Consider the following 246,282-nt stretch of genomic DNA (forward strand, 5'->3'; position numbering starts at 1 on the left):
CGGAAACGCGAGCCTGCGTCTGAGCGAATCTGTGCATGACCACGACAGGGGGGGCGCGCACATCGAGTCCAGTTTATCACCTCCTAATCACCTTTCACTCGCTCCACTATGGCTTTTGTCTATAATAAGAAACACCAATTTCTATAAATTCAAAGATTCCTCATCAGCATTTGACAGACAGTTAACTCCAGTCCCTTGCATGACCTGGTATTCCCTTGGTTCAATGATCCCCATCAGGGCTGTAGGCTTTACTTCAATTTCCATGGCCATTCTATCTCAGCCTCCTTCCCTGCCTGTTCTTTTTCCATATGATCTTTCAGATGTCAGAGGTCTCAGGACTCAATCTTTGGTCCTGTTTTGTTCTCACTACACGCTCGCCCTAGCTAACTTCTTTCATTCGCATAGCTTCATACTATTTACATGCTAACAAAGCCTAAAGATATTTTCAACACAGGCTACTGGTCTTGGCACCAGACTAATAGAAATACCCACATATTAATAACTTCACACAGTTGTCTAAGCAGCCATATCTACATGCCCAGAATTGGATTCTAAACCTCCTTCCCCACCCTCACCCCCCAAATGCTCCTTTCTCTCCAAGGTCCCGTCCTCCATCCATTCATTTGCTCATCAAACTCAGAGGCATTCTTAAAATACTTTTTTGTATGATAGTGATTACCAAGTCTTCTTGAATTTAATTCCAAAATATATCCTATACACTACAATTTCTTCCATCTGTCCCGTCACTAACGTTTCTCACCTATTCTACAGCTATAGCATCTTACCAGTCTCTTTGCTTATTATTTGGTTTCCTGGTCCATCTCACCCACCCCATCCTGTACCACCCTCTCCATTATTGAAAATGCACAAAAAAATGCACATTCCCACTCTATTAGTTCCCCGATCTGTCCACATCCTTTCCTCCCACAAGACCTTAACACATGCTGTCGCCTTCACTTGGAAATGCTTTATTGGATAACTGATACTCATGCATCAGGTCTCAAACTACAAATCACTTACTCAGAGACTTTGCCTTACTTTCCACTCATTCCAAATTAGATTTTTCTATGACACTATCTCATGGCTACTTCTACGCTTCCTTTTTGCATTTCTCAGAACTTAGAATTGTTCTTTGATTCATACTAGTATATTCTTATTTTATATCTAAGTATTTGGAATACGTGATACATTCATAGTTCAAAAATCAAAAACTATATTAAGGTTTACATTGAGAAGTCTTGTTTCCATCCTAGTCTCCATCTTCCCTGATCCACCTCCACCATTTGTTTGTGCCATTCTCTTAGTTCATTGTTTACTCCTCCTCTGTAAATACAAGTAATATAATTATATTTTCTTATTTTGGCCCATTTTTAAAAAAATAACCTAGCACTCTACATATGCTATTCGATATTTCTATACTTTATTTCCTTTAAAACTATATTTTAGAGATCATCCCACACCAATATACAAATCTCTTTGCCATTCTTTTTTTCAGTTGCACAGTATTACACTATATGAAATAACATAGTTTCTTCAACTTTTGTTGGTTCCAGCCTTTTCTATGATAAATAATGCTGCAATTAATAATCTTCACAAGTGCCCTTTTATGTTTGGGTAGGATATATATCTTAGATAGTTTGGTCAAACCAAAAAGAAAGCATTTCTATTATTAGTATACATTTCTGGGTTTTGCTTAGGATTTCTACAATTTTGTATCATCACCAATGGCATATGAGAGAGCTTGTCCTCCCAGAACCTTAATAAATAAAAGTGTTCATTAAACTTCTGAATTTTTACTAGTTTGGTAGGCAAGAAATTGTATTTCAGTGTAGATTAAATGTGAAATACTTTTATTAAAAGTGTTCTCAGTTATCTTTTTTAAGATCCACTAATATTATTTCTTTTTCTTTGAGCCATTATTTCATGTCTTTAGCTTATTTTCTTATTAATTTATCAATTTTTTCTTTTATGATTTTTCAGCTTTGTATATACATAGCAAGATTAGACTTCATCAGTGATACACTGCAAATATTGTTTGGTTTTACTTTTTTTTTTTTACATTTTTTTTTTTTTTTGCCAGGCAGACTTTGTTTGTTTTCAGTTTTCTTATTGTTAAATTTATCAATCTTTTCTTTTGAGCTTTTAGACATTGAATCGCCACTAAAACAGCCCTCCACACTCTAAGATTATAATGAATTTCTTCCCTATTTTCCTTTTAGAACTTCTATCTTGTTTTGTTTTTGAACATTTAAATCTGTGATTCATTTAGTTTATCCTGATATCAGTGGATGTATGAATCCAAATTTCTCTTTGTCCAAGTGACTACCCAGTTGTCCCAACACCATTTATTTATTGAAGGCCCTTCTGCACTGCTATGCTGATTTGAGAGCCACCTTTATCATACACTACCTTCCAATAAGTTTTGAAATTGCCTTCTGGACTTTCCCACACGTACAGCTATTTAATGCCTGCTTTCTTACTGGACTCTAAGTTGGCTGAGGGTGAGGACTGTGTCTGTTTTGTTTTGCCTGTGTCGCCAGAGTTTAGAATAGTGCCTGGCACATGACAGACCCTCAGTACATATTGGTTGTATTTGGTGAATGTTTATGAAATTCTAGGGGACTGTTTCCCTTTTCCCCACAAATAGGTTTAAAGGATATTTAATATTTTTTTAATTTAATAAATATTTTACAGACACTGGAAATAAAAAAATGGGTGATAGACAATATACAATTATGTACTTCTATTTGAGGTACATAACATTTTCTCTTAAGCCAAATATTAATATTTTAACCAAAATGTTTAATTCAATATATATCTTGACAGGAATCAAAGAATATTAAAATTTTAACATCTAAAGGAAATACTTATATTAAGCACAAACAATATAAATCAATTTTTATATACAGTAGACACTTGGACTTTGCAGATACATTAGTTCTTTTACCCTTTCTAAGTAATCCTGGAGGTCTAAAATATTTAATAAGTGGCACTATTTCTGGGAAGCATTATTTTGAAATGGAAACAGTAGTATGTAAAAGCAAGTCGCCCAACTCAAGCTTGATCTTAGCCCATCAGGCCCCAGTATTTGCTTTTCAGTGCAACTTTGCTATTCTTATTTATTATACTTATTGATGTTTGACTTCATTTGATACCCACAATTGCACTAAGTAGATCATTCACTCCTTTATATCGAGGAGGAAACTCAGACAATTATACACTATAGCTGGCAAAGAATTTGGGGATTTGCGAAGATCTCAGGACATATTCCTTGCAAATGTCAATAATCTACTGTATTTAAAAAGTGCAGCATTTGACTGTAGAATTATTAATACATTCAGATAATTTTATTTCATTCTTCATTGGCAAAACAGCAGCATTAACAGCAAAATAGCACGCAACTTCAATAATATGCAAATACATCTTAAAAATCAGATGTTAATGAGATAGCAAGTAACTACCTGTTAAATAGTAGCAATATATTTAGTAGCCCTTTTAATGGTATAAAAAATAGAAGCTCAAGATCTCCCTCCTCTACTTAGCAACTGATGTTATCTCCTTGCCCCTTATTATTGGGATATCAGTGTATGGGGGGCATTTTTTACAACATGTTGAGCTTAAAATTTTTAATAGAATTCAATGCAAACTCTTTTAAGAATGAAAGATTCTCTAATAGACATCTTACTATACTATTTAAAATAAAAGAACATAGGACTGGAATGAAAGAGACCTAGAACTTAATCCAACTGTGAACACTGGATTATTCACTGAATAAATTTGTACAAGTCACACAGCTTCTCTGGTTATATATTACACCCACATGAGTGGAATTTGCCATAACATCCCTAATATTTATTCAGATTTTAAATAATCTAAAATCCCATAGTCTGATGATTTGTCTCTAAGCATACCAGTTTTATGGCTATCTAGATGCCAATTCTAGCTGATTACATTTACTAAAGGTTAAAGATTAAAGGGTGTCCTTTTTGTAATTTTTATTTCAAAATATTAGGGGGTACAAGTGTTCTTCTTACATGGATGAATGGTATAATGCTGAAATCAGGGCTTTTGTTGTTCTCATCACCAGAATAGTGTACACTGTACCCAAGAGGTAAATTTTTATCCCTCCACTCCCTCCGACCCTCCCCTCTTCTTAGTGTCCAATGTCCTTTATACAACTTTATGACCATGTATATGAAAGGGTGTATTAGACTGGATAGCTATGGCAGACTTTGCAAATCAAAAAAAAAAAAAAAAACTATTGAGTGGAATTGAAGGAATTTTGCAAAATAACCTTCTAATTGATGAGAATATTTCAGATCTGCTCCATATTACAATTTTATACATCACAGCGTTTCAGCTGAACAACTTGCAACCATTTTATTCTCTATAAAAGAATAAAGCAATAAATCTAATTTTGCTATTTGAGCTGTATATATTTTGTACCAACTGTTAAACTGCCAAACAGTATACTGTTTAACAAAATTATGAAAAATATTGTTAAACAGTATAAATCTGCCAAGTGCCTAAGTAACAGTGATAGAAGTTGACTCTATTTGACAATATGGTGTTGTATAGAGTTTTTGAAATCTGAGAGTTTAACTCCACTGGCATGTGCAATCTACAGGTTCCTGGAGAGTGTACATAATTTCAGTGCCATTTCCTGAGCAATACAGAGGCACAGTCAAGTTTCTCACTCCATTTTCACGACAGCACTTGCAGAATCTTAGGTGACTTTCAATATTGATGTTATATATGGTAGCTGATGGGCATTTTCCATCACAAGATGCAACATTTATCTGTAAGGAGAGAGACGAGAAAAAATGTAGTAAAATTTTTAAAACCCTGGTTATTATTCAATTACACTAAGAAGTCAGATGAAAGAAAGGCTTTCATCCTCATCATTTCAACACTCAACCTTCTGCATGTTAGAAAATTGTCGTAAATACTAAGTTGAAACAACTCACATAAGTTAAAGGGCTGTTTTATGGCAATGGCCAACATAGCAATGCTGACATAACTCAAGGCATGAAATGTGCCCACAAAGCTAGACATAAATATGGAACATGTTAATCATAACCTAATGATTCTATTGTCACCTGTGTTATGTCATGACTCAAGTAGACTATAGAATTGGACAGGTTATATTAAAGGGGCAAAATTAAAAGTAGGGCTCTTTTTGTTGAATAAAATTTTATAGTTAAGATAATATATAGTCAAATATATTTAGATTTAACTTCCATCTCTCTGGATTGCAATTATCATTCAAAACTGTTGATTATGCTAAGAATAATTCATACTTCTTCACATGCAGAATGTTTTAATATTAGAATGTAGGAATAATTTCAAAGTTAAATATTATAAGTGTTAGCATTTTGTTGGCTTACAAACTTATTATTAGTTCTGTGACACACATACTTCTGAAAAGATGTATGCCCTTTATGTAACAAATGATATTTTTCTACTTACAGGGCTTTGGCTCACACAGTCCTGTTTCCTTATGATTGATTTAATGATCACTTTCTGGCATATTCTTTCTTCTCGTTTGCCTAATAAAATATAAAATGTACTTATTCATCAAAAGGCCTATGTCAAATTGCTTCTTAATTCAGTTAAACATATGAATATATTTATAATTGAAAATTGATATATTTATATGAAATACATTCCAGTTTTAACAGATATTTAAGACTCCACTCTTACACATTTTATGTGCAATATTTACTTTTACCTATTTTAAGTGGACTATCTTATGTTTTCTAGCTTTATACTTATTTATTTCTACTTTTTATCTTATTGTCTTAGAATAATTATCATAATCATAAATTGAAAATATTTTATGCATGTGATAATGCTAACATCATATGTATGTTTAATTTTCAGAATGAACCATAGTATAAGTAAATATATGTATACATAATTAATGCATAAGTACACATATACATTTAATTTTAAAATAAAAATCAAGAGATTTAAAATCACATTATCTAATGAATACAAACATAAAATAATTCAAAAATGTAATTGAATTATTTATTAACCATATTGAAATATATGGATGAGTCATACTTGATTTTATGGCTCTGAAATGGTCCCATTATGATTTCAAATGAAAACCCTTTGTATTCATTCATAAAATATTAATGAGTCTGTGTGATGGATTATTGCTTAATAATACACCTAAGAACATATATTTAATGCTATATGATAGTGGATGTAATCTTTGAATCAAATCCTAGCACTCTGGGAGGCCGAGGCAGGTGGATCACTCGAGGTCAGGAGTTCGAGACCAGCCTGAATAAGAGCGAGATCCTGTCTCTACTAAAAAAAAATAGAAACAAATTATCTGGCCAACTAAAAAAAATATATAGAAAAAATGAGCCGGGCATGGTGGTGCATGCCTGTAGTCCCAGCTACTTGGGAGGCTGAGGCAGTAGGATTGCTTAAGCCCAGGAGTTTGAGGTTGCTGTGAGTGAGCCTGATACCACATCACTCACTCTAGCCTGGGCAACAGAGCGAGACTCTGTCTCAAAAAAAAAAATCTTTGAATCAATATGCAAAAAACAAATTCTCACCTCACTCTGTTACTAACTTGCTTCACCCATATAAAAAGGGTAAGTTTGGAGACAGACACATACAAGAAGGAACACATGTGAACGTGAAGTTGGCCATCTATAAGCCAAGGAGAAAGGCTTTAAGCAAATCTCTTCCTCACAGCCCTCAAAAGGAACCAACCCTGTTAACTCTTGGTTTTGGATATCCAGTCTTCAGAACTGAGGCAATACATTTCTGTTGTTTAAGCCACCCACTTTGTGTTACTTCGTTACAGCAGTCCTGCAAACTAATAGAATTACAAAGTAGATGTCATACCATCTCATGCTGAACTTGTTTGTTTGTTGTAGGTGCATATGTATATGTTGAATTTGGCTTTTCACATGCCCTATTTATAAAAACTCAGTCATTCTTCATTCTAGCCCAGCTACTAATCAGCAGAGGGCATCATTCAGCCTCTGCCCTCTCCTAAAACTTGTTTTCGTGATGTTCCAGAATATCAAAAGCAGTTAAGAAGCAGCCTCTGAAATCAGGCCCGGCGTAGATTTTCAGCATTACTGCTCAAAAGAGATAGGACTTGGACAAATTACTTAACCCCCTCTAAAATTAAAATCAGAATAATGTCAGAACCTATTTCATGGGATTTTTTTTTAAGGAATAAATATTGTGTAGAAAACTTAGGAGAGTTCTTGATTTATAAGCTGTACTATGTTCAGTTGTATATATTATAACTATGTTGTATCAATATTTTAATGCATTCTAATATTCTGTTCAATATGACTGTACAGCTCTAAATAGACAAGACTCTTACATATTCATAGGACTTCATCCTTCATGAAAGAAGTTCAGAAATCTCCCTTAAGAGTCATGCCAATTTGTACCTAAGAATCCATCCCTATACCATGGCATTATTAACTTGTACTGGGTTGTGTCCCTTACCTGAAAACTTCTCTAAACAATTTTAAAATTACTATCTCTGCCAATTTTCTTAAAACTCTTATTTTTATATTGATATAAATGCATGAACACTTTAAAAGCAAAAATGATATGGTCTTATGAATAGACTTCCATTCTATCTCAGTCCTTAAAATCATTCAACATCACTATGAAATAAACCTTATAATTCAAACTAATATAAAACAGATTGAATTCACATAACTTTAATTATCAAAATAATCATGGGAACTTTTACATAAAGAATATACATACAGGCTGGGTGCAGTGGCTCATGCCTGTAATCCTAGCACTCTGGGAGGCCGAGGTGGAAAGATCGCTCAAGGTCAGGCGTTTGAGACCAAGCCTGAGCAAGAGCGAGACCCTGTCTCTACTAAAAATAGAAAGAAAATGATCTGGGCAGCTAAAAATATATATAGAAAAAAAAGTAGCCAGGCATGGTGGCGCATGCCTATAGTCTCAGCTACTCGAGAGGCTGAGGCAGAAGGATTGCTTAAGCCCAGGAGTTTGAGGTTGCTGTGAGCTTGATGCCATGGCACTCTAGCCCAGGCAACAGAGCGAGATTCTGTCTCAAAAAAAAAAAAAAAGAATATAAATACAATTCACTAAAATGGCACTTCCCAAATTTATTGTATGGAACCATAAACTTGTTATTGTTCAAATAGGTTTGGAAAATACTACATTCCATATGTGCTTTCTTATTGGAGTCACAATGCCATCTCACTGTAACCTACTTAACTTTGTGTAAGTTCAGCATGTTCCAAAAAACATTGACCATAAGATATTTTAACTTAAAATCTATTAAAATCCTATGCAGTACCCTTTGAGACATACCACAATAAATTTCCAATATTTAAATTAAAATTAATCTCAATTAAAGCACCTTATTCACACTCCAGAAGATAAAGACTAAATTGCAAAGTTATCAACCACATGACAAAAAAAGCTTTAAGTAACATACTTTACAAAATTTGTTTGCCTCTTTGCATTAGAGGAACTGAATTTTATGAGAAAAAATATGGCCGTCAGGAGTAATTAAAACCAATCTACCAATTTAATGCATGGAATGTATCTTCACTTACAGATCTTACAACAGCCTTCATTATAAAGCTTTACAATCCCTTCATTCTAGGAAGAGAGAAAAGGAATACAGTCAATAAATACAATGTTCATCCATTTCCTCTTAGACTAGAAATAGAAAACTAACTTTCCTAACAGTTTTATTAAACATCACAAAGAACTATTTCTAATAAGAATTTCTTTCTTTAAAAAATTAGAAACAGATTTTTATTACATTATTTCTACATTAGCAATATGAATAAGTGCAAAGAGATTACCCTACTTTAAAGAATACTTTTTAAATGCCACAAAATATTTTTGCCAAAAGAAAATAAAAATAGCTATTCTAAATAGAGGCCATCATATATTTTAAATCCTTGAAATAGCCTCAATTATGTTTCTGAAGATAATTATATTCTGAATGTTAAAATATAATATCTTTTTCTTTAATATTTTATTATTCAAAAAAATCCCCTACCTCAGGATGACTCCTGACTAAGCCTAAATTAATAAAATTTTATTGATTAACTTTTATTGATTAGGAACTCTTAAAATAATTGCAAATTGCTTTAGTAACCTGCCAATTGCGATTAAAATAAAAGAATAATTTACGGTATAAAAATGAGTCTGTGATATAAGATGATGCTTAAGTTTCTTTCCAGAGCTGACATTCTGTGACTTTAGTATATGTTATATTTAGCTAGCCATCATCATTGAAAAGGTACATCTTGAAAAAAAAATCAGTGAAACTATTTTCTCTACACAACAGAATGAAGCTCACTTTTCATTAGGAATTATTATTGCCCAGATAATTAAAACTATTTTTAAAAACTTTAAAAATAAACAATGAATCACTTTCAAAAATCTCCTCTGCCAATAGGCTCTTCTCTGAGAGAATAGGTAATTGATAAAGTAAAGGAGTGCTATTACTTATGCTGACTTCTCCCGTGGCCTGTAGTCTGAAAACTAAAGCAAATGTCATATAGGCCAGCATGTACTAAAGGGTGAGTGACATCATAAATCTGGAGGTTTGTTTAAGAAAGTAAATTGGCCAAACCTCTGATTCATTATCTTATTAATCCATACTAAAAGGGAGGCCAGGTCTGCTGACAAAATGGTTTTGCAATGATCCTTGGATCTATACACAAAAACCCAAAGATAGCAAAATGTCCATTCATGGAGAATCAAAATTATTTGGAACACCTCAAAACAGCAAACTGAAGAAATACAATAGAGCTTTTATTCATGCACAAAAGTAAAATATTCAACATAATGAATAAGCTATAATGTAAGTTGGACATTATAATGGAAAACATTAATGTGTATTTTCTAAGTTGTATTTCATACTAAATTTTCTTAGATATAACAAAATACAAACCATTTTGCATTCAGTCTCATTAAAAGGGGGACAGACCATACTGTAGTTCAGAATCATAGCACCTTCATCAGTCTTAACACATTCATATGTGGTGCAATTATAGTGCCAAGTACTTCCCTCCTAAAAACAAAAGAGAAAGTTACTATTTTGCATACTTAAATCTCCCATTTTTTTATGTAGAATATTTCTTATCCTCCTGAATAAATATCAAAAGTCAAATCAAGATGCAGAGAGCTTCTTGTAACATAAAATGTTTCATCTTAAAATGTCTCCAAATTTATCTAAAATGATTAAAAATACATATATGTGTATTGTGTGTGGTTGTATATGTTAGGTTTTATACAAGAACTGAGATGTAAATGTGAAGTGAAGCAATAGAGGGGAAAGAAGCAAATAGGTAACTGTTTGTACTACAAAATTAATTATATATTTTGGCCAAGTGTCAAAGGTCTTGCTCTAATATTTCCTCACTAATTATAAAACAACAAATCATATTACTCATATTCCTCCTCTCCTAAGATTTGTTTATTCTTCCTTCTACTCCCTTATCACCAAAAAATTTTTAAAAATATTTAAATGAAAGTGTTTATTGACTTATGGTTCTAATTCTGTATACCTTATGGTTATTTTAAAACCTATTCCTATTTTTTAATAAATGTTTAACTATAACTACTGCTTTATTCCTGATTTCAGAATTCCTATTTAAGAATAAAGTTATCTGAAATAATTACACAATTATTAGGCTTAATTGTTGATCTATATTTTTATTTTATAATCCACATTTTAAAGTAAGTCATACTTTGGCTTAAAGATTACTTATGGACAAGTAAAGTATTTTAATAAACCCGATTACTTTCTTTTCTCTACATTCTAAATTTATGAATATCTTCAGTTCTTCTATGAACCTCAATTGGAAAAGATCTGTAAGTTCAAGTATAAAAGCAGATAAAATACTCAAATTTAGGAAACATAGTAATATCTAACTTATCTGAAATTAAAAATTAGCTGTTGCATAGAAATGTTAATTGTTCTTTTTTTTGTAATGATTAGAAATCAGTATTCCCCAAAACCCATTTCTTACATCTGGAAAACAAAACTGAGGATCTATGATAAAATAAGTTTGAGAAACAAGTTAAACATGTTTCTTTACAAAAGAAATTATCAGATACTTCAAAATGTAACAAATGTAACTATGTCTTGTGTTGTAAGTGTATTGTATATTCGTGTGTATTTTTTTTTTAGGGGTATGTGCGTGTGGGGGGGGGACATTTTCCAAACTTATTTGATTCAAGAATATCTCCTTCAGAAAGTAGCACAGAGAGCTACCCTCCAAGGAACATATTTTAGGAAATAAAAAATTCATACCTCATATATAACTGATGTTCCATTTTCCATATGAAATTTGCAGGATGCATTTTTGCAGGTACCACAACAATCGTAATCACTTGGGGATGGAGTATATACCTGGTGCTGCATATAATAATACATGAATTAGCCACACAATATCAATATTCTTAATGAATTAATTCTGGGGAATTATTTTTTCCCAACATAACTATAAGCTGCCTCCAAATGTCTGTAAGCATGTAAGGTTGAATTTGAGGAGCTTCAAGTAATAACTGACTTTATATAGCTACACTAGAAGTGAAATATATGTTAATCTTTGTATCTAACAGCCAAGATTCTAAGCAGGTGTAACAACTTCAGGTCAAGCAAGCTGGCAAGCTGTAGATAATACGACTCCTGAACACTTTCCTCACACACAGGAAAGTGAAAATCTACAGCATGTAGATATATTACAAATAATTGACTATAGAAAAATATATACTCAAGTATATATTTTTAACTCATGGAGCATTCACTAGTTCAAATTCTGTAGCTGCCATTTTGAGACTCATTAATTACTCTCTTCAGAAGGACTTATAAAGAATACTTACAACATCACATTCTTTTGAACAATTCACCATGGTAAAATTCAGAGTGTGAAAGCCTGTATGGTTATCTTTTTCTTCTAGACACTCTATTGTATAACAAAAGTCCCCTTCCAAGTATTTTATCATAGATTGTCCAGGATTCAATACTGATACTTCTTGAAACACACACACATCATCCTTTTCTAAGAATAGAAAAAATAGTCAACAAGAAAATATGCTACTGAGTTTTTATTAATCTATCACTGGAACTTATATTTTATTAATCTGTCATTGGAGCTATGTTTTCATTGTGATGTGCAAATTTTTCAAAACCAATGAAGATCTTCACCTTTATATATTGTTAATAACCCAATAGTTTACTTAATAATTAATGTAGTACATTTATTCCTTAAGACACAATAAGAAACTGATCTGTAAAATCAACTTCTGTCTACAGTTTGAACTTGTTCCAAAAGCTGTATTTTATAGCAGGCTCCAGAATATGAAATCTCAGGGATGAGAAAACTACTCCCTGCTCCTTCTTTAGGACATATAACATGACCACTGTTGGAGATGGATGTGGAGGTAAAGTCTAATCCAATAATAGCCCTCTTCATGATAGGATTAAATAACATTTCATGTTTATTAAATTATTATTTTCAGAGAAAATTTTCAATTTTCTAGTGTTAAAAAATAAATGGTCATGTATATCATATTTCATGATGGATGTAGCTGATTTAACAATGTGCTATCATATCTTTAAAAGAGGCATATCAGGGTAGGCTGGAAAAGTGAAGAAGAACTCAATTCAGAAGCTCTTTGTGCCTTTCTAACACTGAACTTAAGCCTTCCCTCATATAAAAATACAAAACTTTAAAGCCATTGATCAAAAGGGTTTTTTCCTATTAGCCTATTAATACTTAAATATAATAATTTGTTATTTAATACAAAAATCAACTTTATGCTTTACAATGTTAACATCAATAGCAATAAAATAATGGGCCAAAACTTTATAATTTTGGATGTCTATTTTTTAAAAAAATTAAATATAGCCATATTAAAAAAAGCCCTAGTGTCATCTTTAAAATTCTGTGAAGGCTTTGAAAAAGATTTTCATTTTTCTGTCGTGTTACCAAATTTCTCAGAACATTTAGAGATATTACAAAAGAAGAAACTGAAAAATAATACTATATTTTTATACTCAAATAATGGCAAATGGCTTAAAATGTATAACATTGTACATATTCCAAATACTTTAGATTTTAAATTTATTCATAGTGAAAAACAGATACCTATGCTATTCATTTATAATTTGAAAGTTACAAAAGACATAGTTACCACAGAGATACTTTACACATCCACAGTCACTCTGAAAATTATGGTCTATTGTAGTAAATTCCCCCTATTAGAAAGATATTATTATTATTATTATGTTACTTATCATGTAGCTTATGAAATAACAATTATAAGTATTTATTATATATATACATTTATAATATCTAATAAGTTGTCTACCACCTATAGCAGGTGCTTAATAAATATTTGATAGTGAATAGGCTTCAATTAACCCAGTGGTGACTTAATTAGTAGCCCATGGAAAAAATTCACAATAAATAATGTGACCATGGCTCACTCAATCTCTCTAAACTTTAATTTCCTTATCTGTTAAGTGAGTGAAGGTGGACAGGATGATCTTTATGAGATGTCCTAACTTTGAAATTATATCATTTGATTCTGAGCTTCCAGAGGACAATCAAAGATAACACTTGCCAACCCTGGGAACTTCGCTTCTTGGAAACGTTCTTGATCTGCTCTATAGAGGTGGTCCAGGGCTCTGATGTCTACATCTAAGCAAGGCTGCGGTGGCATATAGAGCAGTCAAAGAACAGTATAGTAGAGTGGTTAATAGCATAGTCTTAGGAATGGGACTGCCTTTGTGCCAATCCTGGCTCTGGTACTTACTAACTGATTTAGGGCACATAACTTAACCAATATGCTCCTCACTTCCCTCGTCTATAAAATGGGGATAATAATACTGCTTACCTATTTGGATTGTTGAGAGAAATAAGTGGATCAATATGTGTGAAGAGCTTAGAATAGGGCTGACACGCAGAAAGTGCTATATAACCTTTAGCTGTTAGTAAATTGTTGTCATGAGAGATACTCAAACTTTGCCCTATTGGGAATGATACAGATTCCTCCAAGCAAGCACATGACCATGCTTAAAGTTTCAAGAATTGTATTATAAGCATCAGCTTATCCTGAGTGCATTTAATTTTCATATGGCATGAATAATAAAATGAATTTGATTCTTTATAAAAATGAATGATTCAAATAAATTCATAGCAATATATACTTTTTCCTGTAAGCTAACAACATCTTACTTTTTATGGTGTCTTATAAGTTGTAAAGTAGTTTCATAAACATTAACTCATTTGAAGTTTTAAGACTTTACAATAAATAATGTGACCATGGATTAGACAATTCCAATGGGACTGGAAACAAACAGAATAATGGAGTTAAAAATAATAAATCAAATTCTCCCAGTGTATAAGCTACTCCAAATATTTTAAAAGGATGTATTAGGCTCACACTAACTCTTTTAGGTCACTTACCCATGTGTTTTTTAATAGTTAAAGCTATATGCTCACTTTGTCCTCTCAAGCTTAGGCTTAAATATTCTATTCTTCCCTTCTATACTTATTTCCTTTGAGACCTTAATCATCTACTTAGTTACACTGTTATTGTAAGTTGCCCATTTCACTGAGAGGAAATACCTTGATTGCTCTACCAACATTTAATATTACATGAAATATAATGGTAATTTTCTACTCCCAAGTGAGTATCACTCTCCTTTAAAGTAAGTAGCAAAATCACTTTAGGCTGCTTCTACTTTCTAGTTATTATGAATAGTGCTTCTATGAACATTTGAGTATTTGCTTTTGTGTGGACATATGTTTTCATTTCTTATGGCTATATACTTAGAAGTGAGATTGCTGGGTTATATGGTAGCTCTATGTTTACCCTTTGGAGTAACAGCCAAGCTATTTTCCAAAGCAGCTGCACCATGTTACTTTGCCACTAGCAGTGTATGAGGGTTTCGATTTCTCCACATCCTTGCAAACGTGTTATTTTCTTTTTAGCAGGTGTGAAATTGTATCTCATTATTGTTTTGATTTGCATTTAAATGATGCTTAATGATGTTAAGCAAGCATCTTCTTATGTGCTATTGGTCATTTATATATCTTATTTGGATAAATGTCTAGGTATATCCATATAATGAAATATTATTTAACAATAAAAAGGAATGAAGTAGTGATATATGCAACAACATGGATTAACCTTGAAAACCTTACGCTAAGTGAAAGGCACCAGACATAAAAGACCACATATTATATGACTTCCTTTATATGAAATATACAGAATAGGAATATATAGACAGACAGAAAGCAGACTAGTGATTTCTGAGGGCTGGGGAGCTTAGAGGGAAATGAAGAGTGACTGCTAACAGGTACAGTGTTTCTTTCTGGGGGTGATAAAATTGCTCTAAAATTTTTTTAATTCAGGGTATTATGGGGGTACAAACATTTTGGTTGCATGAAATGCATTTGCCTCACTCAAGCCAGGGCTACAAGCGTGTCCTTCCCCCATACAGTGTGCCCTGTTTCCATTAGCTGTGGGTTTACCCTCCCCACCCTCTCTACCGATTGTGTTGATGGCTGAACAACTCTGTATGTTAAAAAATAACATACTACACATATTTATATATCAAGTAAAATATTTTGTTGACCATTCTCTAATATCAGAGCATATTATGTTAACCTACTTAAAAGTATAATTTAATGAGGATAATTTCATTAACTCTGAGAAGAACTCAGAAATGAAACAGATACAGAAAGAATAAACTGATTTAAATAATATGACAAGCCAATCAAAATATATGTTCTTACCACTTCACAAGTTGGCATAACAAGGTTTTCACAGTTACATTCTAAAAGGCAAAAATCAACAACATATTTATTTAATAAATTGATCAGCATAATCAACTTATTGGAATAAAACTTTAATATGAAAATTAGTTACCACAGTGCCATGTTGGACAACAAAGACCAGATACATTTTCTTTCACAAGATTCATATCTTCTGCACAGGTGAGTAGTGGCACAGGGCAAAGATTTGGCTCACAAACTAAAAAGAAAAATTAAATGGATAAAGAGTGATTTCACGTAATTGCCGTTTCTCATTATCCACCATTTAGTTCACTGCCATAACTGATGTAGTGCATGAATTCACATTTCCCAAGTGCTGCCTCTCCCACCATCTGATTGCCATGTGTTGGTGAAGATAAAATGAATGACTTATTAGCAGGTGCAACAAGAGTAGTAATGTGAGAACAGCTCATCAAGTGAAGAGCACTGAAAAAGGGTCTGGTATCATGGTACAACCAAGGTGCACTGGACTTCTTAAATATTGGACACTTCTAAATATTTTAAATTAGTTAAGATACACTTACCACAGTAATACTGAGGACAACAGAAGTGTGTGGTATTAAGATCTACTGTGAGAAATTCCCCATCGGTACATAGTGGAACAGGTTCAGTGCAAGATTCACAAACTAAAGGTGAAACAAAAAGCCAGAAGTCATAGCTGAACTAAAACAAATTAATTATTAATCCATAATATCACAGACAAATCAAATCAAAATAAAATGCATCATATTTAATATAATAGGAAATAAAGAAAATAAAACATATCTTCTTATTTGGTCAGAAAAACCATAATACTGAGTATATTGCTTTATGTTTTCCAAGCACAATGACATATAGAACACCATCTTATCAGAAAGATAGAGCATTCAGACTTCGGGGTAATTTGTTCTCACTAGGATCAAAATATCATTGATTTATTTATTTAAGTTTTGTTAATTCACTACCCTCAATTACTTCAATTTATGGATGAACAATGTAGTAGGCACTTGTTCTTCTAGGCTGCTCAGTATCCCCTCCCAACTTTGATAACAACTCTCTGAATGACCATGAAGAAATGCCTCACCCACATAGTCTTGGAGTAACTGTCAATAAGGGTGCCCCACACCACTAGGCCACTGTGTAGGAACAACCCACATTGGACTAATCAGAACTGCTTTCAATGGAATTTGAATCACATATAGAGGAACACCAGGGTAAGAAATAGATGGAGCTGGTTCAATCATTAGAGATCTCCACCTTGCGCGTCTGGTTCTCTCATTCCTAGGGCTTGTGTGCTCTGCTTCATCTTGATTCTTCCTCAAAGCCTTCCAATAACTGGTTGTGCTTAAGCTAGCCAGAATCAATCAGCCTTTGCTGTTTGCAGTTAATGAATCTTAACTGATTCAAGAGGATGTGTTTTGATTTCATCTAAGCATTTGACAAAATACAGCACCCTTTTATGATAAAAACCCTCAACAAACTAGGCATAGAAGAAACATATCTTAAAATTATAAAAGCCATATATGAGAAACACTCAGTATGATGTTTCTTATATACTGAATGGGGAACATCATACTGAACAGGGAAAAGTTGAAAGCGTTCCCTCTAACAAGTGGAACAAGATAAGGGTGCCCACTGTCACCACTTATATTCAACACAGTGCTGGAAGTCCTAGCCAGAGCAATCAGACAAGAGAAAGAAATAAGAGTATCCAAATCGGGAAAGAGGAGGTCAAATTATTGCTTTTTGCTGATGATATGATCTTGTATCTAGAAAATCCCAAAGACTCCACCCAAGAGACTCCTATAATTGATAAATAAATTCAGCAAAGTCTCAGGTTACAAAATCAATGTACGCAAATCAGTAGCATTTCTATATATCAATAACAGTAAAGCTGAGAATCAAATCAAAGACTCAATGCCATTCACAATAGCTACAAAGAAAATAAAATGCTTAGGAATATACTTAACCAAGGAGGTGAAATCTACCTTAACTACCAAAAAATCTTTGATATTTCATTTGATATGGAAAATAGAGAATTTTTACTTTTCATTGTCCAGTTCACCAAATAGAATATTTAGCTTCAGTCATTTCCCAGACATACTTTGTTTCTATAATTCTCTTTTGACATTGATAGCTCACACATGATATACAGAAGATAAAGTTTTAAAGTGGTCCTATAATGTCTTAGCAGAGCCCATTTATTCTAACTGATTCTTCAAGGAAAGCCAGTGCTAAATTTTTCTTCAAAAAGAACTAGGCTTTGGGGAAAAAAACTCAATTTTATTATCTCGGTCATGATTGGACTGATGTAGTCTCTGCTGGACGGGGAAGTTACTGATTGTAATTAATTGCCAAGAGTTATTTAAAATGCCATACTTTATTTTCTACAGTTCTTGTTCAGTTGAATTCCTATGAGTATAACATTAAAATATTGGTTACCATCAGTTCCATGAAATTCACATCAAGTAAAAGATTTTCCTTAGATCATCCATCTCCTTTCAAGAAATTGTCTCTAGAATACTCACTACAGACAGGAGAAAAACAGCAAGGTTCTTCCTGTTGAACTTGAATCATGAATTGGTCCTCTCTGCATTCTGGTGTTGAAATATTGGGGCATTTCAATGGGTCACATTCTGCATAAATATAAAGATATTTGACAATTTGTATAGAGTGAGATGTAAAATAAATAGTGTTTAGTTCTCTTTGAATTTGTAATAATTAACTTATATTTAAAGGTAATTTTAGTGAAAATATATAAGAAATAACACTTTATATATTTATATTTACACATATTTATAAAGAAAATACAGGTTTAAAAAATTATCTTTAGCAATACAACTCCACAATCTTTTCTAATAAATCATTTCATTGGAGACAGAAAAACGAGAATCTAATCCTTTATTCTGAATGAAACAATGAACCTTTATTTTTCCTAATTTATTACTCACCACATTTGTACTGTGGACAACAAGAAAGAGGGCTGTAGCCAACAATCAATTTTTGACTATTTGTACATGTCGGAATGGTAGTTTCACACAAAGTCATGTCACATCCTAGAAATAAAAAAACAAAGTATTAAAATATTAGTGAACATAACTAAAATCTTGTGCTGCTAACTCAAAAGCAGGGAAATGAATCTCACTATGCATGTTTTTACACTGTAATTGAACCCATTCAGCTCACAAAATGAACCATATGTGAAAAGGCAGCAGCTTTCAGATTTGCCTATTAAGCTCTTTCACCTCTGACTGTCATAAATCAAAGATTCCCAGATCCTTTACCTTGTTGTGTATTGCTGAATATTATTAACTGCTAACAGCTAGAGTTTTGTGTGTATATTTACAAAATCAACAAAACCACAATATTGCAAAATTGCTTTGATATGGCATATTTTTTTACACAAAGCGTCATACATACCCTGCTTTTTCACAAAGAACAGCAACATATGCTGTAGAATTAACTGACTATGAGGCTTCTGCATACATACCACAAACTTCCCTTGAACAGCAGGTCCACTTATCAGTGATGCCTATAACAACCTCAGCTTCTCGTTCACAAACTGGAGAGGGCTCTTCATCACAGTCAGGTTCTATAGGAATAATACTTCCATTCTCCAGACATTTGTATAAGGCACATTCATCAATGCCTCCATTCCAAATCTCCCCAGCAGTGCGGGGTTGGTCTTCACTATCAGTGCATGCTTAAAAAGATCAACAATGTTATACCACTCATAACCTGGGCACTAAAATAAATCAAGCCATCATATTTTGGTTTCAGACAGTGACATGGTCCAGCAATATAGATGATATGTCACAAATTATTCTTTCTCAGGTTCCTCTTTTCTTTCATCACCCACCAGCTTACAATTTTCTTTAATGAAAGTTTTTATATAGTCCCCAGAAAATATTTTCCCTTTTACCACCATCTGTAAATTTGTATGTATTCTTCTATAAATAAGATGATCTATGACTTATTTTTGATACATTTTAACTCTTGTTAATATAATTTTTTTAGCTTGAACAAACTCAGTAATGTAAATTTAAATTAGTTTTAAAATAGTAACTGTTAAAAATGATGGTGTTAGAAAACAAAATAGTCCCTACTTCACATTAACATTTATGTCATATGAAAATTTAAAATATTATTGCTTTAAAATCTAAAAGTTGAAAGTAGGCAATCAAGCAAAATATCATTTAGTGCCTACTAGTTTTACCTAAAAGTTTTATTTTATGATAAATATAGTCTTCTAGTAATTCTTTTAAGGAGTGATAAATGTAAACCATATTTCCAGTTTCCAGTGAATTTCTCTTTTCCTATCTACTAGCAAACCAAACCTCACAGATCTCTAAAGAACAAATATATGCACACTTATGTATTCTCAAATTCTTCCAGATACTTTCTACACTGGCAAACACATGCTTGTTTCTGAAACTATATATGCATTTCACTTCTACTTGCCTTCTTCTTTAGTTTTAGCTAATTCTCTTTTCTTCTGACCATAATGAAGAGCCCTATAACTCACAGAAGACTGTGCTGCAATTTTCTCAGTTTTTGCACTTTTTGCATCTGCCACCACCATTAAGACAATGCATCAAAATAAAATGGTTTGAGAATGAAATTAGAAATATTAAATGTTTCCCCCTAGTGTCTTAGTCCATTTGTGTTACTCAGAATACCAGGCCAGGCGCAGTGGCTCATGCCTGTAATCCTAGCACTCTGGGAGGCTGAGGCGGGAGGATCACTCAAGGTCAGGAGTTCGAGATCAGCCTGAGCAAGAGCAAGACCCCATCTCTACTAAAAAATAGAAAGAAATGATTTGGACAGCTAAAAATATATGTAGAAAAAATTAGCTGGGCATGGTGGCACATACCTGTAGTCCCAGCTACTTGGGAGGCTGAGGCAGTAGGATTGCTTGAGCCCAGGAGTTTGAGGTTGCTGTGGGCTGGGCTGACACCACAGCCCTCTAGCCCAGGCAACAAAGCAAGACTCTGTCTCAAAAAAAAAAAAAAAGAGAATACCAGAGACTGGGTAAATTATAAAGAAAAGAGGTTTATTTAGCTCACAGTTCTGCAGGCTAGGATGGGCAAGAGGCCTGGTGCCAGCATCTGCTCAGCTTCTGGTGAGGGCTTCCTACTGTGTCATAATATGGCAGGTTAAAGGGGAAGTGGACATGTGTAAAAGTGACCAAACATGAGGATGAACCTCCCTTTATAAAAACTCACTCATGTGGGAACTAATCCATTTCTATGAGAACTAATCTAGTCTCACGAGAGCCAGAACTCGCTCACTACCATAAGAAGGCATGAATCTATTCATAAAGACAGTGCCCCCATGATCCAAATACTTCCCACTGGGCTCCATCTCCCAACACTTGCCACATTGAGGATCAATCTTCAACATGAATTTTGGTAGAGACAAATCACATGCAAATCATCGTACACAGACAATAATACTATCTGCCATTTCTCAAGGCACTATGTTAAACGCAAAATGCTTTCCATTATGTTATGCACTCCACACTGACTTTATGGGATAAGTACTATTATTTTCCTCATTTTACAGATGCATAACTTCAGACCCGTAGAAGTAAAAGTGAACCACTAATACATGAAATAACTGGAATTTGAATTCAATTCACAATCTACATTCCTAATTTTTAATTTGCCACATTCTTTCCCAGTTATTATAGGGATAGATAACAATTAAACATATTACCACTGAAGCTCTTAATTTTGTTAACTTCAGTTGAAATCATATTAAAATAAAAGTACAAACTTACTTCCTTTCCAACACCTAGGCTATCTTTGATCAATCTTTATAAGCACATTTCTCTAATATCTAAAAAAGTTTTTATTAGTTTGTTTGCTGAATCCATAAGAAGTCACTTTGTACTTTGCTTCTTTTTTTTTATTTCAGCTTATTATGGGGGTACAAAAGTTCAGGTTATATATATTGCCCATGCCCCCCCATCCCCCCAAGTCAGAGCTTCAAGCGTGTACTTTGCTTCTTACCACATTCTTTCTCTGGAATGCACTGGGTTGAATATGGCCTGTGAAGAATAGTTCCACCTTTGCACACACAGTCTTCTCTTAAATTCAGACATAAAGAGTGTCCATAGAACCATTCGTTCAGGCATGTTCTTGCTTCACAGGTTCGCACACAGGGTTGATATTCCTTCCCCTCTGGGCAACTCAGAGCTATTAATAATAGAGAATGTAATTTGCTAATGATAAAGTAATCTATCTGAATTCTAGTAAAAGAAAGAAATGTCAGATTTCTTTCTGAAAATGAATTTTCCATATTTTAGTCTCTTGAAAGTCCATTTTTCATTTACTATGTAAACATAAATCAAAAACAAACCATCAGTGGATATTTTTGAGCATTTTCCGGGTGTCCACCTAGTATTAGGTGCTATGGTGGGAAAAGTTCATCAGATTTATATCAAATAAATATGACCAACAGGCAGCCCAAGTGTAGCTGGCATAAAGAATCAACTATTAAGAAATTGTTGCTCTATGAAGTGAGAAAAGATAATAGTCTTCTCAGAATAAACATAGAAATATACTTCACAACACAATCAAGTCATAAAAAAGAAAAAAATCATGTATGTTTAATTTTAATCCTTTACTGTCAAAAGAAATTACCATTGCTGAGAGGTTTATAAATGATGTTTTAGAAAATTTGTGTTGATTTTCAATGATTTTAAAAAGTCATACAGTTAAAAAAATGAATACTCAGCTGGTGAGTGTATAAATTGGTACAACCTCAGTGGAGAACAATTTGATAGTGTCTAGTGAAATTGGAGATGGCATATATTCCTGACGAATCAGCAATGCCACTCAAATAGTGATTTCCTCTGGGGGAGGACGGAGGGGAAGACTGGAGAAAGCATACCAGGAGCATCATGTGTAACTGTTTTATTTCTGAAGTTGAGTGATATAACTGGTGTTGTGATATATTATTCTTTCTGCACGTATTTTATGCTTACTAAATTAATTTGTGAAAAGAAAAAGACGAGGAAAGAAAAAAGTGAATGCAAAAAATGGAATGTTAGTTAATGGCTGAAAAATATTATTGGGTTAACAGTTACTTACAACAGTAATCGGGTGTTCTCCACTGAATACAGACGTCAAACTTGTTGCACAGAGCCACATAGGCAGAAAGTGCATCACACTCGTAGTTCCAAAAATAGGTATAATTGATCCACATCTTTTCACAAAAGTTCTTAGGTGAAACCTAGAGATACATTTTGTCTTGAAATAAGTTATATTGTTTTATTTTTCTGAAGGCCCTAAGCTAGACTAAGACTATTGGGAGAAACATATAGTAGTAACTCCCCAAGCCTGATCTCTGGCCTCAATTTATTTCTTCTGAGCTGCAGTATTAAAACTTCTAAGTTCCTTCTGGATATTAGCACTTTGATGTCCAAACATGGCATAATTTGTCCAAAGTAAAAAAAAAAAACAACAACAAATCATATCCCTTCTCCACTTAACCCACAAAAGCTGATTTTTCCGTGTCCTCTACTTATCTATTTATTTATGTACACTTTCACAATTTATTGAGCACCTAACACTGTGCTATACATAAGGATATAAAGTTAAATAAAATAGATATGTTCTCTTCCTGTGGACCTTACAGTTTGAAAAAAACAAAAAGCCTTTGAGTAAGATGAAGAGACACATGCTAAAGAGGATGATTAGAGGAGGGAAGTACTCCAGCTGGGGAAATGGCAAGAATAAAAGCCTATTGGCAGAAAAAAAATCTTGGAACATTAAGAGAGCTGAGAAGAGGCTAGGACAGCTTGGAGCTCAGCAAGGAAGAAGAGCATAGCACAAGAGGTGGCTGGACAAGTAGGGGGGCCAGATTGTAGAGGATCTCATAAGCCCTGGTAAGAAGTCTGGAATGTGCTCTAAATGTGAGTGAAATACACTGAAGGGTTTTAAGTAGAAAAATAACACAATCCTGTTTACATTTTTTAAAGATAATTCTGCCTGCTATGTAGAGATTTGCAAATAAGGATGAAGATTAGTGGGAAAACCAAATTATGAGACTTTATCCTTATACCAGGTAAGAGATGATGGTTGTCTGGATTAAGATGTTGGCATTCACAATGAGAAGAAACATGTGGATATTGAATATATTTTGGAAGTGGAGTCAACATAACTTGGCGATAATGTGGATGGCACAGATTGAGAATTAAGAAGGTAGCAAGTATTTCTTGTTATACCTTGTTTAAGTTAGAAAATCGAAGTCATCCACAATTGCCCCACTCTCCCTTAACACTAACATCTAATCAGTCCTTAAATCCTGCCCATTCTAAGTCCCAAATGCTGTCTCTCCTTTCTAGACGCATAGCTATTCTCACTTGCATGCCCCTGACCAACATAGGGTTTCACCATTTTCCCAAAGCAGATTTGCTTTAAAATCATTCAGCAGGGGTAGGGTGTGGGCGGAAGGAGTGGGGAAGACAGATGGAACAAAAGAGAGCCCATTTGTTAAAAATTGTTGGATCTGGATAAAGACATAGAGGTCCTTATAATGTTCTCTTTACTTTTGTGAATGTGTAATCATTGCCATAATAAAAGTTTGAAACAAACAAGCCAACAAATAAAAAAGTATGCAGCAGCATTCTAATTAGTTTCCCTGCTACACCTGTCTAGTCCATCTTCAGGACTTCCTACAGATCAATTAAGGAAATCATCACATCTCTCCCATTTTTTAGTTCTTAACTTTCTTTTTTTCTTACAACAGGACGTGAACCAAAGTTAACTGTTAGAAGCAGAAGATAGAGGAAGGGAAAATTTATCCCTAGGTTGATTAGAGTTCACCCCAAAGAATTCACTATAAACTCAAAATTTCTTTGAAGTATTTTTGAAGCCATGCAAATTTTACATTCTCATGCTTGATAGTCTTGATAGTATATTTTAAATAAAATAATGTCTTAATATTTGAGGCTTTGGGAGAAAAAGAAATATGCCCTACCTATCTCATTGATCAGTGGGCAATTTGGTATTGCATTCAATTCCTAAGTATCCATTTAAGAAATTTGCAGTGAATTGAGGAGATCTAACATCAAATATCAAGTTCGGCACGAAGGCAATACTATGTCTTCTCCACCTTGGTTTTGCAACATCCAGAAACTTATGTACTTATCGCTATGTGGATAAAAAGAAAACACCTTTTCCAAGGTTGCATGCACTTGTGCCAGAATTATCACTGTATCATGATGGCTAGAATGCAGCTAAAGAAGCTGGCTGAAGATACATCTTCAGGCTACCATGTGTAGAATCCTCATAACCTTTGATAGGGTCTCTTTTACTCTCTCAAGGAAACACTGATATAAAGGCTTTGAGTACTTGGGAGTCTGAAACTGCTATTGGTTCCTACATTCAGTTATTCTTATCTTATTCTTAAGCTTTATTTTTATGGTAGTATGTTTAACTGCTCAATCTTGAAAAAAATATCTGATTTTCCAACATAAGACATAACATGACCTGGTGCTCATTTGTATTTCCAGAATAAACAAAATCATACTTTAAGTAAGCATTAAGGTATTTATTATACTTGTTAGATTAGCCACTTGTGCTAGAGTACAATTCCCCATGTATATTTGGACTTCAGCTTTCTTTTCTTTTGCTGTCAGATTCACTGGAAAGATCCTCATGGACAAGTGGAGGCTATCACAGACTAAATGGTATCCTGTGTTGCCTCACCACGCCTTGACTAGGCAAGCTGAAAATTTCATGATCTAATCAACCTTAAAAATGCAATTTTCAAAAATCATGATGCTTTAAAAAAACAGATTAAAGTGATACTTGAATTTAAAAGTATTTGTTTTGTTTTCATGTTTATGTGCATGTATTTAAAAAGTGTGAACATTTAAACTTTATTTTCATCCAAATCTTGAAGTAAAACTGAAGGTCTAGGAAGATATGCCATTTTTATCCCATGACTTCATATCCTTTGCTTTTTCCCTCTGGGAACTCAGAGGGCAGGTTAACTACAGAGTCCGTACTTCTCCATCTAGCCCAGAGGTCTTTCACGGCAATTTCCTTCCTGACTTGACAATCCCCTTCTTTCCTTCTCAGATTCTTCCCTTCCATACATGTCGCACCAAACTCTTTCAATGTTTTCTTTACATGGCTTTTAACACCAAACTTTCCCTTGCATATACAGTTTGGCCCTTCATACCCAGGAGTTCTGCATCCATGGATTCAACCAACCATGGATCAAAAATATTCAGAAAACAAAACAATAAAAAATAATACAGTGATAAAAAATACAGAATAACAATTATTTACATAGCATTTATATTGTATTAGGTAGTATAAATATTCAAGAGATGACTTGCAGTATACAGAAGGATGTGTGTAGGTTATATACAGATACTACACCATTTTACATAAGGGACTTCGGCATCTATGGATTTTCTTATCTGCAGGGGTCTTGGAAGCAATGCCCCACAGATACTGAGGGAAGACTGTATTTTTTTCTCTGCTTAGATCTCTCTGTCTTCCTCTTTCTTTCCTGGCAAACTCATCCTTCTAAACAGTTCAAAGGTCTAAATCTCCATGAAGTCTTCTCCAAACCTGGACTCCCATGCACCTCTATATTGTATTAACATATCGTAATGTATCTGTTCACAGGCCTGCCTTCCTGCTAGACTCCTCGAGGGCAGGGAGAGGGTTTTATTCATCTTTGTATCACATCTTTGTAACACAGCGCTTAGTATGTGCTAGATGCTTACTAACTTTTAGTCAAATGATTCATGAAAGACCGTATTTGTCCTTTCACTATGGATCATTTTTAACAATATAGATCATTTAAAATATTTACTAACCACTTAAACTCAGAAAGTTAGAGACTAATAGAGACAAATTAAATTGAAAATGTGACAGTCCATTGTAAGTATACACCTGAAAGGCCAGGATAATAAGGAATTGATTAAAGCCTCACTGTCTTGGTTTCTATGCTGGGTAATCAAGTGGCATTGATCTCCTTCTCCTAGAGGTATTTATTTATAGGACAGAGTTTCATTTTTTTGTAAGCTGTATATATAACTCTAATAAAACATAGGAAAAAAAATAAAATCATCCTTCCTGTCTCTGTAAGTCTATAAACAATAAGTGATTCTAAATTCCAAAGCATACTGGCAGAAGGTTTGAGGTTTTGTTCTCTTCAGAAGAACATCATAGCAAGAACAGTAATTTACTGGCTTTTACTTTCAACATATCTAACATGACAATTCTAATCTATGGTAGCTTCCAACTTACTTTATCATGGCATGGAATGAAAACTCTTCTGTTTAATAAATCAATGCATTGACTACAATCATGCTCAGTGCAATTCCTAACAGGTCTTCTCATTGTTACTTCAAATGATTTTTCAATTTCCCAGCTCTCAATAAATAATTCTATGTCTTCCATATTTGTAATAATTGTGCCATTCTGCATCCTTAGATCATCATCTGGATCTTCATTGCAAATTCCTTAAAAGAATATATGACAGAAGGAAAAAATTCACATAAACCAAGTGTAGGCAGCACAACTAAATCAGCTTAGTAATTGATTTTAATTGATTTAAAATGAATTAACTATTTATTGAATGAGTTAACAAATGTATGTGTCCTTTAACTTTAACATTGATAGAATCTTTTAAATTATGTACCTGATTCTTTGATAAAACAATATAGAACTACTTTAACCAGATAAGAAAGAAATCAAAAACCTAGAAATCAAAATATATGAAGAGATCATAGAAGATCAAGAAAGAGGAGGTAGATTCTGCTCCTATGCTCATCCATTATTACCACCATATCCTAATTTCAGAACTAGTTTTTAAGCCTGGCAAGGTACTTCTCAGAATGGGAAACATTTGGTGATTGACCCCTAGGCTTCCATTTCCCTGGAAAAACTCTGCCTGAAAACATTACCTTTCCTTTTAGGAACTACCACTCCAGGCAAAGGCCTTAACTGGCATAAAGGTAATCCTTACTTCCTTGCATTAGTAACTATTACAGGCAATCCAGGCATAAACCAGCCATCTTATAGTAGTCACCTAGACACATGGATTCATTCAACATTAGGAAAACTATTGCCAAGCTCAGGACTTGAACTAGGAATTCTAGGGCACAATCTCCCTTCACTGGGATGACATGACTTGTTGATGGCTATGAGGCTTTGACTTGCTATAGCCTCTAGAGTCCTTGAGGAACACCAGACTGAGAATGAGCTTACTCTTCATCCAGTGTAGTGTGGAGCCAAGGAAAGTACAGAGAAATTGGACCAGAATCCTGATCATACTTTACCTGAATTTCATCCTACATTAAGACATAATTTTTCTTAATTCTCAAGACTCTAGGCTATAAAATATATGAATTAAAATTTTCTTCAAACATCAAATCTTAATCTCCAAAGAGATGTATCAGGATAAATAATGGTTCCTGCCACTGCAGATACCATAGCCATGTAAATGTACAGGATATCAAGCTCAATTTTTTAAAAATTTAAAAACTCAAGCTAAGTGAACTATTCTGTAAAGTAGCTACTTATTTAAGTCTAAATTTTTCTGAAGAAAGATAATTGCTATGAAAAATGTGTTTTCACTGCAACTCCAACCACCACTTCTGCAGATTTCACAGTGCTATATAGAATGAGACATCAATGTAGACCTCCCATTCTGGTATCCATGCTCAATTTGGGTCAAAATCTTATTCACTACAAACTTTTCAGCCAGTACCCAGCCAGTGATCCCAACGGCACCCAGATTTCCCTTTAATATGCCACCCTTATCCTACTGTGGAGGTCATGGAATTTAGAGGGTGACCCTTGGTTAACAAGAAAGTGATCTTAGCCCCTTCTCTACAATGCGTAAATAGGAATCAAGTTATCAGAGTGGCTGTCTATATAAAAGCAAGAACTTGCAGCAAAAGAGAGGGAAAAAACATGAAAATCAAAAATTTACTGAGAAGTAATAAATCATAGAAGAATATGTACATTCCCAAAGTCTCTGAGTTATGACTCAATAACCATTGATTTATTACATATACTCAATAATACCTATTACACATGATAACCTTAAATTACCACAAAAGTTTGTGCTACATTCAGCATACTCTAAATAGGCAAGAAAATGTGTAAACCATTTTAGCAAACTTTCCATTAAATGTTTACATTTTTAAAGAAAAAATTTAGGTATTTCATGTGATTTGTTGAAGGCAATGAGTTAGTCTTATTCATTTTCAAGTTGTCAGCATCAAGCATAAGTGTCACATACACGAGGTGATTCATAAACATTTACTCAATTTAGTGAGGTTAAAATTGATACATTTGTACAAAAGTAACATTTGCTGATTGTGCATACTGAGTGATGTGTTGAATGTTTTACATTAACTTTCACATGTAATCCTAACAACAATCTTAAAAGTAGATATTGCTGTCCCCATTTTAAAGATGAGGAAACTAATGTTTTCTTGAGACCACAGAACTATGAAGGGAATAACTCATGTTCAACTTTCCAGCAGACACCAGAGAGAGTATTCTTTTTATTTTGTTATGTTCTAATTTGTTTCCTTTGACTTAAAACTCTTTATATATCTATATAACATATTACAATATTAAATGTAGGTATAAAGGTATATCTAAGTTTTACACTTCACAATAAAACTAAGACAAATATTCAGAACATTGTGTTCTTTTAAGATAATTTAAACAACTTACCTGATTTTAACCTTTTAATAAAAATAAGGAGGAAGCAACGATATTTAAGCCTTTAAACTTTCTATGCCTCATTTTTATCACTTATAAATTGAGATAATACTAACACCTACTTATTAGAGCTTGTAAGAATTAAGTGAGTTAAAATATGTAAAATCATGCTGATACTTCATTAATGCTTACTAAAAATGACCTGACAGAAATACAAACGGTGTTCTAATATCAGTGGTAAGAATACCCAAAATTATCTGTTATTTCCTGCTTCTTTGCCTACTTGTTGAAAGCCATTGCTTCCTTCAGTAATTACATGGGAACTGAAAGTTAATATGACAGCTCAAATCTGCAAAGTGGGACGATAGGGTTCAAAATGGTACAGTGCAAACAAGAAGAAAATATTAGAAGAAATCAAGATTTTTAGAAGCAGCACTTACCACAAAGTCCTTCTGTATATGATGACAAGTTAAATTGGAAGCCAAAATGAATGTCTACGATTCCTGTAAGATGAGCCCACTTGATAATTAGTCCAGCTGGTGTAGTAATCACATACATTGCACCAGAATCTTCTATGGACAATTCCTGATTTGAAAAGGGCAAAGGCACAACAATAGAATCCACTTCTACCTAAATAACATAAATACACCTGTCAGGAAAATGTTTATTTAAATATACACTCATTAAAATTAGGAAAATACAGATTACTCCATTTCTTCTTATTTAGTAGAAATTATTTTTTAAATTTTTAAAAATTTATTTCTCTTCTGCTTCCACCATAGCTTCCCAGAACCTCTAAGCTCTTTTATTGTTCCTTTTCTGTGCTTTGCCATATTCAGTATTTGTTCTAACCTCATTGCCTTTTATTTTCTGCAAAACTTAACTTTCTTTTATGTTATATATGCTTTTATAACTGTTTCCCTCAGTACATGTTGATTACACCACTACTTTCTAATATGAATTTAAAGTAAAAGTTATTTTCAGGATGTGCTCTTTAATCTAGATTCTTTCTTTAATCTTTCAAGTCAGTGTGTGTTTAACTGTAATGTTCATAACAATCATCTGTCAAGCCTGATAAAATTCAAGATTCCCGGTGATTCTACCTTCTAGGTTTAGATTGAATTCTAGACTGTATTTTTAGCATGTACTCTTGGTAATACCAATGCAGGCAGTCCAAGGATTATACTTTGAAAAACAGTGCTTCAAAGAATGGGAATGACATGGAAGCATGAGCTGTAACTAGCAGTAAATTTCTCAATGTTAAACCTCACCAACCATTCAATTTCTCATCTTTATATCTTGCTCATACTGCTTTCCTAGGGCTGAAACATCCTTCTTCTTCCTCTTTCATATTTCCACTCATTCTTTAAGATTTATCTTAAGTATTATCTTCTCCGAAAAGACTTACTTGGACCTCCTATAGACTGCATTAAGTGAGCCTTCTCTGTACTTCCATGAATTCTTGGTCACAATTCTATCACTATACTTTCCTCACATATATGCAAACCACACACAACTGAAAATTACTTGAGATCCAGACTTGTGTTGTTTTATCATGTAAATGCTCATTAGGTGATTTTTTTAAGTAATTATTGTTAGCTGAATATGGTACACAACCAGTGAATAGCCAGTTATGAATTCGTCTGAAGCCAGAAATGAGTCCTTCCACCCCAATGCTCACAATAATGGCACTGACCAGGTTTAAATTTATTTCCCACCTACTTCCTGCAACTATATGAACTTCATCAAAATCAAAGGTATATACAAATTCTCTCATCCAAAGAAGTACCTCAGTCATACATTTTAAGTTTTATTTCACTAAAACTTTTTAATACCTTATTATAATTTAGGCTTATTTTAATATTATTTCCAGACTAGAATCTGCAGACCTGTGGTAATAGATGGAATTATTTCCAGAAAGCATATAGCATCTCAGCCATTTTAAACAAAATATTTACACATTTTTTCTCATATTTTAGAGAGAACAACTTAGAGCTGAGTGAAGCAGTCAGCTCATAACCTACTCCTATTTGGTAAACATATATTCCTGGTGATGATGGTTTTTCCTACAAATCCAAATGTCTTCTTTCAAACTTTCTTCATAATGCATTGCTCTTCTTCAGTTTATTTCAGTAAAATTAAATATTCCTTAGATTTTTTTTTTCTTATTTTAGTCATTTATTCACCAAAAAATTAATGGTGTCAACACTTCAAAATCAGTCCTTCCATCTGTCCTTTTAGAGGTGTTCATTCTGTATTCTTGGATACTACTCTTTTCAACATCATGAGCCTTCTTCTTATATAATATCTACTTTGTCTGATTTGAAACATGAACATTAACTCTTACACAAAGAAGGTTGGCCACTTACATTACCCAAGAGGGTGTCAGCATATTTAACATGGTCCCTTATGGTTAACCTCATAGGGGAGAAATATTTAAAACAGTTGGCACGTTATTGGAGGAGAAATATAATATTGAGAAGCACATTTTTAGACTATTCATGAAAAGAATTAGATATGAGAGCAATGAAACTCCACTGATACATTTAAAATTTTCTCTCTTATTAGAAATAACTGTGTTTATGTAATTTCTTATTTTCACCTAATGTGAGGATAATTTTTAACTTTGTGTTCTTACCTTTCTGGCTAACCGATTGACAAGTATTTTTTGTGTAGATGTCGTCACATTTAACTTCTTAAAACAAAGTCCAGAGATTCTTCCTGAGGAAGCCTTAATTTAAAAAAAAAATTAAAACTTTATGGAGTTAAACATAATCGTAGTCATAAACAGAATGAACTTACTAAATACTTGCAAATACTCACTAGCTTTTTAAACGAGTTTCCAGTCTGAAAAAAGCATAAAGAAAGAAACACTTTTAAAAGAAATGCATTACTTGACTTTTTAAAATATTGTTTGGATTAATGTTATATACCTCTAAATATATTCACAGGAAACCTTTTTTGGTTTAAGTATAAGAAGATCAATCTCAGTGAGTTCTTGAACTCCTTTCTACTCTGAGAATCCATGATGTTGCAATATGCATCAGCTACAGATTTATAAAGAAATAACTGCAAAAATGGATTATAGCCTACCTGATTCATGGAACATTTTTCAATATGGGCAACTATAATTTCCCCAGGAATTCTTACTAAGATATAAGAAGCCATACTATATAATGCTGCATTGTTTCCATCAAATGTAATAATGCTCAGTTCTGACAACATGGAACACCGACCTAAAAAAAATGGTGGAGACTGGATTCAGTCTATTAACTATTTGTATTTTTAGTAAATATTGCTCTTTTTTAAAAAATCTTATAAAAATATTTTTATATTTGACAAGAAGCAACTCTAAAAGTTACAACTGAGAACAAAAATTGGAAATCAAGTGAAGAAAGCTCAAAAACAATGACTTGCTGAGGCGATAGGTTCAAAAAAATAACAATCTTCCCTGATTAAAAAACTGATCACTAATTAAGAAATGCAAACTTACAAGGACATTCCCACTCAGGGCAGCAGATATCAGTGTTCACTTGAACAGGCCTTCCCCGGAAACCACAGTCAGGCATTTCCAAGGCCTTTGGGCAATTAAGAGACCAGTTGTACAACTTCCATTCCATATTAAGGCATATATATTGGCTGCAATTGTAAACAGGATCAAACTGCTGAGGCTGTTAATAAAAAGAGGAAAATTAGTGGGTTTTTCCAATTCTCAACTAGTGTTTTCAAATGATTTTTTAACTTCACATTCACATTGCTATAGTATACATTTCTTAAATATAAAAACTTTTGAAAGACAAAGAATTACAATTTCACTACAACTTTTTTTTTATGTACCCTCTTTACAATACTCAATGTGTACTTAATTTAAGCTTTACTTAAATATTGATTTGATATTAGAATTGGCCTTATACTCCGACATCTGAACAAAAACAAAGTCTTCTAAATTCTCCAGATTAGCATTTTGCAAGCAGACTTATACAGTGGCAGCTGATTTTTCATATTATGCTGTGTAAAGCCAGTATATGAATATAACTTCTGTTAATGTCAGCTTAAAAATTATAACTTAATATCACACCAATGTTTCATTAAAAATTCATAAATGACATCAATTTGATAGTACCTACATAGTATCATTATAAATTAATTTTTATATATAGCTCAAAACTTCCAGATAAACCAGTAAGAAATAAGTAAGTGGTAGATTTCTCAAAAGTTATAATCACATTATTTTCTTTCCTTGGATTCCAGATCATCTATTTTGGCCTATTCCACTGGTTAATATTTTTTGCATGTTTGCTATCTTTTTTCAATCTATTAAAGTTGTAGTGGACCTCTTCATTTCTTTATCTATACACTCCCTTGAGATCTCATCCAGTTTCATAACTTTAAATACCACTTATCCACTGAGAATTCCCAAAATTTTCTTAGCATGACCTCTGTCCTATACTCAATATATGTCCACTAGATCTGTACCTCCACAACTTTTTGATGTCCATGACTAATCTCAAAGTTACATGGCCAAACTGAACTCATGATTACATCTACCCTAGACCTTTACTTCCCGCAATGTCTCCAGGCTGGTTAACGCCAATCCTTCAGTTACTCAAGGAAAAAAAATCTTAGAATCTTTAATGCTTCTCATTCATTCACACCCTACATCTAATCCTTCAGCAAATTCTGTGACTTCTACCTTCAAAATACATCCAGGATCCAGGCATTTCTCACTGTCTCTGCTACCATCACCTGGAATAGACCACCACCATCATCTCTTGTCTAAATTCCTACAATAGCCTCCTACTGGTTCTGTTGTCTCTTTACACCTTACTCACAACACAGCAGCCAAAATAATCCTGAAGCAAATCAGATCATATAATTTCTTGCCTCAAAAATATACAGTGTCTTCCTGGGTCATGTAGAATAATAAAAAAAAAAAAACAGTCTTTATAATGGTCTACAAAGTCTTCCATAATCTACTTTATTTTCTACTCTTTTATTCCTTCCTTAATTAATGGTCCCTTGTTATTCTTTTAATATGTTAAGTACATTCTTAACCCAGGGCCTTTGCACTTTCTGGTGCCTCTGCCTGAAACATTGTTGTCCTGGTCTCTGCATTGTTTATGCTCTCAACGTCTTCAGATATTTTATTCTAAAGTCACCTTATCAGTGAATATTTTCTGACCATCTTATTGAAAATAGTTTTATTTTTCTCCTGAGCAGCACCTTCTAACATTTTATATGACCTAGTAGTTCATTTTGCTTATTGGCAACCTCAGAAACTCCAATAGAATGTAAACTCCAGAAAGGCAAGGATTTTTTTCCTGTTTTTATATCTTTTCCACGGCACCCGAATAGTGCCAGGCCAGAAATGGTGCTAAACAAATATTGTTTGAATAAATAATTAATCAGAATGAGTCACATATTTGAAGTAAGAAGATAGCTGCTCAAGTCTCAGTGGAGAAAACAACTAACTCTAGGAGACAATGACTTTTATCTTTTTTGCTTACCAATGCATCTTTATCACCTTGCATAGTGTGTGACATTTAGTAGCTGCTTAATAAATATTTTATGAATGCTTAATTTACAGAGAAGCCCACACTAGATAAATCTTTATTAGGAGATCACACCTAAGATCTTATTTCAGTTTTATTTGTTTTTCTTAGTGTCACCAGAAGTTAATTAATAAGAAATATCTGAGTCAGTTACAAAAACACAACTGGTATAATGTAATACATATTTTTTATTATCCTTTAGCAAAGACAGACTAGAGAGCATACCAAAAGAAGTTTGGAAGTATTAGGATAATTACAGAAATTTAAGTAGATGATATACAGAAATGACAAGTAACTGGAAGAGATTGCCCAGTCCCACCTCACATTCCAAACCTGTCGTGGGTGTCAGCATGTCAAACACAGTGATTTCCAGTGGAGTAATCATTTCTGGACCTGTTAAAAATGAAGATGCAATCCCCGTTACTAGAATGGTAAGCTACCGTTTATGGAATTTATATGCGACAGAAACTGTGCTAAGAAATTTTATATAGATTATTTTATTGAGTCCTCCACAGAATCCTTTGAAATCATTACTAATATTACTGTCATTTTATAGATAAAGAAACTAAGTAAGTCTGGTAAGTGGCAGAGGAAGAATTCAAACTCAGGAGTTCTGATTCCAGAGCTATGGCTTCTAAACATCATTCTATTATATAAACATCTTCAGGATCTTAACGGGGTCAACACAATTGTCTGAACAGGTAAAAATATCCATGGTATCACTAACGATTCCTCCAGAGTTACAAATTTTGTTGCCCGTGTTTGAAAAAATAGTGAGGTTGACTCTTTTACATTGGTGAATGTCGAGAGTACGTTCCTTGCAAGCAGAATGGATAATGCTATGGATCTCGTGGAGACCTCAGTTGGTGGGTGTGGTGCACGGGTGACCCATGGAAAAGGAAGATGTGATTGGTAAACATGTCTGTAAGGCACTTTCTAAAACTTTTTGTCAGTACTAGAGGGATTTCTAAAATAGCCTGAAGAACTAAAGAAGAGATAAAAATAAATGGCTGAAATTGTCCTTAGCTGTAATTTCAGTGTCCATTGGTCCATTAGCATTAAGAAATGACTGCATTAGTTTTCTATTGCTGCTGTAACAAATTACCACAAATTTTGTGGCTAAAAACAACATCAATTTATTATTTTGCAGCTATGGAGCTCAATGTAGCCATTCCAAAATGTATACACATTTCAAAGCAACATGTACACAATAAACATATACAATTTATATTTGTAAATTTAAATAAATAAATAATTGATTTTTAAAAAAGAAGTCCTAAAATCAAGATAGTGAAGCCTCTAAGGGAAAAATCTGAGTTTTTTTGTGTCTTCCAGCTTCTATGGACTACCTGAACATGGCTCATAATCCCTTTCTTCATCTTCAAAACCACAACATAGTATCTTCAAATCAAATCTCTTTCTCTCTCTCCCACTACCTTTCTGTATCCTCTGATTCTGTTGTCACATCATCTTCTCTGACTCTGACCCTCCTGCCTCCCTCTTATAAAGACACTTGTGATTACATTGGGCCCTCATGGACATTCCAAGATAATTTCTCCATCTCAAGGTCCAGGTATAAACTAGTGAACATCTTACTTTAGCCACATCTGCAACGTCTGTTTGCCATATGAAGTCACATATTTACAAATTCTGGGGATTAAAACATGGAAATTTTTGGAGGACCATTATTCAGCCTACCACAACGACATAAGAAAATCTACTTTTAGTTAAATAAATTCTACAAATAACCCTCATTTTGTACTTATTTAATAGTTTCTAACTTGCAGAACAAGTAGAACAAAAATTTCCATTCCTGAGTCTTATGAGCAATGTTTATGATATCTTAGATTTTGCATCATCTAGAGAATGTGATATTTAATACAGTCTTAAATATCTTCATTTCCATCATCATAAACATTTAGACAAAGAAGAGACAAAGTTCTAGTCTAATATAAGCACAAAGTCATGGAATATTCTAATGACTGGGCGGTTCTTTGGTCTTAACAGTGAAGGAGTTCATTGTTATCTAAAATCATCAAAGGGTTATAAGCATTGTCTGGGTGTAGATTTATAATAGCCAAACTGTCTTGATAACTACATCTGGTAAGTTTTGAAATTGAGAAGTGTGAGCCCTCCAGCATTGTTCTTTTCTTTCAAGATTGCTTTGGCTATTAGAGCTTCCTTGTATTTCCATATAAATTTAGGGTCACTTTATCTATTTCCACAAAGAGGTAACTGATATTTTGATAGGTATTGTATTATATTTATATCAAATTTGAGAGTACTGCTATTTTAACAATATTAACTCTTCCAATCTATGAACAGGGGATTTCTCCCTATTTATTGTAAGCTTCTTAATTCTTTCAATAATGTTTTGTAGCTTTCATTGTACAAGCCTTAACTTCTTTTGCTAAATATATTCCTACATATTTTATTCTTTTTTGATACTACTATAAATGGAATTGTTTTCTTCGTTTAATTTTCAGATTGTTCATTGCTAGGATATAGAAATACAATTTTTTTTGTATATTGATCTCATATTCTGCAACTTTGCTGAACTCATTTATTATTGCTAACAGGTTTTAGTGGATTCCTTAGGATAATCTATATATAAGACCATGTCATCTATGAATAGAAATAGCTTTACTTTTCTTACCTTTGAGGGTCATGGAATATAGTCCATATCCCCTGAATATGGATTGTAATGGTTTACATAGTTTTAGACATTTGAGATATGTGTTAAATATTAATTTGGGGTATATTAGAGAACTCAAAGTAGATAGCAGTACTTAAAAGAATTAATGGTCTCTGCCCCAGGTGTTAGGATATACAGTCTTATTTTGTAGACTTATTCCCTCTATAGATTAAACAACGTAGGTAAAGTACTCCTCTCAAAACATGCCTTAAACTATACCAAATTTAATGATGCCAAAATTTTACAACAGAAGAGCAATTCCTTTTCTCTGTAAGGGTGGTAACACCTCTCTCAGAGGGCTCTTATAAAAATTAAACAAATGCCAAGAGCTTAGTGTAATGCCTAGCACATAGTAAGTACTCAATAAATAGTAGCTAATAAGATAAACAGTGGCATAAGTAATGGCTGTAGTGAGGCTATTATTGTCTTTAAAAAAAAATCCAAATGTCTTCCCACAGACCCTTTGTGATCTGCCACTGATAAGCTCTTCCATTCCATGTCTTGGTGCAATTCCCCTCACATTGCATATTCAAGACACACTGACCTACTTGAAGTCCTTCAGGTGACATGACTCTCACTTCCAGAACTTTCAGCATGTTGTCCTTTCTAGTGAAACACGTTTCCTCCTTCTCCTAGCCAATCTAACTTCTATATTCTACTACCATTCTGAGATTATACCTCTAAAACAAGTATAATACCTTTCCTGCGTGCCTCTTGCACTTACCCCTACTGTAATGTTACAATCGCCTCCTGACTATTAGCTGTTTCAGGATAGAGGCTCTGACTTTCTTACCTCACTGCCCCATCTAGTGCCGGGACAGTGCCTGACACAGCTGATGCTCAATTAAAGCCTGTTGAATAAATTGAAAGAATAAATATCTGAACTTGAACATTTCTAAATTCTAATCCCTGCAGAAATAACACATGAAGTTTGTCAGGCCTCACTGTGAATGGATTTATTAAATCCTTCCCTGAGGCAAGTTTCATAGTGAAGGAAGGAAGCGAGAAGAGGAGCACAGGCCTCCAGAGCCTGGGGCAGAACACAAAACTCAAAACGGAGGCACAAAAGGAAACCTTGATTTACATCTACGTCTCATTAGAACAAAGTCAATCACTGTGAAAATGTAAGCAGGGTATAGTACCACCTAAATTCTAGATTTAGGTTTCAGGTTTTTAGATGTGAGGAAACTCCTATAATCTATACCACCAGAAATGCAGAAAGAGGTGGATACGTACAAAAGCCAGTCAGAAAATGCAGCATGTGGAGTCAGTGAACAGCTCTCTGATGGAGCAAAAATGACTGCTGGGTTTCCTAGTGGATAGGACAGTACTAATAATAGTAGCCGTGATCAGCGTGCCAAGACTTAATTACATAATGCTAATTTTAATGTCCAATATTGTAACAATACCTGTAAACATGGGTACGGTTGGCTTCTCTGGTGGCATTAATGCTGCTTCTGTGGGAATCACAGGTATGCCTACAAAGAAACAAAGATTCTGTTTCTTAATCTGTGTTTTCTCAAAGTGAGACACATAGAATTCGTACAGAGTTCTTTACCTTCAAGGAAAATGTTTCAAGAGAGAAAACACGACAGATATTAGAGGGAAGATTTATATGGATTAGAAAGTAATTAGGAACAAAAAAAAAACTGTGGAAGGGATATTGAAGAAGAATCTTATAAGAGTTTATTACCTGCCTAAAGCTTCTGCTTACAATCACTTGCCTCATAGAGAAAAATATGCAAGTGTTTCATTGTTCAGAGTAAATTAAGCAAAGTTCACACTTACAGTCTCCTGGATACACACATTTGAGGGTGACCTCATCAAGGATCATATTTTTAGGGCAGTAAGGCAGGCATCCTTCAACCCTTTATATGAAAAAAAAAAAGTAAAAAAAGTTTGAAATACAAAAAAAAAAAGAGAAAGAAACTGTATTTAACATATGCAACTAAGATATATTCTTCCCCAAATTCTTCTATCCTCTTGTCAAGCACCAAGGTGTGCTCCATTTGCTACCACTCCAATCTACTTCATTTTATAAAATCATAAGCTAGCGATGATAAGGGAATATCATTATGAATAAGGCAGACAGAATTTGAAAGCAGAACATTCAAACTATACACTTATGGAGGGACACACTAAGGCCATGTTCAACAAATCACTGCAAATGTAGAATTATTTATTGAGATTTTAATTTGTATCTGTTGCACTGTTACTTCCCACTCCTATACTCTCTTCACATCCAGACTGATTGACATGCTCTTTGACTATCCTTGCCGTGTGGATGCTTCCAGAACAAAACCAGCAACTTCAGTGGCCTTCCCTACCTATTACTGAGTCAGAAACTTATTGAAAAGATATTAGAGATCTCTAGGTAGAAGAAATAGCGGTGTGACAAGGTTGCAGTTCTTTGAGAATGGGGAAGGGGAGGGGCAGAGGCTACAGTTCTCAAGAGTGTTAAGGCCCATATTTGTGGCAGTGCCCTGGGAGGAGATGGCTGTATACCAGCCTGAGGAGACCCAGTTCCAAGCTCCAGGATGTCTGGCCTTGGTAAGAACCCCCAGTCTTTGGGTGTAGCACAAAAAACCAAGGGAGAGTCTCAAATTTCAAGAAGCCATATTGTGGGCCAAAGACAGGAGGGGCTATCAGAATATCTTTCTTCTAGAGGAATGATGCCAAAATAAGCACTAAGATTACATTCTCCTCAGAATCCAATTTATTCTAATTCAAAGGAAATAAATGGAATCCTTTGAGTAGAACCATGTCTAATTACTCTATACATACATACTGCAGAGAATTCATGCAAATATTATTATAAAAAGGCTTGTTTATCTGCCTCTAGAATACCCCAGCAGTTTATAACAATATTTTTAACATTTTAAAAATATTTCCAATTGCTTCATCTGTAAAGAATTTGGACTAAAAATGTTCAAGGCTTCTTTTCATTTAGGATGGAAACAAACTAACTTGACACTAGAGGTAAGTGTTGCCACCAGAGGGCATTTGTGCCTGGAGGCAGATCCAGGCAGCACTTTTTAAATATGAAGAAAAGCTATTAATAATTTCTGTCTTAATGAGGCTTAATGAGACACATTTAACGATCTCTTGGATACTTCCTTCCCAAATGATTTCTTCCCACATAAACAGTTTAGCTTATATGACCACTTGTTTATTTCATAAAATGAATTTGAATAATAAAACTTTAACCAGTATATGATATTCCTGTTCTACTCTAAACTTTGTGATGTCGGAGAAAAAAAGAAAAAATTAAAGTTACTGGATTGCTGAAAGACTAGGACTAGTTTGCTGTCATCAAATTAAGTCAACATCAATTTTTTATGCAACTCAATTATTCTGTAGTTGTTTTATGCACATAAAAAGCACAGCCAAACTCTTAAAATACTTTTCAAAAACCATTAACTTTCTCCTTTAAAATACCTTCAGACACACATAACACATTTCTCTTTGTTTTGCCATCCAGCTGGTAATCTACTACATTTCTAAGTGATAAATATAATGCCTCAGATGCAGAACTGTTCTTATAATAGGTATATTATATAATAGGAATAACTGTATTTTCATATGTGCTCTAGGGTATGCTACTTGGCACCTTTTCTCAGAAAAGTTCTCATTTTCACAAGATATTTTTATTTTTAACATTTGCTATGTGCCAGAAAGTACAATCATTTAGAACAAGGGTGGTGGTTCTATTGGGACTTGGAGGACGGGTACAGAAGCATGTTAAAGCCCCTGCTCAGTACCTGAGTCTCCCCTCAGGGCTGCAAGTACAAGGAGCAATAATTAGGCACCTTGGCACAGGGGAAGTAGACAGGAGATAGAAATGAAGGTGGAGATGAGAAACATCACGGTGGGGAGGAGGTTTCATGCTGAGTCTCTTCTCTGCATCCCAACCATACAAAAAGAGAAACTTAGAGACAGCTAAAGGCCAATAAACTGGAAGTTTTAAGGATCTGGTTTCAGCCATCTCAGAGACTGGTTATGTCATTAGAAGTAATAAACCAGCCAAATGCCATTTCAGAATATAGCTCAATTTCCTCCACTATGCCTGGGCCCGCTGTGTCCTCTGCTCTCGTCCTTCCTTCTCCCCATGGGCTCCCCGTTGCTAGTTGCTAAGCCTCTCCGTGGGGCCACTGTTGCACCCTATCCTCTTCATGGCTACCGGAAGAGGCAGGAAATACATTTTTGAATGCAAGAAGTCCAACTGACTGGTGAAGACTTCTTTTCAGAAAAAAAAAATTGGCTATTTTTAAGAAAATAGATACATCACTTTCTTCTCTCTGATATGCAACAGGGTATAGCAGTCCAAACCCTGGCTCCACTGCATACAAACTGTATGATGCAGGGCAAATTGTGTGACTTCTCTGTGCCTTCGTTGGTTTTCTCCTCTGAAAATGGGAACAATTAGATTACCCATTTTACAGTACTTAGCACAGTACCGTAAAGTACTATAACTTGTTTGTGTTATACTGTAAATAGCTACATATGTCAGTTGTTGTTATTCCTCTAGATTTCTTTCCTGTATTGTCATTAGCTACTTTTTTTTCTGTCTCCATCCTAAAGACTGTGAGCTACATGAGAGAGGGGCTGGGTCTTACATATTGACATGCTCAGAACTTTTGTTCTGAGCCCATGTTCGCCATAGAATAAGAAGCTCATGGTGTTTAATGTAAAATGATTCTCTTAAAAAAATTTCCTCCTACAATTGATCCATTTCTTGGTTCTCCTTTACAGCAAACTCAAAAAAAAAAAAGAAAGAAAGAAAGAAAATGGTTTACACTCTCTGTCTCCATTTTGCCTCCTCCTATTCTCCAGGTTGCTAAATCCAATAAACAATTTTCCATCTCAATTTAAAATCCTCAAAACCAAATTCCTGACTTTTCCTCCAAGCTGCTCCTCCTAACATCTTGCTTAGCTCAGTAAATGGCAACTCAGTCCTTCTATTACATCAAATTATTTGAAATTGCTTATATTTGGCCAGTTTTGACTACAACAATGGCAACTTCATATGGTTTCACTTAATAATTTCTGAGGCCAAAACTTGAGTCCTTAACTCCTCTTTCTCTCATAACTGATATTAAATCTGCTCACTTCTCATAACCTCCAGGGCCACCATTTTCATCAGTCCCCTTTATCTCTTGTATTACTAAACAATTTTGCCCTGTCCTTCCCCTTCCCAACAGTCCATTCTCAATACAGTAACCAAAATAAACTCTTTGAAACATAAACCAGATCATGTCACTCCTCTTCCTAAAATACACCCAGGTTGCCCATTTTGCTCAGAGTAAAAGACAAAGTCCTTACAACAGGCTACAAGGCCTTATCTGATTTGCGCACCACAAGGATTCTCTGTTCTTATATCCTAACTCTCTCAACTTTATTTATTTTGCCCTAACTAATGGCCAATGGCGACCTTGTTTATCCTTAAACACACCAAACACATTTCCATGCCAGGACCTTCACACTGTTCTCGGATTGAAAGGCTCCTCCCCAGATATCCCCACGGGCAGTCCCCTCACTCCCTCTGGGTCTCTGACCAGATGTCAGCTTGTCAGGGTGTTCTTCCCTGACCACTGATATTAATGGAAACACATACACACATGCCTTATGCTCTGTCTCCCTTACCTTCCTTTATTTTTCTCCCTAACACATATGACCATCTAAATGCTGCATTATACATCTATGTTTATATTTGTCTATTTTCTGCTCAACCCAACAATATGTAAGCCCCATAAGGGAAGGTACTTGTTTATTTTGTTCAGTACTGTATCCCTTGCAGCAGGAAGAATTCTTGGCACATAGAAGACCATCAATAACTATTTCTTGATTTAAATGAAATAAATTCATGAATGAGTATATAGTAAACACAAATTTTTCTTGAGAATGGCCATTTTGAACCTGCCCCCCGCCCCCCAAAAAAATCACTGGGAACAGAATCTGCTAAAACTTGAATTTGATCATTTATTGGTAAATAATTACTTACGGTGGAAGAAATGTACACGCTAGGGCTTCAGGGTCACTACACGTTTTAAAACAGGGAATGGCACAAGGTTCATACCTCCATTCACACATCCTCCTGTAAGGCACAGCTACCTGGATTTCTGGGAAATCAGTAAAGTTTAGATTGTGTACATTTTTATTTCACAGCTTGAAAACTAGCAACTTATGACATGAATCCTTCTAGTGTTTGACTCCGCTTTGACCATATGCTATGAGAAGACAGACCTAAAGAAAAAAGCATCGTAATTGTTTGGTGATCACATTTTGTGCTCAGGTTAAATATCTGAATGTAATTCTATCTTCCAATAATTTTTTAAGAGAGGTTGGAGAAGGCTAAGGAAAACTCAAAATCTTCTTCCTTTTTCTATGTTGAGTGGGTGTTCACTGATATTCACATCATAATAATACCAAACACTTGTTTGGAATTTTAATTTTGCAAAGTAATTTTTTGTCCATTATTCTATTTTATCCTGTCCATTATTCCATTTTATCTTGCAACAACCCTGTTGAGTAGGTATTATTTTTAATTTATAAATGAAGAAAGTAAGGCTCACAGCAGCCAAGTGACTTGCCAACTTCAAACATTTAGGACAATAGCAAGACCAAACACACAATTCATGTCCTTGAATCTAGAGAAAATGTTCCATCATTTTCTACTCACAATACTTAGCACATTGCCTTGTACATGACAAGTATTGTTGAATACAAAAAAAGGATGGATTTGAATAATACATGCTTATAATTATAAAACCTCCCTTTATTGAAGATTTTTCTCCTACAAACTCTGCTTATACTCTTCCCTTCCTGCAGCATAGAGAAGTTCTTTGGTGGCAGTTCAAGGCTATCTCTGAACAAGAGGATAAGGATAAAAGTCAGGAAGCAAGTATGTTTCTTATACTTTGGATACAGAATTCAACTCCAAAGGCAAGGAAAATAAATCTTTTTGGAAAGTACCTATGCATCTAAAGATTAAAGTAACTGCTAAACTTGAGTTATTGGGCTCACGGGTCCTGAGGGATGCCTGGTTCCAAGACTAGAGTAGACCCTTAGCGTTTCCTAGGTTTAGGAAGCCCACAAAGATCCGTTTCTGAGATTCTGATGATGCTATTGGCTGAAGTTCTCTAAACCTCAGGTGGCACTGCTAGGTCTAGTTCTAAGAGAGCAGATTTCTAGAGTAGACAGAAAAGTTCAACTTTAAGTAAATTCATATAAAAATATTACATCTACTCTTATGGAATGTTGTGTAAACATGTCAATGACTCTTTTTCTCAAGAGCACAGTGAAGGAGGACAGGCCCCTGGATAACCTTGGCTGATCCAGCTCTTTTCCTCCTACTTGCAGTTTTCAGAACAACTGGATAGAATGTCGCAGTAATACATTGTCTTCAGATAAGGAGGAACTATCTGGAACAGCCCAGCAGCCTCTGTCCTCATTCCTTCTAGAACATGATGACCTGCAAAGTTTGTACTCAGTGATCCCAGTGGCACTCAGGGTATAAAATCCAGAGCAGAGTGCTTTTAGGGAGTCCTTCAGCTGTGGTGCAATACGAGAAACACACAGACAAGACTCCATTTGCCCCAGGCAGCTTTCCTGAGCCTTGGAGGACTGGCCCAGAATAGACCCTAGTCTTTTGTTGATTCTTGCTGCCTATGTATAAGGAACAAAGTTGTTTTGCCTGATTTGACATACGAGTGGTGTATCTCACTGTACTAGACCTAAGAAATGCAAGTGGTAGAGGTATTAGGGCTCCTTTGGCTCGGCTTTGAGCCCCTTGCCAGAGTAAGAATGCTTACAGAACTTTGGCAGCTGGGTTTGTGCGAAATCTCCTGCCAGACTTAGGAAACTTTGCACACAGGAACTCTATTCTATAGGCAAAATTTTCAATCTCAATTTGGATTTTCTAAAATCTAAAGATTAGATAGGTTTGCAGAAATTTATCCACACCAGAAAAGGCAAATTCTTAGCTCTCTCAAACTGCTCTAGGAGGGTTGACTAGGATGAAACAATTTGTTTGGGAAACTCAAGGAAGATATCAAGCTCTAGATTTTAAAAACAAAGCATGACTTTTAAACATTGCATAAAGAAGTGAAGATTGCTTTATGAAACTCAGAAAATTCAGTAGCGATAGACCTCTAAAAATCTCTAGAAATAAGATGAGGCTTCTGCTGAGCTAGGGAAATCTTGCAGAGGTCAATGAAACCAGACACCCTTGTATTCGAAGAACAGAGATAAACATGCTGTACTTATTGCTAAGAATCAGATTAAGTAGAAGTTGTCTTCTAGGAAAGAAAAGGTAGAATCAAACACTAGACAACCATGTGACATGGGTGGGCTCTGATTCCAAACTCCAGGTAATTGTAGTAATAGTAATAATTGGGGTAATAATAATAGAATAGGTTATTTAGGTTATTTAAGCAATTTCCATCAACTTATTTAATACAGTAACCCTATAAAGTAGGCATTATTATTTCTCCCATTTAAAAAATGAGTAAACTGAGGAATAAAGAGGTTAAGAAACTCACTTAAGACCATACAATCTATCTACTTATACACAGGAAGAATGACTGTACCATTAAAAACTGAGAAATATTCTGTATAATGTAAATTTTCCTATGGATTCCCTTTTTAAAGATCTCAGGAAACATACCTTCTATACTGAAGCTACTGGAATGTTTAAATTCTTCAGAATCATCATATTTCGAGGCTTTGACACTAGAATCTGTGACTGTGATGAAAAAGCCTTTTTTGCTGTATAACTCAAATGCACTATAACCAGGAATCCAGAGGCCCTGATGGTGGAAAAATGTTGCTCTCTGATGAAAGGCTGCATTTGCCTCCCACAGTTTCAGACTAAGAGTGTCATCATCGTGGACACAGAGAAAGTAGTTTGGCCTTTCTGCAGATTCCAAGGAAACAAGTGCCAATGCTGTAAAACATAGATTTTCAGGAGAAGGAAGATAAACACTGGCATTATAAAATGTATTTATAGAGTTCAAAAACTAGTACCACAAAATTGCCATAAATAATGAATGCCAATCTCAAAGATTTCAGATATCAATTAGGAAATCTCTAAAGGAAAAAGTAAGTATTTAAATGTAGTGAATAACAGTGCTATCTCAAATGAAAATCAGTCTGGTGATTTCCATTTTTGAAATAATTTATTATGTCCTTGGGTTAAAAAAAAAAAAAGAAATATCAATAAGGACCACAGAATGTATAGTTTTATATAAGTAATCAAATGATTAATTGGTCATATATTTGTATTTGCAAGCTTTAACATTTATAAATGCACAAAATGTACAAACAGCTAAATTAGATGATTGAAAAGAGTACAAGAACAGAAAAATAGATCAATTTAGGTGTGCAACTGCATTTCAATATCACTGGGTTGTTAATGAGCAAATGTTCTTGCAAGAGATTTTACTGTATCAGGAAAAGACTATTTGCTCAACATTATTGTCTATTTCCCAATAGATGATCAAATGGCTAATAAGCAATTAGGCTTTACAAAGCATTGGAGAATTACCATCCTTTCTTGTTATGTACTTTGAAAATTTCCCTGATATTTGTAAAACTCATGATATAAAATTAATTGAGATTTTAAGTTGATTGTCTTAAATAAACACTATTCAGATTTTTCTATTAAAAACATTAGTTATTGTAAATCATGAAATGAAGCGCTCTCTCTAATTCAATATGATTTCAAAAGCATTTATTATGTCCTAAAAACGTAAGTTCCTCTGCTTAACACTGGAAGAGGTAAAAAATAAAAGAAATTTTTATATGAGGAAAAAAACATATAACCAACATAAATTGGAATTTGACTGTGGTAGGTGCTTTCAGAACTAGAAAAGGAGTTCTTTTTACAGGAAAGAATTTAACCAGAGAATTGGGAGATTTCTTACAATAAGTGCAAGTTAAAACAGATTCATTCAGTCAATGAATATTTCCTAAGCTTATGCAACATGCCATGCATGGTTCTGGGTAGACTACGTAGAAACAATGTAGCCTGAGCTTCACTGGATCAGAAGAGGAAACTCCCACCTGTCAGAACAGGTACCAGGGACATACAAGAAGTACAGACTTGCTCATGCAAACCAGTTAATGTAGGGCCAGGTTCTAGGTACTGAAGACCTATCAGTGAACCAGGACAGACAAGGCCAAGTAAAGGGTAACAGACTTTATGTAGACAGAGTGACTGTTACACTCTGATTTGTGCTCTTAATATTTAGTTTCTTTGATATCAAGTCACAATTTTTTTCTACTACTTTAAATCTGGCATTAAAATCCTTCAAATGTTAGGAATTAGTAGATTGTTTTCCAGAATTTCTAATTCAGTTCTGTGATTAATACTACGAAAATTTTAGTTGTACTTTACTTGGCACCAAAAACTCAATCAAATAATTGCAGTTCTAATGTATATACACCAATAAAGAAATGATTTTATATATACAAAGGAGATAACTGGTTCATATGCCAATGTCATCTTTTATTTTATATCCTTTAGGGCTGCAGTCCCCAAGCCCCTGGGCTAAGGACCAGTACTGGTTTGTGGTCTGTTAGGAACTGGGCCGCACAGCAGGAGGAGAGTGGCAGCCGCTCCCCGTCCCTCCCGATCCCTCTTCTCTCCACTGCCCCGTCTGTGGAAAAATCGTCTTCCATGGAACTGGTCCCTGGTACCAAAAACATTGGTGACTGCTGCTAGGACACTTAGAACAATGACACAAACATATTAAATCCCTATTAATATTTACTAAATGAATAAATTAAAAAATGTACATGGAAAACTAAATTCTTATTTTCAATTATACTTACATGATGTCTTCTCTTTGAAAAGGCCTGGAGTAATCATAAAAATAAAAAATAAATTGCCATGAATACCACTTCTTGGCAAAGAGAAAACACTCCTACTGGTCATATTGGCCCCCAGAACAAGGCCAGTCTGCCCATAACTTGCCAGCATATATGGTCCTTCTCCAAGTCCTAGTTAAATATAAGTAAGAGAATTATAAATTGGCATTGGATTTTAAAATTTCAATGTGTCATTTCAAGGAAATAAATTTTAATAACAAAAAACTCAAAAAAATGGAGCAATTAAAAATTTATCACTAATAAAATAACTGAATTTTTTTCAAAAAGTATAATTTAGAATAGTATAATGTAGTGTTATGTATATATACATATATATTTCCAATATGTAATTTTGAACATATATATAAACATGATTATGTATGTACATATATATGCATGTGTTTATGTATATGTAAAGCAGTGCTGGATAGGTTAACTTAAGCTTTCTGGATAGCAAATTTTCTCACCTATATGAAGAAGTTTGTCTAGGTAACCTTCCAGCTCTAACATTCCAAGATTCTAATCTATCCTCAATAAATATAAGAAGTTTAGTTGTATAAATGGCCAGGTTTTATGATAATCTTCTAAAAATCATCTCTCCTTAGTAGGCTGCATCGCATGAAAAAATAGTTCACAACATGATATATTTTACTATTCTGAGAATTATTGTATTTCATCAATGAGGTATGTCTATAAAAAAGAGAAAAGAAGATGAAGCTGAACAGAGAAGTCAAAGATCTTTTTATTTATGCTATCATTTCCCATCCACTTAAATGGTTCCATATAAAGGGGAAAACATTTACTACAATAAAAAACTATTTGGTCTAGAATGAAACCTAAAATTCAGTCAGAGTAATTTTTCTGAAAAGTTTATCTTATAAAGATGAGTATATAAATAACAAATAAATTCATTGATATTCAAAAAAAATTTATGTTACATTTTATGTTAATGAGGTCAGCTTACTTTCAACTCAATAGCTATGCCATTTAATATTTTTTTAATATAACTGAGATATTATAAAACCAAATTTTCTTCTGAATCATCAAAAATTAAGTTACATAATTATGAGCTGTATACTTTTAACAAGTATGCATGTATGTTTGTGTTGTTGGTTATGTAAAGTGTTAATATACGTATGGTAGGTATTATCACAAAAGATTCATCTTGCTGCTCTCAGTGCATTTCACTTTCCCTTTTCTCTCATTTTTAATCTCAAGGACAATTTAACTTTCCCAGCCCACCCTGAAGAGGGAGATAAAAAATGATTAGAAGAATATAAGGGCAAGATTTTTCCCCTTAAGGACTGAGGACCAGGTCTGAATAAAGGGGAAGGGATAATTGGATTGGAGGGATGAGAAGTCTTCCAAGTAGGAAGGGGAATGAGAACCAAAATTTCCATCATGAGGACCAGGAGAAGAGCAGAGGGACTCAGAGGGTAAGTTTATCTTCAAGTGTACTCCCTTCCACTAGCTCATCATCTGGGACACGTCACCCTTCAGCAGCTGGGGGCTCTTATAAGCCATGAGGAAAAGAGCCTCACTAGGGACTTTTGATACCTTGAGTAGAGATGAGGACTTGAGATAACTTTGTCCCCACACTGAGGTGGAGCTGAGCAGGAACTGGAAAATTTTTCTATGAGCTTGGTAGCAGAGGACCTACCACCAATGCTACAAATGTATACTATGCACAGTGTTTCTCCAGGAGCCAAAATTTACAAGAACTAAAAAAACCAAAAAATTGTATCAATAGTTTCTACCACCTAATGGCTCATTTTCTAGGAAAGACAATAGGAGAGTGATATAAACTTCCAAGATGCAGATATATTTCAATTTATAAATATGTAGGTTCATATAAACATGTAAATACTACATAAATAAGTCAGTAAATATGTGAATTATAATGAGATACAATTCAAAATGGAGAAGACATACATACAACTACAATTTGAGGGCTTGAAGCACCCTCATGAATATTTAACAGAAGAATGACAAAGGAGGTACCTAAACAAGATCTTCTCTTCCCTACTACATGTGCCACTTACTACAACAACCTGAAGAGACATTTGTCATCTGAGAAATCCATTTGTATAAAAAACTAATTCGGCCAGGTGCAGTGGCTCATGCCTGTAATCCTAGCACTCTGGGAGGCCGAGGCGGGAGGATCGCTCGAGGTCAGGAGTTCGAGAGCAGCCTGAGCAAGAGAGAGACCCCGTCTCTACTAAAAATAGAAAGAAATGATCTAGATAGCTAAAATTATATATATAGAAAAAAATTAGCTGGGCATAGTGGCGCATGCCTATAGTCCCAGCTACTCGGGAGGCTAAGGCAGAAGGATTGCTTGAGCCCAGGAGTTTGAGGTTGCTGTGAGCTTGACGCCACAGCACTCTAGCCCTGGCAACAGAGCAAGACTCTGTCTCCAAAAAAAAAAATAAAACCTAATTCAATCCATTTGTATAAAAACCTAATTCAAATTGACTCCCAGTTAATTGCTATCATGCTTCTGAACTATTTTCACCGGCAACTGAGAGACAAAAGTCATTGACCTTATCATTAATTTTCTGCAGGGAGAAGTATAATTTCACCATTTACTAAAAACAATCATTTCCTACAGTGATTCCTTAAACACAGAAATAAGCATATTCTATCTAATAAAATCACTCTGAACTTAAAACTTGCATAACAACTTTTAGCAGGCTATTGAAGTCTTTGCTCATCCACAGCAATAATAATAAAATTTTACATTTTTAGTAAGTGCCATAGAAATGAAAAAAACAAGATATTATATAGAATCTTTGGGCTAAGGATTATTGAAATAATATCTATGGTAACCTCTGAACTCCCCTACTACTTTTTAAATTTTTCTTCCTACAGAATCATAATTATTTATTTCTGTATTTGCTTTAAATTATGTAAATATCTTAATAACATAGTGTCTGGCATGTAGCAAATATATAGAGGGAGACGTATGTCAGCTATAAATGTCCAAAAAAGGCTAAGTAAGTTTATAATAGTTGTCAAATTTGGGGGATGAAACAAATTAAGAATAATCATTTGAAACCATTTTCTTTTTATTATTACTGTCAACAATCTTTACGATTCTATATTCCTCTTCAGTTGTCTATCTGTTGCATTACTTTTACAAACTCTTACTTTCCTTGGTATGTTGATGATTTTCCCCATTACTTTGATCACAAGGAACAAATTTTCCTGCCACTCCACCCAGCCTATGAGTGTCTCATGAAGTCCAAATGCCCCATGTTCACCCTCTGATATTATCAATACAGTATGACAAATGAAATTAGAAGAACTGGTTTGAAGAATTCTATAACACATTAGGAAAAAGAACCATGACTAGAAAGGCAGCAGACTTGTTGACAGAAAGCAAAATGTACCAAGTAGCAAGAGGTAGAGGTTCAATATGCATAGAAAATTCTGCTTCTGGGTCCATGGGTCTGCAGAAAACATGCCAGATACCACAAAGGCACAGATGGAGATTTTCATAGCAGAATTGGGTGAGATAGGAATTTTTGAGTGAGAAAGTTATTGGAGCATTTTCTCAAGTTGATATCCATGTACATTATATATAGCATGTGATAACAATTCGTGGTGATCATGCCTACACTAAAATGTGTTAACTGCATAGCCTGGAGGTCATGCCCACTGGCTCTGGAGTTAAATTGTTTACAAATCCCAGTTTAACACATTTTTGATAAGTGACTTTGGGAGTTATTTAATCTCTCTGTGCTTCAATTTCCTTTGTAAAGTGTTGATAATAATAAAGCGTATAAAGTAAAATAATAACATTTTGAAGTTTAAATTATATGATATGGAGAAAGTAATGAACACAACAAAAGTTCTTGTTATTATCAGTATTATTACTGATTTTATTATTACTAGGCAATCAATTACATTTTAATCATGGAATCCAAAGGATTGATATAGAGTGTATGTGTGAGAGAGAAAGAAAGAGTATATGTGTGTGTCTTTATAATATTAAACAGAAAAAGTGTTGAATTGTTCTCTTTTATTAAACTTCCATAAATGTAACAAAACAACCAAAAGTTTAAATGCCCATTTTCTTTTTAATTAATCATCTCTATTTCTTTAAAATTAACTAGCTGACAAATTTCTCCCTGACTCAATAAGCCACCCCGGAAGTGTCTTAGATTGCTTGCTTGGCCCAGATTTCCTATAATTATTACTCTAACTGACCCATCCATCATGGGTAGAGAGTTTGTCCAGTTACTGACAAAATGATACCTCCTTACATCATCTCACTTGTCTCAATTAGGTTTTGGTGGCTGTGCCTTCCTTATTAAATAGACTTCACAAAAAGCAGACTCTAACTCCACTATCTTCTGGCATTTTCACTGAGGATATAATTGTCTGTCTCCCCTTACATGTGCCTTAGTTTTAGACAAACTCTTCTCATTGCAAATCTGGATGTTTAGTGAAGATAGGAGGTTTTCATTATTATTATATGATTAAGTTCACAGCCTGATAATATATAAATAATTATTTTTGCCTAGTGATGGCAAAATAAATTCCTTATGCTATTATCATTGCATTTATACTTTGTTTCTTTGATTTCCACAACATAATAAAAAATTTGACTATAGTCAACCATGCTGTGCAATAGATCACCAGGACTTATTCTTCCTATCTAACTAAAACTTTGTACCCTTTGACCAACAACTCCCCTTTCCCTATATACTGCCCCACCACCAGCACCACCAATGTCTGGTAACCACCATTTTATTCTCTACTTCAGAGAGTTCAACATTTTTAGATTCCACATGTAAGTGAGACCATATAGAATTTGTCTGTGTGCCTGGCTTATTTCACTCAGCGTAATGTTCTCTAAGTTTATCCATGTTGACAAAAATGACAAAATTTTCTGTTTTTTAAAGGATGAATAGCTAAAAGAGGATTTTAAATGTTCTCACCACAAAGAAATAAATATTTGAAGCAATGGGTATACTAATTAGCCTGATTTGATCCTTCACAGTGTATGCATGTATCAAAACACTACACTGTACCCCATAAATATATACAACATTATTTGTCAATTAAAAATACAAGTAAACTTTAAGAAATATTGAAAAATACTCACATTTGAAATAATGGTAAAAGATATACATTTGATGTATGTCTTTTATCCTTTTTATCTAAAAAAAAATTAACTACACTGATTCATTCTTGTCATTCAAAACTATTTATTGAGGGCCTCAAATGCTGAGGACTTAAATTATACACTCTTTTACTTTTCAGGGAATAAATCTTAACACAAATACTTAGAAATTTAGAAAAATTTTAAAAGTTAAAGGCTTTCAAGGAGTTATATACCAGTTATAAACTATGTATACTTTGTTCCAAATATAACTTGTTCAAAAACTTTTAATCTGAAAATATATCAAATAGAATACTATAGTGATATTCTTTACTGAAATGTCACATACCTTCATTGTAGTATTCACAATCAAGTGCTAAAAGAAAAAAGGAATAAATATTAAACTATATAAGAAGCTGACCACTTATCTGAATGTATGCAAGAACATGGCCATATATTTATTGATAACTATGTGGAAGAACATAGAACGGCATATTATTTAGGAACTTCCTCTGAGCAAAGGGGATTCTTTAGTGTTGTGTTGTAATTAATTAAATTTCATATGATTATTTTAAAGGTGGGCAAATGTATCTGCCAATCTAGAAATATCAACTGAAAGTGTTCAAATCATAAGCTTTTTTCAGATGATTTAGCACCTACACAAGTAAATTAAAAATAAATTGGCAAAGTACCATGAAATTTAGTCATTTTAAACTAATACTATTTTCATGAGTTTTATGGCATTAGCTCTATGATAAAACAATTAACATGGACCTCCTTATAAGGTTCCCACATAAATGTTCTAAGTAAGGTACTCACAACAAACAGTAGATGATCTCCAGTGAATCGACAGTCCTTCCTGACAACACTTGTATGCATACGCTGCTATACTAGTGCATAAACATTCACAATCCCCACCAAGATTACAGTTACATGTATCTTCATGGCAATTTTTGGCAAAAGAAGTAACATCAATCTGAAAATGAAGTGAAAAATGATTAATTTCAATAGGTTGATTAAAAGTCAACCCTTGTAAAAGAAAACTAACTGGTATGTTTTCGAAATTTGATATTATCAGCTTAACACTGCCATCTAGAGAGTTGCCATTATCTCAAACCTCTTTATTGCTCCAAGGAGAAAGAAATTTATTAGGTAACTGTCATAGCAAAGAACTAGCAAAATAAATAATACAATTAATGAATAAATGTAATTTCAATATCTGAAATATAACAGATTAATAATTTTGGAAGTTCATTGTTTCATTATAGGCATATTCACATGGCATTAAAAGAAGAGCAGGTTCTGCTTCCACTTGTGCTTTTACATGATTTTATTTCCTTTTTTTTCCCCGTCCACTTAGGCAACATTCTAGTGACTGTGAATGGCAATAGAAAGCTTTGAAAAAATTTCTCATTATTTACTTAATTAATTTATTTTATTTGCACTGTATTTAAGTAGCTGACAAAACTTAATATATTGACAGTGTGTTATAAAAGAAGCAGGGTTTGGTGTCACTAATTTTTTATTTTGTAGGTCAGTTCATGGATTAGTTTTTCTTTTCAAGTGGCAGCCAGGAGAAGAACCAGCAGGGTCTACGGTTCAGGACTCTAGATGACACATTTCTTGCCAGGCAGGTATGGTCCTTGGAAACTCTGAAAAATCTCAAAAGCAGCCCTTTTTATAAACAGAGATTTAGACTACCTATGTGCCTCTAATATACCATTCCTCAAACTATTTTGTCTCAGAACCTCTTTACACTTAAAAATTATTGCGATCCCAAAGACCTTTTGTTTATACGATTATAGCTATCAATATTTGCTATATTCAACATTTAAAGTTAGACATTTTAAAAATAACAATAATGAGCTTATTATATGTTAACATAAATAACGTGTTTTTAGTGAAAAATATCTATATTTACCAAAACAGAGAAAAAATTAGTGAGAGGAGTACATTGTTTTACATTTTTACAAATCTCTTCAATGTCTGGCTTAATAGCACACAGGTGGACTCTCATATCTGCTTCTTTATCCAGTCTGTTGCAACGATTTTGTTTTGTGTTGATTTGGGTTGAAGCATATGAAGAAAATGCAGTCCCACACGCATGTAGTTGGAAAGCCCTTTCAGTTAATTGTGATATTTTTTGACAGCATATCAAAACTCCAAAAATGTTTACTTTCTTAAAGGTTAGTTGCATGTGAAATTTGAAACCATCTGAATGAATTTTATACTTTGATATATTAAAATTCTTTGATTTATCTTGCTCTTTGAATGGATCTTTTACTCCTGCATAATTTTGTAACATCGTGCATTGGTCAATTAGAAAATTCACCCACTTATGCAGATCTTCCAAATGTTAACACATTTCATAATATGCAATAACAGCAAATCACATTTGTTAATATCACCATCTAGATCATCAGAAGAGTCATTGAATATTGCAAAACTTATAAGCTCACAGGGGTGGCTCTAAGTCTTACAAAATTCTAATTTTCGCTTGAGAGTGCAAATTTTATCAAAGACAACAAATACCATCAGGTGTTTTCCTTGAAGCCACAAATTCATTTCACTCATTTTCAAGAAAATATCTCCCAAATACCCTTGTCTGAATAACCATATTTTTCTACCATTTGTTCTTACAAGTAAAATGGTATTCTAAGAAAAAAGCAGCCAACTCAGCTCACGACTCATATCACACAAGTGCATTTCTTCAAGACAACTAACATATCTTGGTAGGCAACAGAAGCATTATTTGACTTTTATAAATTTATTAAACTATTTTTTAAACTTCTATTGGGACTTAAAATTATTATGCTGGGAAGGAGTTTAGAAAGTTAAATTTCTGAATAAATGACATTCCATCTTGTGATGTACTTCTAAAACCATTTTAAATGTGCTGTTAGTAATACTTTTAAACTGGACATTGGGTTGAGGAGAAGAATGTCCATTTGGCAATGTTCTCTGAAAACAAACACTTATGCCTTTCGTCATAGAATGATGTATATAAATAATGTTTCATAAACTAGCATAGATTATTATAAATGTTATGTACAAATGTGCACTGCCAAATGAAATGGAGGGAGAAAGTCAACTAAATACATCATTTCTATAGAAAAAAACAAACTAACAAATATATCTTCCTAGCAACGGTTAGGTATTACATCCAAAAAATCAATGGGTAGCTAAATTATTTGTCCCAGGCAGCTTAATATTATAAATACAGCAGTACCTCTTTATATTTCAGAATTTAGTAAAATATTCATTTACCACATTGCGACAAGAAGCAAAAACATCGCTGTACAAAATGGAGCATTCTTTCTTGGCGTAAGGAAATTTGTTTTGATGCGCCTCGCAGGGTTTAATTGCTTCATCTGCATTTTCACACTGTTGAAAAAATTTAAGAGAGATAAGAAAATTTTTAAAGGAGTGATTTCTCAAGCTGAAATCGGAGTAATCTACCTTACTCTGTCCATTACAATTGCATCTAATATATTCTGATCCTTTTAGATAGGATTTACCTAAAACATCTGTTCTCATCCAATTCACTGTTAATTGCATATATTATTTTTGAAAGCAACTAAACAGAATATTAAAATCATGGCAATATTAGAGATAAAATGTTAAATTGTCTTAAATGCAGCATTTACATGACAAAAAACTACATGAGCATGAACCTCTTCCCTTTAATTTTTACCTCTTTCATTTCTGTCACAATCATCTTCTAAGGAGTTGTACGTTCTCATATCTCTACAGGCTCAAATCCCATATGCCCAGTAATTTGGCCTCTGCCCTCTCGAATCCATTTCCCTGAAACTGTCCTGGGAAAGGTCCTCAATGACCTCTTCATTAGTAAATATAAAGGCAACTTTTCAGTCATTTCACTTAATCTTTTGCTACCTTTGATTCTGTTTAATACTCTGCCTTTCATAAATGTCTCTCCTCATTTGGTTTTGGTGGCACAATTTCTGCTAGGCTTCCTCTTACTACATTGGCTGCTATTTCCCAATCTTTTTATCCCTCCCTCTTTTGCACAGTTTAATACTTGAACCTCTATTTTTCTCATTCTATATACAAAGGTGTCCCCAAAGTCACCATACATAGGGAAAATGGGAAATTGTAGCTAAATATACCTACAAAGTAGTCACAGAGGAAAACTTTTATAATGAATATTTTATAAAGAAAGGTACATTTAACTATAAGTTTGCATTTTCCCTATGTATGGACACTTTTGGGACACCCTGTACTTGTCCCAGCTTCAACAACATGAATATACTGATAACTGCCAAATCCCTATTTCTGTCCCAGATCTCTTTCCTGAATTTCAGAACTTGACATTTCCACCTAAATATCTCTCAGTCACTACTCTCTCAACACATCCTAAACTGTACTCATCTCCACACCATTGTCCTGCACCCACTCTCCGCAGAACCTTCTCTTTGCCCTGCCTCAGGGAGGGACACCAGCATCTACTCAGGAGACTTTTCTGAAACCTCCAAATTCATGCTTCCTAATATAATCTTTCAACAGATGCAGATGATTTTTATCTTTAATGTCTCTCAAATTTATGTAGTTTTCTAAGTCTTCACTGACTTAAGCTCTCTAGGTGGATTATAAGAGCCTCCTGGCCCTTGTACCTTGCAGATCTATACTTTGCACTCCAGTCATTCCCTATTTCAAACCCTGCAACACAACCACACTGAACTTAAAATTCACTTTATACGTTGTGGTCCCTTCTTTCCCTGTCATATTCTTTCCCATAAATTTCACTTTCCTAACTTCTCTAAATCTTACAGGATTCACCTTCAGGGCACCCTCTCCAGAAACCAACCTTGGACCATCACGACCCCCACTTTGTGTGCACTTCTATCAAAGTGCCTATTTCACTACATTTTACTGTTAATTTGTCTACCTTACCTACTAAACCTAAATGCTAAATTCCTTAAGAGCAGAGACTGTGTTTTATTCATGTTATGCGTCTGTGTGTAATGGAAGACATTAAGTGCTAAATAAAACTTAGTGAATAAAAAAATGATTTGATTTTTAGCTTTGTCCATTGGGTATGAATTTTAAAATACTCATTTGAAGAGGTTTACAATTATATGACTACTCCAAATATTTAAGTATTATTAGAAATTAGTTATTTCTTAATTCATTTGCAGATAGGGAAAATGTAAAATAATTTCTTCAAAAACTTCTGAAGGTGACAAGATGTAAGATAGCAATAATCATTAATAAAAGGATTTTGTATCTCTTAACATAGCAGATATTTTAGATATTAAAAATATAATATTTATACTCTTAAGTTTAGACCACACTGAAACAGACTGTTGAAATTTGAGTGAATGAGATAAATGTTTAACCCCATTCCCTTTTTATTCTTCAAAAGAGATTTAGACATATTAGGTAAATTAGACAAAGTAGTGAAGTAACCAAATGGTAACCAATAGGAAATTGTGGTTTCAAACACTCCTATCAATTAAAAAGAACAAGAAGCTAAAAAAAAAGTAGAAGGAAAAGTAGAACCAATTTCCAATTTGACTCTTGTTTTCTGAATTAGTTCAGCATTTTTCAAAGTGTGTTCAAGAGAACACTACTATCTTGAGAATCAACAAATAAAAATATAGGCTCTGTTAGTAAGTTTAGGAAATCCTGGAAATACATCCTTCCTTTATAGGCATATGTTGCCTCAAGAAATTCTCCAAAAGAGAAATATAGCTAATTTAATTTATTCAACTGTTTCCAAAGGTAGGTGACCATAAAGCCATCACCCCACACCCACCCCTTTTTTCACGTAACACTAATAACATGGCTGCTTTCATTTATTTATTGTTTTGAGGTGGCAAAAGTTGTATCATTCTTCAAAATGCAGATACATTAACAGCATTTTGCTATGGTAAGGAAAACATAAGAGAGAAGATATAAGTTTGAATGTTATCTCTGCTACTTTCTGCCTCTATAATATTAGCTGTCATTTAACCTCTTGGAGCCTCAATTTCATCTATAATATGTAGATAACATTCTTTACATCATAAGGTTGTCACAAAAATTACATGAGATGAATATGAAAGTAGTTCATCAACTGTGAATTACTAAAAAAATTATTTAAAATAATATTACCTAAATAAATTTTCCTCAGAGAATAAAATGTTTTAGTGGAAAAATATTCTTAAAAATTTTTTTTAGTTCTAATGTACATATATTTAACTTACCTGTCCTAATGCCCAACTATCTCCAAACACCTGAGCATTTCTCACTTCCAAGTTATTAGATGTGGTCATATCATTTGAAGTACATTTGTCAAAGTTTCCACACAATCCTGATAGCTTGTTCTAAAGTAAGAGAAAATCACCAGGAAATATTCTAAATTCATTTCAATATTTAAGGATTCATATTCACTAAAACTTTTGAAAGATTTAACTTATATATTTAAGAATTTCCACAGCAACTATTTAAAAAATAAACTTTTGAAGAAAGGGGACATTCATACCTATTTAATTATGTTTAGTAATTATTTTAAATTCTCAAAAATATTTTACCAACCTCCAAATCCTATTTATCCACACTTACCAACGTTTTAGCATTGATACAACTAATAACATAAATAACTTGGAAAAGTATAATTCAAACACTACAGTATATATGTGTGTATATATAATTCATGTACACATGTAGCATTTTAATGATGAAAAGCCCACCAAATGATATGTTAAGATTTCATAGCACTATTAATGAAGCATGAAAGATAATTTAGGTTGTTATGGGTTGTAAAATTGTTACTGCAATGTGCATATGGACTATTAACATCAATAATACCCACTGGATTTTCTCAAAATAATGTCAGAAATTTTACTCCTAGAGGAAGGGGAAAGACTTGCAGCAATGACAATCTTCCAAAAACAGTGAGACTCCTTCTTAAAACCTTGAATTTAAATGCTGAATTCTCTCTTCAATACCGTAGAACAGAATGCATCCCTTCATTAATAGTGAAGTCGGCTGCCTTTGTCTCCAGCAAAGCAGACAATAACCCGAGGATTACGACTCCCATGGCCGCTTGTTACCATGGGGACTCTGCTCTCAGAAACCACATCTATCCAAAGACAGTGGCCGCTACCACCAGTAGTCATTCAAAAGCTGAAGCATCAGTGAGGGGGATGTACAAAAATAAATGGTTGACTTGTTTCCAAAAAATAAAGAAAGGAAGATACATGATGAAGAATGGCAGAGAACATTAGTTGAAGAAGGATAACAATGACTGAAAGTTATTTTAGATTCATCAAAGAAATACAAGATGCCAGCAAACCTAATAATAAATCTTTGGGCTTTATTCTCTGTAAAACTGAAAGATTACGACTTCAACATACAATCAATCTTTAGATGTACAGCATATTAAAATCTTTTTTAAGATGTAACTTTTCTGTTTTTATGAGAATATGTTGTCATCTCAATTTTTCTCTAATTTGACACAAATTATATCCATGAGTCTCAATCTCAATTTCAAATAAATCAGATTTTTAAGAAATATACCAATGTTTAAAAAAACCTTTAATATATAAATTTAAAATATTTAATCAGATTTTAAATATTTTAAATAATAAACATATTTAACAATATTTAATAAAATATTTAACAGACAATAACATATAAAATAATTTAAAATATAAATTGCCAAAAATTGTAAACAACTCAGATTGAATTTTCAACCATGAGTGGATAAACAAACCACGGTATGCACATACAACCGAATACTACTTAGCAGTATAAAGGAACAAACCATTAATTCCTACAACAATATGGATGAATCTTAAATGTATTTTGCAAAGTTAAAGAAGCCAGACCCAAAAGGCTATATATTATACAATTCTATTTATATATATCTGGGAAAGGCAAAACTATAGCAATGGAAAATATATCAGTTATTGCCAACGATTTAGGGAGTAGAGATGGAGTTTGACAATAAAGGGTAAAAATGAGATAAATTTGGGAGTTAATAGATACTGTATGGAATTGTGATGGTGGATATAGACTCCATGTAAAATCCATAGAACTAGACACCATAATAGTAAATCTTTTACATTTTTAAAAATAACTTTACTGTATGTAAACTTGTGAAAATATCCAGAATGTGGAAGAAAATACAGAAAACAGTATAAGAAGTGAATATAACTGCATTACAAACACATCGCATAACCATGCCAAAAGGGATAAGAAGAAAGGAGCTGATCTAAGTAACTTTGGAAAAGTGAATATTGTAAGGCTAAAGTCAAAAAGATCTGTACCACAAACTTGGGAAAGTTCTTTTTCACAGGAGTATGAGTTCGTAATTCTGAAAATATAACCTGGTTCTTAAAGGAAAACATTGATCATTTTCTTTCCATCAAACATCAAAAGGTAAATATAACTTCATTTATTACATCTCTTGTGAAGCTTAGGTTGACCTACCTTCCACTGTGGTCCAACTTTGATATGAATAGTTGTCTTCTTATCCCAAAGAATAGTGATATCTTTCTCTGGAAAGTACACCACTATGTAGTACCCAGCTTTCCAAAGCTTGTAGTTATGTTTACTTTCCAGAAAAAAACCTGATAGTTTCTTTGGGGGAAAAAAATAAATAAAAAGAAAAAAATGAATACCATGTTCTCTAACCAAAATGTATCAAATTAATAATTAAGTTAATATCTGCCGATAACTATGTACTAGTATTGTTGATTGACCATGTCCTTTCTGAATTCTGTAAGAAAAGACAAGACAAATGCACAAAATAGGAAATACATAAAATTGATAACCAGACACAAAGTAGCAGATGGGCTCGACGTGGATAAGTGGGCAGAGGCAGAAGGTATTTCAGTTATGTAAGGGGAAGAGCATGGACAGGGGAATGAACAAAGAGGACATTAAAGGATATCCCTGCTGAATCAGAAATTCTATATCTAGGAAGAACAAATATCACTGAGGACTAAAAAGGTATGACCTTGCCTGCAAAGGAGAGAAATCTGGTCTTGTTCATGTTTCTAAGTAGTTAATAATAGCACAAAATAGTCTACTGACTTCACCAAATATTTTTTGAAAACCAGAATTATTGAGTTTGTTAGGAGATACTGCCTTCACAATCTAGCCAAAGAGAAGCCATAAAGTACTTCCTTTAAGTGAAAATGTGAAAGTTCTCAATTTAATAAGGAAAGAAAAAAAATCGTATCCTGAGGTTGCTAAGATCTATTGTAAGAATGAATCTTCTATATGTGAAATTGTGAAAAGGGGAAAAGAAATTCATGCCAGTTTTACTATTGTACCTCATACTGCAAAATTTATAGCCACAGTGCATGGTAAGTGCTTAGTTAAGATGGAAAAGGCATTCAATTTGTGGGTGGAAAACATGAAACATGGAACAGAAACGTGTTCCAATTGATGGCAATTGACTTCGATACTATCCACAGTTTCAGGCATCCACTGGGGGTCTTGGAATGTATGCCCTGTGGATATGGGGGAGCTACCATATGTATGTGGAAGAGAGAGAGAGTGGGGGGCATGAATTAACATCAGAGGGACTTAGAAGGGTTTCTTGCAAGAGGTGGGGTATGAACTGAGCTATAGGAGGTTAAGCATACAGAAGGTTAAGTATAGAGGTTTGGGAAGGAGAATGGAGAAGAAATCCTTTCAAACAAAAGAAATAGCTTTAATAAAGGCTTAGGGACAGGAAAGTGGAATATTTGTTCAGGACTAAGGAGAGCACCAAAAGGCTAGATCATGATGGATCATAGCCTGAGACCTTTTGCAACCGGTTACCCGTACAGAGCAATTATCACATGTACAAAATGTAGTCAATAAAGGCTTCTGAACAGCAAAGTGACAAACCATGCTTGTATACTAAAAGAAAATAATTTATGTAGTAGAAAGGATACAAGTAGAGAGAAATTAGAGATGGAACACATTGGGAAATTTTAGAGTACCTTTATCATAAAATGAGAATATGCAATATTCTTCATGAGCAAGGGCTATATTCTAAGCATGGTTATGTGGAATCTGACCTTGAAATTAAGTCAGATAATAAAATGAGTCAAAAATACATGGTTATATCAAGTAAGTAAAACAAATTTAGCCAAAGCAGAATAAAAATTGTGAAGGAAATATGAAATTTTGTTGGTTATTTTTCTCCTTCAAGTAGTAACAGAAGCCTAGTTTGAAAATACTATACTACAGCAGACTTTGTAATAAATACTTCAAAGGGAAAATGAATAAATTTAGTCATATCCATAAGGAATTTTCTGTCTTTTAGACCAAGGTCATGTTTAAAATAGGTGCGCAATATATTGTGTAGAACAGTATGTATTGTACATAACCGTAGATGCTCTTAACTGGCTCTCCCTAAGTTTATATCCTTCCACTCCCCAATCCCTGACCCTCACTGACATAGCTTCAGCTATGCTGGCCTTCTTTCTGTTCTTCAAATTAACCTAAGCTTGCACCCATCTCCAGTCCTGTGTGCTTGGTGTTTCTCCTGCTAGGAATTCTATTCTCCCAGCTCTTGGCATAATTGCCTCCCTCCCATCAGCTGTGACACATATGCTTCCTCTTTAGTGAAGCCTCTTCTGATTGCCTCAGCAGAGCTCTCATCCCCGAGATAGGCTGGATTGGTGGGCATTTGGACAGTGCAATGGCAGAGTTTTACACTCAGAAGTGGGGCCCACTTTGGGGTTTAATGATCTGTAGTTGCCATCTTGAAATTCTAATAATTTTACTGTTGAACTAGTGTTTTGTCAATGAAGTCCAATGGGATAAAGAAGCGTATGTTAGGCAGGGCCTTGACTCACATCTCCTTTTGTCCGCCCACTTTCCAGGGATTGATTCGCAGCTGCCTGCTTCCCTACTGCCACCCAGAGACCACTATCTACACTCACTCTAGGAGTACCCCTATGCCCAAGTGAACATGGCATTAAATGATTAAAAAAACAAAACAAAACAAAAAAAACATGATGCATCAGGAGAGACCCTGAAAAAAAAAAGGAAAAACAAAGTTTTTTTTCTGTTTTGAGCAAGGGCCCCACATTTTCATTTTGCACTAGGCTCCATAAATTGTGTAGCCTGCCCTGCCCTCAAGTCATTCTCTGACATAGAACCTACTTTTATTTTCATTGCACTCTTCAGCATCTTTTTATTATCTGATTTGTCTTTGACTTAATTGTTTCTCTTCTGGTCACAGTTTGGTTCTGCATCAGTTATCCTGGAATGCAAAAGCACATCTTTTCTATTTCTCTCTAGATATAGAATCCTTCACTTTTGTTTGACAGGGCAGTTTACTATAAGAAGAAAAATCCTCTTTTCTCAAAAGGAGTTGCCACACTCCTTACTTGTCAGATTAGTAATACTTCTCATTAGAAAAGTGAGGTATTACGAATTGTCCAAAATAGAGACCTCCTCTTCAGATGAGAATTATTGCGTTTTAAACAAACCATACTGATGTTAAAAGAAAGATAAGTTAGAAATGTGGAGAAGTAAAACATTTAAAGTACAGCTCAAATAAATTAACAAAATATTTATATCTTATATGTTTGATAAAAATTAGAATTGTGCATTCATATAAAAATAACAGACTTTTTTTCTTCCCCTGGATGGGTAGTCCATCTACCATAAAATAAATAGTACTTACTTTCACTTTTCATGTTTGAGAAAAAAATATCAGTAGGAGACTTGTTAAGGTCAAACTATTTTTATAACTTTTCTTAATCCTATTTCATACTTCACAACCTATATAAAGGGGATTCATCAACACCTGCATACAGGTGAAAATTGGAAGCTGAAAGTTACAACAAGCTGCATTTAACACTTCAAAACTGTGTCAAACTGCCTACATAAGAGCATTTACTATTAATATTTCTTCTTTCAGTTTTTTTTTAAATATTCTTGTTCTTAGAGTTCTTAGAGAGAATTTTCACCTATAAATGAATATTTGACTGATGGTCATGCCAAACTGCTATAATTACTTTAAAAATATGTCAACATGACCATAGAAACTCTGTTTCACCCAAAGTTTGATTACTGCCCAGTTGGTCTCCATGGTTCCGACTGAGACATAAGCTATGTTCTAGGGCAACAGTTCTCAAACTTCAGTGTACACAAGAATTTCAGGTACCATTAGAAATACCAATTTCATTTTCAACCGTAGGCATTCTAGTTACTGAGGTGGGGCCCAGAAACCAGCACTTACAACAATTCCAGATGTTTTTAATGAAGAAGACTTATAGACTGAACTTAGAGAAACACTGTTCTGAAAATCTCAGAACACAGGTCACCTTTCAAAGGCCATTTTTCAGATCATGCACTTTTCAACTCCAAAATATCTTGCCTATAAAATGAGGTTCAAATATCTTGTGCCATTCAAGAGCCTCCACAGTCTGGACCCAGCTCCCTTGTCTATTGCACTACTACTGTTGGTCAGGGCACTCATCCCTAAATCTCTTTGCCACACCCTCCATCCACTGTCCCATATATTGTGCTTCAACCAAACTAAACCATTCACAGTTATCCAAACATGCCACCTCAGCTTTCAATTCTGCTCCTTTGAGAATGATTAATCCTCTGTATCGATTGCCATCCTACTCCCTCTCTTCATCTGGCTAATTCCTACTCATCCTTTAAGACTCAGTCCAAATTGTTTCATCCAGAGCATGTCTCCTGAGCCGTCAAAAATAAGGAGGGTAAAGGAAGAGGAGACAGCCATTTCTTGAAATCCATTATTGCATAATTTCATTTCAACCCCCACACAAACTTAAGAAGTAGATTTTAAAATCATTCCAAATTTGGGAAAATCTGCAGCTTGGACAGATTAAGTAAACTTCCCCAGAATGACACAAATAGCAGGTGATAGAACAGAGGTTCTAAGTCAGTACTAACTCTAAAGTCTATGCTTTTAACAACCACCCTAAACATCTCAGGTTGCTTTAGGTGATTTTCCCAGAAGTTCTCATTTTAAAAAAACTGCTACTATAGAACATCAGTGCTATACATCCTCATTTATTAATATTCCTACCCGAAGTATAAATTCCTTAAAGGCAAGTACTATGTGTTTTCACTGTTGTAGCCTCAATGATTAGCACAGGGTTTGATATACTGTAGACATTATGAATTAATTAATTAATTTATTTATTCATTCTTTTAAATTGGGCCAGCTCCAAGTATAAAAGAATAAACCAGGGAGACAGTGGCCCCAATTCTCACATAACAGACAATGGTGGAAAGACAACCTCACAAGTAATTTCACTCTAGTATGATGCACGTTCCAACAGGGTGCTTGAGGGCATGAGGAGGAGCTCCCTAAAGGAGATGAGATAATACATATTACAGAAGAATAAGTTAAATGAAAAGATAGATCCAGCTGGGAGCAATGACATTCATGAAGGACTGATAAAAGCTCTGCCTTCTGGAATGTGGGCTTGAAGCAGAAAGTGACGAAAGGTGAGGCAGGAGAGGTGGGACAGCCAGATTGGCAAGGTCCCGTAAGGGCAATAGGAAGCCATCTGAAAATTTTAAAGCACCAAAGTGACAGATTAGATTTCCATTTTAGAAAAACCATCCTGGCTGTGGTGTGTGAGAATGGATTAGAAAGGGAGAACTAGGGCTAGAAGCTGGGAGTCCGGTTTGGAAGCTATTGAAGTAATCAAGGCAATAGGTGATGGTTGCTAGGGCTGGAATCATGACCATGGGAATGAAGAGGAAAGAACAGGAATATGCAGTATAGTATACACAAAATATAAACAAAAGAGACTAGTCAAGTATGATTTACTGAAGCCACATAAAATGACAAAGAAAAAACAATGTAGATTTTGTAACCACATACAGAGAGAAGTACCCCAAATCACTTCTATTCTATTTTCAGTATCCTCAGGACAAGTTAAAATGATCCTAAAAGAAATAATTCACTAACCTGTTTGTAAGGAGCATCATTCAGGTAAATTTCAGTATCCCCAACTGAAATCAAAACACTTTTAGAACAGACAATATCGTTGTCAAAGCATTTCTTGTTCTGGGCAATGACAGATATATCTGAATCATCTGTACTCTGAAATGTAAAAATATTTTATTAATACAAGTATATACTATATATAATTTTTATTAACAAATTTTATACAGATATGCAAATATATATATACTATATATAATTTTTATTAACAAATCTTAAAGGCCAAGATTTATAATGGATTGCATTGGAATTAAAAAACAACTTAATTCTAAAATAAAATAAAAATTATTTTTAACTAATAATATGAAGAATTTTATAGAAATATAGTAAGATAGCTCAATCTTTAAACACTTTTAATATCTCTGTTAAAATTTTGTTTTAGTAAAGACTTTTTCCACTTTATTGCTATAGTTCAAATTTATCAACCATTATCATTTTCTTTATCAATAAGCCAGTATGTCACTTAGGTGAATCCTAAAGTAAATATTTTCACTGTAGACAACACATCTTTTGTTGTATTTTAAGGTGTTTTCTGTCTGAATACTTATTTGACTACAAATTGAAATTCAAATAGATACAAAACTTTGGTATGTGTTAGTAAATAAAATAATGCATATTGTTTGAGGACTTGCTTTGAACTTTACATATGTTATCTCATTTAATTCTTATGATAACTTTTTGAATTCAGTATTATCTCCATTTTACATATCAGGAAACTGCTGGCAAGAAGGATTAATTAATTGTCCAAGGTCACTTCACTAAACAAGTTCAGAGACGGAGTTCAAATATTTTATCTGTTCCCTTTGTTTTTATGCTTGTAAAGAAATTAGGAAGGGTCTAGCAATGGTTGAGGAGAAAAGTCAATTTTAGATTGTAAAGAATCTTTACTTTCAAAGAACATAATTTAGCCTCACACACTCTAAATCTAACACTTTCACCTCTATTTAGACCCATTTCCTTCAACCACACGCCATTCTATCCACTAAAAACACCATCTCTAGAATCAAGGTTTCTAACTTTGTACCCCAGTTTTATGGATGGGCTTCGTGGGTTCTACAGACCCTGGAAATTCATTATAAAATGTTGTTTGGAAGTATCTGCATTTTTTAAAATTTTTCATTGATAAATTATAATTGTATATATTTATGAAGTATAACATGATGCTATGATATCATATATATACTATGTAAAATGATTAAATCAAGGTAATTAACATTCATTACCTTACATACTTCTTATTTTTTAGGAAAAAAGTCCATGGTTTTTGTCAAATTTTCAAAGTGGTTGTTATCCCCCACAGAAGTTAAAAGCCACTGCAGTAAAAGCCATTTCACTCATTTGTCAAATGAGGGAATTTCATCGAAAGGAAAGGAAGGAATATGACATTTCTCTTTGGACTCAATGTCCAATTTTCAAAGGCCCACACACATTTCCTGAATCTTTTTCATATTGAGACATACAGCTTGGTGTTTATTTTCATAGTGAGAAAAAGTCATTAAATGTTTAGAAATCATATAGGTCTTGATGAAAATTCTCCACACTTAGTTTTTCACATCATTACTAAATGAATATCTCTTACTTTGGCTAGATTCTTCCTGCCTTGCTAATAATTACCATAGCATCGTGCCTAGAGGATAGCTTTTAATGAATAGTATTGATGGAATAATTGATATCTCTCTCTGTAACCATTTTTCCTACATAGGTGTGGAGAGCTTTTGCTTCTTTTTAAACAATTCTTTTGCAAAACATTGCCTAAATTTTGAAAAGGAGAATAATAAAAGTCATTAAGATGATTATAGCATTGTACTACTCAAAAAAATAATGCAGTACTTTTGCCTTTCTGAATAATTTTCAAAGAAGAAAAAAATATATAATTTAGGGTTTTGCTTTGCTCTTCCTCTTGGCAAGAGTTATTTAGATTAAGGGATGTGAAAAGCTGACTGAAAGGCTTTCTGTTGCCATTACATTTCTATTACTATTAATTAAAGTGCCTCAGTGTTAGCTTTGTTCTTTGTATTAAATCTGAAATGTCAAGAAATATTCTATTCTGTATGGTTTGTCTTACAATAGCATGTTATGCTGACAGTAATTTGAAACAATAGCAGTGCCTAAGAGTCACATTTCTACAATTTCCATTTCTAATATATTTCAAGTTAATATTAGGTTTAGAAATGCTACAGAGTTGCTAAGCAACATAGTAAGTAATGATTACAAAGCTAGAGGAAAAAGGTCAACATCAGTGTGTCATACGGGTTCCTCAAAACCCCTTATTCTCAAGTATTAAAAGCTTTCATGCAGAATATTCCCCCAAATGATTCTGAAACAAACTGTCAGCACCTTTCAAGGTAACATGTGAGATTATACTGGACATGTCAGTCTCAGCAACTGTGGGTAATTATCCCACACAAGTCCCTGCTGATTCTGGAGCCTGAGGCAGCCATGGTTTATGTCCCAAAGCAGTACAGTTATTGATGGGCCAAAGGACTTGAATGCTGCCAGAAAAAAACAACTCTAGCCAATTAGATTCTCTTTGAAATTTGAACCAGAAAATACTGATTTAAAAAAAATGTTTTGCAGTAAGATCTGAGGGTGAATAAACATAGAAAGGATATAAGGTAGAGTAGGGGGTGAACAGGTGAGAGCAAGCTGAACACAGGAGGAGGCAGAAACAATTACTGAACTGAAGCAAAAGTAGAGAAAAGATATAGAAAATAGAGTTAAACAAGCAGGCCTGAGTAAGCAGAAAATAGAGCAGTCACACAGAGATTGTCCCAGTTGAATGAATGACATGAGAGTACCCAAGAATCTCTGCTGCTTGGGAGACAAAACCACCCTTCCCTTGACAACTCCTTGAGGTTCTCGGAGAGTTCACTTTCCATGCAAATGACCACAGCACCCCCCACTGTTTGTTACTTGAAATAACAAGCTCTTAACCAGAATATCACTGAGAAGGAAAACCACCTGCTTCACCACCAAGGAAATCTACTTGAAAACACACCAGTGTAAAGGAGAAGCGAGTTATAATGGATGGGGTGAAAGCACCAATGATTCCACCTTCCATGAAATGATGTTTCTCTGGTCAAAATCAGTTATGGTTCCACAACAAAGCTTTCACTGTGCCTGCTGTTATAGCTTCTTGTTTATTAATGCCTCCCCTAAGTGTAAAACAATTGAGAATAAAGCTAATGTTTTCATAATTGTATCCTTAACACCTCTAGCATAGAGGCATAAGGTACAGACTTAAATATTTAATAAATGAATAAATAAAAATTAAAAAGTAGAAAAATAATTACTGGAAAATCTATGCTCATACTATTAAAATATTTTAGAAGGTTTTAATACATAGGGTCTGTGTTAGTCCATTTTGTGCCACCATAATGTAATATCTGGGACTGGATAATTTATAACAAACAGAAATTTATTGGCTCCCAGTTCTGGAGGCTGGGAAGACTCAAGTCAAGGTGCCAGCAGGTTCAGTGTCTGGTGAGACCATTACCTTCTTCCAAGACAGCACCTTACACAATGCATCCTCCGGAGGAGAGCAAAGTTGGATCCTCACCAGCCAGAAGATAGAAGGGCCAAGAGTTCAGGAGAGAACAAACCAACTTCTGCAAGCCCTTTTTATAATGTCATTAACTATTCATGAGGGCAGAGCCCTCATGACCTTAACACCTTCTTTTAGGTCCCACTTCCCAACATTGTCACCTTAAGAATTAAGTTTCTCGCCGGGCGCAGTGGCTCATGCCTGTAATCCTAGCCTTCTGGGAGGCTGAGGGCGGGTGGATCACTTGAGGTCAGGAGTTCGAGACCAGCCTGAGCGAGACCCCCGTCTCTACTAAAAATAGAAATAAAAATTATCTGGACAACTAAAAATATATATACAAAAAAAAATTAGCCGGGCATGGTGGCGCATGCCTGTAGTCCCAGCCACTCGGGAGGCTGAGGCAGTAGGATCGCTTAAGCCCAGGAGTTTGAGGTTGCTGTGAGCTAGGCTGACGCCACGGCACTCACTCTAGCCCGGGCAACAAAGTGAGACTCTGTCTCAAAAAAAAAAAAGGATTAAGTTTCCAACACATGAATTCTGCGGGACACATTGAAACCATAGCATTCTTCCCCTGGCCAACATTCATGTGATTCTTACATGTAAAATACATTCATTCCATTCTGACAGCTCCCGAAGCCTCAGCTCATTTCAGCATCAATTTTAAAGTTTAAGTCCAAAGTCTTATCTACATATCATATGAGTAACTCAAGATATAATTCATTCTGAGGCAAATTCCCCCTGCAGCTGTGAGCCTGTGAGATCAAAACAAGCTATATGCTTCCAAAATACAATGGTGGGACAGGCATAAGACAGATATTTCCATTCCAAAAGGGAGAAATAGGCAAGATGAAAAAAGTAACATCCCAAGTAAGTCCAAAACCCAACAGGGAAAAGAACAGTAAATCCTAAGTCTTGGAAATAACCTTCTTTGGCTCTCTCTCTGTCCCAACCTTCCAGACACACTGGGGCATGGGTTGGGGCCCCAAGGCATCAGACAGCCCTGCCCCAATGGCTTTGCTGAGCTCAGCCCACCCAATAGCTCTTATGGGTTGGAGTCTTGTGCCTGCAGCTCTCCCAGGCTGGTCTTACACACTGGTGGATCCACAGTTCTGGGATCTTGGGAAAGGCTCCAACCCCACTGTTCCACTGACCATTACCTAGTGAGGATTCTCTATGGTGGGTCAGTCCCTCTAGTAAGTCTCTGAAGCATCCTTTGAAATCTAGGTGGAGGCATCCATGCCTCCATAGCTCGAGCATTCTGCATACCTGCGAAATTAACAATGTGAGGATGCCTCAACATGAGAAATATTGAAGTGAAAAAATTATGCAAGGTATAAGAATTTGAGAGTAATGAAATTAGAAGATTTTCAGAGGTTTAAGGAGACAGTGAATATTTGAAATATCACCCAAAGAGCATGCTGAAAAACCTAATCTAGAACAAATTATAGGAAGAATCCTAGCTGTGACTGGGGTTTATCATGAATTCATGGAAGTAGAGTTTGGCTCTGAAATCTGACAGTTGTGATATTATATTTCCAATTTTTGCTGAGGACATCCAGTGTTCTCTTTCTTTGAGTTTATAGCACAGGTCAAGATGATGTTTGATTTCTCATCTCTTTCTTTCTCTGAAAAAGAATCTTATCACAAGAAATACAGTTGACTTTTTGTCCTAAATTTGTTTCAAGATGCTTAAAAAATAATCTGCCATAACATGTGCTATTTATAGTAAAGAGCAAATAGCCTCCAAAATGAATAAAATATCAGAGTACCTGGATTTTTTAAGTTTAACGAGTATTTATACAACAAAGTTATGGTTAAGTACTTACTCTTTATCTAGAATTGGATTACATTTAAAATCATACAATACAGACATGAGAAAAATAACCTTAATATTTGTTCAAATGTGAGGATCAAGTTACATCATACTTTTAAAATAAAATTGAGTAAGTAATAAGTTTGAAAAGTACAGTTGGAAAACAAAAGAGAAATTTTTATGACTTAGATTACTAGATCCTTCTCAGGGCCCAAAGAAATAGAAGATAAATTTCACCAGATGAAAAGGTATTACAAATAACAAAGGTAAAGCCTGGAATTTATAATCAACACTGGAGGAAAGAAGCTGGTTGACAAGGAAGAAAAAATTCACAGAGGTGATTCCTGTCACTAAAAAAGCAGCAAGCAAATGAATGGTGCTGGCTTCTCAAAAGAAATACTGATTCTTCCAGAAAAAGGTAGGCTCTGTCATGGGAAATCTTGGCAGATGGAGTAATCAAAAACAAAATACTACTAAAGAAAAATTGAAGCAGAAAAGAATGCAAGCATGAGAAATTTACTATTAATATCTGGCATGATCATATTTCAAGACCATGGAAATTAAGTTGTACTGCTTAATCTCTAATTTATCTTTGGTATGCAATAATTATGTTTTATGAGCAAATAAAGTATTTTTTGGTTTATCCTGTATGTTTTGGTCAGTTTGTCTTGAAATATTTTGGAGGCCTGATTCTGACTTTAATTTTAGTAAAATTACCCATTGTAATATAAAATAATGTATTATATAATTATAATTAATTATTAATAAGTTTTCTTTTCTTCAAGTTACTAAATCAAATTCAGTAATAAAACTTTAGTTCTGAAGTCTACTGTTTGTAAACAAAGTTTCTTTTTAAAAGAACATTATAAAAGAATAAAAAGAACATTTTTACTTTTCAAAAAAAAAAGGTGCATACAATTCTAGAACTTGGAAATTTAGACTTTTAATACTCTTTGTGTCTTATGCTTTCTAAATGAGCCCTGATGACAGATATTCATCCAGATATTGAGTTAGTGATCCAAATTTCATTGCTGCTAAAATATTGGAAGAATGTTTCCTGTGACATGTTTCCTTATATACAGGCAAGTAATCTAATTAAAATTTGAAACTGAACATGACGTATCCATTTTAACAGAAAGATATGGTAGCAAATTAAGGTAAATGTAGGAAATCAGATTATAAAGGCTAAATGCCAAATAATAATGACTCTTGCCTATGAAATAGACTGACACTGTTATGTTGCAGCACAAATAAAGAAATATTGCTACAATCACTCAGCATCAAACTCAAGAATATACTTTCATCATGCCATGAATCAGCGTTAAGACAAATACTGTACGTGAAATATTTTCCACAATCACTATTTGAAGATATAATGGTAAATATTATGCTTTCTCCACTGCAAAAGGAAATAAAGTGATAAGAAAAAGCCAGGCAGAAAATACTAATAAGTAGTTACTGAGTTCACCACATTCTGCAAAATGACTTGGAAAGAAAATAAAGAAATCTAAGGCATTATCCTTTCCACCAAAACTTCAGAATTTGCTTGGATAAATCTGTATTAATATGGAGTGTATATAGTAGTTATATATAAATTAGCACAGTTTACATTTAACATTAATAGATCCCCAAAATTGTTTTATTAAGTGAATGAAATAAATGCATGAGCAAGGATCATCATTGACACACATTGGAAAATGTTTTCAGAGATGATGATCCATGTACAAGTTTTTAAATGCTTTTGGTAAACACATGTAAATATTTTTCCATATACAAAATGAAAATAAATTTTGGCAGAATTTTTGTCTTACTAGTCAAAATGATACCATAAACAAACATCTTTAACAACAATGATATATTCAATAGGAATATGTCATGTTTGATGTGATATTGTCAAAGAAACCTCGGTTTACCTGAATGTGACTTAAAGTTGACCTCTCAGAAGAAGAGGAGAATTTCAAAAATAATTAAAATCTTTTTTTTAAGAAAGAAAAATTCTCCATATCCTTGCTACTCAAAATGTGGTCCATAGAAATGGAGCATTAGCACTATCAAGTAGCCTATTAAAAAGGAAGAATCCAAACCTTACTGCAGTCCTATGGAAATAGAGTTAATATTTTGTTTTGTTTTGTTTTGTTTTGTTTTGTTTTGTTTTGAGACACGGCTAGAGTGCAATAGTGTCATCATAGCTCACTGCAACCTCAAACTCCTGGGCTCAAGCCATCTTCCTGCCTCAGCTTGCAAAGTAGCTGCAGAGTCCGTATTCTAACAATATCCCTAGGTGGTGTGCATGTACACTAAAGTTTAAAAAGCACTGATCTAGATAGTTCAAGTTGAAAACACGTATATGCATTTATCACAAGTCTTGGATTTCTAGAAGTAAAAAATTAAGTTTAAGCTTGTGTTCTCCACTCTCTAGTTGAGACTGTTGAAAAAACCCAGCAAGCATTTTTTTAGCTTTATAATTCAGTCATAATTGTGCCAGTCCATATGAGGAACCCAAAAGAAGTGTAACACATAGTTCTGACATAAAATGATACACAATCTCAGTGAGCACATATAAAGTAACCAGAAAATAATGAGCTTCTTAATTTTCACATGGTAACTATAAATACAATAGGATATAAGAACAGGACAGATCAGTGTGAGCTGGAAACATCACTCTGAGAAAGCAGAGGAAAGCAGATACAGAAAATACCCTGAGAAAGGACATAGAGGAGGGATGGAGCCAACAGAGAACTTTGAAAGGCTGGCATAGGAATTTTGACTATGAGGCTGGTCTTTGGAAGTCACTGTAGTTCTTAATAATCAATGACATGATGACAGTATGACTTGTAGAAGATTAATAGAATGAAATAATATATTATTGTGGGGATGAACTTGAGTCAGAAAGATAGCCTAGAAGTTGAGGGTCAGAACTGTACATGTCAATTTGGAACTCTTCAGTGTATAGGTGTGGTTAAGATCGTAGGAGTGGATGAACACATCAAGCACTGGGAGAAAAGGGTAGAGAGACCAGATCAGACAACCAATTCAGCCAACATTCAATGAACAACAACTATGTGCCCAGCATGGTGCTCCTCCCTTATAAAACGGTGATAACGAAGCCTTGGTTCTTACTCTGAAGGAGCCAGCATCTCCTTGTCATCTCTGGTCGGGGCTTATGCAAGAAAAAAAGGAAACACAGAGAAAGAAGAAACCAGAGAGATACTGAAAGACTCAAAGAGCATATCCAGAAAGTTAAAAGGTGGAGATGACTTAAAATAGTGTCAGAGGCACTTAAATATCAAGGGAAATGAGGAGTTAGATTAAAATCAATCTGATACATATTGAGACTGAAGTATATTAGTTTATATGTTCAAATCCCTAAATTGTTATCTACTTTTCCAAGCTTCTAAATTTATAATTTCAACCTCAGGAGATGAGAAGATTCTAATGTAAAATTGTTTGCTAAAACAAGACCTGTTTAGGGGATATCAGAATGTGTATTAATTATTGTGTGTCCCCTGTGCTCCAAAAATAATGAAAACAACACAAGACCAAAAAACTCTATAGGCAACTTGCCATCTTCTATAATTACATGCCTGCCAAATTCATTCCCAACTATTTATTCTTTAAAAAACTTAAAATTATTCATAAAGGAGGTTGAGATAAGTACCAAAGGGAAATTCAATGGCTTAAAACATAAGCAAGAGCTTTGCTTAAGTTTTAGATTTTACAGTTCATTTTTTAACAGAACTAATATAAAATGGAAATAATAATCTGTTCACTTGACATAGGCTTAAAGAACAGGATCATATGCAAACCTCTAATAATATAAAAACCATGCCCAGAAAAAAAAAAAAAAAACATGTATTAATCATAGGATTGCTTGCTGGAGGAAAAATGTTACTTTGTTTATTCTTGTGTGACTTCTTTCTAAAGCTTACATTTTTCATTTAGAAATTTAATTTTTATAATCAGTGATGTCTAAATAAAATTTAAGTATACAGGCAATCCAAATGCATTCAATGTATGAGAAATTTTAAAAATTTTATCAGATGCATACAGCCTGGAGTTTACCAAAGCATATCATCAAAATAGCATTTCTAGACTTGAGCATAATATCTCTTGATTGTCATAACCATAAAAAATACATAATCCAATGTATGGTATAATGTGTTATATTTATACTCACCAAACCAGGTTAATAATAATAAAAATGGTTGACATTTATTAACATTTACTTTATAACAAACACTAAGTGCTTTACATGTACTTATCTCATTTAATCCTCACAACTACCTTAGAAGCTAGGTAAAATTATTTTTCTCATTTTATAGATGAGGAAACAGAGGCACAGAAAGTTAAAGAATTAGCCCACCACGTATAAATGATAAAACTTAAGAATGAGTTAAGGAAATTAGTTTAAAATCACCGTAACTTGTATAGGTTTTGTTAATGACATATGAATTTCATATATTATGGAACACATATTTGTTTTTTACATTGTCTTACAAAATGCAAATAAAAACAAGTAACTGTGACCTACCTTTATCAAAAAAACCTGACAATCACTGATATAATCATATTCCAGTCCATCAAAAGAATGATAATGTCGGTCCCCATATATTGTGCATACTGCTGGGCATGGATAATATGTGCAATTGAACATTCCTCGTCGACAAACACTATTAGAAAATAACATGAATTAACGTTTTAAGAAACATGGCTCTAATTAATGTTTTTCAAGTGGCATTAACATTGAAATATTTGTATTCAAAAGCATTCACCAGCCAATAGCCCTTACAAATATTGCCAATTCATTCTGATACTACCTTTACATTGACAAATTAGGCATACATTTACCACGTTGTTTAAATAAATTATCAGATACCAAAACCAAGCCTAGAAACTGTGCCTGGGTTGTACACAAAATAGACAATGGAATGAAAACCTGAACATAGGTCTGCTGGGAGCCATAGGAGCAAAATGCCATCTCCTATATTTGAGTCAATTTAAATATATTAGACATGACATTGCTCATGAGTTTAGAATCTTTGCCCATATTGTAAGGAAATTATATTTCAAATTTTATTTTATGATATTGCTGTGACTTATATCCAAACAGAAAAGCTTCCATGAAATATGGTCTTCTCTGTATAACATTTAGAACATTCTTATAAACTTGAGATATTTTTCCTATTAAATTTTCAGATTGTCATATTTCACACTTTTCTTCTGGACTAAATAAACACGCATAAAAATAATGGCATAGTCATTTTTTCCCCACCAACTCCTGAATGCCTTTAAAATCTTATTTACTCTGGCTTGATTTGTTTTTTGCTGAAGTCAGTCACACTAAGTAAATACAATAAGATGGCTGAAATTAATATAATTACTTAGGAACATTTTTGTGAAATAAATAGATCTCATTACCAGGTGTAACATGGTGTAGCAATCACTTCTCCTGAGAGATATTCCCAATCTTTCCAGATACATGGACAGCTTTCAGGAACATAACACTTCCCTTTGTGCTCTGCCATTCTTCCAAGTGAAGAAGTAAAATGCTATTTAGTATAAACTGCTAATTTCAGTTTAAAAAAATCAGTAATCATATCATATTCAACACTATCATCTATATTTATTGTAATTATCTAAGGCATATTCTATCCGACCTATTGAGAGGTTGAATTCAGTCTTTCTCCCCCTTTTTAACCACACAGTATCTCGCATATCACAGTATTAAATAAATGCCAGGTAAATGATTCGAGGTGGTATTTTTACCTTTTGTTATTCACTTAGTACAATTAAAGGGAGACAGAAGCCTAAATTTCTAGTAAAGTGAACTATTCTGAAAAAAAATATATAAAGAGGAAGAGTCCCTTTCTTTAACATTTGCTACTTAAGAGTCTGTGGAATCTAACAATTTTTTGATAAAATAGTAGATTATGAAATAGATAACATTTTCTATTACAGGATATAGAGAGGAATAAAAAGCTTCTCTCTGAGTGCTTACAGTTAAAACCATGTGAGTTTACTTTAGGTGTGCTTTGAACTCTAAAACCATTATGTGAAGTGTTTCACATTGTTTATTATCAACGTAGGTTTTGAATGTTGGTTTCCTTTTAACTGTTATTTTCTTCCTGAAAGATTATCCCCTTAAAAAGTATCTAAAAATATCCATAAATATAAAAATCAAAACATATATAAATGTATTTTTAATATAAAACTAAAATATAAATATAAAATAAAATATAAAAATTAATCTCATAATCTCAGGGAAGATTAATTTTGGTGTGTTATCAAAATATTTTGATGGCAAGGCTAAAGAAATAAATATTATATATAATATTAATATATAACATATTGTGATATATAACATATATTGTAAATCTTTTAACATAAATAAATGTATTTTTTAATATTCTTAAAATCTTTTTTCCAAAATGCTTTAATAAATAACTTAAAATAATAATTAATCAATATTATAACAATAAATAATAGATATGACAGTACTGAATTATAAATATAATAATTATTTAAATATATACTATAAGAATAAAATAAAAATAATGAAATAACATTAAATTTAAAGATAATTTGTTGTTATTTAAATAAGAGTTTATTGTTATGAATTAATGTATAAAATAATTTTTATTTAAAAATAATAAAACTAACAATAAATTATTTTTAAAGTAATAAAACAATAAAAAATAAATAGCTACTAAATATAGATAAAATATATGAAGTTTTTCTGAATTTGCTTTAGAATATAATAAAACAAGGTAATAAAAATTAACAGAGAAGTCAGGAATCCTGAATTCTTGCCTCTTCTCTTAAACAGAAATAACCCCACATAGTGCTCTGCTTTCCCTCACGTTCTTCTTACAAACTACAGTAGTAATTCCTCATTCAATGCATATGCTGTCCCCTAGATTTCCAACCTCATTCAAGAAGACCATGAATATCTTTTTAATGGTTGTATCTCAATGACTAGCACATAGAAGACACTCAATTGTTGAGTAAAGTTGAATAAGTGAACTTATTTATATAAATGATACATTATCTCATTTAGATTTCTTTCTTTCAGACCAACAAAGCCGTAGATTCCATAACCTCTCACCTCAACCCTCCTAAACTTCTAGGTAATCTGAGCTTTGCATCTTTTTTCTGCCTGGAAAACCCTTCCCTTGTGTTCTGCCTGGCAAACTTCTGCTCATCATTAAGTCTCAATTCAGTGCAATCTTTTCAGTACAATCTTTTATGTCCCTCCTTCATATGCTTCCTAAACTTAGTAATTTATACAAACCTTTTTATTGGAGGATTCATTAACTGTTAAGTACTTTATTAAATGTCTTACAGTGATTAAAAAGAGTAACAACAAAAACTGACATTTTTGACTACTTACTATGGCCCAGGCACTATTCTAACCACTTTAAATATGTCACTCACTCATTTTATCCTGGTGACAATCTCCTAAAGTTTATTCTATTATTATCTTATACATGTATTTTAGTACTCTCTCATTCCTGTAGCTTAAAACAACACCCCAAACGTTAGATGCCACATAAACTTTGATTGTCCAATTGTTTAAGTGAAAGATACCTCACTGAAATGAACCACAATCCCTACATATCCAGCCAAAATAGTGGTTTTAAGTGGTTATGCTAATGAGATTTTTTATAACAAATCGAAACTGGATGAAGGGAAAGAGAGCTATAAATCACTGTAAATTACAGGCACATCGCAGAGATATTACGGGTTTGGTTCCAGACCACCACAATAAAGTGAATATCCCAATAAAGCAAGTCACTGAATTTTTGTCAGTGCATATAAAAGTTATGTCTGTACTATACTGTAGTCTATAAGTGTGCAATAGCATTATGTCTAAAAATGTACATATCTTAATTTAAAAATGCTTTATTACTAAAAAATGCTAACAATCATCTGAGCCTTCAGTGAACCCCTAATCTTTCTGCTGGTGGAGGGTCTTGCCTCAATATTGATGGCTGCTAACAGACCAGGATGGTTGCTGCTAAAGGTTGGAGTGGCTGTGGCCATTTCATAAAATAAGACAATGAAGTTCGCTGCATTGATTGACTCTTCCTTTCACAAAAGATTTCTTTGTAGCATGCAATGCTGTTTGATAGCATTTTACCCACAGCAGAGTTTCTTTCAAAATTGGAGACAAACCTCTCAAACTCTATCACTGCTTTGTCAGCTAAGTTTATGTAATATTCTAAATCATTGTTGTCATGTCAACAATGTTCATAACATCTGCACTAGGAGTAAATTCTATCTCAAGAAACCACCTTCTTTGCTCATCCATAAGAAACAATTCCTCATCTGTTCAAGTTTTATCATGAAATTGAAACACTTCAGTCACATCTTCAGGCTCCACTTTCAATTCTAGTTCTCTTGCAGTTTCTACCACATCTGCAGTTAGTTCCTCCACTGAAGCCTTGAACCGTTCAAAGGCACCCAGGAAGGTTGAATCAACTTCTTCCAAACTCCCGTGACTGTTGATATTTTAACTTCCTCTCATCAATCACAAATGTTTTTAATGGCATCTAGAATGGTAAATCCTTTGCAGAAAGTTTTTACTTTTACTTTGCCCAGATCCATCAGAGGAATCACTATCCATGGCACCTATAGCCTTACAAAATATATTTCTTAAATAAGAAGACTTGAAAGTTGAAATGACTCCTTGATCCATGGGCTGCACAATGCATGTTGTGTTAGCAAGAAAACAACATTAATCTCCTGGTACATCTCCATCAGAGGTCTTGGGTGACCAAGTGCATTGTCAATGAACAGTAATACTTTGCAATCTATTTTTCTGAGCAGGGTCTCAACAGTGGGCTTAAAATATTCAGTAAACCATGCTGTAATAAGAAGTGCTGTCTTCCAGGCTTTGTTCTTCCACTTATAGAGCACAGGCAGAATAAATTTAGCATACTTCTTAAGTGCCCTAGGGTTTTTGGAATAGAAAATGAGTATTGGCTTCAAATTAAAGTCTACATTAACCCCTGCATTAACCCCTACACAAACCAGCTGCATTAACCCCTAACAAAAAGAGAGTCAGCCTATCCTTTGAAACTTTGAAGCCAGGTATTGACCTCCTCTCTCCCTATGAAAGTCCTGGATAGCATCTTCTTCTGATATAAGGCTAACTCATCTACACTGAAAAATCTGTTGTTTAATATAGCCACCTTCATCAATTATCTTTGCTAGATCTTGTGGATAACTTGTTGCAGCTTCTCCATTAGTACTTGCTGCTTCATCTTGCATTTTTATGCTATAGCGATGTCTTCTTTCCTCAAACCACGTATAAACCTCTGCTAGCTTCAAACTGTTTTTCTGCAGCTTCCTCACCTCTCTCAGCCTTCACAAACTTGAAGAGAGTTAGAGACTTGCTCTGGCTTAGGCTTTGGCTTAACGGAGTGTTGTGGCTGGTTTGATCTTCTATCCAGATCACTAAAACTTTCTCCGTATCAGCAATACGGCTGTTTCACTTTCTTATTTGTGTGTTCGCTGGAATAGCACTTTTAATTTCCTTCAAGAACTTTTCCTTTGCATTCACAACTTGGCTAACTGTTTAGTGCAAGAAACCTACCTTTTGGCCTATCTCAGCTTTGGACATACCTTCCTCACTAAGCTTAATCATTGCTAGCTTTTGATTTAAAGTGAGAGATGTGGGACTCTTCCTTTCACTTGAACACTTAGTGGACATTACAGAATTATTAATTTGCCTCGTATCAATATTATTGTGTCTCAGAAAACAGAGCAGCCTGAGGAGAGGGAGCGAGATGGGGGAGCAGCTGGTCGGTGAGGCAGTCAGAACACACACACCATTTATTAAGTTCACCATTTTATATGGGTGCAGTTTGTGGCACCCTAAAACAATTCATAGATGACTATAACAAATATATTAATAATAATGAAAAAATTTGAAATATTGTGAGGGTCACCAAAACATAACACAGAGACACAAGTGAGTAAATGCTGTTGAAAAATGGAGCCAACAGACTTGATTGATGCAGAGTTGCCACAAACCTTCAGTTTGTGAAAAATGCAACATCTGCAAAGTGCAATAAAGTGAAGCACTATTAAATGAAGTATGCCTGTATCTGCTTTAAGCAGTTTTGGGCAGAGGGATAAGTAATAAACATTTACTGATCACTTAGCATATAATTGGTGTGCTGCACATACTCAACAATCCAAGAAATAAATATTATTATATCCATTTTATAAAGAGAAACTTGAGATTCCTAGTGCTTAAGTAACTTGCCCTGAGGTACCTCAGCTATTGAGGAAGACCATTATTTGAAGTGATTTCTATCTGATTCTTTCCATTATACTACTTTCTTTTCTTTTCTTTTTTTTTTTTTGAGATAGAGTGTCACTTTGTTGCCCAGGCTAGAGTGAGTGCCATGGCGTCAGCCTAGCTCACAGCAACCTCAAACTCCTGGGCTTAAGTGATCCTACTGCCTCAGCCTCCCGAGTAGCTGGGAATACAGGCATGCGCCACCATGCCCGGCTAATTTTTTCTATATATATTTTTAGTTGTCCAGATAATTTATTTCTATTTTTAGTAGAGACGGGGTCTCGCTCAGGCTGGTCTCGAACTCCTGACCTCGAGCGATCCACTCGCCTCGGCCTCCCAGAGGGCTAGGATTACAGACGTGAGCCACCGCGCCCGGCCTATACTACTTTCTATTTCTTCAATCCACAGTGATTTCTAAATTAGGGTTATGCAGTCCTTTAACAGTCAATAAACTGCTGGCACTATTAGGAGCCCCATGAAAACAAGTGATAAGCTATTGTGCCAAAATGAGCCAGACAATGTCACAGGGAGGATAAAGCAAATCACATTACCATAAACAACTTTGTAATAAAATATTCTTGTAGGCTGGGAATCGTGGCTCAAGCCTGTAATCCTAGGGTCCTGGGAGGCCGAGACAGGAGGATCACTTGAGCTCAGGAGTTCAAGAGCAGCCTGAGCAAGAGCAAGACCCCTTCTCTACAAAAAAATAGAAAACTTAGCCGGGTGTGGTGGTGCCCACCTGCAGTCCCAGCTACCTGGGAGGCTAAGGCAGAAGGATCACTTGAGCCCAGGTGTTTCAGGTTGCAGTGAGGTATGATGACACCACTGTACTCTAGCCAGGGAAACAGAGCAAGACTCTGTCTCAAAAAAAAAAAAAAAAGTTCTCCTAATAAATTATTTCCAAATCAGTCAGAGGCCTCTAAGTCAATTCCAACTACATTTATTTCAATACAGTCAGAGAAGGCAGGAGAAAATTTCTTCAAGTTTTTGTAATGGCCAGTAAATAAATTGTCAAACTAAACATCAAAGCTGATAGTAAATAGTTATTTTTTTAAAATAATACCACCAAGTACAGTATATAAAATAAAATAAGATATGGCTTTAATCAGCCATGAATCCCCAAGAATCAAATTCAAATCAAATAAATCAAGCAATATTGTAGGTTTTCACTATTTTATCGTAATAAAGGTTTTATTTCCCTTGTCCTTTCTACTAAAATGCCTTCCTTGCTTACCTGCTCTAAGACCTGATTTCTACCTGACTTTCTTTTCCCGTGCATGGGCACTTGTTCTTTTGTGACCTTCCTTTCTCTGCCTCTTATGCCCTTTCTTTTTAAAGACATTAATACCAGTCCCAAGTTAATTGGCTCTTCAACCTATTCCAGATGGGGGCCATTTAGACAAATGCGATTCTCCTGGGAAATAAACCACAAGCCCTCTCTCTTCTTTGTTCAGGGTTTATATGAGCTGATCCCAAGAATCCCTTTGTGTGAACATGTTCATTGAGGAAGAATGGGTGACCTGTTTGCCTTAGATGGCCCTCGCTGCACTGCCTCTATTCATTGCCAGATAATACGTGTGCCTGCAAGGAAGCCGATAGCGCCCAGATTCTGTGCTAGTCTTTCCCGTGTAGTAGGCATTTCTGCAATGGAAGAAAATTTATGAAAATAGGAGTAGATTATGCTACCATAAAATAGTGGCTTGTATTTATTGAATACATACACACCATGTCTCACAATGCGTAACTGAGGCTTAAAAGGAACTTGCCAAAAAATCACTCAGCTAACAGCAGCAGAGCCAGGATTTAGCTCTGGTGTGTCTGAAGCCAGAGCTGCCACTCTTACCAGCTACCCTTTATAGCCTCAGTACACCATTTTCTGTAATATCTATAAGATAAAACAGTTGGCACCACTAGTACAACTTCACACCAACAACAGTAACTGCACAACAGAATATACAAAAGACATGCTCTTCAAAAGTGTTTGGAATGAAAAGTGACTAATCGTGTTACTTTCCCAAAATTGCACTTGAATCATGGGAGAAATTCCAAGTTCATCCAGAAATGAGTTTTCTCCCCAATTCAGTGTCCTTCATTAATAATATGTCACAATGTTACATGAGCGTAGCAAAATAATTACAATAGTCTTCTAGCTACCAACCCAAAGTTAACCACCAGTCAGAACAATAATTTTGGCTATTTCTGTAAATAATGTTCTTAAGAGATCTTATGCTTTTGGCCATATCCTGAATGTTCCATATTATCAAAAAAAAAGAAGCTTACCCTGGAGCACAAACACAGCCACTTATACAGGGTGAGGATGGGGCGCAAGTGAAGTTCATAGCTAGGTTTGCACATGTAGTCTCACAATTTACACCACCAGCTGGTAATTCAGGGTTAGGAAAGCTGCAGTCGAAATACTCCTTTCCCTCTGGGCAGACGTGAACTTCAGAGACAAAGCACAAAATGTTCTTAACGTTATATTTGCTCCATAGGCAATCATGTTGACATGCATTTGTCATCAGAACAAAATTCACCATAAAATATTTTACTAGTTATGATTAGACGCTCTTACTCTGTGATTTTTTTTTTTAGTTGATGAGCTTATAAACATTTTCTAACTAGATTCCCTTTAATCACCAAAACTTCCAAAACCTATTTTGAGTTTGAAAACATTAGCTGCCTTCCATAAGGTAATAACTAATTAGGATATAATTTTCTGAGGTCAAGAAACAAGATATTTTGATTAATCCAAACATATATTGCCAATTTTTGAGGACTAAAAATACAGTATATTTAAACTTCTACAAAGCCACAACCATGATACTTCTTGATCTTGCTTCACCCCTATGTCATTGTTTCCACCAGTATTCAATATAGTATAGAAGTGCAGAAGTGGACATAATTATAGGCAGGACAAGGTTACATATTCCTCCAGAAAGCTTTTAGGCTCTCAAGGATCAAAGTTGTTTCCTTACGTGAGGCCAAATGGATCAAATCCTGTGGATCCTCTGTGAAAGGACTAGCCACCTGGGTTTCCCTTCTCTAACTCTTAGTAACCCTGAAGCAAACAGGGCAAAGCAGGGATGGCCTTATAGCTGCTGAATATGTGTGGTCCATAAAAATACCTTGCAAAGAAGCCCTAGACTAGCCTGAATCCTTGCAAAGTAAATCCAGGTCCTATAATTGAAAGCTAATTTATAATAATATATACCTGGCCATTCAAATAAATAACAAAGCAATAGTTCACGATTACTTTTATCGCCCTACACTCTTCCTGTCCCTTAAAATCAATGAAAGCAAGTGTTCTTTATTATTTGCCCAGAATTCCCCCATCGTAACTGAGAATTTCAGGCTCTTTATGTGATAAAAATAAATAATAGATAGGGTCCTAACACACAGGATCTTAGAAAAGATATTAAAATATAAAATGACATTCTAGAGAGAGCAGATGTCATTTTATATGCCATTTTTAATTGATTCCTACTAGTTCCAGAGCCTTGCTACTCATAATGTAGCCCAGGAATCAGCATCACCTTGCCCTTTCATAGAAATTCAGAATTTCAGGCATTGCCCCTGACCTATTGAATCAGAATCTTTATTTTAACAAGATCCCCAGTGTGCACATGAAAATCTGAGACGTGCTGGTTTAGAGTAGTGTCTCAATTTCCGTTACACAAATGGGTTACAACTGGTGCCTGGATATATATCTTTAAAGTCCTTGGGGCACCTAAGGTGGTCCTGGGGTAGGCAGCATCCAGGCAGCAAGCCTGGGGTGACGAGATCTGCCCCTGAGCACACTTATATTTCACCCCAGACTGGCCTACAAATACTGTACTTCTCCATGTGGAAAAGTTGGGAAGCACTGGAGCACTGTGTTGAGAAGCATTTTCAAGGCTGTATTCATGCCCACTGGCAAGGAGGGCTGTGAAGGATTGATGACTTCTGCTGGAAGAGTGGGGGCAGCATCCGAGCTATCAATAGAGTCTCCTTGAGGGAAAACATCTTTTGAGATCTTACCAGTAGAGGGCGTTGCTAATTCATCACATTTCACAGTCCCATTCGAGCACTGGCTAGAAGTAAACAAAGTTACTTTATCAAACCAAACTTCAGTTTTTTTCTGAATTTCAACAACAATCTAATGTGCAAGAATTGATTGAGTACATATACAAATGTTATTTTCCACACAGAATTTTTTATAAATAGGTTATTGGCTTAGGTCCAATTGGAAGAGAGCTATTTCAATTCAACACATTTTTACCAAAAACCAGTAAGTATGGAGCATCGTGACAGGCGTGGGAGATGCAATGACTGCAACTTACAATCTTTGCCCAATTGCTTATATCCTAGTAGGAGAGGAAGACATGCAAGTCAATAACATACGCAGCATGACCCATGAAACATAGAAATGTTTAAGAGATAGAAGTATAACAAAGAAAAACATTTTAAAATCTGCTGGCAAATGACATCAGGCAGTCAAAGTCTGAACAATTTTGAAGAATGGATGGAGATTATGCTATGGATAAGGTAGGTAGAAGGCTATAACACTGGAAACAGGTACAAACCACAACAGGTTAAAACAGCATTCTCTGTAGCAAAGTGTAATGCAGGAAGGGACAGGAGATGTCGATGGCAAAAGAGGCATTTAGAGATATTTAGATGCTGAGATTTTATCCCTGAGACAAGCAACTGAAGACCTTAAACAGAGAAGTGATGTGTTTGGTTTGAATCATTCTGGCAGCAGCACTGAAGATAGAGTGAAGTCACAACTTCCTTGCAATTTAGGTTCCAAAGTCAGGGCAAAGTTAGCTTTGAAAATCCCTCAAGAACACGATAGAGAAAAACACACCAGTTCTCAATAATGCCAACACAGTTTTTCCTTCAGCTCTGGACCAGATCATGTGTTCTATATTGAAAAATATGTTGCACGCTGCTTAACACTAGAACGACACTCAGAGGTGTGATTCACCACTGTGTGAATCACCTCTGATTAAGTTCACGCACACTATGCAAGGCATCGAGGAACTGAAACAGGCAGGTCTCAGACCACATTACCAGGTCTTCTGTGTCATACTCATTACGAGACAGAGCCTTTTTAAAAGGAATGGCAGACGAGGTCACTATACTAATTGAATTTTTATTTTTCTCACTGAGGAAGGGCAGTTACTTTGTTTTTGCTAAGTTTACGGAAATAAATTTTAAAAAGATATGACAACTTGGCAGAATGGAAGGAGGATAAGACCAGAGGCAGGAAGACCAGCTAGGAAGGTCCAGGGAAGAGAGGGTGAGAGACATTGCTAAGGCAATGGCAATGGAAAGGAAGGAATGGCTTTCAACCAAGTGTAGAAAGTAAAATCAAGTAAAATCCAAAGTTGTCGGGGATTTATTGGCTAGGCGTGTCGAGCAGGAGGAAGGAGTCAAAAATGACTCTCAGATTTCTGGCTTGGGAAACTGTGTGGATATCAGTACTACCTACCAGAGAAAGACTCCAAAACTGGTTGCTTTTGTGTCCTGATGGGGCATGGGAAGAAGGGAGATGGAGATAATGATAAAGATAAATTGAGCATAAACAATATTCCGCTGTGAATACAAAATAAGCTACAGAGAGCAAAGTAGGCAGGAGAGCAAGCACTGAAGAGCCAGATTGCCTGGGATCAAATCCCAGCTTTATTATGAAGTTGCTTAGCATCTGTGCCTCATTTTCCTCCCTGTGAATTGGGAAAAAGCAATTGTACCTATCTCTTAGGGTTGTAGTAATGAGAATTTTAGTAATATATATAAAACACAGAATGGTGCCAGGACAATAGGAGGTGCACGGTAATAGTTAGGTGTCATCATTGTTATTACTATTATGCACTGTCTATTATTATCTGTGGGCACCTACAGTGCAACAAAAAGAGGGAGGTTAGGAACTGAATATAAATAAATGTGGACTGCTGCACAGATGTACCTATATTTCTAACAGATAGGTTGTAGCCAGAATGAATGTCATCCTATGAATAAATGTTATCTCACTGGTATTGATGTCCCTGGGAAGAAGATACGATTACCTTTTGTGTGGGACATTGTTCAAATCTATTTTGGAATTTTTTCTGAGCCACAGATGAACCACAAAACTAAAACTGCTCAGTAATATTGTAGTATTTAAACACCCACCTCACCCCTAACTTCTGTCTAAGAGCCAAAAATAATCAAAAGGCTTCCACTGCACTGTGTGACACAAATTTATAACACTCTTCTACCGGCATGAGAATAAAACTCAGGTGTTCCACATTGAAATGTAATATATGCACGTATCATGTACATATGAGGATGTATACATGTAATATATACATATATATGACTATCATATATTTAAAGGTTATGTTATCTTTATTTTTTTAGATTTCAGAAGTCATATATCAACTTAAAGTTTTGGTTAAGAAATTATATTAGTACATGTGTCGTTCGTCAAGTAAAATCCCCATCATTAAAACCTACCATAAGCCCGAGGGTGTTGGAATGAGCTCTCCAGGTTGATAAATGCTGCCCCTATAATGACACCGGCAGTGAAATCTATAAGTGGGGGGAAAAAAAGTTTAAGGAAATAAAGCAAGATATAAGTTTTTCCAAAAATCACTAAAATTCAGGCAGACCCTACGCTCTGCATCGGTCATTGTAAGGCACTCTAAGGTCGACATTATTCTGCCTGCAACCCTGACATACAAACGGCAGAAGCTGTTTAGATGTGAAGTGTAGCTTCAGATTTGCTTTCTAAAATACAACTCACAAACTGTGTTGTTTTAGTCACAAGAAAAGTCACTGAATGCACTTCAGAGAAACATAACGGATATATCATTTAGCCCTATGTATAAAAGTCTTTACATCAAGTGAGAATTGACAAACGTGATTGCTAACAGACATTACAATCCTGCTTACTAAAATTTGCCACAGTACAGTGAAACATAAACCTTATTATTGATTTGGATATGACAAAATCAAGTGGGAAGAAACTTCAGGATCAACCATCAGATTTCTTAGCTCTTTCTGTAGCAAGGTCAAAAAAAAAGTAAAGACAATAAGAAATATTTTTTAAAATAAGCATGAAAGCCTATTTAACTGATAAGAAGAAAAAGAGAGAAAAACTGGATGCTGTCAACCCATTTCTGTGACTTACATGGGCACACAAAAGTTAAGTGTGTCTTCATAGAATTTGCCTTCAGGACAGTTGCAGCCTTCGACACAGTCATCATTACACAGCTCCGGGGAAGAGAGAGAAATGCAGGAACGGCGGCAAAATGAGGAACAGTGATGGTACAACATGCCCTTCTGGCACACCACAGCTAAGAACAAAGGAGCATCATTTGAGAAAGATCCACAAGGCACAGAAATATTCCATGCTTGCTCAGAGGTCTATGATAGACATATATCATGAAACAAAAGATATCTTACATCACTAAACATGGAATATTACATAATTCTACAACAGAAAATAGATAAATAAAACAACTCCCAGCCTCAGCAGAAGTATAGCAGAATAATAAAATTTCTATTTCAAAATATTTTTCTGTGATGTTTTATAACATTCTTTATTAAGCTGTATCATAATTTTTTTAATATTTCTGTCTCTTAATGTTTGGATAAACTTCCTGTCCTTACATTTTAAATCTATGTACTGCAATATTGTCATCATCTTCCTTATGGCATTGTTTAAACCTAAGTAAACCTTTAGTCTTCTACAAATAAGAAAAAAATTGAGTTTATTGATCCACACATAGTTTTTAATGTTTGCCTTCTTAATCATGTTTGCACTTTTTTCTAAACCCGTCCAATTTCTCTTTAGACCAAACTGAGCTGATTATGATGGGCAAACTAAAATAATCTAAAAGCGTACTTGTACAAGCACATAGAAAATGCAAATAAAACATAATTGAAGTCATTTTTGTATAATTGACCTTGGGAGAAAAAAATGGTAGGACATTTTCAGATGCCAGTAGTGCAAAGGCAAATAAAATCCAGAGCTTGGAGTAGAAGAGGGAAGGATAGGTCCTGACAACTTTGGATCTTGGATTTAACACACGTGGGAAGGGAAAATGAAAGTTGGCCCTTTACAAGATAAGGAACCGAGAGATCCTTTAACTTGGACTCTCAAAGAACAACATTCTCAGTTGAAATGAAAAACTAAAGCAAGGGTCAGCAACGTTTTCCTGCAAAGGGCCAAATGGAAAATATTTTTAGCTTTGCAGACCATAAAGTCTCCATCAGTTCTACCCTCGTACCACAAAAGTAGCCATAGGCAACACATAAACAGATGGACATGCCTGTATTTCAGTAAATTTTATTCACAAAAGCACAGGAGGTCCAATGATCATTGTTTGTCAGCTCCCAGACTAGAAGAAATCTGCTCATAGTATAGAAAGATGCCAGCAAGGCTTTTCAAATGATGGGTCTGTGATAAATTAAAGTTACTTCTAAGAAGTCAAAATCCAAGACTTATATTCTACACAGGTTTGGTATATGAATTTATATTACTTTATTTACATTGTTTTTGTCTTAGACAAAAACTGATCAATTAACATGAAAACTGGCCAATAATACTCCAGGAATAACTGCAAACCCCTGGGGCAGTAAGGAGGTGGAGAAAGTGGTGTTCTCAAAACCCAGGTCACAAAAGATTTTAATGGGGGCCTGCTTATAAAGATTAGCTAATAAAAAAAATATAGAACACAAAGAAACAATCTCTCATGAATGAGAACAGCAGACACCATAACTGTGACAATTAGAGCCTCAAGAATTTGAGATAATAATTGCCTGTTGCATAACCTATCTATTTAACTACAAATCAGCTGTGTCACTATATCACATAATGCTTTTCCATACTTTCCAATATGTAGATATGACATTTCCATGGTAAGAATTTTTTCAAATTTTTCAAATTATTTCTGTTGCATATTTCAAAGCATATAGTTACGCTACTTTTGCTTATAACAAAAATAGTCAAAAGTTATTGGTCTTATCCAACATATCTTCAATCTTAAGCAACGGTTTCATTTGCTTTTCTTATTTGTACATTATAAGAATATTTCAAATAATTTACATGCAATATTGAGCTTTCATCTAAAAAATAAATGCAGTAATTACGAGCACAAAGATCTCTAAAGTGTTATCTGATAGTCTTTATCTGTGCCAGGGTACTCACCACAGAATGAAACCTGATCCCTGAAATGGATGGGAACACCGCGCTGGCCACAGAGATAGGCATAGTGGGCAAGAGCGTTGCACAGGCAGGCGCTTCCACATTTGCATGCATCGTGGCGGCACAGCTGATAGTACAGCCCAGGGCTAATGTAGACGTGGCAAGGAGCAAAGAGCTCCTGGTGGATGACATCGCAGTGTGCTGCATATCCGACTAACAGAAAAAAAGGCCCGTTAGCATCTCATTTGCTAGTCCAGATTTTACCCCTAAGGATCAAATTCCAGAATTAACCAGCATCTTGCTTTCTTAGAAATGTACTGTAGTACATATTACTTTAAATAAGAGAACCAATAATTTCAGTTTATACAGTGTTTGTTTATGTTTTGGTAGTAATAGGAATAGCACTTAAACCATATTCAACAGTTTTTTAGCAAAAAAAAAAAAAATTTATGTGTATTGTACCTGAATAACATGAGTAACAGAAGGGTCGATTGAAGCAGTAGCCTCAATCACCCCATTGCCTGAGGATCATCTTAGGAAACCTGCTATGAAGAATTGGGGAATGTTGGGAAGCTTATTTCCAGATGTCCACATATCACAAAAATGGTTCCAGATTGTGGATATTATGACAACTCTGTGAAATATGCAATTATCCAGTAATGACTGGGAATCATCTCATTTCAATGATTCCCTGAGGTGAATGTGGCAGATGCAACGCAGTCATTGAATTCAATGTTTGCACAATGCGTAGTGCACTGGGCACAGTGTCTGGCAGATATTAGAAGCTCAATATTAGGAGCATGGACAAATCAGTAATGAATAGAAATTAGGGACTGGAACATATGCCAAAGGCCATAAAATATAACTACCAAATTACTGAAGGGGGGGGCATGGAATCTATATAATTACTTCTTAAAATTTGTTGATTTTTTACAAAACAAACCAGATTCCATCTTTTTGAAAAAAGCTACATCTGTGGTTTCCTGATGTAGTGGACCCAGGTTGCATGGGTTTTATCACAGATAAAATTAATCAATCTTTTCATTGTTACTGTCTTTGAAAGACCAGATAAGCTGTTGGAAATCAGAATTTTTTCACTACTAAGGAATTATACTGAATTTATTTTGTTGAGTATTTTAAATATATTTATTATTGGTAAGGAAACATATGATAATTGCCTAAGTATTACATTTTTGCATTAAGTATGCATATGTATTTGAAAACTGATGTCTGAGACTACAGCAGTGAACTGTTGACCTACAAACTCTCAATCCCAAGGATCCTGAAAGAGCACAGTAATACACCAAAGAGACCTTCACTGTATGCTCTTAAGATTTGTAGACCAAATATATCCCCAGTGACATTAAGCAAAGGATAACTAAAGAAGATCCTCATGAAAAAAAATATCCTTTAGAATCCAGATCAGAATTATTGACTTTTGTCTATTTATTTTCCTTTCTTTGGGGAGCTTTCTGAATTTGCCCATTTGAATTTTTTTTTTTTTAAGAAAAGCACAGTTCATGGCAAGGTTAAAAAAGGATAATATCTAAAATATATATCATAGAAGACATAGAGTCTGGGGAGAAAAGTGATGGAAAAGAGAGCAAAATTACATGTACTAAAGGAGATAACTAAAGAACAGACCAGAGGGAAATTGAACTTATAAATTGAACTCTACTTCAACTTTTACACGCTATTAAAAAAAAAAATTAAGTCACTACAATATCCAGGAAGAAGCCAAGAATGTTAGAAACAAACCAAACAAGACTAGTTGAAGGAGGAGTAGATTAGTGGAAAGTTGGGACAGAATGGAGGAAGGTTTTGTAAAATGGGAGTGAGATTAAAAGTAGTAAATCATAGAGACCAAAAAACTCTAGCCTCGCCCTTGTATTGTAGATAGGAAAAATGACCAAAGAGGTTAACAATTTTCTTCAAGTTTAAAAGCTGGCTTAGATTTAAAAAAAAAAAAAAAAGAAGAACTAAAGAACTAAGAGCAAGATTATCTTGTGTTCTTTCCAGCATATCAAAACTATACATTAATAATAAAAACCATATAATTATCAACAGAGTCCTTCCACATAACCACTACAGAAATTGTACTGGCTTCTCATGAATGCTTAACAAATATTAGGAATGCATTTTTTAAAACTACATAAAAATAGTAAACTAGTCAAAATAATTCAAGGAAAAATTAAAATTATAAGAATAAACATACACATTAATATTTTTCATAAAGTGATTTTACAAATATATATATGTATCTTTTATTAGAATGTGAACTAGCCTTTCACATAGTTGCTTTAACTTTAGTGAAAAAAAAAAAAATGCAGTCAAAAATTCTTGGCATGCGAGTTGCACTGTCATTGCAAATCAGAAATCAGAAGCATGACCAACTCAAATTGTTGCCCACTTGATGGCACAAAGCCTCTTTGGGTCACTGACTTTCTGCTTACAAAGCCACAATATGTGCTGTGAATAGGAACCCGTACAGAGATAGTAATAAACACAAGAAGCCACTTGAGTTGTCACACTATATAGAACTGACATTGAACATCTCAGGACTATAACAGTTATTTTAGAGTATTTCCAGAGGCTTTCCTTTGGCATTTAAAGACTCTAAAAGCTCCAAAATGCTAGCCTACATTTGAGAAGAAGGGATTTCTAGACACCTAAAATAAGTAAATTTATAAATGCAAAGTAGAAAATAGAATAGTCATTTTCAGTTTTTTAAAATAACTTAGGCTATATAAAAAGCATATATAAATGTTAAACAAAAATATATAAAGGCCGGGCGCGGTGGCTCACGCCTGTAATCCTAGCCCTCTGGGAGGCCGAGGCGGGTGGATCGCTCGAGGTCAGGAGTTTGAGACTGGCCTGGGCGAGACCCCGTCTCTACTAAAAATAGAAATAAAAAAATTATCTGGCCAACTAAAAATATATATAGAAAAAAAATTAGCCGGGCATGGTGGCGCATGTCTGTAGTCCCAGCTACTCGGTAGGCTGAGGCAGTAGGATCACTTAAGCCCAGGAGTTTGAGGTTGCTGTGAGCTAGGCTGATGCCATGGCACTCACTCTAGCCCGGGCAACAAAGTGAGACTCTGTCTGAAAAAACAAACAAACAAACAAACAAACAAACAAAATATATATATAAAAATGGCATTGATTTTAACATAATGAAGAAAATCTGGATTTAAAATCATTATCTAGCTTTAAAAAACTATAGAAATACATAGAGCTTTTTCCTAAATTCACATGCAGAAAGGAAGTCTTACTGTTTTGTTGATTAATGTTACAGGGGTCCACCATTGGGACATGAACAGGTGCAAAACAAGTTGTGGAGACTCTCCAGGCATTTGCATGAAGCTGTGGTGTGCCTTCTATCATGCCTGATGGAGAACTAGAAAGCAAAGATTATGTTTATCTTAGTGTCTCTCATGCATTTGTTCGTACTCTTCAAATATTTAAATAAGAGGATACTATTTTCTTAATGTATGAAGAAATTTTAGAGCTTTATATTTTCTACCAGTTCTTTTAAAAAATGCAATGGTGTTAGCCTCCTGTCACTGAGACTTTACACTGTGTCTGCCAAATTGTGGACATACATGATTTTATTTAATCTTCATATCAGCCCCCGTGAGGAAAACATCATTACCCCCATTTTACAGATACAGCAAAGCAGAAGCTCAGAGAAATATTAAATTTCACTAAGCTGATAAATATTAAAGCCAAGATTCAAACCCAGTTCTCATTGACTTAACCACACAACACTCACAACAACCAAAACCTTAACGTGTGTGTCGTTTACAGTACATGTGGAGAGGTAGGGATTGATGGTTCACATGATTTTTTCCAGGGTAAAGACAAATGTCCCCAAAAATAAATAGTCTCTGTTTCTGGTTCAATATTTCAATTTCTATTATGAGGCCTGATATACTGAGATTCCATCATGAGTGGATAAAAAAAGAAAAAAAACAAAAGAAAATGGAGAGAAAATGGTGTAAAAGGCACCTTCATCCATGTTTGCTCACTTTCTTTAGTTTCTCGACAAACTAAAATGGAAGAGAAACATCTAACTTTCCAAAGTCAGACTTATAAACCATAACAATGTTTAGGAGCCAAACACTGCAATTCCAGCAGCCATCAAGATTTATTAATTCATCAGCCAACATTTATTGACAATTGCTGTTGGACACTGTGCCAGACACTGTCGAAGCTACGTAGGGAGTCAGGTTGGAGTAAGTCTCCTGCAGGAAGCTTTTGACCACACTAGCAGCCCTGACTGTGTTAATTGCTCCTACGTGGCCAAGAAGAGTAGGCTTTAGCTCTCTATAGTGTCCTAATAGATTAACTACTTTGGTTACCATTTAGCTCAAAAACAAAAGGAGCTGCCCAAGCTATTCCCTCACCACCCACCATTTCTCCTTTCCCTCCTTTCCCTATTTCTCAATATCAAAACCATTCTAGAAGTGCAAAGAACTATAACAAGCACCTAATGCAAAATATCATTTTGTTTAAATAAGAATTCTGAGACTCAAAGAAATTGCATGATTATTGCTAGCCCTTTCTTCTCATTCTTTCTCTCTCCTTCCCTATCCACTCCTCCAAGGATAATAAAATAGGTCAGGGTGATAGGCATAGTCAAGGTTCCCAGGAGGAACTGACTTAAAGCTTGGCTCTCTTATTTCATTTAATTTACTTAAAACAATAAATATTAAAACAAAAGGAGTTAAAATGTGGACCCATTTTACATAATAACCTTTCAGTTCATAGTTGATTTACTATAATAAGGCATAAGATAACCACTAAAGTAATTATATTTTCTATTCCACTGTATTTTCAGATTCACATTAACCTTTGTGAAGTAAAGAATTTTAACCACTTAACTTGGAAAGCTAAACATTGTTCGGAAGTTATCTCTGACTCTGAAATATTATCCTGCACTCTTATCATGCCTGAATGTTTATACATGGAGGAGACTGGTGCCTTAGAAAGAGGCAGACAGTTCTGCCATCTGTTAAACATTGACTGCTAACCCAATCTGACAAGGGAGAGAAAGAAAGCTTAACATCTTTTCTAAACATCATGGCCAAGCCACTTAATATTTTCTGTTTCACAAATGTGATAAAGATATCAATATTTTGACCTGCAGATAAATAAACAAAAAAACTAAATAGCCTAAAAGCAAATTAATCATACAAGAGACAAGATACAAAAAATTCTGTTTTGCAATTTTTAATTTGAAATGCCAGTTCTACTTGCCCATCCAAATTCTCTTCTGGATGCTCCATTAAAAGTTCTACCTCAGTTCAATTTAACTGTCCACTGTATAAGATTCTATGCTAGTTCCTAAGAATGCAAAGACCAAGGGCGTCACCCTTATTCTCCAAACTCTTGCAGTTTTGTGGGGAAACCAGACAGCTAAACAATGAATTTTCATAGATAACACATTGTCAGAATTAATTTTGTCTGGTAGGCTATAAAACAGCTTTTTGAGGCAAATAATTGAGTTGGGGTGAACAATAAATGGGAGTTCATAAGAAAGATTAGGAGAGGGGAAGAACCTCAAGCAGGAAGAGGAATGTATGCAGAGTACATTTAAGAAAAAAAAAAAAAGCATGGTATTTGGAGAATGGCTTCTCCATAAAATGTCCCAATGTCCCCTGCCTGCCCAGCCCACACTGGCCTGCTCTAAACCCCTGCTGTGCTTCTGACCACAACCACAAAGACCAACACCTAACTTTTGAAATTACCTCAGTATTTTTATATATGTTGTTGATTGATACCTTGCCTAACACTAAATGTTTCTTTTATAACTATTTTTAAATTAAGGTATAGTTGATAACAATTTTATATATTTAGAACGTACAACAAGATGTTTTGATATAAGTATATATTGTGAAATGCTTAAATCAAGCTAAAGAACATATCCATCACCTCATGTACTTACCATTTTTTGGTGTGAGAACATTTAATATCTATCCTCTTAGCAATTTTCAAATATAAAAATACATTAATTATAGTCACCGTGATGGACAAAAGATCTCCCAAACTTATTCATCCTGCCTAGCTGAAACTTTGTGCCATTTGACCAGTATCTTTCAACACTCACACCCCCACCCCAACCCCTGGAAACCACCATTCTACTCCGCTTCTATGAGTTTGACTTTTATAGATTCCACATACATTTCTTAAAGGTTATTATGCCTTCCCGATCTGCAAGACAAGCTCCTTGAGGATGAGAACCATGTCATACTGCCTAAATTGCTCCCACCGTGCTTTCAGCACAATAGCAGGTGCTCAAAGCACTTATACTAAATTATACACTGCTTCGTTTTACATGTAGGTGAAAAGTGCTTTGTCAACACAAGGGGTACAAATTTGTTGTATTGTTTTTCTTCCACTGAAACACCAACTGTCACAAAATCCGATTAGATAACAAAATGTTGCTTTAGAAGTATTATTAATACCAAATTATATCAATATTTAAAGTATAATTTACTACCACTAATACAAAATGATATTGAGATTTTTTTAAGGCAAAAACTTTTCAAAAATAAAATATTGTTAAGCTTGATGAGTGACAGAGGAGAGAATAACAGGTAGCAGTTAGCCCACAGGTTGAGACACATTGCCTAAATTCAAAGCCTACAGTATATGTAAGCTAAGTGACCTTGAATGATTTATTTGCCAGTTTAGGGCCTTGGTTGGTTTCCTTATCTATAAAATAAAGATACTAATTAGGGGATTGCTATACAATTTAAACATGTTGATCCCTGTAAAGCCCTTGGAACAGTGACTGCTAAGCTATTATTAGTTAAGTAAACATTTTTAATGAATTTATATCCTCCAAATTACAAGTCATTAAATTATGTTAACTAGACAGAAATCATACTTACAGAAAGTCATCCCTTATGTTCCCATTAAAAGTGCCACACAGACCTAAAGTTCTTCTTTTCCATGCACTAGTGAGCTGAATATAAATTCTTTCACCATCTACAGCAAACAGAATCTTTAAACCAAATGTGGTTTTTAGAAGTATAAATAAAGATGACAGAGTTTGAATTTCAACAATACCTGCGGGAAATGAACATACATAAATCAGCTTTGAGATTCACAGGCCATGTTCTGAAATGCTAGAGTACACCACCAGGACTCTCCTTCCGAGATACTGGGAAGATGGGGAGACAGGCTCACCCTTCCTGCCCGTGTTCCAGGGCCAATTTTTGCCACCTTGTGGCTGCTTTCTTTTTTTCCATTTCACTTCTTCTCTCCCTCCTTCCTGGGTCTTCAGCAGATATTGTTAATAGATTGTCAGGTCAACAGGGAATTTCAGTTCGCAAGCATCTCACAGGGAAGGGGAAGGTCTTTAGATATTTGAAATCTGATTTCTTTTTCTTAACTTGTGGGGGGGGTGTGAATTTTCCCCCAAACTGGACATGATTCAATAAGGAAGTGGCACTTCTCAAAAATTTTTCATTCCTTTGAAACTGTCAGCAAAAATGGGGAGCACAGAATCTGATAAACACCATTTTGTGAGACACCTTTAGAGACAAAAAACTCATGTCCCAAACTGACTAATGGTTTTTGCCATCAGAAGGGTTGCTCTTCATTGCTCCATATCCTTTCCACAATCTCTGGCATCAATCTGGTCACCTGCGCCATAAATCTGGGAATCATTCTCTGATCACTCCATTACCCCTTGGTGGCCTCCCCCAACAACCCCAATCCAATCCGTCACCAAGTTCAGACCACTTTTGTTCTAAATATTTTTTCGACCTATCATCTCTCCACCTCTACTGTCACTGCCCTAGATCACCTTCTCCTCATTCCTTGCATGCCCTACTTTGTAACATCCTAACTGTCGTCTCCTGTCTAGCACCTCTCAAGGTGACTTCCACACTGTTGTCATGCTAGTCTACCAAAAAACAACTCCTTAAAACTCACTGTTTATTTGTTTGAACCATACAAGATTTACATCTTTGTACATAAAAATGGTCAAAAATGACAATTTCATATTTGATTCGTGTCAAGTTCAACTTCCTTAGCATGACATCTAGTAGCATGAGCATGTAATTTGTAATACAAATCAAGGCATTTCTGAGAGTGAAAAAGAGTATCATTAAGAACTGTACTAGAACACAGGCATAAGCATGGCCTGTCCCATGAAACCATGGTGTTTGATGCCTCATACATGAGGACATAAGGCCTTCCCAGTTTCATCCTTACCCACTTCCCCAATCTCATCTTTGGTTCTCCACCACCCTTTTTTTGCTACAGTAATGCCAATCTAGTTATAGTTCCTCCTAAACATACTGCACAATTAATTCTATACCTCCTTACTCAGCATTAAACACTTTCCCATATCCTTCAACCCAGCAATTCCCCACCTTTAAATACTCAATGAGACATGACTTCCTCCTAAAACATTCCTGTCCATTCCTGTACCCCTACCCAGGGCTGTATGAGATGTACCCCATTTAGACTCCCGAAGTCCTTATGCACATCTTTGAGATTATCACATTTTATTATTAAGTGGTGGCTGTTTGCTTGTCTCTTTTCTCTTCCAGACTCTAGACCACTTGAGGTAAACCCAAGGTCTTATAAACACGGTGTCTCCACTATCTGTAGCTGATGACCTGGTAATGTATGAATGCCCATAAATGTCAGACAATGGGAAGAGACTTCATTTAGGTTGTATTTGTTGTTGTTATTCTTGTTGTTCTTAATATAAAGAAAGTAACCATTAGCATTGCTTCTTACCGTTCAGATTGAAGCCTTGGTTAGGACTAGTGAGGATTTGTCCTCCCCTACTTAGGGTCACTTGTTTGTTAAAATCATCCTCCAGAATTAGAGTTATAGACTGAAGGCAGACCAAGCCGAGGTTCTATATAAAAATAAAATTATCAATGAAAAGAAGGGGATAGAGATAGAACCATAGAAAGAGACAGGGAAGATGGGAGAGGGAGATGGGAGAAGGGGAGGGAGAGAAAAAAGAGAAGAAAGGAGAAAAAGAGTGCTTATAAATAAGAATTTCTGGTATATGGAAAGCTTGAGTATAGTAATATAATAAAGTAGCTACTACATAACCCATTTCATGTAGCTCTGTTCCTAATACATCTTTACATACTACATTAAATATACCATATACATATGTATATTTTACCCAGAACATTAAATAAAAATGTTTTCAATAAAGTGACAATAATTATGTTTAATAGCACATAAAACACCTCTCCAAATTCATTTAGCTAGTATATTAAACATAAAATCAATAAAAAAAGAACCAAGAGAATTAGAATTCTATATAGAAAGATAATTCAGACTCTCATATATTGCAAAGAAAAAAATCAAACTAGAAAAAAATAAAGCAGTTCAGAATTTTTCTTGGAAATAACCCCTTCATATTAGAATAAAACTAGAAAATTAAAGATTTTTGGCAAAATTTTGACAACCTGATTTAGAGAGATGAATAAACGGTATGCATTTCTTTATTTACAAATTATTAATGAGTTTATTATTTGAAGAAAAGATCTAAAATAAATATTCCATGTTAAGAAATTCATCATTTCTGTTTAGAATGATATGAAACTTGTTCCAAAACTGTCAAAAATCATCTCGTTGAAATAGCTAGGTTAAAATAAATAAAAATTTAGATCCATTATGCAGTCATGCATAAGATGTTCAAAAAACTATACATACTTTTATAAAAAGAGAATGCAACTAACTATATAGTATTTTATCTAGTCTATGACATCTGTTTTCACATTTTAATATCTCTGAAATCAAGATACATCATATAATCAATGTATGTCATAGAATAATTATCAGTATGTATTTCTTTCTTTTGTAATACACAGAATAATGGTGTATCTTAATATTATAATCAATGTCTTGGTTTTGAAGAAAACAACTATCTCCATTCATGTTACCATTCTTAATCTGATATGAAGTTTAGGTAAAAATAAATAAATACATATTCTTCTGGTTATTTCGAAATGTGGTTCTTACCTGCTCACAGGGAGCTTTCTGTAAAGTAATTGTGAATTTATCTTTTCCAGTCCCTTTCACGAGGATGTATTGGCACATGCCAATAAAAGAATAATGTCGACCATCAAAAGTTGTAAAATGAGAATCACCCACAACCGAGCATTGAACTACCAAAAAAAAAAAAAAAACGAAAGAAAAAAAGGAGGAGATGAAGGAATAATTTCATGTTAATTCTTAAATAAGTAGGAAGTCAACAGAGGGTAAATCACGCACCAAAGAGAACATCTAAAGTGTTTAAAATTTACTGATTTGACTAAATTATATTACTCCATTTAATTTAATATTTATTAAATGATAGTTCTTCCAAGTTTTATCATATTTACACTACTTCAATAAATTTTTATCAAAATTGCCTGCTCAAAGATGTCAGTTATTCAATTTTCCATTTATCCTCTGAAAAATTGCATTTATAGATTATTATAGCCCTTGTTATTATATATCAGATGTCTTCACAAAAATCAGTGCTATCTTTCTCCTCAATTTAAAGAAAATTGAAACATTTTCTTTAAAAATATTTTAAAAGATTACCTGGGCAGTCATGCTCAGTGCAGTTCCAAACTCCGCCAACACACACACTAAAGGAAATTATAAAAATATTAATCAACAAGTACAGAAAAGCTATACTAGTATTTGCATCAAGATATTGATTAATGTACCAAAATGTATCATGTTTATAGGTTCAGAATAATATGACTTGAAAAACACCTCTGCAAAAATTCAATTGACTGATAATTCGGGGCTGGCTAGCACGTAAATTATAATCTACTGTGTGTCATACATAAAAATCACTGGTAATAATGAAGATCATCAGACAGTAAAGAGAGAGAAGAGATTTCCTCTTACATAAGATACATTTTGCCTTCCACCCTCACAAAGATGTGAATTTTGGAGGACAGAAGCAAAGTCCCTGTAAGACAGGAATGAAAGCAGCATCTAAAAATAAGGTTAGTTATCCAAGTGCATCTCAGTTATACACATTGACACCAAAGGGAAAAGAGCCTGAGGACATTTAGACCTCCGTTTCTTTTTAGGACTGTCCTGGAGGGATTTCACGTTTGCCCATGGTCTTAGTTAGCTAATTTTTAATATGGAATTCTAAATGTTTCTAATCATGGGCCAAAAATTGGCAATATTAAGTACTTTGCAAAGTACTTAATGGAGAAGTCCAGGGGCACCGTCAAGTTTTAAAAGTACATGCAAATTAATGATTATGTATAAGAAAATGCAACATACTCAATGTATGGATAAGATTTTATGGAATTACCCAGGTTAGTGATAAGAATTACATCATGAAAGAAAATATAAATGCTCCTTCCCCAAAGAGTTTAAATAAAATGCAAACCATGTCTTGGAATTTTTGGGGAAAAAATCAGTAATAAGTACATTCCTTTAAACATCTGTCATGGCAAAGTTGTCAATTAGCCAGGTGCCCAGAAATAATTGGCTATACATTGATCACATACCATTCAGTACATTCTTGCTCAATTTTTGAACCAACTGAATAAGCTAATCCATGAAAACTACATGGGCAATTTTCCATGGAGATGCAAGTCCCATTTTCCATGATGAGGCCTAAGAAATTTAGAGAAATTGAGAAAAATACGTGTCAAATTTTCAAAAGAAATAGTAAAGATTGTATTCCTTAAATATAATAATTCGATGAACTTTTGTTGAATACCTACCTACACAAGGTGCTAGAAATACAAATTTCTGTACTTTCAAGGAGGTTACCAACAAACTTGTTCTCAGTCAGTAGCTACCTTATAAAGGAGTCCATTTCAGTGGCTTTCAGCTTTCTTATCCCAAGATTTTCCATCAAAAACTCAAGGTTGAACATACAGAATATAAAGGCAACTAAAAAGTGTTTCCTTGCATATAAGGGAAGGAGGGCCAGAAGGACAGAGAAAGTGTATTTTTGGTTTAGTTTCTGTTTATTCCAAGATGAGAAAGATTTACACAACTGCCTCACAGATCACAAAGAGCTAGGCAGTGCTACTCAAATGTCCAGTACAGGGGGACTATGTTTGTTACTTCTCTCTGACAAGTAAAGGAGGCTGAACCAGAACTTAAGTCAACCATGTCACCAGTCACACAGTTTCATTCAGCTGACCTTTTTCCATAGTAAAACTTTATAGAAAAAAGCATTGACTTTTTTTTTTTGTGCATAGGTTCAAATTCTAATGCAAATGCCTTATTCTGTCATTGGTCACAAACAGCTCAGAACAGGCACTTGTTAACCATACTTTGAGTAGCACTAACAGAACAGCCTGAGGTCAACAGATCTGGTTCCAGGTAATCCTCAGTCATGTTAAGTTTATGACATTGGGAAAATCCCTTAACATTTCTGTGATTCTATTTTTTAATCTATAAAAATAAAAAGGTTTGAGTAAATACTCAATGTTCTTTATTAATATCTAGTGTATAGCAGATTGATTCCTAATTTTAAACCCCACCTCTATCACTTGCTACATTATTTTTACTTTCAAATATTAAAACTACATCAAAAAACTATATTAGCACTAAAACCTTTTATTAGAAAGATGTGAAGGCTTTTTCTCAAACTTGCCTTTATCTTTCAAAAAATGAAAATATATAAATCATTAAATACTAAGACAGCAGAAGATTTTCCATGGGTAACTTCAAGATTCTAGATTCCAAGTTTCCTGGGAAATTTACAAAGCATTGAGCCTTTTATTAACAAAAAGTAGCCATTTCCTCCTAGTCACTTCATGGACCTAATACTACAAGGGTAGAAAATTAAAACAGTCCTAATATCCTTGGAGAGGACAGCAAAATGAAAACATGATCCTTAGATCACTGGGTTCTAGTTTCCATGAGTGCAGACATGGTTTCTTCATTAAGCACTTACCATCTGGGCAGTAACATCCATCAAGGCAATGAAGATTGCTCCCAAGACATTGCTTCTCAAATGTGCAGGTTGGTGGGCAACAACTGATACAATCCCGATGGACAAAGCTATCATCACATTTATCGGCTAAAATGGGCAAACAGGGGAGCTGTAAGTCAATTTTATTCACCTTGCTTTCAAAAAAGTTGTAATTTATTTTGTTCTTTGAAAAAAATAACTTAATTGCAAAAAACTTAATTTGCAAAAAAATTTTAATTGCAAAAATACACAATTTTTGCATACTTGTTTCAAAAAGTATGCAAGTTCACAAATATAATTGCATCAATAACAAATCCTTGCAATTCATTAGTTTTGAATATTAAGATAAGTTTTGAGTTCTAGGATAAACAGCGGCTCATGCCTGTAATCCCAGCAACTAAGGAGGCTGAAGTGGGAGGATTGCTTTGAGCCCAGGAGTTTGAGGCTGCCTGGAATTATGAACATGCCACCGCACTCCAGCCTCGATGACAGAGCAAGTCCCCATCTTTAAAAAATAAAAGAATAAAAAAAATTAACAAAAGTTCCCAGGCTTGGGCAATTAAAAGAAAACAACATACTGCATGCTGGAAAGTCATCTCTCCAGTCCTGAATAGGGTAGCCAGCATGAGAACAGGCTCTAGCATATTCAGTGGCTACTCGACAATAGGTTTCATCATCATCAGTTCTAGAAAGTGAAAAGATAGAGCCAGAATCACATAGGAAATATTGACAGAAACCATATCTTTGAGCTTCTTCTGATCCCTAGAAATGCTAAGTGCATAATGGATATTCCATTGTTAATTGATACATGCATGTGTCTCTCATAATATATCTTATTATATACAATAATGCAGAAAACATATGAACATGGGATCCCAGCTAAATAAGCCTAGATAAATTGTCTTCATCAAAGTATTTCAATAGTTCGGCCAATTTTCTTTTGGGCCAAGGAACTACTAAACTGAATAAGATATCTGTTTTAATTATGACATTCTTCCCAGAACTTTTTCATTTCCACACAAAGCACTGCAAACCTTTTGGAATTTAATAAATCCCACTAAAACAGATAAAATTAAATCACAACAAAAACATCAAATATGAAAATTATTTGCAAAAGACTATGCTCTTGATTGTGCACATGTTGGAATAAAATCAATACCAATAATCTATAGCACTCAAAACTACTTTGGTAGTTCCTCAGCAGTCCTGGCAATAAGAGTCCAAAACATTTTTGAAAGCCTGAATAAATACCATTTAACTTAAGATTTAAAAGAAGATTTCAAATTCCTTCAAGTTTAAATTACTAAAGCTCATTACTTTTATAATATTTCCAAGAGTAAATAATCTTTAATTATTTTCTTATAATCACTTTAGGAACTCTCCCGAATAATAATTTCTTATGAGAGGTCTGCCAATTCCCAAAGCAGATTAACAAGGCACCTATCAAATAAGCACGTTTATATCAAGGAAGTAGTCTTGGTTTTCAACCCGATCCAAACTCAAAATTGAATAGCTTATGAGATAATGATCTTAAGAATGTTGCATTTTGTGAACCTTAACATTTTCAGTATCTCTATTGTAAAAGCCACCATCTCAAATTGCACTTATCCTGTGCTACTGTAATGGGAGTCCATGCAGCTTATCTAGTCCAATTAAACGAGCTCTAGAAGGAAAAAAGAAAGGACTGAGCATATAAACATCAGAAGCTCAGAAAATATTCTAAACCTACAAACAAGAAAAGTCTCTTCGAAAAGCAGTATAAGCTAAAATTGTTGAATCCTGGAAAGAATTTAAGTTTATGATTTAAATTATGTGCATTCTTCCCTACAATTAACGGTGCTTTTAAAAATTAGCAAAGTAACTGAATATTGGTTTTCCAAAGCAATGGCAACTATTACGAGAATACTTACCGTTTATTAACAGTCTATGTTACTCTAGGACCTGTGCTAGGCACATTAACATATAGCACCTGACGAAAACTCACAACAATTGGGCAGGAAAGAAATTATTATCCCAATTTACTGAGGGGAAAATAAGCTTATTTTTCCATTTTTGGGTGTTAACTTTAATAAGGAAAACAGGCACTAAAGAATGGTGTTTTTTAAATCATTTGACTTCGGTGTGGCAAAATTATCATCATTTCCTTGCTGCTACATTTGGCATTCTTAGAAGCAAAAACAGGAGGGCATAATTTCAAGGGTAGGTATTGATTCATTCTTCAAGTTCCAAGGCAAATGTTATCTCTCTATAGAGCCTTTGTAGGCACTTCCTGATAAAGTTAATAATTCTCTCCTCCACCTCCACAGCACTTTGCATTTAGAACTTGCGTCATTGCTAGAGCCCTGTTTCTCTGCCCTATTAGAATATGAGTTCCTAGGACAGAGACCACCTCTAAATCGTTTCTGTTTATCCAAGGTGTGGCACAGTGCTCAGCTCAGAAGAGATGCTCAAAAGATGTGCATTGAATTGAATTCCATGAACTATTGTAACTCAAGCAGGAAATTAATTTGTGTTCAACCAATTCACATTTTCATTCTCATGGTACAGGATCCTTGTGGCACAGTCCCCTAACATGGGAAATGAAGAGAATCATTCATTTCCTATAGAATGGAAGAAAGTAGGTCTACCCCTGAGTGAAACATGGAGGGGAGTGAAAAACTAACTCTGGTAGCTTCTTGCTTCCATTTCACCAATGCCCACTTACTCAACTATAATGTCCTTCTTCTTACGTTACATGCCCGCTGTCCCCAAACCCAGCCTCTCCACTTCAAACTTCTCTCTTAAGGTATCTGTTGATTTCAGCCAGTACAAGGGATTTTTCTATCCTGCTATTTTTATTTTCTCTGGAAAAAGCATCAAAATTTCAAAAGCAAAAATTTAAAGATACCAAAATTTGAAAAGACAATGTTAATTTTTCAACGATGAAATTTCAGATAAAGTGGGTGTAGCAGAGACTAATTTTTGTCTCGAGTTCTCCCGTCTTCTTTTCAATATTAGAACTCCCAAGTTTTGCTGGGTAGGTGGCTGCCTAGCCAAAGACAACATTTCCAGATTCCCTTGCATCTAGGTATGGTCATGTTTCCAAGTTCTGGCCATAAAGGATTAAAAGTAGGAGTGGGCATGAAAGTTCCAGATCAGAATATGCCAGTCCTCTATTTCCTTTCTCCCTTTTTAAGGGCTAAAATGTGAAGATGATAGTTTCTGCCATGAATCTGAGAATAATACCACAGGCCAAGGGAATGATGTAGCAACAAAATGTCTGAGTCACTGGAAAACTCATGGAGCAGAGCCATAATGCCAACTCATGACCACTTACCAGACTGTATTTTTGTATAAGAGAAATACAAAAATGCAATTTAATTTAAGCCACTATTACTTTAGCTGTTGAAGCAGCCACACAATATCCTAAACTAACAAATGAAGAACTTTCCTGGAGCTACCAAGCAATACTTCATCTCAGCCTACTTTAGAAATGGGTGCTAAAGATGTTAATGATAAGGCAATTGGAAAGACTACTGGAGAATGGTTCAAATCACTGTAGAATAAGAACAATTTTTAATTCCATATATGTGGCTAAACAAGAACCATGGCCTACCTACAGGTACCCGCAAGAAAAAGAGACTGAGTAAAAGAACTAAGAGGTACAAAAAGTAGTTCTTAAATAAAAAATAAAACTAAATAAGAAACCAAATTTTTAAAAATATATAATAAGGGCATTACTCAAATTTTAGGAAGAGGCAAAGCTCTTTCAAAGCACCTATATTGAATCCCTGAAATTTATAGACTAAACATATAAATCAAAGTATTATTGCACTCTACTCAAAATTAACAAGATGTCACAAATAAGCTTATTTTAATATCTGGAAAATATCATTACATTTATTACTTTTGTAAAAATCTTGATTTAAAGAGAAATAATTATAAATAGCATAACTTCATACCACCTGAACCTTTCCTCTTTATTCTCACCTCTGATGAACTTAAACCTCTTAACAAGTTAATCAAGATGCCATTTAAGTTGTTTTATTCAACCAAAAACTAGTCTGGTTTTTTGCAAAAGAAATTTCTGCATATCATTTATACCTTTTGGGATTCATAAAATATGCAGACATATCAAAATTCCTTGAAGTATTCTTGAACATTCAAGACGGATAATCACATACATTTGGTAATTTTTTGAAAGAAAAATAATAAAAAACTTAATGTCAATAATGGGTAATTTATGGTAAGTTCCTCAATAATAAACATGATAACTCTCATTGAATTTGTTGCCTAGACAACCACTTCAGTGTTCTTTTTTTTTTTCTTTTTTCTTTCTTTTTTAAGTGTTCTTAACCTGGGATAGAATTTAGGAGTCTGTGACCTTAGAAAATAAAAATGTTACATGTTTATTTTCACTAATCTCCAACTGAAACTTAACATTTCCTTCAATTATGCAGACAGGCAACACATCACAATGTTCTTAATAGTATCTGTGACTTTGTCACCAACATGTCCCATATCTCATTTTTTCATATTTTCATTTCCCATTAATTGTTGCAGATTCATAAAGCATTGTTTTCATTCATCACTATGTTAAATTGCAATAGTTATTAGATCTGAAGTGCATATAAAAAACATATATATAAGAAATTAATTTCTTTTAGTATTTTAACTATTTCATTATAATTAGTTTTCTTTGTAATCTTTTGCGTTTTATTTTGTGCACTTCAAACATTGTTTTGCAAAAGAGTCTATAAATATCTCTAGAATCCCAAAAGGGATTAGTAACACAAAAATGCTTAGGAGCCACTATATTTTGTTCATGCTGCTTATGTAAAACATTTATAAATACCATATGATCCAGCAATTCCACTACAGGGTATATACCCAAAAAAATCAATGTATCAAAGAGATATCTGCACTCTCATGTTTATTGCACCATATTCACAATAGCCAAAAGATGAAATCAACCTAAGTGTCCATCAATGGATGAATGGATAAAGAAAATGTGGTATATACATACCGTGGAATATTATTCAGCCATATAAAAGAATAAAATCCTGTCATTTGCAGCAACATGGATGGAACTAGAGGTCATTATCTTAAGTGAAATAAGCCAAGCACAGAAAGACAAATATTACATGTTGTCACTCCTATGTGGGAGCTAAAAAAGTGAATCTCATTGAGATAGAGAGGGTACCAAAGGCCAGGAAGGGTTGGGGAAAGGGAGAGCTGAAGGGAGATTGATTAATAGGTACAAATATACACTTAGGTAAAAGAAATAAGACTTGTTGTTTAATAGATCAGTAGGGTGACTATAGTTAACATTAATCAATTATACATTTCAAAATAGCTAGAATAGAATAATTCAAATGATCCTAGCATAAAGATAAATATTTAAGGCAACGGTATCCCAATAACTGTGATGTTATTATATGAATGTATCAAATTATCACACATACTCCAAAAATATGTACAGCTATTATGTATCAATTAAAAAAATTTAGCTAGGCTTGGTAGCTCATGTCTGTATCCCAGCACTTTGGGAGGCAGAGGTGGGAGGATCACTTGAGGCCAGGAGTTCAAGACCAGCCTGGGCAAAATAACGAGGCCCTGTCTCTACAAAAACTAAAAAAAAGTTATAGGCCGGGTGCGGTGGCTCACGCCTGTAATCCTAGCCCTCTGGGAGGCCGAGGCGGGCGGATCACTCGAGGTCAGGAGTTCGAGACCAGCCTGAGCAAGAGTGAGATCCTGTCTCTACTAAAAATAGAAAGAAATTATCTGGACAACTAAAAATATATATAGAAAAAATTAGCCGGGCATGGTGGCGCATGCCTGTAGTCCCAGCTACTCGGGAGGCTGAGGCAGTAGGATCGCTTAAGCCCAGGAGTCTGAGGTTGCTGTGAGCTAGGCTGATGCCATGGCACTCACTCTAGCCTGGGCAACAGAGTGAGACTCTGTCTCAAAACAAAACAAAAAAAAATTATAATAGCTGAGTGCAGTGGCACATGCCTGTAGCCCCAGCTACTTGGGAAGCTAAGGCACAAGGATCACTTGAGCCCAACAGTTCAAAGTTGCAGTGAGCTATAGTCATGCCACTGCACTCCCGCCTGGGCTACAGAGCAAGACTCTGACTCAAAAAACAAACAAAACAAAACAATAAAAAATTTAGACTGTATCTGTTAAGCAGCAAGCTTTTAATACTTGTTAGTAGTTTATGTTTTACATTTCCCCTTATATTTTGTGTACTGCTGAAATGGTTAAGTAACAGAAGTGGTTTTTGCTCTTCTTTTTGCATAAAGAAAATTTTATTGTAAATACTAATCATTTCACTTACTTGCAAAGATCATTAACACAGCTGGCAATATATAAATACGGATCAATATATTCATGGCAGCTCAGAAAAGGAAACTGCAACAGTATCTGACACTTGAAGAAGATTGCCTATGCAAAAAAAAGATGCCAGTCACTAGAACATATTCAGTGGTATGTGTGTACTCTCTTTTCTTTTTTACAGATCTATTTGTAAGACTATCTGTTCTTACAAGGAAAGAGAAGGTAATTTTTACTTATAAATTTTAACCAGCATTTTTCTAACTACATATTTTTATAATGTGTATTACATTTATGAAACTCATTACATTCACTATTTCTGAAATAATGTTATTCCCTATTGCAATTACATTTCCTGGATTTAATATCTTTAATTAAGTTATTTTTACACTAAAAAATGTTTAATGCTAAATATACAAATAATATATATGTACATTATATCCAACACACTCAAATTTTTCACATCAAATTTACCTCAAATGCTGGCATTCCACTGGAGCATGGATTTGGAAAATCTGAGGGTGTGGGTACACATTTGTTGTCATCTGGAGTTTGCACTGACCAACTATTCCCAAACATAGCAATGTCTTCTGTATAGTCTTCTATTTAACACAAACATATACACACAAATAGGTGTAACTGTGTCATTTTCCACAAACATAGACACAGTTCTTCAACATAAAATTTCTGGTCAAAAGGTTAAACTCAATAACATTATAATTACCAATGTGATATTAGACAATAACGTTACTTTAGCATAATAAAAACAAACTCAGCAAAGTGTAAGTACCAAATAAAAGTACCATTGGAAAGGAAAAGCAAACTGCATTGAAACAACATGGGGAAGGATTGAAATCAAGTGAGCACAACAAATATACCAGTAACATGTTAGTCAGCCAATGTTCAGCTTGTGCTGTATAGAGGAGAAAAATAAGCACAAAAATAAAAAAATAAATAAAAAGTTCGATGTGACATTTTTCAGGCAGCTCAGTCATTATATTTGACATTAGTCAGAACCTTATTAAAATTGTGCTCATTTTGGGAGTCCACAGCAATAAAAAATTTGTGGGGTCCTTGGGGAACTTACAGAATGTAGTCACATAGACAATGAAAGACTGGAAAAGACGGCTAAAGGAGAGAAGACTAAGAAGTGAATCAATTTCATCTAACTGTGATGAACAGTGCTTCTAAACATGCTCAGGAAAAGAGCCCAGTATTGAGAATCCTGAAGCTATCCCAGCATTATTCCAAGGCAAGATTCAGGAGCTAATATGTGGGCAGCAACAGATGTTTGGTGGTGAGCACTCTAGACTCTGGGCTCCACATCAAGTTTAAATTGTCTTTCAATGTGATCTAAGAACAAGTTCAGGGCCTGATACAGAAATTAATCCTGGCCCCCATTCACACAAAGGCTGAATCTCAAATCTCACGGACTTGGCTGAACCGAACAAGATGACATCTTAAAGATCCCTTTAAAGCAGTTAGACTTCAGATTTGAGCTTTCAGTTCTTTACCACTCAGATTTGCTTGGTCATAGATCTACCACTGATGATAATCTATAGCACCACTAGACTCACAAATCTCAAGCCAAATGGTTACCACTCTGTCTGAGCATCTTCAAAAGAAGAAGATAATGGCTATGTGCTACTACCAAATGCTCACTGGGAAGATTGTGGGAATTCATCATCTGTAATAATGCTTTGCTCTTTTAGTGTTAAATTCCAAATTTTATTGTAGCCTGGAATGCTTTGCATGATCTGGCCCCTGCACTCCCCTACTCCCTACTCCTCCTATCCCCACCAGCCCCTCCTATATATTCTGCACCTATTCTTGCTCAACCTGCTCCAGTCATACTGACTTTGCGCTGTTCTTCAAACACTCAAGCTCATTCCCACCTCAGAACACTTGCTCTTGCTTCTCCTCCTTCAAAATCACTCTTCCCTGAAATCTTCCCTTTGCTTTCTGTCTTACTTCATGTGGGCCTCTACTTAATGTGACTCCTCAAAGAGGCCTTCCTTCTCTGCCCCACAATCTAGACTAGCACCAAACACACTTGTTTCTATCATTCTTCATCTCTTTTCCCCACTTTTATTTTTTTTCATGGCTGCTACTGCTCACAAAAATTATATTTTAATTTGTTTTGTCACTTTATTTATTTAGTCTTCCATGAAAACATGAACTACATTGAAGGGAGAGAGCTCGTCTCAGCTGTTCTATTGCTGTATCCCTAGTTTAGTATCTGGTATATAGTAGATGCTCGAAATATATTTGCTAAATAAGGGAATGAATAAATATAGGGGAGTTTGAAATATTTAGTAAATAGATTATTAGAATCCTAGAACTTTCAAATTTGTCTGGTTCACTTTGTTCTCCCTGGTATCATTGGAAATGCTACACACTGAACAAAGCATGGACCTGCTGAATATACTTATTTAAAAATGGAAAAACTGATGTCCTTTTTAAGTAAATTTATAGCCATATTATATTTCAGAACATCATCATTTTTTAGAAGTTTAAAGAACCAAAAATATGTCTGAAGGCCCACCTATTTCAATATTTATGCACAAATTTTAATGTTACTAAACCACCTGGGCAATCCCTTAGAGTTCATCATAATTGCATCTTTTGAATCGCATATTCAGCTATTTTTACTACATAGCATTAATAAAAGAGTCATACTAGCTGCTTATTAGGAAACTTTAAATCCATATCTCTTGGTGGTCTGGGAGCCTACTAAATTAAAATTAAAATGCTTTATATAAAATGCTCTAAGTAATTTATTGTCCATATTGGGATACTTTTGAGTGTGAAAGGGAGACACTATTAATTATTATGCTGGAAAAATGAGAGTAAACCAGGACTTCTATGTTGGTGTGCAGCTAGAGTAGCTAGATGTAGACATGAATTATAAGAACAGAATTCTCAACTAGACAACATATTAAAATCTTCTTATGTGCACAGAAATTCTGAAAAGTCTCATTTCTTTGTGAAGTCATCGTTGAAGGACGAGTGGGAATGCAGAGAGAAATATAATTCTAATCTCTGTTAAGAAATTATGCATTCAGTGGCATTCGATCAAACTATCTAATGCTCTCTAAAGATTTATCTAATCAGCAAAGTACAGGCTGAGTTTCAAGAAAATACTAGGTTTCTTTCTGAAAGCTAAAGATAATACAGCTCATCTGTAGACATTTTCTCGCATTATTACAGCATGGGAGGAAACAGAAGGGCAGTTCCTTAGCACAGTCCTACAAGTTGTAAGTTAGGTGATTTTTTTTTTTTTTTGTGATCACTTTGCCTTACACTGTGCCTAAAGAGAGATTTCAGCACCTTCTACCTGTTCAGCTATAGTTCAGTTCAATTATCCTGCCAGTCTTCTCCCAGCTCTAATCTGCTGACACCTTGGTGCGTGCTCCCCCAGTTATCTCATTGTGAACGGCCATTTTATGTTCCAGGTTATCAAAGTCTGTCTGGCCCTTAACTCAAATCCATGATCTGAGTCTCCCTGTCTCTAATAAGAGCAGATACTATTTTCTACTCTGACCACCACACCATGTTCCCTGGATGTCCTAGGGAAAGTTGCCCAAAGCAGTCTTTTCTAACCCTAACACTAAGAAATAGACTAAGCATTATTTTTTTTCATGAAACTTTGATATAAAAGAAAAAGAAATCAATATTACCATCTGACTGGTTCTGCCTGAGTCCAAAACCCTACTTCTTAATACCATCTCCAGATTCCAAATCTGTGAACCCTGTCGTTTCAAATACCCAGCTAGATGCAAAACACCATTTCATGATGGTCCTGATACTACACATTTGTGTAATGCTCACAGACTTTCAACACTTGCATTTATATTTTCTCGTTTAATACTCAGGCTGGGAAGCTCTCAGAGTCATTATTATTATCTCCATTTCACATATAGGAAAAGTGTTTCCTTAAGGCCCTGCTCTCCACTCTAGCTACTAGTAAGCTAATCCTGATGATACATTATCTATCTTGGGCAAAATGTTTGCAGTTTAGTAAGGGCTCCTTAAAGCAATGTGAAGACATTTTCAAAAGTTTTTATTGCAGCTCCATTATAGGCTCATTGGGGAATACTTGGAGGTGATTATAAATTTACTAAAATGTATTAAGTATTATCCATGTGCCAGGCACTCTATTGTTTTACATGGATTGTCTCATTTAATCCTTGCAACTCTATAAAGTATAAACTTTTATTATATCATTAAACTTAAAAAGTTTAGGACGTAGTAAAGCAGAATTTGAATTCCACAGTCTGAATCCAGAACCCACACTCTAAGTAGTCCTTTAACCAACCCTTACAACACAACATATGGGCAACTCATTTCTATTATAATATAAAACATTTTATGATATAAATATAAAATATCTTATAATATAAAACAAAAAAAATAGTATGTAGCACTTTACAGCTTCAAAGGCAATTGCTCACACACTTATCTAGGCATAGGCTTGGGAGCCAGTCAGATTTGTAATCCAGCTCTGACAGTATCATTTATAAGCTGTGTTGCATTGGACACATCACCTTGTGTTCTCTCTGTAAAATTAAAAAATCCCACCCACTTTACAGGAGGTTGTGAGGATTGGGGATAATACAGCTACGTGCTCATATTAACTACTATTATAAATAGTATCAAGGTACATATTATTACTGACTACTCTGTGAGTTCAGAATTATTATATCCCTATTTTGCAGCTGAAGAGACAGCATCAGAGCAATTATATGAGTTGCCTGAAATTACAAAACTTGTAAAAGTTGGAACAAGATTCAAAGCCAGGTCCACTGGTACTAAGAACAGTATTATTTTTTCATTGCACCTTTATGTGTGGACCTAAATCATGATTATGGCTTGTGATTCTCTTACTCTGTTGCTACTGCACACCAGTACATGAACTGAAACAGAACCCATTTCTAATAATTCACTGAGGTTAGTTTCATAACTTAGATTTAGTAGATGATCAGGTAGGTACATAAAACCTTTCCAACTTACTCATCAACTTTCCTGTTCACATTTTATTGTGTTTATAAAACTATAATTTGTCAGTTATTTAATTTATTCCTATTAAGACATGGATGCAAAATAGCTTTTGGCCTAAAGAAGACATGTTTGACCAAAATGGATTTGAATCACTAGAATATAACCTCCAAGAAAGGATGGATCTTTGTTTTGTTCACTGACATATTCCAGGCTTTTACAGCAGTGGACATAGATGTACGCCAAGCTCCTGACACAAAGCAAATGCTCAATTGATATTCATTGGTGCTGCATGTTAATTTAGCAAATGTAAAGCACCTCATGGTTTTCAATGACACAAAAATGTTTTTTATTCAATCTTTACTTAAAATCACTAAAGCAGGCAAGTGACAGCCACAAATTTTTCCAACCTATGACAAGTCTTCTGTGTACAAAGTGCTTGATAAGTGAAGGACGAAGGCTTTAGAAAGTACCCACACATTTCTTCTGTTTCACTTACCTTGCTGAATTATGAAATCATCAGATTGAATGCCATTATAATTTCCACATAGGCCACATGGTTTCCCTTTATGGTCCTCAGACAGTTTGAGGTAAATTCCAGATATTCCATCCCAAGCCAACGAAAAGCCAAAGGTTGTTTTCACCAGAATGTAGTCTGCTAGTTTCTCAATGAAAACCTGTCCGATTGTCTGAGGCAATGTTAAACTTGAAAAATAGAACAAAGGTAATCTAAGAATGACAATGAGGGATCAATTAGAGATGACGTATTTTTTTTTTCTTGAAGTGGCTGAGATAATTAACAGACACATTACTCAAAATTATGGAATGAACTATGCAGCGAGATTTCCAAAGCAACTATCCTATAGGAAATATCAACATTTTTTAAAACTTCAGTATTGAAATAAAAAGACAACAAAATGATACTGTTCTCCCATATTGATTTAGATTTTATACCTACAATTAGATACTTTTTTCAACCAACCAAAAACACACAGCTACTAAATATCAGTGATTTTTTTTAATATGGAAAATAACTCTGCCTGTTTAGAATAGTTAGGGATTAAATGTGTTTATTTTTGATCTAGAAAGTTAAAGATAATCTAAAAATACTGCTCAACAATTTTGAAGTAAGGACAAACAATGGTCAAAATATGTAGGCATATTGCATGATCTCTGATTTTATTTGATTTTATTTTAAATGTGGCTAAAAGGAAATAGGAGTTTCTATCACCAAAATGTCACTTTGGCATAAGTCATTGTTTTCTAAAAGAAAAATGTATAAAGATGATTGATTAAAATTTACATTTTTAATGCTGCAAAATACATTATTAGGGATATAATATGCTTTTTTATACAGTATTGCATAGGGGTTATATTCATAATTTTTTAATTGGATACAACTTGGCCTATTTAAGTAAGGGTCAGGGAATATTTAAGCTCCTGATTCAGTGTCTAATTTTTCCATTTTTCACAAGCATATGCACATATAAAGGATGTGGAAGACATAAGGGAACTGAAGAAAAGTTAACAATTGGACATTTTAAAAGCACAGTAAGTCACCTGGAATACTATTTTTTTTTTTTTTTTTTTTTTGAGACAGAGTCTCACTCTGTTGCCCAGGCTAGAGTGAGTGCCGTGGCATCAGCCTAGCTCACAGCAACCTCAGACTCCTGGACTCAAGCAATCCTCCTGCCTCAGCCTCCCGAGTAGCTGGGACTACAGGCATGCGCCACCATGCCCGGCTAATTTTTTCTATATATATTTTTAGCTGTCCATATAATTTCTTTCTATTTTTAGTAGAGACGGGGTCTCGCTCTTGCTCAGGCTGGTCTCGAACTCCTGAGCTCAAATGATCCGCCCGCCTTGGCCTCCCAGAGTGCTAAGATTACAGGCGTGAGCCACCACGCCCGGCCGAATACTTTTTGAAAGAACACTGTTCTCCTTCCATCCATGAGTATTGCAGAAAAGAATAGATACTAACAATTAATGAAATTAGAAAAAAAAACCTCATTTCTGTAAAGGTAGCCATATCAAATAAAAACTATAAACCATAATGCAAATAAGATAGGTGGTTAATAGTTATATTCATACATTTCTCTCAAAAATTTCAAATTAGTGAGCTCCTTTCCAGGAAAAGCATGGCTACAGGGAACAAAAACTATAAAACTAAACAAGCTAGTTAACAAAGGGATAATCACCAAAGAAATAATTTAAAATATCTGTAACCATTTGCACAAAACTTTTTTATAGATAATTATTTACAGAAAATGAGTTATAAAAATAGAAAAATTACTAAAAATTTAAAATGGAGAATAAATAAAAAGACTCTAGCTAACCAGTGCCATAATATATTTTTATTAAAAGTTATGAATATGAGGAATTTATGGAATACCACTTGTTTTGAGTTTGCAAGTTTATGAAAACTATACTTGGAAAAAAGTGAATCATGTTTTACAAATATACTTCATAGTAATGGAATGCTAATTCTGTGAAAGCATAGTTGTTCTATCGTGGGCATTTTGGGGGGGGTGCTGGTCATTTGTCACTTGGTTATTTAGTGTCTTTCACAGTAAATTCAATTAAATATATAATTTTTAAAAAGAAAGGTAGATAACTGTGATTATCCCAAAGTTTATAACAGAAGGATGCTAGTTGAGATGGGGATGATAGTTAAAACTAGATAAACTCCAAAAAGTCAAAGAAAAACATACAACCTAGGCAGGAAACATTAAAATGCAAACTAAAATAAATGTACAGATTAACGCTGAAAAGTATTCAGGGATTCATTCACCTCTTATTTCACAGGTGAGAGAACTGAAATCTAGAGAGGCAAAGCTTAATGCACTGAGCCACACACATTTGATTTCACTTTGGCAAATATTTCTCAAGCACTTGCTGTGAGTTAGGCCCTGGGCCAGTAACAGCATTAGTACAAACAACATTGCTGAATAATAAGAAAATCACCCTTTTTCTATCATACAGACAGAAATTCTTATAGAAGTGCTTTCTCTCAGTTAAAATTAAATATTATGTCCTTGATTTAATAAAGGGTTAATATTCTTGAAAAGCTATGTGAATGGCATCTCTGTTTTACAAAACATAATAGCTTTTTAAAGTGTCCATTGTATTCCAAAATCCCATATAGAGAATCCTAAGTTACTATTTAAATTCAGCTCTAGGAAATACATGTATAAATGCATTATCTCCCTACTCAAATGCCTAAGCTTTATTTTATAGGACAATGAGAAGTACAGAACCCAACTGATCAAGAAAATAAGCCTCAGAGAGTGGGAGGAGCTGCTCTGGGTTGCCCAACGGTGACGAAGCTCCCCTGGTAGCCCTTTCTGCTGTCTCTGCAGGAATTGAAAGCCAGAAAATGCAACATGGGTTGATAAGGCCATTATGCTAGAAAGAATCCCCATGGTTTAAACACTTGCTAGTGAATTCTGAATGATGGATAGAATTGTTCCATTCCACAATTAACAACTTCTGGCATAACTCAGACAGGAAACATTTAAAATTGAGTGTCTGTATAATTATTTAGATTGGAAGGTAGATTATTCCAGTTTTTTTAGTTCAAAATGTATAAAACCTTCCACCAGATACATAAACATCCCCTTCCCCAAAACTCTCAGGTCATATTCTTGGCAGATAGGAAACCAGAAGTGGGGTCCTCTCTGATTCAAGGCCATTCTTTGTCTCTGCGTCTGTCAAAACTTCAGTGGAAAATCTCAAGTGACACCCAAACCTCATTCACAGAACCTTGGAAAGAACTTCCAGAATCTTTTTTAATATAAAATAAAATAGATTTTTAAAGTTCCTGCTTTAAGAAAAAAAGAAAAGATATAAGAAAGAGTAAAAATAATCAAAGAGTTGAGCTATAAAGATATCTCTTAAATCTCTCAGAAAAAAATGTGATATTCTTATCACCACCTGTGTAAACATATTTGTATTCTGCGCAAGTATCAGAAAGGTTAAAACGGTTATATTCCTGACCCCATATTTGCCCTCAGAGTCTACCCAAGTTTTGATATCTGCGTGAGATCATTTAAGGGCATTGTTGAGGAAAAAATTCTCTCCTGCTACTCTCCACAATTCACTTCCAGTGTGAGATGTTTGGAAATTCTATTAATCTACGGTGTTATTTCCATTATATCATTTATCATATCCTACCTGATTCCATTCTTTTTTATTTCATGACCATAAATTCGAATTTCCTCTTGGTTTGAAAAGAACAAGCTGATGGACCGATAACAAGAATACACTGAACCAAGGCATTTAGGACTATTATGAACCTTAAAGGGACAAGAACAAAAAGAAGGCATAGGAACAAACAACAACAAGTAGTATCCATTTGAGCTACTAAAACCACAATGTATGTTTACAGTTCTATAGCATCATCAGTCCCGTGACACTTTACATAGTTATAACTACATTTAGGATTTTTGAGAGAAAAGAAATATTTACCTCAGAAATTGGACAACAGAATTAATTTCCTAAAATATAAGTTAATCAGCCTATTTTTTAAAATGATTTGAATCATTGCATGTTTGATGTTAATATTCTCAAGCTACATGGTACATATTGGAAGAAATTAGTTCTGATAATAAAACTGTAGAGCACCACAAAAAAGCACACTTGTCATTTTTATGTCTGCTTTTTTTTTTTTACCAGTTAGAGAGTCATAAAACAGAGAGCTTCAAATGAAGCTCTACACAAAGCAATATTAAAGGCTGAAAAAGTGACCATGAACTCACTAAAAATAAAATTAATTTTAAATGTATTTATTATCCTAGGTACTTTAGGGAAAAGAAAGATTGTTTTTCAAAAAGTTTATGGGAAAACTAGTTTACTAGTAAAAAGAAAAAAGAAAGCAAGGAAGAAAAGAAGAAGAGAGGTTTATTCCTTTATTGGAAGAAAAGAGAGGAGGAATAGATTTTTTTTTTTTACCCTATGCCGAAGGTCCAAAAAGTAAAATATAAATGATGAAACCATAAAATAACTAAAGGAAAACACAGATAACTGTATAGGTGGAAAAGAAGTTTCTAAGCATAAAAGTAATAAGAAAAATGACCAATAATAGATTTTTAAATATTATAGTAATCTAATGCATATTAACTTTATGCTTAATCAGCAAATTTTATTGATCACTTACTGTGTACCAAGCATTGTTCTAGATTCCGAGGATATAGCAGTCAATAAAACAGACAAAAGTATCTGCCCTCATGAAACTTATATCTATTAGAAGAAGACAGTTAATGAAAAATATACCTAAATATAACTAAAGTATATACTATGTAAAATAACATTAAAGAAAAATATTAAGCAGGGAAAGGGGATAGAGTGTGTGTGTGTGTGTGTGTGTGTGTGTGTGTGTGTCAGGGTTTAGGGGACAATTTCAGACTGAGTGGCCAAGGAGGGGCTCACTGAGAAGGTGAAGGAGTAGGAGAACAAGCCACAGGGCATATCTAGAAGACCATACTAGGCAGAGAATAGCAAGTACAAAAGCCTGAAGTAGGAGTATGCCTAAAATATTCTCATTATCCAGGAATCCAGGCCTCCGACCTCACATTAGATGTTGGAAGATTTTTCTTTAAAGAAAGAAAATGGTGGAAAAAATATAGACACTAATATGTGGAGGCTTATTTAATAAAACCGGAGGATCCCTGCTCAATCTCACACCAACCCAACAGGCCCCCATCCATATATCCACAGTTTTCTAATCAGCTTTTAGAGCCTGATTCTCAAATGTGAACAAATATTCATGAGTCATTACTCATTTGATGAATGAAAGTCTACAACATGAAGGACAAACAGCAAATATAAGGAAAAAAAAATCAAGGAAATCAATAACAATCCAGAAAAATAAGGAAACTTCTAAAAATCCACAATTGATATCTTCAGAGAGAAAAGTGAGTATACACCATCCATGAAATAGGAATAAAATGCTATAAAAAATTTGAAGAATAAAAATAAATAATTTGGTATTCACAATATGATAGGAGAAATTTATAACCAAAGGAGAAATGTTGCAAGATAAATATCTAAGAGTTGGCAAGAAATCTCCCAATATGTAGAGGGGAAAAAAACAAAACAATGGAAAATAGGCAAGAATCAACGAGAAAATTAAAGGATCACTCAGTTTAGGAGCTCTAATATATTAGCTCCAATATAAAGGCCCATCAAGTACCCAGCACAAAAATGGGGGAAAAAATACTCACATAATTATGAAATCTCAGAACTCTGAGAATAACAAGATCTAAAAGTTTCAGGGAGTGGGGAGGTTATATGCAAAATGATCAGAAATGAGAGTGAATTGAGCTTCAAAATTCTGAAAGTGATTTCTAAATTATAATCAAGGTTTTACATTTTTTTCCTATGCACACTTTCCAGGAAATAATCTTCCCTTTCCAGCAACCAATTTGAAAATACAGTCAATTAAAACAAGTGAGTAAACAGAGAGAGAGGAAATGGGCCCCTGCTTAATCAGCACTACAGACACTGGCCATATGTTCAGAGCACCCAGCAAGCTTTTTAGAACCTAGCTCCCTGGTCTGAACAAAGTTGAAGGATCTCTAGACATTTGATGGCATCCAAGAAAGAGGAGAAACATGAGACAGAACAAAATTCTCCAGCAGGATAGTGAAAAGAAATCCTAAGTGTTAGATGCACAGGATGCCTTGAAAGTAACCGATCACAGCAGGAGACAGAAGACCTGAGAAAGAGATGTCTTGTGGGGGAAAAGAGAAACTGATAGTTTGCTTAATGTATCTGACCATATTGAGAGGAGTTTTATGGAGATAGAGAGTTCAGAGGAAAAAAAATTAATAAATGGAATAAAGAAAATGTAGTAAACAAAAAGTGAGATAACTGTCAACTCTAGAAAAATGTACAAGAGAAATAAAAACATCATAATCCATTGGGCTCAGCTCTAAAACAATATTTACATTGTGACAATAATGTAAAAAAACACACATTGATTCAAGCAAAAATTGTGATATCACTGTAGTAGGAGGTGTGAAGGGAAGGGCATGTGTGTGTCTGTGTGTTAGGGGCAGGAAAGGTGACTTCTCATTTTCTATAGTAAGAAGTAAATGAATAACTTTGAAAAATAGAAGAGATAATGGCATATTCTGACATGTAAGATAAAAGCCAGAAGAAACAGCTAAAATGGTTAAAGTAATTGCCTCTGGAGAGCCAGACTTCAGCTGGGGTGGAGAGTAAAGGAAGACAGGGACTATTTTTTGCTGTATATTCCTTGATGAAATCTTTTAAATTATGTGCATGTATCATTTTCATAAAAATAAAATGGAATTTATAGAAAATAATATAATCAAGGTATAAAAAAGGATATATGCATAATGATGTTTATCAATATATCTTTTAAAAAATTGATTTTTAAAAAGTCTAAATTCCCAAAATAGGACTAGTTAAATCATTTGAGGATTCCATAAATTGGAACAAATACAGCTAATAAATTTTGTGTTTGTCAAGAATATTTGACATGGAAGGAAGTTCTTGACATAGTATTAATTGAAAATGGAGGGCAGAAAATTATACTAGCATGGTTTAAATTTTATAAATATGTATAAAATTCAGAGAAAAAAGTGAAGAAAATATATGAATCCACTAGCAATGCTAATTCTTGGCTGATAATTCTAATATTTTTCAGACCTCCAAATTTTCTATAAAAGAAGTGAACTACTTTTACAATCAGGAGAAAAGATGGCATTTAAAATAAATGAACTTATTGATTTGAAAACAAATTCTACTAACTAAAACCAGGCTAAGTAGAACTAGTACCTATTAACTCTGGAGACATTATTCAGCATTGTGCATTATTATCAAAGGATAGATTATCTAGTTGACACCTTAGTCTTCAAAAGAGTGAGACCCTGGACAAGAACATTTCAATGAGAGAGTCAAAAGGTGTTCAAGTGACAGCACTAGTGAGAGAGTCGGGGAGTAAAGGACAATGACAAGCTGAGAACAGGAGCCCTGTGAGCACTGCAGAACCATTTCACTGAACTCCCTGTCTAAAGAAACTTCTAAATGTTTCTCTTTACACCCCATAAGTGAACTTTCAATATACCTCACTTCCTTTCTGAGTCACAAGGATTTGTTGCTCTTAAAAAGTTTCAGGGCCTACTTTTAATATTTGTATCACCTAAGAGAGGAGGAGAATTTGGGCAACTCCAACATAAGTTAGAAGGGAAAGAATAACAGAGATTCAAACACATTTTAACTATGGAGAGTTTTAGCTTTTAAATGGGACAGCACAGCAGTTTCCTGGTAGTGCTTTGAGATTGCTAGAAATTCAGGGCAGGGTAGTGGGCAGGGAAAGAGTTCCCTGACTTCCTTACTTCAACTAGAACCACTCTGTAGCTTGGATTTTGAGATGTCTCCTAGAATTCATTTCAATCAAGAATTCTGCAACTAAGAACCAATTCTCTGAGCTCAATCATATAATATCAATCTATTATAAGTCCCTCCCACGTGGATCCAAACCCTATTTCTCCCCAGTCCTAGGCCTCATCTTGATAGAATTATTCTCATTATAAGCTACAAATTAGGTCCATCCCATTTAGAACCAAGAGTTATCCTTCCCCATTCAGAGCTCTAAGTATTCATTCTATAATTATTATATATTTCCCATCATTTGTCCAGTACTTTTAAAATACACACTCTTCCAGAAATAAGTTTTTAAGTTCATTATGTCCTAGGGTCACCTACCCATACAGTGTACCGAGGCTCCAAACTACCACAGTCCTTTGCAAAAATGTAAGAACAGTTTCCTGGGAAGTAATAGTAGATGCCATCAAATGTTTCAAAGTGATACTGTCCCCAGGTTTTGCAAATCCCATCCCTGCCGTTGCCCATGTTTGGGACTGAAAAGAAACAGGATAATGTTTAGTGGAATAAAATAAACCACACATGTTTCTAGCAATGTTCAGTCATGTAAAGTGATTCTAATTTTCGTTAAAATAAATATTTTCTTCTTTGCTGGCCTATTTCACAGGAATAAATAACTAACATAAAATTATCCATTACTTTCAAAACATCAGACTCCCCAGAAGAAAAATAGGGTCTCCAAGTAGTTGTGAAATAAGAACTTACATTTGAAACTTCCTTAATTTTTATTTCCAAAGGAAGACTCCAGAAGAAAGAATGGTTAGGGAAAATGATACATACAGTAAAAGAAGGTGATGGTGATAAAGCAAATAAAGTGGCTCAGAAAAGAAAGAAACGCTATGACTGAGTGTCTTAAAAATTAGCAGAGACAGCATTAGAATGTTCCAGTCTTTCAAAAATATCTTTATGGCATCTACAGAGTAAAATAACCACTGGCCAAAAAAATTACATTTATGTCTGGGATCTGGGGGTGGGTAGCATTAGTCATTCAAAGGGTGCTGGAATGTAGGAATTCATTACCTCAAACTGGCCAAATTTCAAGCAATTTTCATCTTAAATCATACAACTTTATCTCCTCTTGTCATCACGCCCACTTTTTTTCTTACCTTATAGATAGCCTTCTATTCAATTCTTACTTTCTAGACCCTTCCCTTTATAATGATATGAAAATCAATAATATGTATGAGCACTCAATATGTGTAAAACATTTTTATATACTCTATGGGGAGCAGAAGGATAAGGGACAATCTTTGTATCTTTTCTTTTTTATAATTTTCACCTAAATGTATTAGCCTTGGCCAACTTTGGATTTTTCAGGAAAAATACAGTGATTCATTATGCAAGCAGTCTTCCCTGATGGTATGGCTTACCTCTGTTGCAATTCTTATAGCATTTGGTACTTTCCTTTATAGCACATGTCACAAGTTTAATTATTGTATATTGGGTATTGGTCCCCTCCTCTAGACTACAACCTCCAAGAGGCAAGGATATATTTATATTATTGACCATTGTATCCCACATCTCCTGGGACCTAGGAGATGCTCAATAAATATTGGTTAAACAAATGAATATTTATTGATCATTGTTAGACATAGAATCCTATCTTAGATACTGTGAATAAAAATTTTTCTTAAAAAATCTATTGCCCTTGAAGAATTCCCAATACTATTTCTATTTTATAAATAAAATGCTCATTTAATTCAAACTCAAAAAAGAATGAGGGGCTCCCAAAAATGAATCTAATTGATAAAGCAAAAGAGAGATGAATGAGAACCTGGTTTCAATAGGTTGTTGCTATATTAAGTGGGAATAAAATGCCTAAGGCAATAGCAGAGATCAATGAGAAGAGAAATGGGCATATCTATTTTTCTTTTACATTGTTTGTATTTTTTTTTTTTTTGAAACAGAGTCTCACTCTGTTGCCCGGGCTAGAGTGAGTGCCGTGGTGTCAGCCCAGCTCACAGCAACCTCAAACTCCTGGGCATGTACCACCATGCCCGGCTGATTTTTTCTGTATATATATATATTTTTAGCTGTCCGTATAATTTCTTTTTTATTTTTAGTAGAGACGGGGTCTCGCTCTTGCTCAGGCTGGTCTCGAACTCCTGAGCTCAAACAATCCGCCCGCCTAGGTCTCCCAGAGTGCTAGGATTATAGGCGTGAGCCACCATGCCCGGCCTACATTGTTTCTAAATTACATCAAATTACTGGGAATGAATCCTGGGCTCTTTAGTGACTATGCAATATGATTGTCCCAACTCTCAATGGATGAACTCTGCTACAGCAAATTATGCCTTAATGTTCTCTTCGTATCTCATAATTCTCTCATAAATATCCCTGAAACTTACCGATCTGGCACCTTGTCCCAAGAGCCTGAAATATTTGACAGTCACAAGTACCAGCCTTAGAACAGAAAGCTCCATTAAGGCATTCATAAGGACAAGAACCTGAGGGACAAAAAAAGTTACCTTCTGGCATGCATCAGTTCTTATAAGATCTATCTAGGACTAACTGTAACCACTATTAACTTAAACAGAACCCTGGGCCTTTTGCCCTGCTGAGCTAAAGAGCTAAACCCATCAAGTCTCTATCTACTTCATTTCATTATGTGTGCTGTGAAGCAAGAAAGACAGGCTTTCACATCTCAAACTACCCGGAGAGCAAAGGTTAGCCTCCTTCCAGCAATTGAAAGGTCAAGTTCCCATGTAAGGAATCCCTGTCCCAGATGATGAGAACCAGAAATACACAAGCTGCAGATGATTCCGTTGACAGAGTTTGGCACCGGCTGCACATCCGATCAGCTCCTTTTCCAGGAGCAAGCACTGTATTAAAAAATAGTACCTATCATTAACTTGAGGGATCAGGCAAAGCACAAAACTCAAAAGGAAACAACCACTTTTAAAGAGAAGGGTTAAACATTTCATTTGTAGTTTGTGTATGAATCCTCAGGCTCAATTACAAATAACGCATTCTTTGAAACCTATGCTTAATTTTGATGAGGCAGAGGGCCAAAGTCATTGCCAGTTGTCACCAAAAAATATTCTTTCTTTCATGGAAAAAAAAATTGTCCCAATGGATTATGTTAAAAAGAGGAAGCAAGTAACTATGAGCTCTAACCCTAATTTTGCCATCATCCCCAGAGTGAGTTTTAAAAGTGCAAATGAATCACAGTGAAAAATTTTCCGCTAATAAGGAGAGGACAAGAAGCAACTGGCAAAACTCAAGCAGGAAGAATTTAGGTTAACACACCAGGAGAACTAGAGAACATCTCTGAGTCACCATAAAGTATTACTCAAGAAGTTGGACCTCTCTGACATATGTCAAGTTCGTGGAAGATACTCATCTAACTGATAATTTAACCGCAGTTCTGCCAAGAATTAGAAAACCCCTATGATTCCTTTCTACCTTAAAATGCATTGATCTAAAATGTCTCTTTACTTTTAAAAACATACATATCACTAAGTATATCTTAAGTGAGAAAAAATGAGCTGCTTTAGCTTAGACCATAAATATAGATGAAAAATGGTGTTTTTCATAAACTCAAATGCAGTTTTCCCCCCTAAGGGACATATCTATCATTAAAGTTTACCTTAGATCACAGTCTTTCATTTTTCCAATGAATACATGTCTAAATATCTAGGTAAACAAATGTATCTCCTTCAAAAATGTATTTACAGTCCTGCTTATTCTCCTGAAAACAAATATCAAATCCAAACTGATAGGAATTATTAGTATTTTAAACATGACAATAAGAATTTCTATTTCATAGTTACCACTCAAATTATACTTCAAACTAGCAGCATTCTGCTTAATGGGAATGGGAGGTCGTTAAGGAAAAATAGGGATGTGAAGGAATCGAGGAACAAGTAATTGATTCAGAAAAAAAAAAAGCTTCTGTTACACAGTGATACTTTCCCTGGTCATGTAGTTATCAGTTTTGTCTCAATGTTTAGCCCTGGTTATTTCCAAAAATAATTCAAGTTTCTATATGAAGTGAACTTAAATTATTAACAAGTATTAACACTCTGGCTCAGTTTCCTTCATGTGGAGTATGGAAGCAATAATGAGTTGATGCAATATAGCCCCCAAAGGGATCTTTTGAAAAGCAAATGTAAAAACATAGGTATAAACACTGACCTTTTATTTTGCTCTCACCCCAGTGAATAGCTTCATGGAAAAAATATCTTGGAGAAGTTGCTTCAAACTTTGAAAGAAAGAAAGGAATTCAAGATAGTCACTTAATTCGACCCAAACACGCAAATTGGAAAATCTGGAAAATAGCTACAAGTACAGAAATTATAAAGTGCTGACTTTGTATTTCCTTGGGTTATTGAGGCTATCTTCATGGGGCAGAAAGGGCTCCTCCGATGCTGTGGTTGGAAGACCTCATTTCAAGCCTTGCTTTTGCCTCTTAAGTGACTTTGACAAGGCATTTACCTTTTCTGTTCACTGTCTTCACTTCCCTTCCTCCTCCCCCTGCCCATCACATGTCTTGTGAAAGGAGCCTGGTTGGAGTCTACTCTTTGGATTAACTGATTGCTTTGCCTGCAGAAATAGCACTTCTCTGACACTTCAGGTGCAGATAGGTCTAGAAAAAAAATGCCTGGGCTGATAGACCAGCAAGACAGCGGTGTCCTGCCTGCCTGCACACCAGTCTCCAAAGATTCCATCCACAGAAGCATCTGCTGTTTCAGTGTCAGTGTGTCACCTTCAGCTTTCAAGGAGCTGACACCTTAAAGATCATAGAACATCTGAATATATCTTTTTGTAGAGCCCAAGGAAGTGGTTAAGAGCATGACTTTTAGAACCAGAGCTGGATTAGAGTCCTGGCTATATAATTACTTTTTCTTAGGCGAGTTTCCTAACCTCTTAGTGCCTCTGTTTACTCAACTGTAAATGGAAACCGGCACCTACTTAATTGTGTAGTTATGCTAATGAATTAAAACAATGTATGTAAAGCTTTCAGCATAGCGCCTCCCAAAGAAAATTAGCAATAAAAAGATTTATATTAATCTAAGCAATCCAAATGAAATCTTAAGATTTATAAAGGTCAGTACAACTTAGTAGCAAATAATTGTAGATTACTAAAACTAATCAGTTATAGATTTTTATTCCAGCTCAATGACAACTGAGTTATATGGTCTCGCAATATCCTTTCCAATAGTAATGACATGTTCACCAGAATAAACACACCCACAATTTGCCACATAATTGTCAAATTAAGTAGCAGAAGATGTTAGAAAAACTGGAGAAGCTTGAAGGATAAGAAGGAAGGGGAGATGAGGCATGTGACTTCAGGAACAAAGTCCTTTCTCAGCAGATTCTGGTCTCCCTCATCCATGCCAAGTTTTATTTTGGCAATTTCCATCTCAGTCATTTTTCTGTTAATAGGAAAACCTATATAAAAGGACTCTCACACTCTCACCCTTTGAAGATCTGTTTCTAAACTCTTTGCCCCACACCACAAGTTTTGAGTCCATTGTTTTCTATCCTCAACACTCCCAGGTTTTACCCTCACTGCTCATTCTCCCATTTTTGTCCTTGCCTCTGAGCTTAAACTAAGTTAGACTCACAACAGTCGTGACTTTGATTTCCCCAAGACAGCAAGCCTCATTCTCTCTTCAGCCATGCTGTTTCTGGCTGCCTAAATCTAACGCAGCCATTTATATTACTGACACCAATATCTTTCTACTTTGGCTCCAAAATGGTTTACACCAATCCCTTTAGTGGGAACCAGTCGTCTCTGCTGCTCACCAAAAATGTATAGTGACTTCAACCCTGCCTCATACAGGCTTATAACTTTGAACAAATTATTCAACCTGCTCAGCCTCAGTTTCCCAATCTGTAAAATGAAATAACAGTCACTGCCTAACAGAATTATGATGATCAATGAAATGATCTATCAAGAATAGTGACAGGTACATAATCAGGGTTGTAAACATACTACCTGTTTTTATTATTAGGCAAAAGCTCCATACACTGGATAACACTAGATCGAGGCAAAAATACATAATTTGTTTTTTGCTCCATATCCTCTCACTCAACTCAATACACACATCCTTTATGGAAATGAGAGTGACTACCTAGCACACTAGCTTCCTGGTGGGCACAGCATCCTATTTACCCCAGCGTCCCATACATCATAATACCTTTCACCAATGCTAAGATGTGACACACAGCTTCTATTGTTTTTTTATATATATTTGAACTTAGAATGACATCTTACCTGTATGATTGGTAGCATTTTTATTTTTTATGTCATATAAATGATGGCAAATAATTGATGGTATCTTAGATTCAATAAACCAATTGCACAGAAATGACTTCTTTACAGGCCTGCCTCTCTAGACACAGAGTTTCTAAATCACGAGCCCTGCTATGCTATTCTTGTTTATATCTCTAGCATTATTCCAGGTATGTCATCAACAAATATCAACTGAACTGGAAAAAGACATTGTTCAAATGGGAATCTGCCTCCCCTCCCCAGGGTGCTTAGAGCCATGAGGGTAGCAGATTCTGTTGATGCCCCTCCCACATCCTCTCAGCCCACCTCCGAATTCACCTCTGGATTCGTCTGGGTTTCTGTGCACATTGACAGTCTCCAACTTCAAGCACCAACTCGTCTCTGTCTCTGTCTCAGGGAAGCAGTCCAAGCAGAAAAGAGTATAGGAAGTGACTCCAGGGGATTTAAGGCCCCCTGAGAGGCCTCCCTCACCAAAGAGAAAGAGGAGTTAGTAGATAAATAGCCTAGCTTCCCCATCTCTTGCAGAAATGATTCTAGGACACATTCTACATGGTTCCTCACGAGGTCCCCAATAAGACTGAGCCCCAGATGCCTGCGGCAGAAAGCCCCTCATTAACACACCCCATACTGGATTTTCTCCCTTCCTCATTTCACCTTTCTCCTTCTCTCACTTTTGCACTCCCCAAATAAATGACCTGTACCTAAGTCTGTATCTCAGTGCCTTGTTTCAGAAGAAATTTTGAAATGTAACACGAATGCAAAAAATCCAGACAGTATATGTATATATTCACATAACTGATAAAAGAGAACAGCCCATTCTTCCTCCTTCTTAATTATTAATATATCTCCACAGGAGAGTGAGAAGCACAGAGAAATACTATCTTTAGATGGGAAATCACTGCAGCACACAGATACAACATTTGCAGAATTCTGTGTCTACCCTTTCTTTGCTCACCTCATTGCCTTCGTATTTCTCAACCCTTATGTGCAAAGATATCTATCCATCAGTGCTCTGTTTTCCTAGAGCAAGGGAGTAAATCTATGAACCAGAATGGCCTAATAACACATGAAATTCCAAACCTAAACTGTACAGGGCATGATTATGACATCATTGCCCTTCTCTAACATTTCCTCTTTTAAAATTTATTCAGAAAATAAATGATTTTGATGCATGTTCTCTAGCTACAAGAATTGGAAGTACAAGTTTCATGCTCTTCATTCTCCCTAAAAGGAAAATCAAGGCAAGGTAAGTGTGTTACCTTGCTTATAAACAGAAGGGAAGTATTAACATAACTCCTTTGGGGCAAGTTATACAAATCCTGAGAACATCTGAATGGACAATAGTATAACCCTGTCCATAGGGCACTTTATGTGACATCTTTGGGGTATATTTCACATGTTCCTCAATCTAGTGGGTTCACTAGAATGCAGTTTTTCTCAAAATCAGATTTTCTACTGAGTCATACAGATGTCCTTTTGTGGTTAATATGGTCTACTGGCAAACATGTACTAAAAATTTCTCAGGGAAAAATCATTTTAACCACTTCACATGATACATAAGTATTTAAGTACACCAAACACTCATTTTAAGAAGAAATAGTGTTTCTATTCCATAGGCAATCTTTTGTCCATTCTGGTACAAAAAAGGTCTCTATTTTGATAAAAAAATAAATTTAGTTCTGTCTTCTAAACTGTCACAACAACATATCAAATCTGTCTTCCATTTATCTACTAATTCTCTTCAATTAGTACCACAAAATATACAAATAAATGCTAGTAGAAATTGTTTGCAACTCAGCATCTGACAAAGGCTTTCTTGAATATTTAAGCTGTTTGCTATATAAAAACTCAAATCACATTACTTTCCAAAGAAATGCCTATCCTAAGTAAGGATTCTCTATTTTATTATCTATCTTTTATAGAGAAATATTGTTTTCAAATCCATCCAATTGAACATTCCAACTATAGTTTGAAGAAATTGCAATTATGTTGTCCAATGTCTTATAAAAAGACCCAGGTAAGAAGGTCTCAAATGTAGGGGTATCCTGCCCCTCCAAAACAAAAAAAATGGGTTACCTATCCAGAGACACCCACAATTTAGATTTATCGGACAATATAAAAGCTGTCTGTCAGGACACCAGGACATATCTGATGCCCTTTTGTAGTATTTAACTCATATCATTTACAGCTCTCTCTGTCCCTTTTTGCGTGTATTTGAATTGTTGTCATTGTCTTAACTGATATTGTGCTTAATTTTAAACCAATTCTAATTTTCTGACAAGTAGATGAGATTAAATCCCCCATAGGGAGATTCAACCCTGTCAGTAAGTAACTGAAGTGAATAGCAAAAAATGTATTCCACTTCGAACGTGAACTGAGCATGAATTTGAGGGTCGTAGAAAAGCAGTAGAGAAGTTACTTTGCTTCCTCCTCTTCCTTCCTATCTTGGTTTTAACATTTTATTCCCCTCCACAAAGGTCTCATTGTTGAAGTGACAGCAGAGTCCAAAGCAGATGGATTATTTCTCTGCCTCTCTCTCTGTCTGAGGCATAACCTACCTGTGCTGCTAAAAGAGCTCTTTTCTGTCGATTTTCATTAAACCCGTTTCTGGAAGAAAACAAAAAGAACTTGTATAGTCAAAGGCCCCTAAGCAACCTGAACAAGCCTTTCCCAAGAGAGAGCTGGTGCTTTCCTCTTGATTTCCATCACTTTATCAAAGAGGTCTTTCTTGGTTTAACATTTAAAAGTTCCCCCTCCCCTTTTGGGAGGGGTGAGATTTGGGTGGTGGCACCGTCTCATTTTACAAAATTCGGGAGTGTCCCCAGATTTCTCCAGTCTCTGATGTAAACTGAATTTTAGGAAGGAACTTGAGATAGAAAAATAAACAAAATCGTGTAACATTGTAGCACCAACCCACATAATATTTTCTCCACGTGACTTGGTAAATCTGGCCAGGTTGGTATTTGCCAAGAGCACGTCCACTTTTTTCAGACATAACACTTAATCCTCTCCTGTTGCATATCATAAAGGGCAGATTAGCATTAATGTGAGTAAGGATATCAAATTGTAATTTATCGAAATCAAATAGATAATAATTCAGTACATTTGTTTTATGGTGTTTTTTGTTTTTTATTATTTTTATCAACAAAAATCTTATTTAAAAAAATCAAGATGGTGAATAGAATTCTGCTTTTCATTAATCAGATCAGTTTAGTCCAAAACATGATTTTCATTATTTAATACTCGAACCATTTTATGCTTTTAGCATTAAAAATTGTTTTACTCTATGTTGAGAATATAGATTTATAATCAATAAGGTATATTACTAACAACAATATAAAGGTGAATATTATTGAAAATAAATTTTTTACAAACCTTGGAAGTGAAAGTAACGTCGCTTTGGTACCTACAGTCATTGGATACCACCAAGAACTCCTCTTGTAATTAAAATAAAAGTAAATATTTACTTCATAAATAAGGACATGAATGCCTGATCATTTTTAACTTGTGGAAATGTTTTTAAAAACTCTGTTTCATGTTTTTTTATAAAATTTCATTTCTTTCCAAAAGCAGATACAGTTGTCTGCTGAATTTTGTTCGTTCCCATTAACTTTATGTTTTAGAGGACATAAAGAACAAGAAATACTCACTTTGATGCTCCCATCAAGATAGATGATGCACAAATATATTCTGCCAGAGAAAAATACATATGTGTATATAAGAATGAAAAAAAATTATCCAATGATTTTGGTCACATGTTCTAGTTATTTAAAGAATCATTTTAACCTAAATTCTAAAACTTAGATTGAATATTGCTGTTAGTTATTTTGCATTTTTTAGAAGATTTTGATCAGCAAATTCCTTGTGAGACGTCAGAGTGCCCGATAAGCCAAAAGGAATGGATAATGTGCATGGATTTACACAGAGACATAAGACTACTGAACTAGCACTAAACTTGGAATCAGAGATCCACATTTTAGTTCTGGTCCTACCACTTAGTATATGTCAAACTTAAGCAAGATACCAAACACACCACAAATTGTGTTAGACAAATTGATCTCCAAAGTCTTCTCCAGCCCTCAAGATTCTGTGACATCTTTCTCCTGAGGGTTTCAGTAACTTCTGGAATTGGAAGATAGTATCTTTGATTTCTCTAGTCTTTTACACTTCAGTAATTTCTCCCATATCCCTTATAAGCACCAAAACATACAGACCTTTTTGGGGATTAAAAATTAACAAGTGGATGTAAATAAATGCTTTCCCCATTTTGATAAGCGTGATAAAGTGCTTATCTGTTAGAGATATATAGGCATGTATTTCATTAATTTAAAATACTACAAGAAAAAATGTGTAGGAAGGCAAAACAAGTTCATCAAAATGCTGATAGCTATGGAGAGTACGGGGGAGTTGTTACATTATTTTAATCTTGTATATGTTTGAAAGTTTTCCACAATAAAAAACAAAATCAAATAGCAAAAAAAAACTTAATTTATAAATAAAATTACTATAAAAATAACTGAAAACCAATTCTTAGCCTCAGATGTTAAAGTCATTCTCAAAATGTCTTTTTACCATTCTTTGGGTTGATGACACGAAGAAAGTTTTAAGTATTCAATTTCTCTTTATCTGTTATAAAATTTGAAATGTTTAAATTACACATGGACAACTATTTTAAATCATCTTTTAGAAGAGAAAAAGTTAGAATCAGAACTTCTTCCAATACAACTGTATGTCATGATAAAAGGATCATTTTAACTAGCCATTAAAAAAGACTTAAAAATGAAAACTAAAAGGTCCAAATTACCTACATTGTTAAGAATTTTCAAAAAGACGGTCTGAGCATCATTTAGTACATATCCATATTAATGATTTCAAAGGGCTTCACAGTATAAGGCGAAACTACTTATATAAATTGTAAAAGAAACTAAAATATAATAGACAATAAATTAAGGTAAAAATGTGATGTAAGTTCTTACCTTGTAATGAAAACAGCAGTGTATGAAGCAAGAATATATTCCAAGGTATCATTAAATTGAATTTTCTCACAATGTTCATTTCAATGTAGCCTTTCTCCCTGAAATGTAACCAAATTGTTGGTCTTTACTATGATGGCATCTTAGAAGTATGCCTAGTTATAGTGTGCTCAAATTCTAACAAATATAGCTATGTAACAAGGTAATTCAAAAAGAAATGCCAGGCTTTCCAACTACATACAGCATCTGAAGCTTTAGAACTTGCAGGCAACCCTTTGGCTGAGTCTCTCATTAGTAATGCATGGCAGCTTCTTACCCAAGCCCGTATTAGTTACACCCTCACCTGCACATCATGCGCCTTTTTAGTCTATATTAACCTTTTATAACTTCTAAAGACAGCAGAAACATTAAGAAAAATACCTGTTGATATATTCTGAAGCCATAAGAGATAACCATTATTCCAAGTCGTTGATCTATCCTCTGTGTTTTAGAATTTTATTCACAAAATAATTACTGTCCCTTGAAAAAAAGTGAAATAAAATCCTATCAATCTTTCCTAAAATATCTAGATGTTCTTTAGGAATTAAAGAACTAAAGATTTTCTTTAGGAATTAAAAAGTGCACTAAAACTATGTGCACATATTTTCAACTCAAGTCCTATTCCAGTGTAATTGAAGTTGACATGTTCATGGACCAGCAAATCTTTCTGTTAAACACTCTGCTACAAAAGTAACAAATTTTTTAAATATATGATATTCTAATTAATGACTTTAAAAAGAAAATAAAGCAACTCACCTAGCTCTGAAAACCTTCCCTTCACACCCCGTTTTTCCATCCTCTATAGAAAGTACCCAATTAGACAACAAAGACCTTATTCCACCAGCAGGAGCACTCTTCTCTGAAAGGGATTGACGCCCTAGGTTGGCATCAGAGAAGATCTCTAATGTTTCATAATGAACAGAGATGATCTAAGCCCATAAACTGGTGAAAGCTATGCTTATATAATGGGTGCATGTTTCCTATAGTGGATCCCATGCATTACCTGCACTGTCATCAGACTCATTTAACACATGGGCGTACAGTAGTAAGGAATGTCTAACCACACAGGAACTAGCTTATGAGACAAAAAGGCACATCAAGTTTTTACACATCCTATTGTACCCAGACACCTCTTTTGCAATGTCTTTTCTGTGAAGTATCCTTGACCTCCTAACATGTTGCATGGCCCAATATCCATCTCCCTGTTTGTTTCCCAAATTGAATAACCATTTACTTTTGCTCTACATGATCATAATTTCTTTCCATTGTATAAATAATAGCTAATTTTATGAGCCAACAGGTGTTTGTCCATAAAGGAAAAAATATTAAGCATGAAAATACACATACATTTCACTAAAATTACAAAATAGCTTTGTGCCTGTCCACACACACACACACACACACACACGCACACATGCTCATACTCATTTTGAATTTTTAATGGGTGGGTTTAAATAATTTAAGTATAATATGTGTGTAGCAACATTTATTGCAAGGCTACTAGTCTACTACTATTGAACTAATTAGATAATCATATAACTCTAAACAGATAATTAACTTAATTATTTATAGTTACACTCTAAATATTGGTCCAAAAACATGTATATTCTCAACTACACTCAAAACTCCAAAAAAATTCTAGATACTTAAGAAGATGTGAATATAGAATAAATTAAAATGTTAAGATTGAAATATGTTTAGAAGACAATAATTTTCCTCCAAAGAAATTTTTTAAATTAAGAGAAGCAATTTTGTTTACGCAGAGTTTATTGACTCTTTCTGGAAAGGGTTTAAAGAGACATAATCCATATATATTACTAAGTCCACTCCTTAAGGTACAATAGTTTCTCTTGACTTCATAGTTTCCCACATAACTCAACCTATAATATGAAAGATCTATAAATCATAGATCTAAGTGCTTTTTCTACTCTAAGTGCTTGACTTTTTTCTTTGAACTTAAAAATTTTCATAAGTGACATACATATGGAAAAGTCCAAAATGTAAACCAAAGTTAAATTTCACAGTTCAATAAAATGAACATTTTGATAATACTGTTATTTCTAACACTACTAAAACTTGGTTAAGAAAGGGTTAATAAACAGCAACATAAAGTATGTGTTTCTGATACAAAATTTGATATTTTATGTACTTAAAAGGTAGTAACTCTGAAGGTTTTCATCTCAAATTTTACACAGTATCTTTAAATTTTTGATTCAAAAGCATCACAGCCATTTTCACTGAAGAAAGTTGAAATTTCCAAGGCTATCTCACCTGACATTTCTATTACTATTTTTTGTTTTGAACTATATGCATTCAAAAACTGTAAGTTGTTTTGTCTAGTAAAGAAAACAGCAGAATTTATAATAATCCTCAGCGTGGCCATTTTTTTATAGATAGAGCTTTAGTGTATGCCTTCTCTCTGCCCCTATTCCATCCAGGCTCATAGTAGAAAAGAGGTTAGGAAAGGAGAATGAACAATGGCAAAGAAAGCAATAACAAAAACCCCAAGTTCTTTTTCAACTAACTGCATTGTGAACTCATTACATGAAATGGTAGTCTGCATGAAAATGAGCAAAATAGACTTCCATGAATAGCTACAATAGAACAGAGAGTTTAGAAGAAAGATTAGACCCCGAGTCACAAAAAAAGGAATTTATGACTGCTGCTACATGTAATTATTACTGTCAAAATTTAGTTGACAGCTTTTATATTTCTTTCTACCCTGACAAAGGAACTTTAGCAAAAAGCGAGTCAGCCACCAGCTTGTGAAGAGATATTAAGTTCATAAGAAGTCTGAGACAATGACATAATGCAAGCAATAAGCAGTCCCCTTTCTCCTACAAAAGCACTGCACATTTTCCCACATGGAATATGATCTTTAGAAAGTTGACACCTGACAGCCTGTTGGCATCAACATACCATATTAAAAACTGGCAAGAATGGGAAAATTTGGGCCTTATAGAATATGTGTCAATGATAATAAAGGGATATTTTTAATGAAGTTCATCTTTGAGGAAAGTTAATTTCTTTGGTGATTTATATAACACTAGTTTTTCATTAATTGAGATCAAATCTAAAGTTGATAACATTTGACTCCCATAATATCACATTCTACTAGTGAAATGCAATAATTCTCTACTTGTTTTACTAAATCTAACACATTTTAGGTTTGGTGATTTTATCCAGAGTTTATGTTATCACTGAGCCAGCAAAATGAATCCTACATCTTTAAGATAATTTTTACCACTCTGAATATAACTGCCTTATTATAAGATAGTTTGTAGTATTCTATCCATGCTTTTAAGATGTGTGTTGCTTGACGCTTTCTGGGAGGATGTTCATATAATTTAATTTAGAAGTGGCATCTATCTTAGCTTTTCTGAATAAGGACATGATTGTGTTTCATAAGCAGTATCTGTGTTAGTCATGATTTCAATTTAAAACTCACCCTCAGAAGTTAACGTGTTATATTTTACAGGGACATTCATTTTTCAACTTGCTATGGTGCCACTGATTTGCAGTATCTCATTGATATCTTGCAAGAAGTAATGTTCCTCCAATTAAAGTGTTCCCTTATCAACATTTTAGGATCACATTCAAGATATAATACCAATAATTTCTGCAGTTCTCTTCATTTTCTGAATTACTATAGCACTTTGCATTTGCTATATAATGTGCTACATAATAATAAAAATGAAGTTGATTTCTCATGTTTTCAATTCCAGTTTATATCGTCAATCATTTTTATGCACTTATTTTAGAGTTGTTGAGGAGAATGTCATTTTAATTTCTTGAGTCGGGTGGTGGTGATTCTAATCCTGTTGTTTGTCATTTCTTCTCTCACTTAACATAGATTACCTCATGGGTTTTGTAATTTTGAATTTTGGGTCCATGTCTAGCAGGGTATTTTCTATGGGAATCCTTAATTGCCAGGGCTGAGAATGTACACCTTCAAAAAAGATTTTGTACCTACTTCTAACAGGTGCTTCAGGGAATTTCATGATAATTTCTCAGCTGGACAGTTCCCAGACCATGGAGTATGAATTCAAATCCCAAGCCCAAAGTGAAGGAAAGCCAAGCCCAGTTTCTGCTTTGTTTTTGACCTCCAGTGATTTCCCTTACATCTTTGTGAACTCACCTCGCCATTTACATGACTGACTATTTTATTTTATTCGGCATTTCCAAGTATATTATAGCTGGCAAATTTTTAGATCATCTAATCTGCCATATTGCCAAAAACAAAACCACCAACATCAATAAATACATGCTTTTATTTTCTAGGTACTTTTTATATATTTGCTTTTTTACTTTCTCAGCATAATTATATCTCATTTTCTCAGCTTAATTACAAACAAAAGTTATTCAAAGCACACTACTGTAAATTCATAAACCGTGTCAAAACATCTCATGCTTGGATCAAATTATTAAAATTATAAAACAAAACCTGTCATATCCCTAAATGTCACTATTAGATGACTTCATATAACACCAAGATTCCAAGTTGGACACCTGACAACCTGATTCATGACAATAGCCACTGCAACCACTCTGGGGTGTCAAATATCAGCTTATCATTGTTTACTTCCCCTAAATTGGCAAGATTAATATAGAAAAACTTCCTTTGGAGATATGGCATTATTGTGAGTTTCAGCACAGTAAAATCATCATGAAAACATAACTTGGAAGAAACTAAGCCCTTCGTTGTGATTTGAGAATCAGGTAAAGGTTGAGCAGCTCCCCCCAAAAATGTTTCCCCTTTATCTTGACATGACCTCTTCCCCTGTTCCCAGCCTGCATTAGAGTCTTACTGAGTTACATGCAAATTGTTATTATCTCCCAAAAGCTGCAATGACAATATACTAGTTCCTTTGGAAGGTTATCTTCAGTCTTCTCTTCTAACAAGGTAAGTTTATCAGTTTTACTCAGAATACAGTGGTGGTTCTCAAACTGCTGCATGCAAGAATTACTTTGCAAGCATATTAGAAGCACAGATCCCCAAACCCGCTTCCTCTACATCCCATATTTTCTGATCACGTCTAAGGGGATTAGGCATGTGTATTGTGATAAAGAGGGAATCTAGCTTTGGGAAAATTAAATACGAAACTAGTAGTAAAAAGTTTATTCAGTTAGGAAAAAGAAGTGCAGGCAAATTACACATACAAGGGCACTGACAAATTCCACTGGAGGGCAAAGAAGCAGAAGATGAAAAGATTAAGGGGAGCGTGAAGGCCAGCCTCACTGCCCACTACTGAGCAGTTTCTTGTTTGAGAAGATGGAGTAGATATGGTATTTAATTTTCCTGCTCTTCCCTCACTCCTTATGCAAAGAAACTCTCACTCATAGCCTCTGCTCCACTGGCAGCACATCTTTAGAGTCTCACTGTAATATGTGGAATAATGTGATGTCCATGTCTCTCCCAGAACCTGTGAATTTTACCTTATGTGACAAAACAGACTTTTCAGATATGATTAGGGATTTTGAGATGGGGAGATTATCTGGTATTATATATGAGGGCCTAACGTAATCACAAGGGTCCTTCGAATTGAAGAAGGGAGGCAGGAGAGTCAGAGTGAAAAAAAGATTTGAAGATAGGAGAAGCAGTCAGAAGCCAAGCGGGCAGATTCTAGAAGAGAAAAGGCAAAGGAATGGATTCTACTCTAGAGCTTCCAGAAGAAATGCAGTTCTGCCAGTGTCTTGATGTTAGCCCAGTGAAACCCATTTGAGACAGACTTCTGATAACCAGACCTATAAGATAAATTTCTGTTGTTTTAAGCCACTAAATCTGTGGTAATTTGTTACAGCAGCAATAGGAAACTAATGCAGTCATACTCCCTGGCCAACCCAAGATAGGCACTTGACTCTAAGCAAAATAATATATGGGTTATCCTAGAACTAATCCAATTATCTTTCTCAAGTATTGAAATGGAAATGACAGAGATAAAATTCATGTGTTGTCATTAGGTGGTGGGCCCTGGAGTTTTGTAGTCAGGCAGAATTGGAGATGGGAGCTATTTTTCAATCATATACATGCTGTTAATTAAGCAAAAATAAGCTATATTGCAGACAGAAGTAGGGGAATGGTACAGAAACAAGTGATAGTTTCCATGACTACAACTATCCAGTAACTATTGGTTCTGTGTCTCTAGAGAACCCTGACTAATAAAATAGCCTTCTCCTAAGGGGTACTATGAATTAGATGAGGGACTACTACTTTGCAATTTCCAAATCATCCATTTAGATACAGAAAAAATTGGAGAACTAAAAAAAAAATTGGAGAACTAGGATGTACATGTACACAATAAGTTACATTTTTTTCCCAGAAAAACCTTCTTGAAGGATACAGGAAGAGACAAAAGCTGTGAGTGAGAACCCCAAGAGAAACAGAAATGAGGCACTGTGAAATGGTGTCAATATTGCCAAGCATTCTGTTAAGTCCAGTTCACCCTTCTGCTATCAGGAGTCAGACCTAGGAGAACCTATAAGTTAGACTTCTATTACAGTACTTCATTGGTAGGAGTCGGGGCTACTTCAATGACACAGAGAAGTTGTGACAAGATTGGAGATCTGTCAGACTCCTTTTGGCATGGAGTGGCTTGGGGCTGAAGGCTTTCATCTAAGAATTAAGTGGTGGTATGCAAAAGAAGCAGGCAGGAATACCCTTGGATAGATTAGATTATTATTCCCAGTTCTTCATTAATCGCCTCCCTGATAAAGAATTATATGCCTTTACTTTTCTATGTACTTTTACAATACCTCCCACTGGAGTAGATGTATATTTTCCCTGCCTATTAATGTTTGAATTAGCCAAGTGACTTTTTCTGAACACAGTAATGTTAGCAGACATAACTGGAACAGAGGTTTTAAATGTGCTTGAGAGTTATTGGTTGTTCTCTTGCACTTATTCTATCCACCAGAAGAAGGATGTGTCCTGCGTAGCCACTAGTCCAAAGAAAATGTAGACTCCAATGCCAAACAGTCTTATTAGTCAGGGTTCTCTAAAGACACAGAACTAATGGTTACTGGATAGATGTAGTCACGAAAACTATCCCTTGTTTCTGTCCCATTCTTCTATTTCTCTCTACAATATAGCTTATTTTTGCTTAATTAATGAAGAGCTGGCTCACATGGGGAAGAAAAATAATTCACCAGGCATGGAAGAAAGAATCCAGTTCCACCTTCTTTCATAGGTTATGCCTAGGGGCTACTACTTCTAGGAAAACAGATGGGAGGTGGTGCAGGATTGTGACATCTCTATAGACAAAGGGGCACTGATACCCGTGTACTTTTCTGCCAGAACAAAGCTAATTCTCATTTTTCTTCTATATTAAATTAATTTTCTTCTAGATTAAATTTAAATGTTATCTCTTCTGTGTAGTCTTCCTTCATCATCAGGTGTTCAGCTTTCTCTGTGATGTATCATTCATTCCACTGCCGTTGTGCTCATCACGACATAGTATACATCCATTTCTGTATGGGTCTGTCTCACCTGCTGTGGATTTTTGAGGACATGTGGCATATTTTTAATCTCTTCTTTTCCTCATTGCTTAATGCAGTATCTCAAAAATATTTGTTGACTGGATAAATTAATATATGCCTCTGTTATAAGACCCTTGAGAAAGGGGAGTTATCAAAGCCTCTTCTTGTTCAGTGTTTTAGTGCACGGCCTTGCTCCAACAGACCAGGCTAACTCCTCCATGTGGGTGAATCTAAGCATTGCCCTCCACAGGTCAAGCTAATATATTTGAGCTTGTAAAATGTCATCTTCCAAGTTAGTGAGCCATGGAGTTGTGGATGGGGGCTCTCAGGCATTGACAAATATCCATTCCTTGTATTATGGATTCAGGTCACAGTTACAATAGTTTTGAAGATGAGGAAGAAGGAAGACTACACCAAGCTATGGATAAATCACAGAACTTGTCTTCATAGAGAAAGGCACAATATTAAATATTTTCTTCCTCCCTTCCCTTCTTTCTCCAGAGTAATATTTATTTCTGGAAACATAAACCTAAGGCAGAGCACTATTTCATATCTCAGGAAATTGTGCTTCTGCTCTTAACTGCTCTTTGGCACTTACTATTTAATTAATTTATATTCCTATTTATCTTTCATGTATATACATGTCACTTCTTCCAGATTTAAGGGTGGTTAAGAGCGGTGATCCTGACTTTGTATGTCCCCACAGGCCCACATGCAGTGTTGGTCACAGATTAATGCTTAATAAATATTGTTAGTGGTGATAATAATGATGCCGGTGATCATCTCCCTCTCCTGATATGCTTATAGAGCTTGGTGGGCAGGATAGGAGCTCAGGCTGGAGAGTGACGGGAAATGAGATTAGAAGGGAGGCAGAGTCCAGATCTTAGACAGTCTTGTGTTCCATACTAACTTGTGTGGACTTGATCCTGTAGGCAATTGAGATCTATTAGAGGTTCCAGTGTCCATTTTTTAAAAAAAGTTCTCTGAGAGTAATGTGATACATTTTAGAATCCAACATCGGGCTTACTTCCTGGTTTGAGTTAAATTATTTTCATCTTCGCACAAATATATCACAAAGACCTCTCCTTTCCATTAGACAAGAAAGGACAGAAACTCCTAGAAGAAGGCAGAGATAAAAATCCAGAAGATCACAAAATTATAAATAAGTATTAATATAGGTTCCAGGGTACTTACTATGGGTAAAACACAATGTTAGATGGTGTGAAACTTATAAAAACAAAATTTACCTAAATCATCTCTTGAACTAATTTAATGGGCACTATAATTCTAGGCAGAAGAAATAGAGAAATGAATAAGATAGCACCTCTCTTCAAAGATTACAATCCAGTCAAGGAAACAATGTTAAAAATCATTATAAAGGCCAGGCGCGGTGGTTCACACCTGTAATCCTAGCGCTTTGAGCGGCCGAGGTGTGAGGATCACTTGAGGCCAGGAGCTGGAGACCAGCCTGAGCAGGAGCAAGACCCCACCTCTACTACTCGTTGTATATATAAATATATATATATATATTTATATATACACACACACACACACAACGTGTGTGTATATATACATATATACACACAAACATACATACATATACATATTGTTGGTTCTGTATACATGTTCTTTTTTAATTTTAAGATCACTCTGTACTCAAGGAGAACAAAGGTAAATAGAGGAAAACAGCCACAGGAAACCACTGTAGTCCACAAGAGATGATAGCAATTTGGTCTAGTATGGAAGGTATGGAATTGAGAAAAGAGACCAATTTAAGAAACATTCTGGAAATAGTTAAACATGGAGCATGAAAGGAAAGAGGATGTAAAGGGTGATGTCTTCTAGCACAATTGAGTGCACAGTGATATCATTTACTGAGCTAGGAAACATTAGAGAAATGGCAGGTTTGGACAGATGAGAAGTCCATGGAAAGTTGTTTCATTTGTTTATTTAGAGGGATACAGGTAGTTATTTAAAAGCTGATAGGATACCACAGAGAGGGAAATACTGAAGACACAGATATAAGAAGATAGGATACTCAAGAGAAAACAGTTCTTGAGCAGTAGACAAGCCTTCTCTCAAAGAGCTTCTAACCCAGGGGTGAGAAATGTCAAGTATATGTAACAGGGAGAATATTTTAAGTATGTTAATAATGTGTTTTTCTATTTTTCAATTTCATGTGTATGGCCTTCTCCCTTGCATCTGCCTTGAGTATTCCGATGATTTCAGCCAGAAAACAAAGAAGAAAAAGGAAAATATAATTCTCAGTTTCAAACATACAAAATAGGATTTTTTGTCTGCAAAACAACAGTAAGTTTGAAAGCCAACCTTTTTCCAAGAAATAAAAAGAATTTTTATACTACTTATCTCCTTCTTTTTCATATTAAAAACCAGATTGAGGGACTGGGAGGAAAGATAACTCCACAAAGGGTGTACTAAAAGCAGAAGTGAAGTATGGGTAAGCAAAGAGAGGGCCTGAGTTCAGCTCTCCCAGGCAGCCCTAGGGCGCCACCAGGTGCCTCTGAGGGAATGCTGGGAAAGGGAGCTGAAACTCTGGCTTCAGAAAGAATCACCTCCATAGCAGAAGTTTGCAGGTTGGACTGTGTGGCCAGGGATTCACAGAAAGACTTCAAGGGGTTCCACGAAACCAGTGAGAGCTGCTCCAGAGGCTGGAATTATCAAATAACCAGAAGAACACAGAGTTGCAGTGGCTTCCACCGGCAATTGCAGATATCAGCAGAGCACTAGGGATGAGACCGATTGTATAGCAGATCATCAGCCCAAGGAGAAGCCCAAATCAGCCACCCACAGCAGAGACCAGCACAGACAATACTATCCAGACCTAAGATCCTGCCAAGGACAGACAAGGACAAATGAGCTACTCTCCACCTCCACACCTAGATGTCAGCAGGGAAAGGGATTAGAATTCTGAAAGACATTTACCTAAGTCATCCAAATAGAGCAGTAGTCATGAGGTCAATTACAGGAAAAATAAAATAAAAACCTAATTTTTCATTGCACATCTGAGTGTGGTGTTGATAAATCTGAGGCTCCACTACATTCATAAATAACAAGATTATTACATCAACAATTTAAGATGCCATGCCAGGTGTGTAGTTGAATAGCTACAGCATTTTAGAAGATAGGACTGAGCCACAGCTTAGCCATCCCTGGGAAAATTACATCCACTGCATGTTGACCAGAGGGGACAAACTACGCAGTGGTTGTGGGGAGGGGGCTGCAGTTCAATGCTCACAGACACACCAAGGGCTCTACTCACCATCTTATCCCCATACCTCCACCTGCATGTGGAACACCAGGGATGGCTCCAGAGTCCACCTCTAGACCCCACCTTGCTTATTAGTGGAGAAAGTGCCAGGTTGAGTTCCCAATAACTGAAGGACTAACCCATCCTTCAAGGATGAGTTTTTGCATACTCAGCTGGGCTGGACAGGGCAGGCATGAACAGGCATGAGAATGTATTGCTGGTGTTAAATGACACAATTCTCAAGGAAATCCCCTTTTTGTCACATCCAGTGATGTCCTGGTAAATGTTTAAGAACCAGCTTTGAGGAACAGGGAAGGACTCCAGTTTATAGGGTTTACAGATTTCCATGGGATAAGTATTCCCACCATGGCTAATTTTGAACTACCAATGGGATTTCAACTGGGTCACAAAATTCACGCAAATTTAATAATTGGCTCTCACCAGCCAGTAGTAACTGCCTCCAGCACACCACTGTCACCCAGTTAAAGGGCCATGAGAGGGCATTATCTATATCAAAATCTAATTTGAGTTGGCCCCCACAACTGGTGAGTTTTTTGATGCACTTCTACCTGAGTAATACACACTGTGATCTTCAAAAAGATAGTACATTCATAAGTCATATATTAGGTTAAATTAAATCATGTAAGCTTCATTCTACTAATCAGCCTTTCTATTTTATTTTTATTTAAGCTAGCTTATATCTAGGAAATTGATTTCCCTTTAACATGAGCTTATATTTTATAAGGTAATTTTCCTTCCGTCGTGCTAGGAATCTGCCATTAACAGGTCACTTGTTCCTATTATAGAAAGGCCCTCTGCTGGCTCACTTTTGAAAGTCAATGTGCACACATTCTTTTCCCTGCCTTGCCAAGCTGAGCCAACTGCAAATTCTGTCTTAAAATGCCATTAAGATAAGAATGGTCTGTTTCTAGTAGATTTCATTGTTGATGTATGAGACTTGTCAGTTTATAAATCATATAATGTGGTATTATTCCAAAGATTAGTTATAATAGCCTAAAGAAACTTATAAACATCAAGCTCCTTTTTAAAAAATGTATTCTGAGATATAGAAAAAGGGGGGTTCACTTGCTGGACACATTCAAAAGAATTACATTAAAAAGAAAAATAAGGGTTTTGTAACATATTTTCTAAATAGCAGGTTTAAGCCAAATGTTTTTTGAGATGAAATCTGAAAGGGTAAAACAATTTTAAAGGCTTTATTATTTCACTGTTATTTTAGTCTGACTCACACATGATATGTTTTTCTGGCTTGCTGCTTATACTGCTTTGCCAGTTTGGAGTTTGTTTTTTCTCTCATTTCTACTGGGAAAAATCAGCAAGAGTTTATTTATTTTTGTAATTTTTAAGATTTAGGGAAAACCTGGGCAAAGTAAATCAATATTACTTTTATAATCAGAAAAAAAATAAATATAAGTACTATATCCAAATATAATTTTAGAGTACCCTCTGGTATAATGTTATAAAATGGAAAAGTTTTTCTCATTTGGTCAACAAATATTTATTATGACAGTGTTGTCAGATTATTCTTCCTACAATTTAAAATTTGTCATAGCTCAAGAAATCTAGGATATAATATTCTGATTATGTTTCTAGCTGGGGCAATTAGAAATGAATGTTTTTATTTTCCTTTTATGAATCAGTCTTAAATTATTCATGGTGACTTACGGTGACTCTGTTGGGTGATTTAAATTTGCAGTTAAAAGGTCTTGCTTCACTGTTAGGGTGGATGGTAGTTGCTGGTTGCAAGTATCAGAAACTAACTCTGGCCGAGTCAAGCAAAAAGGGGAATTATCAGAAGGTTATGGGAGATCCCATAGAACTAATAGGAAGGTTGAAGAATCATGATTAGTAAAATAAATTTTAGGTTATCACCTAAGATAAATGAATTCCAACTGTTTCATATTTCTTTACAAAAACTCTGCTGAAGATTTGTTGTCCCTTGAGTGCCCGAGTAGGTCACATGCCTAACCTTTGGTTATACAGGAGTTTCTAGGGACTCCTCAGCTTCCTTTATTAGCTTTCCAAGATTCCATAGAGTTGGGGGAATATAATTCCCAAATGAAAATCATTGTTGTTAGGAAGAGGCAGCTAAAACAACAAAAGCTCACTACACTGCTTATTCAATTTTGTTCTGCACTACCATAAACTCCACGAATATATTATAAGAGAAAGACCACTACCTCTCTGGTTTTCAGTTTCTGCTTTTGTAAAATGAGAAAGATATATCAGATGACTTCAAGCTTCCTGTATTTCACATTCATGGTTACGACTCAGGTAGACATTGAAGCTACCTTTGGAAAATGCTTCCATCTAGACAAGAGGGTCTTTCCTAACCCGATTGCTCTCAGGCCTCACCATTCCTCTCAGTTTTACTCAAATCTTAGAGAACATCTGTAGCTTTTTTAGCTCTTGCATATGCACAGCAGCCTCCAGAACTCAGTGGATCTCACTTGGAGAACTTAAAAATCAAACACATTTTACTCCTGGATAAGTCACGTTGTCTGAAACATAGCATTTCCTTCATCAAACAGTAGATGTTCCCGGTAACATGTGCCAGGTTAAGAATAAGATTCTTTAAATTATTTTCTGTTTAAAATGAAGTTCTGAAGTTCCTTTTTCAAAAATAAGAATTATTTATCTTAACAAAGAAAAGGCTTGGTGCTCCATCTAGAGGACATTTTATATTTTCCAGTTTAAAGGGCTTAGGAAGCCTATTAGAGATGTCCAATCCTTCAAATCTGGCTGCAATAATTCTACCCACAATTTTCTAAAACTCAAATGATTTTTTAAAAAATATTTTGAATTTGCCCATCCTGTGTAAGAATGAAGAAGATGTTTCCCTCGTCTCCCAGTTTCAACTGTTGATTATCTAAGTAACAATTTTTTTTCATTTATGAAATACTTGGGTATATTCTATGTACTGAATGTGCTTACTTCTGGGAGTTTTATGGTTTAAAAAAATAAATATGATTTCCAACAACCACTTACTAGGTTTTAATTATTTTTATCAATTATCAGAAGCTTTTCTTTTTAATTTGATAGATATTCCTGCCAGTTAAAAATATAATAAAACATTGGACAAAATTATATACATTCTTTTTCACTTAGAATTACACAGCATTTTCCTTCAAAAAGACCTGCCTGTGAAGAGAGCAAGCTATTTTTATTTTTAGTGACTGGAGTCACCGTTGAGTAATACTTACAGCATCTTGGAAAAACTTTCTTTTTATGTAAATTCTAGGACCTTATTTTAGCGAAGGCAATGTTTCCACCATGGAAATGTACTTTTAACCATAAGGAGTGCACACACAGCCTCTATTTTCCCACAAAATTCTGTGAGAAAGTCGGGTCAAATGGTGAGAGCTAAGAAAGGGGGCTAGGAATGAGGGGCTGGGAGAGAATCTGTGTGGGCGGGGGTCCCTGGTTGATCTTGGACTGTGGCCATCTCAGTCAGGGCCGTGCAGCAGACCCTGGCTGGACATCAGACAGGAGCCCTCTCCTTACTGCACTGGTTTTGTCAGAGGTAGAAAACCAACTGCACACATAGCAAAGTCTGTGAGAACGGAAACAGTCACCAAGCAGAAAGTTTTGCTCTGGGGTCTGACTTGTCATTCTGGTCTCATCAAAAAGTTTACCATAGGTCCTGAGGGTCTCCATGAGTGACAAATTAATGTATCCAAACTTCCAAGATACACAAGCCAGGGAAGTAGATTTTTTTTTCTCATAGAAGAAAAAAGCAAAATGAGAAAAAAAAAAAAAAAAGGCATGGGTCAGAGTGTCTTGATCTCTCTTTCACTAACAATTTGCTACATAGCCTTGAGAAGAAATTGTAGTTCTTCTAAGAGATGCCTAATGTAATAACTTGTATATGAATATGGATTTCTTGCAAGCAAATCTGAATGAAATTTCACTTAGAATTTCTTCAATGAAATGTAAATCTCATTGAATGTGCCACAGTATTTAAAGTTGGTGCCGCAGTCTCTACTTCTTCTCTGGCCATGTGCACACAGATCAAGATAATTTCCCCAAGGTCGCAGAGCTAGTGAGTGGCAAAGCTGAGACCAGAACTCATACTTGCTGATCTCGAGCGGCTACTCTTTCTATTACAATGTAATCTTTATAAAACTAGTTTAACATGTAAGTCTTTACAGAACCAGTTGTCAATAAAATCTCAATATCCTGTCTCGATAAGAGGTCAACTGTTTGAATGTTGCATTCTTATTTTGGAGGACAAATAACAAACAGAACAAAACTTTGTAAAAATGTAACCATATTTGGTAATTTTGAGTAAATGTGAATATATTAAGGAACATATTAAATGGTTTATAAAAATTCACTTAGCTCTTTCCTGCCTTGTTCCAAAACAGTGTCTGGACAGTATCCAATAATTTTAACCACAGTATAAAAACAAACTTGAGGATGTCTTATGGCCAGGTTTGATCTATCCTAGAAGGTAAAGAGAGAGCAGTCTAAAGCCTGTGGGATACACTATTCCTGTCTCTTCCCAGCCCACTCCCCTACAATAACAGAAAATCTACCTAATCAGAGAATTGGCCTCCCTGAGGTAGAGATGCTGGCCTTTCCCTGTCAGCTGCAGGCTAAGATTCCTCTGCACCACCCTGGGAAAAGTATGAACTACAAAGTAAAGGAAAAACTATTTTTAAAAAGGAACGACTAAGAATACTAACACTAAACAAAACTTGGATTCACTCTCAAACTGAGATGTAAGTGTTGGCTTTGCCTACGGTTTTGGCAAAAGATAATGTCATGAATTGATTCTTCCAAACTGCAAAGATTGATTTGAGATCAATGATACCATGATGTCCAAAAGAAAAGGTAGACATCAGCTTTAATTATTTTCTTGTGGTTCCTTAAATTTCTTTTTATTATTTCTAAGCATTAAAATATTTTAAAATTGTACTAGTTGAAGTCTACATTTTTTTACTGGACTGGGTAAGCTCTTTCATGTATCAATCAAGATGCAGGGCACATCATGTTCCCAAAAAATGACTCAACAAATATCAGTGTGTGCATAAAGCAGCGTAATAAGTCACATCCAAATACAATTTCAATGAAGATAATTGTTATTAATGCCATTATATACCAACATAAATCATAAAAACAACAGCAGTGCTATATGTCCAAATTAAAAAAGTAGAGTCTACATTTCAGCCAGCTACAAAAATGATGCCAGAGATGCTGTGGCCAGCTCTGGCAGGAGCCAGGATCAGGACCCCTTTCAACCTATGTCCCCAACTTCCAATCACCCAAGCTATACTGGAAGTCTAGCTGAGCCTCAAGAAGTAGTACAAATCAGTTTTTGATGAGTTCTTTCTACTACATTCAGTTGTTTTCTTTCTTTCCAGAGCTTCCTCCCATATTGCTAACTGATTTCTTAGTTTCACTTTGAATTATTTCTAAGCAAAAAAAGGCCACCCCCAGAGAAAGATGTGAATCCATAGATCTGCTGTCCCTGTGAATAATGTGGTTCAGGTGCATCAAACAGGGGTTCTCAAAACTAGCCTGTACATTTAGAATTACACCAGGAGCCCCATCAAGAGCAACGAAATCCTACTTTCTAGGTATGGGATCCAGGCATTAGCACTTTGGATTTTAAGCTCCATAGGTGATTCTAATGCAGCTTTGTTGAGTAGAGACACTCTCTGGCCAACATTCAATGATATGAGTTTTGCAATCCATCCCTTTTGGTCTTCCAGACACATATATCATAGTTTCAGAAGCCTTCTAGAAATTCACTTCTTCCAAGAAATGAATTAATACTAAACAATTTTTGCTAAGGTAAGCAGGAGAAGTTAAAGAAAGAAAAATCCAGCCTCATTCTTAATAGACTTAACCAACGTCCCAGCTGCCGGGTCTTGTTTGGTCAATGGGTCAAAGATTGTATTCTCTTTGTTTTACTCAGAGGCATACTTGCTGTTCATACTTAAAAGAAAATAAACATTAAGTTAAAGACAATGTTGAGTAAAAAGATTATTCAACTGGGATTCACAAAATCTGGATTATGTTTAGCAGTTAATAGTCATGGGACATGGGACCTTGAACTTATCACTCCATGTCTTTTTCCCATCAGAAAAATGGAATAATACGCATCCTTCTTCCAAGCTATTAATCTGAGTATCTATTTATGATTCATTAATCAAAATGCCTTAAAAGATGCATTGTTCTTCACATTGTAAAAACAGTGGGGTAGACTTTTTCCCTATGTACTCACACAAAGACATTAGATTTAGAGAGACCAAATTACAAAATCCCTAGAAGATTAAAAACAGATAAAATAATTAAAGCAGTGCTGTGGGAAAGCTTCAGTCAAACTAAAATACTGAAAGGTCTACGGAGGATCGATTGTTTACGATCCTATTCTCTAGAGACCAGAATTCTTTGGATACACCAGATGGTTTTATTTATATAACAAAAGTTCAGCTCTAGTGAGGTGCTGCTTACAAATTCACACGCAAATAAAAGACTTGGCATTTATATATTTGTACATATCCTTGCTCAGAAGAGGGAGTTCTCTTTGTTTCTTATGGACCTTTGAACACGTTTTATATTTACAATGTTAAAGAGAAGGCCCACTTCTTTTAAAAGGAACAGCAGCCTCCCAATATAACAAAGTAATCCACTGAACATAAAATTTAGCTCAGGAAAGTTTCAGACTTCTGTGGATCTCCTGTATCCAAGTACATGACAAATCTCATTTAATTCACTCTTTGATGTTCACATATAATTCTATCTCCTCAAATAGCATTATTGAAAATGAAAAAGAAACCCCAACCCTCTCCCCAACGGAATATTTCAAGCTGCATCCTGTGTCAGCTCCTGGCATGGAATCAGCCTTGTCCGCCCAATTTAGAGCACATGGCAGTGATCCAACTCATTGTGGCTGTTTGTGGTCCCAGATCAAGTTTCAAAAAAGAAGGGGCAGGAATCCGGTGACCTTCTCAAGATAGTAGAGAACAACTCTGTGCATGACTAACACCTGATCTTTCTGCTAACATTAGCTCCTAATCAAAGATGGTGCCAAGATTGCATCCAATACCAGCCCACAAACCTTTCCATCCTCCTCCAAGAGGTGTGGAACATCCTGTCACCCACTGAGTTTCAGTTTTGGAATGGCTTTCCCTTTCAGATCCAAAGAAGTTTGGTTTTATTGACACTTGAGATAAAGCTCAACGCCTGTCTTAATTGAGCTTTCCAGTTATATATAGTGCTTGTGTATTTACTATTCTTCATCGTTATACCTAGTGAGGTTTAATGTGATTAGCAATAAAGACATAGTTATAACATTCTAAAACTAACAACCTTAAAACATTCACATTATAATTGAGGGAACTCATCTACTTGGAATCTTTTTTATGTGCTTCTTTCAACCTGTCATCCTTTCCTAAAAATGTGACCATCACTCTTCCTGGGCTCCAAGTCATCCCTCTGCTCTGCTTCTGCTAGATCTTCAGGACTGGCTCAGGCAGAGATACAAACTGGGAAGCCAGCAAGGTCTAAAGAAGTGTTTTACCTTCCGCACCAGGCTCCATTTGTCTTACTTGACCAAATACTAAGTATCAGTATGAAAAACAACCTTGCCACTTGCCTAGGTAGTCCCTAAATCAGGAAGCTATTCTTAATCTGAAAGGGCCTTTAGGGAATGCTGTTCTTTGCTCATCCCCTACCTTTTACATAAAAGTCCATGTTGTGGCCTGAAGATTCTCGGAGCTCTGGATGTGTTCAAAGTAACCATTGGCTTCACCCCAGCTCCCAGTTTACACATAATATTAATATATGATTTGAATTAGCAGAGTTCCAAGTTTTCCATACAGAATTTTATCTTATTTCTATCTCCATAAACAAACAATCTTTGAAGCTAGATAAAATGAGAAAAGAGGATGGAATTATTCCGCCCTGCCTTGTTTGTTTCCATAAGGGTTCTAACCAAAAGGAAAAGATGAGTCATTTAGCATCATTCCCTACTTGGTGGTTTGCACTCTGTGCTATTGTAACCAAAAGAGGGCAGCACTCCATGGGTTTTGAATTCACAGGAAACAAAACATTGGTTTTTAAATGAACTCTTAAGCAGGCACTGTACGCTGTGTTACGTGGGATGCACAGATGAATAAGACACAGCTCCAAACACGCAGGCGCAAGAAAGAGAACCCTTGGCGTTAGCACTTAGAACATCACTAAGTGCTTGGGAGTGGTGAAAGATAAGTCTGAAAATAAAGAACGGGATGAGATTGTGAGGGTTCCTTGACTATCAGGCATTTATTCTTTATTTGGGATGCAAGGAGGAGCCACTCAAAGTTTTTGAACAAGTGAATAATATGATTAGAACACTGTTTGGGGAGGATACATCTGATAGGGATGTACTGGAGAGATTGAAACAGGGTGAGACCAAAGAGCAGAGGGAAAAATCAACAGGAAAAGACATCTAAGAAGCGACAAAGATCTAAACTAGAGGGATGGCAGTGAGACGGGAAGGGTGGGGGCCTAATGGGGTAGACACTGCAAAGTAGGAACGATGTCTTTAATGAAATAGATACAGAGAGAAAGGGATCAAGATAAGCTCAAAGTTTGATGTCTGAGAGCGGGCATATGGTAGAGCTTTTAACCAAACTTAGGGAGACAGGAGAAAATAACTGTTTTGGAAACAGAGATAGTGAATTTGATTTTGAAACATTCTCCTTTCAGGGAGAGTGAGACGTTACTACGTTGCCAAGATATAAGGAGTGCAGGATGGAAACATAGGAAGGGTATGACAAAGACTATCTTGGAAAGAAGCAGCAGCCCTAAATGTGTACTCTACCCTCCTTGCTCTGTATGCCTGAAAGCCCGATGCTGAGTACGTGGCCCACTTGCAGATACAGTGTTGGGCCTTGGTGGCCTGTGTTTCTACGTCCTCTTGGCTCCATCTGCCTCTCCTTATTTGTCTCTTTATTCTAATTTTTTTTATATTTATATCTTGTGGTAGTGCCACCTCAAGTCTTTTTGTGAATAAATTGGGATAAGCAGAGTTAATCAATCCTGATTATTACATTTTTCTCTATAAACTTTAAGACACAGCTATCTTCAGTAAGCACATAGGATCCTTATGTAAAATGCTTACCACTGACATTTACTAAAAACTAATGTGCTAGGCACTAAACTAAAAGTTTTATGCACATCATTTCATGTAATGCTGTGATTAATAAAACGTTATGGGTCATTCTGTTATTATCCCATTTTATAGATGATAACATTGAGACACAATGAGATTAATAAATTAACTTGTAATATTGCAGAGCTTACACTATAAGCCAGGCAGTTTTACCTCAGAGTTAATGGACCTAACCTCTATGCCTACTTCTCTCTGTCCAGATTGCCCTTAACATTATATCCTCATTCTCCTGGTTTTTCTCTATATGTCGCATGTTCCACTTTAGGGTGCCCATTTCTCCTTTTGAAGGAACACTGACCTACAGAGGCAGTGTCTTGAATCAGGAAACTGTTGCCTTGATAGAGACAGTACAAATTAGTAGGTTTGAGAAAAGGCACCTTACTTCATTTTCCTGAAAGTGAATTAAATCTGTCTCCGAGCTGCTACAAGTAAGGGTAGAGGAGTGACAGTTCAATACTTGTCATTTGGGAGACTCGGTTTCTCCTTCCACAAAATCATAAAAAAATCCTGGACTTACAAGATGCCAGAAAAAATGAGAGAGGCCGAGGAGCCATGTTTACTTCTGGCTCTCCAGATGCCTGTTATTCCTTGGAATATGAAAGTAGCAGTTTGCAAGCACAGGATGGCCACCAAAGCCTCCTTGCTAAATTAGAAATAATACCTACAGGATAAAACCAAACCTTGATAGAGCCAAACCTGGACCCTCTGGCATATTCCACTTGCAGGATAGAGAGGCCTCCCCTGTCTTCAGCGTTCTGTCGTATGCCACAGTTCTGGAGGAAGACACTCCTCCTCTCACAGAAACCTTGGCTACCGAGGGAATCCCGTGGGAACAACTAAGTGAACAGTGAAAGGAGTTTGTGTATTTTATGGACAGCAGCACTGTCCGTGATTGATGCTCAATGGAGAGCTGCTGCTTCAAGCGAGATGTTCCCAATCAAGGATGGGATCCAAGGGTTGGCAAATTGGCCAGACTTTACGCAATCATCTAAGCACTGGATGCCATGGCCATATTTTTACAGATTCTTGAGCCAAAGCCAATGGTCTGTCCACCTGGTCCAACAATAATTTCTTATTCCACATTGCCTCTATTAGAGTAAAGAAACTTGGGAATCGCTTGCTTCGTAGATACCCAAAATGTAAATCAAGGTCTTCTATGTCTCTGCATATACCAAAGCCATGATACAAGTCCTCACTTAGATACTCTTATCCCCTTTAGCGTTCTAAACATTACTGAAAGTGACAAGGCACTTACTTCACTTTTCAAAGACCATAATGCTGGGCTCTTGAAAAAGGCATTTAATGAAGCTTTTCTCTTCCTTACTGCCCTTGGGCTACAGGCCTCATAGAGATCCATAATGACTTCCTTAAACAAGCTCAAATTTGATTAAATGAAACATGGCCCATTTCATTTATCAGTCAAACATCAAGGGTGAGTTGTAATTAAGAGTCTGACTCCATTTTTCATGTTTGACTGCTGATAGCTTTCAAGTCTCCCCATCCGCACTTCTCCTTTCCTCCCACATGTGGGCAAGCTAATAAGAAAGCTCAAGTGCTCGCTCCTTTGGCCCCAGCAGGAAGTTCAAACCATGTAAGCCTGCTCCAGTGAGTTCTTACTTTACCCCAACCCCACCCCCTCATCACAACACAAGCCAAGCCCGTCTCCTTCTCCCTGCTCTCTCAAGCTATTTTCAGACCTGCCTGGGAGCCTGCCTTGCTCTCTTTAGAAAGCCTTACTGTGTGAGGAGTAAACCTTTTCCTATCCACAGCAGTTTCAATATCATACCCTAATTATCTACTGAGATTGAAGTCTTACCTAAAACTTCTACCTCAAAAGCAATAGTTAAAATAAAAGGAGTCACAATTTCCACACTAGGTAGAAGTAGCTTTTAAAACACAAGTGTGCAAATGCAAAAAGATAAAGATAAATGAAAGATTTATAAAGTTAAATATTACTTCTGCTTCTGGCAAAGTTAGAGTACCAGGAACTAAACTTAGCTCCTCAACAACCACCACCAAAAAAAAACCTAAAAACCTGTACAAAATATATGAAACAATGGCTTTCAGGCATCATAGGACAGTAATAACTAAGAGAGGAGAAATAGTGTGGTGAGCATTTCCATTCCCTCAGCCTATGGCTTGTGTAGGGCAGGAGAACCAAGGCATAGTCCAGCAATCTCTTTAAGTTGAAGAGACAGGGCTGAGAGATGGAGGCGGCCAAGGCAACTAGAGACTACAAGGCAGCATACTGAAGAATAAAGAGCTACACAGAGAGCTCCAAAGATCTGCAGAAGATCCCTCTTGAGTCTTCAGTTGAGTATTGATTAGTGCATGGATTTAAGTATACACTACCTGAGGCTGGCAAAAAGAAAAAAAGAAAAAAAAAATACCAGAAAGAAACTGAGAGAACAATCTCCAAAACTCACTAGAGTTTAGAACTCTGGAAATAGTTCATGTTTCCATAAGACACAATGGAAAACCTGTCAGGTTTCAGTCTGAAATGTCAGTTCTTAGTGCTCTCATGGCCAAAGAATGACCAGACACGCCAAAAAGTTAGGCAAGCATGAAAATGAGGTTTATTGAGGAGACAAAGAATTATAGGGCAAGAGCCCTATAGGTTTAGAGTATGGTACATACACCACAGATGACAATGGACCCACTGTTGTAGCAAAGTGAAAGCCAAAGGAAGGGGGCAACAAGAGAGATTGGCTCTGGTCTGCATCTTACTTTATAGCACCTGGATAGGGACCTCCCTCGTGGTTCAGAGGTCCCTGTGGAACCACTTTGATTGGACAGTTGGGAGTCACATGACCTGAGCCTTAATGGTGCATGTGGGTTCCAGGTCACTTTCCAGACTTTATGGTACTCATGCTGCTTGGCCTGTGGGCTAGAGAGTCCTTTGCATTCTTTTGCAGCTGGTGTGCCAAGTTCTGATTGGCAAATTCGTAGGGTATTCCCTCCTCCCCCAGGTATGGAGAATTAGGATGGAGCAGGACCAAGATGGGGGCAACAGCACCCACTTTCATCCCTAGGAGACCCAGAATCCTCACTATCTACCTAAACAATTCTATCTACCTCACTATCTATCTTGTAATTCATCAGACATTGGCTAGAATATTCAAAAGGGTATTAGCAGTAGAGTAAAATTAGCCCTGGGGTAAAGGTTGCTCTGGTTCATTCTAACAAAGCTTAAAATCAACTTTAAAAGGACAAATATAATATGTGTTAAGACTTGTATGATGAAAACTTCAAAACATTGCTGCAAAAACATTAAAGACCTAAATAAATAAAGATACATACCATATTCCTGGATCAGAAGACTCAATAATGTTTCGATATAATCCCCCCAAATTGATCTATAGGTTAAATACTATCCCAAACAAAATCCCATTGGCTTTTTTTGTAGGACAGAGAATCACCAAAACAACTTTGACAAAGAAGAATGAAGTTGGAAGATTTATCCTTCTGATTTCAAGATTTAATTTAAAGTTTGCAATAATTAACACAGTGTGATACTGGTATAAAGGCAGGTAATGATATCAGTAAAATAAAATAAATAATCCAGAAATACACTCTACACGTATAGTTAATTAGTTTTCAACAGAGGTGCTAGAGAAATTCAATGGGGAAAAGGTAATCTTCTTAATAAATGGTATTGAAACAATTGAATAGCCATATGATTAAGAAATGCACCTCAACCATCACCTTACAACATATACAAAAATTAACTCAAAATGGATCATAGACTTTAAAGTAAGAACTAAAATTTCTAGAAGGAAATTTAGGAAAAAATCTTCATCTCCTTGGATTTTGCAAAGATTTTTTAAATGTAACACAAAAGATAAGAACTATAAAATCATTACATTTTATTCCATCAAATTTTAAAACTTGCTGTTCAAAAACACATTGGGAGTAAACATTTCAAAAACATATTTCTATAAAAAGGACTTTGATGTAGAATATATAAACAATTTCTGCAGCTCAACGATAAGGTAAATAACACAATTTTTAAAATGAGTAAAACACAGGAAGATACATGAAAGGCAAATCAGCACATGAAAAGACGCTCAACAACATTGGTCATTAGAAAAATGTGGATTAAAATCAAAATTACTGATCATACTAATTGTTGGCAATGATGGTGAACAACTGGAATTCTCACACACTGCTGACAAGAATGTAAAGTGGTACAACCAGTTTGGAAAACAGTTTGACAACTTTTTTTTACATTAATATACACCTACCATATTACCCAGCAATTCCATTCCCCAATTTTTTTTTTAAGCACAAAACTGGGTTTGTTGAGCAGAGGAAGAGAGGATTACAGAGCAAGAACAAGATATAGGTTTACAGAGCAAGAGCAAGACACATTCGCCACAGACAACGAATGGACCCCTTGTCAAGACAAAAAGGCCCTGTTCCCAAGATTTTACCCAAGAGAAATGAAAGTATGTATCCATACAAAAACTTATACATGAATGTTTACAGAAGTTTTATTTGTACTAACCAGAAACTGAAAACAACCCAAATGTTTACCAGGAGGTAACTGGATCAACAAATTGAGGTATATTCGTGCAATGGAATACTACTCAGCAATAAAAGGAAAAATAATTGATACACACAAAAACATGAATAGACCTTGAAAAAATACACTGAGTGAAAAAAGTCAGACAAAAAAGACAACATACTGTATACATTCCATTTTTATAAAATTCTAGAAAATGCAAACCAATCTATAGTCCCAGAAAGTAGGTTAGTGGCTTCCTAGGGAGAAGGAAGGATCTTCTAAAGGGGATGGGAGGGAGAGTTTACAGAGGCACAAGAAAACATATGGGGATTATGTAAATATTCATTAAATATTTTGTTCATGGTGATGGCTTGATAGCCTTACACATATATTAAAATGTATTAAATTGTACACTTTAAATATGTGCATTTTAACATATATCAATTATATCTCAATAAAACTCTTTAAAAAATAATGCCAGAGTTTGGCAGAAGGTATGGTATATGTGAAATGGGCTTCAGCAAATGCAGTGAAGTCTGAAAACTTCTACAACTAGAACTTTTAGAATATTTCTATCAGAAGATGAACATGAGTTGTTCAACTTTGGACAAAAATTATAGCAGAGTAGAAAACTGGGACTGCTACTTCTCTGCTAGCCATCCATAGTAAAATGTTTCTATGTCCTCTAATGAAGAGTACTTAGTGATTATAGATGTTGTATTAATAATCAGTCACTTACATGCCTACATTTACTATTTAAAAACCTATCTTTACATCATTGATAGCTTTGTTTTGTGTCTTCAAATGAACCTCAATTATTCCAAAGTCTGATTTTAAAGAACTTCTTTCAGCCATTGTTTAAATAGATATCTAAATCTGAACCATCACATTGAAACTTCAATCTTCATCTTTTTATAGAGAAGGGCTATTCCTGACTGAACCAGGCAGGACGCCAGTCACTCTGATAGGAGGCCCCAAACAAGGACCACACCTGAAGTGGAGTTGCCAAGCCACCCAGTCTGACATAGGTTACAAAAAAAAGAGCTCAAAGTGGGAAAAGCTTAGAGGTAGACCCTGAGAATGCATGAAAAGAAGAATTCGCTTTCCTAGGTAAAGGAATACAAGTTCCCCTATATAAAAATGTGAATCGTGCTCATTCCTTTCAGTCCTGTAATCTCCCTAAGAGTCTTCATCTGAGAGGCTTCTCATAGAACAAGGCAATACTACAGGTGACTGCAGTAAATCCTCTTGGATCAACACTGATTCACCCTTAGAAACACAGTGCAGCACATTTTTCTGAATAAGAAGATTTTGTTTTATATCATATAATTTTTTGAGTCATTCTAATATGCCAATATTATTTTCAATATGTATTCATCTGAGAGCTTTACACCTAAGGATGAGAAATTTGTACCTAATGCTTTGATGATAGGTGTCTTTTTAAAGCCTTAATTTTTATAAATAGATATTAAATTAAGCACTGTATCATTTAATTCTATATGAGTGACTCAGACACTTCCTTGTTTTTATTTCCATTGAGAATGTATTCAGGGAATAGAAACTTTGTGGAAAATAGTACCATTGTGCTTTTGTGGGTTCTATGCTTTTGCAGATACTTTTTGTTTGTTTGTTTCGTTTTGAGTTTTTTGGTTTTTTGTTTGTTTGTTTGAGACCAGGTCTCATTCTATTGCCCTGGCTACAGTGCACTGGCATCATCATAGCTCACTGCAACCTCAAATTCCTGGGCTAAAGCAGTCCTCCTATCTCAGCCTCCCAAGTAGCTAGGACAACAGGCTTTTGCCACCACACGCAGCTAATTTTGCTATTTCTTCTCGGCCTCCCCAAAGAGCTAGGTTTATAGGTGTGAGCCACTGAGCCCAGCCCACATTTGTATTTTTAATAAGACAGCCTTCTGCATTCTTTGCCACAACAGATTGAAAAATACTGATTAAGTTTACTTTATTTTGAAAAACTTTTCCAGGTATTGTACTTGCTTTGCTTTTTTTGTTTTTTTTACCATGTTTTAACTTTATTCATTCTTGGCATTTATAGACGATAAATTAAATGTCCAGCACCTTGGTAAGTAATGATGAGAGGGTAACACATGAATAAAAAAGATTAATTAATCCATACTTTCATAATTTATTGAGTTATATCTTCTCTTATTGTTGAATTTTGACAGTATATTTTAATTTAGATGAGCAAAATCCATAAAAAATTAATAAATTAGGCTTCATCTAAATTAAAATATTTTGTTCTATGAGATACATTGTCCAGACAATGAAAGGACAAGCTTTAGATTAGAAGAAAAAATATATAACTGGTAAGGGTCTTGTATACAGAATATAAAAGAAACTGTCAAAACTCAACAATAAGAGAAGAAATAACTCAATAAACTACGAGCAGAAAATCTGAATAGACACTTAACCAAAGAGATATATTGATGGCACATAATCATATGAAAATATTTTCAACATCACTAGTCATTAGAAAAATGCAAATTAAAGTTACATGAGATATCACTACACATAGACTAAAATAGCTAAAAGAAAAAAACTGAAAAACCAACTGCTGGCAAGGATGCAGAGCAACTGGAACTCTCATACATTGCTGTCATAAAGGTAATGGTATAACCACTCTGGAAAATAGTTTGGCAATTTCTTATAAAGTTAAACATGCACTTACCATGTGACCCAACCATCCTCTCCTACGTATTTACTCTAGAGAAATGAAAACATACGTTCATACGAAAACCTACCTGTTAATGTTTATAGTAGCATTACTCATAATTTCCAAAAATTATAAATAACCCAAATGTCCTTCAGTGAATGAATGGATAAGAAAATTGTGGTGATCCATACAATGGAATACTACTCAGCAATGAAAAAGAATGAACTACTGATATACACAAGAAAAACGTCAATCTCAGATACATTATGCTAAGTGATAGATTCCAGATCCAAATATTACATACTGTATGATTCCATTTAGGGCATGTTCTGGAAAAGGTAAAACTATAAAGACAGCAAAAAAGATCAATGATTACCAAGGATCAAGAATGGAAGAAAAGTTTGACTACAATGGGACATCATAAGGAAATACTTGCGGGTGATGAAACCTGTTTATGCTGATTGTGGTCATGATTACATGACACTATACATTCTCACAACTCATAGAACTTCATAACAAAAAAGAAATTAAATTTTATACTATGTAAATTTAAAACAAAAACTAAATGCAATAAAATAAGTTAAGACTATGGAATGTTTGACCTTAATTATAAAGAGAAAGCAATGAATTTTAAGCAGAAGAGTGACACAATCAATCTTATATTTCAAGGTTCCCAGGATAAATTAGAGCAGAAGGGAAAGAACAAGAATGCTGAACTGAAGGAAAGAAGGCCAGGAAGCAGCAACTGCAATAATCTAGATATATAGTAATGAGTGACCTACTGTGAGGTCTGTGAGAACGAACATGGAGGGATGAAAGACATGGCTTTAGGAAAAATGAAAAGGAAAGAATCAAAAGTTACTCACAGGCTTCAAATCAAGTGACTAAGCCAACAATAGTAGTATTTGCAAAAAAAAAAAAAAGGCAATCTGAAATAATACACTGTTTGATGGGACAGAAAATGAGCTATCCTAGGAAAAAAGCCTAGAAGGCAAAGAAAACCATAGCTTAGATCTCTGAAGTACAGAATGAGTTGAGGGGATTGAGTCATAAATCTAGAGATGATATCTGAAACTTTGGAGATGAACAAATTGCCAAAGTTCGCGAAAGGAAAGGAATGGAAATAAAGAGGAAGAAAGGAATGGGGAGGAGGATTACAGAACCCAAATTAACATCTGCTACAGATACAGATAGATATTCATTTTCCTAATTGTTTAGAGAAGGTTATATTCACCAAACTAGAGGCTGGCTTCTCAACTTCTATCCCCCTGTCCACTTAAAGAAGAGATAATAACTTCTAAGATAAGGCACTTGGCATTGACGTTCATGATGAAGATTAAGAAAACATTCAACAAAATCTATTAAACAATATCCTTCAAGTTGGCCAGGAGTCACTACCAAAATAGTTACTTATTACCTCCCAAAGTAACTCATATTTTTCCAGGACAAACTTACTACAGCCTTTGCTCTATGCTTTTTAACTTCATCCTTTCATAGCTATGCCTCTTGTTGATGACATGGTGCAAATTGATTGGGAACATTAAAAGCCATCTGCAGTTGACCTTTATCATTTTCATATCTCAGTTTCCCTGTATTTACTCTGAGACTCCCCCGAAAATTAGAACAATTTAAATAATGAAACATGACATGCCCTGGTCGACCCATGCTTGGACAAATTGTCCTCCAAGAATGCTTGCTTCATTATATAAATCAATGTTTACTCCTTCTAGACTATAATTTTTTTTTAAAAAAATATCTCTTATAGAGTCAAAGGCTGTTGCTAAGTCAACAAAAGAAAAAACGACAGTAGAATGAGCTGAACATTTATGTGGTGGAAGAGCTTTCTCCTTATTCGGGTTGAAAAGAGTTTGTAAAGGATTGTGAGAGAGAATTCTCAAGTACGTTCACTTGCTCAGGCTAAAAAGCACTTATTTTGCTTTTTTTTTTCACTAGGTGGTGAGATGCTAAAGAAAATCAACTCTGAGTTTTCCTGCGGTTGATTTTTTGAGAACAAGGAAAGCAGTATTTGTCAGATAAGGCATTATGTGGTAGAGGTGTAAAATTATGATTCACCATCATTTTATAGCTTAAGTAGAGACAAGTAAAATATGAAAAGGTGGAAAATCAGATGATTACACTTTCAAAATAATTCTTGGCCAGATGAACATTCCCTAGAAGAAAAAAAATTCTATAATTAGCAAGAAAAAGAAAACCTTAAAATTAATTATAATATTATATTACCCAAAATTAATACCAATTTCTATCGCTCTTACTTTGGTTCTCAGTATTTCTTCCCTTGTTTAATGAAACTGACTCAGTTTATTGCCCTGTTTTGAGACTGGCTCCCTTCCACTCAGTCCTCTATAAAGCGTTCTTCCAAAACTCAAATCTGGTTATATTACTCTTGATTTAAATAAAGACTTCCAGTTACTCTTTCAAAAAATCAAAACCAAACTTTTTAGCCTGTTACAGAGCCACCTCACAGTCCAGCTCTAGTCCCATCTTTGGACAGTTTCCACCCACCACTCCGATGAACACACCCTTCACTCTGCTAAAGCTAAATCACTCACCATTCACTGGAAAAGCTATTCCAATTCCATGACTGTTACCAGGGAAAGGACTAGAATGAGAAGAACAAGACATTTGCTTCAGGCACAAAGTTTAATAGGATGCCAAAAAACTCAGTAATCAAGATAAATATTTTAATACAATATTTTTAAAAATCAAAATAAATGTAAAAATTCATGATAAACAAAATCTTGAAATTTTAAATGAAGACAGTATCAGTTATTCCTTCCTGAAATTCATTCTGCTTAGGAAAGTCTTATTTATATTTAAAGACTAACTTAAATATTTCTTCCCAGAGGGGACTCTCCTGCTTTCCCAGAGCACAGCATTTTTCTCTGCCCTCTGACTCTATCGCCATTTAACTCCTCTCCAATTCTATCTCTCCAAGTACTTGCCTTCTCCTTTGAACTGTGAGAACTTTTAAACCATCTCTACATCCCAGAGACTGATATACATTAGGAGTTCCACAAATACCTACTGTATGAATAAATAGATCGGTTACAGTAAGTACAGACTAAGACACAGAATTTGGAATCAGAAGCAAATTCCAAGTCCACATCCACAACTCATACATTTATCAATTTTATGGAGCTGGTAAATCTCTGAGCCTCAGTTTCCCTCTCTTTGGAACGGAAATGAACTTACTTCCACAAGGCTTTTGGAAGCTGGATATTTATCAAATTTTTTAAAGAGAGGTAAAATAGAGTAAACATGTATTCATTCACTTGAAGTGAAGAAGAGATGAAGAGAGAAAAGACAATGTGGTTTACCCAGCAAGAAGAACTATATCTTCGAGAATAAAAGTAGGAAAAGCACCAAGGACACTGCTTGGGAACTGCAAGTGGTTTGGCATGGCTTCATGTAAAGAGTGACTGAGCCATGAGAGGATGAGATAGGAAACAAAGTAGGCAAAACCTAAGCCACGGATGAGGCTCTTGTCTGTTACTCCATCTAAGGCATCTTAATTCTATCCGGGAATATTTAGAAAAACTGAGTCAACCCTGAATTAACAAGAATGAGTTTCTGCCAAAATTGTAAATGGGGTTAGTGAGTTTAGTTGAATTTGGCTATAGAGGAAAAAAGGAAAATTAAGCCATTGCACATTAAAGTTTTCAAACCATTATCTATTTCAAATGTACCATAAGATGGGATTTTAGGCCAGGCGTGGTGGCTCACACCTGTAATCCTAGCACTCTGGGAGGCCGAGGCAGGTGGATCGCTCAAGGTCAGGAGTTCGAGACCAGTCTGAGCAAGAGTGAGACCCCGTCTCTACTAAAAATAGAAATAAATTATCTGGCCAACTAAAAATATACATACAAAAAATGAGCCAGGCATGGTGGCACATGCCTGTAGTCCCAGCTACTCGGGAGGCTGAGGCAGTAGGATCACTGGAGCCCAGGAGTTTGAGGTTGCTGTGAGCTAGGCTGACACCACGGCACTCACTCTAGCCTGGGCAACAGAGTGAGACTCTGTCTCAAAAAAAAAAAAAAAAAAAAGATGGGATTTTTAAAAGGAAATTATAGTAGGGTTAGAAAGAGAGAAATTCTTGAGATATTGGGGAAGTAGAGTACATAAGATTTGGCAACAGACTGCAAGGGCACAAGGAAGTTATTGATAGTGAGGTATTTAGGTTAGAAGTATAATGCATGAATAGAAATACTAGCATTTAAAATTTTTCTAATATAAAATGGACAACTAATTATCTGGCCTTAATGCTAGTCTCTTTCCTCAAACACCAGCACTATAGTTTTATCCAAACATTGCATAGGTCTCAGATGTTGCCTTTCCTGTCTTTTTTGCATATAGCAATTAAGAAGAAAGAATGAGAGAAAGAGAGGGAGGCAGAGAGGGAGAAATGGAAACAGGAAGAGGAGGATAAAAGGAGAGAGAGAGGGAAGGAAAGAGGGCGGACAGGAGGGAAGGAAAAGTATAAAAGCTACTTTTCTACACAGTGCATGTCTTCAGTATCTCAAAAAAGACAAATACCACTGATAAAAAGCATTTTCCAAACAAAGAGGAAAGTGTATGAAAATATATAAAAAGAAATAGGGTATCACTAATTCAGCAAAGCTTGCATTTGGAAAGAAATCACGTTACCACCATTTGCCTCTCAAGGCACGAATGGCTTTACAGTACGAAGGCGTATCTATCAGTCAGGGTCCTGACAGAACACAGATGGCAGGATCAAAAGGAGTGACTGAAGAGGGTTTAAGGTATGGGTGGGATTAAGGGAAACCAGCAAGTATTGATAAAGCACCTCAGGACTAGCAACAGTGGAATCTATTAACACCTCTAGGCATGGAGGGGCAATAGAGGGAGCAGTTACCAGAATCCAGGGGAAGCTGGAGCTGGAGCTCTAGGAAAAGGCTATGGCAGCTGGATAGGCACTGTGACTTTGAGGAGTGCAGTCACTGCCTCAGGCCCGAAGGGCAGGAACCAAACTGTCTCTTCCTGGCCTCTGATCCCTGCTGGTGCACCCCATGGACTGAACTCAAATGGAAGCCAGAAGCAACGGAGCTCAGTTGACCCTATGAGTAGAGGTCAGCCTGAGACAAACAGCAGGGTGTATACTGCAGGAGAGATGGAGGAGAATAGAAGTTACTGGGGGTGAGGAGAGGCGGCAAATGGAGACTATCCAGTTAGTTCCCTGATGGCAGAAACCCTTTGTCATAGATCTCTGCACATGCATCCCACCACCATTACCTCACCACTCTGCTCACATCAGATACAATGCTTGGCACAGAGCTGGCCTTGATAAATGCTTAATGAATAAAGAACATAATGGTATATATATTGTTAGCAAAGATTAGAATAAACAGGGAGAAAAGATCAGAGGATTGGAGAGAACCAAAGCACATCTAATCTCAATCTCTTTGGATCGTCTTTCCAGTTTCACAAATCTCTAAAGAATCCTAGAAGAAAAAGTACCAGAAAGACTGGAGGGAAGAGATAGCTTTCACATTTTTTAAGGACCCACCTCAGACAGGCCTCTTTCTTTAGTCTCCCACACAAGGGGAAAGCACTATCGTGAGATGATTTTCTAAATTTATTCATTTCAACAACATTTCCACATTTCATTTCATGCCAGTCCCCCTCCATCCTTGGATACCCTCTCCATTCCTCTCCATTAATCTTCATTGAAAATCCTCTTCATGCCAAGAAATTTTCCCGTTATTTTTTCCCCTTCTACATTAATGCATAATATCATTGTGTATTTATTTGCTTTTTGCTTTATAATGGTCTTGTTTTTTAGATACGTGCACCCTGAAATAGTACCCTGAAGGAGAAATGTGAAGAAATCTGACAAATTTAAAATATACTACAAGACATATGTTGTATAAATGACATCTCCTTATTCTTCACAACTGATTGGCAATATAGAGATTGTTAATCTCTGTTTATAGATAAAGAAACTGAAGACAGCCAATTTTCATAAAGCTACACAGTGAAGCCAAGATTTCACGTACCACATTCTTGTGGGAGGAGGGAACACATCTCACAAACTTCCACCTTCAATCTTCCAATCCCCATCTTTGTGATAATAGGGACTTTAATGGCCCCAATTATTCATAACCACCCCCTACATATCCATGGCCTTTGCCATGTGACTTCACAGTTCCTCCCATTGAAGGCGGAATACTAGCAACATAACATAACCAAAAGATTGGAAAGTGCTTGCAACAATTGGGCTTGCTCTCTTGCTCCTGTCATTGCCATGAAAACATTACCCAAGTTGGCCCACTGATCCCAGGAGGAGAATAAGAGACAAGAACAAGCCAAATCAACCCGGCCAAGCACAGCTTAAACCAGTTGACTTCCAGACACATGAGCAAGCCCAGATGACCTCAATGGAGTCGCCCAGTGAAGCCCAGCTGAGATCACCCAACCCTCAGCTGACCTGCAGATCTAAATAGTTCCTGTTTAAACAACAACAACAACAACAACTCTGATTTCAAAATGCCTGCTCCTCTACTATATCCCATTATTCTTAGGCCTGATACTAACTTACTCTCTGATCTCAGAAACATTGACCTCTTTGGAATTCAATTCTCCGTTATAAAGGAAGAACTGAAGTTCTCTTATAATGGTCTCCAAATTTTTAAGTTCTAATATTCTACGATTTTCTTAAATTTTATTTACAGAGGATTCTGTCATTCCATTATTGTTTCCTTTTCCTTATTCTTCTCTCTAAATGATAATGCATACAGAATTACAAAACAGACTCTCCTAAACTATTTGTTTCTTAGTTAATTCATTTAACACACTTACCATATGTTGAGCATAAGACAAAGCTCTGTCGTCAGAAACTTGTAATTACGTAAATAAAAGTTAATTATGACAAATAAGATAAAAACATCTCTCAAAACTTTTTTCATAACTAAGTTATTGCTTTTATTCACAGGTAGATAATTACAATGTATCCAGGCTCTCTGTTTTTTTCTTTTTTTTTTTTTTTGGAGAGAATATCTTTAACAGTAAAGAGGGCTCAGTGAACAAATAATCATCTTTCAATTGATTATTAATTTTCCTCATTAGTGCTGTCTATGCCAGCTCACCATTTAGGATTTCCACCCCATGCACTCAGCAGCTAGCTCTATGCAGTTCTCAAGAAACTCAACAGCCTTTCTCCATGAGGATAGGGGCATGGGACACATGAGTCATAGGGACACACCCTATGATGATGTGTTGTTATGAGTTGAATTTTGTGCCCCCCACACAAATTTGTGTTGGAGTTCTAACCCCAAGTACTTCAGAATGTGACATTATTGTAGATAGGGTCTTTACAGAGATGATTAAGTTGAAATGAGCCCATAAGGGTGGGGACTAATCCAATATGACTGGTGTCCTTACACAAGGGGAAATTTGGACACCAAGACAGACATACACCAATTGAGGTGAAATGAAGAGACACAGGGAGATGTCATCTATAAGCCAAGCAGAGAGGCCTGGACCAGATCCTACCCTCACAGCCCTCAGAGGAAACCAATCCTGCCGACACCTTACTGCCAGGCTTCTAGCCTCCAAAACTGAGACAATAAATTTCTGCTGTTTAAACCACTCATTTTGTGTTATTTTGTTATAGCAGACCCAGCAAACTAATACAGGTGTCCCTGTGTATACCCACAACAGCTAGTCCCACTCTAGCCACAAGGAGACCCATCTAATAAAAAGGAATGTATTGTGTATTTGAAAACTGAACTTGCCTATAAGCAAGACACCATCTCTATAATTAGAGAAGTGCATCTGTTTTTATGACACTGCAGTTTCAGTGGTACTTGAGCAGTGATAAAAATATGACTGCGGCTTTGTGATTGACATTTCACAAAGGAAGGGGATAAATGTCTATTTAATAAACTACTTTCAAGGAATAAGAATTTTCCTATCACCTTAGAATGGTAATTCCAAACTCACAAGAAGTCAAAGCCATACAATCATTTTGAAATTTCTTTTCATAATTTTGTCTTCATTCAACTTGTAACTCTAGAACTATGGCATATGTGCTGGGGAAGTGAATTGTTAATATGAAGATAGGAATTTCTGTTCTTAGTTATAGGAATTTATTTAAATTGTAGCATTGGCAAGGCTTTTGTTTTGAAGAGCTTTACCAAAGCAAATCCATCAGTTCTGAAGTCAGATTTCTATTAATAAATGCTAATTTTAAATGAAGAACATACTTGAAATCCTTTTCTCACTTCATGAATCCATACATGACTATAGGAAAGCAGATATTTACTTGCCATCTTCATAAACTTCCATCATTGCCAGATAGCTTTAATATTCGAATCCCTCCATATGTCCTAACTTAAAAGCGCCCTCTTCCCCCAAACCTGCTCCTTCTTCCTGCTGCCTTGCACATTTCTGTTAACGGTAGCACTATTCTTTCAGTTGCCCAGGCAAGGACTTAATTATGAGGGATACCCTTCTCTTTCCACATATTCAGTTAGTTATCGAGTCCTACAGTTTTTCATGAAGTGGCTGTATATGCAAAGCAGCCCCCAAATGCAGGAGCCAAAAAACCAACGATGAGGCAAACAAATTCAGTTTGGTGGTATGGTTGTTTTATTGGGAAACTTGCAGACAGTGGGCAGCCAGCCACAAGACAGGTAGATCTCTGCACTGTTACTTCCAGACTCAGACCTTATATACTATAGGGAAAGGGGTATATATGCTTCAGAGGGAATGGGTAGGAATTTGCTTAACGGCAGAGTTTACAATAAGTGTGCATTTATGATCGTTGACCTAAGGGCTGGGTAAGTACAGGCTCTTACACAAAGAACAATAAACTGTAAATCCTAGCGTAATTCCCAGAACTAGGGTTAATGAGAAGTCAACAGGGTGGATTAGCATCCAAGGTGGAGTTACTTTAGCTTCCACATACAGATTCTATATTTGTACTTTATTTGATAAGCTGCCACCTCATTTCACATTCACTTGCCCATCCTACTAAAGCAGCCTGTTCAGTGTATCCCATATCCAAAATTTTTCTCTTTAAGCCAGGCTTACCTTGTTTAATGTCCCTTAGCACAATGTCATTTAAATTATTCTTCTATTCAAAATTCTTGGAAGGTTCTCCATTTCTTAACAATATTCAACATTGGATGATTTGTTTAATAATTTATATCCTACTTATCTCCCTTTATCTCCTCTTACTCTCCTCCTAATCCTATTTACAATTTGTACATGTACCACTTTTTCCCCCTTTTCCACACTTTTCTTCATAACTTTCTTTTTACTCAGAATGCCCTTACCTCCTATCTCTGCCATTCTACCAATTCTGCAAGGCCCATTTCAAAGATAACCTTTTCTTTTTCTGAAATCTGATATAGCCACACAATCTCCTACCCTAAACCTTTGGGACCAATGAATTTCTGAATTTAGAATCTTTTAGGATTTATATGTGCACATGCCATTTATCATATAACATCCCCACCAGAGTCTCATCAGTCTCCTGAGATGAAATACATTAATTTTTATGCAATAAAACTTATAAATAATGTCACACTGAGTGGGGTATAAAAATACCATAAATAGCGTCATGTCAGTTGAAGTCAGAATTTTCAACCAGAAGAGTTTACCACAAACTTATTTTTTAAAAACTCAGTCTTCAGGGCTTCATAGATTTTGGAATTGTGGATAAGGGTTTATGAACCTGTCATACTTCTCTCATACTTAAAATGCTAAAGATTTACTGATTTCTACTCAGTTTATGTTTATTTATATCTATCATACAAGAAGAAATTATTATTGGCCAGGTACTATACTAAATATTTTATATGGATGCATTAATAAGGGACCTGCCAGAAAACCAGAAACCACTTCAAGAATTTACAACAGAGAAATTAATTCAGGGAATTGGTCATACAAGTGACTGAAGAAACTGAGAGCCAAACAGGAAAGAGTGAGAGAACCAGAGAGCAGAAATAGCAGGAACCCACTGCCATCCCTAGGATGGAGAGAAAAAAGAGGTGATGCTGTAGGAGCCCAGGAGCTAGGGACACCTGAAGGAGGCAAGAAGCAAGGTGAGTCTGTCTAGCAGGAGCTGTCAAGATTCCAGTTCTTCCCAACTTGACCTATACATTCAATGCAATCCTGCTCAAAATCCCAGAAAGTTATTTTGTGGCTATTAACAAACTGATTCCAAAATTATATGGAGAGGCAAAAAGACCTAGAATAGCCAACACAATATTAAAAGAGAAGAACAAATTTGGAGGATTGACACTACCCAGCTTCAAGACTTACAATAAAGTAATCAAGATAGTATGGTGTTGGCAAAAAAAAAAAAATAGACAAATAGATCAATAGAACAGAAAGAGAGCCCAGAAATAGACCCATAAATATAGTCAACTGATCTTGACAAAGGAGCAAAGACAATACAATGGAGCAAAAATAATCTGTCTTTTCAACAAATGGTACTGGAGGTACTAGAACAACTGGACATTCACATGCAAAAAAAAAGAACAAATCTGGACACATACCTTACATCCTTCACAAAAATTAACTCAAAATGAATGGTAGACCTAAATGTAAAATGCAAAACTATAAAACTAGAAGATAACATAGAAGAAAACCCAGATGACCATGGGCAAAGCAACAATTTCTTAGATACAACATCAAAGGCATGATCCATGAAACAAAGAATTGATAAGCTGAACTTCATTAAAATTTAAAACTTCTGCTCTGTGAAAGACAATATCAAGAGAATGAGAAGACAAGCCACAGACTGGGAGGATATATTTGCAAAAGACATCTCTAATAAACGATTGTTATCCAAAATATACAAAGAAATATTAAAACTCAATAGTAAGACAACAAACAACCCAATTAAAAATGGGCCAAAGACCTTAACACACACCTCACCAAAGAAGATACAAGATGGAAAATTAGCATATGAAAAGATGTTACACATCATCTTAAATTTGCAACAGGAAAATGCAAACTAAAACAATAATGTGATACCACAATATATCAGTAAAATGGTCAAAATCCAGAGCAATACCAAATGCTGGCAAGGATGTAGAACAACAGGAACTCTCTCTTCTTCATTGCTGGTGGAAATGCAAAATGGTACAGCCATTTTGCAAGACAGTTTGGCAGTTTCTTATAAAACTAAACATACTCTTAACATATGATCCAGCAGTTACACTCTTTGGTATATAACCACAGGAGTTGAAAACTTATGTTCACACAAAAACCTGTACACAAATGTTTATAAAACTTTATTTATAATTGCCCAAACTTGGAAGCAAACAAGATGCTCTTCATTTGGTGAACGGATTAATGAACTGTAGTTCATCCAGACAATGGAATATTATTCAGCATTGTTAAAAGGCAAATGGAAGCACAAAAAAGTTTCAAGAGTTTATTTGAGCAAACAATGATTCATGAATCAGGCAGCTCCAAATCAGAAGTGCTTTGGGTGGCCCAAAGAGAGAACACAAGGAGGAAGCTTTTATAGGATGAACTCTGGAAGTAAAGCAAAAAAAAAAAAATTGATTGATTATACTTATACAGTTGCTGTATTTGGTCTATCCTGCTGTAAAGTCCCTGGTTATATAAGTTAGTGGTTGACCTCTGATTGGTTGAGCTTAAGTTTTATTTTTCTTTAATACAGGCATTTAACAAAAAATAGCCCAAGTTAAATTTTGCTAATATTTGCAAATCAAGCAAGGTTAAGGTCACTTATAAGAGCTAACCAGCTTTGTCTGCTCAGGGATTCACCAGGCTTCATCTCCATTTCAATTTACTTTAATAGCATTAGAAAGAAATGATCTATCAAGCCATGAAAAGACAAGGAGGAGACTTAAAAGCATATTACTAAGTGAAAGAGGCCAATTTGAAATGTCTACATACTGTCCCAACTATGTGACAGGCAAAGCTATAGAAACAATAAAAAAGATCCATAGCTTCCTGGAGTTGGGGAGGGTACTGAGGAGGGATGTACAGCAGAGCACATAGGAATTTTAGGGCAGTGAAAATACTCTGTGATATTACAGTGGTGGAAACATGTCACATACATTGCTACAGACTCACAGAATGTACAACACCAAGAGTGAACCCTGTGGTGACTATGGACTTGGGTGATTATGACATATCAATGTAGGGTCACCCACTTAACAAATATATCACTCTGGTAGAAGATGTTGATAAACGGACAGGCTATACATGTATGGGGATGGGGGATTATAGACTGAATATGTCCCCCCAAAATTCTTATGTTGAAATCCTAACCCCCAATGTGATGGTATCAGGAGGTGGAGCTTTTGGGAGGCAATTAGGTCATGAGGGTGGAGCCCTCATGAATGGCATTAGTACTCTTGTAAAAGAGACCCCAGAGAGCTCCCCACCCCTTCTACTATGCGAAGACACAATAAGAAGATGGCTGTCTATGAAGCAGGAAGCAGGCCTTCACCAGACACCAAATCTGCTGGGCTTCCCAAGATCTATGAGAACTTCCAGAACTGTGAGAAATAAATTTCTGTTGTCTATAAGCCACAGTATGGTACTTTATTATAGCAGCCCAGAAGGACTAAGACAGGGGATATATGGGAAGTATCTGCACCTTTCTCTCAATTTTTCTATGAACCTAAAACTACTGTAAAAAATAAAGTATTTAAATTTTATTTCAAAAATTAATGACAAAGTTTGGATTTTTGCAACAGGGCATTGGGTTTATTCCCTGTCCTCAAATTCTAGGAACACTCAAAGGTCATCTGTGACTATAAATTTCCTAAAACCCACAGACTATTTCACTCTTGAGTTCCTTCATCACTTTTGGATGAGTGCCCCTCCAGTTCCAGTTATTTATTTGCATCTACTTTGTCATTAGGTTTAGAACATACTGTGCCTTTGTCGCTATTCGTTCTAGTACCTCTGACCTTTCAGCTTCAAGCTGGAATTTGGGAGGGAAAATCTTAGAAGCTTCCTTAGCAAAGAATGAAGCACAAAACTGATTGGACCTCTGCTTTTTTTTTTTTTTTTCTCATGCCTTAAGACCTCTTTCACCTCATCATCAAACTGCACTACTTTGGATTGGGCCCTGACAGAACTAAAAAGTAAGGGAATCTGTTTTCTCTGTTCTTCGCTACCAAACTCCCAACCCCCAGGAGCTCCTACTCTTTACAACACCCCACCTTTCAGTGCTCCTCTCTGACAAGGAGCCCAACATGCTCAGGTGACCCTGTTCCTTCCTGCCCTAAGAGAAATCAGAGAAATTTCACAAATTTTCACTGATGGTACCAGATGACTCCAACACGGAATGTACTGTTCTTGACTGAGTAAAAAGGATGGAAATCAGAAACTTGAATTTAAGCCCCAGATCTATCACAGCTTAAACTTGGGGGGCAGTTATTTGACCTGTCTGACCTTAGTTTCCTGGTCCAAAAAATAAGAATGGAAAGAATAAATACCATACATGGTTGTAAAGAGAATTAACTATGGTAGTACCTGTAGAGTGAACTGCAAAGCACTAGACAAGTTACTGCTTAGATATTATTGTTGGATCCTGTAACGCACAGAAGTCCATGTATTTTAGGTTAATGGTAATTTTCAAATGTCTTGTAAGTTGGAGAGACATTTACATTCACAGTGACATTAAGGACTAGTTGACTGCTTCCCCCATCTCTCACCACCATCGTTCCCTCTGTTCTGGAGCATTTACAACCCACAAGGAGTTCATCTACAGGGAGACAGCGAATATCTAAAGGTCCAGTTCCATGCTCTGGAACAGCAATACTAATTCAAGTATGAATAAGATGGCCCTCTTCCCATAGGTTATTTTGGATAGAATTCTGCTTTTAATGTCTCCAGAGAAACTGAGATTTTAGACTTTAGAGAAATCTCAAGATGATTTGTTTTGGCCTACCCTTTCTCACAAGGACTTTGAAATTAATTTTGTTATGATTCCTATTTTCTATTATTTCAGTCATAGAAAATTCCAGAATTAAATAATTAAGCATTATTTTGCCTTTTTTTCTTTTGTCATTTCTTTAAAATACAGATAGAAGTATAATTTTCCAGCAACAGCTTTTAAAAGTAAAGAAATAAAACGCGTCTATTTGCTTTCTATTTATTTCTTTTTCTAGACTTACACTGGGGTAGATATGAGCTTCAGAGAATCTGCACACTGTCCTAATTATATAAAATAGTTGTGTGTGTACATGTCTTTGGGGGGAAAGGGCTCTTGCTCTTTAGTCATGATACATGACTCACCAAAAGTGAACAGTAACTATACGGCCCCTTACTGAGAACTAATCACAATGAATGTCTATGAACTTAAGACCTACTTCTGAGTTTTCTTTTGTCCACTACAAGGCTCCAGATCTTCCTTTCTCCAGTAGTTGTAACATTTGTTTTCTGTCTTAGAAACAGCAAAAATCTAATGACTGGCACATCACCTGCTGCCCAGATGAAAGATAAATGCAGATGGATGAATCCTGAACATTGCCCTTTGATCTCTCAGCCTGCTGGGGTAACTCTCTGGAGTTTCCTTTACAGGACAGTTTGGGAAGTTTCTTTAGAACAGCTTCATTTTTTCATTTTTATTGGATAAAAAATTACATTCTGTTCAGCACGGAACACATTATTCTGTCATAGCTGCATAGAAAGAAAAGCATTCTCAAAATGAATACCACATAAAGGATAGATATAATTCTTGAAAGAAGTTTGGCTCAGTAAGGTAAACAGAAAAAAATATTCTAGAGAGATTTGTAGGGAACAATGACCTCTGATCATGCAGGACTCTATTTGAGAGAGAGCAAACTCCTTTACATAATTGTTGACTTGTTGTTGTTGTTTGCATCAGACAGTTTATTAAGAGAAGCACAAAATGGCAGAGTACGTTGGATGCCTTTGAATATACAGAAAAATATACACACTTCTCTCTGGCCAGATTCATGATTTTCTTAGTGTAAAGTAGCACCTTTTAGAGTACCATTAACTATTTTAGCATAGAAGAACTTCTAGATATAGAAATAGTACACCTGAATAACATACTACATGAGCAGCTTACCCTTTTAATAAGGTCAGAATCACTATGCTATAAATAATATAGTAACTAATGCAATTTTGAGCACATATTTACTGCCCATGTTCTGCCTTCTTCATGCAGTCAAGAGCAACTAACACACTCTATCAAACATGGTGGACCTGAGTCAAACCTCCTCTCCTGCTCCAAAAAAAACCCTGAAGTGAGCTTCTGCCTAACAGCACTGCTTAGCTTGAGGCTCAAGAGTTCTCCTGACTTCCCAACAATGCGCAAATTTTGTTCAGGGTATTATACATAGCCCTATATAACTCCAGACGGTAGAGAACAAACAATGAAGAATGGGAGAAATGAAGGCCGGTAAGAGAAAGAGAGAAAGAACACTTTTTCAATTATCGGGAGAGAAAAATGTGTCCATCAACAGGTATTACTTTAAACAGAAGCAGGTCAAGCACTGACTTCTAGGCTGTGATTTGAGGGTTTTGAGAAAAGCTTTTGCTATTCATTCCCCCTTTTCCAATCAAATTCAGGTCCATGAAACCCAAGAAATCAGACGTAATTTGGAATTTGGAATTTTGGGGCTTCAGAAAGTTAATATACCTTATATCATGTAACACCCACAGGGGGTATGGGGCAACACCCCATTATCAAATACATTAATATTTCTACTGCAAAATGTATGAATATTCACATTAAATGTGAAAACAAAGACTGTTTATGTCAATGCATATCATGTTTGTACCCAATTAGGTCAGGTCAGCCTTTGTCATCCAATGGCTTTCCCAAGGTGGAACGCTGCTATGTTAGCTCATCCCAGCCCATCTTTCCCACCTCTCACACATATGCGTTTCCATAAGAATCACCAGGTGCCTGAGCGGTCCCAAGTTCTCCAGATTTAATTTTAATGTTTAAAGAAAAACGGGCCCAGTTCCCATCCAATACAGAGTGGGAAACCCCCTCTTCTGCCACTCTCACTATATTTTCAAGTCTTCTCCAACTTGTTCCTTCTGCTAGAGTCCCATCCTCACACACACCCAACTCTGGATGGCTGTTTCATTTTCTCTGCCTCGTGTGACCCAACTATAGAACACAGTCCCTTTTCCTTAGAGTGTCCAATGCAAACAAAGCAAAGTGAAGACAGAGAGGAGGAGAGAGATATGGAAGACGTTAAGCCTGTAGAATGAATAGATGAGACATGGCTTTGCTAGGCTGCAGGAAGTGAGGAAGAAACATTACCTTCCTGGCTTGGGTGAGAAGTTAGGGATTAGCAGTTCCTGCCAATACAGATATCACGTAGTTTCTCTGAAGATATCTCACCTTCAATGACAGAATTTTACTGAAGATATAGGAAAAGTGGGGAGGAGGTTATATCTCAGCACAACACAGAAAATGAATGAAATTCTTAAATTTAAGATTCCTCATCCATTCCCACCACTCAGAACTATGTTTCTTCAAAGCATTTGAGATTCTAGCCATGATGCTGGGGCTTCTTTCCGTATATCCATGCTGCCCAATACAGAAACCACTTGTCACACGTGGCTACTGAGCACTTGAAATTTGGCTAGTCCAAACTGGGATGTGCTGTCGATGTAAAACACATTACTAAAATTAATTTTACTTGTTTCTTTCTAGTTTTTAAATGTAACTACTAGAAAATTTAAAATTCTATGTGACTCATATGTGTTTTTATTGGACAGTGCTGATCTAAGACTTTTTCAAATCTTGTCTCAGGAGTCTCTCTCCTCTCTTGGTCTTCTTTCAGAAACTCAAAAGTTCTTCCATTCAGTATACTATGCAAACAGTCTATCCTATATTTACCAAGGCCAAGAGGAAGGAGAGGGTGAAGAGGGAATGTAGGAGATAGTTTCCCATTTCATTCTCAGACTGGCCATTAGGGTAGTTTCTTAAGTATAGCTTATCCTCTCCCAAAAATGAATTCTGCGACTGACTTTAAAATACAAAAATATTCTTCCTACTCCAAACATATATAGAAAAACATATTTATCAATCAGGAACTTTACAGAACTATGTAGAATATGATAACCTGAAATTCTTAAAATTATTTGCCTTTTTGTTGAACCAGCATGAAAAATCTTAAATGGTGGCTGATTTCTTATTTGAGTCTCAGAGATCCCAGGAACAAGACTGGGAAGGAAAGCAAAAGGAGACTGACACTCTTTAAGGAGATTTTTATCCCAGGCACAGAAATGCCTGATGAAACAAGTCTGCCTATTATTAGAAAACATCTCTTTGTTTACTCATTGAATGTGTATTGAGCACATTCTTGGGTTGACAGTACAAGTGCTGAGCAGTAGGTAATCAGAATATTCAAGTTCTCTGGAGGCAGTATCCTCCCCAGTACAGAAAATGCCAACAGATAAAAGTGTCTGATTTTCTGTATTTCCATACCCGAACATTGTCACCTTCTGATGATTTATCTTGATGGTTAAAAAATGAGTGGTGTTAATAGTCACATTTTCATTAGAGAAGAAAAATAAAGATAAGACACTACAGATATCAAAGTTACACAAATAAGGCTAAAAGATAAGAAAAAGAGCAAGATAATTCCACAGCTTTTATTTCCACAGCAAATAAAAAATACCTTGCCTTTTTTTCCTTGAAATCACCACCCTACTTTATACAGTTTAAGAACAATGTGCCAGAGCTCCTTCCTTAAAAAAAAAAAAAGGTACAAGAATAAAAAGATCACCAATCTTCAATACACATGTGCAAGAGCTATAGAAATATTATCCATAAGACTTTTATGAGTCTTGCAGAGCAAACTATATTTTATTAACGATGACCAGGATTTAATTCAATCTTTGTACACTATTTTTCTGAAGGTAAATTTAGTAAGTTAGGTGAACTTAAAGAAGTTATTCCATGTACATTTACTTCATAAATGTGGGGGGAAATCACCTAATTACTAAAATTATTGACGTTCATACATATTCTTAGGGATACCAGTTCTTCTCTTTTAATTAGTCAGAATTTCACATCATTTAGATACTTAAAATATTCAAATTCACATTGAATAAATAGTAATGACACTAGCCAACACTACATATTTTCTGTAAGCTAGGCACTATTCTAAGCACTTTACATATACTGACATTCGATTCTTACAACAACAATAAGAGGTAGTTATAGTTATTAGCCATATTTTATATATGAATATACTGAAGCACAGAGAGATGACATAACTTGCCCACGGTCACCAGTTAGTTAGTGGCAGAGCCAGGGTGTTCCCAACTCAGTTAGTTTTAGGGTCCTCATTTTTCAACATTCTGCTCTCCTTTTTAATAAAATGATAATAATAAATGACATATTGTTTAATTAATGATGGTAAGACTCTCTGAAATAATTACATCTCTGACAAAACTGAGCACAAATAATTAACAAAGCACACATCAAAATCAATCTGTCTCAAAACTAAACTGCAGGTACAGTCACCCAGAATGAGCCATACAAGCCAGTAATTTACCTCTGAACATCGTATGTGGTCCTATTGACCCTAAGGTTGAAATAAAGAGAACTGTTGATAAAACTGAAAAATAATTTTCAATATGTGATAGAGATGCAACAGGAAGGCCAGTCTACGGTAGTATGGAGAATATCAGTGCTAGAGTCCACGTAAGAAATGACGCAGGGACTGACTGGAGGCATGGCTTGCCAGGCCATCCTGGAGGGAAGGAAGGGTTGCAGATAAGAGAGATGAGAGAGGGGACAAAGTGAAGATGAATTTCAGTGAGAGAAGCCTGGAGCCTACTGGGGACCTTATCTAGGAAAATTGTGAAGCAGACAAGAAAGAGGATAAAGGGAAAAAAAGAATCAGCGAGGACCAAACCCAGGGAGGCTCGGAGCCCAGCGAAGGCCCAAGCGGGGAATCCCTCTCCCTCTCACAATCCTTCAGCGGTCAGCAGGCTTTCAGGCTACCGGTGAGCTTTTACACCCCCTACACCCAAGCACTGCGCAGCCACGGAATTGTGGGGAGGTGCATGATCCCTGAGCTTGGACACTCCAGGTGGGGCTCCCCTCCAAGGAGAGCGGCCCCAGAGGCCGGAGAGCCAGCTTTCTTCCATTCACTCTTATGGCTCCCGCCCTCCCCCACCCACTGCCACCCGGAGAGTACTTTGAAGGGAGAATTTGGCCGGCGGCCCCCTTGCCCCAGCTGGCACGTCCTGCAGTCTGAAGTGTCCAGGAGACTGGGGTCCATGCCTCTCCCCTGAGGGACCTGCAGGGGACCTGGGTCCCCAGTCTCGGAGCTCCCTACCTGCCAGCTTTTTGCTGGAGACGCCTGCCAGCGGCTCAGACACGCAGGCTGGATCCGGTGCCCCCAGGACTTGAGCAGGTCACTGGGGGACTTGGAAGGTGAGGGAGCCCACATGGGCGGAACTGACAGAAGAAAACTGGGGGGTCCGAGAAGTGGAGAACTGGGGAGGTGACCATCCCCTCCACAGAAAAGCCACACAGTCAGACTGGGGCGGGTGGGGAATATCCCAGCCCCTGGCGCCATAGCAACCTAGCGCAGCACGTTAAGGACCCCAGGGCGGGGGCGACACGAGATGGGCGGAGCTCACGCCCCACAGCCAGTCTGGGAGGTGCGGCCCCGCCCTCACAAGCAGCCTTTCCCGCTTGGAGAGACAGACCCCACCTTCCTCCCAGCGGCTCCCCCTAGTGGCCGGGAAGATGATCTCTGAGCCCCGCGGAAGCTTTGCAAAGCCTTCCAGACTCACAAAACCTGACTTCACCCAGCCTCACTCCTCCACCCACCTCTGCTGTGGGGCAGATCAAGCAACCCCCAGGACCTACAAGGCCCCTCCCAAAGCTCAGGGCATTCAAGGTCTCCACCTAAGCGACCAGAGCTTAATCACAGGCACAAAAGGACATCTCTGCAGTTGGCTGTCTCCTGTAAGATTGAACCACTGACAGGGAGAACAACTCCATAGTTCATTACAGCATCTACCAACTCAATCAAACAGGACATGGCCGATTCTTACAGGCATCACCACTGTCTCGGAGATGAAGCTGGGGCGGGTCCCAATAAAATTCACACTGCTTTGAAGAGGGGAAGACAGCAGGATAGAAGCAACCCAAGGGGACACTGCTTTTGGGGAGAGAAACAAAAGTTACAGGCTCCTGGATCTCTGGGGGGTCTCCCTCCTCCGCTGCAGAGCTCTGGGCTGACGGGGGAGCTGCCCAGAGTCTGTGCAGAGACATTCCACTGGAGAGCAGGTGCAGCAGAGAGCTGGGGATTGCCAATCCCAGCCTTCTGCAACTGACGCCATCCTGATAATTCTGGTGCAGGGAGCCAGGTCTACACAGGACTCAGCCTCCCAGTAATAGCCTTTGCATTACTCCCGCCAAACTGGGGAGGAAACAGATGCTCTTTGGGTAGTGCCCTATGACAGGGGACTGAGCATGCCTCCTCCTTGGCATGGGAGCCGAACAAATCAGGAGCCCCAGACACCACAGGCATCGCTTGGGAAGCCTGGGGTGACTGCATCCGTGGGTTCTAGGTGTGGAGAGAAAACTTGGGCCAAACAGCAGTGATGGCTCACCTACGGGGCACTCTAGGCCACTGAGACTGCACAACGAGGTATCAGCAGTCCCCATACTGATGGAACAGCCCCCCATAAGGGTTGCTCTGCCTTTGAAATCCCCAGAGCTAGCTCTGAAGCTCTCACTGTGCCTGAGTCAGAGGCTCTGCCCCTGTAGAGCACATTAGCTGTATAATTGAGTATGTGATTGCCCAGAAAAGTGATATCTAACTTAATTCTATCACCTCTGAGAAGGAACCCCAAATTTATTTATAGACCATAATACTCCTTTGGATTAATATCAGAACATGTGGAACTCTTTATGTTTTTGTTGAGCCTATTATTTTATCTCCTCTTTCTAAAAGGTTTGAGACACCAAAATGATAATTCTTCCCAAAGAACAGAAACACAGATTAGAGCTCTGTTTTTACCAGTGTGAACCAAGTCTCCTTCCAGATCCTGAATTCTTATGGGGAAGTCCCAGTCATCACAGCAGTACCCTAAAAGATCAGTTATGTTCCCCAAGACTAGATTCCAGTGTTTACCCAGGCATCAGATTGTGACATTAATAAATTTAGAAACATGAGAAAAGAATGCCTCACATACAGTCCCAGCTCACTGTTAATTTGTGATGGGACTTTAAATAAGCCATTTAACTTCTTCCCCATTTGCTTCTTCATCTGTAAAATCAGGATTAAAAATAAATTCTCAGAATTTGGTCAGCATTAATTATTGTTTGGAAATCATATTAAGGTCTGAGCACTGAAAAGAATAATGTTAAAACATCCAAATCAGTGTCCTGATTTGTTTGGGGTCAAATATCTAATTTGGCAAAAGATTTTGGTGAATTCTCAACAAGTTAATCAAAGTACTGTCTAGGCAGGTTAAAGTGACCCCTTTGAAACACCATACCAATGTCTTTCATTGTGTAAACAAGAAAATGAGTGTTCATAATGGACTGCACCAAAAGCACATATAAGTGCAATAGATAGTAACTGAATATTAAGTAAAATACCCATTTGGTGACATGTTTTTTTTTCTTTGCTATGTAGAACTTCTTTATAACATGAAATTATAGTAACCACTGGCATTTCATTGTAAATATCACATGGAAGCTTTTGCATAGCTACAACTGACTTAATAGAATAAAATTTGAGAGATTAAATGTTTCTTATTGATTATATTTTAAACAACTGTCTTGTCCTAAAGGAAAATAGCCTTTCTGCATTAGTAAAGTCTAACTTCTGAAACTTACCAGAAATATGCACTTCTTTCCTGTGAGTGGGGGGATTAATCTAGCCAACAAATATTTATTTAAACTATCATGGGCCAAGTAATATTCTAGTTACTGTGAGTACAATAGCAAACAAAATAGATGAAAACTCTGACCCCTGTGGAGTTTACATTCTAGTGGAATGGGAGGAGAGACAGAAAAATTAAAAAATGTAAATAAATAAAATACATAGTATATCAGTTGCTGACAAATACTATTTCTAAAAAACCAGAGAAAAATGACAGAGAATGATGAGATAACTGGAAGGTCTGGAATGGGTGAAGATAGTAGTTTTATACACAGCGGTCAGGAAAGGGCCCCCCTGGCAGGAGACATTTGAAAAAGACCTGTGTGTACCCTTGTTTATGGCTGTCTAGAGAAAATATGTTCCATGTAGAGGAACATGTGGTTAAAATAACAGGTTCATATAAAGGAATTCATGGAAGAACCACTTTCTGGCAAATCAGCCTAGGCAATTCTTAGCCTTTCTCTTTAGTCTTCCTGAGCCCAGTCAGCACCCCTTTACTCCTAAGGCAAAAATCACAACGCAAATTGTAGAATTCATCTGGCCACTCCCTTCTCATCCCCTCGTCATCCCCAGTAGTGTATCAACCAAAATTTGCTTCACTCTAGTCCACTGGCTGCCGTTTCTTTTGATAACATCAGCCCTCATCTGTCCTCACACTGGCCTGCTCTTGCTGACTTAGAGCCTCTAATATTCTCCAACACATTTCTGCACTGGCTCCATTCCAACTCCCAACTCTTCAAGTTGCCATCGAATGCACAGTTATGACATTTAGCGCATGCTATCCAACCAAAGTTTTAGGTTAAATTGGCCTACTTCAGCATCTATATCCAAGACAAATGTTAATATGTTTTCTCTACATTTTCATTGGAAGTATTTGTCTGTCTAATTTTAAGGCGAATATATCATCAGAACAGATGCATTCCCAACTGGCTGGAATCCAGCCATTTCCAAGCACAGAACATGATGGTGAGTGACTTGTTCAATAAAAAAAAAGAAGTGTTTTGGGGAAAAAAATTGGCAGTAGCTTTGTAATGATTGGAATGAGGAAAAAACTGAATACAAAGACACTAGTTAAGAAGAACAAGCATGACATAGGACTTGGACAAGGATGGTAATAGCTGGGTTTGGAAGGAAAAAAGGAGATAGAATGTTACAAAGGAAAAATAGGCAAGACTTAGGAGGAAAGGAATGGAGATGAATCAAAAATAACTTCATGATTTAAAGCCATGACCAAAATGGAGAAATTGAGAGGATATGCTGGTTTTGAAAACCAGTTTTTATAGTATCATAGAAGTTAAGAGAACAAAGGAAGAGTTTCAAGGCAATGAGGGTGATCAACAAGGCAAAGGCTATGGGCAGGTCAAAAAAATGAGTCAGTTAAAAAAGTTTTTAGATATGTTTCCTGAAAGATCACTATGAACAAGATTTCAGGAAAGTGATGGGGCTGAATTCAGACCACAAGAAAATAAATGAGCAAGCAGTTAGGAAGTAGAGGTGACAAGTAAGTATTTTAAGGAAGTTTGGAAGTGAAGAAAAAGTAAAAAAAAAAAAAAAATGAGACAGTGATTCAAGATGTCAAAGGTGAGAAAGGATCATACCACCCTCATTACAAAGTAACATATAAACTGTAAAATAATGTCCCTTACTAGTATTAGGTGTCATTTTCAACCTTAAAGTTCAATGTATTCTGGCCAGGAGTGATGGTTCATACCTGTAATCTTAGCACTCTGTGAGGCCAAGGCAGGAGGATCACTTGAGGCCAGGAGTTCGAGACCAGCCTGAACAAGAGTGAGACCCCATCTCTACAAAATTAGTTGGGCATGGTGGTGCACACCTGTAGTCCCCTTGGGAGGCTGAGGCAGGAAGATCACCTTAGCCCAGGAGTTTGAGGTTGCAGTGAGCTATGATGATACCACTACACTCTAGCCTGGGAGACCCAGTCTCAAAAAAAAAAAAAAAAAAAAAGTCAATGTATTCTGAAAGGAACTGGCACAATTTCTTTCTGTTAACACCTGTTGGCTTGCTATGTTATTGCATAATAGTTGATTACATAGATGCGGTCTCAGAAACATAGGAAAATACATGTAAAACACAAAAAGACTGAGGTTCTGAGAAGTCATGTTCACACCTTTCTACTCTGTAAATGAACTTTGTTTTGTTCAATGTGAAAGTGAGACCCAGAGAAAAGGGTTTTTAATTCAAGGCTCACACCCTCTCGTCTGAGGGCATATTTATAAAACTAATTGCTTTATAAAATCCAGAGTGCAAGCAAGGACTCGAGTTGCAGAGCAGCTAATAGACTTCTGCATTTGGAAACTTGGTTTCTCCAAGTCATAGAAATGAAAACAAAGCATATATGAAAAATGACTGTCCTACTGTTATTTGAGTGTTTGCATACTGTTACCCATAAAGGAGCAGAAACGCAGTGTCAGACTTATGCATACTCAGAAAGGTAAAAGATAGCATCTCGGGAATGAGACTAGAGAAATGTGACTCATTTCTTTTGTTCCTTGCCAAGCTTACCTTGACATTTACTTCCATAAACATAGTCAGCAAAGACTATGCAAAGAAATTATCTTCTGAATCTACATCTGGATTTTTTCTTGGCTGCCACATCTTAACCAGCTAGGAGAGCTTTCCTCTCTTCTACTCAATAATAATGCTAATAATTAGCAACGTAATGTACCTAGTATTGTATCTTACTTCAAACTTCTTCCTTGACTACTAGTCTCATTTTCTTTTTGCCCTAACACTGTGAAATGAAAAAGGATAATTAGTTTTGTCTTTCATTGATTATCCTGGTATGTCATGCTGGCCAAGGAGAGGGAACACTGGGACATTAAAATTATTTGGTGTTGGGATGACTGTATTTCTTTTTCTACTTATATATTAGAATGTTATCCTAGAACTAAGTTTGGAAGATAGAAGTGTACATGTATATCAATCCTAACTGGGATCTCCTGTACTTTTTTTTTCTTTTTGGTTACCTACACAACTCAAAGGAAAAGAATGGATTTGGCAATTGTTCATTTTTTGTTGTGTTTTTTTCTTAATCAACCCAAAATGATTCAAATGAGATAGTTTGAGCTTCAGATGGACTTGGGGCCTGAATTATTTACAGTACTTGTATGATGATTTTGCATTCATCTCTTTCTTATGTTTATAAAATCACATTCTGAAACTAAGTACAAATCATAAGTGTGTGTCACTCCATATACCAGTGCATTGCTTGCATTCTTACTCCTCAGCAACTCAGGCACACCTCCAATTACTGGAACTCAATATGAATTGTTCTTGCTTAAGATTATGAAAGGCTAAAAGGATTGGCCACTAGTCCCACATAAACGCACAGAGAACCTCCCATTACAGATTTATACTATCCTATCATCTTCATAATGTCAGTTAAGCTTCCTTAACCTAAATATTGTATTATAATTTTAGATGCTCCACATGATACAAAAGGAAGAGTTTTAGTGTCAATTATTCTATTTACTTGGCCAATTAGAAAACCAAATAAGATAATTCAAGCTGCTTATGGTTTGGAGTTTTTTACTCTGTTTTATTGGTTGGTTTGTTGATTTTTATCTAAATTGTTTGAATCTACTTTGTGTTGTATAGATTCTCCCCTCTGGAAAGGGATTAGACATCTATAAAATTGTTTCTAAGGATGAGGAGGGTTTTGGAGATATTTAATGTTTGCACTTGCGGTGTGTTAGAGCCAAAAGTTTTTTTCCAAGAATATCTGAAAGAGGAACTTAAGGGGCAAGAGTCTGCTTGAAAGGTAGGCCTACTAGTCTTGTCTTAAGCTGCATACACACAAATCATTGTGTTTTTTAGATTAAGTGTTTCCTTGAGGTGACTTTAGAAGTTGTCATGAGTCAGTTCCTGAGCCAGATATTTGCATACACCTGGTTTGTTGTGAAGTGTTTTCAACAACAACACTAGTAAGGGAATGAGGAAAGCAGGACAGGGCAAAGGGAGAAGTTGGACTGTAATGCAGTTGCAACAGAGGCCTCAGCCCATCTCACAGGGTTCTCTGAAACTGAAATGTTCCCTCAGACCTGAGCTGAATTGAAGCAAAGAGCTAGGTTTTTATCTTCCCTCTCACTTCCCACCTCATCCCAATCAACTAGTCATAGGAAATACACAGGGGGATATAAATTTGCACAGCCTAAAGAATTTCTTGGGGAAGGAATCAGCTGTGAACCCTCCACAGCTAACACTGCTGGCCCTTGGGGGAATGAGGGTCTTGGTTCTGAAGGCAAGCTCTGGAGTATATACCACTATATGGGTGAAGAGTGGAGATTGTAGGGATGCAAAAGCCTTCCCCATACAGTTTTTTGGTTCTACCACTGTCTAAGGACCCAAACTTTCAGATAAATTCATGAAGATATGAGATTTTTTAAAGTTTGTGGGTTTTTTCTTTTAAAAAAATTTTATTTTTAATTATTACAGGTACATAATAGTTGTTTATTTTCCCAGAGTACATGTGATATTTTGATATAGGCATACAAGGTAAATTAATCAAATCAGAGTAATTGGGGTATCCAACACCTCAAGCATTTATCATTTCTTTGTGTCAGGAACACTCCAATTCCACTCTTTTAGTTATTTTAAAGTATACCCTAACTTATTGTTGATGATAGTCACTTTGTTGTGCTATCAAATGTTATTCATTCTGTCTAACTAACTATATTTTTGCACTCATTAACCATCCCCACTTTATGTTCTCCTCCCTGTTACCCTTCCCAGCCTCTGGTAACCATCATTCTACTCGCTGTCTCCATGAGATCAATTGTTTTTATTTTTATTTATTTATTTTGCGACAGAGTCTCACTTTGTTGCCCAGGCCAGAATGAGTGCCGTGGCATCAGCCTAGCTCACAGCAACTTCAGACTCCTCGGCTTAAGCGATCCTACTGCCTCAGCCTCCCTAGTAGCTGGGACTACAGGCATGCGCCACCATGCCCAGCTAATGTTTTCTATATAGATTTTTAGTTGGCCAGATAGTTTCTTTCTATTTTTTTTTTTAGTAGAGACGGGGTCTCGCTCTTGCTCAGGCTGGGAATCAATTGTTTTTAATGTTTCACTCCCACATATGAGTGAGAACCTGTGAGATTTGTCTTTCTGTGTTTGGCTTATTGCACTTAATGTTCTCCGGTTCCATTCATGTTGTTTCAAATGGCAGGATTTCATTCTTTTTGTGGCTATATAATATTCCACTGTGTATATGCACCACAATTTCTTTATCTGTTCATACACTGATAGACACTTAGGTTGATTTCATATCTTGGCTACTGTGAATAGTGGTACAATAAAAACTTGTGTTTTTACGTTGATGGAATCTTCTAACAAGTCATTTTACCCCATTATAAATCTAAAACTTCTCTTTCATAGTAATAACTCATATTGAAAGACATTTTCTTAGAATAAAACTTTAGTTTCTTAAATTAGTATTTCTCAAACTGAAATTTTTGAAGAAATCTCCAGGGGAGGGTGGATCCATAGGATATTTTTTGCAAGGAGTTTGTACATTATTCAACATAGGAAACACTGTAAATAGGGGTAATATATGGGTTCCAGAATCAGAGAGAGCTGAGTTCAAATCCTTCATGTATTATGGCTTGCTAACTGTGCAACATTAGGGAAATAATTAAGTTTTTTAAATACCTTATGCTCTCATTCCCAAGGTTGTGGTGCAGATTAAATAAAATAACCCAGTTAGGATTCAGCATAATGCCTGGCTTATTTAGAAATACTAAATAAATGGAATATATGGTCATTTATGTCACTAAGTCTTGCAGTTGCTTTGATGTAACTTGGCACACATCTTTTTTACATTACCTAAAAAAAAGTGCTCCTAAGAAGAAAATTAGAAAAAAATCTATCACCAAAGCTATCCCATCCTATGATTGGCCAAATGTGGTGGTGAGATAATTAAGCTAAAGATACAAGTCAAAGAAAACCAGCGTTTTCAAACTCTTTTTTGCTTCAGGAAAAAAAAAAATTAGGTAAAAAGTCCAGAGAGCCTCATTTAACAAGATCAAAAGAATTGAAGTATTGCTTCATAAAAGAAGACAAACTATTTTAAAAGACAAAAAAGGAAAAAAATCAAACAAAAATCAACCTCAGTCTCTAAAGACAACTGGTAAATATATATATATATTAATTGTACAAAATCATGAATTTTAGGAAGTTTTAGTCACATAATAAGCATTCAATAGATATTCCTTAAATTGAACTGTATCATGTGAATAGAGTGAACATGATCTTGTTTACTAAATAGCTATTTAAAATAGAAAAACATAATGAATATCTACCATGTATAAAAAAATGTATTAAGAGTTGAAAGTATAGAGATAAAAAAGACATAGTGTCCACCTTTATGGAGCTCACTATTTAGGTGTGAGAATGCCATGTCAAGGAATCAGTAGAAAATAGTGACAGAGTACGTGGGAGGCACAGGGAAGAGACCACTAGCTCTGACAGGAAGGGTCAAGTTTAGGGTGTTAGACATTTTCCTATAACCAACAGCTAGACAGCAAAGGCTTATAAGCAGAGGAGTGACCTTGTTTGAATTTGCTATTTTTGAAAATTCACTTATTCAATAATTTTTTAAATGTTTTGATTTGTCTGTTATTGCCAGGTACTGTATTAGTGGGGCAAGATAGACAATCCCTGCCACTGCGGTTATAACATTCGCAGCAGACTGCAGGGTGAACTGAAACCAGGTTGAAGTTGGTGGCAAAGAGAGCAGCTAGCAAGCTGTTTCCTTTACCTTGTGGAGAAATGATGAAGAGGATAGATTTAAGAGATACTCAGGAGACAGTCCTACGTTCTTTACAGAACTCAGAATCGTATTTCATTTGCCCTAGGACGATACACTCCCAATGCCCTGCAACCCTAATTCTAAAATCTTGGATTCTGTGGCTGTCAGCTGGGTCAAAAGGTCAGTCTCTCAGTGCTGTTTCCTCTCTTCTTCCCACTGTCTTTTCTAGAGTATAAACAATCACACTCCTCGAATTCTCATCAGATAGGAAATTGTGATTCCAGGGAAATGGGCCAAATTAGCCAGCTTCCTCTTTGTGAACAGGCCTCTTCTCAATAAATAAAATTCTATTTACTTTGAAACCAGAAACCTTGTTTAATCTCCAATATCAATATCAAAGGGCAATCTTTCTACTTTTCTTGAGATGACAAAAAAAAACATCAGATGCTAAGATTAAATACGTCTTAAGACAAGAGTTTTAGGACTTCTCTCAGTCAGAATCTGCCTGATAAAAATGACTTTTTCAGGTTACTATTTTTAGCCTTCATCTTTTTCCTACCGAAGTATGTTCTCACTAGTACAAAATGTTAGCTTACATGCAGTAAGAGTCATCTCTCCCCAATTCTGTTATTAGTAAAAATAATTCCACCCAAATAAAGCAAATGATATCTGAGTGTTTGAAATGATGTCTATTAAACCATATTTCATATTACTGTAAAGGATAATTATGTCAAATGACTGTGGTAGAGACTTATACTTGAGCTCTTATTTACTATATTTTTGTAAATGTAGTGAATTTAGAGTTTGTTTATAATTAAACACTTTGAGCACATGAGATTCATTGTCCCTGTCGCCTTCCTGAGCCATCAGGGGAAGGAAGAAGACATTATACTCCTTCTTTCCTCTTCCCAGCTCTGCCAGATCGTCCAAATCAGCAAATACTGTAGTTTCCCATGTTTGAAAAATCATTTAGCATCTGTCTCAATCATTCTTCACAGCTGATGGCAACTGAAAAAGATCTTTCTGTAGACTTGTATGATCATAGAGCTAAATCTAGGAGTACAAAACATGGGTATCTTTGCAGCATAATTCCCTCCAGTTTCCCTCATCTGAGCCTGCCAGACTTCTAAACTAGACAGCAACTTGGGATGTTCCTACAGCTCCAATAATAGAGAAGCTGCATTATTCCACCCCCACTTTAAGGAAAGGTAAAAAATAGCCCACATGAGATAGGAAGAACACCCAGGCAAGAGGTTCACCACTGGCAGTGATGAAACAGCAGTTTTGACAGTACTGCCCAGGCTTCCTGAAGGAGAGAGTTTTAAAGATGTGCTTTAAAGAAAGGAGAATATTTTGAAAAAAAAAAAAAAAAAAGCAGCAGCAGGAAGGGCATTTGAGGGAAAATATGAGCAAGGAATAAAGGTAAGAAAGCACAGCATGTGTCCAAGGAAACCTGTAGAATCCAGCTGGCTGCAGTTGGGTACCTGGATGCTAATAAAACAGAACTCGATAGAAAAGGCAGGTTTAATTAATTTGTGGATTGTTCTAGGTCCTAGAGAAAGAAGGCTGAATTTAATTTAATAGACTCTTGGAAGCAAATGATGTTTTCAAGAAGAAAAAATAGGATCAGATGCTTTAGGAAGATTATTCTGGCAAGAGAAAGGAGAAGCAGGAGGTACGGAAAACATCAGGTGGCTATTTCAGGCAAATTGCACTCAAAGCCTGAGTTAAAGTGATAGCATTGGGAAAGAAATGAGGCAAAAGATTCAAGAGAATTAGAAATTAGGAGGAATTAGGTTCTACGGGACTAGGCTTCTAACTATGACTGCAGAGTAAAAAGAAGTAAGAGTTAAAGATTACTCCAAGTTCTCAAACCTGAATTAATTGAATAATTAATGCCATTAGTGAAAAATAATTAATGCCATTAATGAAAAAAGCAGAGTCTGAAACAAGTCTTGTTTTAGAGAACACATGATGAGTTCTATTATATGTATTTTTAAGTCACCCATAGGTAATTATTATTGCTTCTATTTTATAGATGGTAATAAGATGGTAACTAAGATTCAAAGGTAAAATCGATTATGTCAGATACTCCTTATGTGCCACCCCAGATACTCTCAGCCCCATTTGTCTCTGGGGCCCTTGTACAATTGGTCCACTTGAAGCTTTAATGACCAACTCTGCTTACCTGACAGCAGGAACTTCATGCCAGTGGATCACCTTACATCTCCTATCCTGTGGCTTCCTCATCGCCCCTGAGTCACAAGATCTTGCCTCACTTGCTCATGAAGCACACAGGCATAAACCAAGTTCAGGGAAACTAACACTTTACGGAGGAATCCTTTGAGCAATGGGAGATGAGAGTTCATGGATAAATTCTTCTTCCCAAGATGTACCATCCAGAGATACAGTAGTTAATATGGCCTCTTAGAAGGAGGCCCTTCAAGATTGAATAATCAGTTGCATTTGATACCAGGTGGTATGCAGGCCAGCTCAGAAGGTATCCTCATTTGGTTCTCACTGCTTCCTTGTCTCATTCTCCTTTTCACTAACATCAGCTTTCCTGGGATTGCATTCCCTAATAAAAAAAAAAATTCCCTAATAACAAATTTTGTATTACCTAATAAAAAATTTCACTAATTTCCTTAATACAAAATTTTTAAAAATTAACCTTTTGCCTCAGGCTTTGTTTTCCTGGGACCTCGTCTAAGAAAGTAAACCCTTAATGAAGATTGATTGGTTGTATATTTTATAAGCATTCTAGTCATTCAGATGGATGTGGGGGTCATCAGTGCTATTTCAGTTATCTTAGGCACGTGGTGCATTTGCACTTCTCTCATCCTTTGAAGCTGGATGTGGCCACTCCAGTGTTGCTCTGGCCAATAATGAAATATAATTTGAATAGATGTGGGTCAATTCAAGTTCTAAAAGCTTTAAAAGCCAGTGTATAGTGTTCTGCGTACCCATAAAAAATGAACTCTTCTTAATCTAAACATCCATCAAAAAAATCACATGGATAAATAAGGATAGCAAATAAAATTTCTCACAATCCATGTTTACAGCATAACTCAAAAACAAAATAAGATCCCACGAACTTCAAATTGCATGAAAAAACACACGAGTAAAGATATTAATGTTTGGGAAACCAGAGTTCCTTTTTACAAATGGAAAAGAAGATGCAAATATGGAATAGAGGAAGGTAAGGAAGGCTCCTGTGTTGTTTGATCTAAAATAGAGGTATATATATGAACTCATTTTTTTTATTTTGATACATTTCTAGCTCTGACCACTGTAAGGGCCTAGTTGCAACAATAGCCTAGTAGCAATAAAAGCATGTCATTTCAGATTTTTGTTTTTGATTATCATCCCACACTCAGTCTTCTTAAAGAAATTAATGATTCTAAATAGGGTACTACAAGATGAGCCTGGAGGATTTTGTTGCATCATAAAACACAGAGGAGCTCAAAGAATGATGGATACAAATCAGAAAGATACAAGAGCTGTCCTAAAGCCAAATTTGGGATGATTTGAGGATCAGAAAGAATAATAACAGTAAATTATATATATTAAAAAAAGAATCCATGTGTCTGAAGTGATACTAAAGAAAGTGGATGGGGGAGAAAATTTTTACAGAAAAATATCAGCTAATAAATATAGAAGCAACGTTAGAATTAGAAAACCTTTGTGCAATCACTGATGTAATAACTGATTCAAGCAAAAGTCATCAATGGATGCTAAAACCATTGGGTAAAAGTTTGAAACACAGAACATTCCCACATTCTCAAAGTACATCCTACATAGATTGCTATAAATTGCAAAGAGAAAACAGTAATTTAACAATGGAAAAGTCTAGCAAATGTCACGTTAACCAAGTAATCAAATTCCATGTCACCAATTTGGGACAAACTGACAAATGTGTGCCTCTCGATATGATTCACAGTGCTTAGAATCATTTGTGTTAAAAAACTGGATATGTATTCCACCCACTTGCCACTACAGAAAGAACAATTATTCAGAATTATTTCAGAATAATTAATCAGAATTACTGCAAAATTAAAAAAGTATAATGTATTTAAAAGAGAAACAAGTCATACCAAAAATCAAATATTCTAAAGCCAGTTCACTGAAAGCAATTAAGTAAATGACTAAATTAAAAAATAAATTCATTTGCCAACTTCTTGATATTAGCAACTTACAAAACGCTTGTTTTTTCTATTAAATAACATTTCACTGCGTTTGAGATAATTTGTTACAGCAGCAATATGAAACTAATACAGCCACTCTAGACCAGTCAGTTCACAGCTAATCCACAAGCTGACCCCAGACACCTGAGCAAGCCCAGCCAATTCAGGCAGATGATACGCCATCCTATTCAATATAACTTGCTATAAAATTTATAAACAGTTAAAAGACACATATGTTTGGTAAATTGAAATACTTGGGCCAGGCAAGGAGGCTCATACCTATAATCCCAGAGATGGGAGGATCACTTGAGGCCAGGAGTTCAAGATCAGCCTGGGAAACACAGTGAAAACAAAAAATTAAAAATAATTAGCCTGGAGTGGTGGCACAGGCCTGTAGTCCCAGATACTTGGGAGGCTGAGGAGGATCATCTGAGCCCAGGAATTCAAGTCTGCAGTGAGCTGTGACCATACCATTGCACTCCAGCCTGGGCAGCAGTGTGCTGTAAGCTGTGACCATGCCATTGCCCTCCAGCCTGGGCAGCAGAGCAAAACCCTGTCTCTAAAAAGAAAAAAAGAAACATTTGGTAAACTTGTCAAATTGGTAATTCAATAACATTTTTTAGCAAATTAACCAAAGTAAGAGAAAATGCTTCAAAAACATTATTTTCCTAATAGTGCTTATAAATGTCATACATTTTACTGCTGAATTGATAAAACTAAGTAGGATAGGCACAACAAATAAAAAAAAGTAATACCCACTGTTGCATTGCCTTCTGTACAGTAATGATTAATGATTAATTAAATATAGCCAAAGCAGTTATAAAATACGGAATAATTCAATCCAAAGCATCACACATTATGAGGACTCGTGAGGCATGGAATATGGGATTGTGTGCATGCACATGCGTGTGCGCATATGTGCGTGTGTGCATGTTTCAGAGGATAGCTGCAAAAGGCTTCAGCTCCTGTATTAATGTTTCAGTTGGCTAGAAATCTAGGAATGTGCATCAGTTTAGAACATATATGGAGAAGAAGGCAAGAGAAGGAATTACTAAAAATATATTAAGAAAAATAGAAGAAAGGGAAGTAAGTAGAGTGGGTACTCAATCTCTAGGTAGATAAAATAAACACAAAGGTGATTGTCAATCCATTGAGAAATAAACCTAAACCAGATTACCAGTCTAGTGACATGGGACCTTGAACATAGTCTATAAAGACCAAGATGCAGTGGCGTCAGCATGCGGTGTTCCTGGTAATGGAAAGGCCACCCTGTCCCAAATGAAGGTAGGAAGAAATGATGATTTCATGAGAAAATGAAGCTGCCAGAGCTGAAGAGTCTTTCATCATCATTTCACGCATAAATGTGGCCACAAACAGATACTGAATGGTAACATCCAAGTGTAACATCTGAATGAGGCACCATGGCCTTGGCATCAACAAATGTTTTAGTCAGTATACTGCAGCAGTTATGATTTGCATCTATTCATCCTTGTGGATCTTGGAATGATTCCCTCTTATTTTTAATGATATCATATGATATTTGGTCTTACAATTAACTCTGAAAAGATCCAGAAAAACAGTCTACTCATGTTTTGATGGAAATGTTTTTATCTGCAAATGGTTGATACTTTTTCCCAGTATCTTTTAGAACCAAGCTTTTCATAATTTCCAGTGGGTACACTGTCAGGGACTGACAGCAAAGTTCCAGTGCTTTGTAAACTTTTCCATAAACCACCTTCAGAAATATTTATTTAAGTGCTGTCATGCCAGGGATATCAATTTACCACTTCTTATCCAGAATCATAGATTCTGGGTAGATAAAGGGGCGTATGGTAGAGAGAGACAATATTTGGGGAATAGGAAGAAAAAAGTTATTGAAAATTATTACTATTTGTATTAACATCAAGATTCATGATGTTTGCAATTCTTAATATATATTTAAACATTTATATGGGCTGGGCTAAAAATACTAACAATTTTTACTCCTCAGATAGAAAAGGTCTTAATTAGAACAGTTTGGATACTGCCCAAGAACAATGGTAATATGTGATACAAATATAAAAATCTGTTGATTATCTTAAAATAACATCTTCTGAAGTGGTCTTATTATTTCTATTTCCCTTAGAAACTTAGCTTGTACATAAGAAACTTTTCCAAAACAGCTAGCTGTGTGACCCTAGGCAAGTAACCTAACTTCTCTGGGCCTTAACTTTAAAATGAAGGATGCAGGCCGGGCGCGGTGGCTCACGCCTGTAATCCTAGCTCTGGGAGGCCGAGGCGGGTGGATCGCTCGAGGTCAGGAGTTCGAGACCAGCCTGAGCAAGAGTGAGACCCCGTCTCTACTAAAAATAGAAAGAAATTATCTGGCCAACTAAAAATATATATACAAAAAAATTAGCCGGGCATGGTGGCTCATGCCTGTAGTCCCAGCTACTCGGGAGGCTGAGGCAGTAGGATCGCTTAAGCCCAGGAGTCTGAGGTTGCTGTGAGCTAGGCTGATGCCACGGCACTCACTCTAGCCCGGGCAACAAAGTGAGACTCTGTCTCAAAAAAAAAAAAAAAAAAAAAATTAAATGAAGGATGAAGCCTAGGATCTCTTCTACCTTTAGAATTATATGATTGAGTGATAATTAAATTATGTTGATGTGACTTCCTCACCACAGATGTTTTAAACTCACACTTACCTCTATTGCATATGTTCTTAGAATAGTTTTAAATGAATTTTACCCAAAGACAGGAAATTGCTAAGGTAGTCACGAATTCTTTTCTCGACATTCTTTTTTAATTTTAGTTTATATTTTCTACCATGTTTCAGTTCGTAACAAAAAATTATAAATTGACCAGATTTTTTAAAAGACTGATGATACACAGTCAGTACTAAAGCCTTTGTGTGACATAATTTATAGACACTTACAAAAATGCCTTGCACTTAAAATGTGCCTGAACAGCTCTCCACCACCCTCACAACCCTGCTCTTACCCCACTGACCCAAGGCATATCTTTTAACTATTCAGTGTATCCTTGGCCCTAACCAGCTGAGCAAGTTGGGTCCTTCCGCAAGTTAGGTAAGTGCTTGCTACCAGACGCAGCACAGAGCATGCCCCTCTTGGCATCTCTAATTTAATTGGTGTGAGGCAGGGCCCAAGTATCAACTTTTTTTTTTTTTTTCCAGACAGGGTCTCACTCTGTTGCTCAGGCTAGAGTGCAGTGGCAGGATCATAGCTCACTGCAACCTCAAACTCCTGGGCTCAAGCGATCCTCCTACCTCAACCTCCTAAGTAGCTGGGACTACAGGCATGTGCCACTGTGACCAGCTAATTTTTCTATTTTTTGTTGAGACAGGGTCTCACCATGTTGCTCAGGCTGGTCTCCAACTTTTGGCCTCAACCGATCCTCCCACCACCTTGGCCTCCCAAAGTTCTAGGATTACAGGTGTGAGCCACCACACCCAGTCCCCAGTATCAATTTTTAAAAGCTCCCCAGGTGATTCTAATGAGCAATGAGTGTTGAAAAGTGGAAAAGCTTGAAGCTCATGGCTTTTCTAAGCACTCACTCTCCCCCAACCAACTGGAAGCGGGGAGAGCTATGAGGTTGGGACATTTCTTGCTGGATCCTGGCCCCACCACAAATCTACTGCATTTGGATATTCAAATGGCTCTCTAGTCTCCTATATTAGTTTGTAAGCTGCTTTCAGCTTCCTTGCCTCATATATCTCTGAATCCCTCACAGCACCTGGCATAATGCATCACACCTAATAGTGCTTCATTACTCCTTTTCAGATTAAAATAGAAATGAATACTGAGAATTCTGACCTTTGCAGCCCAACTTTAGTAGGTGATTGGAATAAGTCAATAGGGAAAGTATCAAGTTATCTCCTGTATGAACTAAATTAAATTTTAAAATCCCTTGGCACAAAAGGCCAATCGCATTTGAAATAATACTGATAAATCTTTAGAAGCAACGCAAAAGTTTCTAGTTATTAGGTGTCTGGAATGTAATATTATCCTGAAACCAGTTACATAATTATAGGCCTGTTTTTCTTTTTTAAACGGTTATATGAATGTTTGCAAAAGTGTACATATTTTTATAATGCTAACAGTATTTCCATATCATTCAGCTATTACTAGGTTCCTAAATGAAGAAAGTCATTCAATAAATATTTATTTAATATCAACTATGTGCAAGGCACTGTGCTGGGTGGTGAGTATGTAGTAGTGACAAGACTGCTTTTATGGAGCTTACATTCTAGCACATTTCGTCATGGGGTCAAGGTAGAGACATTTGAGCTTAGCACTGAAGAATGAATAGAAATTAACTATGGGAAGAGATGGGAGAACATTCTGGCATAGGGAACAGCAAGTGAGAAAACCCTACAGTCAGGAGTGTGAACCCTACAAGAAAGTAAAAGAAAGGCCTTCTGACTTGAGTTCAAAGACCAAAGAGTGATAAGAGATGACTCTGGTGAGGAAGTCGGTCAGTAGGACCTTATTAAAAGTTTTGTCATTTACCTTAAGAAACACTAGGAAACTATAACAGCTGAGGAGGTGCACAGTCAGAGTTGCGTCTTTCAAAGCACCCTGACTACAAGGATGCAACTGGGAGTGGGGGAATATTGGAGGGGAGAGCCCATCAAGAAGGCTATTCAAGAAGTCAAGGTAAAAGAGATTGTATCTCCAACTAGAGGAGTGATTGTGGAGAGGAAGAGAAGTAAATGGTTTGAGAAATATTTAATGCTAAAATCAACAGAGCTTGGTAATCAATTGGATTAAGGGTGAAGGGGGAAAAGGAATAAAAGCTGATCCCCCGTCCTCTGGCTTGGACCACCGGACGGACAACTGCATACTGCTGCAGTTCACACAAGGAACACAGGAAAAAGTCTAGCACTGGGGGGAAAGTAATAAGGCCATTTGAGAGATAATAAAGCAAAAAATTATATAACAATAGCTTTGTTCCTGCCACTGTTTCAGGCATGGTAGACAGATAGATAAAGGTACAGTGACAGAGAGAGATAGAGAAAGAGAGGCAGAAAGAGAAAGAGAGAGAGAGATGGATATTAGTTTCCCAAAGCTTCATAGAAAGTATGCGAGATAGATTCTATACATTCCCTGGTTTACTGGTGAGGAGACAGAGGCACAGTGAGCTAGAAGCTGCTGGTAGGTGGCCCTCAGCCGCTATATTCAGCAACTTAATTGTACAGAGTTTGAGGTGTCCGGGAGGCATCTGAGTAGATTTATCAACTAGTGGATTCATAGGTCTGGAATTAATAGAAGTCTGGATTGGAAACATTGTTACATAAGAGAACATAAGGTTATATTTCAGAATTAAGAACATTACTTGATTCAATTGATCCTTGGAGGCCGAACACTCTTTCTCCAGAAAAAAAAAAATGTGAAATGTAGCAGATTAATTTTGGAGCCCTTCCCAAAGGGTTTTCTGTTTAATTACAGTGAAGACATCAATACTGCAGCGTTTTACCTACAGCAGCTTCCCCACTTTACAGGTATGGTTTTGGGGCTCAGATAAACATGGATTCCAATCTCAAGATTCCTTTATAACTAGTTCTGTGCCCTTGGAAAAGTTGCTTTACCAGTGTGAAGTGCAGTTTCTTCATTTATTAAATGAGGATCTTAAAAACAAAAAAACAATAAAACAAAAAACAAAACAAAAAAAACCTTGCTTTCACTCTTATAATAATTAGATGATATAACATATATACCTGACTGGGTACTATATTATAAAACTGCTGCCTGTTATACTATTCCTCTACATGGCCTGCTGGTGAAGATGTTTTAACAAGGCTATAACGTAATTATTCTTCCTGTTTTACATTGATTGAATTACGGTGCAGTTGTAAGAGAGCATAGACTGAAAAGGAGGAGAGAAATCAGTCTCCACTCAGCCTTCTATTTCTGGCATGAGCCTTAACATCAGAAGGGAGGGTGTTGGGGAGAGTGGGGAGGTGTATGATTACCTTGATTCTTACACTCAAATATTCAGAGTATTTAGAATTCTTTGTGTGAAAAGACTGGATATGTATTCCACCCACTTACCAACACAAAAAGAACTTAGAGGCATAAAGGCCTGTACTAACTTGTACCATACCATTTTATGTGAACTGTGGTGGTAACATCAACCTTTCATGTAGGAGGAGCAAGCAGGATTTGTTAAAAAGAGAGAGTAGGAGATTCTGCAGGAACTTCTTAAGTGCCTTTAAAGCAAACATTTGAATCATAGCAAGAGAAAATTCACTTTTTAAAATTGGGGCTTTTCATTTTACCTTTCATTGAATGTTTATTCACCAGCATGCTGGAATTATGAAATCTTTATCAAATTCTTATTTAAATGCTTGATGAGTGCTAAGAACCCAGTACTATAGCAACATAGGGTTTAAAAAAAAAATAGAATAAATTCCTGAATGTCAAAGAGCTATCATGCTAGAGAGGGGGGTTAAAATATATATATTTTTTAAGTCTTAATAAGTGAAAAGAATTTTGTTAAAATGTACTAGAATTTTTTCCATTTGAAATGGGAAACACAGAGAGGGAAAAAGTGAAAGTAGAGGAACTGGATAAACAAAAGTAGGAAAGCATTTATTCATTAAGATGAATAAATCTTAGCACAATGACTACAGCCAGTCTGAATCATTCTTCCTTTGCATAAACATCCTAGAGTTGTAAGAATGGCTCACACCCACAACACTAGCTTGAGGGATAAAGAAAAGAGATTAATTTCTGTAAAATACTGAGCTTGTTACCAGTTTCCCATAACACCTGAACACAGGTTAACAGAGTGAATTCATTCAAATACTTTCCAGCAATTTGAAAAACAATGTGTTTTTAAAACTTGAAATCAAACTGTATGGGTCCATATGGGCCTCTGCTGTTAATCAGTTTTATTTTGACTACATTTTTAAAGTAACAATACTTGCTACCAGTTGGATGCTAAAAGTTCTGAGTACCTGGACAAACTTTCCGTGTCTGTCAATCTTCCAATTACAGGAAGAAGGGATTTCTGCCTTCCAGGCCATGGGGAATCTAGCCCAAGAGAAAAGCAAAATTGGCAGGAGCCATGTGTGCAGTTGATCTTCTCAGAGCTGACTTTTGATTAATGAATTATACCCATTAATGTGAAAGCATCAGCAATAATAGCCACAGATCACAGGCCACAGGGTGGACTCATCAGTAGCGCCAGCTTCTTCTCTGCCAAGTGATTGGAACCAAACCACTGATCTTTCCAACTGAGTGTGCGTCCGGAGGCTCTTGGATTTGTCAAATGAAGAATTATCCTACAGAGGGGAAAACAAAGTCATTCTTGGGCTATGTAATTCTCATATTAATTTTTAAATGTTTTCTACCCCAACCTGGCATTGCAGGATATATTGTAAATGCCTCGTAAACCTCTCATTTCCATTAAAACATTTTCAGCAGAGCAGCCAACTACCGTGACTTCTAGGTTTGCTGCCTTTATTACTGCTGCAGGTCCTGTCCCCAATGTCTTATTAGGGAGGCACTGGCTGTGGCTTCACCCCTTAGAGGTTGTATTTCTAGAGCTCCTTTATCTAAAGGTCTGGGAGTCCTACAAGAAAAATATCCTTATACACTTTCTACAGAAAAGGAAAAGAGCAGCGGTGAAACACTTAAAATATCAAACAGTGGGTATAAATCACTCAGTACCTCATCCCCTTTTTGCTGATGTAAAGTCCATTTCCATGGCAACGGGGATTAGAAATAGCAACCTACGAAAAACACTGGGTTTATTGGAGCACATGGAAGTTTTAGTTTGGTTTTCAGCCAAATCTTGAAAAAACAAATCTTTGACTAATACCTACATGCTATTTTTATCACTTTTGAGAAGTAATGTTTGAATTATGGATTAAGGGGAAATCATTTTTTCCCACTTAATAAAGACAATCAAAAACAACATGAGCTAATTTGGGGATAGGGAATGTTAAAAGGCTCTCCTTGGTTGTCCCCCCAATTTTCTATCTCTAGTATGCCTAATATAGATGTATGACAACAAAATAATGACAATAATCTGTCCTGTTTTATAGATTTAGTTGCAGACTGGACCCTGGTTTTTAAACTGATATCTATCTCCAAACATGAAATCTCCAGACTGTTTTTATTCACAGACAGAAGAAATTTACCTTAAATATGGAGAGAGGCCTAATAATACTTTATTCTGTAAATTAGATACCTCCCTATGTTTGATTATTAAATTGCATCTTTAATAAGCAGTAAATCATAAAGCACAAAGATTTGGGTTCGGGTTTGTGGTCAGAAAGATAAGAGTGTGATTGATGAGAATAGAACCCAATAGGGGCTGACATCTCTCCCCACCCATCATTCCCATCTTCGTTTACTCATCCATCAAGGCCTATCTCAAAATACCTCTCTTATGAATCCCTCCAGGTTTACAATACGTAGTTGATGCTCATTATTCACCTACTGGCTAAAACCCCAAAATCAATACTCACTATACTTCTAGGGTCATTCACAGAAATGTGTACAATGGCACATTCCTAGCTGAGATCAAACAAAGCAACACTGTCGTCTTGTTTCAGCTCTCATATTGTAAAAAGTATCCTTTTCATGATCTATGTAATGCCATGTTTTAGCATTTTTGTGCTTTTTTTGGTGATTTTGCTGTTTAAAATGGCATGTAAGCATAGTGCTGAAGTTCTATTTAGTGATCCTGAGTACAAAGAGGCCGTGATGTGCCTTACAGAGAAAATATGTGAGTTCGATAAGCTTCACCCAGACATGAGTTATAGTGCTGTTGGCCACAAGTGCAATGTTAATGAATCTACAATATGTATTAAATAAGGTGTCTTTAAACAGAAATGCACTTAGAAGAAGGTTATGCATTAATCAGTTGACAAAAATGTTATAACCAGAGGATCACAGGAACCTAACCCTGTATTTCCCCTAGGAGCAATGCTTAATTGCCAAAGCAATTAGCTTCAGTATTCCCTGATTCAGTGCTTGTGGCAACCTTGTAGAACATAACCACTATGAACAATGACAATCGACTGTAGAGTAAATTCATATTGCTATTTTAAGCTCGTCTCTACCTCCTAATTAGCCCCTTATTACACATGGCTTTATATTTTAACTGTTAGTATTATGCTGTCTAGCTCTTTGTTATGTACTTTTTTATAAATAATAAAATAATATCAGTTCTCAGTGATTGAGCTCCCACTTTGTGACAGTCAGGGTATGGAGTGCTTTACAAACATTATCTATCCCCTTTGTGGCTGACTCATCTCCCAAATTAAATGGCAAGCTCATTTTATTCAGAGACTTCACCATTTTTTAATGCATAATATTGTCTAGCACAGAGATAGGCCCATAAAACTTGCTGGAAAACTGAGATGGTTTTGCTGTTTTCATTCTTGTCACACATTTCATTAGGTGAATATTTTTGAAACATGACATCATTTAAGTAAATTTTCCATCATGACTAATGATTAAACTGATAATCATATTTCTCATCCCTATCTTGTGTTGAGCACTCATGATTTTCAAGCACTGTGTTTAGTCCTTTATATATATAATCTCATTTTAACCATTAAAACCACCATATAAAAAATACATAGAAAGTTAAATAACGTTGTAAAATCACAGCTCCTAAGGAATGGAATTGGATTTGAATGCAGAAGTTCTTACCAACTTCAAGTATGGCCTCTCTTAAAATAAGAAAGTTTCTTAAATTCCCTGTAGAAGACCAATAATAATAATTAAAACTTAAAATGTTTACTCTGGGCCAAGTGCTATCTAAGCAACTTGCATAGATTGATTTATTTAATCTTCAGAATAGCTTAGGAAATTGATGGCATTATTATCTTCCTTTTACAGGCAAAAACACTGAGCCCTGAAAAATTGAAATAACTTGCACTAGGTCACATGACTAGACAGTAAGCAGCAAAGCCAGGATTCAAACACAAATATTCTATCTCCAGAATCTGGGCTCATAACCATTCCACAATACTGCTTTCAACCCGTGGATATACTTTCCGAATCTGTTGCCTTAAAATAACAAAAGACAACTATGAATTTATTAAAGATGTTAAGTAAATTTATATCTCATTAACCATAAAGGCAGCCATGTATGTTTGAAAAATAGAAGTAAGTGAATGTAAGAGATATGTTATTTATTCTACAGACTATGGTTGGTAGACATGTGATTAAACACAGTCCTGGGCCTTCCACCTTTGGCTGAGATGTGCTTCAAACTGTACAGAACCTCCCAGAACCAGGAAAGCTGACCACAGTTATTGACACTTTCACAATTCTGCTGTAAGACAGACCAAGCTTGACTCAACTCCAGCATTTACTAGCTATGGGATGTTAGACAACTAGCTCACCTTCCTGAATCTCATTTTTCCACCCTCTCTCCAAATGATTATAATACTATCCAGCTCATAGACTTGTTCTGAGAAGTAAGATAAAATACACAAGGAACCTAGCACAACAGATGATGGACAATCAATAAACACAGGTTACATACCCTAAGAGACCTTTACTCTTCCTCCACCAATTAGGGCACTTTGAGATCAAGTTCAGCTTACATTGAAGAGGAGCTCACCTTTTGGATCCTGAGATTTGAACTGCTAGCCACTAAAGCCAAATTTCCATAGAAATAGTCCCTGTTCAACCAAAGAAAGGAAGCACTACCCAGAAACCAAGACCAAGAGCGCAATGAAGTAGCATAATGTGGTGGTTAGGATCTAATTTTGGAATTAAAATAGCTGAGTTTTAATCCAACATAATTTGGCTGGCTTTATAGCCTTGTGTATATTACAAAATTGGCCTGATCCTTGCATTTTATTTTTGTCTGCAAAATAGAGTCATTGTAATGATTATCAAGCTAATGCTTCTACAATCCTGGGACTTGGTAGGTGGTCATGTTCAGTAACAGTGGCTATGCATCTGCCATTGTATTCTGTCCACTTTCACCTTGAACAGACCCCTGCAACCCACCATGTGCACCTCCACCCCCCATCCTCTCTCAGGGGCTTTCAGGATGGCTGGGTGGTAGATGGCACAGGTGATCCATGCTTGAGGAAAGCTGTGCTCAGTGTCTCTTCCCCTCGGTTCCCAGGTCCTCAGCAGACATGGGAGCCCTTTTGTCCTCTTCCTATCTTTATAACTCCACTCCCTTCACAGCTTCCTCTCTCCAGCTGCTTCTGCATGCAACCATTCCCTTCCCCCAGCCTCATGTCTAATTTTTGGAGGTAAAAATATAGCTTTGTAAATAAGCAGCAAAATCTTTCTGTCTCACACTTAGGCTAAAGATTTTTTTGAGTATTTGTTTCTGCTTCCACTGTGGACCCAGAGTATTTCCAGGATACCAATGAACAAGTAAAGAAGGTAAATCTACAGGAAATAAAGAGATATATACCTGCCACAAACACACACACACGCACTCAATCACATATATTCTATTAATATAACAGCCTGCTATGTGCTAGCCACAAATTTTAGATGCTGGAATACAGTCCCCACCCTCCAAGAGCTTATATTCTAATGGGAAGAATAGACAGTAAGCAAGGAAACAAAAATATATTTATGTATTTGTTCATCATTACTCTTCCCCACAGGAATAATGTAATATATAGATAATATATAAATTATTTTTATGGAGAGCTAATATGATGGTGTAGTGACCATATTTTCCCATGAAAAAAATAATAGCTAATACTTATATAATGCTAACTAAGGTGCACAGCACTGTTTTAAGTGCTTCACACACATTAATTAATTTGATATTCACAATAACTCTCTGAAGTAGGTCCTATCATTCTCCCCAGTTTACAGATGAGTAAATTCAAGTATAGAGAGGTTATAAGACTTGCCCAAGGGATGGAATAGAACATATGCACTAGATCTATGGCTAGATACTGTGCACCTGGATTTGTGTTAATTTGCTGATATACTATATCTGGCAAAGCAACAGTAGTTGGAGCTACTTCATGGTCGGATTCACAGTAATTCACAGCCACTTCCAGGATCCATCTGATTTTTGTGGGGCCCAGGTTCATGAATTAAATGAAGACATAATGGGGACCATGGCCTCTGCATCTTTTAGGTCTTTAAAAGAGAATGGCCTTGATCTCAGCCGTCCGCTTCCCCAATTCTGCAGTATTTACTACTTGGCCAGGGTGGAGGTGCGATTTCATAGGCTTCTGGGTGGATTTTCTCATGACAGCTCAAGGAACCAATGTGTGACTTCTGTCAATTTCTAAGTATTAATATGTGCATTGTAGTTATATATTTAAGTACCAGGAGAATGACTAGCAAGTGGGTTTGTGAATATAGTGGATTCATCGTGAGCTGAATCTGAGCCACTCTTTCATTTATTACCTGCTCCCTAACAGGGGCCCAGAATAATTCTTCAGGTCCATGAAGATCAATGTCAACTCAGACATATGTTTAACAATTCAACGACCCTTGAAACTTTCCCTATATAGTGTTACCCAAATAGATGGCCATAGGTCTCTTTAGGGATGAATTGGAGGAATCCTTACTGGATATACTTGCCATCGTGTATAGTCCATTCTTGTGGAGGACCCAGACTCTCCTTCAGTCAAGGGGTTGCAGGTATGCAAATTGGATCAGGTTAAGAAACTGACTTTTTATTAGGGCAGCTACCCTCTCCCTTCTGATCATCCATCCTTGATTGTATATACCAGGAAATACTCTTGTTGGATGTCCACCTGTCTTGCCCTTGAGGATACCCTGTTCTATTAATCCTCTCCATAGCTCTTCAAGAGTCTGGATCCCATGGATGCCATTCCAAAAACTTGTTGCTCATTATAGTAATTAATCCTATCTTGCATTTGGCAGTTAAGAGATACCACCTAACCTCTATTATTATAGTTTGGCATTTTTCTCACGCCAAATGCTATCAGTAAGACTGCAACAGCATCTCCTACTGTCAGCATCTCCTGGCCTAAAGAAGAGAGCTGCCTATGAGCTTCCCAAAGGCATAGGTGCCCTTTTCACCAGCACAGTTCTTGTTACTTTGATGAACACAAAGACCCTTCTGCAAACAAAGTCAGCTGGTATGTTTTCCAGCCCTATCTAGTGTCATTCCCTATAAATACTCACTCCTCTAAACCTTTTGATCTCTACGTCCATGGTCTGCCACATTTCTACTTCATTTAGTGTTGACCATCACTTTTTCTAAGGTAGCAGTAGCAGCATCTCCCTAGGTTCTTGCCAAGGTATAAAATCCAGTATCACAAGAGGGTGCTCCCATATAATAAAACCATAAATGTTCTTTCCCTGCTGTCCTAGCATGTATGCCCTTCTGTCTATTGACAGTCATGTGCCTAGTCCCTGTCGCTCATTTGGTATGTAGCTCTTTCCTCCCTCAGCAGGCCCAGAACTTCCCCAGGTGAACTATGTTGTAAGTTGATCCTAGTTATCAATTTGGAGGCCCTCAGGGAGGTGAGGATTGATGGGGGAGGAGAGGAGAGTTTAACACATTGCATGTGCAGAAGCTTCCACATCATTTTCTATTGGAGCTGGGGGCAGGAGACAGGGGAAGAAGAAATAGCCTCTAACAGGGAATAGCGAGCCACTTCTGCAGGACCACAGGGTTCAGGAGAATCTGGAGTTTCAAGATTTTAATGTGCATCAACTCAGATGTCCCAATCCCAAGTCTCAGGGTCCCACTCCTTCCCAGCCAGGGTCCTAACTTTGGCATAGTAGACTTGCTGGAGCTAAGAATTCTCTCCAGAGCTCTACTTTTAATACTAGCTTTTTCTGTTCCCGTGCTGCAGAAGATAAGTCTTTATATGCTGCCAAAAGGTATTTCCTCTGACTTTCACACTTCAATTAGTAATTGAAGTAATCACCTTCAATTGGTAATTTATCCACCTGAGTTTTTCATATTCTTTCTCTAGTGCCTCAATGGCACTAAGAGCCATGATTCTATTTGCCATATAAGCACAACTTCTGAAAAGCCTGAGATATGACACCTAGTCGAGTGTTCTCTCGAGAGAGTATTCCATCCAGGTTTACCACCTGTGAACGTTTTAACACTTGCACTCCCAAGACATACCAGTGACTCTTATTTCCCCCCACCCCCTGGTCACCAGGGATGGAATCCTAATTGCTAGCAAGGGGTCCAGATCCCAGAATCCCACTGTTAACTTTACTTCCTTGGGCCATTCGTAACCACACTGTCTTAAGTGAGCTTTCCCAGGAAATAGATTCTGAGATGAAGATTTTCATGCATAAAGTTTAGTGAGAAAGTTGTGTGATCAAAATCTGTGAGGAGTAAAGGAATTTAGGATTGGGCAAAGAGAGAAACTGAGCTGCAATGCAGTGACCACAAAGACCTCAGCCAATCTCATGGAGAGTTCTGGAGTTGGGATGGCCCTGTAGAGTTTCCCCATAATTGGGACAAGGGGACCAAGCTTTTTATGCCACCACCACCACTCTTGCATCTACCACACACTGCAGGTTAGCTGCCCCATTGAGATAGGTGGTTCTTTCCATCTGAGAGCAATTTTCATAGAGGGACCCAGCTAAGATACATAAGCTACCAACACTCTCAGAAACTAGGAACATAGTGCCTTAATCCCTAAAGGGCATTGGGAAGTTCCCCAAAGCATACCAACAATGTATTATAGTTATTTATTTACATGTACTTCTGAGACTCAAGTCCTGCCTTTCCTGAGAATCTCTTCCTCCTCCAGCCCTGCCTCCTGGGCAATGACTCTGGAGCCAGCTACCTGTCAGACACTCTAAATATTGCTTTCTTAAAGGATCTTTATTGTTGTCTACAATAGAAATGTAACAACCGTATACATTTATTGAACGTGTATCATGTACCAGATAGTTGACTAATATTTTACGTGTGTTAGCTCATTAATCTTCCAAGAAACCCTATGAAAATAGAATTTGCCTCTAGGGTCAATGTGAGAATTATATATTATTATGTGCATAAAGAAGGTAGCATAAATGACTACATGTGGTAAGCACTCGCTTACTTTTAAATTTTATGGATAATGATTTTACAGAAGTGGAAACTGAGATGCAAAGAGCCTTGAGGCTCTTACTCAAAGTCACAGAGCTATTCACTGAGCAAAAACATAAACCTAAACAGTCAGACCTTGGAGTTCTTTCACTTTAACTCTACGTAATAATACCTATCCTGTCACTTAAGGCTTCTTTCCTTCCATATGGGACCTCACCAAATCCAATTGTTTCTGTGACCTGTGCCATACATTAAGGTTCCAGGGTTTTCTCCACACCTGACACTAGGTACTGTCCTTCCAGAACCTTCCCACCCATTAGGTGATTAAAATTCTCTTTTAAGCCTCTCTCAGTCTGCCCTACTTTGCTCTTGCCAATGTTTCTACACCTGCTGTAATTCACTATCCATGTTTCTCTGTACATGGCTTCCTCCCCAGCCAATAGTCTTTCTTTTTTTGTCCTGAGAGTGACCTCTTTGATTTTTTTCTCTTTTCATGGCATATTTTTGCCTCTAAATTTAAGTGCACTCAAGTGGACATTGAGGAAGTGCTCTTGAAAAAAATAGTCTATTCTTGGTACTTCTCTTCCTCTCTTCTTAACTCCTTGGACTCTGGCTACCATGACTATCACTCCCCTCTCAAATGCTCCCATGAATTTCCTATTTACCAAAACCAGTTGTATTTTTGGAATATCTCTCTCTTCCTCTGTGGCTAGCAGTTGATGCCATCATCCACGTCCTTTTTAAAACACTCTTCTATATCTCTGAATTACTGGTACCTCAGATAGAAACTGGCAAAATCCCCTTGCCCTAAACCATTTCTTGCCTTATTGATTGATCCTGCCAAATATTATTGAGTACTGACAATGCACTGCTAGGCACTTTGTATATAATAACAAGCAAAAACAGACACAGTTCCTGTCTCTTAGATTATACCGTGAACAAGGCAGACATTGAACAAATAGATGCAATAATAACTGCCAAGTGCTTTGAAGGAGAAGTATGTGGCATCATACAATGAAAGGACAAGGTCAGGGATTAGGCAAAGCGTCTTTGGTAAAGGAATCCTTGAGCAGATATCTGAAGGATGTATTAACATTAAGGAGGGAAAGAAAGGAGGGAAGAGTATTACCAAGAGAGGTAACAGCATCCACAAAATCCAGGGCAGGAAGGAGCATGGTAAGTACAAGGCCATATTGGAGGACTAGGGTATATTGTGGTATAAATTTATAATGGAAATGTAGATTGTAACCATTCTACTAATGGCCTTGTATGTCATGGTCACAAGTTTTTACCCAGTTCTAAGAGGAATAGGAAACTGTTGAATATTTATAAGCAGAGGATGCGGGTCGATCATTCTGACTGTAGGGTTACAATATGAGTAATAAACTGCAGAAAGACAGAGTGGCTAAAGGTAGACCAATTATGAAATCCTACATAAATTCAGAATTTAGGTGATGCTAGTTTGAGCTCGGGTAATGACATTGATATGAGAAAAAAAATAAACATTTTTAAGAGATATTTAGTAGGTAAGATTTGGAAGACTTGGTGAGGATTGGGCATAGGAAGTAAAGGAAGAGAAATGAGCCATGAATGATGCCTCGAATTCTGGCTTGTCTAACTGGATGAAGGAGGATGTCATTTCAAACATGGAATGATGGGAAAGGACTGTGATGGGGGAAAGGAGAGAGATTATGTGTTTGTGTTTATGCTTAGACATATTAATATTAAGTTGCCTTTGGGAAATACCAAATTATCAACTAGATAAACATGTTTATAGAACAGGGGAATTATCTGGGCTGGAAATGAAAATTTGAGAGCTATCTGTTTACAGATGGAAATTTAAGTGGATATTAAAATAAAATATAGACTGAGAAAAGGAGAAACCCTGTAAGCCTTGAGGCATGCCACAACTTGTTAACCTATAGAAAAGAACAACCTGCAACGAGGCAGAAAATGATAACCAGAGGAAAAGAGGAAAACCAGGAGCATTTTCAGGACCTGAAACTATGGAAATAAAATATCTCAAGGAGGAGGGTCAATAGTGCCAAATCTGCTAAAAGATCAAGTAAGGTACAAACTGAAAATGTCCTTAGATTAGAGACATGCCCATCATTGGTGATCATAATGATAGCTGATTTTGGTACAGAATGGAAGCCAAGTAAGAATGGGTTAATAAGGAAATGGGCCATAAGCAAATGCCACTAGGATGGCCAATATCAAAAATGGTGAATTTTATGCTATATGAATTATATCTCAACAAAGCTGTCTAATTAAAGAGGATAATTAATCAATTAAAGGTCTTAATTCTAAATCAATAAATGTTTTTAAATCTTTTCCTTATAAACAAAAATAAAAGTGAGTCAAGAAGTCACGTTATCTGCGAAGAGTATAGGATAATGGCTGAAGGGCAGGGAAGAGACAAGTACCTCTGTAGCATTTTACTTTATTAGTTTCAAGATCTCTTTAGCATTTAAATATAGAAGAGGACATTTAGGATAATAAACAGCTGTATTAAAACAGATCCTCAGTGTGAAAGTACCCCTAGGGATATGGGCACTAACTATATAATGTTTTCAATTTTCCAAAGAAAAATTTTAAAATAATATTCACTTGTGTTATCTTTTCTAGAATTAGAAAGTACACATAAATTTTGAGAACCAATGGAGCAGTCTTATTATACCCCCAGAGATACTGCATTTCTTATCCTGAATCCCATCCTGGCATTAATCACCCTCCAAGGCCAATTATAACACTGAAATTCTAAGTGTCACAAACTTTTATTTCGAAGTCCTAATATCCATCTACCTGTTGAGATAACAGGACTTTATATTCACCTTTTTATTGCTGCCAACTATTTGCCTACCCTGTGACCAATCCTCTTTAATACTACATTTTTTTCTCCAGACTGAAATTCCCTGTCCACAGCAGTTGCTCAGGCAATTCTCACAGCCCAGGAGCAGGTATAATTTCTGACCTCATCTCTTCCCCTAATCTGTGTCCTGTCTTAGTTAACTGATCATTCTCAGATGAACCCCAGGATCTAATTAATGATATTTTATGCTCACTTACTTAAACTCAAAAACTCTTTGGTATCTTGGACTCCTCTCTCATTGTCCACAATCAGTGAGTCAGTCACTGTGGTAGTCATTTCCTCTGTTTGCTAGAATTCGGATCTCCCCAACTACAGACACAGAACAACTGCAATGCACCATTCCATGACGTAAGGCAGAACCATCTTATTTCCTTAGGTCAATAATATGATAGCAAAAGTGATCTTCCAAAAGAAGGATTTAATTGCCAGTGCCTGACTTTTTGGCTCACTCTTCTCCTGTCACAGTGATCATAAAAGTACTTGTTGATATGAATGAGTCATAAGATCAAAGCATCCTGTAATGCTGAGCCAACACACGGAGAGCAACTACTCTGAAAAGTCATCTAAACCTGCAGAGTGCTTCGCATAAACAGGAAATGCATTTTTGTTGTTTCAAGAACCTGAGACTTTAGGTTTGCTTGTTAATAAAATATAACATGGTCTGATATAGTCACCAAGTTCTATCTAATTAAATACATACAAATATAGTTATTGCAGCTTCCAGTGATGAGAGAAAACTAGAAACATCCCCAATATTATCAATAAAGCATTAAACAAATTATGGTACAAAGGAAGGGTGTGCAGCCACTGAAGGAAAACATGTAATATCACTGAAAGATGTCCAACATATACTGTTACAATGAAAAAAAAAGTTGCAAAGCAGCATATATATAACACCATTTTTGTTAAAAGAAAGTATATATACATATGTATTCAATATGTATATTCACATAAACACAATATGTACATAAAAGTACAAATGTAGTATATAGTCTATTGATATTATTATATGCAGAGGAAAACTCTATAAGAGATTTAACAAACTAAAATTGAATTACAGGACATTTTTCCCCTTTAACTAATAAGTTTTCTGCTCCAGGACATTGGTCTGAGCAAAGATTTTTGTGTAAGACCTCAAAAGCATAGGCGACCAAAGCAAAAACAGACAAATAGGATTACATCAAGCTAAAAAGCTTCAGCACAGCAAAGAAAACAATGTGAAGAGACAACCTACAGAATGAGAGAAAATACTTGCACACTATCTATCTGACAAAGGATTAATAATCAGAATATATAAGGAGCCCAAACAACTCAATAGCAAAAAAACAAACAATCCAGTTAAAAATGGGCAAAAGATCTGAATAGACATTTCTAAAAAGAAGACATACAAATTGCTACCAGGTATATGAAAAAATGTTCAACATCACTAATTATCAGAGATATGCATATCAAAACCACAATGAGACCTCATCTCACCCCAGTTAAAATGGCTTACATGGAAAAGACAGAGAATAATTCATGCTGGTGAGGATGTGGAGCAAGGGGAACCCTCATTCACTGTTGGCAGGGATGTAAATTAGCATAGCCACTATGGAAAAGAGTATGAAGGTTTCTTAGAAAACTAAAAATAGAACTTCCATATGATCCACTGGGTATATATTCAAAAGAAAAGAAATCATTATGTCAAAGAGATATCTGCATTCCCATGTTTATTGCAGTATTATGCACAACAACCAAAATATGGAATCAACCTAAGTGCCATCAATGGATGAATGGATAAAGAAAAGGTGGTATATATGTAGTATTATCCAGCTCTAAAAAGAAAAATGAAATCCTGTCATTTGCATAAACATGAATAGAACTGGAGATCATTATGTTAAGTGAAATGAGCCAAGCACAGAAAGACAAATATATGTTTCATTCATATGTGGGAACTAAAAAAAGTGAATCTCATGAAAATAGAGAGTAAATTGGTGGTTACTTGAGGCCCAGAAGGGGAGGGGTGAGGGAGGGAAGAAGAGAGGTTGATTGATGGGTACAAATATGCAGATAGAAGAAATAACACCTAGTCTACTATAGATCAGTAGGGTGATTATCATTTAAAGTAATATATTGTACATTTCAGAGTAGCTGGAAGAGAATAATTCAAATGTTTCTAGAATAAAGACAAATATTTAAGGTGATGCATCTCCCAGTTACACTGACGTGATCCTTGCAAATTATATGAATGCATTAAATTGTCCCATGTATTCCAAAAATATGTACATCCAATATGTATCAATTAAAAAATTAAATGATAAACAAATAGTGTATTTCTGTCTTGTTGGAATTTTTTAACAAGGATCACAGTTTACTTTCATAAACATAAAAATATATTAATATAATGTTTTTAATATGGCACTCATGTCTTGCCCTTCTTTTTTTTTTGTTTGTTTGTGCCGGGAATTTAAGCAGGGACCTGAAGTGGAATCAACAGACGCACACAGTAGTAAATAAAAAGTGTTAAAATGATCTTGGCTTTTAAAACCTAAGTAAGAACATAGTGTTTTGGTTCATTTGGGGTTTTTTCTTTCCATTCCATTTGTTTAAAAATACATATTCACCAGAAAAGAACAGCTATGATGTTCCACCTGTTTATTTTCATCCCTGAATTCAAGACAACTCAAAATTACTTTGTTGATATATTCAGTGCTTTCAATACCGCCTTATTTAGTTGTACGGTTGATCTTGTTGAAAATTCTTCTTTGCTGGGCTATCTGAAATACATGCATTCCATGTTTGCTTTTGGCATCCAACATTGCAGTGCTGCTGCTTAATATTTTAATCAGGCCCCAGCTTCAGGCAAACGAAGAATTTACCACACGGTTCAAGGTCCAAAGTTAATTTTTTAAAATGTAAATTTTTAACAAAATATTAGAATAGATTTATGAGGTAACAATTGATTCATTTTAATTTTCAGTGTAACTTTGATTTGCCAAATGTATGGGACAGCTCTCTTTTTATTAAGAATCAGTATTCTCAGTTACTGTAAATTTAGTAAATAGGAGAAATTAATGCCATTTTATATACTTTATCAATAATGATATTTTTAGTAGTTCAATCTAAACACTAATGTATAGAAGCCTTATTTATGATTTAAGCTACTAACCTCATAAGAAGTCCATACTGAAAAAGGGGTTATTAATGGGATAGAAAAAAATTATTGTACTTGTCCATATTGGTAAAATCATTGAACTATTTTAGAAAACGTCTCAGCCTAGAGACACAAAAACAGGCTCAGTAGTCAGATTGCCAAGGTTCAAATTCCAGCTATGGCATTCACTAGTCATTGTGACCTCAGGCAAGCTACCCTACTCATTTACCTGAAAAATGAGGGTAGCAATTGTACCTAATTACAGGGTTATTGTGAAGATTAAAGGAGAAAATTGAGATAGAGCAGTGAACAAGGTACCTGTCATTTGGCAATAATTCAATAAATTTTAGTTAGCTGTTGCCACTAGTGCTGTTGATAATGACATTGATACTGAAGCTGCTGCTGCTTTGTTTTATTGTATGTTGAATTTTTTTATTAGATGTTATTAGGAATATTGCTCTTGATGGTAGGGTCCATCCAGCAAAAAAAACTAAAAAAATCAGTTAAAAGTCTAATTTTCTGATCAAATTTTTATTTTTTCAGTTTTCCCACTTAGGTAAATAAAGTCTGCAATGATCCTAATGAAAAATCAAGACTTTAAATATCTTGCTAAATGTTTGAAAGATAGTGCCACAGTTTCATTTTACTAGAATTTGAGTTTACTCTCAGTTTACTGTAGAAATGCAATAACATGGATCAGAATTTAACAAGATAAATCAGAACCTCAGTAAGTTTTTTTCCTAATTCTTAAGAATTATGGCAATTGTGCTCCCCTAACACACACACACACACACACACACACACACACACACACTAATACATAGCTCTCATTTTTAAATTATTACAGTAATATACTAGTGATAATAAATTTCTTATAATTTAGAAAATCACATTAGCTATAAGATATCCATATGCAATAACATTCTTTCCCAGAAATCCATTTTACAGATTTTTTGTTCTTCAAAGGATGCATTTTTTCGCCTGTGTCATCATATCTTCATTACTCTGTTAAACATATTTTCATAAAAATTTTAATAAAATGAGCTTAAAGAATAGCTATAGTCTCTGAGGGGAAAATTTTATACTATCAATTATTGTTTCTCAAACTGCCCCTTGGAAGTTATTTCAGGAGTCTGAGAGTTCTCTGTATATTCTTTTTTAATGTCATCTGTTTTCTTTGATGTTAAAGTAGTATAATTAAAAAACAGATTGTGGATCATTTGAAAAATCTTAAAACTTAATACTACCATTCAATTTTTCAGTTTGTGTTAGTGCTTATATTTACGATTATACTGTCAACAAGGAGTGCTGCTTTGTCACTGCTTAGTGAGAAAAGAACAGAAATTGACTTAATATCTAAATGATGTTTTAATGGCATCTAGAAAAAAAAAAGAAATGACAAATCTGTGCCAAGTCAAGACAAAATGACATCATAACAGGCTGTACAAAGATTTTCTTATAGCAAAACTTTTTTTAAAAGGTGGTAAAAGTGAGTCATCATAAAATTTATTATATTATAGTCATGTCAAACTCAAAGGATTCTATGCTATAACAGTCAGCATTCATATAACAAATGACAATTGTTCGTCAGCAAAACATCATCTATCACATTAAATTAGTGTCTCTAATTTATATTTTATCGGTTTTATAGTTTTGTATCTTTGCATTAGTTTTATTATCATATAGGAACCATAAGCATATGCTATATAAAAACATAGCTTAATGTTGTTACATATTTAAATAATATTATAATAAAAATAAATTGTCAACACTAAGCAGCCCTTAGAAAACTTTTTGAAGTGCTATTATAAAACATTCTAATTTCTGTAGCAGTATAAGTTTTCATTATTTCATTTGTACTGGGCTTTAAAATGTCTTTTTCAGACCTATTTTTCCTGCTGCTTATTATATGTCAAGCACTGCTCTAATTGCTTTTGATATATTCATTTGTTTGTTCATCACAACAATCCTTTGAGATAAGTTAACTCTATTGTATAGATGAGGAAATTAAGGTATAGTATGGATAAGAAACCTGCCCAAGGTCCTCCAGCAAGTAAGTGGCAGAGTAGGGATTCAAACCCAAGTATTCTGCCTCCAGGGCCCCTATGCTTAACCTCTGAATTATACTGCCTCTAATTTTATATGCTATTTATAATATGTAATTCCCCTGAAGTTATTCAAATACTTTAAATGACTTTCTCCAAATTTTTACCCTTTGATGGTATTTAAGGGAAAAAAAACCACATTCGATTGTTGCTTTAAAAATTCCATTAGTCTTACTTTTCAGAAATAATTTCTCTCCAACTTCTTGGCATTTCCTAAAATTGTTTTCTGGAAGTAAAAGCATTGCTTCTTTTGGAAATGACCGCTTATTTGAGCACATCCTTGCCCCAGCAATGTCCATCCATAGCGTCCTGGGATATTACCCAAACCACTCTGAGGATAAAGAAGGTTAAATTTAAAGGGATTTCAGAGTCAATTATAAATAGTTTCATTTTAAAAGGGGATAGAATGGAGGGGAAATGCAAGCATTGAGTGTATTAGATATCTAATACATACACATGTTCATTGGTTTGGAGGAATTTATGGCGACGAATAAATTCAAAATCATCACAATGAAGATTTGGGAGTCATGTAGCTAATATGTCAACTGCTTCAGTCAGGGTCACATTAGGAAATCGGAAGCAAACTCAAATTAGGCAATCTGTAGAAAGTTTAATGAAGGGACCCTTTCCAAAGGAGTGATAGGGTCTAGGGAAATCACAAAGGACAGTGCAGTACCTACACACTAGTACCAAGATGTCTTTACCATTCTAATCCAGAAGGGTATAGATAGGAAAGAAATAGTTAACCCAACACAAAAAGATAGAGTCCCATGGAGGAAGCCACCTGATCAAAGTCACAATCTTTGGTAGAAGGAAGCACCCAGGCTATGGTGACCCCTCAGAGAGGCAGCAAAGAAATAAAAACCTGACCTCTCTCTTCTCCCTCCCTTTAGCTCTTGTTGAGGCTCCCATTGGCCAAGCCAGATCAGAAACCAAAGAACAAGGCAGCTCACTAAAGTAGCACATACTCTCAAGTTCCTGGGGCACAGAGGAGAGTGGAGAACAGTGGACAGGGGATCTGGAAGGGCAAACAGAAAATATCTGGCACCAACACTGTAGTTAATGTTAATATTAGATATTCAATCATCAACCCAAGCTAATTTATCACCAAATAGTTTTTCTCTAAAGGGCTTTATACCTAGAAATTTTCCTTCATTTCAGATAGCAGAGGAAGTTCTTTTTCAGTAATTCCTTATTTACCCTCCTCAGTCACCCTTCCAGTGAAAAACTTCCAGGCCACCCATCTAAAACTCTAAACACTCAATACTTTTTATTCCCTTCGATTTTATTCACTTCTGCATTCCTAGTGCTTAGGACAGGCTGGGCAAAAGGAGGTTCCCCCAATGTTTTATTAGTAATTAATTGTTTACTAGCTGTGTGGCCTTGGATAAGCTACTTAACCTCTCTGTGCATCAATTATGGTCAAAGCCAATAAATGAAGCAAACAGAAAGAATGCTTGGCTTCCTCTTTCTTTACAGGTATACTGAAAGCAGAAATTTGTCAAGTAGAATCAGTCTGTATCAATTATAATTATTTAAGGAAATTTGAATTTGATGAGGTTCTCTCTCATTTGAAAGCAGGTGATAATCACCTCACTGTTACATATTTTTCTTAATTTATTCTTCTTTAGAATTAAACTTTCTTTAAAATAAAAAAGCGATAAATTTTTAGTGCAACTCAAAAAGATATGGTTTTGCAAAAATTAATGACCTAATTTTCTCAGCAAAAAATACAATTAACCAACCTTAATACAGTATGTCTAATATTCAAGAATTAAGTTTTTACCACCACAGGATTATAAGAGACTTGACATAGAGACTATGCTGATTTCAATGCTGAGGTCTTGTTTTCTTCTTTCATAACAACTTACAGATGTTTAACACATACGAAACAAGAAAAGCACAAATAAATTAACTATTTTTCAATAGTTTAATAATTTCTTCTCTGCTGAATTATATATACATATGTATAAAAGCCAAACTATTATCCTGAACTATTAAAAATAAAATGTATTCTTTACTTAAATAAGATATTTGATTATTATCAGCCAAGGATAACAAAAAAACTATTAAACTAAAATTCCTGCTTTATGAAACACCATTTTTCATAGTAATATTTGTGTGAATATATACATTTCAGTAGAGTGAATCTTCTCATAGAAAGATGAATTGACACAAATTTTACACTAGTGTTATTTGTGAAATTAATTAAGAAAAGTAATTTGAAACAGGTATGGATTTACAAAATTTCCTGAAGAGTGAATAATTATTATTTTTTAAATCCAGAAACTCACACAATTTTCTTTCTTTCTTTTGGCTATGAAAAAATTTCAGCCCCCTGACATCTTATTATGGCTTTCTTTTCCTCTCCTATTTATTCCTTTTCTTCCTAATAAGCATAATTAGAATTAATTAAACAAATTGATTAAATAATTATAATCATTATTATTATAGTAGCCTGTTTTCATTTCTCCCATTCCTACAACCCTTCCTAACTTTATTATCACTATAGAAACATTAAAGACTATTAATTGAATCAGAAAATTCATGAGAGTCTTAGAACATTTTGTACCCTTACATGGGGTTCCTATCAATTATTATCAATTTAATCCTGCCGTAAGATCACTCTTCATGCATGCATGCATTGTTTCATTGTGAAGCACTGTTCCAGCTATGGGAGATCTGCAATGAATATGACAAACATCTTACCTCTCATTCTCACTGCTATGCCTTCTTCCTTCCTTGCTGGTTCAATGAAAATAATAATAGTCACCATTTATTGAACACTTATTAGGTGAAATTCACCATAATGTGTGTTTAATGGAATTATCTATTTAATTCTCACAACCCGATCTGACAAGTAAAAGGCAAGTGTGGTCTGGTTCATCTCTTAGCTCTACCATTTACTAGCCGTGTTCCTTGGGCAAGTAATTTAACCTCCCTAGACCTCAATTTCTTTGTCTATATAATCTGATAGAATTTAGTAATCTTACCACAATGACACAGCAGCCAAGAGACTGAACCAGGATCTCTAAACCCTCACCTGATTCTGTGGATATCCAAGTAAGGTTTTCAACTAATACAGTTGAATACAACTTCCAATTTGCAACAAATTTTGCCCTCTCAGAAAAATCAAAATGCAAAAAGAAGAAAAAGTTGCCCTCTGAATGAAGCTGAAGTAGCTCTTCTAAACAGTCTAGTTTATTTGAGTGCAATACTGGAGAGAGATATTAAAGATTTTCAAATAACTTATTGGAAGGGGAAGAGGGAAGAAAAATGACAGAATATTTAGAGTTATTACAGAAGTAAATAATATGGTAGCAAGAAATTCTTATTTGCTATTTACTCACCTCTCATAACACAGGTACTAATAGACCCTTGTCACACATGCAAAAGTAAAAGAGCAAACTTTCTGGAGTTGATCATCAGACACAAGTAATTCAGCCTAGACTAAAACAAGCATAGTCGTAGCATAAGTCTTGCCTTTTTGCCAGTTTTGGTTGCCTTTAGCCAGCATTTTAGCATTTAAAGACTAGTAATCAGTCACATTTTAAAGCAACTTATGAAATTTCTTATTTCTTACATTTACTGTGGATCACAGTAAATGTGGATATTACGCTCAGTTTTAAAAGGTAAAAAGTGATTTTACATCTAGAGACATATTTTTCCATATTATTTCTATAGAAAAATAATTTATGGAATTCTGAATGTTGGCCAACACTGTATTACATTTCAATGCCTCTATATTAAATTAAAGGATTTATTCTCAACAAAAGATTGGGTCTTTTCCTAAGGATGTGAAGATCATGAACTATGATTTCCAAAGTACTTACTTAGAACCTGCTTAATGTTACAAATGTATTTTTAAAACAACTAAGCAAATAAACAAGGAGTTCCATGGAAGAACAATAAAATATACATGATTTTGTTCTCTTCCTTGATAAACATAACAGTGGCAATGGATGATAGGGAAAATGTAATCCTCACTTGTTAAACTGGGTTTACATAGCTGGAGTATATAAGTGATGTCATCAAGAAGTAAATATAAGTCAGACAAACACATGAGGATATTATTTGGAGCATTTTTGCTTGCATATGTTCACATAACATTTCAGCTGTGTAATGCTAGACTTTAACTTATGCGTATCTGTGGAACAGAGGAATCTCTCAAAGAATGAAGAGAGACTTTATTCAAAAGTGTACAGTGGAAAATTAGTTCTCACAATGGGCTTCCTTTACAGAAAACCACTGGGTTAGCAGTATGTATTCCATCACACATGGTTTTCTAGGATTTGAGTCAGCTGTTCCAACTAGGAATAACAATTAGAGCACTGTGCAACAATAATTGCTGGCTGTGGCACTAATCAAAGCAAAATCCCCACCTCACCCCCACTCCCTAAGCCCTCTCCCCCAATCCCCCCCATAGAAAAAATTTTTAAACAAAAGGATGTGAGTGGCAAGATTATGATTTCTTTGACTACCATGTCAGTGTTCATGAATAATGTCTCAGCGTGGGCAAACAAAAGGCAGCCACATTTGGAGCAACATAACAATGTAACAACTTCTAGCTGATGTACCCATGGCATTTGGATAAAGAAGAGTACAAAGCCGACTTGAAAAGAATTTTACACAGTTCAAGATTCCACTTTTGGAGTGAACAAAGAAGATAAAGATTTTGATCAATATAATAATAAATTTTGAGCCTGGAATGAATAAAAGTATCCTCCATACATAGAAAAATACACTCTGGGTGAGGAGCTCATGTAAGGGATATAATCAACAAACAAACCCTTTCATTCTACTGGGAAGATAATGGGTTTATTGTGGGCATTAGGGTGTGAAGTAGTCAATCATTAGAACAAAATCAGTTGGGAAAATGATTTGGCAGTGTCTACTAAAACCAACATAGGCATGCTCCATGACCCAGCAATTCTACTTCTGGGTGTATAAAAGGCATACAATGTTCATTAAAAGATGTGTGCAACAATATTCATAGCACTATTTGTAGTAGGAAAAAAATACAGGAAACAACCAAACATCCATTGAAGAACAGAATAGATAAATAGTGGTATATCTACACAATGAAGAACTAAAGTATAATAACAATGAATGAGCTTTTCTTAGATTCTGCTCAGTAAATGAATCTTACATATATGCTGTATGGTTCTACAATTCTATTTATATGAAATTGAAAATGGACAAAGCTAATTATTTTGTTAGAAGTCTAGATATAGGCTATTCTCTGCAGAGTGTTGTGATGATGCGAGGGGATTTCTAGAGTGCTGGGAACATTTTGCTCTTTGGTCTTTATACTGGTTACATAAGTGTATTTTCTTTGTGAAAGCTCATTAGAGTCTTCATCTAGCATTTGTCCACTTTTCTGTTTGTATATTATGCTTTCCTTACTTTAAATAATGTTATTCCAGTTCTGATTCCATGTCTGGATGAGCTGCATAACCTTGAGCAAGTTATATAACCTTTCTTAGCCTCAACTTTCCAATTTGCCAAACAAGGATAATCATAGTGCCTACCTCAAAGAGTCATTAAGATTACACAAGCTAATGGGCCTGGCACAAAATCAGTGTTCAATAAATGTGAGTTATCATTACTATTGTATATCATGAGGCAGAATGAGTTCTCAGTGGTGAGCTGTAGAAGAAAAAACCTCAGAGCTACAGTGGGAAAGAAGGCTCATGGAAGGTAAAGGAGAAGACCATGTCAAAGCAAAAGCCATCAACAGGGTCAAGTGTTGGAGAGGTCAAGGAAGACAAGGAGAGAAAAGATTTTGCAACAAGATCATTGGTGAGCTTTGCAGAATGGATAGAATTGAGTTACAGGCAGAAGTCAGACTGTAGCAAGTAAAGCATGATTGAAAGGTGAGGAAATTGATATATCTAAGTAGGTCTTTTAAGAAGGGTTGCTGTGAAGAAAAAAAGAAGGGGGCATAGGTAATTGAGTCAAATATTTTAAATGGGAGAGACATATGGAGAGATTGATAACACAAGAGAGAAGATTGACAAAATGAAGTCCACAAGGAAGTGAATAAAGAGGAAACCAAAACACAAGATAGAGTCATCTTGAGCAATGGGAAGGACATCTCTTCTTGTGTGCCAGGAAGAAAAGAAGAAAGGATGAGTGCAGATGCTGAGACTTTGGTAGGCAGGTAGAGAAGATGTTGCAGGCATTCTTACCAGATGGTTTCAATTTTTACAGTAAAGACAAAAGCAGCATTCTCTACTAAAAATGAAGATAGAATTGGTAGGGTAGAGGGCATAATGAGATTTTTAAAAAAACCCTGAGAAGAATGGGACAGACTCAAACCAGAGATACAAACAATATTGCCAATGTCTTCACTCCCATGTTCATTACAGCACTGTTCACAACATCCAAGATATGGAATCAACCTAGACATATACAAATGGATGAATGAATACACAAAATATGTCATATGTATATAACACTATTCAGGTTTTAAAAAGAAGAAAATCTTGTCATTTGCAACATCATGGATGAATCTGCAGGACATTATATTAAGTGAAATAAGCCAGTTACAGAGGGACAAATGCCACATGATCTCACTTTTATGTGGAATCTAAGAAAGTTGAACTCACAGAAGTGGAATGGTTGTTGCCAGGAGTTGGGGAGGGGAGTGGTTGGGGAGATGTTGGTCAAAGGATACAAAGTTTCAGTTAGATAGGAGGAATAAATTCAAAAGATCTATTGTACAACATGGTGACTGTATTTAATAACAATGTATTGTATTCTTGAAAATTACTGAGAGTAGATTTTGTGTTCACAACACAAAAAAAGTAGGTGAGGTAATGTATATGTTAATTAGTTTCATTTAGCATTTCTATTATGTGTATGTATATTTCAAAATAACATTCTGTACATCATAAATATATATAATTTTTATTTGTCAATTAAAAATAGGTATATAAATAAGTATTGCCAAGTAGGGTTGAGGTCCCAGCTGTGCAGTGAACCATGACTGTTACAGTACCAAACCATGAGCTTATGTGATCTCCAGCAGCACTTTGAATCTCTGAGCTATTCACATGATGGCTCTTTACAATTATTTTTAAGATCTCATGTGTAGAGAAAAGATAGATGGTTAGACCGATTGAGGTATGAGGTTTTTGCAACATTGGTGCAAAGGAAGGACTCAGCTTCAAAAGACAGAAACCCAACTCAAACTAGCTTAAAGACATAAGAAAATGGATCTGGCTAAATAGCTGGAAATTTCAAAGTATAGGTGGTTCCAAGGGGGTCAACCATTGTCACTGGCCACCTGCTTTTTCTTCTCCATTTCTTAACTCTGCTTTCTTCTCTGTTAGCTTCTTTTTTGGGCAAGTTCTTCCTTATTGGTGACAAAGGAGAACACTTGAATCTTAATCCACTGTTACAGTAGCCATTTCCCCCAAAAGAGAGCACATTTCCCATTAGCTTCAGAAATTATTACAAGAATGACAATACCATAGGTTGTACCTTCTGGGATCACGGACTCATCCCTAAGTCGATCATTGTGGTACAGGAAATAGAGTACTCTGATAGGCCATTCCTGGAGCTGGTAGGTGGGATCAGTCTTCTTCAAACCACATGGACTAACAGCGTAGGAGGGAGTCTTTCCAAAAAAAAAATTTAAAAAAAAAGAGAGAGAGAGAGAGAGATGCAGGGCTGGAAAAACAGAAAGAAAAAAAAAAGGAAAACTCAAAAAGGCATATAATTTGTCCTCATTCATTTTTATAAGTATCTCTTTGCATTTACATTAAATATTAGTCTTTTAATACTCAGATCAAACCTTATGGTTTTTGCATTTTCAAATACCCAAACTTAATTTTATACTTTTTGTTTTCTTATCTACACATCCCCATCATTCTATTCCTGGCTTCACATCTGCTCTTCATCTGCATTGAAAATACTTATTAATCCTCACCTTTCTTAAATCTTTCATTGACCAAGGTTGTTTCAGTACTTGAAAATCAAAGCTGTTTTAGTATTTCAATGAATTCAATTAATGTATTAATTATCCTCAAAATGGTGGTGAAGAGAGGATGAAACTTCATTCTCAAAATGTCTCAAACGCAAAGTTGTAATATAAAGTAAAATATGCAGCTATTCTACATACATGTATTACTCCACACATATTTTAGCAAAGCTATATTGACAATCTAAATGGAAATGACATTAAACTTGGGAATACAAATTGGACCTGGGTGTCTTCTGCTTAAAACCCTTTAATATTTTCCATTGCTCTGAAGGAAAAGACCAAACACCCTAACGTGGCACAGCCCCCCACTACCTGTTTGCCATATCATACTCTGCCGTGAGCTCTCTCCACTGCAGCCTCGCTGGCCTTCCTTTAGTTCTTCATGCCAGGCAAACTCCCACCACAGAGCTATCACTATGTTCTCATCTTTTCCTGGTAAGTTATTTTTTTTCATCCTGCTCAAAGTTCCAATTTTCAGAGAAGCCTTCTCTGATCTTCTTGATCACATCAGCACACCCATTAGATTAATTTTCCATTTTCATAACACTGTACTGGGTATTTCTCTTCAATATGTTTTGCCACTGCTGTGGCTTCACAGTTGTTTGTGTGATTACTTGATTATAGTCTGTCATACTGACTACATTATAAGTGCCAAGAGAGAGACTCTGTCTAGTTTCACTCACTGTTGTATCTCTAATAGTCAATACATTGCCTTGCACATTGTTGGTGCTCAATAAATGATTATATTGAATGAATCAATTTATTTATTATTAGTTCTTGACATTAAAAAAAACTTTTTTCATTTGCTCCCTTGGCTTCCCAAGAAAGAAGGAAGACTATAAGATAAACTAAAAGAATTTTCACTGAATTCAGGATATCACTTTGGGAATAAGAAAAACTACAACTATATATTCGTTAATATTTATTTTCTAAACATTGGTTATTTGTATATGTTTGTCTAGATTTTTTTCCAAGCCATGTTTTGGGAGACAACATGCTAAGTGATATGCTTATCATCTGTCCACTCTCACCAGGGAGTTATTCACAATAGAAAAATAAAAATTCATGCATAATAAAAATTCTAGACCTTGGACACTGCTTAGCCTTGTCTAATTATGTGCAGTATAGTTGTCTGTTTGATAGCATATGCTATATATATCTTGGCATCAATATTATTGTTTATATATTACTGATTCTCCATGAAAAACATCTCTTCATTTTGTACCTTAGAGGACTCATTATCTCTCCAAGGGCAGATGGAAATTTATATATAAAAATTGATAATGGCCCTCTTTGCAAAATTAAAGATGTTGGCCAACTCCTTCTTTGGCAGCTGTCCAATTGTCCAATTTGCATAATTGCATTTTCCTTTCTAAATTTCCCCTGAAGCATCAGTTGAATAAGGTTTTCCTTTGCATTTGCATTTTGAAAGGCTTAATTGTGCCACATTAAACAGCTGCCCACAACTGCAGCCTCAGACCTGGCTAATACTGGTGAACTTTCTGTGTGTTGACAAATCACTTTGAGAATTTTCCAATCAAAAGAAAACCATTAGTATTCATGGGTTTACATGAGCAAAATATTTAGATTTTGTGCAATGTCAGTTAGCTGCAGTGAACATTTCTAAGGTAACTTTCCTACAATTCTACTCAATGTGAGTTAACAGCACATTCGATAGGGCTTACTTACTAAGGATTATGCTTAGAATGGCATTACACATAACAGTCAGGGAAGCAGAGTGTAAGTAGGTTTTTTTTTGTTTGTTTTTAATTTCAGGATATTATGGGGGTACAAACATTTTGGTTATATGTTATGACTTTGCCACACCCAAACCATGATTGGAGGCATATCCTTCCCCCCAACAACGCTCACCACACCTATTAGTTGTGAGTTTACCCACCCCCAACTCCCCAACCCCCATAGAATATTATTACTGTGTGAGCACCTTAGTGTTAGTGCCAGTTTGATGGCGAGTACATGTGGTGCCTATTCTTCCAGTCTTGTGATACCTCACTTCAGAGGATGGGCTCAAGCTCTATCCAGGAAAATATAAGAGGTACTAGATCACCCTTGTTTTTTATAATTGAGTAGTATTCCATTGTATACATATACCATATTTAATTAATCCACTCATGGATTGACGGGCACATGGGTTGTTTCCACATCCTTGCAATAGTGAATTGTGCTGCCATAAACATTCGAGTGCAGATGTCTTTGTTATAGAATGACTTTTGTTCCTTTGGGTAGATGCCTAATAGTGCTATTGCTGGATCAAATGGTATTTCTATTTTTAGTTCTTTGAGGTATCTCCAAATTCTTTTCCACAGAGGTTGCACTAATTTGCAGTCCCACCAGTAATGTAAGAGTGTTCCTATCTCTCCACATCCTGGCCAGCATTTGTTGCTTTGGAATTTTTGGATAAACGCCAATCTCACTGTGGTTAGGTGATATCTCATTGTGGTTTTGAGTTGCATTTTCCTAATGATTAGAGATGTTGAGCACTTTTTTATATGTTTGCTGGCCATTATTCCGTCTTCTTTTGAAAAGTTTCTGTTCATGTCCTTTGCCCATTTATTGATGGGGTTCTTTGATTTTTTTCATGTTCATTTTTTTGAGTTCTAGATAGATTCTTGTTATCAGTCCTTTATCAGATGTGTAGAGAGCAAATATTTTCTCCCATTCGGTAGGTTGTCTATTCACTCTAATGATAGTTTCCTTGGCTGTGCAAAAGCTTTTTAATTTGATCAGGTCCCATTTAGTTATTTTTGTTGCTGCTGTGATTGCTTTGGGGGTCTTCCTCGTAAATTCTTTGTCTAGGCCAATGTCTGAAAGAGTCTTCCCTACATTTCTAGGATTCTTAAGGTTTCATGCCTTAGGTTTAAGTCTGTTATCCATCATGAATTGATTTTTGTGAGAAGTGAGAGGTGGGGATCCAATTTCAATCTTCTGCATGTAGTTATCCAGTTTTCCCAGCACCATTTATTGAAAAGAGATTCTTTTCCCCAGTGTATATTTTTGTCTGCTTTGTCAAAGATGAGATGAGAATATGCGGATGGTTTCATCTCTGGATTCTCAGTCCTCTTCCAAAGGTCTATATCTCTGTTCTTGTGCCAGTACCATGCAGTTTTAGTTACTATAGCCTTGTAGTACAGCTTGAAGTCTGGTAGACTGATACCTCCCAGTTTGTCCTTTTTGCTTAAGATTGCTTTGGCTATACGAGGTCTTCTCTGGTTCCACACAAAACAGAGAATTATTTTTTTCTAGATCTGTAAAGGATGATGATGGTACTTTGATAGGGATTGCATTAATTCTGTAGATCACTTTAGGTAGTATGGACATTTTAACAATGTTTATTCTACCAATCCATGAGCAAGGTAGATTTTTCCATCTGCTTACATCTACAATTTCTTTTCTTAGTGTTTCATAGTTCTCTCCATATATGTCTCTCACCTCTTTTGTTAAATATATTCCTAGATATTTAATTTTCTTTGAGGCTATTGTAAAATGTACTGCATTTTTTATTTGAATTTTGGCTTGACTGTTATTGGTGTATATGAATGTCTCTGATTTGCATGCATTGATTTTGTGTCCTGAGACTTTACTGAATTCATTTATCAATTCCAGGAGTCTCTTGGTTGAATCCTTGGGGTTTTCTAGATTTCATATCATCAGCAAAGAGTGAGAGTTTGATCTCTTCTGCCCCTATTTGAACACCCTTAATTCCCCTCTCTTGTCTAATTGCTCTAGAAAGGACTTCCAGCACTATGTTGAATAGAAATGGAGACAGTAGGCAACCTTGTCTGTTCCAGTTCTAAGTGGGGAATGGTTTCAATTTTTCCCCATTCAGTATGATATTGGCTACGGGTTTATAATATATGGTCTTGAAAATTTTAAGGTATGTCTATGGCTATTTTGCTGAGAGTTTTTATAATAAAGGTGTGCTGGACTTTGTCAAATGCTTTTTCTGCATCTATTGAGAGAATCAGATGGTCTTTGTTCTTGCTTTTATTTACGAGGTGAATTGCATTTATAGATTTTCATATATTGAACCAGACTTGCATCTCTGGTATAAAGCCCATCTGGTCATGGTGAACTATTTTTTGAAATGCTGTTGTATTTGATTTGCTAAAATTTTGTTGAGGATTTTTGCATCTATATTCATGAGGGATATTGGTCTGTAGTTTTCTTTTTTTGTTGTGTCCTTTTCTGGCTTTGGTATCAAGGTGATATTGGCTTTGTAGAATGAGTTAGGGAGGATACCATCTTTCTCAATGTTGTGGACTAATTTTTGTAGTATACATATGAGTTCTTCTTTGTATGTTTGGAAAAACTCAGAAGTATAGCCATCTGGTCCAGGACTTTTCCTTTTTGGAAGGTTTTTAATTGCTGCTCCAATTTCTGTGCATGATATTGGTCTGTTCAGGAATTCTATTTCCTTCTGAGTGAATTTAGGGAGGCTGTATGTTTCCAAGAATTTGTCCATTTCCTCCACGTTATCTTTTCAGGCATATAGGTTTTTATAGTATTCAAAGACAATGTACTGTATTTCCATGGTGTCTGTTGTGACCTCTCCCTTTTCATTTCTAATTGAATTTATTAGAGTCCTTTCCCTTTGAGTTCTTGTCAATCTGGCAAGAGAGCTGTCACTTTTGTTAATCTTTTCAAAAAACCAGCTTGTGGTTTTGTTGATCTTCTGTATAGTTCATTTAGTCTCAATTTCATTTAGTTCTGCTTTGATCTTAGTTATTTCTTTTCCTCTGTTAGGTTTGGAATTGATTTGCTCTTCCTTTTCCAATTCCTTGAGACTGTTTACTAGATTGTTGATTTTTGAGCTTTCTGCTTTTTGGATGTGAGCATTTAATGCTATTAGTTTGTCCTCTCAGGAATATTTTTGCTGTATCCCACAGATTTTGATAACTTGTGTCGCCGTTATCATTTAGTTCAAAGAATCTTTTGATTTCTCTTTGTATTTCCTCCTTGACCCAATAGTTATTCAACAATAGATTGTTTAATTTCCATGACTTTGTGAAGTGGTGAGTATTTCTGTTGGAATTGAACTCTAATTTTATACCACTATGATCTGAGAAGATACAAGGTATAATTTCTAATTTTGTTAATTTGTTGAGGTCTGATTTGTGGCCTAGTATGTGATCAATTTCGGAGACAGTTCCATGAGCTGATGAGAAGAATGTATATTGGCTTTTTTTGGGTGGAATGTTCTGTGGAGGTCTGTCAGAACCTTTTGTTCTAGAGCTCTGTTTAAGTCTATTATTTCTTTGCTTATTTTCTGTTTGGAAGATCTGTCCAGTTCATTGAGTGGGGTGTTTAAGTCCCTGGCTAGTATGGCATTATTGTTTATCTTGCTATTTAGATCAGACAGGGTTTGCTTTATGTATCTGGGTGCTCCTGAATTAGATGCATAAATATTAAGATTTGTTAATTCTTCTTGTTGGATCTTCTCTTTCACCATTATATAGTGGCCATCTTTGTTCTTTCTTACTTTTGCTATTTTAAAGCTTATGTTATCTGAAATAAGTATAGCTACCCCTGCTTTCCTTTGACTTCAATTTTCCTGAAGGATTGTTTTCATCCCTTGACCTTGAGCCTGAAAGCATCTTTGTGGGTTAGATGCATTTCCTGTAGACAGCAGATACTAGGCTTATGGATTTTTATCCACTCTTCCAGTCTATGTCTCTTCAGAGGACAATTTAAGCCATTCACATTTATTTGAGAGGATTCATATTTGAGGTAGATTTGTGTTCATATTGTTGGGTGAATTCCTATTGTTTTGTTTTACTCCTTGAGCCATCATGGAATCCAAGTTCTAGACTTTAACTCTTGAGTGATTTTACTTTGGAGAGTGTCTAATGTGCTGTTCAGTGTGTAATGCAGGTCTGAGTACTTCTTGTAGTGCTGGTCTGGTCTTCACAAATTCCATCAGTGATTGCTTCTCTGGGAAGGTGTTTATTTCTCCCTTCTAGATGAAGCTTAATTTTACTGGACACAGAATTCTAGGTTGGCCATTATTCTGTTTTAGAAGATTAAGGAAGGGCACCCAAACCCTTTTGGCTTGTAAAGTTTCAGTTGAGAAGTCTGCACTTAGTCTGATAGGTTTTCCTTTGTAGGTTATCTGCTGTTTTCACCTCACTGCTTGAAGGATTGCTTCTTTCGTGTTTACTTTGGTCAGCCTAATAACTACGTGATGTGGTGATTGCCTTTTCACATTGAGTCTCCCAGGAGTTCTGTGTGCTTCTTGTATCTGGATATCTAGATTTCTGACCAGGCCAGGCATATTTTCCTTCAATATTCCATGAAATAAGTTTTCCAGCCTTGTGTATTTTCTTCTCCTCTCTCTGGGATGCCAATGATTCTTATATTTGGCTTCTTTACATAATCCCACATTTCTTGTATGTTTTGGTCTTGTCTCTTGTTTCTGTGTTTTTTTCTTCATCCAATTTGTTTAGTATATAGGCATTATCTTCAAGTTCTGAGATTCTTTCCTCTGCATGATCCATTCTGTTCTTGAGGCTTTCCATTGTGTTTTGAAGTTCCTTGAAAGCCTCCTTCATTTCCAAAATTTCTGTTTGGTTTTTCCATAGTATTTCAATTTCTTTAGAGAATTTTTCATTCATTTCCTATATCGTTCTTGTGGCTTCTTTATGTTTGCTTTCTATTTCTCTTCAATTCCATTGAGTTTTCTTACAATCCATATTCAGTTTAACCATATCATGTAAGTTGGTATCTATTGATGGAGATCAAATATTTTCTTTTGGGGGTGACTTTTCTCTCTGATCTTTCATGTGTCCTGTGTTTTTTGCTGATTCTTTCTCATCAGACTATTTTGTCAAGAACTGGGGATGCTGGGGCTGGTTTGTGGCTTTAACTCCAAGTACCCAAAGGGACGTTCCTTAACAGTTCTGGGGAGATGCACTGTGGTCCTGTATTGCCTTAGAGGTGTTTTAGCCTGTTAGGTTGTCTCTGACATGTTGTCTTCACCTCTTGCCAAAGGAGATTAGTGAGTTTGGACACCTTGCATAGTCTCCAGGTGGTGAATCACTCGTGTGTGTGTGTGTGTGTGTGTGTGTGTGTGTGTGTGTGGTGTGTGTGTGAGACTCTGCCACCCTCCACTAGTTTGAGATGCAAGGCACTGTGTTGAGCTATAGGGTTGCTTGTAGTTTGCATGGAGGAGTCGATTATCAAGGTATTCCAATGCCTTTGTATTGGGCTCTAAACCCCCAAATGGGGTATACAAGTGCCCCAGTCTTTGGGAAATGTCTTGTCACTCCCAAGGGTTACTTGAGCCCAGTTGCCACTTTAGGTGGGGTAAGAAGAGCAACAGGTACCTGCTAGCCTGAGAGCATATACTTCTGTGGTTGCTTGATCTGCTGCTAGTGGAGAGCTGCTAATATGTTATTCAGGGCTCTTTTGCCACATTTTTGGGGCAGCCCCAGGTGGGGGGAGTCAATTGGTGCAATTGCTAAGGACTCTGGCCAAGATTTTCCTTCCCAGGCCACAAGCCCCAAAGCTGGCAGCAGCCTGGGCACCAAAGGCGAGCCCTAGTGTTATGTTCTTATCAGATAATCAAAACCAACCCACCGGACGGAATCAACCATCTGTCCCTTTGCTTAGTTCCAGGGTCCCACAGATTCATGCCAGTCACACAGAGAAAGAGGCTTTTCCCCTTTCTCCCTGCCTCTCAGGGTGGAGTCTGCCCTGCCAGGCCAGGGGAGGGGCGTTGCCTGAGCACCCCCCCCCCCCCCCCGCACGTCCCAGCCCAGAAAACGTCTCTCTCATGTCTCCCCTCCTCCAAGAGAGGCGTGGGCCCTGCCGGAGGGGAAGTCAAGCCACCCAGCTGGGGCAGGGCGCTGCCGGGGGCTGTGGGGAGTCCCAGCCCAGAGAGCGGCTTCTCTCGTGACTCCGCCCCCCGAGGGCGGGGCCTGTCCGTTTGGCGCGAGACACAGGCGACCCAGCCAGAGGCCTGGGGCCACCGAGGCCATCAGCGGCTGCTCTCATTTCTCCGCCCCTTCAAGGGTGGGGTTTGACCTGCCAGGGTGAAAAGGCAAGTGGCCAGGTACGGGGGGAATGTTCAGAAAGTGGCTTCTGACGTTTCTCCCTCCTCCAGGGGCGGGGCCTGCTCTGTCAGGCAGGGGCGGGGGCGTTGCCCTGCGGGGCTGGGGAGGGCGGTGCCCAGAGCCGCAACGCGCCGCAGCGTCTCTAGGCCGTGGGCCCCCAACATGGCGGCCGCCCGCCCCCAGAGAGCCAGCGCCGGAGGCGACTGCTCCGGGGGCAGTGGGTGCCGGGTTTGGCAGGCTGCCCCAGTGAGCCGCTGGCTGTCCCCACTGCCTCCCTGACACAGTGACTCACGTCAGTCTAGGAGCGGGTATTCGTACTCTCTGTCCCACCCTGCGCCAGCTGGATCTTGGGCGGTTTCCAAGGGCAGAGCCCCGTCTGTGCTGGCCCCGGTGGCGGCCAGAGGCAGCTGCCCGTCTCCGCGCTCCCTCCCGCGGACCCCGGCGGTGTCCGCTCAGACCGGCCCCTCCCCGCCCAGGGCGGACCTAGCACGGCGCACTGGAGAGTTCAGACTGTTTCCCGCTGTCGTCTCTTCTCCACCCGGCCTGTCACCCCGTGCCACAGCTTCGCGCTGACATCGGGCGCTTCCCTCCCTGAGTGGGTGTGGAGGTCGGTGGAGGGAGAGTCGCCCTCCTGGGGGTCAGGTCCCGCTGCCCCAGCAGGCCCACGGGCACGGCCGTCCCACGCTCTATGCCCCGTTGCTATCTCGCACTCTCAGGACTCTGCGGTCGATTCCCCAATTCACCTTGTTTTTTTTTCCAGCGCTGCTTGTCCCGCACTGCTTCTCTGCAGATTCACGACGCTGTTCCTGCGGGAGAGCGAGCCCCTCGCGTGTAGCTGTCCGCGCTCCTCACCTCCTGCTCTGGGAGCAGAGAGCCAGGACGTCGCCACTAATCCGCCATTTTCTGTGTGAGTAGGTTTTATCCCTCTTATATCCACCAAAGACTCTAATGTAACGTCATCTAATCTCCAATGTCAATAAACTAGAGGTCTGAAGTGGAGAGAGCTTTTCATTCTCCAAGGTCTATTATGCCAATAGAGACCTTCTGAGAAAGTAACCAGATGTAATTCCTAAGATAAGATTGACTGAGGTTGGTGCATAGGATCAACCTTCCCAGACCTTAGCCAATCTCTCCCCCTGAATTTTTTTTTTTAAGCCAGAGGACAAAGGAGTTGAGAGTCTTGTGAGAATGTTATTCAAATAATGGACTGTGGTATCTAAACTAGAAAATGATAATGAAAGGATGAAGAAAGGCTGAACCAAGAGCCACTTAAGTAGCCTGGAACAAAAGTTTAGTGCTGGATGGTGGCTAAGAATCCTCTCAGATGCTCTAGTTTAGGAGGTTTTTATTCATTCACCAAATATGCACTGTCTTAAGAACTTACTCTGGATCAGGCACTATGCCAAGTGCTAGGAATATTGAAAAGTGACAGTGGTTTTCTCTATACTCATGGAGATTACTAGTAGGGAAATCAATCAAACATTAGTTAAATGATCACATGGAGTAGACATTTACATTCTATTGTAATATATGTGCTACAAAGAAATAAATAAAACAGAATGCTATGAGAGCCTTTCTGATATGAGAGGCTTGTGGAAGGCTTATTTGAAAAAATGAGGCTTACACTGAGAACTTAAGGAGAAGTGAGAGCTAACAAGCTGAAGAATGAGAGAGGAATATTTCTAGCACAGAAAACAGTATTGTGAGATGCTCTGTGAGCCTATTTGCAAAACTAAAGAAGAAAAAAAATCAGTGCCACTGGATGAAGGAATTGAGGAAAAGAGTAGAGTGAAGGTTGGCTGGGGACATAGGTAGGAGCCAAACCATAGAGCCCTTGAAGGCTACCTTTATTATTTTAGTCTCTATCTAAAACAACAATGGGAAGTCCTTGAAGTGTTGGGAGTCAGACATAGAGAGGAGATAATATACTCAAAATTGCATTTGACAATATTGCTGTAGCCACAATATAGTAAACTGATGAGAGGGGCACGAGTGGATATGGGGAAAACAAATAGAATGGCCTTGCAGGAGTCCAGGCCAGAGGAAATGACAGTGTGGGCTAGAGCAGTGGCAGCATAAAAGGAGAGAAGTGAATAGATTCACAGATATCTAGGAGACGAATTTGGCAAGATTTATTTGTTGATTGATGGAGTTTAGACACATTAAACTTAAGATCTTTTTGAGACACCCAAGTAGAAATATTGAATAGGCAGTTGAGTGTAAGGGTCAAGAACTCAGAGGTCTTGTCTAAGGGTATAAATTTGGGAATTATTAGCCAATTTATGAAAATCGAGCTATGGATATCAAAAATACTATCTAGAAGAGAGACTATGTGATAGCACAGAGATGCATCACTCGGATCTACCTCCAACAAAGGATTTGATGCCCAGATTGACAGAGAATGAGGTCAGCAGAGAGCCCCCAGCTCTCAGCTCTTTCAGGGTCTGCCTTAATGAGAGAGCCTCCTCACAGGACCTCATTTCTTTTCTGGGCAACCCACATCTGGCGAATGAGCAAGGCAGGAGTGTGAAGGCCCTGCCACTTCAATTCAATGTGGGATAAGCCCAAGATCCAGAATGCCCTACTGTTTTGGCCATAGTTTGTTAAGCCTGTATTCAACTTCTTTCTCATCTCTTCGCCTCCCTTCCACAGGTATTAATTTGTAATAAACATCTTGCACTCCAAACTCTATCCCAATGACATCTAATCTAGGGGAGCTAATCTATTACACAGTATAAAATGGAAAGTGGAAAGAGCTTAGAACCATCTGCAAAGTGACAGAGAACGGAATGCTAGAAAGTAAGAAGGAAAACCTGGATAGCATGGTGTCTTGGGAGCCAAAATAAACACATTTCGAAAAACACAGAGTGGGCAAGAGTGCTGGGAGATTAGAAAAAATTACTGGAAAACGTCCATTGGATTTAAATCATGGAGGTCATTGGTGACCTTAGCCAAAGTTGTTTTGGTACAGTGCCAGGAACAACTGCCAAGTCAGAGAGGGTTGAGAAGGGAGTTAGAGGTAGGAAAATGGACTCACCATATAGTGAGAGCTCTGTAGAAAATTTAGATTGAAAGAAATGGGAAAGATAGAAAAGAGTTTGAAGGAAAATATGCAAATTAAGAAAAGGTTGTTTTTAAGATGGAAAAGATATGAAAATGTTTACATGTAATAGGAAATAATACAATTGAGAAGGACATGTTGAATAAATAGCAGAGTAGGGAAGGAATTGATAATGTAAGGTTGTGAAAAGGCCAAGGGGATGCGATACAAAGCACAGGTGGAGAGACTGGCCTTAAATGAGAAGAAGGATGCTTCCTATACTAAAATAGGAGGGAAAGAGAAGAACATGAGTCCAGATGGACCTGTATGAATTTGGTTGCAGGAAGCTGAGGGAGTTCCCATCTGATGCCTTCTATTTTCTTCAGGCAGTAGGAGGTGAAGTCATCTGCTGAGAATGAGGAGGAGTTAAGAATATTTGAGGTTTGAATAGAATGTAGAACATATAAAACAATTGTTGCACCAATTGGCCCTGCTGGATAACTTTTTGTGCCAGTGCCAGACCGTTCAGGGGTAGGCATAGAGAAGGCAGATAAACACATTCATCCAGAGTTTCGCATTTGTCAGACAAATTTAAAAAAATAATTTAAGACAGCAGGACAAGACAATTGAGAGTATTGGTGAAAGTGTTATTCAAATATTAGACTGTGGGATCTAAACTAGACATGATAACAAAGGGACAAAGAAAGATGAAAAGGTGGGAGCTGATGGACTGGCAGAAAACAAAGAGGTCAGTATACTAGAGCAGTACTTCTCAAGATTTGGGGACCTTGTTAATAGGCAGACTATGATTTAAGTCTGGAGGGGGACCTGGGACTCTGCATTTCTAACAAGTTCTCTGGTAATGCTGGTACTTCTGGTCTGAGGACTAGGCTTAGAGTAGCAAGGCATTAAAAGTTCAAATAAGGTCAAAAAGTAGGTTTGAATTTGAGAAAGAGAGAGAGAGAAAGAGAGAAAATAAAAGCTGCTATCGGATCACTAGGGTTGTGGTAGCTAAACTCTGAACAATGATAAATGGGATTCCATGAAGGACACTGTGTACAGCTACTAAGAAGGCTCCTTCTGATGCCGTCCCTCACATCTGTACGAAATATCCTGATTTACATGAAGTCACCTGAATGACTCTCTGTCTTGCTTCCCTGAATAAGTCTAACTAAAGGAGATGCCCTGCTAATCCTGGTGAGCTAGGTTGTAGCTCAGCAATAGTAACAGCAATAATTGGATGCAGAAAAGACTGGACTAGTTTTTAAGAATAACTCTACTGGAGTTAGAATTTTAAGATAAACTCCCAACACATCCCAGGAGCCCCAAAAGAGAGAGTAGGCCAATCTGTAAGATAATAAAAAACATTGGAGTGTTTTGGGCTTTAAGCATATGTGAAAAGTAAGAAGGGGAAATGGAAATTGTTAGTACTTCTAGAAAGAAAAACCCTGCTCTGACTTAAGAGAAACTCAGGTCTAGAGAGCTTGGAAGGAATTATCTTCTCTCAGGGTCAGGTGATATGGATGAGCCCACAAAAATCCATTTTTCTGTCCCTTCCTATAAACCAAACCTTCTCAAGAAATTGTAATTTGACTTCTGTTTCCTAAGCAAACAGCTAAAGATTTTCTCTTTTAGAGGGATCAAATGCGGAGTGAGATCAACCCTCAGGGCTTATATTCCAGCAACAATAAAATAATAAATGAAAATAATATTTGCAATTCAAGGTAAATTGATCCAACTCAGGCTTAGGAGAAAAAACAAAATTTGATAAAACAAAAATAATATTTAATTTTATTATTAAACTTTAATTGTGCCTGATGTTTGATATTCTTTCAATTTTGTCCCCTATAATGACTGTTCCTTGGAAATGTAGTAAATAAATAATAGTAAATATTTGTTTTGAAGAAAGAGCTCTAACTTTTCTGGGAGGGAAGTAACAATTGAACAGAAAAACAGGCTAAAACCACAATTTCAAAACCACACCTTCAAAAATGAAATTCTCTGGACCAAATACAAGTCCCCTTACCTACTTATTACTTATATATACTCTAAGTGACAAGTATATATAAGTAATAAGTCATAGTGTAATAAGTTTTCTGGCAAAGTATTCAGGAAGTATTTAAGCAGCATTGTGTAAACTGCCCTTTCAACCTGAAATCTATAATGAGATGACAAGTGGCATACACATAAAAGGGTTTACTTGCTCTTCAATAATAGCTTTATTGCATTAACCTGAGTAAACAAGAAATATAGTCACTTCTGGCACCATGACTAGCAAGGCAAACATGAAAAGCAGTTGGTTTTCCTGATGCTCCACAAATCACACGAACCAGGAAAATGCTCATTCCATGCTTACTCTTACTCTTACTTCTTGGACAGAAGTCACTATTTAGCATAAATCAGACACATAACTTTGAGAAGCATGAGAATGCTAGAAACTGGCCACAGCTTCTTCTGGGAAGAATGTCTGTTGCAGACAGGCAAAAGGAGCTTATTAGCTAGATTTTTACATGCATAAAAAATCTGATTCTCAAAACTACTCAGTTCAATTTAGGAAGAAAAGCTTGTCAGTATCATCAAATGAGTTAGTTCTTTCTTGATGAATTAGAGAGCTCTTGCCTTGACAGAAGAGTAGACATATTACATTCTCAGTGCTGTGTTACTCATTGTATAATGGCATCCACTCGATTCCAGGGAATCCCCTGATACGAAGTTTTATATGCCATGTTTATGTGGAAAAAAATTCTCTGAGGGCTTAAGTCTGACCTAGATGGAAAACTTGCAGGTTTAGGTTTGGTAGGTTTGGAAGCTTTGTGACCATGGAGATAGAAGAAAAAACGTGCACTGGGAAGAAAAAACATAAAATGTTCTTGTTCTCTCTCTCCCCCTCTCTCAATCTCCGTCTCTCTCTCTCTCTCTCTCATAGACTATTCAAAATAGGGACTATGTTTTCAGTTTTGGTGGTTTTGATTTTTTAACTTCTTAATAAATTACCTGGTGTTTTAGCTCAGAATGTACTCAGAATAGGAATCACAAATTAAAATACCTGAAGGAGTTAGGCAGATACAACAAAGGAGTGAAGTCATTTCTGTCAAGTTTAACAAATATGCAGTGGTGAGGACTTGGCAAGTTGCAGAGCACATGACCCACTGAAGGGTCTTAGTATTTACTCACCTCCAGTCCGTTGTCATATACAGAAATGCAGACCTAGTGTTGCCAGATGTTACAAATTTTCAAGACAAACTGTAAATCTGAACTTTTATGTGCTGTCTCCTGGATTTTAAATTTGGCAACGATTCAAACATTGTTTGGAAATGTGTGGGGACTTCTAATCGAGATGGTTTAGTGAGTTCATAAATTACCACGCCCTCTCTATTCTAAACAGTCAGCCATGATTGGAAATATATAAAAAGATAAAAGCATTATGACATTAGCTGGGTACAAAATCAAGATAAACATCTCCATGGACCAGAAACAGAACAGAAAGCCGAGGCAGTGAGCAAGGCTCAGAGAGATGAGTGGCCAGAACTGGGCACCCTGCCTGAAGCTGCAGCTGGGTTGAGACTTCCAAAAACATGTAGGAGGCTTAAAAAACAATTCACTTGCTGCTAGGGACTGTGCTTTATTGGGAAGTGTTAGACCTGGGAAAGGAGAAAAAAAAGATATAGTCTTGAGACCAAGGACTAAACCAAAGACCCCTTAGCTCCAGAAATGTGCCTGCACTATCCACAAATACAGATCAGGAACCCCCAAACAACTCTACAGATTTTATAGACATTGCTTACCAAACTTGTATGATAATACCCGAATCATACAAACTTTTTCATTCATCTATCCAATCATTTATTCAACAACCATTTCTTGAGCAGCTACCACATGGCCAGCAGTTTTCTGAGTGCTAGAGAAAAACAAGTGAACAAAGCAAAGTCCCTACCCTATTGAGTTTACATTCTAGCTGAGAGGGAGGGACTAGTGTGGGAAACAGATGACAAATAAACAAGTGAATAAATAATATGTATGAGAGTAAACTGCTAGCAAGAAAAATAAACTAAACGGAGAAAGAAGAGCACTGACAGAGAAGGAAGGATGCGATTTTATAAAGAGTGCCAGAGAAGACCTAGTGAGAATGTGATGTTTGAGGGAGCCAGCTATACAGATACATGGGGGACAAGTGTCCCAGGCAGATGGTGCAGGAAGTTCAAAGGTTTTAAGACAAGAGCATGCATGATAAGCTTAAGGAATAATAGCAAGAGACCAGTGTGGCAGGAGGGGAGTGAGCAGGGAGAAGAGTCCTGGGAGCAGAAGTTGGAATCAGAGCAGAAGGCCAGATCACATAGAGTTTTCAAGGCCATTTTAAAGTCTTTGGCTTTTACTCCCAGTGAAGTAAGAGGCCACTGGGTGTGTTTGAGGAGAAGAGAAAAGTAATGTAGCTTATATATTGAAGAGATCACTGTGACAGCCTTGGTGAGAAAAGACTGGTGTGAAGGATGGGCAGCATGGAAAAAGGCAAGGAGACAAACTAAAAGCCTATTCAAGGGATCCAGACCAGAGCTGATGGGCTTGGACCATAGTGGAAGCAATGGAAGCCGTGAGAAGTTGTTGGAATCTGAATGTATGTTGAAGACAGTGATGAGAAGATTGTCTTTAGATCAGATGGGGAGTGTAAAAGACAGAAGGAAGTCAACAGTAACTTTGAATTTTTCTTGTTTTAGAGACTGGGTTTCCCTATGTTGCCCAGGCTGAAGTGCAGTGGCTGTTCATAGGCATTGACACAGCACACTGTACCCTCAAATTCCTGGGCTCAAGTGATCCTCCTGCCTCAGCCTCCAGAGTAGCTGGGACTACAGGCATGTGCCACCATGCCCAGCTATGACTCCGTGATTTCTGGCCTCCATAGAGGGAATAACAACATTGCCATTTACTGAGATTGGAAAGTATGTAGAGAGGTAAGGCTTGAGGTTGGAAGTTGGGTGAGAATCAGAGTTGAAAGTGTTGGATGTGTTAAGTCTGTGGTATATAGAAAGTATCCAACTGGAAATTTCAAGTAGGATCCAAGGGAGAGGTCCAGGCTATGGATAGAACTTTAGGAGTCATCAGTGGAATAATGGAATTTAAATCCACGAGGCTAGATCAGATCAGAAAGGGAAAGCATCTCTATTTGAGTCATTCCAAGAAGCACACTCCAACCAAGCAATTTGAGAAGGATTTAACAAAAGGTCTATTTACATGGTGTGGCAGTTTAGAGTAAAGAAGGATATGCACTACCCCAACAGCAGGCAGCTTAAAGGGTCCAGGGGAGGAAGGAGTTACTGGGAATTCAGAGGAGGCGGCTGAGTAGAGACGTCTCCCTGACAAGAGCTGTAACCTTTAGCCCAGGGTGGGGGGCAACCCACAGCAAGGAGGCAAGAGGAATAATACCCCACCCCACTCTCTTCCCAGCCTCCAACAGGAAGTCAAGGGCAAGGGAAGCTGTTGATACAGTATGCTCAAGTCACATTTTAGGGCACAAATCAAGGAAGAACAGGGGCAAAAGCCAATGTGGAGAGGCAAATGGAAGAGATCCAGCACAGCAGATAAAGAAGGAAAGAGGCCCAAGAACTGAGCCCCAGGGATTCCAGTTTTAAAATGTCAAACAGATGAGAAGTATGGCAGGCAGAATTGTAAGATGGGTCCTGGGATTTCTACCCCTTGGTGTTCATGCTCTATATAATTCTCACTCCCTGAGTGTAGGCAGGACCTGTGACTTGCTTCTAGAAAATAGAATATGGCAAAGGTGAAGAAATTTTAACATGTAATTAAGGTCTAAATCTATTTGTTCTGAGTTAATCAAAAGAGAGATTATCCTGGTGGACCTCACGTAATCAGGCAAAAGGTCCTAAAAAGGGGGTTGAGGGGGTGCTGTGTTCTCCTATGGTCTGGATGCAGTGTGCAGCCGTGCCAGAAAGCCCATCTGGCATGTGCGTGATCTCTAGAACCCAAGAGTGGTCTTCAGCCAACAGCCCCCAAAAAGTTAGAACCTCAGTCACACATCGACAAGAAAATGCTTCTGCCATTGACCTGAATGCTCTCAGAAGCAGAATCCTCTACAGTTGAGCCTCTAGGTGAGAATGGGGTCCAGCCAAACCTTGATTGCAGTCTTGTGTGGTCTAGTTAAGCTATGCCCTGACTCCTGAGCCACAGAAACTGTGAGATAATATATGTTTGTTATTTGAAGCTGCTAAATTTGTAGTAATTGTTTACACAATAGAAAGCAAATATAAGACAGAAGAAAAACCAGGGAGAAAAAGAGGATAACCCCAAAAGTGGCATCCCGGATGTAAATAGAAGAAAATATTTCAAGAAGAGAGATATCAGTTGTGTCAAATGCTTCTGATAGTTTAAGTCACATAATGACAGAAAACTGATCATTAGAATTTAATAGCATGGAGGTAACTTGTGGCTTTAACAGGTAGATGAGGACAAAAGCCTGATTAAAATGGTTCCAAGAGAGAATGAAGAGGGAGAAAAAGTGCACAGGCACCCCATAAATATGTACAAATATTATATACCCATAATAATTAAAAATTAAAAAATTAAAAAGTACTATGTACCTTGATTAATAAAGCTATGCACATCTCAAAAATTTTAACAACTTTTTAAAAAGTGAGCTGCTGATTATAAAATTTTTCAGTAAGTTTTGCTATCATGAGGAATAGAGAAATGTGGCAACAGCTAGAGTAGAATGTGGGATCAAGGGAGGGTCCCTTCATAAGAGAGATGGCACCACTTTTGAATACTCATTGGAATTACCAAACAGAGAGGGAAGAAATGATGATATAGGAAAGGGGGGGGGGGTAGAATTTGCTGGAGTTATGTCCTTACATAGGCAAGAGGGGATAGGAATTAGTGTAAAAGTGGAATTAGATGTGGAGAGGAGTAAGGGTAGTTGACAGATAACAGTAAGAGGGAAGTCAGATTCTTTGGGTCCAGATACCAATGCTAGATAAAAATAGTGTAAGAATAATCTCACTCAAACATATATTTAAATATTCTAAATAAAATGCTAGAAAGCTAAATTCACCCATGTGGGTTTTTTAACATTTGGGGGGAAATGTAAACATATCATAAAATTCACCCTTTCAGAGTGTACAATTCAGTGGTTTTTAGTATAGCTAGAAAGTTGTGCAGCCATTATAAATTCCAGAACATTTTCATCACCCCGACAGGAAATCTCGTATCCATTAGCAATCACTCCCAGCACCTGGAAGCCACTGGTCTCCTTGCTATCTCTATGGATTTATCTATTCTGGACATTTAATATAAGTGAAATCATATGATATCTGACCTTTTGTGACTGGCTTCTTTCATTTAGCACAATGTTTCTAAGGTTCATCCATGTTGTAGCAAGTATCAGTACTTTGTTCCTTTTTGTTGCCGAATAATATTGCATTGTAGGGATACACCACATTTTGTTTATCCATTTATCAGTTGGTGGACATTTGGGTTGTTTCCATTTTGAGGCTATTATGAATAATAAAAAGCTGCTATGAACTTTAAAGTACAAGTTTTTGTGTAGATGTGGTTTTGGATTTCTTGGGTATATCCCTAGGAGTGAAATTGCTGGATCATATGGTAACTCTATGTGTAAATTTTCAAAAAACTGCCAAACTCTTTTACAAAGAGG

General features: G+C 36.1%; 1 protein-coding gene across 1 annotated transcript; it reads right to left on the minus strand.

The window, feature by feature from the left end:
- Positions 1 to 3,223: 3,223 nt before the first annotated feature.
- On the minus strand, positions 3,224 to 136,523 carry OTOGL (otogelin like). Its single transcript, XM_045553306.1, has 58 exons — positions 136,431 to 136,523; positions 135,105 to 135,144; positions 134,013 to 134,061; positions 129,348 to 129,414; positions 127,559 to 127,657; positions 125,532 to 125,686; positions 120,972 to 121,093; positions 117,298 to 117,503; positions 112,275 to 112,402; positions 111,805 to 111,911; positions 106,064 to 106,170; positions 105,468 to 105,593; positions 104,062 to 104,170; positions 103,127 to 103,173; positions 102,560 to 102,705; positions 101,312 to 101,435; positions 99,448 to 99,625; positions 95,824 to 95,948; positions 92,555 to 92,764; positions 90,533 to 90,698; positions 89,857 to 89,931; positions 87,397 to 87,449; positions 85,660 to 85,822; positions 78,489 to 78,596; positions 77,602 to 77,740; positions 67,678 to 67,812; positions 62,202 to 62,351; positions 59,972 to 60,091; positions 57,030 to 57,146; positions 54,582 to 54,738; positions 54,112 to 54,138; positions 48,617 to 48,784; positions 46,449 to 46,727; positions 43,785 to 43,902; positions 39,572 to 39,651; positions 39,193 to 39,261; positions 35,408 to 35,481; positions 33,030 to 33,207; positions 32,630 to 32,772; positions 32,360 to 32,383; positions 32,175 to 32,267; positions 29,977 to 30,166; positions 27,104 to 27,318; positions 22,922 to 23,063; positions 21,839 to 22,024; positions 19,315 to 19,527; positions 18,776 to 18,880; positions 18,353 to 18,460; positions 16,370 to 16,471; positions 15,940 to 16,044; positions 15,807 to 15,847; positions 13,195 to 13,258; positions 11,881 to 12,059; positions 11,309 to 11,413; positions 9,944 to 10,063; positions 8,589 to 8,634; positions 5,470 to 5,549; positions 3,224 to 4,799 (listed from the first exon to the last, which is right to left on the minus strand). The coding sequence occupies exons 1-58, from the start codon at positions 136,507 to 136,509 to the stop codon at positions 4,599 to 4,601; spliced, it is 7,062 nt and encodes a 2,353-aa protein (XP_045409262.1). The 5' UTR covers positions 136,510 to 136,523; the 3' UTR covers positions 3,224 to 4,598.
- Positions 136,524 to 246,282: the final 109,759 nt, after the last annotated feature.

Source organism: Lemur catta, chromosome 6 (assembly GCF_020740605.2).
Source record: "Lemur catta isolate mLemCat1 chromosome 6, mLemCat1.pri, whole genome shotgun sequence".
In the NCBI taxonomy this organism is placed as follows: domain Eukaryota; kingdom Metazoa; phylum Chordata; class Mammalia; order Primates; family Lemuridae; genus Lemur; species Lemur catta.

Excerpts from the sequence above, each read along its gene's own strand:
- OTOGL (XM_045553306.1), bottom strand. The coding sequence starts at position 136,509 with ATGAACATTGTGAGAAAATTCAATTTAATGATACCTTGGAATATATTC. Across the intron at positions 121,094-125,531 it reads AGCCTCGGTACACTGTATGG|GTTCATAATAGTCCTAAATG; the intron begins GTAGGTGACCCT and ends TGTCCCTTTAAG. Across the intron at positions 19,528-21,838 it reads CATTCCAGAGAAAGAATGTG|CATGCACTGATAGTGAAGAC; the intron begins GTAAGAAGCAAA and ends GATCTTTTTAAG.